A 229,921-nucleotide genomic window follows, 5' to 3' on the forward strand; every position below is an offset into this window, starting at 1 on the left:
CTTCAAAAAGTGTGTTTGTACATACTGTGAACACAATTCATCGAAATGCATGACATCACTACATGTAAGAAAATTTAGCAGGAGTATTTCTGTAAACATTACATCAGTATTTTTTTTTTCCTGTTTTGGGCCTGAATGTGTCAGAACCGCTACAAACCAGATTAATTAACTATTACTAATGAAGACTGTTTACATTCTAATACAATGAAATGGAAAAGAAGTCTCAGAAAGCTTATGCAATAAAAACCCCATAGTACAGGTTAATTAGTTTTCAGGGCCAAAAGGCATTATTAGATGATTTTATTTGCCCTCATACATAACACAAACTTTAAAATGTCACCTAGTTCTCCTCGCACTAAGTCAAATGACAAAATACCACTGCCTGAATGCACATCTGCTCTACCTTCCTCAGAACTGTGCTTCCATAGTGTACAGAAAAATATCTGCAACCAAAATGGGAAAATGAAAAGTTTTAATCTAAAACAGTAGCATTTCCCCCTCTTACAGCAAAACACCATTTGTTTGGTACAAGTAGTTATTCTGCAGCCAGCACTAACTAGACCACTTATTATTGTAGCCTGTCCAATTTCTCATCCAAAACTGCAAGTGGTATCCAACATGTACTGAGAGCCCAAGGATACAAGAATTAGAGCTGTAGTGACTCCAAGCTCAATGATTCTTGCTATGCAGTATTTGGGGTTTGCTCCATTACAGAGAAACAGATTTACTGCAGCTTGTGGACATTTATTGAAGCTTCAAGCAGCAGATAAGTCAGCTCAAGCAATGAGGCATTACAGTACTTATTTTACTAAAAGAATGATTTTTCCAATACTGTTCATGTGGGTTTACTGACAGGAGGAGAGTAAAGAATGAAAAGCAGTGACAGGAGAACAAAGGTGACAAAAGGCCTAAGAGGAAACATTGCCTTATGTTAATCATGAGGCCATAAATATGAGAGCTTTTTTGGCTGAGAAACTTTTATTGGTTAACAAAAAAGAGGATTTTAAGATTTTCTTTCTCTCTCCATCATCATTTCAGCTCTAGTCTAACTTCAGAATTTCAAGACTGGCAAATTGAAGTAGACAGCCATGCGACCTGCCAAACCAACTTTATACAGATGCCCAGCATACACACAGGCTGTTATAATGACTGAGAAGTGGGAGGAATCAACAGTCGGAAAACAAGAGGTTGTGTACAGATTTCAGTACTAAAAGCTCTAGCTGACACATCTGCTAATCAAAGAGAAGGGTTTGAGACATGTTTTTCACAGGAACACACAAATGATCTACAGTGGAGTTCTCCATGTTGCATATATTAAAGTACCTGTTTCGTATTTAGTATTTGATGTCAAGAGTGGACTGTTTTGAAATGCACCTTAATTATATTATAGTAAGTATGATTGAAGAGGCTTATTAAAAATCTATATTAGAATGTGGGGGAATCTAACTATCAAATTATTATTTTTTAAAAACTCTTAAAGAGAAAATGCTATTAAATATCTATTGCCAAAATACTTCTTCAGGAGCAAAGAAGCTATTGAGGGCTGACATGAAATCAATTCAAGAAAAGTAGTAATGGAAGGGAGTTTTAAGGTTTATGCTTTAACTGCATTAAAGAATTCTGAAGAAACAAAAAAATAATCGACTATTTTTTTCAAACAACAGCATAACTCAGCTCTTCTAGCACTTCTACCATACACAGTGTTGAAAGCTAACTTTCCCTTTTAGTATGACAGGTAGAATTGTCACTTAGGCCATCAAGCCATTAAAACAGTTTTTAAAAAGTATTTTGTAGATTCTGTAACATTCTAGAGAGTTTCCTGGTGCTTTTTCAATCAAGAAAATCTGACTAAAATTGCGCTATCTGACCTTCCAATTAAAGGGCTTCCTATAGCCCGTCATGCTAACATGGAATCTGGGGAACAGTTAGGATTCATCTGGAAGCAATATAATTTCTGCCTTTGTCTTTCTTTTCTGGACACTAATGGCTTTAAGTCAGTCCTCTTCACTCAATATATGACATATACAGCTATTCTATTTCAGTTGTCCATTAACTTCAAGCACTATGACAAGAACAAAGCAACTTCTCAAAGGAGTTCAGCTATATGTACTGAATTTCTACAAATCCTTCGCTTCTTAGGTGCTCTTTTCAAGTACCACTAATGTTTACCTGAGTGCAACAGTACCTATTATAATTAAAAGTGGCTGCTGAAACAAATGAAACAGGTTACAAGGCTTGTGTATTCAACAATGTTACTGTTCAGTTTCTCTACGTATTTCTGATTTTTTTCCTAGAAGTTATCTACCTTTTTCAAGCATGAACTGAGGAAAAAAAGCAACAACCAGAAACCTACAGTCTGTGGTCTGAAGTCTAAGGCCTGAGCATGGTAATTGATATTGCCTCCTGGAGACCATGCAAAGGACAGACTACAGAGAGCACTCCTAAGCAGAAAGGAATACATACATTTCCAGCAGTACTTACAGGATCACTGATATAAGCTACTTGGGGGAAGAGATTCTATTCTGAAAAGTGACACCTGTAGAGCTACAAGCTTTTTAAATGTTTCTGCCCCTTAATATTTATCACCAAGACACAAATAAAGCATCTGCAACATCCTGTGGAAATAACATGCATTGGACGGCTTTAAGAAACATGTCTGACTGTATTAACATTTTACTTAGTTGTACCAACCTGGCATCTGGTCAATGTCTGTATTAAGGCTACATTACAAAGCATTTTTACTCACCATACTTTTTTAATAAATATGAAATCTCCTATCTCTTTTTATTGGGATACTAATGAGATAAGAAGTCTCTAAGTATCATTGAGAGGTTGGAGAAGCTCTCAACTTCTGCAAAAATATTCTTGTCAGAGCCTCACTGACCAGACAACACAGTACAGTTCCATTTGAATGCAGATGACATTTATGTCTATGTGTCAAAGGTGTTTTATTCTGACTCTGTTTTATTCTGACTGTATTTGGTCTGATCAGATTCTGGTGAAACTTAACAGTAATTTGCCTCTTTCCTAGCCCAATTTTCCCAGGACCAGCCATGTCTGTGAAATGATACTTGCAGCTATGCTTTTCTGTATTCCTCAGTGACACAAAGTTCTATCCTAAGCTTCAGGCACTGTGAGAAGCCAATTTAACTTTGATTCTCTGCTACTTCTCTCTCTCTATCAGACAGCAAGCAATATTCAAAAGATGCCTTATTTCAGAAGAAAACTAAGCCTATATGTAGAAACCTTTTTGTTGTGCCAGATTTTCTTCTTATTCTTTCTGAGCCCTCCATCAGAACTCCTCCTTGCAGAGGGTTATATGCAATGCAGCAGTAAAAAGATAGCTTTACCCTTCAATAGACACTCATCTCCTTCTAATGTGTGTCTTACGACCTATGCCCTGATTATTATCCTCTCTCCATCTACTCAGATTTTAAGCAAACCCAGTTATCATTGGGACACAATTGAGTAAGAGATCAGATCAGTAAGTATCAACATGAGGAACCTGTTCTCTCTGATTCCAAGACTTCTCTGTTAATCTGAATCCAACAGATCAAAGAAAATTGCTGCCTGCATTTCAGGCATTCAACCCTACAAAGCCAACTACTGTCTGTCCAGCTGCAAAGTGCAAAGCTGGTGGTAGAAGTGGAGATATGATAGTGGTGTCTATGACAAAAAGACAGCTGAGGAAAAAAAACCCCAAGCTGTCAGATGCCCAATGCACTGCCAGACAAATCAAAATGCTCAACTTCATATAGACTGATACATCAGGTGCTCTGAGATCAGGGGAATGGCAGGTAGAAGGTTCTACAAATTCTTCTATGCCAGTTACTTGTCATTATGAATATAATTTTGTAGGTGTATTGGAACTACAGATTCAGATATCCAAATAAAATATAGAAATAAGTCTCTACAACCAGATGTAAAGCAATGTGGTTTTACCTTCTTCCTAAGGATAAAAATTTCAAGAATATGTTTGCCGTTCTAACACGAGCTAATAACACAGGTTAACAGCAAGAGATAAGTTTAAGCTCTCACAGCAAGGCACAGAAAGCAAAAAGGAATCAACACAGAGCTCTATAGGTGACAGCAGAGTCCCCATGGATTCTTACTGCTCAACTTCCTATTTCACTCCCACTTCATAGCAGTGTAGTAAGAGCTATCATCTCCTGAATCATTCTGATACCCTGTTTTCCAAAAGTACTATCTGCCTCTCCCTCTGTTCCAAATGCATTCGGGCCACCTCCTCTAGCAGTTTTCTGCCACCTGAGCAACGTTTAGCTTATACTCAGGTGGAGTATAAGCTAATTGGAACAGTAGTCATTTTACACTGCTAAAGAAGACTGTACATGATTGTCCATGTAACCAGAACCAGCCCAATCACCTGGAAAAGCCATAACTTGGCACTATTTATCCAGCTTGTTTTTGTTGTTGTCAAAATCCTGTTACACATATTTCCAGCTTGAACCATATAACAAATATCTATGTAAGAATTTGAAAATGCACAAGCTTTTCAAGTCACTGTTTCTTAAATGTGGAAGAGAATCAATCCCCTATTGTCACCTCTCTTTTATCTTTACAGGGTGCGACTATATAGTGCACAAACAGACTTTATTATATTCACAGACAATGCAGCTGTGTAATAATGTTAGCTTTGTCCTTCAGTGCAAAATCATTTTTTGCTGACATGTGTGTCTTAGGACCCATAACACTGAAACATCAGAAAATAGTGATTCATTTTAAAAATTTCATTTGAACATCTGCACTTAGCAGAATTTACAAAGAAAGAGACATTATTCTGATCATACAACTTCACTGCTTTACGCAATCTACACTGCTTTGTGTTTCCTACAGCTCAGAGTCACCCATACGGGATGATACTAAAGGCTAGTTCTTTTTCTGCATGTGCCTAGACAATTTCCAATTACAATAAAAACCTAAATTTCACGGTAAAATTCCATTCTTAAGATTATATCCATGTTTAAAAGCCAAAAAAAATCCAGTCATTAAATATATGAGAAGGAATTGTTAAAAGAAAAAAGCTCAAACCAGAAATTCCAAGGATATGGGCATGTGCCAGGCTGGAGGTATTAAAAAATACAATGAGCTACAGAGCATTTTTTAAAGCAAAATGCTTCCATGTGATCCTTGAGAACTACATACCTGTGTATATGTATGCCCATACAGACATACACACACATTAGGGCAACCTGCCCTCATCTGCTCTGGTGCAACTCTTTCTGATAACATAATTGAGGTCATGTAATAGAAGGAAATCACACTAGTAAAAATAAATTACTCAGGCTCAGATGATTTTGGAGAGCATGGGAGAAATAGAAAGGTGAATTACAGTGTAAAGACAGCAAACAGTTTTTACGTGAAAAATCAGATAATGAGTTTACCTGATGCATGAGTACCCAGCCACTGTAACTTCCAAAGGGGGCTGAAAGGCTGCATTAAAGACTGAAGCAGAAGGTATTTGCAGAGTTGTCACTGATACTAAATGCAGAGAGGAGAAATAAGATGAGGAAATGCAAAAACAGTATAAGAGACAAGCCTTAGAAAACATTTCTACCAAGCTGATGACAAAATTAGCTCGGTGATATTACAGTTAGGCTTTGGCATAAAATGGGCAATATAAGGTAAAATCAAATTTTTAAAGACATTTTTCTAGTTTATGACAAATTAACAAAATCATAAGTATGGATTTAATCTACAATAATCAATATTAGATAGATGAATAATCAAACCCCTTGTCCTGGTAACATACAACATCTTACCACAAATGTTGCTAACAGCGTAGCTTATCATTAATAGTGGGACTCAAGAAAAGCTGAATGGAACAACTAGGCTGTCTGTAAGGTAACTGTGACTAAACAAATAGCTGGCAGCATTTCATTCTGATGAGACAGGGTCTGCATAAATCAATGAATTACAATTATGTGAGGAACTACATGTAAATGAAGCTGATTGTAATACACCAGGAAGTACATTGTTACTATTCACTATGAATCCACATACATAAAAACTTTGCTTACTCTTGTTTTGCTCCCAGCATGCAATGTATATTAACCTGTCCAATTTCACATACTAACCAATTGTAACTATTACAATCCATATAATTTATCAGATTAAAAAAAAAGAAAAATAAATCCAAGCAACACCTTTCCATATGGCCAATTAGTAAAGTCATAAAATGCAGCAAATATATGATGCTGTATTCAACATCTGTGCTGGTTATCCTATGGGAATTTTTAATAAAGGACCAAACAGCATATTGATGTTAATTCTATGTTACCGGGACTTTAAATAAAAAACTAAAATAAATAGCATCCATTAAACTGATCATACTGTTGTAACTCAAATTGTGTTTATTATGCTAATGGAACATGAAATTAAGAAAAAGACCTTTATGCCAGTGGAATTAATTAATGAGCTTTATGAAGGCATTGGGATGTAATTTATTTCTAGATAAGTAAGTCTAATTTGCAGTTCCATGGGTCTCTGCAATGCTGATTGTAATAGTTATTCCTGCAGATGTGCTGCTCACAGCATGTCTTTCCATTAGAACTGAACACCTCATTATATAAACTGTACCTAATTAAACATAATACAGTGGTGACTTGTTAAACTGGCCTTTTTAAGTCAGCAGCTGCCTAAGCTAATAATACCATATACAAGATTTATATCATCTACCATATAATACTGATATTAAAATATACTGCCCAAGGGATTGACAAGTAATTTACCAGTATGTAACAGGTATACTTCAGATTCTGCAACAGAGATTAAAGACTACCAGTCTATAAAAATCAAATGAATTAAAGTTTATTTGGAGTTCTAAATAACTATAAAAGTTTCTTAATAACTTTTATCTTCTAACAGTTTATTTAAAAAAAAAAAACATAATCAGAGAATAACACTTCTCCTATGCTCTTTTTCCATATGTGATGGGCCATTTTTCTTATGTGGTCTGAATTATTACAACATTTGAACACAATTACATGATTGGCATACTGCCTTTGTTTCAGGCAAGACAAAAGGAGAAACTGCAAGACAGATACAGCTATTTCTCCAATTTTGCATGTTTGATTCTGTGACTATTCTGTACATGTCCTTTCCACCAAATTGTAGATAGATCTCATATTCAAAATATGACAGTCATACTCCATGAAGTCTATTTTGGTCAGGAAACAAGAAAGTCTGAAAATAGCACTCAGAACAGATTGAGCTTTCTCATACATTTGAAAGCTACAAAATAATATCTTGGATAAACCGTGTCTAATCATGGAAACTTTCCGTTCTGTATACTTCCTGTGGTTTAAGAATTGCTTTCTGTTGCTCTCTTCTTCAGAAGCTGAATCCACTGTCACCTTATGTTCTAATGTAGAGTAGCATTGCTTTTGTTCTTCCTGTTTTGCTAGTCTCTGGAGGAAGTGGATATATTTTGCTGACAGATGTATCAGTGGAACTACATAGCCACACCTTTTCCCCACAGAAGCCCATGATTCTTCTTTCCTTTTTTCTCAAGTATGCAAAACTGGCTCATTTTCCACTCTTACTCTACGCGATAACTGAGCCACCTGAAGACATGTGAGCAGTCGTGCATATTGCTGCCATCTCTCTCTCTGCATGAAGAAAATGAGGCTCAAATTCTAAGCATCTTTGGACCACTTCAAGCAATACGTTTAAAAACATATATAAATTTAGTCACAGCCTTGAGACCATTGATGTCCAGTATCAAGAATCAAGTACAAAGTTGAGAAATGTCAATGTGTTTTTTCAGTATGGACTGAAACTTACTTTCAGTAAGTTTCTGAAAATATTCATTCTCTTGAACAACCTTCAACCTTTTCTTGCATGGAGAAGTTAGACTGAAACAGCCTGTGCACAACCAGCTTATGCTACTAACAGAAAGAGGATTCTCGTGGTAGAGCTGACAGCACACTCAGAAGAAACTCAGCATTCCAGAATAAAGATTAAAACAGAGAGCTTGCAGTTAGAAGCAAAGACTTTATGAGAAATAATTTCACTGTTTCCCATAGTCACTCTGTTTAAATTCTGTCGTTACCAAGGCTGCATTTTAATTTCCTGGAAGTTACCATTTGCTTCATGCTTTCAAGAGAGTCTTCCAACTATTTAATTCTTGTACTTAATTCTTTCTTCAGATCTCTATTGCAAAATCTTTTATTATAAATAATCACTGTACTGAAACAACTGTCTTTATTTTAACGGATACTGTTTCAATTCAAAACCAGAGTCTAATTTTTTTCCTAAAAGTCCCATTTAAATTGCTTCACTATCTCTCAGTAATCAAATATGAAATGTAACAGAACAGCAACATAATTTGCTGAGAGTAAAATTTAGCAGAATCAATCAACAATAAGAAGAAAATAGGAGGTCATGAGCACCATGGGTCCATTATAATTATTATTTTTAATTAAAGTATTCCAGATACACATTAATTTTCTTTGCTCACTACTTTTATTGTTTGACTTGCCTTCAATTGAGAACCGTGAGCACTTTGAAAAATGGGTTGAAAGACTCTCTTGTTTCACAACAGACTGAGTAGTTACTTCTCCATTTGCTGCCAAAATGCATTTTAGTAATGTATCACAGCTAAACTCCTCCATGACTCACCACAGATGCCTTCTGTGTCTTAAAGCAATCTAAAACAAGAAAAACATTTTCTCCATACCCCATAAATGAAAGTACAGAAATCTCACCAAAGGTTTAAAGACATCTAACTGGATCTTGAATTCAAAAGAAAAGCATTTTCTAAACTGTTGTTATTTTAAAATTAAGAGTTTTTAAAATTTTTAAAATTAAAAATTTTTTAGTGTCTCCAAAAAGAAAAGTCCTGTAATTGTGCTCCTGAACAATTGTCCTAAACAACATCTTTAAAAATATTAAACACAAACAAAAGTGTGATAAAACAAAATACTAACCCCTTTAATGAGATCAATAGAAGATTTATACATTTAATTAAAATTTCAACTATTTTATAGAAGAATTTTTAAGTTTCTTACCCTGCCTGGTTCTGGTGAAAAAATAATTCTAAATACAAGAAGAAGGATGGATTCACAAGCCTACTAATGTGACTGAATTTTCAATTTACAGTTTCAGGAAATCAAAGATATTTAGATAAATACCATGACAATTTGTTGCGTATGTGAGCTGAACTTCTAAAACCTCTCTGAAAAAGTGACTCTCAACTGGTCTGACCTCACAGCTGCCTAGGAATACTGGATTGAGAGTTACGCTGCCTATTTAACTTCTGACTTTTACAGTGTAGCAGTTATTCTGGAAGCATAAAAAAGATCCCACACTGTCACTTATAGCTGGTTTTCAACCTCCGTGGGAGACGCAGAAGGGCAAAAAATTGGGATCAACTGAATTCTCTCAGAAGCAGTCTTCCCCGGAGGGAGCTAAAAATATGCAATAATATGGTCAGCAGGGAAAAAAACATTCCATAATAAAGACTCCACAAAAAAACCCATTTATTTTAGCCTATTACTGCTACCATAAAGTCAAAAGAAGCTGTTGGATGAACAAAAACATTATGAAATTACTCATATTTTTCCTCTCAAACCAAATGCAGGGGGTTATTGTCCACTGCATTGCCAAAGACTTGATTCACAGACACTCTAAAACTTTAGTCTTTCTTCTGAAGTTCCTCAAAACATAAGAAAAGACTTTTAAAAAAACTTTTAACACACCATTGACTGAAAAATCAGTATTACACAGTGAACTGGGACAATTGCAGGAAACATAGACAGCATCTTCTTCCAAATAACTCTAAAACAAATCAAAAACTCCTAATCCACACTCAAGACAACTGAAAAACAGGAGAAAGTGACAATCATTAATGCCCTGCACTATCAGTTCTCCAACAAGACAATAATTTCTGGAAACCCTGAAAAATTACTTGAAGACAAAGAGAATGTATATGCATGCTACTTTGAATTCTTTTTGCTGCCAGAACTCGGATACCATAACACTGAGAGGTCACGCACACACCCTGACAGAACAGAACTGACAGGTTTGTTAATTGCCGACAAGGTTACAGCACTAATATCTTTTCAATTATAACAGTATTTTCATGATTTGAGAGGTCAGTCTCTATTCCCCACGTGCATACCATAAAGAACACTAATGAAATACTGTGAGTAGAATTCAGACAGTTGCTTCTGCTCCCATCAAGGACAGAAATTTCCACTGATTTCAGTGTAAACAGAATCAGGCCCTTCATGTGCGTATTAAATAGACACTTCTGTCTCAATCTTCTCTGAATACATGCTTTTGATGCCACAAAGGAGATAAGATGATCTGATAAAAGTAATAGATGAAAGTATATTATTATCTATACTATCTCCATTATAAGATATAAAATACTCTGTAGTGTCTGTGTGTATTACCATAAGCTACAGTGAAAGCTGACCTGTTTTCCAGAGGACAGATTTTTAAGTGTGATGCTGAAGCAATTTTTGATGACATACTTTTCTACAACATTTCTCATGCCACTGAAGATTAGATATGTCTGCAAAACAGAATATAAAACAGCACCAGAATTTTATCTTAGCCACTAGCTATGAAATAAACGTTCCAGTATCAGTTTCTATATAAATATGAATCAATGGGACTTCCTTGGAATTTTTTAAAAGACAGACATTGTAATTATTGTCATGTCACTAACAACAAGAATTACTATTTTTTAATTTCATGTTCTCTTTCCTCCCTCTCGGGAGGCTCCAACATAAAATCCCTCTACAATATACTTTAAAAGCACTGGCATTCTGAGTTAGATTTCTTAGGTTTGGAAGCAGAGTCACAGCACCAGGGGAAAAACAGTAAAAAATCCACAGCTGGAAGCACAGTTTCCCCAGTGATGGAAACCCCCAATTTGATAGGTCACAAATCTGCAGGGAGAGACAAAAAAGTGGGGTTTGCACACCAGCTGGCCTTTGTGGAGAAGAGATGTGAGCTATTCTCATTCAGATGGTGCCTCAGGAGACTCACAGGCTAAGCCAGTACAATCAGGTGACATTGTTTTCAAGACCCAGAACACCAGTGAACGACAATTTAATACATTAGGAGGTGCACTGGAGTAGTACTACAAGACCTTAGCTAGGCATGTGTGATGTGCTCTGGAGACTTTAAACTCCATAAGGAAGGGCTTATGCAAGGTGGGAAAGAAAGGAATGCTATTGACTCTACAAACAGGGAATCAAGTCAAAAAGGATTTTGGCAGAAAGCTACTGAATTATTAGCATGTGAAGGAATCCCAGGCATAGTGGATCCCAAAATAACATTTGTCAAACACCTCCTAGTCTCTGGCCTGCATCAATTACTGAAATACACACATCACAATACTCAACAGTGCTCAAAATTATTTTTTTCTGAAAATGAGGCCATCACAAATTCAACACAAAACCTACAGGGAAGACATACAGTGGAACAATGTAAGGTGAAAAAGCCCACAAAGATGCTTCTGATTCTTCCTCTCTGCATGATGAGCCAGCTTCTCAGCTAATGCAGAGCCTCATTTTTCCATTCATACCTATTGAGCTCTGACATTCTGTACAGCTGGTATATTTAACAGCAGGTTAAGAATAAACCTGTAGACCCAGCCTTAGTACTTTCCAGACCCACAGAAGCTCGTAACACGGTGAAAGGTCACAGAGCTGCTCACATTTCTGCCCTTTGCCCAACAATACCACAACTTCAGCCACCCACGAGGTGAAAATATGCCCCAGACACCAAGTTGTCAAGCTTAATGATTAAGCCTTCATAAAAAAGAAAAAAACCTCAGTTAAATCTAAAAGTACACACACAGATTCTGACCTCTGGTGAGAAAAAAGAATGTGTATTTGTGCCGCTTTTAGCTTTTATTGGTTTCCCACCAAATCTCTTAATACTTCTTCTGACTTATTCCAAATTTTCAACTTTTGAATAACTACATTTGCAGCTCTGCTAATTTTGCTGCTCTGGGAACACAGCAAAATCTGGCTGCCACAACTGTGGCTCTTTTGTGTTCAAAACTGCATCACTTATGTATTTAAAAATACATATGATATTTATAAAGCCTACTCAAAACATTACTAAATTGTCCCATTTTCATGTTTTCATGACAATTTATATGTTTTCCATATGGGCAAGTGCTGACAATATGATACAAGCTTAATGGAACAAACTGTGGTTTTTCTTTATTGTCTTGGCATCAAAAATCTGCACTTGCATAAGAATAACTCTCTCCTCTATTTTAAAGGGATGACTTTTCATTAATGCAATTTTAAGGGCAATTCTCTCTTTCTCATTTTACTCAAAAATGTATCAGAAATTTTCACTGCTTACCTTACCATTGTATCACCACTGTATTTGGGAACATTACAAATGTCTATCTAATCTTTGTAAAAAGCAGGTGACATCCACAGAGTGCGGAATTATTCAGATGAGTTTTCTATAACTTAGTGTGAGCTTCACAAAAGACTCAGGTTTGGGAGGGGAGAAAAAGATGCGTCACTCTTTTTATCCACAGGGAGACAGATACTTCCACATCACTCTTCTACTTCTGTTTTCTCCCTCCAACTTTCCAAAAGCAGGAAGAACTAATGCCTGCAAGCATTAGGAGGAGCCTGTGTGCTAAAAGTCTAAGGCTGAAAAAGCAGACAGTAAATTATTTCCTTTAAAGTTCTCAAAGACTCCAATATGGCACAGAAAAGAACTAATATTCCTATACTCCAACAGCATATGTACTTCAGCTATCTCCATCCAGTCTCTGCTGCCTCCCTCTCCCTACCTGACCACAAAGCTGTCCTTGCCTTCTACTTTTCTTCTCTTCCAATTGCTGCAGACCTAACGTAGAGAAAGCTTTCCCTGACCTGAGGCTCCTCAGTAGACAGTCAGACGAGCCAACCTTCTCTTCATTTAATCCAGCTCCTACACAAACTTCACAACATGACAAGCATGTCAAATGAGCCATCCACCAGGCTGCAGACAGCAGTTTCTAGGGCATAAGAGACACAGCTGATGGAAGAGATTGTTGGAGGAAGTCAGGAAGACAGGAAGCCATAGGTAATATCACAAGTGTCCTGCTGAAAACTGACAGCTTAATGGGTATGATACTGCTGGTTATTTTATGTATCTCAAGCCTAGGCCTTGAATAATTACTACTTACTACTGAGAAGCTACAGTAAAAATAGATTTTGCCAGAGTTAATAACAAAGGCTAATGCTATAGAAGTTGTGGGAAACAGGCACCACCTCAGTCACAGTCTAAAACATTTTACTTTCTAAGAACTGAAAGCTGATGAAAGTTGCTATACTGATGGGACAAGACCAAGCTAATTCACTCACAGATAAAGCAGGTGGTATCATACACAAACCTTCTCCTAGGCAGCCTCTCTCTGGGATAGGCATTGGGCAATCTTTTTAAAAAGCAGGCTTAAAAGATAGCTGACTCAGACAGAGTCTCTGAACAAGCTTCCTATTAACCAGCTAGAGATCCTCAGCCACCAACTGGTGCCTCTTCCTTCAAGAAGAACGCAGCACTTCCACCAACTGTTCTCTTTTGAGGTGATTCACCTTGGTGACACTACTGTTCCTAGACATGCATATACTTCCATTTGTAACTCTCATGCCTGACAGGAGAAAATCTGCTTCACTAAAACACTGGAACAGTTCACAGATTGTCACTTCCTTTTTTAAGCAAGACTTTTTTTTATCAGTTGTGTGGGAAATGCATTTCAGGACAGTTTTACTGCGTTCTGTACACATTCTCCCATGCTCCCAGCAAACTGGCACTTCAGCACTTTGGGCTGAAGTAGTTATTTTTCTTCATGGTAGTTTGAATGGGGTTGTGTGTTGGATTTGTGCTGAAAACAGCATTAATAATTCAGAGTTGGTTTAGTTACCTCTGAGTAGGGCTTACACAGCATTGAGACCTTTTCAGGTTCTCACCCCACCCCACCAGTGAGTAGACCAGAGGTGCACAAGGAGCTGGGATTGGACATAGTCAAGACAGTTGATCAGGATCCCAAATGATCACAGGGATATTCCGCATCATATGGCATCGTGATCAGCATGGAAATCTGGAGGAAGAAGAAGGAAGGGAGACCTGCTTGGAGTTACAGTTTTTTGTCTTCTCAAGTGACCATTTTGCCTGATGGAGACTGCCTTCCCTGAAGATGGCTGAATACCTGCCTGCCTGTGGGAATTGGTGAACAAATTCCTTGTTTTGTTTCGCTTGTATGTACAGCTTTTGCTTTACTTATTAAACTGTCTTTATCTCAACCCATGCGTTTTCTGACTATTACTTTTCTGATTTTCTCCCCTGTCCTGCTGGTGGGGCAGTAGGCAAGCGGCTGTGTGGGTGTGGGGCTTAGTTAAACCATGACAAGCACACATGAACAGTTAGGGCAGCTTCAGCAGAAGTCTCTGTTCTTGACATTCTCCAACTCATTCTGTCCTGTTTAATCTGACTCATGTTTTCTTCACCCATTGTCTTAGTTTTCCTTATTTCATAACATTTCCTTTAAAAGAGCTTGTGGCTGCAATCTAAGAAAGTTCAAGCAATAATTTATTTTTCTTTAGCAGATATTTTAAGGGTAGATCTCTCAACAGCATTCATAAGATGAGCATTAAGAGCAAACAAAACAAGCTTTTGAGGAACAGAATCTAATAATGACTTCTCTTGGTTTACTTCTGGATTGGTTTTGTATTAGGCACAGTATACATATATAGTTTAATTAGGATAAATTCTCTGCTTGCTTATGATCTCACCCTTTTCAAAACTACCACACCAGTAGTGTTGAATAGGCTATAAATCACTCGGATATTCACACTCAGTGTTGAATTTCTCTGACCAATTAAACAGGGGTTTGGAAGCTCTGGATCCAAAAGTTCACATGATGAAAATTTTGGCACAGAGGTGAATATTCTCTATTAAGATGCACTACACAGAGAAGTGAGCAATATACTGCAGTGGTTCATTTTCCATCTAAGCAGAGTCTTGATTAAATACCTCTCTGTTCCTCTTACATGTCAATAGCTTGTATTTTAGCCAACTGATTGCTCAGTTACAGAGAGAAAGTTTGCAGACAGGAAACTGAGTTTATTCTGTGCAATATAATAGAACTACTAAAATTAGATAAACTTCCAGGAAGCTGTACAATGGAATGCAATAGCCTATAGCCTTAAGCCTTAAGTCTTAATAAAAATGCTTATTTCAAACAGCAGGTTGTCATCAGTCAATGGATGATTCGTCCTTTTCATGTAGCATCAAAACCTATCAAGTTTCATTTGGAGTTTTCGCTTTAATTCTCCATTGTTCAAGTGACTTAATAGTCATAGTTAATAATCAAATAATAATTTTTAAAACTGTGTTGCAGTAAGATGAAATGGTACACAGTAAAGACCATTGACACTCTCCCAAAAAATTTTGTTCCTGGATAGATAAACAGGATTTTTTTCTTTATAAGGAAATTAAAAAGTAGAAGAAATCTGTTCTGGGAAAATGAAAATAGATACTTTTGCTGTTTATCCAGGCTGAATTAATAGTGCTAGTACTCTCAGGGTAACCTGACCTATTCCAGTGAATGTAATTCCTTGCTTTTCAACAAACATTTGAAAATTAGTTTTTCCACTTTATTAATCATATATTAAGTCTATTTCACTTACATCACAAGCTTGAAAGGTTCTTTTTCTTCTAGCCCATCTCTGCATTTCATCCTTAAAACTTGCTTTGCAGTTAAAACATCCATGCCAAAAGTACTGTGCCATTTGTACATTTTATAAAATAGAACCACACACATTTAAAAAAACACATAAAATATACATATTTTCAGGAATTATTATTATAGGTAGTGGTCACCTTGCTTTAGTACTTACCAGAAATTCTAAAGTGTTTTCACGTGGACTGAAGGACTTGACCAGTCCTGGCAATGGAAAATAGGCCAGAAGACAATGTCAGATTTTTAAAAATTCCTTGCAGAAAGAATCCAAGAGTCAAAGCCACGTTCACTGCATCATTTGGAATTTAAAGCGTTCCTTTCTGACTCTGTTTTCTTTCAGCAGATGTATTTGAGGTGTACAAACACTGAAAGTCTAGACTCCTTTTTACATAAATTTGATTTTTCTACCTTAATTATTGTTGATATTGTACATCATTTGATGTGATTATGTTATATTTAAGTATTCCTAAATGAACTCACATTAATCTAGTTACCTAAATTAGAGTAGAAAAATTATTTTAATGTGACATCCTGTTAATTTGTTTCTTTGGTACTTTAGCTTTGCATCCCTGGGGCAATACAACCATATCCCATCTAATGCAAGAGTTTCAAAGCTACAATACAGTACACAAACTTAGGATCACAGGAGCTGCCAAACATGATCAGAAACACAGGCTATTTAGTCTCACATCCTATCTCCTGCAGGGAAGATGCTCCAGGGAAAGGTGTAAGAAACCCACCAGTAAGCAAAAACAAAATGTAACTTGCAATCTGCTCATCCAACACAAACAATGGAAATGGTGATTTTAAGCACAGCTACCATAAGAACAGAGATAAAAAAAATAATGATAAGTAATCAGTATAAAGAACACAGGGATGTTTCTATTATGTAAATTTCCATACCAGTGACACTTTGATACAACTGTGATATTCCAGCATGGGCTACAACTAAAATTATTTCTCAGGACACAGCTATGGACAAGAGAAAAAAATGTGTATTTATTCTATATAGGGCTGTTTAAGAAGTGTTTCCAAGTGGCCCACACATTTTTATTCAGGGGAAATGCTTTTGCTTATGCTTGCTGAAATCAGTAGTAAAACTAATTGTATTGTCTTTGGTTTAGAAGGGCAGAATGGAAAGCAAAATTCAGACACTGTGAACCTAAGGACACACTTACACAGCTTGTGAACCACACAGAGGCTAACAATCTTAATCAGCAATAGAATTACAGTAATCCAAAGGTCTATATAGAGACAGAGCCCTGGTAATATCACAGCTGCAGGAGCCCCACTTCTCTTACTCCATTTGGAAAATAGTATTTCACTGGGGCTGAAAGGCCTGATTCTTGCTCTTATCTCTAGTCAAGACTTCAATCCCCACAAAAACTGAGAAGAGAGACCCTGGTTCCCCTTCGGTGAAAACTTTCTCAACAGCCCTTTTCCACATCTTCCAAGAGAAAGCCCTGAATAAAGGAAGCTACTTATTGAAGAAGGTTTGAAATGAGCTTCCACAAAAAGCACAGGTGTTTCGCAATAAAACCTGCATCAAATTTTACAGGAAAGAGGAAGGTCTCCTTGAAGCACATGAAACTAAGCCTTCTGGCAGTGATAAGGCTAACCCCAAATAATGGAACTTTGTTTTTTAATATTTTTTCTTGACATAGTAAAATATTTTCAACTTTGGGATTTTTCAGGAAACTACATTTGGAATGCCACATGGCAGACCAGAAACTCCAAATCTTTTCAGCTGTACACCTTTTTTGTATAGTTTACAGTACAGTCTAATTAGATAATCACTTGCTTGTCAATATCATACTTTTTCTCCCACAAAGTCAGAGACAGATTATAATTCTATATAGTATTTTTCACTGCCATAATAGTCCAATATGTCTTTGGACTGGACATAGACATAAACTTTTCTGTAATTAAATCTTCATCTTTCCTCAGTAATTTTTAAAATTTCTTTATTTTAGTCACCAGCCATATACTATAGACGTTTTTCAAGCAGCAGCAATGCTGCCTTAAGTTCAATTTTGAGATGAGATTTTACTTTGAAGCTAACTTAGCTGCATGCACAGGTATCCTACAAAAACAAGTCACATCTCACAATGTTCTTAGGCTGGTTGATAAATCTGACAAATAGTCAAACTATGCAACAACAGTGGCCAACTGATGATGAAAAGAAACCAGTGAATATACAGCTGAAAAAAATTTCTAGAATGTTTTCTCACATCTTGGAAAATTAAAAATACATCCAGAATACAGCTTTGTTCTGTCCTTGACAGTTAATTAAATATAGCTACCCAGATCATCTGCCAAGCTTGAAATTTGGATAATCATACCTGTAATGCAGAATAAACTTGCAAAGCAGCTGTGACTTACAGAATTATTCACTAGAAAGTACTCTGATGTTGGAGAATCAGCATATCCATACTTTGCCCCTGACCATGAGAACAGAATAGAGACTGGAGTAGTAGATAATAGATTTGCCAGATCTTCTGGCATATACAAAATGTTCAACAGCACAAAATGCAGAATTATCTGAAGTGATATAATAATTGTACTTCAGAAATAGTAGCTGACAATGTAGTCAAGAGTTGTTTCTTAGAGGAATTTTATAAGTTTGACATTTCATACCTTTTGAATACTTAACCTTACTCTTGCCTCATGCATTTACCATCAGAATTGTTGTAAGAGTGTGCAGAAAAATGAAGTAGAAAAGAGCAGCACTGAAAACAATACTGCCTATTAAGAAACTATTTAAAAACCTGTAAAATCTTTATCATAAGAAATGTATTATTTTGAAATCTCCAAAAAATAAACTCAGAATATAAAATCACTACAGTCCTGTCATGAGCAAGGAATTATTTTCACTGTAGGTGTGTAAATACTAACAAACCAGAGCTCTTCCATCTCAGTAAAGGATAATTTAATGAAAGTGATCTTACCTTCCCTTTTCATCTTTCTTGTAGAAACAAATTATTTCCTTTTACTGTATCTTGCCCTACCATTCTCTGAGAATTTGGGAGCTTGAGCTTCCAGCCAGGCTAGAAAATCTGCTAGTAACTACTCTCCCTAGCATTGCCAAAATTGACACAAATGTCTCTTGTAAAAACATTCACTTTTCTGTTTTAAAAAGCATATTAATACATGCATAATATTTCTGTGGATCAGACACAGAATATACTCACTAGTTGAAATTGGTTTTATGGCTCTTTTTCTCTCCAAGAAACTTACTGCTTTGGCTGAATTTTGCTTATGGAGCCATCCCATTTCTGCCTGATAGAGATTCAAAAAAGCCAAATCTCCTGGGAAAATGTACCAGGAAACAACAGGGACATGCTCACCAAGATCAGATTCAGTCGTGAAAGAGGGAAAGAAATTTTAAGTTTTTTTTTTTTAAAAAGTTGTTTTGACATATGGTCTTCTTTTGTACTTAAGACAAGTAACTTTGAGAAACTGTTTCACTGTACCACATATAGGGCCCTGTAGGGCTTTTCCAGATGAAAGGAAAAGATAGCAGTGTGATCTGCACAGGTGTCCACAGGAGTCTAATCCGAGAACACTGGGACTGCAGAAGGCAGGCACCAAACTAGAGAACCATTACTGCAAATGATGACAAATAGATGGAAACAGCTTGGTTTAATGGTCAGACCTTAAAGTGAACTTGTAAGATCTATATGCAATAAAAGTCTTTAATGCTTTTGCACTGAAGAAATTGATAAGAGGATCTACAAGGAGGATATACAAGGGAATATGGAGTACCACAGTGCTATTATAGTACAGTTATTTCTAACAGGAGCGCTATCTTAATGACTTCTTTGTAGATATTTTATAATGTAATCAATTGTTGGAACACACGTGTATGTGAAGCCTACAATGTCATCCCTAAACCCAGGTTCAATTGGACATGTAGGCTGCAAAGACTGATGTAGTTTTGACATCTCTCACCTCTACAAGGCTTTCTGTGACTCTGAGCACCTTAATGGTTTTATAAATCTGGTCTATGTCTACTGGAACACAGGGACTGATTTCTACATGGAACAACACAGCTACATATGAACTGCAACTGCAATTTCTTGTAAAACCATTTATTTCATCTCTTTCTAAATAATTGCAGTTCTGAAGTACAGAATCATGGAATTGTTGTGGTCGGAAAAGAGCTCTAAGATCATTGTTTTAACCCAGAACTGTTAACCCAGAACCACCGTGTTCACCACTAAACCATATCCCCAAAACATACGCGAAGTTAAGACTAGCAAAACTTTCTTTAGCATTTCCAGAGAAAGTTGGTTCCTGTTTCCAAATGGCTATTTACTGAAAAACACATTCAGAAAACTGAAGCAAATCTTTGGAACATGCGTATCCTTAAAGCAGTAAAACTTAATCTCCCTGATCTGTAAAAATAAATGTGTTGCATTAATAAATATTTTCAGTTGTGTGCTGTGCAAAGAGTCTGTTAGCAGGCCCTTGACCCTTTACACCAAGAAAATATAACAGGAAATTCTAGGAAAAGAGAAACATACCAGTGCTGGACACACAGTGGGAGGTGCTCACAAGTCCAGTGCAGATTGTAAAAAGTGTCTAACGGAAATTGTTCAATTTATTACTTCTTATTTAAAAAGCAATATATACCAATGCTTTATATTTCCCAGTGCCTGGGAACTACAGATTTTACATGCAGGTAAAGCAGAAGACTGAATGTTTCTCAGCTAGCCAAACTTACCCACTCTCTTCACTGAAAACCAAAAGCACAGAATTCGACCCTTCCTGAATCTGTAATTAATCTTAGTAAAAAATCCTTCCATACATGAGACATCAGTGGATACAATGTCTGCATAATAGTTCTAAAATGCTAGTACTATGGGTGGATATTTTATTCATTTATACATAAATATAAGCCTATATGAGACAGAGCTTGGTTCAAAGAACCCCTATCTAATGATATTTTTATAAGTTTAATTATACACAGTAAACTGTTTTTTTTTCCACTGAGGAGAAATGTAAAAGAATCAAAGTTTCATAAATTACGAGTGGCATGAGATGGCCAGCTCAAGACATCATAAGGATGCTTGATCACCTTTGAAAACCTAGGGCAGGCACCCAAAATTACTCTCCACTCTTGAAAAAATGGGTTGCTCTCTGAAATAGCAAAAATATAGAGCATATGGCAGTCATACCACAAGAGTAACACAGAGGAAAATAACTAAGATACTACAGTGTCTAAGCATGGTAGAACTGTAGTACAGAAGGAAAAGGGCACACTGCTATTCAAAAGCATTGACGTGTTTGGCCTATGTGCTTCAACGGGGACAGGGACAAGCTACTTGTCCTAATGAAAAAAGGTTGCACTACCCACCATCAACCCAGAATGCAAGAGCTGTCTTTGGGCATTTAGAGCACAAAAGAACTTATTACTGCTCCTCTATAGCTTCGTGCAATGAAGTTAAAATGTGGCTTATTATACAAGCCATGTTACACGATAATTTCTCCTAAAAAATAAACTCATGAAAAATGCTCTTAAAAAAATGCCTGATCTATGTTTTCAGCCCACATAGATATTAAACCTAGTTTCCTAGACCCTGAAAAGCTAATTATGCATTCAATTAGAGTTTCTTAATAAAGATTAAAACTCTGAAGTCTATTACAGGCCCATATTTAATTCAACTGCCATTTTATCCATGCCATGAAAGTGCGAGTGGTAACAATGAATATAAATTATAATACATGCCACAGAGTGAATGCTATTTGTCCAAGTGCGTTACTATAAAGAATTAAATTTTGCTATCGGTTCCATAATCTAGTTAAAATTGGTATTCTTTATTTGGTCTTTCAATGTAGTCCAATTTCCTACTTTGAAAAACAAATTCTAGGGAATAAAGAAAAGAGATTAATTTATCATTAAGACTCTGCTTAATTGAAGTCAATTCCGAACAAACTTGAATTCAATTTCTACTCATTAAATTGAATGTGCTCTGCGTTTCTCTCTGCATTGCTTTGAGCAAGCAGCTGAGAACAAGGGACTAACATCAAAATTATTAAATTGAGGAGATTTTATTTGGTCTTCACATGCCAGAGCTGCTTTGATGAGGAGCTGTTTTGGCACTGAAAGGAAACGAGAGCAGCTGGAGGAAAAATCAAATGAAACTAAGCCTCGGAAAATTGAAGAAAACGCAAGCTTAATAATATTTAATAATTAAATTTCCACAAACAATAGCGGCAAATGAAGTAATCTGCAAAGTCTGTGAACTCATTTGCATAATTGATGCCGGTCCCCTGTAAATGAATAATGAAGATAATAAAAGATGTTTCTAAAAATGGGCACAATAACAGCAAATTTCATCAAGCCGCGCGCTCTGATTAATCTGCTCTTGCAAATCAGCAGTGAGGGGGGACGCGTGATTACCCGCGCGGCGGCCGGCAGCAGGCGGCAGCCCGGCCCCGGCCCTGCACCTGGCCCCGGCCCCGGCCCCGGCCCTGCCCCGCCGCCGGGTCCCGCGCCCGCCCGAGACTCGGTGGCAGCGCCAGCGGCCCCCGTGGGCGGCCCCCGGAGCGGGGCCGTCTGCAGCCCGGCTCCGCCGAGCCCGAGGCGCCCCGGGGGCCCCGTGCCGCGGCGGCATAGTCCCGGGGACAGCGCCGGGCCGGGGATGCTTCCCAGCCGTGCGGCCGCGGAGCGAAGGCGAGCGCCTGTGTGCCCCTTGTCCGCCGGGGCAGCCAACCGGGGGCTCGAGGCTGCGCCGCCCGCGCCGGGAGCCGCCCGCGCCGGGAGCCGCCCGCGCTGCCCCGCGCTTGGGCCCGGGCAAAGCTTTGCCCTTCAGGCTGCCCTGAGCAAACCAGGGCGTCCTATCAGCGACCTTCCCGCAAGCCCAAGGCCTCTCCTAGAAAATGCAGTTTACAGCCGCCCAGGACAAGGGCCCGATGTGTCACTGCCTGGTAGGGCCCTTCAAGACTGGGCAAAGTCTAGCTCGGGCCACCGAGCACCCGCAGTTTCAGCGCAGCCTGTCAATCCTACCAGCACACGTTTATTTCTAAGATTAAGCCTTGCCATGTGTGTACCATCGAATCTTTACAATGATGGCGCCCCTCATGACAGAACGCATCACCCAACACTTCACACACCAGTCTCTGCTCTTCACAGATAAAGAGTAAGTGCCACAAGTACGAACTGTTGGCCAGGTTGCTATCTGGCTCAAGTGTTGGTAGGCATAAAATACTACTTTCAAACATACTACTCAATTTACCCTGATTTAGCTACTCCCACAAGGGTCCAACTCCACAGATTTCACTGGCATTAATTAGTGCTTTTCACAAGACTGGAATTTTTCACAGATTGAAGAAGAAAAAAAGAAATTGAGAAAACAGTTATGCTGCTTCCTGAAGCTGATGCATAGGCTGGCAGTGGACACTATGCACTGGAAACAGGAATGTATTCCAAAAAGCATTTTTAAGCATTTTAAAACTGCAGTTCCATCTATTTAATTTGGTAAAAAAACGCCACCTCACTCCCTTAAACATGAAGAAGACTCTCTGCCCTTTGTGGCAAGTATATCCCCTTCATCTTTCCTTTTGCATTGATATGGAATAATTGTTTAAACGTAGTTATTAAATCTATGTACAGCACTATATACACCTGACATACAGTTTGATAGATCATAATTAATACAAAGATCTCATGGGTAAATTGCATTCAGTACATACCAAAGCAGTTAAGCCATTCAAACTAGAATGAGCAGTTTTTTCATGAGCTTGATGGATACCCACAGACCTGCATGGCAAGAAAGAAAAAGGTTTTATTGTGTTATTAGGCATATAGGGAATTGTTTCATTAGGGAAATAGGGACAGATCCCACTATACAGAATACAAATCTACACTTTGCAGCTAGGAAGATAGCTTTTAATTCTATCCTTTTTTAATTTTCTTCTAGTACTCAAGGAATAATTCCGTTCCCAGTGTAAGTCAGGGCAGCCTTAGAAGTGTTATGAATTCAGCAACTTTGCCAGGGAACCTAGGGATCCTCCTTTTGGCTGTGTATCAATGAAGCACATGCGCTGCACATAAGCACCAAACAGGCAAGAGCCAAAGGGAGAACTGAGAAACATCAACCAATTTTGTATGAACCAAGAGTCCTCCCACTAAACTGTACAACAACCATGGAACAGGACTCAGGATCCTGAGTCCAAGGGGTTTGTAAATGTAGGGGTCAAAGATGCCACTAACAAGGGAGACTACATTAAAAAAGTATGTGTGAACATAAAATATAACTTTGGATTCAATTTCTGATAGACGTGATGTATTTGGGGGTCAAAGCTAGTTATTATAATGAACTGGGAGTTTATAGCAGACCTTAAGGTCACTCACAACTTGAGCTACATTCAAACTGGTGTCAAAGCAGCAGCTGGAAGAGTTCCAGTTCATCTTATTTCTATTCTCAACTTGATGAAATTCTGAGTCAACAAAAGGATGTGATGACTGCCAAGATGTGAAATAATGAAAGAGCCACAATGACAAGAAAACAAAAATTGGTGTTGTCATTTTCATTATATGTATTGCTGTATTCCACATGGAGAAGAAGGACAGGAGTTGCACTCTGAAGGATGTTACAGGTCAGGTTCAGTAGCAGAACTGATTATGCCATGATTGCCTTGAGTGATACTTGGGAAAAGAAGGAGAGGCCACAGGCACTGCAAGTCAACACCAAGTGCTCAGAGCATTCACAGAGGATATGGGATAAAGAGAAGGGGCTTAAGTGTGTGTCCCAGATGGCAGGCAAAAGTATATTTTCATCTCGCTTCTAAACTAAGGACTCATTGAGGAGCTGAGGTTGTTTTAAACATCATCAGTCATTCTTGGGCCAAAATCATATTCCAAAGATCAGTGGTGATTCTGAAAGGGAACTTGTTGAGAATCTTTTGCACAAACACTTATAAGTGTTGATACTGGAACCTGCATTTCTCTGTGGCTAGCACATCTCCATGCTTTCTACCACAGTCCAGCCTAGAAATTAGTCAAAAAAATATTCAAAACTGGCATATTCAATAGTTTCTCATCAGTGATCAATGTTTTCTGATAAAATGTAGTCTCAAATAGCTCTACTATACAGTTAGGTTGCAATGGTAATTAAATGGAAATTAATTGTATTTTCACAATAAAATCTCTAGGCAAAAATATTAATCACTGTGAACAATTCTGCTTTGCATAGAATCCAGACATATAGGTATACCACTTATCATAATCATAGAAAGATGGGAAAACCAAAATCAAAAGGAAAGTTTAATGGTTTGATCCAACCAAACATAAGGAGGGTTTAATGGAATCCTTAACAGCTAAGTATTTAGACTTTGATACCAGATTATCACTTGGCATGTAAGGACTCAAACAGAAATGTAATTATTGGGGTTTTAGATCAGTTTTGAGGTAAAGTTTAGTTAATGTTTAACTTAAACAATTGTCATAAAAAATTGTTTGATCACTTGAAAAAATTTCTGATGTTTATATAGCAAAATTCTGATTTTTAAAATATACGTTTTCTAGCAGCTAAATCAGAGTACTACATGTTTATGATTCAAATATCATGTACTCCAGAATTTCTGTAGCATAGTCACAGCTGAAGTATTTGCATGTATCTCATCATACTGACGCTACTTAGCATAATTACTACAGGGTTTGCTTTGCTGGGTTTAAAAAAAAATATTTCCAATTCTTTTAACTAATACATTTTCCAAATTTTTTAAAACCCCAAAACTTAGTTTAGTATATTTGTCAAAAACATGTGTCGCCAGAAAAACCCGATTCCATGTGAACCGTAAAGCACAAGTGGGAGCTCCTGAAAAAAGGCAGATATCCATTCCAATTTCTATTTTAAAAAAGCTTGAATGAAATAGTGAATTAAAGGCAAGATTCTCTCCATTCTGTATTTCTCCACTGCCAGACAGACTTCTCTTTCAACCAAAGCCCAAAGGTGGGATGCAATGTGTGACAGATTCACAATTACTTCTGTAGCCTCAGTATCACGATTCATTATTTTGTGTAAAATGGTGTTCAACAGTACAAGTGAGTGTCAAAGTGTGTGAAAAAAGAGTGCAGCAGAGGCTAAATGCAGTGATGTGCCTTGTAATGTGGAAAGTTTGAAAACTGTGTCAACAGGCTTTGACAATATCCCTCACAATAAGAAGCAATGGAGAAGTTCAATAGGATAGTAGTCACAGATTTTAACAATCAAAAAGCAGACATTTGATTGATTTAAGTAGTACTTGCAGTTCTCAGATGATAATATATGTTGCCATAAATCTGATTTTATTTTGAAGAATCATCTTTTATTTCCTCCTTTTTTTGAGGGCTATCACTGTTACACTGTTAGAAGTCATTATCAAAACATCTTTGTCTGACAGTAGGACTGGGAATAATTAGATTTAGTCCAGTCCAGTCTAATGACTCAGGTGCATTGACTTAAGACCTGACCTTTGTTGAATAATTAAAAGGATTCTGTATCAGAGGCAAGTGTTGTGATTGTTTTTGATGCTCTACAGCACTTTTGGTCAGAAAAAAGATTCTAGTTTGCTATTCTCTGCATGTTTTAGTTCAGATATTTTCAATCTTTGAAGAGGAATAAATGTATTGTTAATTCTTTGCCTTTCCATCCAAAATATTGCTTAAAAATGTTCTTAAGTTCTCACCTCAGTGAAACACTAATTCAGAGATCCTGAGCCTGTGCAACATCTGGATAAACTTATGATTTATAAAAGCAATAACAGTTCTTATTAATGGGTCTTTTTCCTTTCCTTTCTCCCATTTCTCTGCTTTCCTATTCTTAGAATACCTATGAATCCCATGTTCTGCTCCATCAAACATTCCAGTATTGCATCTACATAGACTCTATCCAGACAGCATCCTAAAATACAGATCTTCAGCATATCTCTGTTTTTGTCCCCCAGAGTTCCAAAAAAGACTGACAGAATTTAGCAACTCTTGCAGGAAATTGTTCCATTTTAAGTTTCACTTTGTCTTAGCTGACAGTTTTCAGGCAGAAGTAAAATTACATTGCTCTTAGTACAGATTGGGTGAGCTCTCATTGCAATGGGAGGAAAGGATTAAGGCTCATTCTTCCTTCACCTCTGATTTCTACTGTCCCTAAGTGGAGTTGGTGGGTTTTATCTGCAGAGCCTCTCAGTAAATCTGGCCAATATCTTCATAGGCTGAGTCAATTTGGGAAGCTGTGTTAGACTTTTTGTACTCCCTTCATCATTCAGCTGCCATGTTTCCATCTATAGTCACAGTTAACCTGTCAATGTACTTGCTGTGAAACAAGGTTTCTGTTACCATTCCAGCTGGGTCTTTTTCATCAAGTGCATCTTGAAATTGTGTATGATGGTCTTCCATCATACACAATTAACTGGCCCTAAATACTGTAAACTTCAGCTGTGTTCTCTCATATTTCAAAAAAAAAAAAAAAAGAAAAAAAGAAAAATTCAGAATTGGCCAGCTGATGTGACTTCTATCATACTTTTGGGTTGGATTTCTCCCTGTGGGAGATTTCTCTTCAAACCGTACACCATTACATTGCCTAAGTTGAGTTTTGTGGCAATTTGCATATTTTAAATGTTCCTTTTTATTTGCTATTCTGTAGCTGTTCCTAGATTAGTAATGGAGAAGGCAGATATAAAGGTGTCACATAAGCTTCTGACCTTCTTAAAGACTGATGAAAGTATCACTAGAGACTGTATTTCTTCTACCAATTCTCTAGGGCTCACAGTGTCACATATTTAGTTATAGTTGGTGACATTTGGTTATGCAATGTGCTTTTTTTTTTAGTAAAGGAGATTTATTGTCACGCTATACTAACTTCCATATAACAGCAAGGAGCAATGGTCAATCACAATAATCTTATTGGAAAGCTGATGCTGAAGGGTTATTTTGCCAGAATGTTAAATTCACTATTTAATTGCATAAACAGCAGGATATAGAATGAAGAAAATCCAAGGGGAAAATCTTCACCCAAGAATAGTAGTGCCACTAAAAAACATTCTGGGGCAATTTTCTCTGGCTTGTTCAGCATTATCAAACCATTTAATTCTAGGTGATACTTTCAATGACACTCCCTCAGAGGAACAATATTAGGCATTCACTTGTATGATCTTCACCTTGTATGAAGAGAATGAATAAAAAATGAAGTTCTTCACTGTGAACTATTCCTGACTAGCTATTTTCATTTAAAAAAATGTTTATTTTACTTTGACAGTCTGAAGGTTAAATTAACTCTGAGTTTTCTGTTCTGCCATGAAGCTAGTGGGAAGACTCAGAGCATACTGCTGCCTCTTAAGATGGTAAAGGAAGCAATAAAATGTAGCTGAAATGTAAATACTCTAACACTATTTAATGGCTAAGTCACAGACTCATTAAAAACTTTCTGACCAGTGATGCTTTCTTCTGTCTAGAGCATACAAGATCTTGATTACTGATACAGAGCCAAAGGAAATAAAAATGAATTGGGATGCTGCTTCAAAATAAACATTCCCTGGGATGCACTTTGAATACCATGCAATGTTTCCTATGCATTCCACAACACGTCTGTATAACTCCAGTAGAGATACTGTTCCTGAGCCGGACACAGAAAGGATTTAGGTTCTTGTACACATTTAAGGATTTTTAGCCATTGGCTAAACAAGAGAGAATGTTTTGACCACCCTGACTATGAAAGAAGCATAAAAATGTATTGCCATATATATGCCTTTGTCCTTCTTAATAAAACACTGTAAGCAGAAATTGGGACATACTCTGCATCACAAATTTTCTAATTGCCTTCTCTCTATCATTAGTAACTCTTAACTGAATTCACATGGACAGAGGGTGTTCTAAACAGTGAGGATTTTTTCTTAAAAGCCTGAAACTACCAGTCTTTTAGCTAAGGTCACCAAAATCTATGTGGAGAATAGCATGTGTCACTGCAGTCATGTCACAAAATACACACACTGCACTGGGCAGCTACACTGAGAGTCATACCAGCTTTTACTAGAATAAACTTGTAAAGCAGACCAGTAGTGGACGTATTTGCTACCAGCTCACAGAGAAATTAGTTCAGAGCCTTTTGAAATATTTTTTCTGTGCTCTAGCTGATAAAGCACAGCCTATTTATTATACTATTTATGCCTCATTGTTTAAAATGTACTTGCCTATTATGAAGGGCTGCTACATTGCTAACTGAATGAAAATCTTAAATACACAGAGTCCTACCAACTCTTTGTAGAATATCTTTTGAAAGTGTATCTGCAGTTGGATATTCAGACTGACTAGTTGTCTTAATTTATGCAAATATAGCCTATAGCTAAAGCTTTGTATATTTGTTTCCCTATGGTATTAGTATTCAAAAAATGGGACATTCTTTCAAGGGCATTTTATAAATGCAGAACTATAATTTATATAGCAAATTAAAGCTTATACAAAATGTGTGCACTGAGCTACAGATTAACATATTTAATTTCACTATTACCTGCAAACCTATTTTTTTCCATCCACTGCTCTAATTAGCCATATAAAATCAAGTCAATATATTGTAAGCAATTATTTTAGTGGGAGTAGAAAGAGAATCTGAATTAAATATATGGTAAGAGATAATATCTTATGGAAATTAATATACTCATTTGTGTCAAGAAAAATGTGTTCCAGCTAAATTTTATAAGATAGTTTGTAGTTCAAACATATGACTCATGTAGAAGTTGTAGTTTTATAGCTCCTAAGATGTTAGACTGTGGATCTGCTTTTAAGTTCCTTATTAACGTGCCAGTGCTCATTCTTTGATATCTACAGATAGTCAGTAACTACTGCCATTTCATATTGTGAATTTTTTCCTATTATGAATATTCACTCCCCCTACAGTCAAATGTGTAAACTGTTAGTAACTCTGTATATTAAAAGAAGGGTTTTTTTCCATCATTTAAATGCACAAATCATACCTGGCTCTTCATATTTTTTTATTATTCATTTTTATTTTTGCAACTATTTACTTAAGAGAATTAAATGATGGTGAAAATCAAAATGCAACCTTCCTTTCATTGAAATCAAAAAGAAATCCTATAAAGAGTATTTTTTTCTTTACCATTTTACTCTCAAAAAGTATGAAAACTAAATATGAAAAGTCTTTAAGGAGTAAGAAAAAAAAAGTGATCCATGTGTTGATGAACTTCAGCTGTTTCCTCCTAATACAGTTTCCAGTTGTGATGGTATTCAGACAACACGAACCATTTTCTAGCAGTAAGAGCATTTAGCTGATCATGTTGCTGCAATTCAGAATTTTACACTCAATTTCAATTGTGGAGTCTGAAATATATGCCACAGTTAACTTCCTTTTAAAAGAAGGATAACAGACTCAGTTCCTCTTACTTCCTGATCACAATCTCAGAATATCCAGCAAAATACAATGCTAACTCCACGGAAGTCTGATGACAGCATAACTAGCTTTTGGCCTTAAAGCAACTCTTCCCCATTTCTTGGCATAGAACTTGCTGTCTGACATAGCTGCCTTATACCTCTACTCTGCCCTGGGAGATAACATGGAATCTTATTGCTTGGAAGGCCTCCCTAAAAAAGCAAGCAGAAAATAAAATCTTTTAGAAAATACACAAAAAATGGATTATGTTTTTGCCTCCAGCATCACACAAGAATAGCTAATGCACAAGAAACTTCCTAGATCTAGAACTGTGAAGAAAAATCTTCCCATCTCATGAAAATTCAGAGCTTCCAGATGCTTTACTGTTTCCTATCTGAATAAATCAGAGAACACTATAAAAATACAGTGCACACAGGCATGTTCTAGTTCTTCCCTTAGCATTCCCTCACATTCCAGCTGAGCATCCTGGCCACTTAAGTCTGAGATAAGTTGTTCTCAAACTTCCCACTGTAGCCTTTTTATCTTCTATGAACAGAAAATCTTCATTTGAAGAACCTGTACCTGGACAGAAGATCAACAGAACATCAACAGCCTTAAGCAGCTGTATTATATACATATAAAAAAACATGTATACACACACACGCATACATTCTCCTATGAAACAACTTGCTATGGAGAAATCATCATCTCACGTGGAATTCATACTGTTTTACAAATCCAAAACAGTTTCCCCAACTATAGGAGGAATAATTCCCATTCTTCTGTATTAATGTGTACAAGTAAAAGAAGTGTGTATAAAATATTTTTATTTAAAACTTTCCTTAACATTGTAGGACAAATTGGTAACTTGGCCTCAACCCAATCTGTAAAAATGTGTGGAAGAACTTCAAATGTGACAGCTAAACTTGCACTCAACATAAAGTGCAGTAGGAGTGACAGAAAAAGTGACAGACAAATTAAAGAGCTACCTCTGTTTTAGCAATTTTTTTTTGTGACAGCATTTTAAAAGTTTGCTGGGCAATTACTCTAAAATGACAGTGTACTGCTGAGTGGGTAGTACACTAAGTACATAAAAGAACTTGTCAATAGCTTTCAAACTCACAGGAGCTTTAGTATACATCATTACATCATTAAAATATTCATTTATATCAGCTTTTACAGATGTAAAATTGTTGCTGCACCTATTTTACTAATTAACTCTGACATTTATGCTTTTGCATAAATGTTAAATACTTCAGAGATGGTTCATTTCTACATGCTAGTTAATAGCCTGTGGGCTGTATCAACCTGCTTGTAATATCAGAACCAAAAGACTAAGTACCCAAATATGGTGAACATTTGGGTCAGTGATGCATTTAATTTTTCTTCCTCAGTTTCTTCAGCTAAGTCCACCCTTTGGGGGGCTGTAAAAAAATTCTTTCCATGTAGCATTTTAAAGGCACATTCATTTTCTTGTAGCAGAAATGTGAAGCATGAGTTGAGATTTTTTTTTTTCAAAAGAAAATGGTTTGCCTACAAAGCAGATACAAATAGGGTCATGTAACAGAAAATAAGTAATACTACTGAAGAAATATTTTGCATCTGCTTCATATTACATACCTTCTGTGTGCTTTTCTGATACATATTTGCTCAGTATTAATAATGGACCACTTTATAACAGTTTAAAGATTCTCTGCATATTTCAGTAAAAATGGAATAGGTTTTCTTTTCCTCACACATATGAGAGGTTTTCCAATCACTTTAAAGAAGTACTCTCCTAATCTTCCCAGACAAAGTAACTAGTTACATTTTTCATCACATTACTCTGGCTGATGAGGTGTTAGAATAAGATGATCCAAACTTAGTTTATATCAGAATTATTCAAGTGATTCTAATGCCTTTAGCAAAAAATATTAATCCTGGATAAACTCTGCTCAGGGACAGTCAAGGAACAGATAAATACGGTTTTTCACGCCATAGTAAAAGTTTGAATCTATTCTACTTTAGTATTGTCCAGAAATTATCAAGTGTAAGCTGGCCTGAGTTAAGTTCCTGTAGGAAACCAGTACTAAAACAGATGGAGATATACAATACTACAGTATTTTGTTATATACTGAAAGGACTTATGAGCCATCCAGGACTCTGTTCTATCTCATCAATACTTTTAATGTTAGTGTGTAAATGTGGGGAAAAAGGTAAATGCTATCCAAGAGGACTTCCTATCCACCACCTCAAGTATCGCACATTGTGCTCTTTCCCCAGCCCTTTATACAGATTTGTACTTGGTGTCATCTCATGGCTCAGGATTGCATGCTTGACTTAGAATTCTGCTGCTACAGAACAGAGCCAGTGTGACAGAGCCTAGTACCAGTGACATGAATTTTCAGAAATTCTTAAACATTTCTAATTTCAAAAAGCAACATACTGGGATAGTACTGATACAGGTAAAACCAGTTCAATGTTTTCTGAAATTAAAGTGCTTTTTTAAGCAACATATTACAAACCATCACAGTAATTAAAGATAGGCTATAACTGGAGTAATCATATGTTTCCCAATAGTACAAACCCACAGTCAGATCATTTTCTTCATTCAGACAGAAAACATGTGGGGAAGGTGTTTCCAGTGAAATCATACCCAGTCCTGTAGGTGAAGTATACTTGGAATTCTGATGCATTGGCTGCAATGTGTCTAAAGTCCTGTAACAATCAATCTTAATCCCTGCCCTCTACCTGTTTAAAGACATTGCGCTGCTGAAGAGTAGTTCACAAACTCTCATGCACTATTCACAAAATTATGAAATTTTGCACCTTAAGATTTTCTTTCACCTCAAAACCCAGTTCTGTTCAGATACTGCAGTATCTAGATTCATGCCAGTAAGTGCAACACTACCACAAAATAATACAACAAGCCCAGGTCTCCATTAGATCCTGCAAACCAATGTGCAGGAGGTGTTATATTGTGTTAAAATAGCAACCTTAATCTTAAAATATTTATTAAAAACTGACTTCCAAATTCTGGAAGTGTGAGCCAAATAAGGTTATTAGGTTGTCATTAGCTTTTGACCAGCAGTTATATGGACAGTTCAAACACACTCCTAAACACCTGGTCAATAGCTGTACCCTATTCACGTACTGAAAGTCATCCTCATTGATTTTGTAAGAAAATTACCAAAAATCACAATACAGCAAAGAAATACCATGTTATATAGTACTTTAAAAATTATAGAATGGTTATAAAATAATTCACAGTGGTGCATATAACATAAAATATGTATTTTGAAGATTTGTACCATCTCTTCAATCACACTTATAGGAAGCAAAATAATGCAAAAGCAACAGTACAGAATTTAGTTAATATTGACATTAAACTATGTATCAGCTACTCCATGTGTTATGAAGTAAACTTAAATCTACATCACTAAGGAAATTCAGCAGTAAGAAAACAGATAAATGTGGCAAAACTTGTAATACACATTTCTCTCACTGAAATAACTTCTCCCTGGTTACAACAGTCCAACTGGAGTGTCAAAAAATGGCTTTAGTAACACAAGAGTTCAAACTGCATTCAGGCAGAACTCCCATCAAAATAAATGGGCATCTCTCCTACAGCTCTGTTTCTGAAAATGCATACATATATGCATATTGAAGGCCAGAGGCCTGCATGTTTAAAATTAACCCCACATAAAAGTGTGAGCTCAAAGCCTAAAGAGGGAGTACAGAACTGAGCCTTACAGAACAATGGCTCAAAGATTCCAAAAGGAATTGCTTAGAAAAAACTTATATTCATAAGACTGCAATGCTTAACTTTTCTAGTCACCTTTGAAAAATCTCTTCATCTACCTCAACTATTTCCTGAGTAGCTCAAGCCTTCTGTGTGCCAGGAAAAAAAGAGAAAAGATATCATCCTCACTGCCTTACTATTCATGCACTAGTATTCATGCACTATATGAATAGTTTTGATCCAGATCAAGTTCTACACTTTATCAAATGGTATAAATATCTAATATGATAATGCTAGACCTGTATTCATTAGTGCTCTAGTCAATGGGGACATATTTGTAACAGTAAGACACTGTCACTTCCAAGGGAAAAGATCATTTTGTGACAGGTAAATTATTGCTATATCTCATTAGGAATGTTACATTCCTGTGCTAAGACATACCAATTGCAAAGTGGTAATCATCATAATAGCATCAAGATGTTGCTATATATAATCTAGAAATCAGAAGAATGTGTTCCCCTTGGGCCTGTATTGAAATTTCAGTGCAATTATCAATACTTTACAATTAATTTCTGCTAACATTTCTCCCATAAATCAATGCTGCACACCAATACCAAACAACCAAAGCATTCCTTTAGATGGGCAGCTCTTCAAGATCCCAAGCTTATAAATGGCAGCTGCTTCCCTAGTTTAGAATCAGCTGTATCAGTGTCATCTCATTCAGCAAGGAAGTCTTAGAAACATCTCTGGCCAATGCTAGGGAGCACTAATATTCCCATCTGACCTGAAGAGATTCTGGACATCCCCTGAAAGCTTGGTTGCTCTTACATGCAATTCTCTGTCCACAGGCTGTACTGTACCAATCTTGTGTGGGATTGGCTGTATCCATACTGACAAAAATAGACATTTGAGACCTCAGATTTAGATCAGAAATACTGACAAGCTTTCCTCCTGTTACACAGCTAAAATAAGCCACAAGTAATAGAAATATTTCCAGTATCAGGCATTTCAAATGCAACTAAAATTTCATGCAAAAAGGAAGTCAGTCCTTTCACCTAGATTTATTGCATTGACAGAGGAGCCCCTCCTGATTTACATTAGACCATGTGAATCAAAAATTGCTATTAGATATGTCAAAATGTTACCTTATAATTTTTTCGAATCAGAGATTACACCACAAATATTTTTAATGAAACCTAGAAACAGACAAGTGAATTTAAGTCTTTAATTCGTTAAGAGCTAAACTTTCAAGGCTGAGGGATATATGTCACTTCTGGGGGATTCCTAACAAAACTAAATTTTTCACCACAATAGGAAAATGTGACCAGAGTAATAATACATGGTGTTATATACTGTTACACAACTTAGAAAAATTACATCTGCTACTGGATAGATGTGGAAAGAGTCTGCATTAGAAAACTTCCTGCTGGGTCTCAAACATACATCAGTAATGGTTTGTTTTCAGCACAAGAAAAATTGCCATTGTCATATTCCAAAGAAAGCGCAAATTGTTTTATTATAAACTCCCTGTTGGTCCCTGTTTAACTGAGAAATCATTCAATATAAATTTATCTTTTCTCTGAGGCAATGCCATGTGTTGCTATCACAAATTTTGCCTCAATAAGACCAGTATTTCTGTAAAAGACAGACTGCACTCTTGAACTTAAACAACCTTACCATACATTAACTCTTAGTTTTCCCTAATTTCCTTTGATTTGTAATCCAAGGCTCTCAGATTCATGAAGAAAAGGCCTCGTTGTTGATTCACAAGGCAGTCAGTCTCTACAGACTTCTATCATGCTTGATAATTAGGTATTTATGCATATGAAAATATACATTTCAGAAACATTGAAAATTAATGAAAACTATCCCCTATTTATGTGACTTCCTGTAGCTTCAATAGAAAGAAATCCTAGTCCAGATTAGTAATGATAGATATACCTATTCCAGCTATCCTCCATTCACTTCATTTTCATTTGATTTGCAAGAGAACTGACCTGCTTAAATAATGCCACTTAAATGTACACAAAACCAATATGTAGCCTTTTTTGTTCTCCTTTTTCTACATTTTTTTGCTTTTCCATCTTATCTTTAGCATCTGATGGCAACAGGGTAAGTGTCAAAGACTCAAAAAGAACAGTGAAGCAACCACTCAGACATCACAGAGGCTCCAATTAGCATGAGAAGGTGTTATTGTTGTGTCCAAGAGCTCCAGCAAGGAAGGTTTTGTTGAGGATGCAATTTTTCACACTTAGTGCCATGAAATGTCAACCTGAAGCAAAATCAAACCCACCATACCAAATGTCACAAACAGCTCCATCATACCAACAAAAGCACAGCTGAGGAAATAGAATGAATCTAAGTCCCCAGTAAATACTTACCTGCTAAAGATTAAAAGTGTTATACTTGAATTTATATGCATTGGAAAGATTATAAGTTTGATTTTCCTATGTACACGTCTGCCTACATTCAAAAGGGGATAGAATTGTTTAAAACAAAACATTTCCTTTAATTTTTTTAATTGGCAATTACAAACAAGCAAGGCATCAGAGAATCCTTCCTACCCAATAATTTAACCTCTGGGGAATAGTAATATATTTTGCATCTTACCACTCTTCACTGAAAACTTGGAGCAATTTCTATACTTTCTTTGAGAAAGGAGGTTGAAAAACATGATGTTACTAGAAACTGTGGGGATCCAATCTTTTCTGTACCCAGCTTCTCCATGTTCTCACTGGCCAAAGTAGCAGCCAGCTCAGTGTGACTTGCATAGGCAAGCCAAGCCAAGTCAGGTGGTATGTGCTGTCTCAGAAGAAAGACAGTATTGCTTCTCTAATTATGCTAATGAAGGGCATCCTTAAAGCATATTATTCATTCCTCTTTTACAGGGCTTTCCAGAAGAGGATATTTAAGGAAGGGCATAGCATGTACTTTCTTTTAAATAAACTATTATTTACTGGATGGAAAAAACACCAGTCTTTTCAAATCTCTTTTTATAATGGGATTTTTCCAGTTCTTCTTCTGCACCAGGTTTGGGTTTTTGTTTGTTTTTTTATTGGTGTTGGGTTTTTTTGTTTGTTTGTGTTTTTTGTGGGTTTTTGTTTGTTGGTTTGGTTTGGTTTGGGGTTTTTCTTTGCATATCTGGAGAAAGTAGAAGCCACACATGGTGAAAAATGATAGTTTATTTCAGGTGACTGGGAGATCTTCCAAGTTAAGACGTGAGTATGTCAATGATATTTCTGCAGCATGCAGAAATTTAAGCATTTATCTGGAAGGCAGGTGCTAGAATATGGCTTTGACTCAGCTTAAACTGCGTAAGGGTTATTTCCTATGTGAGGAAAGAGAACCTGAGTTTGCCACTGCCCTTCTGCCTCGGTGCCGTTTTTCCATTCAAAAGCACGTGATGGAGAAGCTGGAGAGCTACTGGAGCACACTGCTGCTCCCCACTGGCAGCTGGTAGGTCCCAGCTAGTCCAGCTGGGGCTAATTTAAGAAGTCACAGGTGCAGCAATAATCTAACAGCAGGAACTAAGTCGTTGTTGTTACACTTTTGGGTCTAGAACTGCAGCTACAGACTGAGATCTGTCTCGGGTATGAACTTCATCAGACCTAGTAAGACAGTAAATCTTCAGCAGGAACCTCAGAAGTTGGAGAGGAAGAGAAAATTTAGCTGTGCTCTGAGTTTTGGACATATGTGGTACACTATGTTATTCTGGAGATTCCCTAGTCTAAAATGGGATAAAAATTAAGAATATTTGTAATGAAAAGTAGTGACTTTGGCTGCTATTGGCTTTCTTTCCTGTTGGGAAAAGCAGTTTGTGAAATATCATTAGATAGCTTCTTGTAGCTGCATGATATCTCTTTATTAAAACCCACTGATGTAACTAGGAAGCAAAACATTACATTTGCCAATAAAACTATTGCTAGAGAAAAGCACATATCATCCCAGTTATTATCTTCACAAGGGTGTGTTCCAGAAAGACTTACATTGGGCTAATGAATAATTTGTGGGTTTTCTGTTAAAAAAATTACTGTCTCATGATATTCAAGTTTAACCTTCCTTTGGACAAGCATCTAACAATGAAAAAAGAGATTATTAATTTGAACATTTGCCTTAGAGGAAAAAAAAAAAAAGATTATTTTATTACTCCAAGTCAAGAGCAATAACTATGCATACAAGAAACGTATCCAGAATGTGATATGCTTAGTGGTATCTTATCCCAGAGCTACCAAAAAACAAAAATCTCTTAATGAAGTATAAGTGTATCATTCAGACAGAAAAGTGAAGTGTTCACCTTGTGAGAAAAGAAGCACAGAGACCCCATTAAAGGAGATATTAGAGCTGGAGAATGAAAGCTAGGAAACCACTGCAGATAAAATGGGAATTAAAAAGCAGCCACACACATTTGATTTCTGAAAACTTTTGAAAAAGCAGCAGTTGAGAAAAACAAAGGGGAAGAAATCAAAACAAAGCTTATTTTCTGACATTTCCCTGCCAAGACAAAAAAAAAAAAATACAGATAGGTGAAAAAAAAAGCATTATCTGAGGATGATGTGAACACACTAATTGGCAGGCTGGAGAGCGAGGAACTGAAGGGACTTACAAGGTGAACAACATTCCAAGTGCTGGAAGAAATTACTTGTACATTAATCATACACCATCTGGGAAAGAATTAGAATGCCTACCCACTCCTCAATGACCACAGTTTTTGGGGGTTATTGTGGTGGGAATATTATTTAAATTAAAAATATGAACAAGTTAAAAGTATTTTGTTTCACAATACATTTCATTGCTATCATTTTTCTAATAACATGAAGCGCTAAACGGAAGTCCTTTCATACCTGACTTGCTTGTTCTATTTCAAAATTCAGCTAGTAAATTTATTTCTATCTGTACACTTTAAGAAATATGTTTTGAATGAAAAAATACCCTTTTTAAGTCTGCCTTTCTCTCATCTCCAATTTTGTTAATTCTAGCTGTTTGTTACAGCACAGCTGTAATGCAGTACAAGCATGGGAGGATGGGGGGGAAGGGAGGGCTTTGGAAAGGGCATGTGGTTCAAGGTTAAGATGAGATAAAGCCATAACTTGCTTTAGACTTATCTATGTCTCATCTCAGCTGTGCGATATGACCCTCTCTTCTTGCTGAGCTGCACTATCTCATGCTGATACTGTGTATCAGCTGACAGACTTCCTGAGCTTTATTCTTGCCACTGTGATTTCAAAAGGTGGCTACAATAAAGTATGGACAAGCATTTAGAAGACTGAAGGAAATTTGGAAATAAGTTTAATAGTAATGTGTTTCACAACCATTAGTCAGCTAAACCTGCAGCTTGTAATAAGATATTTATAATTATTGTCAGTGAAATTAAGGTTTCATTAATTTCCAGTTCATTCTTAACTGTGTCTTCCTATTTTTATGTTAATTCAGACTATTTTAAATATACTCAGCCGTTTGAAGTGCCCAATGGAACATTTTCAAAAGTAACTAATTCGAGAAACAACAGGAGCAAAAGTCAAGTTAGGAATAATCTGAAGCAGAAAACAACTGTAGGGTCTTTATTTTAGGGAGCCAAACACTGTCTTAAGCACAGGAAATGGCTATAAAATGCAGAGCAGGTTTTGAGAAGATTTCAGCTGAATTCTGGAAGTACTAGGTAGTAATATTAGCCAAGCCAGCAAATATCAAGAGGCTTTCAAAGGTTTCGGCTTTGGCCCACTTCAGTGCAAAAGCCATTATGTTGATTTTAGAATACTTTTGTCTTCCTGCATTACAGAAACAGCAAACAGTTCTCTACCATTAAACACTGGTCAGACCTTTAAGCTTCACCTGCCGTAAGTCCAGAGATGCTCACATCTGGTTTAATGCTTCAGTGACCACTGAGTCTCAGTAAAGTAAGTTAATAGCTTGGATTTTGATCCTGTTTTGCTCTTGTGCCATAACAATTAAAAGAAAGAGTTGTCGTCTGTCTCTCACCAACCATTCTAAAATGTCTTCTGAAAAGAACATGTGTTTATTTATGAGAACAGCTTTAAATTTTGTGTTCAGAACAAAGGACACTACATTTACAAGTAAATTCCACTTACTTGTTTCTGCAGCATCCATACCTGACATACTTTGTCAGAGATTCTGATTTATAAATCTTAAATTTGTAGCAGATAACCATGGGCCCAGAAATACCATAACTGTAAAATATTTGCTCCTGATTTGTTTTATTCAATTTCTATTATTAAGCCTTATTAAAGAACAACTGGACATTCATTACAAATGTTATGCAAAATGCAAAATGTATAGGTTTGGTTACTCCAGTATGTTTTTGATAGCAAAATTAAATTTTCCTAAAACAAGACTGAAAATCATTCATGGACTATTCCCTGCTTTGTTTTTTATTCAGCATCTAAATATTCAAGGCAAACCAAAGCTTAACTCCACATATTATGAAAACTACCATTTAAAATTTATGTTTAAAATTACCTATTAAACTTCTCTTCTAAACCTCAGTTGAGATATCAGTTGCTTAAATATATTCATCACATTTAGCAGAATCCTATCATCTCTCCTCTTCCTATTTAATTAAGAATTACTTTTGCCTGCCACAGGAGAATCAGAAGAGCTTTCTTTTGAGTTATTCAGAAAGTGGTAAAATAACACATGCAGATACAGCAGCTGACAACATAAGCAGGGTCAGTATTAGGACAAACCGGCCAAAAAGAGCAGCTTTTGGCATAATTTTAATCAGTCCTTGGGTACATGAAATGTCATGGAGTTTCATATGAAATGAAATTATCCTTTTCTCTTAGCTTATTTTTGTTCCAACTAATCCTCTAACTCTTTATTAAACATTATCTTTACCATCTGCTCTGGGTGAATGTTCAACACCTTGCAGAAGAACTCTGGGCTGATTGGTTTTTATGGGCAACATGATCTGAGTTTTATGCACATACTTAGGATTATGTCAAGGACAAAGAGGATGAATAACCCATTAACTATAATAAGCAGGAACCCGTATCAGTGAAGCTCAAACATGTGTTATGTTTCAAAAGCAAAAGATGAATTAGAGATATGTGGATCATAAAATACACATAACCCAGGACCCTCTCTATACCAGAACATCATTTCCAAACATACATACTCCACTAAACAGCATTCCTGAAAGTGACATTTCATTGTTGATGAATCAGACTTTATAGTGCTGAAATGGAATTATCAGGCCTACAATATGCAAAGAAGTAGCTCTGAATTGGGCATTTCTTATAAGGTGGAACAGATGGTAGCAAAATGTCTGCCCCGTGCATAGGTCTTTCAACCACACCTATATGGTCAATAACAGAACTTCACTCTAGTTTCATACTTTCAGTAAGCCTCTAAAATAAATCATCAAGGAAGTGCTGCTGTTTAAAGTGACAATTTAAAAATTTACACTTAAAAAAGTAATTGTCAAAAGTTAGTCAAATGTTGCTATCAATTAGATCCAGTTATTGCTTCCACTCTTTGATTACCACGAACACTAAAATAACATTACCACTATTAATTATGATATTTTGTGTAATGTGTATCAGCCCACCAAGACTGCAATTGCCGCAAAACACATAATTGTAAGAGTTTGGTTCCTTGCTTGCAATAGTTCATGCAATTACTCACCTTTTTCACCTTTCCACATCTTCTGCAATAATTTGTCTTCCTCTGGCTAACCTTTCAGACCAAAGTATTTACCTTTTCTTCCACTATAAAGGTTTATGATCCCAAAATGAACAACAATTATGATGGTATTTGATAAGAGCACATTATCAACAGAAAATATCTGGACAATAAGTCTTTACTAATCTCCATTGATGTAGAAGGTTTGCACCATATATCCTTGCAGTCTGCTCTAAGGCCCAATGACTGACTACTCTTCTAAACAATTTCAGCAACTTGTTGACAATTATTCAACTCACAGTGAGGAGTATTCTTCACTGCTGTATCATTCCATACATGAAGGGAAGGATCAAGGTTCTCCACTGGTGTAAGTTGTATGAATTCTGTTGATTTCAGTAGAACTGTGCTGATTTGAATCAATGGTGTGATCTATACACTTTGAGAATCAGTGAAACAGTAAGGATTTTGAGAGAGATTGTCATTACTAGCTACTAGATATGCTGCTAAAGACTATGAGAATTGTCCACCTGAGAGCTTTGACTGGCAACAGAAGGCTGTATTAAATCCCAGTATTCAAACCTCAGTACTACACGTGCTTTTTCTGACCAGGCACCTTGACTTCTTTACCTGTTCCTGTAGTACACACTAGGGCCAAAACAAGCTTAGAAGCAAATCACAGAAACCATGCTCCATGAACCATGCTCCAGACCACTGCCCTCATAGCTCACTGGATTAAAGGGAGATCAGATTAGACTTGAGATCATTTACTGTATGGGGATCTGCTCAAGTTGCTTACCCTAATCTAAATCTCAAGTGTGCTAAGCAACAGATGAAAAGCTACACAATAATTGCATAGCTCAGGTGCTTGGTAAACTTACTTTCCTATACTTCCAGACTAGTGACCAGCTTAGAAACAAAACCTAGTAATAAATAAAAAGTAATACAGCTGAAAGAGCCCAAAATAGTATTACACTAAGCTTCAAACAATAACCTAGCATCTTCCTCTCCAATTCCTCCAGGCATGGGCAGCATTCAGTGATAGTCATAGGTGGGCAAGGAAGGATCCAGTATGTTTATGTCACAGAATTTCCCATGTAAATAATTAGCTGCTTAACACACACCCAAGAGTTCTTCCTAGACTAACAAGTCCTTGGGAATCTCCCAGTTCAGAATACAAACTTCATTACTAAATGAAAGAATAAACATATACATAATATTCAGAGTAAATACCATCTAAGATAGGATATTACTATTCTTAAATAGACAGAAAAATGGGTTCCAAATACTCAAGTGTAGTCAGAGGTCTGGGCCACTCGGCAGAACACATCCCTATCAGCTCCCATCCTAAACACTGAATTTCAAAGACTCTTCAAAAGTACAGAAGGGAGTTACTTTTTTATGGTTAATGCTTTCATTAAACCTCTTTTTATTAAAGTAAATTAAAGTTACTTTCCAGTACAAATTTTCAACCCAATGGAAATTTTAAAATAAAAGATAAATGTAGTGTTCATATCCATGTAGAAAGTGTCTCTCTCCTCCCTAAATCTTATTACATACATACATGTGTGATTTAGCTGAGGTAGAAGGACAGTGAGAGATGAAGAAAAATCTTCTCTAAAATAACACCTTTGAAATTATAAAAAGAGGAAGGAAAAAGAGTTATGTAAAGTGTTAAAGGGCAATAAAGATTTTATATATATCTTAACTGTTAGCATGAGTAATACACAAAATGGATTTGTTTTAGGTTACCAGCTTTTATCCAGATTATCCAGACTATCAGCATCTGGTTTAAGTCCCCAGTGTAACCATCTGTAGTAATGTCACATGAAGGATTAGCCTTATCTGACATTTGTAATGAATATATGGATGGAAGAAGAGGAAGGAGTGTGACATAGAGTACAATTGTTAAACCTTAAAATCAGGTGAAACCACGTCTTTATTTGCTGATTCTAACATGGGGATTTTTTTACTTTTCAAATGTTAGCATATGTATTAAAAAACAACACATCCTCATTGATTTTTTAAAGAAAAACAGGCAAACTGTAGGCAAAGAAAAATATTTTTATATTTGACCTTTTAAACATAATTAGAATATTAAATAAAAATAAAGCCTACTTCACCATGTTCAGTTATGACAGATGGGTATGATCACAAAAACATCAAAGGTAGGCTTATCCTAATCCTGTAAAGTGGTAAGTGCCTCCTGAAAGGTCCTGAGTGCCTTCTAATCCTACTGAGGAAAGGCTGCAAGTGCATCAAGAGGTAATGGGAGCAAGTAACAGAGGTAATAGTGAGCTTTCCTGCCACATGAGGAACAGTCTGTATTAAAAAGATCTGATACATTAGGAAATAACCTGATTTATCTAAACACAGAAATCAGAAAGTGGGAGGATGTGTGTTTATTCTCCGCTCTCTGTTAGTTAGTCCCATATCATGCAGCCCTAATTCAGAAAACTTGGCTCTTCTTCCAAGCTTTATTTGCATAAAATTGCACAGTGTCCCAGGTCAATATATTTACTCCTTAGCATCAGTGTCTTCTTTCCACAAATGGTGAAACTGAAGTGACCTCTTCTCAACAGATCATGAAGTTGTGCAAAATTGACAAGACATAAGAATCTATGACCATGATTAGTTTTAATGCATCATAATGGATGATGAAAAAGCTGGAGTTTAAAGCAGGAAGAAAAACTCAAATCCTACAAAATGTTTTGATTTGAGGGTTTCCCCTTTGGGTGCAATCAAATATTTAGGATAGGGAAAAGGAGAATAAAGGAATCTATCAACTTAAGGCAGGTACCACTACCTTCGGAAGAACAGCTGAATTGGAATGACTGCTGATCAGGTCAACTTCAAAAATAAGAGTCTTTTTATTCAAAAATGGCCAGGTGAAAGGTCTCAGTGAAGATTGGGCACTGTGTCTCGAGGCTACGTGATATGAGAACACAGTACTGCAGTGGAGTGTAGCAGCTAAACAAACAAGGTATATTGTGACAATGCCAACCACTCCTCCCCAGTTTAAAACAAGCTTTCTAAGTCACACTGCAAAAGTATCTTGTGCAAAGTCACAGATAATATCTAGTGCAGCCTGAGACCTAAGCTTCAGCCAGTTTTATCTCATCACAATGAAACTCTAGAATGTTCCCACTGGTCATACAAGACATGGATATCTTATTTCCTTTGGTGAAACGGACACAATTAATAGCTGATATTTAGAAAAAGCTTCTTCATATGTGTATTATTAGATGTCACATGTCCATGAAGCTCAAGCTTAGAGGGTTTTTCAAGTATCCAGATACCTGTTACCAGGCAGAGTGTCACTAATGCCTACATTTTATAAATTTGCATGAGACATTTTTATAACACATGCTGTATTGGCACCATTGCCCAATACTGCATGCAATTACTTTGTTGTTGCTGTTGTTGCTGAGGGCCAAGCTCTAACAAATTAAATTTAGAGAAGGGAAATAGGCTTATATGCAAATGGAATTAAATGCTGACACAAGGATAAAACAGCCCTGGATTTAGACAGGGCTCTCCCCCTGACTTTTTAACCAATCATTAGATTTAAATTGAACAGACAGATTCATCTTTGATTTAACTCCACTATAATCAATGGAACTGCAGCAGGGATGAACCCAAAGCAATATGTTTTTGATAGGTTTTATACAGTGGCTATCCAGAATGAAGTAGATGAAACAGATTTTTTTTTTTTGGCTTATAATTTATGAAATTATTTCACCACCCCCAAATCCCTACATCAAGGAAATTAGTTGGTGCATAAAAATGGATAAAGTAGGCAGTTGCATGCCAAATACCAACTGCTGGCCACAGGCTCTGTACCCAAATATGCAAAGCCAAAATATTTATCTGACTTACCTGTGATCCAGAACAAGCTCCCTAATGGTGTCAGTACAGCTGGATAATTGCACAGTTTCTCCTCAATGTCACTTCAGCTGCATAAAAAGAATGAAGTACATTTACTATATAATATTAGTATCACATATAAATAATGGCTGGCTGAACTCAGAAAATTATGTTCTTTGGTGATCTATAGAAGTCCTAGGAGGAATAGTTGATGGTTGATCTGATCATTGCATTATACGAGAAATGCGTTTCAGTAAACTTTTAGAACCCTTGGTTGCATTTTGTGCCTTTGTTACATGACTGCTCCTAGACATTGCTTCCTCCCTTCTCTGTCTCCACTGGCACATCTTGTGGGAAGAATAAATTGTTTATCAAAATACGTAATAAATTAATGTAGGACCAAAGGACTCTGACAACATGCACTGTATATGGAGCTAATGAGAACTAGGGACTATTGCTTGTACCAATCTGACAAACCCTGATTTTTTTGGCACCTGTTTTTTCAGCATCAACTCCTCTTCATTCTTCTCTCCCTTCCTAGTTTTCTATTGCTTCTTTTCAGCTGAGAGCTCACTGCTTATTCATGGTCTCATTTTTTGGTTTTGAGGATTCTTTATTCAATGGGAAGTTCAGAGGTATAACAGTTTGTTATTCCACACAGCCACTTTTGTGTACTAAAGCCACCAAATGATACAGAGAACTTCTGTATGGATGTTTATAGCTTTACCCTTCTTGTGTCACAGTTTCCACTCTTACAGTGTTTTTCCCCACAAAATGTTTTAGCTTCTTCTTCACTGTATGTGTACATGTAATGCTATTTTTGGTAACTGCTAATGGTTAACCAACTACACATGAGGAATCATAACAGACTTCCTGCTGGCTCCTATGGCATGGTCACCATCAGCCAGAGTTTGCAGATTATCTTCTTGAAATATTAGAGTAGGACAGTGCTTTTTACTTGGAGGTCCACAACTGGTCACTAAGATAAGTGTATTGTCAAGAAGTAAGTCCATGCATCAAACATTCATTAACTGCTGCAGTAGAGATGTCCTCAGCTGGCAGAGTAGCCTTGGGACTATAGGTACTCTAGGCAAAGACAGCAAAGTAGACCAATTTCAAAAAGCAAAAATATATTTCCAATACCAATTTATTGGTATTATAACCGCATTATTACCAATTTATTTCCAAAATACCACTTCCAAAGCAAACTCAATTGAGATCAAACAGCCCTAGGGAAATATGTATTTCCTTTATATATCTTGTCTTACCCACATAAAAACAAGAGGTAGGAATCTAACAAGGCCTAGCATTGAACTTACATTAAAGGGATTACTGATCTTTGTTTATATTTGCTGTTCTGTGGCAAATAAGTAGGGATATAGCAAAACAGAGATTATCGGTACAGTTATACTAAATGGAAGTGCTTGAATCAGGTCTAAAGCACATACAAACTTAGCTTCCTTTTCTCAAATATATGTATTTCCTCCAAAAGCACAAAGCAGGTATTTGTTGCACCAGCATTTTGCTCACAAGAGATTTTTGCAAGTATAATCAGAATTACTTTGGCAACATGCAGTCCTGTGAAAATACGTACAACAGAGAGAATTACGGTGGCATCATATATTTTAATGCAAAACTAGTTTAAACAAAAGTTATGAAGATATAAGTCAATAAAAAGTGTGGAAAGCAACTGCTTTTATAATACACATCCAGCTTTAAAGAGAAAGAAAAGATACTACCTTTACAAGTATGTCAGTGTATAACATATAGGAAAATTAAGATTTTTCATTTCAGCTACTGATAGTTTCCAGAACATAAAGCATGAAAGTCTGAGTACTCCCTTTTTCCAAGCAGTAAAGGTCTCAAGTTTTTACCCCATTCATATTTGTTATCACGTTCCCATCATTTGTATTTCATTGATTTCAAAGTATAGAAAATGGTCCATCAAAATAATGTTTTTTATACGTTACAAACTGTATAACAATCCTTCTACAATTTTCACCTTGGAAACTACAGTAATTTTCAAGTAATAAAACTTCATGCTTGCTTTCTGAAGATCTAATTCTAAACATTTCATTCTGTTCAGTTATCTGGTGGTACCACACTCAACAGCATTCATTCTTCATATGTGAAAAAAGCAGAGTTAGAGGTGGTAACTGATATTTGCATGAATTCAGGAATCTAAGCAAAACTAAGATAGTGGATGTCTGCTCATTAACAAGTCAAATTGGCATTCAGCTGCCCCTTTAAATATTTATAATATTAGCAAGAAAGTTTTCAACTCAAACATTTATAAGCATGATTTATTTTCCTAATCTTTCAGCCTCTAACGTTAACTGCTTGCTTTCAAACTTTAAAATACATGGTCCATTAATTTTTAACTCTTTCTTCAATCCAGCTTTGAATTTCTTCTTTTTGCCTTCCAAAATACCTGAATTGATCTGTGGTTGCAAGAATATGATTCTCTGTGTGTTTCTTGTGTCTGCAAAGAATCAGTTTCAAATCCAGTTAGAGAATTCAATCTGAAGGGAAGCTGTCCATAAAATCAGTTAATCAATTCATGAACATACTATAGGGCTTTATGCTGAAATAATAAGAAACTTATTTAGTACTCTTTAAAAAGCTTTTGAGTCCTGCAGGTGCCCGGCTGCTGCACGAGGAGGGCTCTCTTTGCCCTGGAGCCCCCACCGGGCTGTGAGCGCACACCCTGAGAACGCCAGGGCGGCTGCCTCTGCCCGGCACCGCCAGCGCAAGAGCCGGCTCAGCCACAGCTGCGGGAATGGCCTGCTAAACCTCAGCTGGGGAAGAGCTGAGCCGGCTAAACCTCAACTGGGGAGGAGCCGGCTAAACCTCAGCTGGAGAAGAGCTGAGCCGGCTAAACCTCAACTGGGGAGGAGCCGGCTAAACCTCAGCTGGGGAAGAGCTGAGCCACTAAACCTCAGCTGCCAACGGTGCACAGCTCTCGCACGGACTAATAGGCTCTCCCATCTTCTACTAGGAACACTCCCTCTTCATTTTTCCCCAATGCTAGAAGTTTATGAGTCATTTATCCAAACTAAACGATGTTCCTAAAGAAAGTTTCATATTCCTTTGGGAAGAAAGTAGTAAAATGGAAAGTTGGAGAAGAATCTCATTCATGGGAAAATACCCACAACAGAGAGAGAAAGAACAGATGGTGGTAAAAGGAATCAACCAAACGCAGAATCTGAGAGAACTTTCAGAGAGAAGAATTTTACCACTCCTAATATGATTGAATATCCATCTTGCAAATGAACAGTCCAAACAGTGGGGGGAAAAATTAGTAACAATTTCAGATCAAATTGAAATGAACCATTGGATGGCACTGAACTGTGAAACAGGAGAATTTGGATTCTTCTTGCAGAGCTGTGTCTGACTTGTTATGAAATCTCATTTGCTATCCTGTCTCCCTCAGTATCCTCCATTCCCTTTCTCAACTCTGGTGATTTACAGAAGTTATGGACCAGTTCTCACTGTGGACACATCTATGCTAAAATCAGAAGAGTGACAGAGGAGGGTGAATGAAAACATTCTCAGACTAGCTGTACTGTCACTGGCCTGATCAACAGACTTTAGTTGTCCCAATAAGTATCCATTATGTCTTTCAACTCTGCATCCTGTGCTGTAGTCCATGATTCCTGTCAAAGGTCCTTGATAAAGTTTCTTTCAGCCATGCCTACCAGTCCTTTCACTCCCACCACTTACACACAGTGTGCAATAGTGATTTTGAATAGGTGACACCTGGATCTCAATGGGCTCTCTTAAGCACTACTTTATAATACATAAAACTAGGTGCTGCTGAAATACAAGCAACTTTCTTGCACTGATGATTTGTTACTGGACTAGCCCTGCTTTTCACCCAGTTTGCTTCTAAAAAGCATTTCCTGCAAGTCTGGGTAATTCATGCCCCCTCTGCCTGGAGCATAGACCCCTGCAGTTGTTGCACTGAGCAGTCCCAGCTGGTGCAAGCCCTCTGCACCAGGCTCTGCAGCCAGACACCCTCAAAATGCACCAGGGAGCAGATGCGTTGCCTCCTCCTGCAAGCACTGCAACAGCCCCTGCACGGGTGGTTGCTTAATGCCAAAAGTATGATGCGTATTTCCTGTGCTGAAGGAAATTGCATCTTTCAGGAATTGCATCAGGCTCTGGCAAAAAAATAAAACAGCTAGGGAGAACATATTTCAATATGAGTGAGCTAATTATAATTTTGGCTCCTAAAGCTTTTTAACAGCCAACATATAAAGTCCAGCTGGCATGTCCTTCCTTCTGCCTGAAGGAAAAAATCCCAATTTATAGCATAATCAAAAATCATGTTTCTATATTTTTGGGGTTTTTTTAAGTTACTGCCAATACATCAGCCTATGGAAAAGCCTCAGATTGCTTTCCAAGTGATGGAGTGCCAGGAAGAAAAAGTTTCAATGTATACACATTTTACTGCCTTTACACTGGTTTAAAAAGCTCAAAAGATTGCCTGGCTGGAAGTAAGGGAAAAGAAGGAATTTGTGAATCATGTAGCCGTGTGCAAGTAAGGGACCATTGTTAATTTTCAGATTGTCATAAAGCCATTGGTGAATTTGAGACAGCTCAAAACCAGTTACAATAGAAGAGGGGACTGGGCAATCTGCTGAAATGAAATCCAGCACAGAAACAAAATCTTGCAAGAACCCAGCACTGAAGTATGCTGTGAGAATAAAAAATATATGAGCAAGTGCACAGGTATAGTCTTTTAAAGACCAATGTTATTTGGTATGAAGGCAGAGGGTGTTGCACAGCTCTGAACACAGGTTTGCTAAGTATACAGGCTCTTACTTTTTTCAGTCAATTATACTCTGAAAACTTTGAAACTACCACAGATGTACAGGGAAGCAGCTGTATTGATTTTCACTCACTATACCCATAGTAATAAATCAATCAATATCTCTCAGAAAAATACTATAGCACTACTTGCCCTGAAACAGCATTTTGAGTATGTACCTGCAAAGGCAGATAAATTTTTCTATATCTCATAACTAAAACACTGCACCGCAAATAGCAGTTTGCAATGATCAAAACAGCATTTATATGTCTATTTTTAAGTGATGTATCTTTAGAATTATAATTATGATTTTGATTACTTATGCATCAACGTAAACTAAATGAAACATATGCTAGCTTGTATTGAAAAAAATATAAGTGACCAAATCTACAAACTTTATTAAAATGCAAAACTCTTATATGATCAACAACATAGATTTCAGCATGACTCTTTTTGTCTGTAACAAGTTTGTGTAGTAACTGAATTAAAGCCCAGGAATGTGATCTTGATTGGTAATCTTGCAAACCAAGGATAGGGAACCATATTTACTCTTCAACTGATAGTCACCTTGCGGGATCCGTAGCACATAAGTCTAAAACTTAACATGTAGTCAGTTTCTGAGACTGGAAGTTGAATAGGGTACACCTCCTGCATTCTGTGGTGCATTGTGACTTGAATGCAATTTTCTATGCCATACTCATCCACTCTACATTTGTATGCTCAGGTATTCAAATTCCTTCAGTCTAAGTCAATGCTTGTCCAAGCCAAGCAGTCTAACAGCAGAATCTAGATGCAGGACTTTAGGTGTCTGAAGAAACAGCCAATTTCAGCAATTTTTTCCAGTTGCAGAAATTCTTTCAGTAGTTAAACAATGTGCAACCTTAAAGCATGTTTTGGATGGAAATTAAGGCAAAATGGAAACCTGCCTCCACACCTTGCCTGTTATTTCAGCCTTTATAACACCAAACCCTTCAACTGCTCCTGGTGCCTCTCCTCAGCATGCATTATCTTATTACACTATAAAGGATGTAGTTTAAGTACCAATATTTTATGATTTCCTAGTTCAGTCTGTGACAATTGTGAAGCACCCATCAGTCTCCCAGTACTAATAGCTAGTTATTTACTAGCAACTACATCCAAAACCCTGATTTTTCCTCAGGACCCCTGAGGATTTTCCTGTCTTATCAGTTAAATACAAAATTCCACACATCTTTATACCTTGTCTATATGGGTATCTTAACTACACATCCTTCAGAGGTAATTTGGGTTGTATTAGCTCTTGAGGAGATGATGCCAGTCTTCAGGGGCTGCAGGGATTGCCAGGATCCATTTCTTGGGGCTGGGGCAGGTGAGGCAATGTCCTTGCTTGCAGCAGTGAGCTCACATTATATCTGGTGAAGACAGTACTCATCATCCTGGACACCATAACAGTAGACCATAACACCATAATCAGTAGACTGAGGGAGGAGAAACTCATCACTTGTTAGACCACATCTATAACAGTGTATTTTGGGTTGGGATCTCTACCACTCAAAAGACACAAGTAAACTGGTGTGTCACCAATACTGTCAGGGACAGAATATACATATGTATCTCCAGAATATATTTATACATCCAGAATACATATATTATTCAGATCAGCAAAAATCCAAGTTTTCAACTGGCTCAAAACTTGCAAAAGCTGGAATTAGAAATTAAATTAAATGTGGAATCCCTTTCCTTAGGGCAACTTTTTCACAAGATCTGTGTAAAATTTATAGATCATTGCTTATACAAACCAACAGTCTACATTCCTGTGAAAAAAGTTTTCAATATTTTTCTCATTTATATATATATATACAAAGATAGAATACACACAAATACACACAGATATATATATATATATAAAAACAAGCATTTCTTGACTCAGTTGGCTGTGTGCTCAAAAAACACCTAGGTGATATACTTGATGTATATTTTCATATCTTTCCCTTTTTATTTAGCTCCTTCTATGAATAGGATATTGGGCTAGACAAACCTTTAATGTGATTCAATATGAAAGTTTTTATAAAGATTATTTTCAACTGTTTCAGCAACATGTTAAGTTTACTACTCCAAATATCCACAAAGCATAATTGAAAAGAATCCAAATAATTTAGAGGGGTTTGGATTAGCTCCTGTTTTCCATAAAGAAAGTATGAGATTCGGGAGAGTAGAAGACAAGATGAGCCACATGAGAATCAATCTGCAGCCATGGTCCACAAAAGTCTGAGAACTACCAAATCACTAAGTAGTCAAAATTGTGTGCAAAATATGAATAAAATATTGATTTCATTAAAAATGTTAAGGACTACTTAATTCAACAACATTTTATATGTTTGCATATTTATTTCAAAATTTGCATATCTGTTTGCATATATCTTGTAAAGCTGAACGTTAATTATACTTTAAAATCATGTATAAATTGTAACCAAGAATGTTGTATGAATTTTTGAAATAAGAGACGCTCAAGTACCATTAATTATAAACTGCCATTTAAAGCACACTGGAGCAGACCTCATATTGAAAAAATATTGAGCCCTTGACAAATAAAAAGGGCAGCAAGAGTTATTAACTGGTCTAGCTGATTAAATGGTATCTCCTACAAGCATAGCATAGATTTTTTTTTTTTTCCCCTCTTTCTCCCTCCAGACCTTTCTCCCTTCTGGATTTCTTTTACTTTAAAGTGACACATGACAATTTGCTGGCCAAGGTAAAATTGCTATAAAGACCACATGATTCACTGGTTTATAGTTTCTGTTTAGGCCAATTCTGTTTTTGAATCTTTATTCATGTAGAACTGACAGTAATATAAAACAATAGACAAAACTTCATGAGTTACTTTAGTGGACTAATGTCAAATGAGGTGAGTGGAATTAGTGAACACTAATTAGATATGTGAAATGATTCTGAGCAATTTAAAAAGAAAGATCAAATTTCAAGCAGCTTCCAAAAACCTAGATTTGCTAAATATACAAGGCATATTGATCTGACTATCACTTAATGTGGCAATTGGAGACAGTCAAAATTCTAATAGCTTTAGATATAAATCCAAGGTCAGCTATCCCAGCAATCACTGAGAGCCAGGAGTTTCCTAAAAAACTGTTCCTTAAGAATATTGCAAAAGTATTATTTGCTCTTGTTAATTTTGAGAAGATGCATTGAAGATCCATTAATAGTTAAGGAAAATAATTCAAATGTACAGCTTGCATAGAGAAGGCTCCACAAGTTTATTAGTGCAAATCAGTGTTGCTGCCCTTAAGTTACCTATCTCTGCAACAGGCTGTTCCCTGAAGAGAGGACAGCAGAAAGGTAAAAGTCCCCACCTCTCTCTAGTCAATCCAAACCCGATATCTTAATTTACATGAACAATGAAGCTGAATTTGCATTAAACCATCAGGCTGAAAAGTATATAAGCAGAGACGAGAACTCACCTATCTTGTTATGCTAGCTTTGCCTCAGGGGTGGTAACATCAGTGCAAGTTGCAGACTGACAGCCAGGAGCAGTGAAGTCTCAAACTTCTGCATGTGTTATGCAAATGGGACCATGTCCATCAGCTTTAGTGATGTTGCATTATAGACTGAATTTGGCCTGCATAGGTCTGGCCTAACATTGGTATGTTATCAGCTATTTACAGTCCTTGGTCAAGCAAGGGAACCTTTTCATATCTATGGAAGCTTTTTGCCTGATCTGTATTTCCCATTAGAAATATAGACTACAGTGAGAGGGAGAGCCAAGAGAGGCACTATGGAAATACAGTTCCGTGGTTGTCTCTATTTGAAGTGTGATTGCAGGAAAATAGCCACAGAGCAGCCACCTCAGAGACATAAACCTCTCATTTAATCCTGTCTTCTGAGAGACACCTATTCTGTCTGCACAACTAAGCAAGTGGTTCATTAGAGGGCATGCATACTCTAGCAGAGGCCCACTCTTAACATTTCTTCCACCATGCAAACACTGTTCACACTTGCAGAGCTGAGTTAGATGTGCACTAAACTTTAATAGCTGTAGATTCATAGTATAACATGTCAGTGGTAAAAAATCCTGGCCAATTTTCTTGCTCTCTGTAGGAAAATAATGTGAAACCCTATGAGTTCTGACTTCTGATTTTTCAAGATTTCCTAATTTTTTTGATTTTCCTTTCCCTTTTCACAAAACAGTCTGCAAAGGAAATAAATGCTGCAATTCCTGTGACCCTTCATAACATCACACATCATTACTTCCAACAGTAACTGATTCTCAGGCTTGGTTCTTTCTCCTGTATCAGTGTAGAACAGAGAACTTAAAGTAGCAACCGGCACAACTGTATAGAGCAGGGAACTTCCCCAATGGCTAAAAATGCAATGAATAAGTTACCAGCAGCCATTTGATGCTTTTCTTCCAATGTCCACATCCTTCACCTACAACCATGGAACATTTATTTTGAAAAGAGGGGAAAGAAAAAAGGTGCTTCTGTTTCTTGAAACTAAGACATTGCTACAGCTGTAATTTTCCATTCTAATGAGGATCTATAGCAAATGAATTACTAAAGCACTAGACAGGCACCAAATAGTTCTCCCTCCTGATTGATTACACTCTAAGGCAACAAAACCTCATGGTTGAGCCACTAATGAGTCTTAGATAACCCATCTGTTTGTAATAGGAGCATGCTATTGTAGTGCCTGTAATAGAAGGACTTTGTATTGATATTTTGTTACAGAAGGGTCTAGAACTAGATTTTTTTAAGAATAGGGATCCAAACAAAGATCTTTGTAGTAAAAATGTCGATTGCAGGGATAAGCCAAAATCTTGACTCAGTGTTATGCACTCAAACTTGTATGACTATAAGTATTTGAGTCAAGTTCTTTTGCTGAGCTTTCATGACCAAAGTTATCTATTTAGCTAAAGGCAGAAGTAATTTGGCAGCATGACTTAAACACATGCTAAACTAATACAGCTTAAACTTCAATTTCCGCTGTTCCTTTATAATGGTTTGCTACTTTGATACAAAACAGCAATTGTATTAGATTTAGGCCTCAGTAACTAAATAGTAGGTGGTAGTTGAATTAGTTAATAACAGTTCAGAAATATTAATATAGCAATTCATAGTTTGGGTCATCTTTGTTTAGTTTTAGTGCAGGTAGGTAGTTCAGTAATGTTTGACAATAATCATTGTAGTTCGGCATATTCAATACTTGCAAGACTAATACATGTAAACTATTGTCTTACATATTTTTCTTGATTTTTCAAGTCTAAGAATCTTCTGAAGTGTTTTATCAGCAAATTCATTTCTTAATTGAAAGTAGTATATACAAAATATATATAAAGATGCACCCATCAATTCTTTATTTATGCAAAAACTACGAATAACAGTGTAGTTGTTGGAGATTTTCATATGCAGCATGCTTCAGATAACTGCTTTAAAATGGATGACCTGATAAATGTACTAATTTCTTACTACTAAGCAGCCTATTATCAGTGTGATTCCCAAAGAGAGGCAGGCAGGCAGGCAGACAGGCAGGCAGGAAGGAAGGAAGGAAGGAAGGATATGTAATTTTGTCCTTTTTCAAATTATAATAAAGAATAATTAATACAGAAAAAAAACCCTGTGAGAAAGTAAAAGCATTTTTTCATATAATTGCCATGCCTTGTTATTGTAGTCTTACTAATAGACCATACTCTGATCACACTTCATAAATAACTGTGCAAGAGTAAGTTCCAAATTTCACTTTTTGATCTCATTGATTTTCATTTAAAATAAAAACGCTGTACTTTTGGAAATACACCTGTAACCATTAAAATGCCAGGTAGCTGCAGCTGGAAAGGAGCTACTACCTTATGCTTTCAGGTACTCTATCATGTGTTTCCCAATCTTGGTTTCTTCAAAAAGGCAAAAAAAGACGTGGGGTCTTAAAAGACACAACATCACCTTTTGGACTTGCCTACTGCAGTTGTAGCCATGAGAAAAGAGATCTCTGAACATAACAGAGATTCACAAAGAAAAAACAGGGGTTATGTCTTTTTGCTGCTTTTATACATTCTGCATAATACTAAGAGGTTGTTGTTTTACAAGTTGCTTAAAAGCTTTCTTTTTGCTTTTTGAAATACAAGGGAGACCAGGTTTTGCTCAGCACTAATTGGAGGGGATGGAAAAACTGAACCTGTCAGGTTTTTTCTCACAACTGCTGTTGATTAGCAGTTGAGACATACTGAATATAGTTTTGTTATGCTTATTGTAAACTTGAAGACAGCATTTGCTGTAGTCTATTATCAATTACTCCTGCTCAGTTCTGTATACTCTGCTTGAGGAAGAATAATACATAGACAGCTTGTGGTGACAGTCCACCTTTTCATGCACTCTTACATGCATAGAAAACTGTAAGACAACAACACCTCTTTTAATAATGTCAGGAACGAAAGTCTCTAATCTTCAGTAGCTTGATTTTTGCAACTACCAGGCTAATCTACTGTTACAATACTACTTCATCCTCAAAAGTGTTGTTCTGTGTGTAAGAAGTGATGTCAGCATTGAAAAGGAAGGGCTGTATGACCATTTTAACAACCCTATCACCCACTTCCTAGCCAAGTGACACTTTTTTAATGGTTAAAGAAACTCTCACAGCAGAGCCTGTCCAAAATCAAGTAAGTGCAGTTAAGTGTATCACATGAAATATTTAATTTTGTGTAGCTTTGGAGTTTTTAAACTGGCCATGTATTTCCCTCTAACATGACATTAAAAATGAGACTTACGGAGAGAGAGAAAGGGAGAGAAAGGGAGAATATGGGCAAGATAAATCATTCATTAACTGGATACATCAAAACTCCTCCTGAATGTATGCAGTGTTGGCAGACTCCGAGAAATTCCTGTGGATGGATCTATGCTGAGCAATCTGATCAAGGAAGAGGTAGAAACAATGCCATCCTGTGTATATAATAGAATAAAGTCTAAGTCTTAACTACATAGAAAGAGGTTTTCCTTCTTTTCTTTCCCTATAATAAAATGTCCATTTCAATGAAGATGAAACCAAAGCTATTGGCTTATTCAAAGTTCAGTCCATTTACTAAAAGGCAGAGTTTTCTTGCTTTGAGAAGTATCTGTGCAATCTGTGACACCAGAGAAAGCACAGAGCTCTATGACACCTGAATTTGTAGGATTATTTAATTTGGCTCTAAAGTAGGAACACATCTATGCCAATCTAGCTTTCAGATGAGTTTTGCAAGCACAGCCTCTCATGTCCAAATTTGTACCAACTTAATTAACAGGAACAAAAAAATGAAAATTTCTTTAAAATTGCTTTTTTAATGCAAGACACGTTTCTAAAATGGCCAGTATACGAACTAAAATGTATCCATCCTTAGAGTAATTGCTTGGCTGAGCTGAAACCAACACACAAGGTAGCTTGAACATGGAATTCCCCCCAGCTGTATATTGAAATCCCCAGGAAACCTTTGTCTTAGCCTTGTTCGGAAAATTATTTCAGCTAGGGGGCGTTCAACTAACATATTTTCCATGGCTGCACTTCAGACATCAACCTGTTCCCGCAGCCGTGACAGCAGCCTCCTGATGAGAGCTGTAAGTGCAAAACCCTGATATCCCAGGATTTTAGATTTCTCCCTTACCCTGTAAGCAAGGGCCTCAGACTCCACTGTGAAGCTGTTGCAACACGAGTAAATAAGAATTAGTGTCTCATACAGAAACGTGCCTGCCATTTGCTCATTCTATAGGCACTCCAGTGCAGGAATACCCCGACGCTCTCCTACTGTGACTGTAACAGGGATGTGCATTATTCCAATACAATTAAGCCATAATGCACAGAACAGATTACAGCAGCAACAACTTTGCCAGTGTAAGTTCACGTTCACAAAACTCCTACTGGCATAAAGCAGAGATCATACCACACGTCACCCCAGCTTTCCTACTTCCTACAAGTGACAGCAGCAGCATAACTACAACCTTGAATACTTATCAATGAAACTATTTTGAAATACTACATTTGGGGTATTTATGGGGGCAAAAGCTTCACATAATTTCCTGGTCACATGTCACATATGACTCCTGGACACCAGCACCTCCACTTTGCAGCCTAAGTTTCCTTGGTGGACAGAAGTCAAAGGAAGTTTCATCACATGTCCACCCACCAGGGTCTATAAGAGAACATTTATTCCTGCCTCTTCAACGTAGGCAAGATATGAACATCAGGCACCTTTTTACTGGCTTAAATAAGGGACACAGATTTTAAAGCTTTGAACCAACAAGTAAGATTAATATAGATCTATAAGCATGAGTTCAATAAGGGTAGCTAGACACTGAAGTAAGGCTAAAATTTTCCTTCAGAAACTGTCACCTCTTCTACACTGATGATTCTCTGGCTTGTCATAGGCTTAGATGACTGTGTTGGGGCAGGAGGTCTGGTTAAGAAAATGCTGTATTAACCCTTAAGTCCACATTGCATGAGATTTTTTTGCTGTTATCTCCCCCTCTGTGGATGAAAAACAGACGAAAATACACATTGCAGCTGGTGACTCATTTATATTAGTAGATGCCCTGTGCTAAACTCTATATATGAGAATTTCCATAATTTCATGGGTGCCTCTTTAAGAAACAAAATGAGCTGAACTTTCATTGTGCTGTGGGAAGTAACAGCACATCAGCAGTTATGGTATTACATATGGACTTTTGCTTCCTCCTGGGAGTTGTTTTCCTTAGAAGCAAAGCTGATTCCTATTTTCCACTTTGCTGATAGCTCTGTTCCTGCAGTTTGTACTACAGTGGGAACTATTATGCACCCTTCCCTCTCCCTCCCACCCCTGCATACCTACACACTTCCTCTTTCCAGAACAAAAGCTTTTTCCAGTTACTTAAGGAATCTCACAAAATTATACTTCCTATCCTTATATAGTGATCTCAATTATTAGTTCCAAAACATACTTTTGAAGGGAAAAGTATAATTGTTACTCAGGAGCTGAGACTTAAGCCTCCATCAACTTTGTATTTAATGTTAAAATAGTCATGGGAGAAAAGCTTTTGGGGGAAGTGGGATTCCCTGCCTAGTACTGGTTGCACTACCTGTATGAAAACAATTTGATTTCAGAGGATTACTAATGCAAGGATTCCAGAATCCAAACTTACTATAAATTCTGGTTAATTTCAGATATTCCTAGTTACTGTTGTATGGAACTACCATTTGGGATTTAGTTTACAGTCTGCAAGCAGTAATGATAGAAACTCAAGACAGGTCAGGTTACTGCAGCTTAGCTATCAGACTCCTTGAAAAATACACTGTACAACCTTTAGAAAAACAAGCTTCCAATAAACATAAGAAGCAAGTTCCAGTCTCTGATTAAGAATTCTCTTATCTCTTAGCCCTGGTTCCCAGGCTAATGAGATGACTTTGAGAAAGCTGTCTTTAAGTGTCTCCCCTTTATGCTGTCCAGAATTCTGCAGGCTGTATGGCTCATTACATGTTTCTCGTAATACTGATTTGTCTCTGCCATAAGCTGTCTCTGCTGCCTGAGTGCAGGAATGTCTCACATTAAATTAAAGGGCCAGAAGCACAGGACATTTCAAGAAGGACAATGAGGTGGCAAAGCTCACTGATTCTGCAGGGAAATTGCTTTCTTGAGGTAAGTGTTTCATGTACTCAGGAGGTCTGGAAGATGTACTTTCTGGGAGAATGTGGCTCAGTGCTGATAGGGTTGCCAATATCAACTGTATATGAGACTATTGTTATAATTTTAAAATTAAAGAGATATACAGTCAATCCTTCAGCCTTTCTGTTCCCCCAAAGTCAGTATTTTATTGTTTTTAAAGCTTTGTGTTGACACAGTGCCGACCAAAGGCAAACACTACAAAATACAAGCACAGACTCAGCATGTCACTTTGCAAAACAAAAATAGAATGGGGAAGAAGTGCTAGATGTCATGCAAAACATCTCTAGCCCTAATTAAAAAAAAAAAAAAAAAAAAAAAAAAACAAAAAAAACCACAACCATTTTAGATGGAATGAATTGCCCTTAACCTAGAAAAATAAACATATTCAGAGAACTGGAAGAAAACCGGTGCCATATGCTATTACATCCAAAAAATGCCTTAAACTGTAGCATTCTATAAATGATTGAATTTAGATTGAATGAAGAACTGCAAACACCTGAACACTGAAAATTACTGTCTTTTGTTACAATCCATAAGAAAATAGCCTAAAACTGGAGGGAGAATTTTTTTGAAATTATGATATTTTGGTACTTTGCTTACAATATTTAGCCACACACAGAGAATAGGAGTGGTATACTTGAGATAAAGGAGTTGTGGGGCACTGGACTACAAAACACACAGGGCCACAAACTGATCTGATTAGCACAGGGCAGTGGAACAGCCTTTGATAATTAAGCCTCAGAACAGGATCAGATTAAGACCAGAGCTGGTCTTGTCAGTAACAACTTTATTAAGCAAACCATTGACATTCCCCCACATCTAAACAGAAAAGAAAAAACCAAAAAACACACAACCCCATGCAAAACCAAGAAAAACACCAAAACCAACAAACAACCCTTTTTATTGATTATGCCTTTCTTTTTGAAGAGTAAATTTTCAAACAGCATAGGGGAGCTTAAGTAGTACCACTGTAAGCCTAGTTCAGATTTGCAGTGAATTCAAGAAAAGAATTTTCCATTTACATTGCAGTTGGTCTCACTAGGCCAAGTTTATAAAGAGCACATCCCTGTAAACAGTCAAGTTGAAAACAATGGCCTTGGTCATACAAGTACAATTTTGTACATGTAATGTGGTAGGAAGGAAGGTGTTCAGGATACAGGGCTATTGATAACTTCTGTCACACAGAATCACCTCAGCAAAAAAGAATCAGGCTGCATATGCTAAAGGTTAAAAAAAGAGAAAATATACTTTACTGTATAACAGACAACCTAGAGTGCCTTTTGATATTTCCATATTACACAACCCCCAAAATACAGAAAACTTCACTCAGCAGTTCCAATCATCCTTCTAGCATGAAATTAAGTGTTTCATAATAATTTGTGATGGTTCTGAAACAATAAAGAAAACATGCAAATTACACCAATACAATTAAGACTTGATTATGCAACTGTTTTGCCTCCTTCGCTGTAGCAATAAGCAAGCAAATAGAGACTGAATTGAACACAATTTATAATGCAAAAGAATATTCACTTGTGTTACTGCTTCAGCTACTTAAAAGAAATAATTTTGGTAAATTATCATTAGGAGACCCTATTTAAGGTTTATATCAACGATCTTGAGACTAATTTCATCATGTTTGTGCTCCACTTCCAGATTTTCAAAACAGAATTGCTTTGCTCTCAAAAGACAGCAGAATACTTTTTACAAAATGTGTTCAATAAATTTTTAAGAGTGTCAGCATTCAATTTTGAGGATTAATATCTTGAAATAATCTTTCCTAAGTATTTCTATGTGAGAATACCTATGCATATTAGAATTTACAAGTCTTTTTTAACCTCATTACAGTCAATGGAAGTTAAGTACAGGCTTAAATGTATTCTGCTATTTTTTGTCCTGAACCAGGATATTCCACTGTATTTCAGGCCAAGAAAGAACAACACTGAAAACTATGTATCAGGCAGCTTTCAGAGTACACATACAAGATATGCTATACAAATCATGGCAATCTACTAATAAAATCAATTATTTATTTTCTCATGCTGTTGTAAAAAAAGATGCCAACAATGTTGTTTATGGGGTTGATCACAAGAAAAAGGCACCTTTTATTCAGCTACACAAAACCTAAATTTAGGAGAATGTTTCTCTTTCCTGGTTTCTTCTCAGAGCAATGGACTTTCTCACACCATTGTGGATGAGAATCCACATTTAAAATTTGATTCATTAATGGTGCTAGAAGCAGCATTAACTCATCCTCCAGCCCCTACGAGCTGTGTCAGAAGGGGTCACAGAGTGCTGGTGCTGGCCAGCAGCCAGTGACAGCATGGCAAGCAGCCAGCCATTCTGCTATGAACTGGAGGGGGTTCCTGAGGGAATTTTAAAGTTTTTCTGTATTTCCACCTTTATTGCAGCTCAAGATCTCCTGCAGAGTTGCATGTACAGCTTATGGATACTAAAGGCTATGCTTTTATTTCACTGAATGCTTTCATAAAGAAACCAAATCAACAGTAAGATTTTCATATAGCTTCAGGAAGCTTAGGTGCATGAACTTCTTTTGGCCACATCACATCCACATCTAAGACTTTGCAGAATTGATAATTTAAGGTAATTAATGCTTTCCTTGCAAGCTGAGAAAAACAAATATAGGAATTAGTAATACTATCTTGTCTAAATTCTCTGTTTAGGAGGAAAATAATCTTCTTTGTTACAGTTTCCTGTACTTCAACATTCTTACCAATGAATTACCGGATTTGGTTCTGAAACATTCTGCAGCAAGATTTGGAAAATTTGTACATACCTTATGAAATGAAACCAAGTTACGCATGGCTTCGGAGAAAATAAAATAATTAAAGCTTGTATACAAGAAAAAGAGGCAGTATGAGTTATGGAAAAAAAAATTGTACCTCGGCATACTACATCAGTAGGCAGTATCACCAACACATCATTTTCTCATACATATTTATAAAGGTCCTTACATAAAAGCACCTGCCCACAAATGCACAACACAGAAATCCACAGTTCTTTGGGAAATGGACTTCGTATAATCTGATAGAAAAACTTTACGGCGGCATGCTTGAAAATAGATTGAAAATTATTGCCCCACTTTGAACATTTCCTGAAATGCACTGTAATATCAGTACAAAGCTGACTGCATCAATCAGGTATCTTCAGATGCTTCATTTGATTTTTCAGAGAGATGAGAAAGCAACAAAGTGACTAGACCAAGCAATTCCAGGTACTTATAGCACATTAATCAATTTGAAATGAACTCCTTTTGTCTGCTGCTGCAATGGTTTAGAAGATATTTCCTAAACAAATAGATAATACTTTCTTTTCTATTATAAGTGATCAAACTCCGAGACTTATGTAAGAATTTTTTTTAAAACCCACAACACAATACTAGTGCTTTTTTTTTTATTTATTTAAGAGCATGCTTACAATTGTGAAATCATGGTTACAGAAGTTGAAATAAAGCTTATTTTTTAAATTCTATCTGACCTTGGATTTGACAAAAATTGTATATGGGTCAAGATTATGAAAGGGCTTTCATTACATGAAGTTATCTAAGTATTGTTCAGACTGGTTTTCAGGATGAAATACTAGCTGAAGTTTGTATTTACTTCATGTGCAATCACTTTAACCTTGCTATTTGCACAGCAGATGTCTTCTTCACAAGAGTACAGAAGCTATTGACTATAAATCTTGATAAGATAAGCTGTTCATTCCTTCCTTGTCAGAGCACTCTAAAAAGTCGCATAAAAGAAAACAATTACTGAACTGAGGCAAATACCAAACATTGATGCTAGAGTTCTTATGGAGTCTTATATACAGCAGTTTCTGACCAAGTTAAACCAGCAGAATTAGAATCCTTTGTAGGAAAGTCACTATACAGAATTTGATTCATTTGTGACATTTAATTCATATGAATGCCAAGACTGCAGTTACAATTTTTCTAATTGGAACTATTCCTGAAATCTCAATAGTTAAAAGAAGATTAAATAAGCATAGTAATTCAGCTACTTCCTTTATCCTTGCATCTTACCCATTCAGTCATCAGTGACACAATGTGTGGTTTTAGCAGGAATGGAAAAGCTTGTATTCCCCATCCTAGTGGGGAAGAGAGTGGCCAAGGCTGCCAACTCAACAGTTTAAATTAACAAAAGCCTCCACTGAGTGCTTTCCACTATCTCTGGAAATAGTTTTGGAAAGCAGGTTCCATCCATTTTTCTGGTTTATTGATTCAGGAAGTTTGTTCCACTTACAAAAACAACATCAAATCAACATAAGAAAGTCTGAGGGCCCCAAATTCCTATTAAGAACAGAAAGATAAGAAAAATACACAGCAGATGATATTTTGGCCATGCATGTCTTCACAATAATGGTTAAAAAAAAAAATTGGATAAGGTGAACTGCCCTGTAGAGAAGGGAAGATTGTTCCTTCATTGGAGAGCTATTAACATGCTCTAGGAAAAGTTTCTAATTCATCCCAAAGAAGTTTGGCATTTTTTAAATTAAATTAGTGGCATTCAGGGAACTCACTGTAAGGACAAAACTATTATCGTTTTAATCTCTCTCCATAAGGTGAAACATAAAAACACCACTCCTGTTATTTCAATTGTCTTCTACAAATGAACTTTCTTGAAATACAAACCTGATTCTGCTTTTAGTCACATGATGCCAATGAGCTTATTAACAGTCAGGTTATTTCCTATTGACTTTCTGTGGGCTAACAGTTCATTGATGCTAAGCAGCAAAAGATGCATTATGACTGAAGTCCTTTTTCTATATAGGATTTCATGCTTTGACTTACAATATTCTACAGCCTTTAGGCATCTGGGAATCTCAGAACAAACAGGAAAATTATCTGCAACCCTACCTTCAAAGATGATTTATTGGATAAAATAAAAAATAATTGGCAAACCACACAAGAATGTCATAAGATAGTCCCATCTTTAAAGCACGTGCACATAGGGACAGGCCTCAAAAACAACATTAGCATTACTATACATAAATTAGTCAGATAATCTGTGTATACTCAGCCCAATAAACTGGATTTAGTCAATTTAAACAGGATTCTGCAGTGGTAAGACCACACTCACTATTTGCATGCTGCAGTGCAGTCTCCTTTGCCTGTATGCGGTTAAATCTTCCTGAAAAGCAGAGATTCCCTACTGCACTTTCCGAATTAAATGAAAGAGAAATTAGAAAGGTATACAACTCTTTAATATTTAATTAGCTTTCCAATCAAGGAGTGAAACCAAGCAAGATTATATAACTGATTATACTCATGATATGACTGATCCATTTGGATTGTTATTTGTCACATTATTTTTCTCCAAGTGATCACAGAGACTTAACACAAGTAATGAGGAGAGCTATCCTTTGGTTGCCTAGAATCAAAGTTTAACACATTTGCTGGTTATTTGCCTAGCTTCTCCTGTCAGCCCTGCCAAATTTCTTTTCAGCAAATACCCAGTTATTTTTGCCAAGTCTTCAAGCTTTTACTAAGTTAGAAAAGTATGATCTATCTGTTTTCAGAGGCTGAGAGTCCACAATTTTCCATATCCTCACATGAGTGACAGACCCTGCTATCTGAGCACCACAACCCAAGTGCTCTTTCACAACTGCCACACACAATAAAGAAATTGTTTTAGGTCATTTCAAAGTCACCTCTTGTGTGGAAGAAAAGAAAATAATCATAAGATCAGATATACAACCTTGTGAGGATGGCAAGTTACATGGTGATGAGGTGGGTGAGCTGTAGAATTAAGTCTGTAACTGGAAAGCATTACTAATAGCCCTAGAAGCAGCAAACAATAAATGTGATGGTGCACAGGAAATTCATGATGCAGACCTATTTGCAGGAAATTCATGATGCAGACCTATTTGCAGGAGAACATGCAGAGAGATATGTGATTACTGTCTTACAGCAAACAAACATGATATAATATTATGTTTAAAGGAGGTAAATTTCAAATTAAGTTCAACATAATCTACCCATCCTTCTTAGCAAAACATCCTATTGCCTTAGGAAACCATCTCATTGCTAGAAAGCCACAGGTGTTGTTTCTGTTTCTCAGTAAGTCAGGTGCATTTCCTATAGCCTTGTGGGACACTGCATCCTCCTGTAGTTTTGTAATGTAACACAGGCCTGTTACCTCTTAACACATACAAAATTGTATGATCCAGATGCATCAGCCTTCCAGACTCTAAATTTGCTCAAAACCAGTAACTACTAACTTTTAATTTTGGTTTGCACAAGACATTCTGATACATATAGCAGCTGCATCTGCACATACATCTCAGCTCAATTCCCACAAGAACTTTTTTGGGACCTTTAATCAGAGGTTGAATTCCTTGTCTTGTTTGTTGTGGGCACAATATGCAGACTTTTTCCAGAAAAGCGTTATTAAGCAAGGCCTATGTGCTTCAGAAGGATATCCTGTCTTTCTGTTGGAGCTTTCTAGAATGTCCAGTTCTACACTTCAACACACAAATCTAATGCTAAACCCGGAAAGTAGACTGAAAAATGCTACTTCTGTGGAATGTTTGCCTCCAGTGCAATCCCTTATTCTTTTCTGCTCCAAATCACCTTGTATATCATAACCCACTTTTTACTCACAGGAGAGGAGGGAAAACTTAAACCCCACAATTCTACTCTAGGAGAATAACAGGACAAAATTCAGTTTAGAAAAAAAGAAGAAAAAAAAAGGAAAAATAAAAGAGAAGAGAAGCAATTGAAAAGATAAGAGAGATCTAGAAGTCCTTGAACACCTAAATTTTTCCCTGCTATGTGTGGTTCATATCTCTAGCTGCCAGTCTGTCAAGTCTGAGAATAACTGCTGTGATTGGAATCTTCTAAAGAAAATAGGATGCTATGAGCAGCCATGCTTAATTAAACAGTGGGAAGTTCACATTAGCAATTAACACTGGAAATATCAGAAGTCTTGGCAAAAGCCAAGTACAGTGTCACTTCTCTGCTCTATACTTAAGTGGCCCTTTTTATTGGTTGTCTTTAAAACAGAGCAGAGACATTCAGGACTTCTACATAAGGATTCTTAGGTATGCTAATGAAATACCATGTGATTCTACCTGTCCAGAATAAGAATGCCTAATTCTGCTTCAGATGTTCTGCTTCTAAAGATTTGATTCACAACTTCACAGAAAGAAGGATGCAGACATGGAGAGCTTGATGGACTGAAAAAATGCCTCTCAACTTCTGCTTTGATAGCAGTAAATCTAGAAAGGAGCACCAAAATAGCCCACTATCTGTTCTGCAATCACGGAAGAGACGTAATTAAAATAATTTCAGATTAGCTACAATATTAGGACTGAAATTATTCCTGATGACCATAGGGTATCAGAGGTTAAAAGCCCAAACCATAACAAACCCAAGTAGAACAACTGAGCAGAGTGGTTTTTTACCTGTCAGCATGGAAATATGTAGAGACAAGAAGTCCAATGCTGGTTTTCTTTTCCACAGTACATGCCACTAAAATGGACACTGTTTTTGATTGGAGGTGGATATGAAAATCAGTTCTTTTCAATTAGCTAAGAGAAGACCAACCAGGGAAACACCACAGAAGTTAGAATATGATACTCAATAAGAATCATAAGAAAGAAAGTTTAAGAAGGAGTTAAACCTGAATGAACTAGAAAAATCATCAATGGTAAGAATGTACTGAAAACAAACAAACCAAAAAAATGAAAAAAAGTGTGGCATTTATTTCTTTCGGGGAGATAACATCTATATGATCAAAAAGGATTGAATAATAAGTAAGATTCGATTTTATAACAATCCAAAATGTAAGAGGTTAGCCATGCTTGGACATCTAGAATCACTTTTTGATGAAAGAGAGTAATAGTTATTTGCCCAATTAAGTCACACAATCCAGCACTAAGCTTATGAAATAGGCAACCTGATACAGTAAACAATATAAAATGCAAAAATGCCGCAAGACAGATTGACAGAATTAAAAATTAATGGCATTGGTCTAAAGAAAAAGGTGCACGAGACCAAAATTTTCAGAAACCTGGGGGAAAAGCACGCTCTTCAAGTCCAGGATAATGCCAAAAAAACCACCACTCTGCAGATCCTGCACTGTCCTATGGAAGTTGTTCAGAGAAAGGCTCAGATCAGATGGATCAGCATCGGTACTCTCAGTAACCTGCAAAAAGATAAACAGGCTCACCATTTTTGTATCCACCCATAACATTTTTAAAAGGACATACTCTGCTAGAAACCCAGGAAGTATTACAGAAGCAAAGATGAGGCCTAAAGAAAAAGTAGTCAATGCCAAATATTTATTTACACTGCATGTGGATAACAGCCAGGTTCTGATGAGTCCATCTTGAAAAAGAATAGAGAAGTATACATCAAATATCGTCTCCCTCAGTGCACTGTTTGCTGACTGTTTCCTGGGATGGCTGCTGTTTGGCTCATGCTTGAAACAATTATGTTTCATTAGAAAAACAAGGCATTTTCAATGGGATGAAAAGTAAAACAGTAAAGATGTTTTCCAATATCAAAATCACTACAATGACACAACAAAGCAACCCCAGAGAGGAGCAGAACCGAACCAGTACAAATCATCATAAGGCATACTCTGACAATATATCTGCCTCCGGAAACAAGAAAGATTTCATACACGTATTTTTAACCAGTTCAAAGGAAATTTCTACCGTTTTAAGATAAAGCACCATTCCATTTCACAGCACTTAACTTAGCATGTAGGGAAGTTACACAATTGTACACAATTGATATTTAGTGGCCTGGGAAAGGAAGATAGGAATAGCAATCTGCAATTTTAAGTGACCAAACTAATTGGGATGAGGAAGTCTGGAAAAGTGCACTACAAGGTCTATGTTCCATTATTCAAGTGAATATTAAAACAACAGTCTTGGAATACAATGCAACTCTTCCATTCTTACAGAGCAGTTCCTTAATATTAAAGGAGTATTTAGACATGAAATGAGGAGAGAATTAATTTATCAGGAAATTAAAGGTAGCAGATTAACCAAAACTGAAAAATGAATTACAAAAATAAAGGACAGGGGAGTAAGCAAGTCCAATGCACCTCAAGAACAGATAACTTTCTTTTTTAAAAACCTAATACTTAAAATTTGAATTTAGACTATTTCAGTTAGCCCTTTTTCTTGCTTTTAATTTTTTCAATTTTTTTTGTGTTCTGTAGGACTTCAGCTGCTGGTTGCAGAGTTTTGGGCTCTATTCAGAAACTGAAAAACAATACCAAACAATCATCCTGAAAGCGATTCATTGTTCTGTGATTTTGCGTTCTTAAGCACCTCAGTTCCCGTTAAAGCCAGCTGCACAAGGGATCCCAGCAGTGGGCAGCAAGAAATATGCAGATCTCCTCAAGAGCTCCCTCTTTTTTGCTTTTTCTTTTTTGTCTTTTCAAGGTGTACAAAGGAACAAAGTATCAGAGATGTCTGGATTAAATCTCTTCTTGAACATTTTTCTTTGGAATTTTTTCCTACTTTCATAGCTGGGAAACACAGGTGTTTTCACCTTGATTGGCATAAGAATTCCAATTGCTTACAAAGTATATTGACATTAATGAATCATTCAATTATTCATTATTATTATGAAAAGTACAGCATCAGTGCCAGTTAAGGCATTTGGATGAAACAATCTGCAACTGATATTTCTCTCATGTTAAGACATGAGATGCATCTCACTATGCTGGATTCAGTATATAATTCACTGTGTATTTTAACTCTTTGACAAAGAATCAGAGACTTCATCCTAATTGTACCATTTATGCAATCCAGCTTCTCTATTTTCCCTCCCAGGCCCAAGAAGAACCCAAAACAAAACAGTAAGGAACTAAAACCAAGATCTCAAAAGCAGTTGAGACACTTGGACACATACTGCTTGCTTTCACTGAAGTAAACAGTACAAATCCTCAGAAGAAACTGGAAGGAAAAACAAAGTTTGTACCTTGTCACATGTGCACTTCCCTCAGTAGAGAGCTTCCTATGTAGAAGAAGAATTCAATCTTAAATTCTTAAGAGGCATAATCATTACAAAGGATGACTAAAGAAAAATGTCCGTTTTACAAGATAGCCACTAGATGGAGCAATTTAATATTAAGATTCCATTTATAAAGATTCTTTCACCTTTCCCATTACCGAATTAATTTTTCCTTTTTATGCTAAGGATACTTAGAAATACTGTGTCCTTGCATACTATATAAGTAAAAAGAAAACTGCATATGAATAAACACTATGTTTCTACATTTTGCCTGTACTGAAGCAAAGACTGGAAACAGTGTAAGGTAAAGTGCAATTCTAAACCACTTCTGTTAAACTGTTAATTTAATTAACCCACCAATCTACATTTCCTAATCTTGAGAATCATTAAGCATTAAGAAATATTAAGCAGTTTATCAGAATACTATGCTCTCTATTCACCAGACACCAGAACTTTTTGCCAGCAGAGATTATTCTATCCTACCCTGAACTTTAGCCTAACTACTATATAGTTAGAATTCTTCTATATTTTAGTATCAAACTGAGAATTAAGAATATTTTGTACTGACACAAAAGGAAAAGAGACTTGACCTCATTAGCTTGAGTCCCAATTTACATCAGTTGTATCTAAGATGGCTGTAAAACTACAGTGCCGTCTGTCAGTGTAAGACCAAAAGTTGAACCCATGTCTATTTATATTTCTAATGTTATTTTCAAGCAACAATTTATAGTTGCTACTATCCAAAGTACCGCCTGATAACATCTATCTGTACCTTGTGAAGGTGATATGTATGCTTAAAAACAGAACAATGGTGTTGTTGCTGAATGCAGCTCTGAGGTAGCAAGAAAGTAAATCCTCAATGATTACATGGGTCTTACAATCCTTCTTTAATACTGGATTTGCTGGGAAAAGGGGAAGAAATAAACACAGTTAAGGACAGTCTGCGAACAGCAATCCCCAACTGGCCTCTGCTTTTTTGTTTTGAAAGACATCTGTTATACCATACTTATGAAATATTCACATTTGATTGATAAGTATGATAATCTAAGTATCATGAATGGTCTACAGTATCTAAAGTCTGCAAACATCATAATACAGTATACATTTTAATATCCTTCTTATTACTGAACTTTTCTAACATTAAATCAACCTCTACCTGCATAGCAGGTGCAAATAGCAACTGGATTTACTGTTGTGTTTAGGTCCATGGTGAAAATCCATGCTTTTAATGCCTAGATGTGGTGCTTTCTTCCAAGAACTGTTACTATTATCTATCATGATTAATGATAAACAAAACCCAAAATTAGGCTGTTTATACAACTATTAAGGGAATTGCGCATTTCTCTCTTACAGAATTCAGCCATGGTTCTAAAGATTCTGAAGATGTATCATTGATATATCCCCACCATGTCCATCATTATTTAGCACAGGTTCAATTAACCTAATCTTTTATCTCTCTTATCTCAATCAAATAGTCATCAAGGACATTGCTGTTCTATGGCTTACAAGATGGACCTCAGAATGAAGAGAAAGTATATAGGACAGAAGGAGGATAAACCTTATTATTTTGTTTTGAGATTATTACACTTCATTTTTATGCCTTGCTCCATCGCTGCACCACTTCCAGGGTGAAGAGGGGTGTATGCAGGCAAGAGAAGAAAGCAAAGAACAAGCCAAGAATGCTGCATTAGCTGGACACACTTCTGGCACTTGTGTAAAAGCTGCCTTCATTAAAGCTAACATGTTAACACTGCAGCAAGCAAAGACATAAATGAACATAAAGAACATCCACATCATCACATTTCAAATATCAAACCAGTATACTTCAGATTTCTCCTCCTCAGTGATTGCCTCTGGCTGATTGCTTCTTGACAGGGTAGCTATAGAAAACAGATCAAGGCTCCAAAACGTTTTCCCCCACATTTTTCAGTGGCTTCTACACTCATTTTTCTTATAAAGAACAAACAAGTTCACAAACTGCAAACTACCTGCTAGACAAATCAACTTGATAGTGTTTGAGATTTCATTACGTGATGATAATAAATAATTGAAAGCTGAGGCCAGACTGACAATGTGGGGTTTCAGTGAATCCATTTCAAGCAACTTAACCCAAACTGATTCAGCTTAGTCCTTGAGACCTCCAGTGTTGCCCTAGAACATAAAACCCATGACATTAAGTCCTTACAAGAAAACACTTTACACTTTAAAAAAAACGGCACCTATGTATCTAAGCAAATTAAGAGAAGCACAAGAACTTAATTAATCTTTCAGATGCCGAATCACTTCAGTTTCCAGAAGAGTCACTCCACAAGTAACTTTGTAACTGGGCTTCAGTAGAGAAGTCTAACCTAAGAAATCTCACCTAAGCCTTTCTATGTTGTGGTTGTTTTCAGAAAACATGAAAATGCCAGCAGATTCATTCACACAAGAGAAAACACCTTTGAAGAACCTGAAATGTGTGGAAATTACAGCTAGTTTGAAAGGTATATCCCAAATGTGATAGGTGTGATTAACTTCCCTGCTCACTCATGTTACGACCATCTCTCTCCAGGGATGGAGGAGAAAGAAGAAAGAAGGAAAGCAAGAAGAAAAAATAGAAGGAAAGAAGAGAGACAGAGAGAGATTAGTCTTACTTCCTTCCCCTGATGTTTAAATAACATTTAATTAAGGGGAATACACTGTAACAAACCATCTCTGAACCACAGGGTTCATAAGCAGCAGAACATAAATGAAAGCAATGTAAAGTTGCACTAAATTACATGACAGTATGTTTGCCACAGCCTAAGAATAAAAAAGAATTGAAGGTGAGGGAGTTAAGACAAGGAAGAGTGAAGGGGAAGTACTAACATATTTGGTATCAGAACTTTTTGGAATATTTTTCTCTTTATATTGTTTGATGCAATTGTCATTTTCTTGGAACGTTTTTAAGCTCTCTTCTCTCCTGGGGATTGACATCCCTAGCACAGCAAGAAGAATGCAATTGGAGCTAGCTACAAACCTGCCAGGTAACTCTTGTTCTAAGTGCTCATTAGATGAAGATAGATCTGCCCTTTTAATTCAGAGACATTGCCTACTAAGTACAAGTTAATAACTACTTGGGACTTCAATCCCTGACAGAGTTACATATGCAGGCTACTGTCTCTGAGAAGAGATAAAGACATGGAGAAAAACAAACCAGCCATCAAGTTAATCATGACCAGAAATCATTACCATCTAAGACTGAGTGTCTGATGAAGTCTGTTTCAGGACCATTCAACATAGTTATTTATGTGTCCACAAACATATTAGAGCAAAGAAAACACTGATGTATAGATGCTGTATCAGCAGACACATCATACAAAGGACTTACTTGCTGGTTTTTTCAGTCTTTGCTGCAGATTTCAAACCAGCAAGTTCAAATTGGTTGAGGACAACCAGAAGTTCACAAGTCACACACATCAACTTCCACAACACAAGGTGAGACAAGTCTGTCGATAGCATGGTGCAGAGGAAAAGGGACACAATCTTCTGACTTCTGTACACCCTGCTGTGAGCTGCTAGCAAATCTGCAGTCTAATATTTCTGGAAGCAAGAGACTGCCCATATGCAGGTCAAACCCCACATTACAAGCATGCAAGAGACATCCCTGCAGCACCTTTCAAGCACAGATCTCTTTTGCAAAGACTTCTCTGGGTAAGCCATATCTGAATCATCCCTTGCAATACATTTCTTTTTCCTCCAAATGCAGACTGGGATTTCAGCTGAAGTTGTAAAACTCTTTTATATATGAAAAGCCTTTTGGAGGAACTTGATTTTCCTAGAATCATTAGAAGATGCACACCTTACTGCTGCACAAGAAGGTCCTTCAATTATCTCCTGAGCCTGATTTTTCTGATGTTTATTCATAGCAACTTTAGGTCACAGCCAGTCACCCACATTCCTTCAGGAAATCAGCCTTCTTCATAACAGGATGACATATTTGTCACCTTGCCTTGTTTTTGTAACAAACTAAGATATTTTCCCCTAGTCACCATTTGAAATAATGTGCTTGCAATTTACAAAAATAAAGCAATGAGACCAGGAATTATCCAGAGGTATAGCTACCTTGCTTGGACTGATCCCTTATTTACATTGTTGGAAAAAAAGGTCTTGATGTTACCAGTGCTGCACCTCTTCACTTCAGTGCATTCAATGAAAGCATGAGAGTCCATCTGGGCAGTTCATTTGCAGAAACAACATCAAGTATAATAAGCTGGATCCTACAATCAAGATTAATTAGAATCACTGGGACTTAGCATAGGTGTAGAGATCAATAATGTTGATCCACTTGTGGGCTCATAGCCTTAATGTAAAGACATAATGCATTTTGTTATTACTTCAAATAATCCAAGTTGATCTCCTCTACGGAAATGAGGTCTGATCTTAACCGCTGGTTCTGCACAGGTAGGGCTTTCCTCTCCTCAAGGTACCACTGGCATTAGCTGGCATAAGGCAGACTTCTCCTCATAAGAGAAGGATGGAAAAGAAAAACAGCAGGCCATAATGAACAGAAGTGAACCTCCTTTCCCTGGAGCACTCTTTTCTCACCGACTGCAAGTCTTCCCAGGGTCCAGAATTAATAAAACAGATAGTAAGATAAAGTTTCTTGCACTCCACACCTCATAACATATGCCTACATTTAGCCCTGGGTAATAGTATGTAAACATAGAAGACAAATTTTAAGAAGAAAGTGTGCAGCAATTGCTAGGAGGGTTATGATTACATCACAGTAATCCACAAAGAAGTTGTAAGATTAGTTGTGTAATTAAAAGAGTAATAAAGGAATGGTTTAAGTATACATGAAATTTGCAAGCACCACAAGGGCTAAATAAACTTAGGTAGTAATTTTAGTTTTCTGTTTATGAGGTGCCATAAACTCGTCTCCTTCACTGCCACTGGTACATCAATAAGAGCCTCAGAGAGCTTTCATGCTCTCAGAAGCCTTTTCTTGCACGGATTTCCCTTTGAGAAATCTGAGTGAAAAGCAGGTAATTAACTCCTTAGAAGTGCTATGAAAGAAGTGAGTTTTTCAAAAAAAGGAAAATTATCCACACTTTTATTTTTTTCAATTTTTTATTTTCTCCTTCATGGTATTTTCTTTAATAAACACCAGGAAATTGTTGATCTAAGAAACATTATTATATAAATTTATTTTCTGTCTCACATTTTAACCTGACCTAGACATAGTTATTCCTAAATCTATTGGAAAACGTAGTATTGGAAGCTTTATAAAATGAAGATTTCTCCTATTCCCACAATTATTTGCAAAGCAAAAGAGGAAGATGGAAAGTACTATTCTTCATTAATATGCTATTTTTTCAACACCGTCGGGCTGAAGTAAACAAATAAAGAAGGCAAAGATGTATACATTCTCTATCTCATTTTTCTGTGCCTCATAGTTTCAGAATTTCATAATGTTTTTAAAGGATCCAATTTAGAGGGTTAACTATGCAAGAGTTAACTTGACTAGAAGTCAGGGACAATGAATGGTTACATTATTGAAAATCTATTGTGGTGGTAGTAGTGGTTTGAGTTTTTTTTTTTTTAACTAATGTTGGGGCTACATTTCTTTTACATAGTTAGTTGTCTTTATTCCTAAGTGAAAGAACTTAAATTCTATCCCGAAGTTGACTTGAAGTGTGAATTTTAGCATTCCTGCTTTATGAGACAAGGATTTCCTTTAATAGTTATCAATATTACTTGCAAAATCAAATAACCTTTACCCCACCCCACTAACAAGGTCACTAATTCTTAGAGCTTGCTCTGTGCTTAAAAAGGTGATGAGTTGGCCTAGTATTGCTCTGTCCCTCGCATCTATTAGGAGCATATGTAGCATCATATCCAATTTCTTCTTTCCAAGAGTTTAATTTTGCCCATATCTGGGCACATCTCTACATTGCTGTCCCTCTAGACCTCCATCACTAATTTAAACAAGCAAGATTAACCAGAAGCCTAAAAAAGAAATTACATTTTTTCCTGGTAGAGTTTTGCCAGTAGTAAGTATAAAAATATAATTAACACCTATCTGGTGCTCTTCACATGTCCATCCTCATTTCTTTATGCATCACTAAGTGAAAGTAAGCTCTTTCTTAGGTGATATATTGGACTAGTTAGAACTATCCTAAAAAATATCTTTGATTTTGCTTACAGTATCCCCAACATTTAAATAAATAGTTCTGTACTGTGCTTAAAGGTTCACAAGGTGTCTTTTGTACCAGGAACACTGAAAGTCTCAGCTATTCATTTTTCCAGGATTTTGTGACAAAGACTTTAATAACACAACCTGAAGAAAAGAAACAATTAAAGGCCTTAGCCAATAGTACTGACATCCATTTCATTCAGTTGGCTTTTCTAGCTTGCTAATTGACTGCAGGGATGAGCTAACAGAATAATGGCTGAAGAGACTGCATTCAGATATTTTAAGGCACAGGCTGAACTCAGGATTCCATATAACGCTAAAGTCTCAGACTTACGTACTTAACTGCCTTCTATTTTGGGACTCATTTGGAATGTTCCCTCTTGCTCAGTAATTCACTGTCACAGTACTTAAATGCAGAGCTACAGTTGTTCAGGACTGCCTTATACTTTCCAGACTCTAAAGGAAGAATCAGAGCTTTAGCTAAGCTAATATTGTTTTACCAAACCAGTTTCTCTTTAGATTCCTGTGCCACTACACTTCCATCAAAGAATCTAGGACTGTGTCCTCCCAAGCTGTGCAAGTAACATTCGGAATACAAAAAAAGATTACACACCTTGTCTTGACAGGAGTAATAATATGCTCTAGGCTACACTCAATAGGCAGGCTAGGTTAAGCATGAACCAAAGCCAGCTGCCTGTTTTAGAGAGAATCTCAAAGCTTCACTAACTTTGTTGACACCCACTCATATATCTATGAATTCTCTCTGGTGCACAAAATGGTCCCTCTGACCACATCTTGTAAACTAGACATGCAAGCACATTGATTCTTCTCCTTTGCAATGGGACCAGGCAAGGAGATGAGCTGCAGTAATGGACCACATACATGCTGACAATTATATGAAGTCACTAAGTCACAGTAATCCAGTCATTTCTGTTACTTCTTTATATCCTTCAACATCTGCTCTCAAAACCAGTTCAAATGAAGTTTAAACATTTGGAATCATTCTATCATAGTCAAAATGAGAAATCATTGTATAAAAGTCTTTCCCCATCCCACCGATCCCGTTTGTACGCACTGTGCCCAAAACCGCATCATGCGGCACAAGCCATTTCATGGCTGTGGTCATGGGACCACTAAAATAGCACTAATTCATACCACTGACACTGAAGCTGGGCTAGCACACATTTTACTGGATAAGACTCTTTTGAAAACAGTGACAATCAGCAAGTAAAGTTTTCCTCTGAGCTTGTAATTGCCTGGCCACACAGCACAGAAAATAAGCCACTGGCTTCATGTGGACTAAGTCTAGACATAGATTTGCGTATGTGAAAGATTATGAACTGTATCAAACAGCTACTTACATGTAAGTCAGTGAAACTGTAATTTCAGTAAATATGTGCATTGTTACTGTAGAATTATCCTAATATTTCTTTTATGTGAAACTGTGTTCATATGCTCATAAATTTTTTTCTACTGCATGATAGTACCTCAGATTGTCAAGTTTGTTTGGCGCTTAAAAGTGGAAGTATAAGCACACTTAAAGTGCTTCAAATTTGCTAGGAATAGTAGTGATAATTTAATGTTGACTTCTGCCATTCCCGTTTCCTCAAAAATCAAAACAAAACAAGCCAACCCTCCAAAGTTTAACTTCCATTCCTATAGCAAACAGACCACTATTGGTCTGTAGCCATACAGAGATGCAGTAGCATATACAGAACAAATGCTGATGATGCTTGCATAACGTTGAATCTATCGAAAATGCCTCAGCTTATGAAATTGACATGAACTGCATAGAGTAAAAAAAAACCAAAAAAAAAAAAAAAAAACAAAAAAAAAAAACCACCACAGCTATAATTGCTTCCACGGAGCATTTCGCATTAGACCAATTAGCTGAATATAGCATCAAATATTAGGGTGAAATAAGAAAGCATGTGGGTATAGAGTCGACAACAGAAAGCAGACGTTTGATGGATAGGTGAAGAAAACCACCAACCCTCGACACAGGCAGGAAGCAGAAAAGAAACGGTCTTGTCACATGGTGCCACGAGGAAAGAGAAACCACTTCCTCCCAGACACTCAAACCGATTTTGAAGCTCTGAGAAGCTTATTACTCTGCAGATTAACTGAACAGTGTCAACCCCCCAAAAAACTCACCAAGTATCCCAAGTACAAATGTTTAACCCTTAAAACTGTTAAAAACGGCAATTACAGCCCCCACTCACCACAACCTCCTGGGCCACTGCTCCAGGTCCCCAGGGCGGCAGGTGGCTGCTTGAGACAAGCGTGAACTCTCCTTCCTGAGCTACCTGCCTTCGCTACCCAACAAACTGAGGGCTTCACCTGTCTCCTGGGCCCGGGAGAGCCGAGCCCCTGCAGCCCCCAACACCAGGAATGTGCCACACGCCCCCCGAACACCGCCACCACAGGAGGAAACGACAGGATTCCGAGACAGGAGCCTAACGGATGGGGAAGCGCAACCAGCGGAGCGTGCAAGGAGGGAGGTGGCGAGGCGGCCGCGGGGCCGAGGGGAGCGAGGGGCTGAGGGGAGCGAGGGGCTGAGGGGCGCGAGGGGCTGAGGGGCGCGAGGGGCTGAGGGGCGCGAGGGGCTGAGGGGCCTCGCGCCCGCCTTCCCGCGCTGGGCGCCTCGCGCCGCCCGGCCCGCGCGAGGGAGGCGCTGCCGGGGGGCGCGCGCCGCTCTCCGCTTCCGAGGGATCCCGCTCTTCCTCCCCGCACAGTCACGTGCGCCGAGAGCCGCAAAGCACCGACGCCTTTGCGACAGGGTGACAGCCAAATGGTGCGACATCGGCGGCGGCCGCAGGCGCAGCAGCCGCGGCGGCCCCAGCGCTGCCAGGGCCGAGCGCCGCGCCCGGGCGGGGAGCGCACCGCGGGCACCGCACGGCGGGGAACGCACCGCGCCGCTCCGCGCCGCTCCGAGCGCGCCGCTCCGTACCGCGGGGAGCGCGCCGCTCCGTACCGCGCGGCGGGGAACGCGCCGCACCGCGCCCCACAGCCCACCGCGACCCCCATGAGAGTAGAGGGGTCGGCGGCGGCCCCCCCGCGCACCCCCGCCCGCCTGCCTGAGCACGGAGCGCTCCCCCCGCCCCCGATGCGCCCTTAGTCCCGGCCCCGGACCCGCCTCCCTCGCTCCCCTCCCCGCCGGCGGCGGCGGCAGCGGCAGCAGCAGCGCCCAGGTGCGGACTTCAAACCCCGGCGAAATGGCGTCCAACGCGGCCGAGAGGGAGATCCTCTTCACCGAGCTGCAGGTAAGCGGCGAGGGGCGCCGCCCCAGCCCCACTTCCCTCCCTTCCTGGCGGGGAGGACGGAGGAGCCGCCGCGCCCCGCCGCCCCCTGCCCGCCGCTCGGCGCGGGACGCCCACCCCAGCCCGGGCCGGGGGGCCGGCGGAAGCCCGTGCCCACCCCAGGCCTCTTCCCGCTGCTCTCCTCCGGGAGCGGAGGCGCCGCCGCCCGGTCACGGCCCCACCCCGCCGCCGGCCGCGACCCGCTTTTGTCTGCGCTCGGCTCCCTCCTTCCCCCGCCGAGCGGCCGCGTCCCTCCGGCGGGGCCTGCCCGGGCCGCGCCCCCGGCCCCGGCCGCGGCCCCGCCGCCCCGGGATCTCCCTCCGCCCGCGCCCGGAGCCGCTACGGGGGCCGGAGCTCTCACCCTCCCCACCCCCCACCCCGGCCCGGAGCACGGCGCTCGTCCGGGCCGGGCCCAGAGGGCTCCCGGTGGCCACCCCACGCCCGCGTCAGGGTCAGGCAAAGAGCCTCTCTCTTCTCTGGACACGGCACCGCGCAGGAGCCGGAGCAGCTTCCTTCTTGTAGGCCTGGAACGCTGAGCTTGGGAAGAGGAGAAAATGGTGCGATCAACGTTATTTGTCACACGGCAAGGGTTCTTGTCACTACGAAAAAAACAATCCCAAAAGACCCCGCAACACTGTTAAAGGTTGAAAGCTCAAGGCTTAGAGGTTTCCATCCATGTAATTTGACCGGTTTTGGTTGCCTGTGCAACTGTTACTGTTCTTCTTGTCAGCTGCAAGGTTAGATGCAATTCCGGAGCTTCACTTTTGTGCTCTTATCTTTAAATGTCAGCACAACCTGCTACCTCTTCAGCTTCCTTGTTCTGAAGGAATCTTGCTTTTCCTTTTCTTTTTTTTTTTTTTTTTTTTTAATATACATCACTAAATCCATGCAAGTTGTTATGTTTACCCAGGCAAAGAATGTGTCTCTGAATTTATTAGTTGGACAATGAGCCAAAGTAAGAAGTCCATAAATGGAAAGTATTGAATTTAATGGTCAAATAAAAATTAGAAAGGCATGTTTTAAAAAAAAAAGTAATTTTATTTATGCAATGCTGTTAAGTTCTCCTGTGGTTCTGAATGTTGGAGGTGTGCTCACTTGAATAGCAAAGGAAGAGAAGGCACAACAGATGTAGGAGTCTGCTAAATATTGTAGCACATGAGATGGCTGAAGGCTAAGAATCCATCTAAAATGCTGAACTTTAATCAGTGGCTCATAAGTGCCTAGGAAGAATCAGTATGTTAATACAAACTTGATACAATGATATATAAGCTCGTAAACCTGTTTGAAGTGGAGAGCTGTGTGAATAACTAACTATAGTAGTGTTTCAGCTAAGCTAAATGGAAGCAGCATTTCTGTAGAAGTACCCAAAGCAGAGTTCCGATTACTTTAAACAGAAATGAGTGGAGATTTTTCTTTGGGGGCATAGGAAAGGTTGATTTTGGTTTTGTTTTGTTACCTTTTTTCTTGAAATATGAGACTGACAGTGATACTGATTAAAAAAAAAAAAAAAAAACAACCAAACAAAAAAACCCACCAACCAACCAAAAAAACCTAGGATGGATTAGATTCTCAGGTTGCGCTATCTGTTCCATTATATATGGTAATTTCTGTATTAATAAATACAGTTTCTTGCACAAGAAAGGTTAAGTTAGCATGGGAATGCCAGTGGAGTTTAAGCTTTGTAAACTGCTAACTTTTAGGTATTTTTAAGAGGAACTTTCCTATCAGAAAGAACCACTGTAAAGATAGTGTTGTTTGCCATGCCGTACATTAGCAGTGAAATATAAAGGCATCAATATAGTTCTGTTTGGGAATACCTCATAACAAATTGCTCTTCATATATCTGGACACAAAAGTTGCCTTAGTGGTATGGTCTGAAAGTAAAGGGAACTACAGTGAAGTGTGAGATACGCCATTTCACTCATGTTTCTTCAGGAGGGAACTTCCTCAATTGTAAGAACTCTAACCCTAAAAGTGCTTATATGGGAAACAGAATTTTGCTTGCATATTGCAGTCCTGCACAGAAAGATGAGGAAGTTGTAGAATTCTTGGCTACAGTAAAAGTTTAAAGGGTCAAGTCCATGGGTTGATCTAGATCATGGGTGATGTGTGGTCTAAATGTTTTGTTAATAGATGTGAAAACTTACTGAAAACAGGCTAAACCCAGTGTAAATGCCAAGCTTGTTCCTGACACATACTCTAAAGTATCAGTCAGTGATCAATGTAACACGTTGCTTTGTGCTGTGGTCAGGGCTGTGTGCTCCTGGTTATGACAACCCTGTGCACTTCAGCGTGCTGTACGGAAACTGTTAGCTTGGGGTGAAGTTGATAGAAGTGGAACAGTAGTTATGAATCAATTGAATGCTCCTGACAGAATGATTAGCAGACTGTCACAACTACTGACTAAGAGGATGTGTAGTAGATTCTGAGAAAATATGAAAAACGAAAGAGCAAAATAACTAGTTGCTAATAAGTAAGTGGTAAAACATAGATGCAGTATATGTCCTTGTTTCAAAGGCTTAATTAAACTGGCCTTAAATAGACCCCTAGATCTCGCTTCTCACAGTGACAGTTTTGTCTTTTAAATAAGTGATGCCGTATCAGATAGAGCAATGTCTATAAATCTCTGCTAGCAAATATCCACTTGATATTTCTGTCCTGCTTTTTTTACAAAATACCGTATCCATTCTTCTATATTTTATTTTACTTTAAACATTTTACAGACTGATAGTGGGATACAGAATGTATATCTTGCTACTTAGCAAGTTTTAAATTTAAGTCTGTTCAATGTGAAAAATGCAACACTTATTTCTCAGTAGTTAGCAGATGCAAAGTACAAGGTAAACTTGGCAGTAAGCAAATTGTCTTTATAGTTTGTTCTGGTAGCTTCACCGGCAAAATTTCCTGATTACTAAAGATTGAAAGATTACATAAAGCCAGATTACCCTTTTTTACCTCCTTTTATCTCCAGTACAGGTTCTTTAGTAGGAGGAGGAATGAGCTTGGGTAAGAACCAGTATTGCTGATGTTGTCTTCCCTTCCAAAATTCTGCTGTCCTTCTCTGGGCTTGCATCCCTTAGAACTTTGAACACCAGGTAAACTAGCCTCTCCAGTGCTTGCTCTCAGGTTAATTGCACAGTCTTTAACTCTTTGCTTCCTGATGAAAGTGCCAATTCTGTTTCTTCAAAGAAATTAAACTCTAACATACGGTGCTGTAGTTTGTTAAATAAGGCATCTACAAAATAAAATATTTTAAGTTTTGTATGGAAAAAAGTTTGGTTTGGTTTTTTTTCAAATCATTATTAAAAAGCAATTTGTTTGTGAAGTGTGTATGCATTCTTGGCAGTGATGGTAGATGTCAGCGTAGTAAATTGGTATGGCTGGGTTAACAGAAATTATTGCTTAGAGTATTTAAATTAAACCATTGTGTATGCACAGTGCTTACACTTGTATACTTTTAGGTGTTCACTACCACTTCTTTCTAGACAGTACTGTAAATCTTCTAAACTTGGGGCTTTTATTGTTAATGTTACAGGATTTATTTTACAAAAATTTTCACTTCACTCAAAGTTGAGTTTTGCAAAGCAATACTTGTTTAATATCAGAGGAAAAGAGTATATAACTTGGGTTTATTTGCTTAAATGAAATTGTTTGGTCAAGATAGAGAACTTGGGCTATACCCTGAAATGAATAAGCATTTAACAAACCCTCCATTACTTCAAGTGGAAATATTAAAGGCTCTTCCTGGAATTAATTTTTCAAACTCAACCATCATACATATTTTTGATATTACAGAACATTGTTAAAAATGTCTTTATAGTGGTCAGTATAAAGGGACTTTTTTAATGGATATTTTGGTTTAATACCCTGGTCACCTAATTTCCTAAGGTGCTGTACTTAGGGATCATAAAGCATAAATTTCCTGACAGAATCATGTTCAAAGGCCACAGTAATTTTTTTTTTTTTTTTAAATAGTGATGAACAGTACCACAACTGAAATATATGTAAATTATGATTATATGGTGGCACATCTGGTATAGTTTTTGGTTTGTTTTATTTTTTCCATTTCATATCTTGGGCAAGAATATCTGTCAAACTAATGTGACTGAACAATGCTTAGTGTTTTGTTGGTCTACATGATACAAATTGGACAGTTGAGTCTGAGGTTATACAACTGTGTTTTGTATATAAATGTGTATAAAATTGGGCACTTGTTAACCTACTAGCTGGGACTCTGAAAACCTGTATTTCATTCCTGGCTTCTCTGCTCGCAGCTAGGTGACATTAGGCAGATGGCTTTGCTTACTCATGTCTCAGTTTCCTCATCTTTAGAATAGAGTTAATGATGCCTGCTTTTTTGGAGTTAGAAAGTACTGGGTATTTATTATTAGCTGTGGTCAAGTGCCTAAGGACACCGTAAAAAGGTACAAGTAACCTAATTAATCTGTTTTGAAGAAACACTGTAATTGGGCTGAACACTCAGCAGTAAGACTGCCTACAAATAATATTCAGCTAGGACAGATTAGCTTTAAATAATTTTGAATTACTCTTGTTTCTTCAGGAGGAAAAAATGTCACATTCATGTGAAAATATCCTGAACTAGTCAATTGCAGTTTAGAAATGAAAATGTATGTACAGCTGCTTGGGACTTCTTAGGTCCCTGCAAATGCTTTCAAATAGGTGGATTTAGAGAAGCACTTCAGGTTTTTTTTCCATTTGTGGATGTATATTACTCTTTAAACAGTCCTCTGTTCAAATCTTGTATTAGCAAAATATACATCCTGTTCTCAGTGGAACATAAACAGTCCTTAAAATACCTTTTGGTAGGTGGATGGATGGAGTTTTTTGTTTTGTTTTGGGGATTTCCTTTCCTTTTTTGAATTCTGTTAATCTTCCTGTTAACACAGGAACATGTATATCATGTAGACTACATTTGACTGAATTTTCTCTATCAGACCAGCTGACTTTATAGGACCCAGATCTGTTACTTTAACTCAAGATAAATTTTTAGTGATGGCTAGTAGAAAAGTATTTAGTTACGCTATATGTAATAGCTCTTCTGGAACAATTTTATATATTGTGAAGGTCATTCATTACAATGTAACCTAAAATCTGCAGTGGAATAATTAGATAAATATGTCCTTGACATTGGGAAACTGGTTTGAGGATTTCACGTTGGGATTAAGGATTTCTTCATCAGTACCTCAGTGCTGAATTAGAGACTAAGATCTCTACATAGATTCAGAGTAACAAAGTCTTGTATGTGTTATGTGCAGTAGTGGAGGGCTCAGTCTGCTTGCCTTTTTTTTTTTTTTCTTTTTTTTTTTTGATTTTGCTAGAAATCACTTGTACAACTGGTACAAATTGATTGATGGTAGGTTTTTTGTTTGCGTTGTTTTTTCACTACATGGGTCCAGTAAGTGAATGGGTTCAGGAACAGACTGAGCTGAAGCATCTCTCATGAGGCTGCACTGTAGCATGGGCAAAGCATTTGTATGGTACTTTGAAGCTTTAATTATTAATGTTTGGTCTGCAGTTCCTGGCACAAGCAAAAGAGCATCTTTGCTAGTGTTTGGTGTGAGTGGAGGAGGTTCTTTTGTGAGATTTATATTGTAGAATTTAATCCATGGCTTCTGTTACTTTGAGATATGATTGAGAATTACTACATCGAAACAGAAACTAATACCGTTAACTAACTAAATGCTTTAGGCCTGTCCTTACAAGTACCAGCAGATATGATATGTTAGTTTATTTGAGCTGCAGCTATACATTTATGTCACAGTGACACAAATCGACACAATTTTTGTTACTGCCATTTAACAGCTACCAGTTACTTACTGTTTGACACCTCACCACTGAATTGAACCACTTGCATGGCAGTCTGGGAGTACATCCTTTGGAGCAAAGTACTGCTCTCTTGGTTTTTACATGGTTTTGTGGGATGATTTTCCAAACTTTGAGGAATTCTGTGACTATATGTCAAACTAAGGAAGTTTTGTGGCATCCATCAGGTTTGCCATACAAATTCTGGTAGCTGGTGAGGATGAGATGGCTGAGGTTTCTGTGGTGAGGAGACACTCACATGAACAGGATAGTAAATGTGCATTTGTGGGCTTATGTTCAGCTAAATGGGCCAGCTTTGCTGGGAATTCTGCTGCTGTTCTACTCTGCTTAATAGAAGAAGCTGAAATGAGGTTATTTGAGGTAGTGCATTTAACTTGAGTAGGGTGAGCTGAGAGGGTTCATGTGATCAGTTACTATGGCTCAGTTGTGGGACCACCAGCTGGCTGGGTAGTGGTGAGCTGATTGTTTTTTAGAGCAGGCCACGCCTTGCTTTTTCTTGATGTTAGGTATAGATACAGCTTCCTATGCTTTGTATCAACATTATGCCCACTGTGGCTGTACTTCCTGTTTACTGCTGCTGCCGTGTACCGAGCACTTCTGGAGTAAATGCACAGAGATGGCAAGACTGTGATCTCAGTAGTGGAATTTGCTGCTTCCATTGGGCAGGGAAAAATAGGAATATTAGCAGAAGTGTATTTTCCTAGGCCAAGTATATCTATACTAAAAGCCTTGGTTATTTTACTGTAGATACATAGCTAGCTCTCAGATAGGTACCAAATAAGAAATGATGACTGGAAAGGGCCAGGCTATTAAAGTTTAATATATGAAGCATTTCCCTGGGGTTTTTTTGTGCCATGAGAAAGACTGATGTGTGGCAAGACTCAGGAACAGTGTGCTCTGGCCCAACATACACATCAGGGCTAGTAAAAACCTTAATGTGGACATAACTAAATTAGTTTGCTATTTCTACCTCCAATTCCTATGGATTCCTTTAAACCTTGTTTTCTTCACTGGAGATGTATTGGTTTTTAAATGATGGAGAGTTTCTGACTTCTCTAAATAAGTGCAGATCAGAGAGCTTGAATCAGAAATCTCTAATATCTGGTCCCTGTCTTGGCGTTATGTATGGGAATCTGGTGTTGAAGCAAACTGCTTTTTCTCTTGAGGTTTTTCTGACATTTGTTACCTTGCAACATGGTAGAAGGATTTGTACATTTTAAGTTTCCATTAAATACCAGAGCACGTTAGCCTGAAAATGAAAGTAGCAGAATCAGTTCCATTTCTATTGAGAAGAACCAGGGAGACAACTTTCCATTAACTTTCCACACTTGTTATTAGGATGTAACAAAATGCAATAGGCAGCAAATCTGTAGTTAGGAGAAGGCATAATTAAGTCTGCAATACCAAGATACCAATGGATTGTACTAAAGTTATAAGACAAATCTCAGGAATATTGTAGGGCTCTGTTTGTTACTGTAATGAAACAATTCCAAGCAGATCAGGTCAGAAAGGAGAACTTTTCTTGTGGGTAAATACAACAATAGTAGTTTTCTGAGCCCTAAACACAGAAAATATTACTCAGTACTCAAATGCTGATACATCTTGTGGTTGTTTTTTTTTCTAGCTCTTAATACTCAAAGTACTTGAACATCATTACCACATACATTTTCTCTAATGCAATTTAAGAAATAATACACATATGTGAACTTCATAAATACATGTGCAATATCCTATGTACTCATATTTGTTAGAATGTTGAAATAAATAGGTTATTTAAATTAATAAGAAGTAATAGTAATTTTAGTTGTTATCTACCTGAAATAGGACTTGTAAATAATAGCAGTACATAGGTGTTCTGAAATTATTCATCTATTCAGCTGTGTGTATGTATTTTTTTTTCATATATAAACTTAATGCAACTTTTGAGGAGAAATTGAGAGTTGATGTATAAAACATCAGAAAAAATGTCCTTTTTTTGTTTTTCATTTCAAAGTCATAAACACAAACTGTCTAATTAACCAGGTAATAGTGATACAGTTTAGAAGATCACTGGTGCCATAGCTGGTGCCATAGTTAGTGATCTTAGGAACTTTAATGTATGTAATTTTGAAATACATTGTTTAAAGTATATTCAGTTTGCTTTTCTTTGTTGCAGTAAGATGTAAGGCAGGTCTGTGACATAAATTTAGGATGGAAAAGGTCTAGTTGGTTCATTGATGATGTCATGTGCTGGAATTGGAAGCGTTGCCCATACAGACTTGAGTCTGCTGCTCAAAGAAAGTGTCAGACTTCGTCAGCTGGTACCACTGCTGAAAGTGAGCATGTGCCATATTATGTTGCTTTACATTTGCACAGGCAGCTATATGGTGAACAGGTTTTGTTGTTTTGTTTTTGTGGGTTTTTTCGTCCCTAGATTTGTTTTCAGCCAGATCAAGTTTATAATTGCAGTTCACTGTGTGGCCATATAAAAGTTTATACTGCATATATCAGTGAATGGTCTGGAGCAGGAGCAAACTGTTAGAGGAGGTCAGGACTGCTGATTCTTTAGGATGCTTTTTATTGCCTGCAGTGGTGGTTCATGCAGTAAAATGCTTATCCAATTACAGATTCACATCTAAGGACTGTGTGGAGTCCAGTTCTGCTGCAGGTGAATATGCAGATAATGAGCAGTCCAAGCAGTGTCTGTGACAACTCTTTTCTAGCTTTCTAGACTCTAAACTCTTTTCTAACTTTCAAGAAGAAAGTCTCACAATATGCATGTGGCAGTGAAAACGTATTTGTCTGAAAAAGCATTAAAAATAGAATTGGTTTGGACATCATGCATGGATGGAAGATGTAGTTATATTTAGTTTGATGTTGAAGGCTGAGAGCAGCGGTAAGGTTTTGTAGCAGTACCAAGGTCAGTGTAGGGATATAACCCCAATATTAGCTAACTTTCAGAAGTGGTAAGCCTTTATTGTTCAACCTTTTATGCACTCAATGCCAGAAGTAGTTTTGGAAAATCTTGAGTCTTTTTGTTATTTCTGCAACTGAAATGGAAGAAAAAGTGAGTGTACAATTGAAATGGATGGGATTGAATTTTGGAGTGAAGACAAAGTACTGTGCAAGTAATGCTATAAATGCACTGCCCATAAAGATAATGAAGAGACTGAGGTATTATATACAGCTTGGTATGAATACATTTGTCAGTTAATGAGTAGCTCAATAAGTGTGAGACATTTGAATATTCAGTAGGGAAATAAACCCCATACAGTAATGAGTTGAATGTTGAATGAGTTGCAATAGGAAAATACCTGAATGGTCACATAAGCATCAATTAAAGCACCACTTAGAGGACTTCGAAGTACTGTGTACAAGACTGATTCCATGTTTCAGCCAAATTTGAGGGAGAAAAGGCCTAAAAATCTAGTGCAGAAGTAAGAAGTTTGAGATAACAAAGTGATTGAATGTTTTCAATGTTCTTGTGTTGAATTAATTCCAAAATTATCAATTCTTTCTCATTCTCCTTGTACTTACAAACCCTGAATGTTTTCTTTTGTATTTGTGCTGTTGAGGTAAAAGATTGTGTTTAAAATAAACAAGGAGATTGTTTTTGGTGATTCCAGGTGTTCCAAAGCTCTCTGGTAAAAACAAGCTTATTTCTGTAATGTAGGCTAGAAACTTTATGCCAGTCCTTAGAAAAATGTAAAACACTTGCTTGGTTCTGTTTTTCTACCTTTCTTACTTCTCTTCTGCAGGAAGAGGAACATAACCACTTCCTTTTATGATAGATTTTAGGACTTGCCCTATTTTCATGACTGAGCTTACTAGATAGGAGATTGAAGTTTCTTTTTCATCATTGTAATACATGTTATCACTTGGATTTTTGAGTAACATAAGCCCAAAAGCATCCAAAGCTATTGCTGAGAATTTAGAAGGAATGCACATTGACTGTGTGGTCTGTTGCTTTTTACAAGCACAATATCTAAAACCATCCAACTGTTTTTCTACTTCATATGTTTATTTATATGGGAAGACACTGCAAAACAATTAAGTGGAATATGTTTTAAGAGGATGTTTCCTTTATAGATGGATCTGCATATGGTATCTTCCTTTCCTAATACTTGAATTGTGGAAGCTAAAATTTAAGATAAATTAGGACAAAGAAGTGTCAGCTTTTCTGATTAGTATTATTAACCTCTGAAGTTGTAAAGGTGTGTGCTGCCTGCAACCCATCCAGAGCATGTCAGGAATTACACGGGCATAATCGGATGGGAAGACCCAATAGAGTAAACCAGATTCTAGCAAAAGTTTACAGAAGCCAAAGTCAAAGTTTCAGAGACTTGTATTGAAAAATACAAAAACAAGCATACAGATCTACAAAACATTTTAAAATCAGCAAGGCCTTTTTGTAGACATATTCTAAACTTAGTGACAGCAGTAGAAAAGTAAAAGTACTGTAAATCGTACATGCCTGACTACTTGTGTAGCATTCTTGAACTGCTGCCCATTTGGGACTCAGCAATCTCCTTTAATGGAAGCATGTTTTCTTCAATATTTGAGTTTGTTTGTTGCTTATTTATAAGCTCATATGAAGCTGTTGTTTTAGGCTGAAAATGCCTGGATGTCAAAAGTTATGATTTCCAAATTATAATATCCTTAGCTAGGGGTCCTCAGAAAGATTATTTAAATTTTATTATTGAAACCTAACTCATTATTTAGGGAGTTTTCTTCAAGTTGCTATGATTTGCATCTTTGGTTTCTCATCTCCTGAAGAGATGGGAACATGACATTTTGAAAATTAAAGGAGACAGTACTTCAATATAAGAACAACATCATCTCTTTCAGAGGGTTTTTTAATTGTACTCTACTTCTTTATTCATGCAAGTTAGTGTGAGTCAAACTAAGTATTTTTCTGTTGGGTAAAAAATTCACTTTTAACTATTCATTTTTATCAAGCTGGTTCATGTATGATTCCTCAGCATATAAGCAAGCCACTTCACAAAGGAACATCACAATCTAACTTTTTTTTAGTTTTGGATGTGCATTTTTCAAATAAAATATTAATCTATGGCAAAGTACACGGCATTTATCAGCAGTTATTTTTTTGTTTTGGGGGCAAACTCCTTTCTTGAATTCTGCCTTTACTTGTAATATGCTACATAATGCTGAAACAACTTACAATTTTAAATTTAGTTGCTTTAGAAATTGGTCTTCATCTGTATTAGGATTCTGTACGAAAGAACAAGTGAATATATTCTCAAGTTTTAAGTAAACTAATTCTAAGAGATTTTTTTTTAAATACTTAGAAAATTCTTAAGTGCAGGAGGCAAAGAAATGATGGCCTGCTGTAGAGGGGTATCCAGTATCATCATATATTTTTCAGGTTAGCAGCCAGACTAACTAATTTGGAGTGTTTCTTTTTGGTGGGAGTAACTCAGTGGTACTGTCAGGGCAGCAGTTTGTGTGCACATGGAAATTGATTTCTTTAACTCCAGTGACATTCTTGAACTAGATGATCTTGGGTATGAAAGAAAAGCAAGGGAGATCCAAGTACTGCTAATGGTCTCCCATTTTTGTAAGTTTTTTTCCTTTCTACAACAGACTATACTGTTTTATGAACTTGAAAGTAGCATTTCCTTTCTTTAGCATTTGCCTTCCTTCCCATCTGTTACTTTAATTAATTCAATGTCAATTTAAGGTTTATACTTGAAGTAAACAGATTTTTAAAACATAACTACAGGCATCCATATTCTGAATTGATTCACATACATTTTCTGAACTATGTAGCTGAATTATTTTCTTCTTCATTTCTAGCTGGCATGTAGTTTTTTCTGCAAATTATTCCACTAATTTTGATCTTGCACTTTGCCAACAATGTATATTGAAAATGTCAGATGTTTCTAATTACTGCTATTAATTTTTCCACTGTTATAAAATAATCTGTCTACTGTCCTGAAATATATGTTTCTTTACTGCAATGAATATGCTTAGTACAGAGTGAAGTACAACTACTGGGAATTCCTGCAAACCTGAGATACAAAGGCAGTGGGCATTTTAGTGGCATATACTGATAATGAACAGAGCTGTCTCTTCCTCACTCAGGGTTAGCTGGCTGTGGTTCTGGCATCTTCAGAAAATGGGGAGGACCTGTTCCTAGGCAGAAGCATTGGCTGTACCCCAGAATGTTCATAATAATGCTGGTTCATAATGTCCTGGCTGGGTAAAACCGTGCAAAGGGCATGAAAAAGAAACCAGTAATGTTCAGAGAGGTCAGAGATGTTTGGAATTGAGAGGACAGTAGCCTGAGCTAAATATAGTATCTTAGCTTAATTTGGAAAACAATGTATACAGATTAGGACTGTACTTTATTTTTGTAGTGAAATTTCTTTTTTTATTATAGAGACTGTTTTTTATTTTTCTCCTGTGACTCTTGACATGTTTAATACAATACTTGAGAGAGCATCAAAAAAACACACCCCACCCACTCACAATCAGCCCCTTCCAAATGCAGTTAGGAAATAGCCACAGCCACCTAATACTTACATTTCAGAATATGCAAGTCTCTTTCATCAAGTAGGAGTCGTCTTCCTGCTGGTATTTCTCAGTCAGGAGTTAATGTGTGTATTTTTCTCTCCTAAAGATGACATGCTTTAGATTAGATAGGTCATTATAGAGGAATACATTGTAGATCCTCTGGGGAATGCAGCAGGTTAACCATAAATAGCTTCTGACTGCAGTACTTTCTGCCCTTAGCATGAAGGTTTTCCTCAATGTCATATCTAGAGTATTTTTTGGTAGTTCTTAGTTATTAATAAAGCAGAATATTCTACTTTTGCTTAACAGATTTTTCATGCTACAGTTTCTAGTAGTACCTGAAGATTTTTCTCAGGCTGCTGACTGAAATGCTCCTGAACTGGAATGAAGTGAAAAACTTTTAGTCTTGAAGAAAAATGCCTTAAAAGTTATGAGCGTACTAAAATCAGATTCACATTGGCAACAAGTATTTCTAGGATGTTTTTTGAAATTGTGTATATGAAAACTGCTGTTTATATGTGCTCTGTAAAATAGGGTGAGGCTTTTAGTATTAAAAAATTGATCAATTTAGGATAAACAGGTTACATACCACATTCAAGGTTCCATTCACATGACTGTGGCTGGAAAACACATAGACTGCATGTGTAACCTTACCCTCTCTGAAAAGGGAAGAGTATTGAGATCACTAACAAGTATGTCTTGTGGGTTTTCTTGAATATTCAGCAGTATAAAAAACAACATCATTCCCCTAATTTAATGCACTTGTAAGGTGAGACCTTTTTGCCATTGTTATGTATGTGGGTTTATGGGATATCCTTTAAGATTTAGTTTTATATGTCTATACATGATACATTAAAAAAACTGTTGTTTTGTTCTGCTTTATTTCTGTTATGTTACAGGTCTTGTTGGTGCATTGGTTATTTTGAAACCATTGCTTCCCATTTTCTGTTTAACTGATATTGAGCTGTGCTGGTAGCAAGTGCTAAATGGAGGGGAGTCCTATACAAGTATGTGTGCAAAACAGGAAACAGCTTACTTGAGAGATGGAGCTAATGCTGAACATAAAGAGTAGAATTTGTTCAATATGCATTAAGAAATCCTTTGCTAAAATCCTAGGCTTTTATTCTACACTTTTCACAGGAAATTTCATATGCAAGTCATAAAAAAGTAGATTTACTTAGAGTACTGTATTGCAGTCACTGGGGAATCAGGGCTTCTAAAAACTAAGAAAATGTAGAAAGGTTTTAAAATCAAAGCTTTAGTCATATTTGTATTTAGAAATGTATTAAGAATTTTTTGCAATCCATGTAGGAAGTGAAATCACCTGCCTCTTTTTCATTGCTGTTGCATATAGAGCAGCTAAGTCAGGGAATTTTCTTTCGGCTTCTGTTGTAGTTTAAGACAGGATACTATTTCTTCATTATTCAATAATGCCTAGGGAATTCTTAAATAGAAAATGGACATTAAGAGCCAGTGAGAATCTTTCTACCATATTTTAAGGGTCAGAGGAAGAAGGATTGCAAAAACACTATTCAAATGTATCACAATGTGCATCAGTGATGCTCTGTAGAAGTCTCAGACAAATGGGATGTGAAGTAATGCTTCTATAAATAACCCTGTGTTCATACATAAGCTTTTACTGGAAGAGCATGGAATGAGATGCCTGCATCTCTACAAGTGGAATTTTGGGTGTGGCAGTCCCAGTAGGGAAAAGTGATTTTTTTCTACTGACCACCTGTAAAAGATGAGGAAAGGATTTAAGAAGACTTTCCCCTCCTTCTTTTACTGCTGGAGGTGAAAGCAGGAGTTGGTTCCAGCTGATTGGAGTGTAGGCTGTGAACTTGAGTAACTTTAGATAAAACAACCCAAGCTACTGTGAAAGAGTTCTCAATCCTAGAGTATGAAGACAGAGATCCTTGGTATAAATACAAACATACATCCCTTTCCTGTAATAACAGATTCAGCTACTAAGCTGGGAAACACATAAGCTCTGGTGAAGCTGCTGTTGCACACAGTCCTAGAAAGCAAAAAATCTAGTTCCTTCACCAGGATCTAATATTTAGCCACTTGGCCTCTTGCCTTATAAAACAGATGTGAGTATTATCTCTGATATGTATTGCTGCATTTTTTAATGTACAAAATAGTTGGCTGCTAAAGATGATGGCTTAATTAGAGTGGAATGTAGACTCTCAACTCTTCCATTACTTTTGAAATGGCTAAAAATAGCTCCTGTAAAACACAGTAAAGGAAAATGGACTAACATATCAGTTGTCTGTGCTGAAAGTTGTAATTACCAGAAACAAAGAAATTTGAGGGTTTTTCTTTTCAATTGCTCCTCATCCGTCTCAGAAATCGAGATTTTCATACAGGGACCCCTTTATTGTACTTTTCAGATTAAAGAAATTGAGTGTATTGGTCTTCAACAATGTCCTGATACTTGCATGTGTTATTGAGAAATTCCTGTTTATTGTGAGGATTTCTTTTGCATCATTTCAATGGTTAAGATTTTTAACCTGCACTGAAAGATCACAGAAGTTCCAGCTGTAATGATTTGTTTCTGTAGTAAGACATCTTAGCATTCTTCTCTTGCAGTTTAGTTAAAATGTGTTACACTGAAGTCCCACCACTTAACAGATGTGGCAACAGCTGATATTGTGATTTGTGGATGAGCAAAATGCTCAATCTGTTGCATTACCCAAGACAGTTAATAATACCTTTTTAGTGGTAGCTATTACCTAATTCATTTCTCATTCATAATGTACAAGAAAAATACCTTACCACTGGGATTAGACCTAATTGTCACTAAGCATTAATAAATTAGGGTTTGGGTTCCTTGAGGTTTTATTTTTGTATTTCTGCATAGTAACTAAAACTCCTTCACAAGCAGAAGTTTACCCACACATTTTTATCTTAATGTTGACATTACAGCTGTTGAAAATGTATGGTTGCAATGGTAACTTCTCTTTAAAATAAGCATATTTTTGCATGCATGCACACCAAATTATCACCTTTGTACAGTGTGTGTTGAGTTTGAGGAGGAGTTATCAAAGTCATAAGACATGGTTGTGACTCATGTCTGTTGACTTGACCTTTTTACCTTTGAAAATCTCTTCTACACAATTAAACACCACATCCTGTAGTTTGGATAATGTAGTGACATTATTTTTTCAAACATCTTGAGCTACATGTATAGTATTACTCTGATCTGAATGTTAGACAAAACAATGTAAATGTTTTATATGAAAAAAACGCAGTAAACATATTTATATTGGGGTGATATAGAACAAAATTATACTAACTTTCAGTAGCAGCAGAAGTTTTTCAGTTCAGGTGTTTGTTTTAACATGCACTTCAACAGATATCTTACTGGTTGTGGTGGAAGCAGTATGGGAAAGGGGGAGACTGTTCCTCCCTGGTGGACAGATTCGTTTCTGTATTACTCGTACTTAGAGGCAAATTAGCCACACAGCATTTGCCTGACCTTACATTTTTCTGAAATAGTTCTGCTTCCTGAGTAACTTATGTTATACTTCAAGCACTTCAAAGCATTATAACAAGTGCTTGCACCAAACTTGAGCTTAATGTAACAGAGAAAAGTCTTGTGATAAGAATTTCTCTCAAGCCCCCTTCCTTGTTTCAGTCTCCGGCAGTAATTCAAAATGAGTGTATGAATTTCTGAAAGAAATGGATACCCCTATGTATGGTTTGGCAAGTGTATTAAAATACACTGTATTTTAAAAGTACATGCTTTATATATTCAAGAAATAATTTTAGGCTATTAGGATGAAGATGTTAATTTATTTATATAGTACAGAAAATTGCAGGTGTTCTCATGTAAAAAATCCCATTAGCTCGTACGGGGTTTTTGAAAGTGTTTAAAGTAACAAGCAAAAAAACAAAATTCACAGATGCCTAAGTCCCCCACAATACATAGTTTTGCTATCAATTCTAAAATTTAAGGGGTTTTTATTTTAAGGAAGCCTCACACGGTCAAATACACACAAAAATGCTCATTTCTCTACTATTTATTTATTTATTTACTATTTCATATTTTTATGGGATCTCAATTTTTTTTTCACCAAGACATTTCTCAAAAGAAGACTAAATTTTTCTGTTCAAATTTAGAATATGCAAAACAAGTTTGGGCATGAAATTGCTGTGTTGGCAGTAGGAGGTAGGACCTCCTGGTAGGATACCTGTCTGTTTTTGCAGTCCAGTACAGTAAGTGTACAACTCCAGGATCTGTGGCTGAGGGACTTAGTCTTGAAATATTTTGTGCTTCTTTGAACTTGCTTCTTTTTCATTTGTTGAACTGTCACTTAATCTACCTGTTTTTCTCATCTTTTAAAGGGGAGTGTGTATATTTGCCACATTATTAATATATGGTAATGTTACAGGCATTAGATGAGAAATTATCATTTCAGTGCTTTGATTGCTTGCATCTTGGTGAGGCTGCATTTTAGGGGAATTACTTCAGTCTCCTTGGCACAGCTCTATGCTACATCATTATTGGCAATATTTTCAGCATGCACTATGGTATTAACATTTCATAAAATCTTTCTCCCTGTATCTTGAAAGGGATTGTTTATATTTTAGCATTTAATAGAGCTTCACCTACCATATGTGGTCTGCTTGAAAGCATACTATTTACATAAAAAGCAGTTTTCTTCTGAGTATGTTATTCTCATATGTGATGAGAAGCTAAATGAAAACTAAGCAAAATCTCGTAGAGAATGGAGAAGTGGCATTATTATAGGCATAATTTCATGTACTGATAAAGGTTATGACTGCAGTCCCTGTTGATGGGAGCTAGGATTTAGCTATTTCTTTTGCACATCTGAAACTAGAGAGGGGAAGTTTTGTGTCCACTCTACTGGACTCTATTGGAATTTTTTGGCTTGGAGTCAGAACTTGAAGTTAGAGATAAAAGTTTGGAAACTGCTGAAGTGTTTGTACCATGGCTGTTGCCAGAATATGTAGTCAGGCTTCTTGGATACTGTAGCCATTTGCTGATCTCCCATTTGAGTGCTCATCACCTGTGTTGTGCCATAGCCTCCATCAAGCATTTGTGATACTGAGAAACGTCAGTGTGAAAACTTTCTTTCAATGTCATATTTCTTTGGTAGCCTCCTTGCAGGTTCTTCTCCTAGTAAAACCATCAGGAGGTCCTACAATGAGAAGCAGCAGAAGGCAACATTTCTTGAAATGTTTTCTTTCCCTTCTGTAGCAAAGAAATCTCTCTCTTCTGCCCCTTTCTCTCATTAGTGTTGGCACAGCACTGCATGGACACAACTGCTAGTTCTGTAAGCAGGTCTGCAGTTGGAGCACCTTTTTGGGGGGCATGCTCTTTGTGTTAGAAAATTCTGGCTGAATCAGGGATTTTTGGTGGCTGGAAGCTAGATGATAGCAAGGACTCCCCAGGGAATTTTACTACTTGTGTAGATAAGGTATTTTGGCTGAGTCAGGCCGCACAGGTTTTCATACTGGAGCTGTAGGACCAACTGCTGCAGCCCAGCAGCTGTTGTGTGAGTGAAATCAAACATTCCTCCTAAAGTATTCATCAGGACAACAGTTCAAACTGGGAGAGTATAGCAGAGGTGACCAGCTGATTGAGGACCTCCCTATTTAAGGAACACATTTTTCCTTTTTTTAAAATCTGTTTCATCTCTTACAGATGCAGTTGGGCACTTGCTGTTTGTGCACAGGAATTGAACCCCGTTTAATCAGTGTCCTACTTGAATTCATCCATGTATAATGTAGTGGACTGTGGCTGTTTCTGCCTTAAACAGCCTCTTGTTACAAAGCAGAAAGCTGTGACTTAGATTAAATTTAAATCCTGATTTGTGACATGTTAGCACAGCAAACTAATGCCAAAATCTATTAAGCCTCCAAGTTGGGGATTTTTTCAGTTTTTGACATAGGGTGAGTGCTGAGATCTTGACCACAATTACATTTGCTTCTGAGTAGGAGGAAATAGTCCATGTAGTTCCAGTAATGCAGACAAGCCGTCACATCTGGTTTTATGAATGACTTCGGGGGGAAGGGAAGTTTGCAATTGATTAACATTATTTGTAAAATAAAAGACTACTCTAGTTTTAGGAATTAGTGTAGAGAACTTTGGGGACCTTGGCAGTTAGCTCAGAAAAGCAGCTTTTTTTTCTTTTCCTTTTTTTTCCCCCCTAAAAAATTATTCAGAAAAGTATTCTGCTAAGGTACCTAGTAGTTCCAAAGCTCTACTTCTAGCTCTTCAAAATTAAATTACAAGTTAATAAACATTTAGTCTTTCTGGGTTATGATAACTTTTTTAATCATACATAAGATGAAAATCCTATTTTTGTATCTCATATTTTATTGTATTTGTCAAACAGGTTTTTTTATTGTCTCATTGTCTGTTGAAATGATTACTAAAATTCAAGAGCATATAAAAAGAAATGCTGATACTTTTAGGAAAAATGTTAGCAGTTCTACTGTGAGTTTTGATAAGGTCTGGTTTGGGATTTTTTCTAAAGGCAGGTGTAGTGTGTGCTAGTAGCACATCAGTGTGAAATGTAAATAATATTGTGCACGAGCAGTCATGAGCTGTTAAGCATGGTGTAGTTTAAGGCTCCACTTACCTTTCTATAACAACTTCTAACAGAAATGAGCAATCAAAATTCTTGCCCTAATCTATATTCTCTATAATGAATATATGGTATAGCACAGTGAAGTTGTTCTGTGCTCTTAGGAGCAAGTCTTCAGGAGTTACTAATGCCCAGAGTTTTAGTGTTATCTTCTAAGAGGGGGGCAGTTTGAGAATCTCATTTAGAATTCAAAGCTGTTTGGTTTACACAACTTAAGCAGATTCTCTGGTATGTTCAGCTTCATGGTACTCTCTTCAGCAGTACCATTGCCACTGCCATGCAGTTTGGATGTTTTATTCTTAAATGGGATTTTGGTGATAAATGCAGTATGTCAAAGCATCTGCTTCACCAGTTATTTGGTTCAGAATTGATCTGAAGCAAAAGTGCAAGCCCCGCATGGTTTTCATAAACAGTGTTACTACTCTCTTTCACCACACCAGCCAGAATAGACTGTATTATTAAAAGACATGCTCTGACCACTACTCATTATTTTCAGCAGCTATACTTAAAACATTTCCCAGAAGTACAGAAGTTGATGGCTGGCATCTTGAATTAATCTATGTAAATAGATAGTCTTTGAGCCAGCAATCAAAGTGAGGTTAAGCCTGTTGCAGTGGGAAGGCAGCATAAATGGACTCCTTTTTTCCTTCTTCTTTTTTTTTTTTTTTTAATTAAGCAGTTATATCTAATATGTGGTCCTTGATAGTTAATTGTGGTAAGCCTATCTTCAGTCTCATTACACACTGAAATGTTTCAGAAATTTGCAGTGGCTCAGAAACATGTATTTTGCCAAGAGGTGTGCAGCGCTGCCTCTCACTGCTGTCCATGCCTCCCCCGCTGGATGGGTGACGCTGCCCCTCGCCGCTGCTCGGGCCAAGAGCCACGTCCCTGGCAGTTTGCTGTGGCACAAGGGGAAAGGATGCTGTGCTGTGCTGTGCTGAGCTATCCAGTACTGGGGCTACCCAGCAAAGATCGGCCCCTCTCTTTTAACCAGCAGTCAAAACACTACCAGAATTTAAAAAGGCTGAGAATCAGTAACTGGCTGCCCATTCTTTTGCCTTGGATTTAAAGCAGTGAGGCCTGTTCTCTCTTTTGCCAGCATGAGTGGTTTAGTCATTATCTGTTTTAGAGCATTTCCACTCTTAAGATATTTTATGTTAAGTGATTTGGAGAGGGAGAGTAAAGGGAAGAGTTGTGCAAAATTCATTGATAGCTTCTTGGCATAGACAATGTGAATGGTTTCTTCTGTTTTTGCATGCTGCCTGCTTGAGCACTGCAAAGGAAATTACTTGGGCCTTGCCCCTAATTGTTGGTTCTTTTTACACTTAATTTTCAGGTTGAGTGGGTAGAACACCTACAACCTAAAGGATGTGAGGTTCATCCTGGGAGGGATTTTATCCAAATGAGAAAAATAGTTTTTTGAAAGAATATTCAACTCTAAGCAGAGACTTGGTAGTAAGTTGTCATCTAATAAAGTTGGAATATGCTGTATTTTAAGTAACTTCAGTTTAAAAGTATAGTTTTGAATTTGGCATTTGGGAGGTACTTTTCTTAATGAAAAAATCCTACCTCCATTTTGCTGATTTAACTATCAGATGTTCTGTCTTCTTGTGCCATTGTGGACATTATCTTCATCTTAAACTGGAACACTTTTGAGACTGCTCATCTTTGCATCATGAGGCTCTGTCTCAAACCTTGGTTGTATCTCAGCAGCAAAGCACGTTAGTGCAGGACCAGTGCAGCTTCACTTGCAGAACACACTGTTGCCCTGCATTCAGAATGACCTTCAGGGGTCACTGAGTGCACAGTCGCCTCCTTGGAAGAATTTATGTCACAGTGACCTTTGTGCCAGCTGACACATCTGGATAATTAGGTGAGAGAATACTTTTTACTCAAAAGTATAATTAACTCTGGATGACAGGAGAGACAGAAGGAATATCATCTGTGGCTTTTGGGGGGATTTTAAAAAGAATGTTTAAGTGTGCAGGCAGTGTGACCAGCTTCCACTGTTAGCATCCACACTGGTGAAGTCTCTACTGTCTCAAAAGCAGATTGAAGAAGACAAGACTGTCCTGAACCCTTAAATCCAGGGACAAAGATGCTGCTGAGACTGCTTAGGCTGAGTAGAACTTCAACTCAATTACTGCAAATTCAGAAGGCAAACTACTAATGATTATGGTGATTTAATTTCATTGAAGGCTTACTAGGGACTCTGTCTGGAACAAGGGCTCCAAAAACCTTTTTATGGAAGAACATAACATCACTTTAACAGATGGGATATAGGGCTTGTAGAGGGATAAAAACCTGCCCTGTAACAAAATACATTATTGTTCAATGGATGAACCATTAACTGAAGTCTCTTTGGTAAACTCCAGTGAATAATATTTCTGAATTATTTATATCTTAATTACAGTGTTCTGTTTGAGAAGTGTACATTCTTGGCATAATTTTAGCAAACTTCAGGTGCTATTAAAGCGTAGAAAAAAGGGTTTTCTTTTGGGTTTTGGTGGTTTTCTTATTTGTTTTGGGGTTTTTTACATTTCTCATTTGTCTTTCTCCTCTGAACTTTAAAATAATATCCTGCTTTAAGGAAGCATGTGATACATAAGTTTATTTCTAGAAAGCTTGCAGAACAGGCATAAATAATTGTGCTGTAAAAAGAAATGCTTTTTATTTACAAACATTTTTAATATCTTTCTTTAAAGGCTGAGTAGCAGCATACTAATCTTGATGCTCTATTTTTGATATCCTTAATTTTTATGTGTTAGAACGACAGGGAAATCAAAGATCTTAATCTGATTTGGATATACTTACTTCTTAAATTGTTTGCCATACAGTTGTTATATCAATTTATTTTCAGTTTCATTTTTCTCAAAACTAAACACTTAACTCATGGTGGATGGCTTCCTTCATTTCATTTCATTTCATGAACCTTTGTACTAGTTGTTCATTGCTATTGATTATTCTATTTTTTTTTAAATCAGTTCTATTTTATGTGCCTATATATGGAAACAATGCCATGTACTTCCCAGTACAGCTATTAATAGCTTCTCTACATATGCATAATTATTTATTTTAATCTGCACTGACAGAAAAACGCTCACAAGTGCACTTAAAGTAAATTTGCATGGTTTTTTCCCCTTTCATTTCTTACTCACTTTGTCATTTCCAAATTGCTTACTTGTTCTCTTTTACTGATAGTCAAATTCTGTGGCAAGACGGTGGTTCTCACTACTTTGAATATTTAAGAATCTTTGAGTTGTTAACTTTTTGCACTAAAAGTAGCATCTATGGGTAGAAAAATTTTAATGAGAGATTCAGGAAACTTGTGAAATTACAGTTGAGGACTAGTAGATTGCAATTTGCTTATGGAAGGCAGTATTGCTGGAATATGCACAGATTGAAATAGTTTGACCATCGTTATCTGTTGACATGTAGGGCCCAAGCATAACCTTTGTGGTGCAAATTGTTTTGCAAACCAAGTTACTGTAGAGTATCTGTAGTGGTTTTGTGTTCTGGACATTCTTCAGTTTATTAGCCTGATGCTGTGCTCCGTGAACTCCCTCCCGAACGTTTGCTTCTACTGTTTACTGTGATGATAACTGATTTTATGACAAAAACTTTCTACATTTCAATTATGCCTTAAAATACCTTTTTGTTCATCCCATTTTTCAGAAGTCAAGGCAACTTCATCATAGTGTTTAAGAAAATTTGATGGAATTTTGGTCTTTTGGGTAGTTACATGCAAATCAGGCCTGCCATTTATTAAATAAATTCTGAATTAGGATGGGATCAAATTCGAGTTCAGGAGAATCCTTCTTTGATCTTCACTCATTTACCTCTAGCTGGAATTTTTTGGGTAGGACCTAATGTCTGCTCATTGTCCAGGGTCTGTGCATAAGACACACAAATCTTATGTAGTTAATTGTATATGAGCTTCACTGGTGTAGGTTCTATAATGTGCCCTTTGTGCTCTTACTTCTCAGTGATCTGTGAATGTACAGTAGGCATGATTATGACCCCCTGTGTACTGGGGGTCTGAAGACTTTTCATCCCCTGCTCCTTTACTACACCAACTCCTCTTCTATCATTGCAACTTTTTTTTTTTTTTTCATTTCAGCCTAGCTTGCCTGCACAAGAAAGTAAGATTTGTAGTTTTTACTGATTATTATTTTTAAATTATTTTTTATTTTAAAATTATTTTTTTTAAAAAATCTTTACTTGAAGGATTAAAAAATAAAAAGACCTGGTAAATGTATTTCCAGTAATAACTTGACAAGTCTTTATAGATACGACAGTATTTCTTTAAAGAACTGCAAATATCACTACATTTTTTAAAAAAATCTTTAAAAGGAACCTATTATAAAGAATGTATAAAATTTCATCATAGGTTATAATTATTAGAAGTTAGTCTTCTTTCCTCTATCCGTCTTGTCTATTAAAACACAAATTAAATCTATAAAATTACAAACATGACTCATTAGCTCTGAGGCATATAACTGCCAGGCAAGCAGCCATGACAAATCCAAAAGTATTTAAATCTCTTGGTGTTAAAAATAGGCATAGTAAAGATGTCACTAAATTTAAAATAAATCTGTTGTAAAATGTAGCTCCAGTTAACATCATATCTTGTGATACTGTTGCTTTAGGTCAACGTGAGTGTAAGCTGAGTTAGTGAATGGCCTTACAGGGTTAAGTACAGCGACCTGAGTGCTGGGCACTGTAAGTGTGTGTTGTCAGAAACAGTGTTGCCTGGTGATTATATTACTGTTTTTCTTCCTAGGGGGATGCCAAAGGCCTTGTAACCTCTGAGAATGTGAGTACTGGCCAGAAGTTGGACTTCTCAGATACAATGGTACAGCAGAAGCTGGATGAAGTAAAGGACCAAATCAAGCGAGAAATAAGAAAGGAACTTAAAATCAAGGAGGGAGCAGAGAACCTCAGGAAGGTCACGACAGATAAAAAGAACTTGGCATATGTGGACAACATTTTGAAAAAATCGAATAAGAAGTTAGAAGACTTGCATCATAAGTTACAGGAGCTAAATGCACACATTGTTGTAACAGATCTTGAAGATGTTGCAGGTACCGTGTATTACTGTGAAATCCATTTTTCTTTGTAGCTGAGATAAGCTCTCCCCATTTCACCTGAAAAAATTGCTTTGTGAATGAGCAAATCCAAAGCTGGTGAGCTTGTTACTTATGTATGTCTCTTCATTTTGACTCACAAATCCAGTACCTTTGAGTTTTAAATTCTTTTCTAGGGACCAGTGTCTTTTATGGACTATGAGTTCTTCACTTTTAGTTCTTAGCATATGAAAATATTTTCTCAGTCACTGTAATGTTTCCTAGTGTGTGAAAGCACACTGTGTGAAAAGCACAGTGTGAAAGCAAATTTCATGAACTCTTCCAGTGACTTTCTCTGAATTACATATTAGACATCAGCATTGATTCACCTTTTTACTCAATGCAGGAAAAATTACAACATTTATACTTAAAATTTTTCTTAGTTCTTGGTTTTTTAAATTTAAGACATAACTTAGAAAATATTTTTTCAGTTGTGCTGTTTTTTAACTTACCAAACATTTCTTACAGTGACATTTCTTACAATTTGTTTAGTTTCCAGCCTTTTCCACAGCAAAGCTACTATTTTAAAGACAATTTGAAATCGTTTTCACAGAATGGTTGTAGTTGATGGTTTTAATTAGTATTTTCTGTGGCATGGCAGTTAGTCAATACTAATTTTGAATGTATTTTTAAAAAATACCAGGATTGGTATTTTAAGATGGAATGTTGTGAAAGTAAACAGTCCTCTTTCAGCTTTGTGGAATGGCCTGGGAGATACTGCCAGCATGGTGATTTCACATTGCACAGACTCCTCTTGGCAAAATGTTAATAATGTGCACAAGCTGTCTCCGATTCACGTGAAGTAAATGCCAAGCCTAAGGAAACTTGGGCAGTAGAATAAAAGTCTGCATCATCCTTGTGATGAAAGGTTGGTTACAGTGAGAATTTAGGAAATAGTGGTGGGTGATGTCAGCAGTTTATAGTCTGGCCCAGTGACATTCTGCAAAGGTGTTCAGGTGTCCATGGTGGCCTGTGCAGTATTCTTTTTTGCATTTCATCTGTGTGAGGATACAAGAGGTGGAGCAGGGACACAGCTGGAGCTAGTGAGGCTAAGTGGTTGCTGCAGCATGAAATGGAAATGAATACAATCATGTATGCTTCTAGATAGCCATTAGGCTTTTGGTAGGCATGAAGCATTCTGGTCCATGTCAGCTAAGGTTTATGAAAATCTGCTTCAGTGTTGACAGGACTGTAGCTTTTAAAGGAACAGGAAGAGTTGAACAGAAAAAGAATTGTACAGAAACTGTGTATAGACCAAATATTAAAAATCTGTGCAGACATAATTTGCAAAATTCTTCTAGCAGTAGAACTTGAAAAGTGGATAAGCACAGAAATACTCTTGTTGGAATGCTTCCTTCCAGTGTAGCATTTTTAAAAGCATTATCATAAAGAGTTAATGAGCAATATTGTCATTGTGCAGGTCTTGGGAAATGCAGGAGAGATTCAAAGGATAAAAGATCATGGTTGATCTTATGTGCTTCTACATGCTTTTGATGCATGCTGAACTTCTTAGGACTGTGTTTTTAAATTCCATTCTGTTCTAGGTGTTAGTGGTAGATAGATTGTACATTCTTAATCATGGAAATATGCAAGGAAAAACTTGCACATTCTGTTGAGATCTTTATATTCTCTGTAAAGTATCACATCAGGTATTCCCATGCAAGACCCATTTTAATAGAATATTTAGCATAATCTTCTTAAGGGAAAAAAAAAGTAATCTTTAATTCTGTTAATACCTCTTTTTAGAGAAAAGATTTGGAAGCACCCACCCTCTGAAGTTGAAGCGCTTGAGTTTTTTGTAATGTTTGCCTTGTAATTTAAGTGCTTGTCTGCTTCCTCGTTCATGGTCAGTGGTACGTGGAGGGGCCACACTACCAGAAAATGTTGTCTGTCTTGAGACAAATGGCTGCAAATAATCTTGGTGATATTTAGATTTTTAATAGTGAAGCCTTAGGCTTCGCTTAAGGTATTGGCGAGCTTGGCCTTTGCAAAATAAAGTTGGTAATATAAAAGTTATGACATGCCACATACATACACACACATGATATTGAGGAAGTACGTAGATACATAATACATAGCCCTGAAGGTTCTAAGTAGCAAAGTCAGGATTGAGATTCATTGAGCTGATCCCTTTGACTTGTCAGGCCTGAACTCTTGAAGATTTTTTGACTGTTCTGTTGACTGGTTGAAAGACCGTTTTGGTAAGTTAGAACAGTTACTTAATCTTCCCATGTTCCTGTATCTGAAAAGTGGGTGTGAACATGTATTTGTAAAGTGCTCCCAATATAGAGCTGAGAAATGCTGCACAGGCTGTTGTGACTTTTCCGTTGCTTGTGGTATCGAGCAGTAACTTATATTACTTTTTAACAAGCCACTAATTTTTAGTGTAACTGCTTTGTAATCAGCAAAGTGTAATCAATTCATGTTGAAATCATTAAATGTAGCATTAATGAATCTACTGTAGAAAAATCTGTTTTAATAACATTCCATTCCAAGCAAATTTAGATGTTTTTGGGGTAGTTTGCCTAGAGCTGAAAGCTCACGATTATTTGAAGAATTGGTGCTAAACTTTAACCAGAAAGTGCAGTTTGTCAAACACCTTTATTACAGCATGTAAGGGTAGATTTGACAGTGGGTATGTGATTCAGAAACAACTTTTAGCACAACATAGGTGTACTTTACCTTATAGGGATTGCTGATGAATCTAAGTTTGTTTTAGAAGTGGGACTTTGTACCCAAGTCTGCCCTTGTTTTGCAGTGTATTAGTCATACAAGGATGCAGAATTTAAAAATTTGTAGATCAACACTTAAAAGTTAAACAGAATCCAGCAACACAAAATGAGTAGGACAAGCCTAGCAACCATTATTGCTGAAAGTCTGAGAGATGTAAGGTGCCACATGGGGATGATTACTTCCGTTTCAGAGATGAAGAAATTTTGTGTCTAGAAAATAGACTTCTGTACAGCAGCAGAGATTAAATTGGTGGGTTTGTGTTTGTGTCAAAAGTAGCAGTACAGATTGTGGTTTCTAACATGACTCAGGGAAACAGCTTACCTACAGCAAGTTAGTGATTTAATTAGACATATAGCTAATACATAGAAAATCTATAAATTGGCAAATTGGTCTTTTTTATAGAGCTGAAGTTAAGGGGGATAGAGAAGTGCAATGATAGGAAAACCTTTGAGCGAATTGATAAAAGTGGATCAAACATGGACAAAATTAACTCAAAGACAAGTTCATGCCTTTTCTTCCATCCTCCTACTGACATGGAAGCTATCTGCTTTACATCAAATTTGGCTGTAAGTGTTGCAAAGGAAATAAATTCTTTTGTTTAAGAATATGATTAGCTGGCTGTTTGGGGGATTTCTTTGTCCTTAAAAATGACTAGGTTAATCTGTTAGACACTGAAGTGTCCACATAAGACCAATTACTGGAAACTGGTAGAGGTAGCAACCAAACTGGTAATAGGTAGTGACTTTTTAGACAGCAGACTCCACCTACAAGCTCATATCCATAGGAATTTCATTATCACTTTTGGGAGCCTCAGAGTAGAATAATATTATTGATGCAATTTGTAACAATCTCCTGTCACTTTTTTAGTAGTTAAAATTAGCTGTTACCTAATGGAAATTCAGTGGATCTTCAGAAGTTTCCAGGAGGTCAGCACTGGATGTTTTCTGAGTGCAGGATGTCCACTGCTGCCTTGGACCTACTGATGACTTAGTTCAAGTGCTGATCCAAACTTCTGACTCCCTGAGAAAAGCCTGACAATGCATCTTTCTTCCTCCCTTCAGCAATACCTAAATGCATTGCAGGTATTTCTGTTGGGTATGATTAAAATTAACTGTTTACCAAAGGGTACTTGCTGCTAATTGAGTACTTAAGCAGCACACTGCAGTACCATCTGGGAAACCAAATTCAGAAAGTTATGTGGGATCCTCGATTTCACACTGAGCTTACTGAAGAAATAGTATATGTAGCATCTGGGGAGGAGATCCCAAAGGAATGAGCAGCAGTCTGAGAAGAGTGGAGTTATGTAACTGCTCTTTATAAATATAATTTAGATGGCAGTGATGGGTAAAAGGCAATTTAGAAGCAAGAAGTTTTTGCTGATGAGCACTGTACAAACTCAAACAGAACAGATTTTCAGAAGAGCAAAGATCACAGTTCAGATAAGCATTTCAGACTGAAAACTGCCATTGTCCTCATGTAATCCAAATATTAAATAAAAAAACATCCCTATTAACTTACTTGAAGTCTGGTGGGTATATTTTTATGAAAACAGGGTATTTCAGGTGCTGGGGAAGGAGCACTGCAGCTCTTCCAGCAGCATGGATGTGTGCTAACAAGCTGCACAGAACTCAATAGTGTTAAGCAACAACGTTCATAGTTTTCAGCATAATAAGATGCCTATTTGCTTGAAGTCGAGTTCACTTGAAATGCATCTGTTACTTCACTTTATACTCACTGTCAAGAGGAATATTTGGGCCTAGGAGCCTGAACCTGTATCCCAGCAAAGCCCTTGCTGTCTGATGCAAAGCTGTACTGGAACATATCAAAAATGGCAAGTCTTGTACTGCCCTTATTAACCAATAAATGGGGCAAACTGGAGAATCTCTTCTGTTCCCCAGTCCCTACTTTGAGTGAAATATCAATTTGGTATTAGTACTTAACTCTTGTTTAACTTCAGGCATATACATAAATTCCATTGATTGCAGTTACCTGGATGAATTTATTACTTATTTGTACTGTGAAGATAACTAAATGCTTTCAGAGGAGATTTGACCCCCTCTGTAAAGTGCTTTACATAAATAAATCTGAGATAACTAGCCATGCAAAGTCATTACAACCTTCCAGAACAAAGAGAAAAAGAAACAGCTAATACAGATGTAGCTTGTAGTGTTGCTGCTAAGACTGTCAGTGCTTTCTGTAATAGAACCGGTTTGTCTGGCTGATTTAAAAATTAATCTGAATTCTGTAAGAAGCTGCCTCGAGCTGCTTACTGAGTAGTAATGGGGAGATTGGTTGGGGGGATGGTAGAAGGAGTCCCTTGGAAAGCATCTCTGAAAAGCTATTGGTAAATTTTTTTTTAAACATAATATGTTACGAAGCATGTTGTTCCATATTTGGGAGTTTAGTGAGCAGCCCTTATGCCTGAAGGCAAAAAAATTACATCTTCCTAGCAATTAGTCCCTATTGCAGAAAAGTTTCCTTTGCTATTAGTTACTAACAAAGCATATAGTACAACAATTTTAACTAAGTAGTAGAGGGTAGGTTACACCCACAAGTGCAGACCAACTCTTGAGATGACCCAGGTAAGTGGTGTGGTTACACCTTCACAGCAGAGACATGCAAAAGCAGGTAATAACAGCTGCCTGGGCAGCCTGAAACATGGTATCTCTAATTAGTCCTTAACTTGCAACTTGTGTGTTGGTTTAATGCAAAGAAAGGCTGCTTGTGTGCATCTTTAAAAGCTGTGAAAACAGACTTCAGGAACCCCACAGCCTTCACAGGGGTCATCAGAAGGCTGGGATCTTTAAGTGGTAGAGGCTTGTATCATATATATATCTAAAGTTGGTAAATATTCATTTATGTGATGAATCTACTTTACAAGGAGACTTGGCACTTTGACTTTCAAGTTCATGTTTGTTCTCATTTTGAATAGATGATTAGATGAGGATTAGTAGAATGTAAAGACATAAGTGATAGAAAAGCATTTTGTTAATATTTGTTTTACTAATAACAGATTTAAGGTAAAGCTGTTCAAGTGCAGTTCCACAGAGGAACCAACATTGAGGAGAGGATCAACGACAAAACAGCTGAGGAGTAATGCAGATTTTTTTTTTTTAAACATCTGGTATTTTCTGTGCTACCTTTAAGTAGTGAGGATGCAGCAAGAGACTTGAAGTGGCTTGAAGTAAAGAGTGAATTAGCAGCAGAGGAAATTAAAACTCCTTACTTGAAATCTGTATGTAGCCTCGGCAAAGATTTCAATTTAGGAGGAGATTACCCAGCAAACTTGGAAGCAAAATGTATTAAATCTCCAGAAGTAGTTATCAGGAGCTTTTACAGAAGAAGTATGAAATGGCAGATAAGACATCTCCCCTTGACACCTCATAAGTAAAAATTTATAAGTTACTAGTGCACTGCCTGTGTTTTCTGATAATTGAGGATTTCAGGATTCCTCATCCTAGTTTTAATACAAGAGTATTACAACTGGAAAAAAGATTCTACTGTTTGTATTCAGTAAATACTGTCTTCCAGGAAAGCAGTGCCATTTTATCCATAGAGAAGGTATTCTCTCAGTTCTTGGGGTAGAAGAAATTTTATTTTTAATTATTATGGTGGAAATAATTTGTCCTCTTTTACCAAAAGGTTGGGAGAGAAGTCATTGGGACTGCTAGGGAAGATAGTTAGCTCTAAGGACAGATGTGTTGAAAATAGTCCAGTGGCCACTTTTTTTCAGTTTACTAACAGTTTGTGTTGCAGAAGCTGAAATATGAAGTTATATAACAGATTGGTTATGAAAAGTTAAGGGGTTTGACTTTATAATTTAATTGATAAAACTAACTTGCATTCCATGAAATTAATCCAACAAGAGGGAGACCCAAACACTGTCAAATGAAAAAGGTTTCTCCTTCCCATAGACCAGTCAGTTGTTCTGCCTGCATCTGCCTATATATCCAGTTATCCCAGATTTCTGTTATGGCTGCAGAGCAGAAAACATTCAGCTTTACAATAAGAAAAAGGCTTGTTTTATCTGTTCTTAATTTTTACATAAACAGTGTCTGCAGTATTCACACTAAAATGGATGAGGCTCTACTCAAGAGCTGTATTCAGACAGTGCTCATTAATATCTAATACTATTATCCATATTTTTTGTTAAAACACTTGGATTTAAAATCGGGAATATAAGGAAGCTTAATGGAAAACTGCATTTTTTAATTAACTCAAGACATTCTAGAAGAATTAAATCTCCTTTGAAATAAAAATAGGCTTAGCAGCAAACCTGCCTGTTTGCCCACTCCCGGAAGTGATTCATGTGAATTAGGACGTGTAGGAGTCAGAGGGCTCTCGGGAGGCTTTTCATGTTAAGGCGCATTTGCAGTGCTGTTGCAAAGTAGCTCTGGACAGGAGGGACACTTAATTCTCAAGTATGATGTTCTGTTCAGTCTGTAACTTCATAGAATAGAGTGTAATATGGGTTTTGGGGGAGTGGTTTGGGTGTTTTCTTCCTGTTTTTTTTTTTTCTTTTTCTACATGCTTACATCTTACCTTTAATTCACAGATTGTCCTAGCACTCCTGATACTCCAAATAGTGATCCTCGGTTTTCTACGAACAACAGATTGATGGCCTTAAAGAAGCAGTTGGATATAGAACTGAAGGTAAAACAGGGAGCAGAAAATATGATACAGATGTACTCAAATGGCTCTTCAAAGGTAAGGCTTTGGAATGCTTAAAAATCATTAAATGAATGTGGGTTTTCACATTGCTGTGACTGTACAATGTATAAACAGTATGCAACTTCAGTATTTTTAGTTTGGGCTGTATTTTTGTTAAACAGTTACATCAAATCTGCAACAAATGACTATACCATTTTTTTGTTGTGGTTTGATACCCACTGAAGTGATTGTTTTATCAGTTTGTGCAGATGCAGTTCAACCTAAATAATAAATCCGGCTTACTAAATTTAGTACATCTAGTAATCTTTGACCATGTGGGACTCACTTAGCAGCAAAGCTTGGTAGGACTGACTGGTGTCTGGTGTTTTCCCTAGCTCTAGTGAAAAGAAAAAGATCCATTAGTTTAACATTGTAATGTGCATGATAATTAAAACAAAGGCCGTATTGCCAAAGGAAAATTTTGAACTTGTCAAAGTTGTAGTTAGCAGTAAAAATATCTGTGCCAAATGCTTCAATAGGATGTATGTAATGTTCTGATAGAGATGTCATAGCCTGCACTGATACACACACACATACACATTGAAATAATTTCTTTTTATGGAAGTGTGGTAATCTAGAGGTAGCAACTGATAGAATAAAGTGAAATTAAAAATAAAGCCACACTTACTATTATATCTGAATTTTAAGTACTTGCACTCACTCTCTTGTTAGCACCAGAATTTTTCCAAGGAGGTGGAGGGAAAGTGTTTGCTAACTTCTAAATGGGTTAGACTTACTACATATTCTTTTCTGTGTAATAAAATTCATTATACTCTAAGGATCCCTTAACTCAAGTGAAAGACAATCCAGAACTTTGAAATGAAGGAAAACAAAGCAAAATCAAAAAAGTCAACAAAACTAAATCCAGAAACTAACAAAAAAAAAAAAAAAAAAACAGCAACACATTTTGTTGAGTATAAGGCAGTCATAGTTCTCAAATGAGAAAAAAGTGAGGGAAAGATCCTCTTCTTAGATTCCCCTTCACCTTTCATTCATTACTCATGAGCTGTTCTTTTCATTTACTTGTATTAAATCATTAAGGAGATTAATTTCCAGACTAAGGGGAAACACAAGAGTAGATCTAACAAATAGTGTGTAGTAGCTCGGTTAGATGTTTTTGTGTCCAGACAGTAGTACGTAAAATCAAAATGTTTTAAGATCTTAGCTGAGCCAGCACCTATCTGGGTCAGTCAACTTACTAAAAGGAAGTGTTTGGCTAGAAGAGTAGGAATCTGGGAATTACACTGCTACCCCTTAGAACTAATTTTAACTAGAAATTGTTGGAAAGGATCTTCATGTTTATATATTTTTCCTTATACCTTGAAAAAATAGCAGGGAATATGGCTTTCTCCCAGAAAATGAGTTTAGACTCAATGGACCAGAGGTGCCATCAAGTTCCTTCTGTCCCAGGTAGCCTTATCTGAAAGTGACCTGTAACATAATAGCTGGGGGCAAATAGGAGAAATATCTGGAGTGCACATTATGACTAAGGTCCTGGGAATGCTGTCCATCCACCACAGTCCCTCAGCTCCTGGAAACCCTTCGAGTCTACATCCTCTGGGGCCATGTACTTAACATCAGGTAAACATACACAACTAATAATTAGCTGGCCCAAATGGATCAAAAGACATACATGAATTAGGTTTCTAATAAACCCTTGGTAAGTAACCTTATAACAGGCTGAAAAACTTAACTAAACACTCAGGCTGTAATATTAGACATTGTTAGCAGGCTTTGATCACACTAGGTAGAGAAGATAAATTCTGGTTTGCTTTAGATTGAGGTATGTAATTAAAATCTATTATTGAATCTTGTATTTGTGATTGGTAAATGCTTAAATGAGCCTACCACATTGGGACTATATAGTAACTGGGCTAGAGAGAGCAAACTGGAAAGCACAAAGGCATTGCCAGCCACTTCAGCAAACAGGATGGAAATGGTGGGTATTCATTCTCTCTTTTTTTTTCTGCTCAGTAGTGAGTTATTTAGCAAGTTTGAACTGTAGCCTTGAGCATGTTGATTATGTTTTAAAAAGCAGAGCTTAAAAGAATCCAGACATCTGGATGGGGTGGGCAAAAGGAGCAGAAAATCTGCAGTTTGAATCCAATCCCAGTAATCCAGTAGTTCTTTAAAAAGTAGTCATAGGATCATCTTTAAACATATTAAACTAATTTGTGACCTTTCTTCAAGTGTACTGTATGATCTAATTTCAAATCTGTTGCATTATTTTGAGACCTAAATTTAATGGAGGGAGGTTATAATCTGTTTTCTAAAAATGAAAAAGCAGTCTGTTAATAAACCCATCATCTCGTGGGAAGCTTTTCCCTTTGTACTTTACTCGCTTCAGTAACATTCAGCTCAACCTATTTGGGCTTTAACATTTCTGAGATAACGATCATCTTTCCTTGGATGTGTGTAGGTTCTCTGAGATCCCATGACAGCTTTGCAGATCAGTTTTACAGGCACTGTCAGTTCTTCTGTACTCAGAAGATGCATTGAAATATTTTGTATTCAGCCTCCAACAAGAGCTGCTGAGCATTACACATACATTTTGATTTGGAAGATGTGGTCTTCTGTCTCTTTAAAACGTAACGCTATCTCTGTAATGCTGGACTGCCTCCGCTCTACACACTGAAGGGCTAATGTTGCTCCTGAGCAAGCAGATCCATTCCAGTGAGAGACTATGAGGGATAATCAAGAGCAGCAAGATCAACAATAAGATACAAGTGAAGATACAGACAAAGAAACACTTCCAGCATATTTATACATTAGAATGATGCATGGATAAGGTTTCATACAGGATTTTAGAGTGACTTGTAATCTGTTACTTAAAACCTATACTCTGCTAGAGTCAGTGATTATTCCAAAATTTCACATCTGTACTTGAGAAAGTATTGATTTAGGAAAGTCAGTGTGATCATTAATTGGATAAGTAACAGGGAATCTTAAAATATGAAAACTGTGGTATCTCCCTGTAATGTTGACTAATACTCAAACTTAAAATCCAGAGTTGTGAAACTATGGTATGCAGAGGGGGCACAATTTCTTTCCATGAAACCAGTGTCTTTTTATGTTTAAATCTTGGTATATCTACCCTGCAGAACAAAGGGCAGCATTAAAATATCTGAGTGAGTAATATGTCAAGGTGTGAGGTCATAGAGGAGCTCTGGAAGGTCAATTTCTCAGCATACAGATCTTTCTTACAGTATGCTTCATGGTGCCAGTATTTCCAGCTCTGGGATCTGAGCTTCGCTGCTGTTCTTTCTCTTGGTTATGGCAAGGGAAGAATTTCATTTCTTTAACTTCTTAAATAGTTGATAACTTCATTATAAAATTAAAAATACAATTATAAATCATGTCCATGGGAAAGTAACTTATTAATGAGGTTATAGAGTGGCTACAAAATGAGCAAACCAGAATACCCTTTGGGTTGTAAGGGTGGTCCACATCTGCCCTGACTGATGTTAATTACTGTGATTGATTGGTACTGCATGGACAGGACAAATACACTGCCTTAAATTCTTATACCTTGTTTTTGTTGTTGTTCATACTGCAAGTCAGATCACCTTTAAGCTATCTGGTAATTCCCAGAACATAGAGACAGAGCCACGTGGCAGCCACAGAAGTTTATGAAAGTTCATCTTTAGGAATGTTTTCTTCTAAACAGCTTCTTGTGATACTGCTTTTGAAAATGAAGCTTAGTTATCTTAGTTTATTTAGATGAAAAAGTGCTGTACTGTACTTAGATTGCTGATGAAATAGCTAATGAAGTAGCCCTTGTTTTTTGCATGTTTATTGATGCAAAAAGTCTTCAGCTTTCATTTTTACAGAAAAATGTACTGCAGACTTAATGTACTGTGTAAGCAACATCATATTTCTAATTTTAGTATTGAAAATCAACTCAGGTTAAATAGTACAATTACTTTTATGTGAACTTAGTCTAGCAAATTTGTCTATTACAAGAGTTTTATCATACTCAAAGTACATTGAGACATTCTACATAGTTTTGGAAGTATTTTGCACTTAATATCTTCTCCTTTCTTTAGTATCAGATTACAAAATATTAATTTACACATGTAATGTTTCTAGATCATGCCTCCTTTACTCACCTTGAAACATGATTTCCCTGGGAGTGGCTTTAATCAACCAATGCCTCTGTCCTAACTTAATTTTCACTAATATCCTGATGTGGTTAGGTTGCCTAATGCTAAATGAAATGCATAGATTTAGTTCTTGTTCCTAGGTATGTGTGTTTTGAAACTTTCAGTGTGTCTTATTCCATGAAGAAGTTTCTGATTTCAACTTGTCTGTTTGTTTTAATAGGATCGAAAACTTCTTGCCACAGCTCAGCAGATGCTTCAGGACAGCAAGACAAAAATAGAAGTTATAAGGATGCAGATTCTTCAGGCAGTCCAGACCAATGAATTGGCTTTTGATAATGGTGATGGTGTAGAAAGCAAATATGAATCATTAATGTCAGAATGCCATATAGATATATACCCATATGCACACAGACTTACCATAAATTTCTAGTAGGAACGTTTGATACATCTTGCATGAACCAAAAATAACCAGAGGCTAGGCAAAACTCTGTGTGTCTTGGGGTGCCAAAAACATCTGACATGAAGGAAAATACCTTCATCGTAATGAAGACAAATACCATCTCTCTTTATCATCCTTTTTATACTTTATGACATCCATTTTTGCTTTGTGGTCTACCTTCTCTCTTCATGCATGCTTTCTTTTGTCTTAATAATTAGTGAATTTTTATAGCATATAATCTTTATATTATGATGCTAAAAAAAAATCTGATGCCAGTACAAAGCCTGCTTGTCATACTATAATAGACTGACCTTATTATTTCTAGTGGTAGGACAGATGGAGGAGAATTTTTCCTGTTTTTTTAGGTATTTAGGCTAGATTGAGTGCTAAACAACTACATTTACAGCAAGGAAAAAAAACTGTTATTAAAATGACCTGGCTTGAAATACTCATGCTGCATTTCAGAAGTATTTTTAAACTTGCATTTTGTTGAAAATCTTCAAATAATAAAAAAAAATTACTCTTGAGCTCTAATAGCATGAGTGTACTAGAAACTTACAGGCATATGGGTATATCTCTAAGTCTTGGACTTTGTGTGCATTTCTGAATATTGTCATTGTATGACAATGCTTGTATTCAGGGCCTGTATATATCCTAGGTAATGAAAAATGTGTGTGCATGTTCTGTTTTGTGGTGTGTGAGGTGTTTGGTTTCTGTGTTTGTTTTTCCACACCCCTTTTTAACAGCCCATTTTAGTACATGGATTATGTATATAATTTGTTTAAAAGAAAAAGAAATTCAAGCTAGAAAGGGCTTCCAAATGCCTCTTTGTGTTCCTACCACTCTTAGTGCTTTAAACAGAAAGGAGTATATTCAGGAAGTGTTCTGGTTAGGATATCTGAGCACTCTAAGATGTGGACATTAGAATGGTTAACCCAGGCCATTTGGCAAAGGCAGTGTATGGATTCTCTCACATCTCTCTGTGCTGGCAGAAGCCAGATTCAATGGGATTTCAAGTGAACCAGGGGGATTATCAGAAACTGATCAGGGATCTAATTGGCTACAGAGCAGTTGAAAAGATAAATGCTCACGGTGTAATTCAGAAGTGTTAAAGTCCCAAAACTTCCTTGCCAGCTGAATACTTGATATATTTCTGTTTTGTCCCTTAACTCCCCTGAAGACATTTTTTTTCACATCTTCCAGCAATTACAGCTCTTCAGGAAGTAGAAGCTGTTTATTGAATTGAGGCCCTGATCAGTTATTTCTTCATTCAAATGCAGATGTTTAAAATATCACTTTTTACTTTTATGACATACTTCAGGTTTCTCTTTGGACTACCAAATATACATCTGTCCTGTTTTTTTCCCTTTTTCTTCTCCCCTCTGTTTATATGGAGGAGGGGTTGATACTAAAGAAATTAAACCTGGTTGTTATCTTCAATGAAGGTTGTTTGTTTATATCTCTTTGCAGCAAAACCTGTGATAAGCCCTCTTGAACTCCGAATGGAAGAATTACGGCATCATTTTAGGATAGAGTACGCTGTAGCAGAAGGTGCAAAAAATGTGATGAAATTACTTGGATCTGGGAAAGTTACCGACAGAAAGGCACTTTCAGAAGTAATTTGTCATTACAATTTCTGATACTTTGTTTTAAAGGTTCTTTAAGGAAAAAAACTGAACTATTTCAAATTTCTTTTTATTTAAAAAAGGCGCAAGCAAGATTTAATGAATCAAGCCAGAAGTTGGACCTCTTGAAGTATTCACTGGAACAGAGATTGAACGAACTTCCTAAAAACCATCCCAAAAGCAGTATTATTATAGAAGAGCTTTCATTAGTCTCCTCACCCACATTAAGTCCTCGTCAGAGTGTAATATCTACTCAAAACCAGTATAGTACACTGTCCAAACCAGCAGCTTTAACAGGTATGATTTAAACAGACTTTTTGTTTTTCCTTTTTGATCTTAATTAATGATTTAAACAAGTCTTTAATGCCAACTGTATTTCATACTGGACATATGTAATTGTTGTTCTTTTCCTAGACAAAGGCATTTAGAGTTTCCAAGTGTCTATACACTGCAAAAAATGCAGATAAGTTTCTTTGATTTATTTGTTTACCTTTTTATAATGTTACTGAATGTGTGACACTCTGGAATTAAATAGCTCCCTATGGAATGATATTGCTAGCATTTACCAAATACCTTCCATCGTGAGATTATCAAGTGCTTATCAACAAGGTGGATAAGTATCATTATACCCAGTTTACAGACAGAGAAATTAAGTTGCAGAAGGGTTCCGTGAGTTGCCCTGATTATACAACAAGTAGGTAACAGAGCTGGAGATAGGCACCCAACTTTTCTCCCAGTTCCTATTTTACCCACTGGACCTCAATGGATTTCTGGAAGGTGAGATTTATACTACCAAATCATGCCTTACATTTGTAATCCAAAGAAGGAGGTCCTAACAAACATACATGAAACCATGGGAGACTCTTGTTTGTTGGTGTCAACTGTTTTCCTTGCAAATAAGATTGGGGTGATTTTTTTAAGAGATTTAACCTACTGTGAGGAACCGCATTTATATATAAATGTGACTTAGGAACGTCTCACAGTTTGGGTTCACCTTGAATTGTCCTTCATTGAAAGTAAGTTTTCAACAGATGAACAATATTTTAACAAAGGTCTTGAACATTTGCCTCACAGCCTTCTTAAAGAAAAACATGCTTTTGACTACTTGGGGGTATGTTGCTGTTCTAAATTTTTTTAGTCAGTGGTCTAGAATTCCTAGGTTTGATTTTATGTTTCCTAACACATTTTGCATGTAACTATTAAGCCTATTATTAACAGAATAAGTTTATAAGAAAAAAAAAACTGTAATTCAAATGTTACTCAGGATATACATGTAGAAATGAAACAGAAGTTAATTTTGAAGTATCTATGGGGTTATATTTTGAAACAAAAATAGGAACTCTTCTGCTAAACTACAATAACAATAATAATAATATGGAGCAAGTCTATTTCCCTTGCATTGTGGTTTATCAGGACCTCAGCCAAGAGTCCTTCTAAAGTTGTGTGATAAGAACAACTTTTTGCATCAAATAAAAACTCAAATGATCAGTGACTGTAGGCAGGAAGTATCATGCCTTGAGTTTAAAACAACTTGGGGTTTTTTCTGTTTCCTGTAGCACATAATCAAGAGTCAAATACCTTATAGTGACTGTAATTTCTCTTTAAATGTGATTTACTGATATATATGAAAACTTTTTAATAGAAATTGACAAAGGTACATGCTTGTGAAGTTCTTAATAGTTTCACTTTCATATTGCCTACACAAAGAGCTTTTGTATTGAGCTGGATTTAAATGAACAGTGTCTCTGTGTTTTGCCTCTAATGCTGAGAAATAAAACAGAGCAGTGCTACTGTCATACATCTTAAAGTGCATCAACATGACTTTCTGATTTGCATCCATTCCTTATACAAGAGTATAGCTTTTCTGCTTATTAATACCTGTTTTTTTTCTAAACAGAGTTTGGGAATGAAGTATTCTTTTACCTTTTAACCTGTTTCGGAAGCCAATAGCATCTCTTTGTCTTCATAGCCTAATGCTTAGCTGTCACTTACGGCTGTTAGCTTCCTACAGGTTGGGATTTCTTCTTAGACTGGTTTCTTGCTGTTTGTTCTGTGGGCTATGATGTTGCCAGATCATTTTTAGGTTTAAGTCCGCCTTAAGTTTCTGTTACAAAAGAGTACTTTTTAAGTGTCATGGTTAAGTACATTTGCTATCAAAAGAAGACTGCATTTCAGAGCTGCATTTCTAACTGACATTGATTATGAACTGGCTGATTTCACCACTTCTAGTAGTTGATTTGTCAGTCAGTAGTGTCACAGTTTCATAGATGTTATCTTGTACAGGATGAAGCCAACCTACCATTCTTGTAACCATCTGTGGTGTTCAGATGTTTTTGTGCTGCTGGAGGAAACTCTTCAATTTGAACAGCAGCCTCTATACCTCATTTGGTTAAAGATGCAGAAGATTTGGAATAGCTTGTTAAAGAGTAGCTTCTTGTCTCAGCTTTTATTAATCCAAATTCAGTCAAGTTGGAATAATTGAATTATTTTAAATTATGTACTGACACAAATGTGACTTTAGCATGCAGCAGGCAAATGTGATTTCTAGTGTGTGATTTCTTACACAAATCTGCAGTCTCAATAGTTTGTTAATTTTAGTTATATAAAACTCATTAAAAATTGTTATTGCTCCATCTGCAAGATCCATTGCTTTAATAAGAAACTTGAAATTTGTCAGTCTTAAAGTATGACATTGTTTACAATTTGAACCCAAGTCAGTTAGGTTCGCAAGTGAAGAAAACAAAAAGACTTCTGAGACACAGAACAAAAACTTATTTTATGTTATCTTGGTGAACTGTTGCTCTTTTCTAGAAGGTTGAGTCCCACATAGTTGACTTTTAATACTTTTATTTTCAGTATATATGTGTGTCCTGGATTTGTCTTTTGATTTCATCTGATCTTTCTGTTATACCCTGTGGGGGTCAGAATGTGAGCTATTGCCATCAATCAGTCATTAGTCATTCACTTGGTTTACTTAAGAGCAGAAACCTTTCATAAATCATTGTCCATCTTCTTCTAGGTACCCTGGAAGTGAGGCTCATGGGCTGCCAAGATATATTGGAAAATGTCCCTGGTCGATCAAAAGCCACATCAATTACATTACCTGGTTGGAGTCCAAATGAAGCCAGATCATCTTTCATAAGCAGACCCAGCAAAAGTAAAAGTGGGAGTGGTAGAAACCTTCTGAAAACTGATGACTTGTCCAGTTCAGTATACCCTTACTTCTCTTATTTCTATGCATTATCTTTTATTTCAATTTTCATGGGCATGATATGTTCTGTAATTTAAAATATTAAATTGATTCGAAGCTTTAAACTTTAAATGTTTCTTCACCTGTTAAGCTGTTAGCAAAAGCACAACCACACTATTATGCCCGTAAGAACCAATTAAATATGAGATTACATTTCTAAGGGAAACTTACTGGAGATTTTTTTGTTTGTGGAAAATCCTCTTAAAGATTTAAGCTGAGTTTGTGTACTTTACTTACAGATGAAGTCTGTGCTGTACTGAAGCTGGATAACACCGTGGTTGGTCAAACTAGCTGGAAACCGATTTCTAATCAGTCATGGGATCAGAAATTTACACTGGAACTAGACAGGGTAAAAATGTGGCCTGATTTCATTGACAGCTGTAGTTGATTCTTGTATTAATTTCATGTCACTTTTTTCCCCCATTGCTGTCATTTTGTTCAAATTCCGTAAGTGCAGTTTTCCTGCCTTTTCTAGAAAGAGCTCCCTGGACTCAAGCTGTTGTGCTGGTCCAGCATTCTAGAAAACTTACCTTTTCTGACTTACAAACTGATGTAATATTTTTGCCAAGATGTAACCCTTAGTGGGTTTTCATAGATGGGAGACAGGAGAGATGGTGCTTATCTTTTTATTTGGATTATCAGCTTTTAATTATTTATCAGTGAAGTGTGATATCAGATCAGTTTGGATGTTTTGGTTAAACCGTGTCATAGAATTTTTAGTATTTTTGTAGAAGTGTTCTCATGTAAAGCTGGTTTCAGTCCTTCAGGAATAATAAATTCATTAATAGTTCTTTCTTATAACTTTAAATGCTACTTAGAGGGCACAAGTATTGTGTTGATACTTTTGAAGTAGAATTTATGTTATATAGATTTAATCAAGTAATTTTATTTAGATACCTGATAGTCCTAGTACTTTAAGGTACAAGGTTTATTTTTTTCTGAAAATTAAACTATATTTTAGGAGCTTAAATGTTATCTCCAGTACATGCTTACTCCAATACATGCTTCTCACATGAGAAAAAATAACAACCCCTTTCCTGTTTTTTGTTTTTGCCCCACCAAGCCCCAGTCCAGATTCCCTCCATCTAGGAAGGAAGCAATTTTAGACTTGCAGGTAGAGAAATTCAGGTTAGTGTTAGGAGTAGTGCAGAAAAAAACCAAGCAGCTGTAGAGCCCTGAAGCCTCAATTATTTTCAGATTAAGACTGGAACTACTCAGTGTAGTAGCTGTTCCTGCCAGCCTCATATGTGTTGTGGGCTCTACTTAAGAACTGAGGTTTTGGTGCCAGAAAAGGACTTTGCTTCTGCTGTTCCTGGCCACAAATCCTGAGACTGGTCAGAAGGTCAGAGCATGGTGCCAATAACACCAGAGTATGGGTTCAATCCCCATATGGATTATTTACTTAAGAGCTGGACTTGATGATCCATGCAGGTCCCTTCCAACTCAGAATATTCTGTGAATCCTTCTGTGCTTGAAATGCACAATCCAAGTCCCATTAATCTTTAATCTGGTGCTTCTTGATTGTTACTTCTTCTAAAACCTATCATAGCTAGCTAGACAGTAAATTGATGTATTGTGTTGGAATTGAAGTAGTAACGTATGATGGTGCTGTTACATTACAGGATTCACATGTATTGCAGGATTCTTCACTTCTGGGACAGGTTTTTGTAACACACATGTAAGATACTCTAAGAATACATAAATCACATCAGCAAGATAGAGCAGTAGCTCCTGGTAGTTCAGAGTTTTTGGCCTCACTTTACAACCACGTTACAAAAGGTGTATTCATTTCTAGAGATATTCTGTAAGATTTTGCATCATCGTGTGTATGTGGGTACTAAAATGTTTGCAGGCATGAAATGAAGTTGGTACTTGTAAAAAATTCAGAAACCCCTAAAATTGAGGTTTCTAAGCATAAGTTAAGGTTTGTTGTCAGAGCTTGAGCTAAAACATCTTGAATAAGCAGTGTTGTTAGACTGACCCAAAACGTCTGGTGACTGTGGCTCTCTGCTTCTGCTCTCAGGGAAAATTTTACACCTATGCTTTTATTTGTACACTGGAGATCTCATCTGAACTGAAGTGAAATGCTGTGATCATCAGAGCTTCAGTCTGACTGGTTAGCCCTGACAGCCTTTTAAAATAACAGCTCTGCATCTTGATCCTGGAGTTCCTTGATCTTAAAATTGTACTGTGGTAACTCTTGCAGAACAATTACTAATAAGTGATTTCCTGTGTCTGTGTTTCCTGTCATAGTCACGTGAATTAGAAATCTCAGTTTATTGGCGTGACTGGAGATCTTTGTGTGCAGTAAAGTTTCTGAGGTTGGAAGATTTCCTGGATAACCAACGGCATGGCATGTGTCTCTATCTTGAACCCCAGGGCACTCTGTTTGCAGAGGTAAGAATGTTTCTTCGAAGCACTTGAACATACTTGAAAGTATTACATGGCAGAATAGTTTAACAAGTTTTCCTTGAACTTTTAAGAATGCATTTTGTTCTGAAACTTGAACTGTAACACATGTTATTTGAATTGCAGGTTACGTTTTTTAATCCAGTTATTGAAAGAAGACCAAAACTCCAGAGGCAAAAGAAAATTTTTTCGAAACAGCAAGGTGATTCTTTAATATAAACATGTATAGCTTAAAAATTGTATAGATCTGTGAAATTTTTTATACAGAGGTCTAATGTTTATCTGCAAATAATGCTGTTTATAATGAAGGATTTGGCATTGCATTTAGAAATATTTTCTAGTAGAATTCCTCATTATGCATTAGCATTTAATTGTGAATAATTAGAAATTGCCAAGGAAAATTACAAATTTAGTTTGTTTTTCATAAACTATAAATTAATTAATATGGGTTTTTTTTAATTATTGGTTTTGGTAATGAGTAAGGAAATTACTTGCACTGTTTTCTTTTTTCACAATATCTATAGGCAAAACATTTCTCAGAGCTCCTCAGATGAATATTAACATTGCCACTTGGGGAAGGCTGGTAAGAAGAGCTATTCCTACAGTGAATCACTCTGGCACCTTCAGCCCCCAAGCACCAGTGCCTGCCACGGGGCAGGTGGTGGATCCCCAGCTCGCTGAACTGACCCTGCCAGCCAGGTAAGTCACCTCTGCAGCTCTGCAGAGTGCAGGAGGGAGCACTGAGAGCCTCCTGCCCTCAGGTACACAATGTGTGCAGAGTCTGGTTATCCTGCAAGGCTGCACACCTTCCCATGTCTTAGCTGTGGAGAACTATTCTATAGCTAGATCCAGACACACAAGGTTTGGCTTAGGAGAAATCTACAGGTATTAAAATAGTCTTTGCTATACACTGAGGAGTTATTTATTTTCTTGTCAGTGACTCTCCTGTAGCCAAATTGGACTTTGAACTTGAGCCTGAGCCTCCACCTGCTCCACCCCGTGCATCTTCCCTTGTGGAAATATGTGAATCTTCCTCTGAGATAAAGGCTTCTGATGTGCCTTCTCAGGCAAGTAACTTTTAAGAATCTTGGGTTATACAGTTTATCATGGTTGTAATATTGGCATCTTTATGATGGATTTCTGCCTTTATAAATCAGCACATGCTCCCTTAACTTCCACACACAGAATTGTGTCAATAGAATGCTCTGATTGCTCTTGGTGGCAAACTGTTTCTGTGGTTGGTGTGTTTAACACTCCATGTATTAGTTCTGCCACAGAAAAAAGTCAGAGCTCCAAAACTAATATTAGAGTATTCAGGATAAAATGGTTTTATTGAGAAAGAGCAGAATGAGTGGAGCAGTAGGTTTCATCAGTCTGCTAAAATTTTACATAGCTGTATCATTTGGAAATTTGCCATTTTAGCCTAGGCAATGGGTGTATTAAGAATTTCATACGCTTACAGTAAAATGTCATTCATTTGCCTTCACAATCAGTTTTAAATTTTCAGTTTTCTTGTTCTTCACAGGATGAAGTAACAACTTTTGATTTTGAAAATGGCAGAAATAGTATTGTTCCAAAACTCCAGCCTGAAATAATCTGTGAGTCTGATGTTCCCCATTCAGACATGAAATACACCAACACCAGAGAGCCCGAAGATAGAAGGTAAAAAAGCAGTGGTTTTCCTGTTTTGATTTGAATAATATTTCTTAAAGCTAACAAACTAGAAACTTTGTGACTAATTTTTATTTACATAGATCACAACAAAGATTCCAGTTCAGTCTGAAGGATTTCAGATGCTGCGCTGTACTGGGCAGAGGACATTTTGGAAAGGTAAATGTCAAAAGACTTTCAACTGTCAAGGCTTTATCAAAAAGTATATACAGCTCTTAAATTCATCTCCTCTGTTTTAGGTGCTGTTGGCAGAATACAAGAACACAAACGAGATGTTTGCTATTAAAGCCTTAAAGAAAGGAGATATTGTGGCTCGTGATGAAGTAGACAGGTCAGTTTGTACATGTGGATTCCATAAACCAGTTATGTGCTCTACCAGGGAGTTGTTGAATTGAGTGGAAGAGCAAAGTCATTGTCATCTCCCTGCCTAGCAGGCTGCAGTAGATGTGTATTCTTGTTCTGAGGCAAGGAGGGAGCAGAGTAACCCCTGGTTTGTTTTAGTGCCCTTCTTATGCCTGAACTACAGCTCTGACTTAAAGCTGATCCTGGTTTTGATTTTCAGGTTCTCTTGCAAGTATTTATTCAAATTATTTCTAATTACTTCCATCACATTAGGGGATAAAGCTGTTTGCTTTACTAGCAGAATCCTTGTTGCTATTTCTGAACCTGTAACCATACTGTCATGCTCTGTCCATCATATTTTCCCTTTGTATACTGTTGGGTGTTTTTCAATCTTTTTGACCCAAAACTCAGGTTCTGATTTTTTGGGGTTTTTTTATTTGCTTGAATGTGAAAGGGCCATTACAAAATTTTTCGTTTTAGTGCAAGAACATGTTTTTACTGTTGCTTAAGAGTGACTGTATTCATTTGCAGGAAGAAAGATAGCTGTATTAACAATAACCTACAACTTAAACAAATGGTTTAAGGAGAAATAAGGAGGAATTACTATAGCTAGATATCTGTAATACTGTCACTGGATTTCCACTTTGTCTTGTAAATAATTAAAAAATTATTGAAATGAACTGTCAGCACAGTTTTCATGGGCTGCTTGGTTTCCTCTTTTCATTTGGGAAAGCTAAATATAAATTAATGAAATCCTGATATTAAAACCTCTCTCTTGAACAAAAGAAAATGTTCTTATCTAATCATGAGGAATAGAGCAAAAAACATAAAGTATAATATACCAGTAATTTCTGAGAATTGAAAAACTGTTGTTCAGCACTGAGCTTTATATTGTTCCTGATTTTGTTTGCAGCTTGATGTGTGAAAAGAGAATATTTGAAACTGTGAATAGTGTAAGACATCCCTTCTTGGTGAACCTTTTTGCTTGTTTCCAAACCAAAGATCACGTTTGCTTTGTAATGGAATATGCTGCTGGTGGGGACCTGATGATGCACATTCACACTGATGTCTTCTCTGAGCCCAGAGCAGTGTGAGTATCCCTCCTTTCCTGTGGCATTAAGTGAAGGGCGCTTTGCTCAGTGAATAAGAACTAACATGAGAACTCACTTCATCACCACATGCCACCACATTATGCCACTTCAGTAAATGCCACTTTAGTTTTTAAAAGGGTTGGTTAACTGATTTTGTTGTTAGAAGATGACATGCAGGTTTATTGTTCCTGAATCTAAACTGAATTTAAAATCTACATACAAGTATTCAATTTTTATAATTTCTTTTTTTTTAAGGATTACATAAAAAAGCTGAATGAAGAGTTAAAATAGTAGACAAGGCTAAAATAGGAAAGAATAAGCTGATTTAGAAAACCTTCAATGCTATAGCAGTGAACACTACAGAAAATTTATCCTCCAGCCCAAGCAAACATACTACAATTTGAAAGCTGCAAGTCTAAGTGTTTTTGCCATCTGACTTTAAAACTCTGGCCTTGTATAAAACTAATCTGTACCCAAAAAAAAAAAAAAAAAACAATTGGTAATCTTCAAAGGATGGCTCATAAAAATATCAATAATAATGGACATCACATTCTGAAAAGCAAGACAAAATTCCATTGAAATTTTAACTTCAACTTTTTCAACAGATTTTATGCTGCATGTGTGGTTCTTGGACTTCAGTATTTACATGAGCACAAAATAGTATATAGGTAAGTAGTCATTTCCAGCAGATGAATTTCAGCTGTTCTGAATAGTACTGAAGAAACACATCAAGTGATGCAATTTTGTTCTCAAATGTTCATTTAGAGATTTGAAGTTGGATAACTTATTGCTGGACACAGAAGGCTTTGTGAAAATTGCTGACTTTGGTCTTTGCAAAGAAGGTAATGGCCCTTAAATTTTCTTTCTAGGGGAATTCCATAGTCTGTCCTACTCTTGACTGTTCCTTAACAGTTTTGGACTGCCACATGTGCATAGGGTCTATTTACCATGTGTCATTTGAAGGAAAATAATACACCTCTGTTTGTACAAATGTGGAGAGAGGAAGAAGTTCCTTAGCAGGGAAATACCAGGAGCACGTGAGCATTGCCCTGTTATTTTTATTTATTTATTGTCAGTTGTGAACATCACCTGTTCTGACTCTTACTTCATCACATCTCTGCTTGTTAACAAAGCAAACTGCACATTTTACAAGTAGGAAAAGCATTAGGTGGTTTCCTCATTCTAAACATCTTGACACTGCACAACAAAATCGAGTGTCATTATAATCCACCCTGAGTTCTTGCTTTTTTACAAGTAGATTATCTATTTTTTTAGCTCAGAAACAGTTGCAACACTGAATATATGGAAATGTGATTCTGTGTGTGATTCTTAGGAAAATGATGTGCAAAGTATGCTACAGCTAAAATTGAGAGATTGTCCCAAAAGGGAAGCCTAGAAAGTTACTTCCAAGCATCTCACTACTGGCAAATACAAATAGAGGTAGTTATTACAGTGTTTTTCTCAAAACCCATTGTGTGGGCAAGATCCTCTTTCAGTTTATCTAGCCTGTCTTCCGTATCTTTTCCATTAAGGTAGCCTAAGAGGGAATTGGGTAAACTCAGTAGGTCTTCAAACATGAGTGCCAGGGCACGTCCTGTGACTGTAGCTACAAATAAGTTCTGTAAATGACAAAATAAGAAGGAAAGTTCTTTCCTTTACTGACTGCTGCAATTAAAGGTTTTCTCAAGTTTTCTGCAGCAGCTCCCCTTGTCATGTCACATCAGACCTGGTGGTGCTGATGTCCCAAACTGTGCCCCTCTGGCAAATCCACAGGACTTATTTTGCTCCACATTCTTTCACTACACCCCATGTTTTACTCTACTATATGTAATTTGCACTACAGAAGCATCCAGAGGGGCACATTTGGCTAAACTAGTATGTACTGCTTTTTCTTGTGCTAACTGGTAGAAATGGAGCATAAGATTGTATCTTTCCAAACAAAGATAACTGGGTAACAGAGGTGTAACTGGAACCTTAATCTGGTTCATTGCAGATAGCAAGGGTTAGAAAAATTTGAATGGAAGCACATGTGAAACAAAGCTATGGGGAGGAAGAAGGAGGGAATGTTTTACCTTGTTGGCCTGAGCCTTCAGGACACAGGCCCTGGATCTACAGTGTCAGTTGAAGTTGCTCTGGAGAGAGATTCTGCTTGGAGGAATAGGTTGTGGAATGGCAGAAAATACTGCTTGCTTTTCATTATCTGTAACTTTCAGGAATGGGATTTGGAGACAGAACAAGCACATTCTGTGGCACACCGGAATTTCTGGCTCCAGAGGTGCTGACAGAAACCTCCTATACAAGAGCTGTAGACTGGTGGGGTCTTGGTGTTCTTATCTATGAGATGCTAGTGGGTGAGGTAAGTTCTAGAAAGGTACAGTGGAGTCATAAAAAGCAATGTTTAAAGGTTACAAACCTCAAGATAAGTCTGTTAACATTTCATATGTCCTGCCTGCCACAGTATCAGTATTCATTATACAGCATGCATAGGCATACCCAGCTTTACAGTGAGCATCTTAATGTCAGTCATCAAGAAAAGGAAGTGTGAAATACTGAGCAGCTACTCACCTGATATTGGCTGCTGTAACACTGGAGAAGATGGCAAGTCATGTCTGGAGCTTGAATTATCAGCAATTGTAGAAGCCAAGTTGTAACAGATTTTTGCTTTACTCTATTTTTAATTACATCATTATGTCTTAAATCAAATTCCAGTAATAGCATATTAATATCAGTGTTTCTAAGTAAGAGTACAGTACATGTTTGGGGGAGCTAGGTTTCCAGGACACATCTGTTACCAAATCTGGATGTGCACAGCAATATCAATCTTCCGCTTTCAAATGCTTTTGGGGAAAAAATAAACTTCTTAACTGCTGTAGCTTGAACGAAAGCGAACTTTAACACATAAAACTGGATAGCAATGAAAGATTATGCCAAACACACTAAAATAGAAAGCCTCAGTTTCATGTAAATGAGCCGAGGTATAAATAAATCACTGCTGAGAAGTTTATTTGCCATTGTATATACTGCTCTACCTTCTGGTCCATCTTGTAGCAGTATCTCCCAGGTGGCACAGTGATAACGTACATGCTAAAAACTCATAATTTTGTTCTTTTTCAAAAAGAGATTGTCTTTCAACTTACTTTCATTTCCTTTCAGGTAAAAAAAGGACAAAAAGCTTGTACAATATCATCTACATCTGTCAGGCCACTTCAAAACAGTTTGAAAACCCTTGAGCTGCAACATGCTAAAGATTTTACAAAAACAAATTAGTCTTCCCCACGCTATTTGTGAATGGTAGCTACCCCCAAAAAAGAGCTGGTAGATAAATTCCATGTACATCTTGAGTTCAAAGAAGATCCCAGTTTTAGGTGTTTCTACATCTAAAAGCACATTTTTAAAACACAGTCCTTCAGTAGGAATTATGGGATAATACCAACTTGCCTTTTCTCTCTTCCTTATCAAAAGCCATGTATCTGTTTCTGGGAAGGAAGACATAATTTCAGGCTATCTAATTCCAAATATTCAGCTGAGTTTATGTTGTTTTCAATTGTGATTTTAAGCCTATTTATAGTGGCTTTTTAATTACTTTCATTATAGTCTCCCTTCCCTGGAGATGATGAAGAAGAGGTGTTTGACAGCATTGTAAATGATGAAGTAAGATATCCACGATTTTTGTCTACAGAAGCCATCTCAATAATGAGACGGGTAAGAACATTTTAATAATTATTACAGTATCTCCCTCTTGTCCTTTTCCAACAATTACTTTTGTGAGGAACAAAATAGTTTAGGAACCTGCACTTGGTATTTTTTTTGACAATTAAATTTCAGACTTGCTTCATTTATGCTCTGCCATGCTGCCTGTCACCTTAAATAAAAATTGTCTATGACATTCCATGTTATTAGGAGCAAGTTTTTCTTTTTAAAGTGTAAAAAACACTTAAGGCTCTATTCTCTCTCTGAACTAAATTTCCTAGTTTGACCTAACTAGAGCAGTTCAGCTCTCTTTTCCTAGCCAAACACCGCTGCATTGACCTATTTGTTAGATTAGCCTTGTCACATGAATATTTTAATTCCAAGACTTCTAAATCTTTTTGGTTTCATTCCAGCTGGGGCAAGGAACACTGTACACATGGCATCTGCATTCCTACTCTTGGCAAGGATCAGCTGATTTTGGTTATGGCTGTTGTTAGTGCTATTCCTTAGTGAGATGTGTCTGCTTATCGAAGGCAGTTGAACCTAAGTTAGTACCTTATCACAGCTGATAGAAAAGGCAGTACTGGAGGTGGTTCCAAAGCCTTTGGAATCAGCTTCTCCACATAAATGCCTGATGCTGAACTATCAGTTTAGCACCCAATTCAGCAATGTGCTGTAGCACAGTAACTACTGTGACATAACTATCTAAGTAATAGCATAAATATTCGGTAACTTAAAACAATTGCTTAGTCCCAGGGAGAGTGTTTGCCTGGAGGAAGCAAGCAGAATACAGTTCTAAGGCAGTACCTGGGGAAGGTATTTTTGCTGTGAAAATTCATGCCAGTATCCACAGGGGACAGGGTGCTGCTACACCACACCCACAACACATGTACTAGGAACTCAGTACTGGCAGTTTACTAGTTGGAGCTCTGTGCATGCTCCTTCCATCATAATTTCATTCTCAATATACTAGACATTATTTTTCAATGGCTGCATCATGAATGTCAACCCACCCTGCTGCTGGGCCCTGGCCCTGCCTGGAACAGGGGCTTGCTCACAGCAGTACAATTCACAAGGGGGAGCACCAAACTTCTGGGGGTAACTAGGAAACCCTTTCCTTTGGCTGAATGTATGAAGCAGCTTGAACCCTCTCCAGGTAAATCAACTGCTGTGAAGGAGCTGAGCACTGAGACAGCAGGGTAATTAATCTCTTCTCTGAGCTGAGCAAGAACCACTAGCTTATGTAAATCTGTACCCTCACCAGCAGAGAGGAACTTTGCACTCTGTGACTTGCCCCAGATCACCTCCAGTACCAAGACACGGCAGCACAGCTCTGCAGGGAGACAGATGAGTCTTCTCTGGCACTGGTCCTAGTTTAGCTGCTGCTGAAACTGTACTGACAGGCTGAAAGAGCACTGCTAAAAGCTTTGTCCATTCCTTCAAGGGGCAAGGACTGCCCACAGGTCAGGCAGTATGACTTTCACTGTCCACCTTATCTTGGTGTGGGCTCTTACACAGTAACACTCATCCTTCCTCCTCCTTTTCCCTCCCCCTGAATTTGTCAGCTGCTACGAAGAAATCCAGAGCGTCGTCTTGGAGCTGGAGAGAAAGATGCTGAGGATGTGAAAAAGCATCACTTTTTCAGGGTGAGTACAAACTAGTATTATTTCTAAGGACACAAAGGAGTAGAGATGGGAAACTAAACATCAGTTCATTTATTTTACAGCAAATTGATTGGCATGCTTTACTGGCCAAGAAAGTCAAGCCTCCTTTCGTACCTACCATTAGAGGAAGAGAAGATGTTAGTAATTTTGATGATGAATTTACCTCTGAAGCACCTATCCTCACTCCACCTCGAGAACCAAGGATACTTTCAGAAGAAGAGCAGGAAATGTTCAGAGATTTTGATTACATTGCTGATTGGTGTTAACTTCCACACACTGTGAAGCCCCAGCTGACTGGCTCACAAGAATGCCTCTCTCTGAAGAATACTGACCCTTCAATTGCTTTCTGTGCCACCTGCAGCTTCTGGGTTTTTTTTTAAATCACATGAAGATCCTTTTAAGTACTGTTTTAACACTCTTTTGAAGAGTGGCCTCTTTGTATATTGTTTTTTATCTGAGCACTGGAAAGCAGGTCTATGGCGTTCCTAAGCTGAGTTGGTGAACCCAGGCTGTGCTGAACTTCCTGCACATGGGCGCACGTGGATCTGTACAGTTTCTCTCACCCTTCCACAGCAGATAATACCGCTTCTTAAAGTATCTGCCTTAAGTGGGAAAAGCAGACTTTGAGCTAGGTAATCTCCACTCAGCCACACTGAAGGAAGTTGGGATACCGGTGACACACACAACCTGGTTCTAGTCAGAGAAGGCAAATGATTTCAGCTAAATATTGTGCAGTCTTTTAAACTACACATTTTTATGTACACCTTCATCTTGCGTTCCTAAAATAATGGTATTGAGAACAGATATGCCTTGTTTTGTAAATTTTCTATGGTATTTATTAGGAAAAATGTTAAACACCTTGCCTTTGAGATACCAACTGTGGAAGTGCTTCCATTGCAAAGAAAAACCCAGAAAAATCCGGAGAGTTTACCAAAGTCACTTGCCAAACAGTTTTGCCTTCAAGCTCCTTGAGCACGGCTTAAGGCCCTGGTTGGGATGAGGAATGTGAGGACACTGCTCAGTGTAACCCCAGAGGGGAGCAGCTGCAAGGCCCAGGCCCGGCCCCTTCCATACTCACCTCGAGCCTTTCCCGCACCCTGAGGGGGCAGAGAAGTTCCCAGTCCGTATCTAATCCCCTCCATCCTCCTCTGTCTGCTGTACAGTATCATATCACTTAGGAAAAGTAAGCATTTTCAATGTATACATGCTGTGGACATGTATATTTGGATGTTGTAATGTATTCTTACCTCCAGGCAAGTAATTTAATTGTACCACTTCACCGATGTTGCATAGTGGCCAAGTGAACAAAAAAATGTATCCATGTAGGCCACTGAGCTCCAGCCCCTGGATTGGCAGTTACTGAGGGTAAAAAGCAATATATTGTAATAGAATGTATAAATATTTTTGATAAAAACAGTGTATATTTTATAAACCCCTTAACACTAAAACCTGTACCTCAAAAGTTGAAAAGTAATTTAGACCAGACACTGTGTGTATTTGTAAACCAGGACCTATTTTTGGCATCTGCTGTTCTGTGAGCAAACATTGACTCTTGGAAAATAAATTTCCAACCTGGTCCTTACCTGTAGCACTATTCAGCACTGTAACCTCACAGGTTCATCCTGGCCAGGAGTTTGCTGTTCATGGGCTAAGGCAGCGAGCATCGCACTCAAATGAATTAAAAACTGGTGATTTTATTAATTTAAAGAAGAAATGCAAACCACTGGAGTATGCAATGCTAAGGTGGTGGTTTAAAATCAAGATGCTGGACAGACCTGCAGGGTTAGGCAGGGAAGAGGCTTAAGAGAGAAAAAAATAATTGTTACTAGGTCTAAATCAGGCCAGTCCCCCACAGGAATGGGGCAGGCACCTTCCTCACTGCTGCAAATCATGTTGGAAAGAGTGAGTCAACTCCTCAGCATTCCTTGTTTCCAAGTTCTATATTGACTAGAAACAAATTATGTTCCTGTATCTAGCTGAAACCAATACTTTTGAGGTACAGTCAGCTCGTCCTTTTTGGTTCCCAAATATATATACACACAAGCATCTCACAGGGTGCTTAATACTTGCGAAAGTATCCTCAAACATACCTTTTTGTAACTACATCTTGTACAGAAATCTTTTTTTAATCTAAGCAAATCACTAAAAAAAAAAAAAAAATAGAAAAAATTAGAGGGCAGGGTATGTTGACCCAGTTAAGCTGAAAAAAGCACTAATTTTATCTCTGTAGTTTTTTAAATATTTTTAGGCAGATTAAGATTTAAACCCTAGATTGTAAATATATTTTGCTATACTTTATCTGTATGTGGCTGCTCAAGCACTTTGTAAGGAAATTAGGATATTTTAGAATGGTACACTATGCATTAAATGAAATGTGCCTTTAACAAATGTCATTCTAAGTGTTTTGCAGTCATTAATATCACAAATTAAAGGTCTAAATAGAGTAATTTGTAAATTGTGTCGCAAACATGATTTTGCTGTTTCTTGATTTGCTTCTTGGTCAAGTCTTCCCCACAGGTAACTTTGGAAAAGATCTTACTGTCAGGAGAGGACCCAGTCTCTTGGTGGCAGCTCAGTAGGCTTCCATTTTTTTTTTTTTTTACAGAACGTTACAAACTGCCTCTGAGCAGTCTCCAGCTTGGAGCAGTCCTGTCAGCTGGAGTCCTGTCTGCTGGGCTCAGCATTCTCCCTCCCAGGCTTCCCCTGAGGGCAGGGGGGAGACAACTGAGCCTTGCTCCTGGGTACTGCTTCGTTACAGTCTCATTCCTGCCCACCATTCCTTAGCAAGCTGTGTAACCAAACCACAATCTGTACCTACCCACCCCTCACTGAGCTCATTCTTTAGACAGTCTAGAGGATGAAGCTTTCTTCTGAGTGCATTTAGAACAGAACTCTTTGCTTTTAAGAGCCAGATGGAATTTTACACGGCCATTTGGCCCAGAGATGGACACTTTGTACCTGGCTAAACAATCATTCCAGAAAGGGCTGGCCCCAGCGTTTCAAGGATCTAATCTGAACTGACGTTGAATTAACGCTTGAAGATGTTCCCCACACACTTGAGTGTGGGGAATGCAAGCCTTCATCGTGCTGCCTTCTCCCGGGCTGGCTGCTGAGCAGCCCCCTCAGGCCCGTCCCCGCTGAGCAGAGCCTGCCCCCAGCCTGAGGGTGGCCGGTGCCTCCCCCGGGCCCTGCCCCTGGGCCTGGCTGACACAGGCAGGCCCAGAGCTACCGCGGGTCAGAGCTGCCTAAAAGTTAATTCAGAGCTAGGCCATATTTTTTCCTGCTATGCTTCACATTAACAAGTATACTGCAGCCAGCAGGAAGAGGCCTTCAGAATATACCTGCCCCTTCAAGCAGATTCCTAATTCTGCCTCTTCGTGCTGCACAGTTACTCCCACACCCTGGGAGATAGAGGAACTGCTTATGGAATTGCAGGGTCAAGGCAGGATTGCACTTCCCTGCCTCCATCTGCTGCACTTCAGAGCTTTGCACAGATGTATTTAAATTCCTCTCCAAGCAATCTTTGCTGTATGCAACAATTTCAACTGCAAACACTCACCCGTCACATGTCAAGTGCCCGTGCCTAATGCCTGAAAGGATTTAAGATGAGCATTACAGGCAATGTACATTTCAGTCACTTTTAACCTTCATGAAGCAGATTTAATCCACAGATCTATGCTGGAAAGCAACACAGTGAAAGCAATTTCCACTTTTGCATTCCCAAGCTGTAGCAATGCATTAATGGTCAGGCCCAGCCCATTCAAAGCATCCCACCTTCGCTCACAGAGGATGCAGGCAGAATAGCTCAGACCAAGACCAGGAATGCCCAGATAATGGAAAATGTTACAACAAAGTCAAAGGCAATACATCAGACAATGAATACGTGCCCTGCCAACGACTGAGTATACTCCTAACACCTGCACCTTTCATGGCTGCAGCCAACAGCTCCTGTAGTGTAACAGGACTGTATAACCTACAGAAAAAAATGTTCATTTCCAGTATCTACTGGCAGAAGAGGATTAAAGCTCAACTAGCAAACAAATAGTATGGGCTACTGGCAATTAGTGAGTGCTATCAGCACTGGACACAGCCTTCCCTCTGGCTGGCTTAGGGCCAGATGTGCAGCAAGCTGACCCCTCAGCTGTTGTGTAGTTAAACTGCATTTGCACCTGTGATACAAAATCTCAGGAACCACAAGACTCCCAGTTAACTGGGACATTTGTTGCTTTGTACACAAAGGGACACTGTCAGGAGGCAACCGCTGTTCAAAGCTCTTAGTCTGGGCAGGGCTGAACAACTTCAGGCCTTCACTCAGCACCTGGCATATCAGCTGAAGCAGCAAGTGCTCACTTAGAACCTAACCACAGGCCAGCCAGACTGCAGGGTGGGCTGGCAGGTCCAAAATTTAACAAACTTACACTATAAATACTTTTTACTTTTCTTTGTACAGTACTAAGCATCATGAAGTTACCATTAATTCAACTAAACTGAGTCCTCATGCTTCTTCAGTAGCTGCTTTGTCATTACCTCAAATTCACAGCAGAAAAGCAGAGACAGTGAGAATCAGGGAGACTGTGCCAAGGATGGGATTAATCCTTTTGCAACCAGTTTGGAAATATTCTGCAGCAGTTGTGCAAAACTTGGAATGGCTTTTCAGCAACTGTTTATATTCTGTGTGCAAGCACCCACACTATAGCTCCCTACAAGTACCAGAGCACTCCAGAAATCAGAAATTGTCCATAAAGTGAGCATTTAAGCAGCCTTGTGACCAAGCCCACATTATGAAGCTCACTCCCCACCACTCCATGGACTGCATTCCAGTTCTCAGCATGTACAAGAGTACATGCATGTCACATTGCAGTCATACCACAAGATGGTGTTTTTGGAAAAGTTTATTTGGTAATTACACAATATTTTAAATTCTCCAAAATACATCTTACTCGATCCCTACAAAAGAAATCTAAATAAGTACAACAGTATCAAATTAAATTTGTTGCAACAGATATTAAATATTTACTTCCACTAATATATACATACAAAATGCCACACAATGAGCTTGTTTACCCTTGGAATGTATGCTGCCTTCCAGCAGTTATGCTCCATCTCCATATCCTCCAGTTCCACAACACGAAGACCCAATATTAACACTTTGTACAACCTTTATTATAGGCAAAAATAAAGAGTTTGTTTTTGTTGGTTTTTTTTTTTTTTGGGGGGGGGCCTGGGTTAATAGAAATTAACCCTCTGCCATCTCACAGTTGTGGTAGTTTGTCTACTGGGGTATCAAACTTGAAGTCTGCTGGGAAAAGATCTGGAGCTCGAGGATAGATCAGCCTGTACGACTGTCTAATCGTAACATCGGCCACACCAGCAATATCACCAATTTCTACAACAAAAAGCAGAGAAGTGGTTAGTTTTTACTTTTGCCATTTGTATTCAAGAAACCAGCAAGCATAACTTATCAAGAGGCATTGGACACTTGCTTCACTTGCAACTCCCCCAAAAGCCTGTTAGAAATGGTTTTAACTGCAGTGACTAATATTTTGGATACATAAGTCTGTCTTCTTATGTGCTACAGTTCAGCTTAACCTATAAATTATGGAATAACAAACTTCAAATTGGAAGAGGGCTAAGAGTGTAAAAGTGATTAGAAACATTTACTATATATGACCACCAATATTTTAATAAATCATCATCAACTTCTGGATCTTCATTTTTATGCTTTGATTAAATATAAGCAAAAACAAGCAAAAAACTGAGTCACAGACAAAAACTGATACCTTCAAGTTAAGCATGAAATACATTTACCTTAAAGTGCACCAAGAAATAAGGCAGAGGCACACAGCACTGTCTAACAAGCTGAGGGAACACTTGTTTGAGATGCACAGAAACTTAAATTTATTCAAGAGTTAGTCAAGTCAGGAATTTAAACCTTACACTGCATGAGAGCCTTCAGTAATGTCTGAAAACACTGGAGCAGTGTGGAGCCATGGTGTCCATGGCAAGCAGCTATATTTTAATTATCACTCTTAAGAGATGAATTCCAGTAGCTCACAACAAGCAAGGATGAAGGTACTGAACTTCCTGGCCTCCAGATCACTCACAGACCCAGCAAAGTGCCAACAGTGCTCCAGGGACATAAGCAGTTACAAATGCAGAACAAAACACCACAACCTGACAGACAAAAGCTATTCTTTATCCAAAAGGAATGCTCCATTAAGAAATTGCTACATTTTCAACATTTCTGATCTGGATAACTCAGTGGAGCACTTGGATCCATTTCTCACATCAAGTTCTACCCCCTGCAGCCTAAGCAAATGTCTTTCCCGAGATATTGCTGCCCTGTAGCCTCATTCCCTTGAGCCCCAGGGACTGATCCATGCTGCTCTGTGGCTCAGGAGCCCTGAACTCCTTACTGGCTCCCCACAGGCTAGCCTAACCAGCAGGGAATCTGCCCCATCTGGTCCACAGCAAACCTTGCCATCCCACACTTTCCATCTTTACCAGGCTCACGGTAAGTCAAGGACCATGTACTAATGCAGGCGATTCCCTGGCTGCAGGAATGAATAAAGATTCAATGTAAGCCAAAGCCCAAGTGCTCCCTGCAACTGCCACCAAGCTCCTGTTTGGAATATTTTAGAGAAGCAAAATGGACACACAAAAATACTAGCATAGGTGAACTTAAATTATTATGCTCATTTGAATGCACTGGTCCATTGCATTCAAGAATCCAACTCCTAATACCAGAAGAAAATGAACACAGTTTACACTGAGTGTAGCCAATTACTCCATTTCATTCTGGGGTTTGGGAGATCCTGGTTTGGTCCTTGTTGTATGCAGTTAGAATGGAGCTTATCACTGTTTGCACAGACCTCATCCAAGTTTTACAGCAATACTGAAGTTTCTTTCAAGAAGAAAGACATAGCAAACTAAAAACAAACCAAAAAAAGACCAAAAAAATGTCAAGTTTTACCTTTTTGTGTCCTTTTCTCTGAAGAAGCCTGTGATGCCATGTAAATAGCTGCAGCTGCTACAGAGATAGGGCTTCTCCCAGGAACCAAGTCTAATTCCACAGCTTTACGGGCAATATGTGTTGCTGCCATTTGTACTTGTTTGGGAAGACCCAGATTAGAACAGAATCGTGACATGAAGTCTCCAGTTGTAATCAAATCAACACTGGTTTCCAGAGCTTTCAAAATAAGTTTAAAACACCGGCCTATTTCTTTCTTTGAAATCCTGGACACTGCACATATTTCTGAAAAAAAAGAGTATAAATTAAATCTTAGGCTTCACAGCATTTGCTCCTCCCACAGTAATCCAACTTGATTCTCAGTATATTAAGACCCACAAAGAGAGCCAATGTCCTGAAGGCCACCATCATGAATAAGCTCTGACCATTTGTGAAAATTCAGTCAGTGCACACTTACCATAAGGTGCTAATTAATACAGCTCACTTAGTATGGGAAATTTGGTACTCAATGCTAGAGAATTGCATCTCTGTCAGGGAAAAGTTGCACAAATTTACTACAGAACTGCTGGTTCAAATTCAGTTAAAGTCAGTTACAACAGTCTCCACCATCCTCCGATCAAAACAATGCCTTTTAAGTTTCACCAACACTCAAAATATTTTTCAAATGCCAAAACCCCCATGCCCTAGAGCCTACTCCACAAATACAACAAATTCCCACAGACCCTTCTACCCTCCCCTCAAAGGTGAGCTACAGCTGAGAACAATTTGACAAAGTCCAGGAATAAGAAAGCCAACCTCCTACAGTGACAGTAACTAAATCTTTCCTTCATAGCAAAATTGAATCTGTATCACTGAAAACTTACCTTTAAATGTTCTTGGAACGCCCTCTTGCCTACAGGCTATGTAGAGACAAGCAGAAGCAATAGCATCATTACTTCTCCCCTTCAGGCTCTTTTGCTCATACACTTGCTTGAATAAATTATTTGTTCGATCCTTCAACGCAAGAAGATGAAATTTAATTAACTCTAGGCCATTTAATTAGCAGCAATATCAAAAATTCATGTGCTCATTATATTATGCTAACTAAGTCAATGCTAGAACAATTTAAGGAAGGGAGACATGAACTTACAACTATATTTCTAGGAAGGTTGATTCTGTCTGCCATGTTTGTAATTTCTTTAAAAGCATTCATCATCGCACGATCAGAGCTGCTCATAGTTCTGCGATTTTGGTACTTTGAATTCCCAAATTCATCAAAACTTGCTGCACCTGTGCCCTGAAAAGAAAAATTTGTATCATCAATAATACAAGCAACTAAGCAACTTCCTGCTCACTTCAAGAGCAAACATCTTCCAGCTTTATACACTTTCATTCAAGGCATCAGTTCCAACAGTTGTGTAAATAAACAACACTGAAAGTAACTCATTCAACCGAGCATTGTTCCACACAAGTTCTACACTTTACACCAGTCTCAAATCATGAATTGCTTCCCAGAGACTGTGGATTACACAAGGGTTTTTTCTTCCTTTACATAACAATAGTCACAGAGTCAAAAAGAGAAAGATTATATATAGCCAACGTGTGCATCTCAATACTCCTGTCACCAGTGCTGAGGTCCAGGATGATATTCTATGCAACTCTGGTGCATCCTTTAGGCTGCATCTGTGGCAGACAGGCAAGTCAGAAAAACGATTTTATGGTTAGCTGGAGACCAGTTGTTACAACGATAACCATCTTAGTGAAGGCATGGGCAAAGAGAACACACAATGCGCCAGTCCAACCCAACTTGATACGGTGCCTGTTAGAAGCTGCAAGCCTTAATCAGAAAATGGAAATACCCATGTATTTTGCCTTTGTGGGAAAATCATTCCTGACCCATGTTCTTGGGAACTGCCCTTCTATTTTTACACAGGCTATAACTCTATCATCTCTGAGGTGCACTTCTGCATTTAATACATGTTTTCTGACAGTAATAACACTCACTCCTGACCATTCACTTACACTTTTCCCCTTCCCATGCCCAAGGCCTCAATGACACCCCACTTGCAGCAGCCCCAGTGGATCCCTCCCTGCTGAGACACCATCTGTGGTGCTCACACACCTTGACTCACTGTGGCAACTGAGGACTTCGGCACAGAACCCTCCTCACAAGTCTCCCTAGCTCCTTCAACAGGTCTCTACGACAGATTCCAGAACCCTTCCTGGCTTTTTCCTACTACTCCAAACATCCTTTAATACAAAATAAGCACCCAGACACAACAGAGGACTGCTCCAAAGACAATCCTACTTCCTTGGCTCGATGAACACCTCCAACTATTCAAAGTTCCCACTAAGATGAAAAGGTAAACAAAGAGCAAGAATAAAGTACAACAGACTTCAGGCCACAAAGAGCAATACTAGGCCCTCCATTCAAAAATTATGCCACAAAGTATACAGAAGTCTCAGGTCAAAAGGCTCCTTGCTGGCACTCAGTCATACCCCTGCTCCCTGCAGTGTGTTACATTTGTGTTTATCATGGCCTCCTAGATCAGCTATGCACATTTGTTATGCACAAATGCTTACATGGAACTGCATGAGCTCAAACTCTTGTAGATGCCAGAAGAATGAGCACGAACAACAGCAAGTCCCCAGGTCCTTGTCTAGTCAGGTTTCACATCAGATATTAATCTACCAGGAAATACTGCTCTGTCCTGGAGCCAGCAAGGATTCCCCTTCACCACAGGGATTTTCCCTGGTCCACTGGTTAAGGAGAATCAAAAAATAAAATAAAATAAAAATTAAAAAAAACACATCTATTAGGTGCTGTGGAGTGAAACTAGACAAGGATTTTACCCTGCTGATGTGAGCCCTCTTCAAGAGCCATGCCCAATACACAACTCACAACTATAAAAAGGGTGGAAAACTCTTCCACCTCAATTGCTTACATAAACCATAGAAATTCTCCCTGCATTTGTTATTTAAATGCACCATCTACTTTCCTTCTGGAGCTTTGAGGGACAATGCTTTGTTGATTTCAGCCCTTGACAACCATGTTAGGAGCTCCTTTCCCTTCATGGAAAAGAACAGAAGCCACAGTTTTAACTGAAATGAAACTGACTTTATGAATCATGCGGTTCGCTGTTGTGGCCTTTGAGTCAGGAGTTCTACCTGTTTGGCTTTTAAACAGAACAGAAACCTTACGGATACAATCCTGGAAACACCCTTCAAGGTAACTAAAGTGAAAAACATGCAGTCAAGTAAACAGTGACAATCTCTGAAGGGGCTCCGTGGATGTCAGACTTACAGTGCTGGCATTCAACAGCTTTGTACCCCAGTATTCCCCTACAGCAGCAGAAAGTGTAAGTATGACCAGTATCATCCACATCACTGATTTGTGGTTAACCACAGCACCAAGGCATGCCCCCAAATCCAGCAGTCTTCTTGCCTAGTACAACCAGCTCATATGGATCAGTCTGATGGATCCTGTCTGATTTTTCAATCATCAGCCTCTGATACAGTCTCATTGCTTATCAATACAGCACTTCCAGATTCAGGCCATGCAGTTTAACAAAAGCCAGCTTTCTTTCAGAGATATCTGATCAAAGGATATGTATTCTATGCCAAGAGATTGCATTAGATCTTTGTTCAACCAATATAAATTCTCTTGGAGTTGCAGTTACTACAAAAAAAGGAATCAATTTAACTAGCAAAGGTGACAAAAGACATCTTCTACAAGCTAGGAAACAAAACTAACAGTTTGCTTTTAGACTCCTAGAAGAAACCTCCCTGTATCAAAACAAAACTAAAAGCTGCTTGTTCAGTTTTTTCTTTATGTTAGAATTTTAGAAATAACTATAATGTTCTGACAATCAAGTCACAATGTGACACCTCACCATGCCTCCAATTGATCTGCATTGTAATCAGATCAACTGCAGCACACAGTATCTAATTTCAGAGTTCCAGTTCTGTTCCAGTGTCCTGAAGACCTGCCTGTGGAATTCAAACCACTTCCACCACTGCCAACTATGCTATTCACCCTCTTCTTCACAGGCAAATCTATCTTTCTTCCAACACAGGCTGCTGCTGCTGCCTCAGACAGATGGGTTCCTTAAGCATTAAAACCAATTAGGAATTAATCCCTTTGCACAGGCAGAGCAGCTAACACATACAGACCACAGGAAGGGGCCCCAGAGCAGCAGCTCCTGCCTTCCTAGAGGAAAGAGAGACAAAGCATTCTGTGAAGCAGAACTGACCCTCTTCCTCTACTCTTACAAAGCAATACTGTTGTAACTGGCTGAGACTCTATTTCCACCTCTGTCCCCAGGAGTCTACAACAGATCTAACATGATGTGCCATAAGCATTATCAATATCAATGTCCTTCCCTTTTGGATTTCCCACAACACAGATTGTGTTTTAGGGGTTTTTCTGGTGGGGGTGTTTTTGCAAGGGTGGAGGTTGTCAGCTGTAAAGATTTTATTATCTGCAGTCCTACCTCAAGAAGAAAGAAAGAGCCCTGGTCCTGTCCCATATGAAAGGTTAAAGCCATCTCTGGCACACAAATATGGGGTCCACTCCAGGCCATTCTAACACCTGCTGCTAACTGGGAAGGTAATACTCTTTACCTTGCTTCATCCTCTGGAATTCACAAAGGTTGTTCTGTACTCTGTCAGGTACTACTTACCCTCTTCAAGACCACACCAATTTCACCCTTGCTCAACCACTGAGTCTATCTAGGTCAATCCACATCCCAGCCTACTGCCAGCAGGGACTTCAGATGACTGCTTGAGAAATGTACTACTTTCTTGCTGCAAAATTCATGCCCTTTCTGCACTGACAGCAGATTTCTTCGGCATCTTCTGGTAAAAGCCATTCACTTCCTTCCAAATGACTGAAAAAAAAGCAGCCCCTGATACAGAGCTCACATCAAGGAACCGACAACACAGAGCTCCTGCTTACCAGCAAGACAAACACAGGAACTCCTGTGCAGAAAACATCCTGGTTTGTTAAAGAGACTCTCAATCTCCCATAGAAAATAATGCACCTCTTCTGCAATTCCTCCCTGTGCAAATAAAGTATCTACAGTTGGACTGACTGCCCCCTCTACAATCCCAAACACAATCCTGGCAGCTCCAGCACTTTTTACTCAGTTCTCATAGGTTAAATCATACCACACTAAAACTCTCATCTTGTCTTTATGGAATGGCACTCTTTGCTACAACAAGTTTGCTTCTGCCTATTCTGGGATGTTCTGGTTCACAGCAAAACTTTCATTAGTTGAATGTCCAGCTCTGAAAGTCTATCATTTTCATGGGCAAACAAACTTTTCATAGAGGTTTGTGTGTGGCTTTAATTCTCTCACTGAGGTTGCTATCCCCCTTTATTCCGAACTAGGATCTGAACCTCCAGAGGGAAGGGGTTAACAGCACAAGTCACTGATCACCTGGACACAAAATCTATCCTTAGCTGAAATGTCTTTTGTCTTTTCCAACATGCAGGTTCTAAAGGAGCTCAGGTCATTCTAGTGACTGAATCAAACGGAGCTCCCAGAAACAAACCTTGTATTTACACAGCCCAGAGTGAGAAACAATGTGAGCCTGAAGCAAACAGCCCATTTCTCCATCTGATCTTTATCACAGCTGACCAAATTAGCAACTGAAGTCCAAGCCCTCTGAACTACAATATTTCTGATCCTATATAGGTGGTATTAGAATTCCTGTGACTTCTACAACACTGCTTTACAGAGCCACTTAGCAATGTCAATGTTTGAATGAAGCAGTGCAGAAATCTGTCTGAATGTACTCCAAAAGCCACCTATAATCCTAAAATATGATAGGCAGCAATGCTTGGAATTGTCCAAAACATAATAATCTACTTGGACAATTCCTCAAAGAGAAGACTTCTTTTTCACTAATGGTGAAAATTAACTGCCCATCAGTATTCACTTGTTGACTTCCTCACTTTGAACAGTTCTTGGATGAAAAGTATGCTGCACTCTGCCCTATACATACATATTTAGGCTCTTCATCCTAGCAACATCCTGGGACAAAAACCTCTGAGAAAACACATCAATCAGCAAAATGTTTTTAATCAGCAACTGCACCCCTTTTCACGAAACATTCAGGAAATCTGCAAAAAAATAATTTGGATCTTGCAGTAAAAAATGAAGAAGAAAGTACAACAATTAAAACTTACCTAGGTCACTACTTCATTAAAGGGAATGCATCTGTGTGACTAGTCCTGCTTGCTCTCAGGAGAAACAGCAGGACATAATAGCATCACAAAATTTCAACCCAAGTATAGACTGAATACTTTCCTTTGGGGCACTCACACCATGAAAGAATTTTACATTTAGTGCTTTAACATTAATTGAAAGAACATGTACAATGTGAGATCTGCAGGTCTCCAACATAAATCTGATACAGATTTTACTACCAAAAAAAAATGGCAGCACTAGCTATTGAGATCTCAACATTAATTTCAGAACCACTTCAAATACACTTGCTAAGTCAAAGTATATACTTCTTTTTAAATTGCAACATCAGCATTCCTATTTATAGCAACATATCAAAAGGTAGCAAGTAACCCCACAGCAGTGCAAACTTTTTGCAAAGATTGGCTCTTTCTTTCTATCCCCAGGAAAGGGCCACATTTTATACACTGTTGAAACATGCAACTTCAATCCAACTTCAAAAATATATATGTTATATAGTTTCTCTACAGACATACAATCTGGTACTTGAAATAAAAACACTCAGCAAAATTTACTATTTCCAGTGTTACCTTGCCAATCATTGTACTCAAGTCGCCATCACTGAGCAAAGGATTCTGGGTATCCCCGACTCGAGATGGGTCCTTGGTTGCTTTGTCATTGCTGAACGTTCTCCACTCCGACCCCACGTCTATGACCCGGTCACCTGAGAACACAAGGCAACACAAAGTCTGCATTGATACACTGCTTTATAATATTGCATGAAAACATGAAAACAGGTATCTGAGCTCTGCACCGTGAGGAGGCAGTCTGCTGGCATTCCCCAACACAACAGTAACTGGCAGGAGAACAAACACGAATGTTCAGGATCTACAATGGGAAAAAAAATGCAACTAGAGCTACACAGAAGGCATAAATAACTAAAGAAACACATCCAGAAACCAGGAGCCATCACCTTTATGGATTATCCATTAAGAACATCACGGCATTTCCAATACACAAAAGGAATCAAGATCTCGATTTCAAGCTGGAGTCAGGACTGCCTGTGGATTGTTCTCAATGAGTTAGTTGTTGTAACTTAACAAGTTCTATCACACTTGTCATGTGTTAATAGTGCACATATGAATTACCTATCATGCACAATCCCATCAAGCTATAGTAAATTATTTCTCTTGAATCATTTCTAGGTCCTTTGTACTCTCAATTTTGTACCTTCTAACCCACCACGGATGACATTTTGCAGTTCAATTTTTGTTCTTGAAGACAGTTGTGACCCTGTCCAATTTCATGATACTTTACAGTATCAACATAAAATATATATACTCAACTACTTTTTCTTAAACACAATCAACCCTGTTATAACTAGAAGATTTTCAGTACAGATTCAGAATAAACAGGAAAAGCATCACATTTTCTGAATGAAACAACTTTCCTTGCAGTCCTCTCTTAAATTCACATTCACCTAAACTTTTCCTACAGCAACTTACCAGTTTGAGAAGTAATTCTCACCAACATTCTGATGCAGGCAAAAGCCCTACAGTAAACACAACAATAGAAACTTGGGGGGGGGGGGGGGGGGAAGAAACACAAAAGAAAACACAAACCCCGGCCCCAAACCCAGCATAGTTCGTTGTATTCACACATCTGATAAAAGCTGCATTGCTAAGGTGTTGCCTCCAGAGCAATACTACAGAATTTTTAAGAACACATGTACAAAAGAACACAGAAGGAACACTTTTCTTAGTGTTCTGCAGTAAAGCAGAATACAGCTCAGAAGAAACTTCAGAATAATTGGTATCCTTAGCTAAACCTGAGGAAAAATTCACCACCTTTATCAATGTTTAAGTTTGTTGTGAGAGAAATGTCTGTAAAAAAAAGTAGCATTGACTGCACAGTTTACAGTATGGAAGTCTTAGAATGAAATCACAGAGGCTGATTTAACCTGGTGAAAACAGACAGAAAAAAAGCACTCTGCAAACAATACAAGATCTGAAGCTGGAGAAAATGCAGGTGTTGACAGAGTGATGCCACTGCAGAATTCCTTGGGGAATACAAGGGGACTCTAATTTGACAGAATAGCTCAATTTTTAACATAAAATTATGCAAGGAGGATGCTTGAAAGCTGTGAACCCCCAAAGAAATTGCTACAACAAAAAATAATAACTTTAGGTTAAAGGTGTTCTCATCAGTATCTGTCAGACCTGCTCATAACTATGGCTTCACCTTTATTTACTGCTCTAATAAAAACCAAGAGGAAGAAGAAAAAAAACAACCACAAAAAGCTACAGGGTTACAGATAGGATGAATCTGTGCTGCCTTTTACTCTTTCTGCTACAAAGGTCAACCCCCACACCCTTGGCAAGCTTGAATTTGCAGACAGTGTGCTCCTCTGACTCCTGGACTCTCTGTAAATATTTGATTCAGTAATGCTCCTTCTATGGCCTAGCAATAACTTTACTTTTAGACAAACCACCAATACTGTTTACAGCATCTAAAAAAAGCAAAATGTACTTAAAATTCTGGCATGGTATAAATAGAACACTGAGTACAGAGCAATGATGTAATATTTTTCCACACAAGTGGGAATGACCTAAATGACTCACACAGGGATCTGCCTCTTGTGAGTTATGAACCATTCCTGCTCTAACAAAAAAAGTTCTACATCACTGTCTGCTTTGATAAACACATCACAACCAGAAGATTGAGACTACTACGTCAGAGTAAGAAAAGATTAAGTAGAACAAATCACTGAATATAAGGCATTTATGTAATTAAGATGCAGTATGCAAATATCTTCATTTTGCCAAGAAATTTGCTACTACAGAAAAACAGTTTTTCTGTATACTGTCAATGTCACTGAAAATATACAAAAATCCTAGGCAGCACATTCCATCTTTCAAAAGCCTTCCACAAACGTGTGACACAAGCTAGAAGTATTAATGAAAATGGAACAAATAAGCCCACAGGTTTCCATAGATGGAAAATGTATTCAGCTACAAGCATGATTAGCTGGATTATCCCATTCTACACGAAACTAAAAGAAACAAAATGCATCATTTATTATCTTTAATTCTTCAATACATAAAAAAACACTTTAGAACTGTGGTATTAGTACAGATTCAATTAAGCCCCACACTAAGTGGTCAAAGCAAAACTTTAAAATACTAAGTTTAGTCTTGCAAAAAACAGTGTAAGAAAGCCTTGAAAATTGGTCCTGAATTAAGATTAAGTTCTAAACTGAATTTGCTAGGTCATACCCTACTGACTGGCTTTCCTAAACAAGCTGGAATATGGGTCCAACAGTCCAACATGAGAGTAAAAAAATCTCCCAATAAGTATACTATACAGTTGTCTCTGCTTTCTCACATTTTATATATAAACCTTCTAAAACTACAGTAAGGATGGGAGTGCCCACATATTCCTTGGCTACTTCCTTTTGAACAAAAGGGTTTCACCAGATACAGTCACATTAGATACTCCTTTATTTGATTTTCCTCTAACAGATGAGTTCACCTCCTCAGCTTCCTCCTCTGAAATACATACAAAAACAACAGTTTATAGGACCAAATCCTTGTGAAATGCATCTCCAGGCTGATACCCCAAAGCATCTTTCTGAACAGATTAATTTTTCTCCACTGCTTCATTTCTTTTCATAAACTACTCTTCAACTATTCAGTTTCTCTTTAAAATACAGTCTAACAGACTAACACACAGGCTCCAGTGCAAACACACACTGCCAACTTCCCTGGTCAGTAACCAAATTCAGGTTACTCAATCTCAAAAGCTCATTTAGTAAAATGCAGAAGTGCTACTCAGAACGGAAAACCTCAGGCCAAGGTTACTTTTCTTCACAACTGACACATGCAGAGAGCATGTGCTACAGATATTCAAGACCAAACTCAGGTCAGACTCAAAAATTAAAATAGAATTTTGAGCAGTTTTTAAAACATAGTATGAAATATCTACACATCAGAACTTATGTATGTTTACTCCTCCCCTGAAGTGATATCTCAGAGGAAAATATTTTCAAGCAACAAGTCCTGAGTTTTCATTTACATATTTGCAGTGAAATAATACCAGCTATTTTAATGCTGCACTCCACTTGCAGTAACTCATAAAACATATGTATTTTCTTCTCCTTCTGCATTTTGCATTATCTGTTATAAGACAAGACAGCTTAAAACTGAAGATTTCTAACCAAAACAAGAAATATGATGACATTCATGAGCAATGTAATCTTCCAAATCCAGTCTTGAAACACTTCTGGGAAGGCATGTTCTTAAGTTCCTTTCAGAGGAGCTCTAATGTTAGCTGCACATTGTATTAACTTCTGCATATTATTAACTAATATTTTAATTTTAACATAAACACAGTATTAAAAGTTGATTTGCACTCTGAAGTCCCAAAATACCAACTGTTAGTAGAGAATGCTTCATTCTCACAGTTAATTAAGGAATCTGCTGCCATCTAGTGAGCACATATATTATACATTTAATTAAAAGCATTTTACAATGCCAAATTTAAATATAAATATGTATATGGATATAAGATTACACTTAAGCTTCAGTCAGCTCCTTATTAAGCAGAGTAATGAGGTGATGTGACAAACTACAGTGAAAAAACTAATGAACAGGCTACAAGCTGGGAGAATCATGAAGACATGAAACTGCACAGAGCCAGGCTGAACAGAGTAGATCAAGCTTCAGCTCTCAAGACTCTCCTAACTCCTAAATCACTTCTGCAAACTGCTTCTGGACTTGCTCCAGCAAGTCTCTCTCTTCCTGGTACAGAGAAGTCCAGAGCAAGACACAGTACTCCAGGTGTATCTACTCCACATTCTATTTATTAGCTTATATACTGCCCCATATGGTAGCCCAGAACCTTTTTCTCCATTTTCAGCCTTAGAACTTCTCTTAAGGACCCGATGTATTAAATGTTACCACAGAATAAACTCATGGGGGGGGGGGGGGGGGGGAATAAACAAACACAGAATTTTACAGTCACCACTTTTTCTACAAAATTTCCAGCCCTTATTAAGACATTAGTATTCTTTATAAAAGTTATCTTGTTTTCAATGAATTGTCACCACCACAAATTTATCATCACAACCAGCAACACCAGCCTATTCACAAGACAGTTAAAATAACTAAAGAAGGCTTTCAGATGGCTAAACAAAACATAAAAAGACCCACAAGCAAGCAAGCAAACAGAAAAGCCGCAGATGATTTTAACTAGTTGCCAGACATCAACAGCATCACACCAGTACCAAAAGGCAACTATGGATTAAAACAGTACAGCACCGCAGGCAAATGGCTGCTACAAGAACAAAGGCTTAGCAGCTCCTGCATATCCAAATGATGACAAATCTAAAAGGACTTCCTAAGCCATCAGCTTGCATAATAATTTTGGAAGAAGCAAATGAGAGTAGAAATGCTAATGATCAGGTGGATAAGTCTGGTCAACTGAAGTTACACCTCCCCAGGACCTGAGGCCTTTAAAAGATTAATGGCTCACATACTTGTGAAGGATGCTCCAAACTACAGAATCTCAATTGAAAATGTTGTGCCTGATCTATTCTACATCACAATATTTGAGACTCTTTTTCCATCAGAGCAGTTCAGACTGTTTCCAAGCCCTTATTTGCCTTGTCAACCTGGTAAGGAAGTAAGTTGAGAACCACTCCCTAAACAGGATGATTAAAAATGTTACTGTTACTTACTAGAAAAATCTAATACTTCACCTAATAGAATCATTAGTGGCCCTCAAATACTTTAGGTCACTAGCCAAAAACCCACTAAAGCCTCCTCCACCCTCCAGGAAATTTCATGCTAAGAGCAGTGCTTATTACAAAGCCTGACAAAAGATGCTAACTTTTAACATCTAAAGTCTGTTTCCACTCTTACAAGCATTACTGCTAAACCCCTAGAGGCATCACCCTTTGCCTTTAAAGCTGAAAAGGGTTAGAATTAAAACAGACTATTTGAAATGCTGGCTGAGAAAGGCAAGCAGGTTACCTTCTTCGTATTATAAATTTCCCTTATAACGTATCTGTGAATGCTTATGCAAGAGTCAACTATTCAGAATGGCTTTAAGCATCAGTATCCTTTATAATTAGCTTTCCTCTGAATGCAGAGTCTTTTCCAAGGACCAACTTTTCAGACACTTTTTGGTAGTCTGGACACCAAGCATGTAACAGCTACTAATACACATCCATATCTAAAGATTTTTGCCTACTTTTTAAGCAATACTTTGAATAAAGAATTACTGTTTTAAAGATTGACAGTACTTGCAGAAAGGAATAAACCTGAACGTACACCCAAATATTAAAAGATTTTTCCCCTATTGATGTAACTGCCCTCTACTGGATGCAAGTCAGAAGTACTTGAGCACCTTCTCCACTTACTGGATACTACAAACAGCTGCAAAAAATTTTTTTTTTCGTTTTCAGAAAAAACAAGCAGCTATACAGAAGCAAGCAATCTTATCCCTAATGACAGACATCCTGAGTAATGAACCAGCCAGTTCATTACTGAACTGAGTAATTCAGCTGAGAGGCAATTGTGAAACCCTTTCCTAATGGTTTATTATACTGCCAAGAAAAAAAAACAACCCGTAGTATAGTCAAATCTCACGTATTCTTCATGGACCACATTTGAATTTACAATGCACCATTTTGATCTCAAACTTGTCAGAAATATCAGCCAAACAAATCCTCAGACAGATTTTTGTAACGGCCTTAGTACTGACAACAGCCTATTGAATATTTTTCCCTAAAATTCTTCAACTGAACACCCAGGTATACACAGAACACAATAGAAATGTCTGAATATTGGTCAAAATTTGATTTAAAGCTTTAACGAGCTGATATGTGTCCAAGGATCCTCATCAGCTGGAGACAGACTTCTGCTTTTTTAATCAAAGAAGGCTCCCCAGAACAGAACCACACAGGAACACTGTTCCTCTCAGCCACACTTGCCTAGTGAAGCAGACAGAGCTAACTAGTTAGAGAAAATCACTTACTACGCACTGAAAATAAATTCCTCACTGCTTAATTCCTGCACACTAAGACAACATTTAATGAAGCTATTTATACAGAAGTTTAAAGAATGTCTTCAAAAGGTATTCCTAACCTGAGGTATTCCTTATACCCGAGATACTACATAGCAGTACATGCCACCAGACTTGTTCTTATCCTCCTCTGAAATTCACATCATCTTGCAACATCAAGAAAATTCAGTGCTTTGTCTTCCACTTTCACTCTGCTTTCTTCAGACCCTTCTGGCATATGAGCTGATTCCCAGCCTTTTTTACTGCCTCTAAGGTAGAAAGCAAAATATCTGCCTGTCAAGAAAGAGGATTTGCTAGCCTTCTGTTCTTGAACAACACGCTTCTCCCCCCACCAACCCTGTCAGGAGAATGAGATATGGTGAATGTTTTAAATGAACACAGAACTAAGCCCTAAGAACTCTGTCCATGAGCTCTCCCACCAGCCCATGAACCCTTACTGTAGCACATAGCTTAGAATGACTGGAGAAAGGCAGGGATAATAAAACACTATTCTTGTCACAGCAAATAAACCTGGACAGAGTTGTTAAGTCTCAAATGCATGTCAATCCAGACTAATATAAGAATTTCTTGGATGACTATAATTTAGGTCTCCAAGTGCCTTTCAAGCAAAAAGCAAATAGCAGAAGGAAAAGTTAACAAGTTGGAAATAATTATCATGAGAAGACAGAACACAAACTAATCCACAAAAAGTAGTAATGAAAAGGCAGATGAGAGGTTTTAGTAGAATGAAGCAGTATTTTGAAACACTAATACTCTCAACACCACCTTCAGTCATAATGACATTACAATATTAAATTATTTTAATACTGCACAGTAAAACACCAGTTTATTTAGAACACATGGAAAATACTGTGCAAAAAAACCCAGCATACTAGACTTAAATTTCAATCTTATTGAGACTCAGAATAAAACCTGTAAGTAGAAAACAACTTTGATAAAAAATCTTTCTCAAAAATCCCTTTAAAAAGTAGAACTTGCAACATACAGCTCTGCCTAAAATATGGAATCCACTTATTAAAGAGATCAGCTCCTCTGCGTCCTGGCCTCCTGCTACCCCAAAATTTTCTATTGCTTTACCGTTTCAGCTGCAGACCTGACAAATGCAAGATCATTTATAATAATACTGATTTAATCTCCTATTCCCAGAAAATTGATTACAAACCTGAAAATTATCTATGCACCAGCTATTTTATCCTACAATACAGTTTTACATATAATAGTCTTACACTCTTTCCATAAATAAGCAACTTCAGTACTTTAACATAGCAAGCAAGAAAAACATCAAATGCAAATACTCTTAGTCAAAGACTATTAGCTCTGTCTACAGCTAACCTGCACATACACACACTTAAAAAAAAAAAAAACAGTGAACTCACACCAGTATGTACTTTATAGCAGTAATGCAAGAGCACAAATTCTGCATTTACCATTTACCATACACCAGCAGTGATCTGCAGACACTAAAAACCAGTATTTTTATATAAACCTGTAGCACTTCTTTGGCTCCACGGTATATTGATTTTTGCATGAGGGGGGTTAACTGTTCTAAATTATCCCCTTCACTGAAGGATCCCAGTAACTTTTAGTCCATCCCAAACTGTATTTTCAGTGGGCTCTGCTCACATGTGATCATGACGCATGCAAGCCCTGAAACAAAACTTCTCAACGTAAAAACAGGAAATGAAATCACTACTCTCTTAAGGGGAACGTGTCCCATGGAATCTGCTACAAATACACAAAAGTTGCATTTGGAACACATGAAAGCTAAATTTTGTTTTCACTCCTTTAAAACATCCCTACTTCACAAGCAACTCCAGAAAGCAGGCATCAAGGATTGGATCTGGTTTACACCACCTCTAAATTTCTTATCAGACCAGGTGAGAAAATATTTAGTGCTCACACTTCTCTTTGGTCACTTCCCTTCAATTACTTATCATCACCCTATTTAATTGGTTTTCTAAATTACCTGCTGGATACCCTAGCTAAGGAATTGGACACAGAGGCAAGCTGAACAGCTGAAGGAATGCAACACAGAATGAGAACAATCAGCACAAGTCTGTTAAAGCCTTTTGGTGAGAAAGCCACAGAATGCTTACCTAAAAAACATTCTTTATCCTACCAGTACTGTAGGCAGTAAACTACACTAAGACAATTGCAAACACATATTAAAAACTCAATTCAGAAACAGTTTCTACTAATATTCTAATGATCCTGCTCATTGAAATTGCTAACATTCTGAACTAAAGAATTCACCAATGCTATTAATTCAGAAAAAAACAGGATAAACTCTTCAGGCAAGAATTCCTTGTGACTAGGTTACAGAAGGTGTATGAATTGAGACTTCTGACAAACTCCAAATTCCAAAAAATTACATTTATGAAGAAAAAGCTTTTCCTCTTCTCCCAATACCAGAACTATCTTAAGTTATTAACTGATCAAGATGGGCTTTTCTAAACTTTTGCTCAATCTCTGTCACAGCCACGCAAAGAGCTGAACATGCACCAAACTATTTTAAGCAGTAACTTAGAAGCTCAATCATATTTCAGTAGGAAATACTGCTGTGAATATTTGCATTTTTAACTAGCAAATTTATTCTGATTAATTGACCTTTATCAGAATTTATGCAATTTAAACCTGTCCTTCTTTTTAACAAAGCAGTTATAAGCCTTCCTTTACAGGTTTTAAACAGTTTCATAATTTTAAAGAAAACTGGTACTTAAGTTTAAATGTTTTAACATTTACCCCTACATTTATGTAGGAGTTTGCCTTTGTATCAAGAGACATATTTTAGTTGCTTGGCTAAACTAGTACTACCTTCACCACAAATTCCTTAACTTTCAGCTTTTTATGAAAATTTTTAAATTCAGCAAGGCAAAACAAAACCACCAGAGTCTAGGAAAGAGGGGTATAAACAATTTGAAATATTTAGCACCACTGAATGAATCACACAACCATGTACCCTCAAGGAGGATTTTTTCACGCAATGGCCTAAAACAAATTAACAGAAATCAATGAAGTTTAAAGGATGATCATAATATAAGCTTGTAAAGTTTCCCATGATAAAAGGAATAAATACAGTAAGGTACAGTAAGGTAAGGACATTAAGGCAAAATGCTGATCCTAGAAAAGATACATAAAAATGTATGTAAAAGATACATAAAAATATATATGCAGCAGGTTCTATAGCAACTTCCTCTTTCTCATTCAAACAAAAGACAATGCTTAACAGGCCTTTCATTTTAAATATTCCATTATACTTTAAAATATAGTTTAGTCTGTGGAAGTTGCTGCTACACAAACCAAGTAAAAGAGTTCCACAAAATTCCAGTGGGAAAACTTAGGATAGCTTTAAAAGCCTCGGGAGAAGTGATTAACAAAAACGCATGCTGGCAACCATATAAAGATAAATCTTTCAGGGCAGAAGATAACTCTAGCTACTGGGAAACTGAGGTTGGTTGGGGTTTGGTTTTGTGTTGTGTTGGTTTTTTTCCTTATAAGCAAGTTATTTCACAAAGAGCTTTTATAACATCTCTTACACTTTCCTGAATGAAAGAAGAGTCATGAATAAAGACAGAACATGGGACTGGACAGCACAATACTCTAATTCATATTACAGCACATTTTAAATTTTCAGTCTTTAAAGAGAGCTTGATTATTTTCAAAGTGTAAGAAGTTACTGGAAGACAGGCTACGCAGAGCAGTAAGCTTTTAGCAAACAGACAATCACAGAAGAACCTAAGCCTCACACAGAAAACCAAAAACAAACAAACACACACCCCATCAAACCTACCACTCACACTTGGACATCAAGAGGGCGCAAACCTGCACACACCATTTAGGTTACGTGGCAATTTATAAAAACATGAATAATTACTTACCTACTACTAGCCCACACTCAGAACAAATCATATCACCAGCTCTGTAATCCTCCACTAAAATGGAATCTGGATGATTTGGGCAAGTCACCCTCGGAAGTACATCCAAACTAAGAAATAAATGAGAAGTATTCATTACTATTAAACAAGCAGGCTGCATATCAAAATCAAAAGAGTTCCTTGATGATAAGAACACTTCAGTAATACACCACTTAATGATTTAAATTACAGAATATTAACTTGATTACCTGAACTGCACTTTTTATTTGAATGCTATAACACTACATTTGACAATCAAGACTTCAGATGACCTTAAATTCCAATTTTTTTGTAATGTATCTTGTACCAAAATCACTTCAAATCAAAACATTAAAAATCTACATAACACACTTGATTAAATGCAGTGTAACTCAAACTACTGCTAAATGAAGTTTCCCAAGAAGTTAGTGGCAATTTCTTCATTCCAAACGAGCACTTTCACTCCTCCTACTCAGAACAGTATTATTTACCAGGATCTTAACTCAGGAAGTAGTGCACATACAACGTGTATGTTTGGAAAACTCCCAATTCAAACACTGGTTTATTTTAAAGTATTTGAACAATAAATTCCATTTTAAATTAAGCAATTAATAGCAAAATCTTAACAAAAAGTAATCAGCTCCTAAGGCAATTACATGACAAGAAGTTCTGAAAACAGGGATCTCTTTCACACCCATGGATCTTCAAGAATTACAGCTACCCATAAAGCATTAGCATTATTTAATACAACAGCTTTTGTTTACTGACTAAAGTAACAGCCAGTTGCTTCTAACCAAACATTTTTAAAGTAAATACTTCATATTAACAACTGTTACATAGTTCTACTAAAACCAATTATTTCAAAATTGTAGTAAAAAGTGTTTACAATTGGGATCCATGTATTCCACAAAGCCATTTTGCTCAAGCTTAGAAGCACAAGAGTACAGAAGTTGATCTCAAAAAATTTATCATGACTACTAACTTCCATCTGATTAAACCACAAAACAATTTGTAATCCATTCAGTTGTAAAAAAATTCCCAACAGAATTACTCTGAGTTCCCCCATTTGCCACTATTATTTTTGCCATTAATTCAGCCTAACCTATACTTCCCATCTTAATTTTCATTTTTCAATATTTCTGATGAGTCTAGAATACCAAAAAGTCAAACATTTTAATCTACTGACTGTTCACAAAAATGTCTGCAATCCAAAACCAAAACTGAAAATCAACATAACTATTAATATTAAAACCTCCAGAAAACACATGTCAACACAAGACCTTCAGATGTAAATTATGTTCAAAACAGTACATGAAAGCTCTTTAAACTACTTTCCTTCTATTCCCAGCCACAAGTTTCATATGACAACACTGTTGACAAAGCATTCACAATCATCTGACATTTGGTATTACATAAAAGGCAGTGACACACCAAGCAAAAGGAAAAAAAAAATCCAGACACCCCAAAGAATACCAACCATGTTTTGTTTCAGACTTTACCTTTGTAAAACAATGCAAAAATTTGTCTTCCCATCCCCATTTAACTCGGTTTATCTACCTACACATTTATATTGTACCCCTTGCAATGGGTTCAATTTAATAAGCCAGCTACACGTAAGGAAAATGCATGGCACGTGTGTAAAGGCCCATCTCAGCAAATAACTCCCGAGACGCAGCAAGATCACTCGGAAGCACTTCCGAGATCCCAGGACAGGTTTAGCATGAGTTACAGAGTCACTCCAGTCTGCTCCGTGGGCCTTCCTGACTAGAAAGAAAAACTCGGCATGTCTCCAGGAGGCAAGAATTCAGAACCCGAAACCCGTCTGGTCACCGAATAGTGCCCGTACGGATTTAGGGTGGGAGCCTAAAAGTAGTTTCCAGGCCCCGATAAGGCGGAGTCAGGCCAGGGAGCTGCACCTCGGCTCAAGGCAGCGCTGAGCAGGTGGGACACGGGGGTCGCACCAGCCGGTGCCCGGCCCCCAGGACGAGCTCGGTACCACCTCAGGCCCGCAGGCACGGCACGGCCCGGCCAAGCCACAGCCGCGCTTGGACAGACCGGGCCGAGTCGCCGTTCGCGCCGAGCTGTGGCTGACGAGGAGCCCGGCACTCAGGTCATAAATCCCCCAAAAACCTCGGCGTCTCCTCAGAGCGCTGCCCAGCAATAGCGACACGAAGACGCGAAGGCGGCGAGCTCGGCCCCTTAAAGGCCGCTCAGCCGGGGGCCGCCCGGCCCGGCCCGCAGGAACAGACGCGGGCGCCCTGAGGCCGACCGCCCGCCGCCCTAAGGAACGGCCCTGACAAACAGGACACCGGAGAGGGGCCGGTGCGTCGTGCACTGCGAGAGCCGCGCTAAAACGGCAGCACCGGGGCCGGGCAAGAGCCGCGATGGCCGCCGGTCAGTCCCCAGGCGGTCGCGGGGGCGACGCAGCCATCTTCTGTCTGTGCCGCGGGAGCGATGTCGGAGCGGCTCCCTCTCCTCCCTCGGGCCCCCCGCGCCCAGACCGCCCCCGTACCGGCTGGTGGACGCCATGTCGGCGGAGCTGCAGCGGTGCCGGAGATCACGCGGCCGAGCGGCCCCTGTAATTAAATCCCGAGAGCGGCGGGCGGGGCCGCCGAGCGCTCCTACGGGTGCCGCGAAGGGGCGGGCGCAGGCGCGGGCCCGGGCCGTGCCCGTGCGGCTGCGGGCCCGCAGGGCGTGGGCTGGAACGTTCCCCTCGGCTCGGGCCGAAGCCTACAGAACCCCCGCACAAAGCCCACCGTGCCGGCCCCGGGGCGTGGCTCAGCTGCCCTTGTGCACGCTCCGACAGTTTCGTGAATTCACACAGAAGACAAGCGTGAGCAAAACTGCCCCAAGGTTGCGCAGAAGTACATGGGGTACAACGCGTTCTCGGCTCTGAAACTAAGCAGACACCAATTCCCAGAAAGGGGAAGGGAAGTTTAGTTCCTCCTTGCTGCCATCGCCTGCCACAGCTGTTGTGGTTTACTGGGCTGAGGATGGACGAGGAGAAGCGGACGCCTCTCTGGGCAGGACCCGCCGGTGTCGGGCCGGCTGTGACTCGGATGCCCTCGGCGAACAGGCCGTGCTCACCCGCCCGGGCTGACTGAAGCAAACACAAAGCCCGCAGGTGCCTGGGGGCTTCCCTTGTTCGCCGCACACCTGCGTGGTGTGATCAGCTCCCCTTCTGTCTCTGCCCCTCGCATCCAGTTTGGCAGAGAGTGTCAGGCCTAAGAGGAGGAGAAACCACAAAAACTGGTCTTAGCAAGACCAAAGCCCTTCAGCACTGGACTCGAGTCCTGGCTTTCACTGCCCAAGAGTTTATCTGTATGCAAAATTAGTCTGTAGAATGTGCAGCAACAACTGCTTTTCAAGCCCAAGCTATAAAACAGTGGAAAATAAATTTATTCCTTCAGAATGAGCCTACCCTCACGGAAAGAGAAGCATAAATGGCACAGGAGGGCCTATAGATTTTGTAAAGTGCCATTATTTCAATGCTTTAAAGTGATGAGTATTGAAATCTCTCAGCAATTATAAATTTGCTATCTACTAATCAGATACACAGAACTTTTCATACCAGTTAAGCCAATATAACAAGAATATTTTTCAATTTACTAGCTCAAAGGAAGAAATCCCCTGTGGTTCAAAAGATCTCTAATACTTGGCTAAAATTGAGTCAAAATAATTATCACACAACCTCCAAACACTTCTCTACCAACTGCAGTTCTATTTGCTGGTTGAAAATGGGCAGGTTTAAACTTGATAGCAAATTCCTTAGGCTAAAATAAATAGAAACCTTTTGGAATATAAGAAAGCTGAACTATTAGAAAATAGAGATGCTGAGATACAAACTTAAAAGTTTTTTTCCACTTGAAATAATATTTTTCAGAAATGCTCAGTAAACCCAAAAGATGAAAGAGTAGTGAAAAACAAATCACTGTAACTGTTGGTGTGAATACAGCACATGATATAAGGTTTCTCCATAACCTCTGAAATATGTGTGGACCAATGACTGCAGTAGATGTGCCTCATCACCACAATGAGTCCCTTTCAAGCTTTCCAGGTTTGTCTTGGTTTCTCCTGCATTCTGTTCTACAAAAAAGATGTTCTGCTGGCAACCACTGTCAACCCTCCTAAGCCTATTCTCATTAACTTAGAATTGGAAGAATTTCATTTTCACCACAGAAGGACAGTGATTTTCAGAAATGTTGCAAAAATACAATAGATATATCATGGTTTCTTTATTCCTTGTCTGCAGCAATTTTTCAAGTAGCAGACAAAAAGCAGTTGATGTGGCAAATGGAAGTATCACCATTAACACTCTCTGTCAACAGATCATTTTAATAATACACAAAGTTTACCTTGTTGTCCCCAGCTGTTCTTTCCCATCACTGTAGTCACACCAATAATCCTATTTTAAAACTTGCTTCATTGGTCATTCTGGAGTTTCTCAAAATTTCATACCAAGTTTCTCACGCTGGTTACTGTCAGTAATAAAAGTGTTTCATTAAACTGCAATTCTTGCATTGCTAATTCTACCAGCATCATTTCAAAAATAATGCACTGGGATATTCAGACTCCTTTGCAAACACAATGAACAGTATATTAATGAAAACAAATCACTGGTTCTTATTTGTATGTCTAAAGGACCTTTGTAATGGTTTGTTGATTTACCATGTAGTTCAATAGCCTGTTGCAATCTCAGTTCCTGCAACACCAAAGCTCCCCAGTGCAACTTGCATAAACAGATTTTAAACTTCTTGTAAAATAGTGTAGGTTTCACAGAAACCACAGAAATTTAGTATCTAAAAAGAAGTTTATCCGGTAATTTAATATAGGAATTTTTAAATTAAATTAATTCTGAAATTTCAGCTAAGTAAATCTAATTACTGAATTGATTTTTCTACACAAAGACTACACACCACTTTCAAAATACCAGCCAACCATCTTCTGGTGAGATTTGGGGAATGGCTGTGCAAGACAGCTACAAAGACTACAGAAGTCCCTGCTACTGGACTCCCAAAAGCCCAAGACCAAGAAGTATTAATGAAAATATCTAGCAGCTCTTCTCTCAGGCCAGTTTCTATACCTTTTTTTAGGTCCTGGCCATGATTACAGTCTCATGGAACACAGTTAAGAGTCCAGCTATGTGATCACAGAATGAGTAAAATGCTGGCAAAACAAGTTAGTGAATTTGTTCAGGCTTTGCACCATAAGAGCTGTGTCATTGTTTAAGCCCAGGTGTTCACTCACCCACCACCCCAGACTGGTGGAATGGGGAGAAGAATCAAAAGTAAAATCTGTAGTTTGAGATAAAAACAGTTTAATTATTGAAACAAAGTAAAAAAGAACAACTATAGTAAATAATGATAACAAAAAGGATTAAAAAAAAAAGAAACACAAGTAATGCACAATGCAATTGCTTACCACCCACTGACTGATGCAGACCCCATTCCTGAAGCCCCGGTCGGCTCCCCCTTGCCGCTAGCTCCCCAGCTGATGTGCTGGCCATGACATTCCATGGTGTGAATATCCCCTTGGCCAGTTTGGGTCACTTGTCCAGCTATGTTCCCTCACAGCTTTTTTTAGTTTTTTGCTCCTCCTCACTGGCAGAGCAGGAGACACAAAAAAGTCCTTGATTTAGGATAAATGCAACTTAGCAACAACCAAAACATCAGTGTGTTATCAATATTATTCCCATGCTGAATCCAAAACACAGCACTGTACCAGGTACTGAGAATAAAATTAATTCTATCCCATCTGAAACCAGGACAGCCTGTGAGAAGAACATGGAAAGACCATGGAGGACATAGCACACAGCCTTAAAAAGTCACCTGGATTGCTTTTGATAGTGGAAAACCCATCCACAGATTAAAAGATTGCAGAAAGAAGTGAAAAAGGAGGTAGCTAGAAAGGAATTCTCCATATTGACTTCTTTTGAAACAAGTCCTTTATCTACTGTGCTTGAAGCCAAGCTAGTTGAGCTCCATAGAACAGCATTAGGCCCACCTCGATGGCCCCCTAGATCTACAGAGTTTGAAGTAAGTTTGGTGTGACATTGCAAATGTTGTAACATGGAAAGAAACCTAATGACACAAATAATTACAGCACTGTACATCTGATTGTAAAGGAGCCTCTAAAGTAAAGTAAAAGTAAAGTTTTGCTTTGTAGATTCATCCATGTAATAAATACAAGGTATCCATAAGTAAATAGAATGCCTATTCCAGATGCCACTTTTATAATTGTATTGAGGACTGAATACTTTCAGAACACCACACATGACTATTGTGGGGAATAAAATAGTAATTATGTAACTTAGCACTTTTCACTTTATTTAAACTGATGCAATTTCTGCAGACAGAGAAGGTAGGCAGGTATGTAGAGTCACTGCAATTATCTAATATGAGCCATGGGTCTTAATCTTCCTCTACTGCAGCTCATTGGTTTCACAAACTAAGGTGTTTCCAAGTCTCTCTCTAGTTCCCATACTATTTCATACCAAAAACACCTCCCCCTTTTTACTTGAAAGCTTTAAAACATCTATTTAATTTATTTATTTTACACAGAATCCTATAAATCTTTTCTTTCAGTAAAAGAAATTAATCCCCTCGGAGTTTCTTTAAGAGAAAAGCAATTTATTTTAAAAAGACTGAAAATAACCTCTGAGTTGCATTACACATATTTCAGTAAATCATTGCTTTAACTCCACAGCAGGTATCAGTAAAAAGTTACTTACAGTGTTATATTAATTCTGTACTGTATGAAGTTATTTTTTCTTAAATTTCCAATTTAAAAAACCCTACTATTAGATAGTTATACTATATGGAAGAGTTAATAAGAAAAATCAGCCTGTCTGTTTATTCCAGTTCTTCAGGATCACTTCAGCTGCATCTAGTGTGCTGTCTTTCTGCAAAACAAGAAACAACACTATTACTGCAAGTATGGAGTTCCTGAAAAGAGTCAGCCATGATTGTATCATCTCAAATCAGTATTTGGTTGTTTCAGTTACATCCTGTAAATATCTTTTCAGCCAGTTTTTCATTGACAGTTGTTAGCTACAAATCTGAATTATATAAAGAATTCAATGCTGATTCCTTGAAAATATTTATTAGATATATTTAAAAGATATCATCTCAGCATTCATATGATCCCATTTAATGAAAGCAGTATTTACATAAATTCATGGCATTAATGCAGTGATGTAACTTAACAGCTCTGGTTTGGAGACATGCTAGCACACTTTCCTAATCCCTGTGAGTACAGTTGGGATTTTTTAATCTCCTTGCAACCATGTTATGCTGCGAACTACTTAAACATAATCCCTCCAAAAGGTGTAGCTTGGCTCCAGCCTGGTGAGTCATACAGGTAGTCTAACTTGAAACCATTAGTGCTGTTTATCACCCACAGGTACAACCAGTAACTGCATCCTGGTTGTTACTGGTTCAGTTTTTACCATAGACTTTACACCTCATCAAAAGAAGTAACACAAGGAGAAACTCCCCTTCATTACTGTTTCAGGCTAAGGCTTTGATCTTTGCACAGAACAGCTCAGGATTTGCACATGCTCCATTATGTTGACTCAGTTCTAGAACAATCGGGAAACATCTTAGGGCTTTGGGCTAGTCAAGTTTACATACCTGTCCCCAAAGTCTTTCAGCCTTTCAAGAACAGACTTAACAAGGGGAAGAATATGTGCAAAGAAGGTGCTCACAAAATGGCAAAATTCAGCCAATTCACAAAAAAACATGTTTTCTTTTGTAATTTGGAGCGCATGTGAAACTGTGTATTTTCAGGCAAGCGAGCTAAATTTGAAGGTGATCACTGTTTTTGCTGTTGGACATTGAGTGGGCACGGGGCACACACTCTGCTGTACAGTTATATTCTGCTCTGGATTATGGGTATCACATTAATTGATAGCTTACCTGTCTCAATAATTTTCACTGTCACCACTGGTCAAGAATGTTTTTAAAAATCAATACAATAAGCTTAAAAGGGCTACCCATCCAGTTATTTTCTACCAGTTGCCCTTCCTAGCCATGCCACATACACTGATGGTGTAAAGGCAAAAAAAGACAATTGAAGATACTTTCTGCTGAATTTTACATCAAACTAACTTTATGTTCCTAAAAGCTTTCAATACAAGAGATCCTGGGAAAAATATAACAGTCAGTCTCTTGCAGATTCCTGTACTGCGTTGATTTTCAAGACAAAATTTTACCTTAATGAAGCAAAAACGTATGTATTTTTCAAACTGTTTCTTTGTCTCAAGACCACAGAATGCTGAAAGAGGAATTGCTGACAGCTTCTGAAACATAAAACAAATAGCATTTACTTATTTAAATGTGTATAAAAAATCTGGTTTAAGCATGACAAATTTACTGTTCTGTTTCTAGAACTCTCCCAACACATGAGGGAAAGATAAGGCAAAATATTTCAAAGGTACTTTTGTACAACTAACACTTAAGCATACTGAAAGAAAAGTGCTGGGATGTAGCACAAACCTACAGTGTACAATTTCAACATACTTAAAATATTTTAGTCACACTATTATCAGCAACACCAAATAATATTTTGAGTGGAACATCTCTACTACTTTATTTAATAACTACAGTTGCACTGCTCTTGCTTTCAATAGAAAAGCATTTCTAAAACTAGAGTATGACTAAGACATCTTACCTTAGATGCTATCATCCATTTGACAAATTTATAATCATAAGGTTGTTTCTCATCTACATCAGAGAGATCCACATCTAAATGTAAAACAAATACGTTGTAAGATTTCCTAAACGCCAATGGAAAGGCATTCATTAACAGCATTTCATTACAGTTAATACTTCAGAATGAAGATATATGTGTTATTTTAATATATCATTTTAAAATTATACTCTAAGAAGAAAAGTAGGCCAACATATTGAACCTTTCCCTTCTGATCTGAGCACTTTTTTCCATCCAAAGCAAATTCAGACATGTAGCTTGGAAGAAAGCCATGTAATACTCCAAGAAGTCCTGAAGTCTGGGCTACTGGGGGATCAGGGCTATGAAGGGTACTGAAGAGTGCATTTATTGCATGGACAGCAATAATCCCTGAAAATGCAGTTTTCTCATCTGTGAAATCAGGTACCTACAACTTCCTGACACATGATTAAACTGCGATATCTTTCTGTGTTTAAACGTTTCTGTCTGAATGACAAATGCCATTTAGAACAGTTAGTGAAAAAATGTGGAACTAAAAAAACCATTCCCCTGTGAGAAGTCTTTCTCTAAAGCTACCATAGCCTGAATTTTCAAAAGGTTTGTAAATTTTGGTAGCATTTTACAGTGTTTAGAGGTCAAAATGCTTTGACCTCTAGAACCTTTAGGGTGTGACTTCAGATTAGGAAAAACAAAGAAATAAACAGAAAAAAGACCAGAAAGAAGAAAATACAAATGGTATGAATATAATGGTATATTATCCAGGTGCTTGGCTCTCAAACATTTTCATAATCATAGATGTTTTGAAAATAGGAATGTTTCTCTACCTCCTTTATCCTCCCTAAAAACTTGTCAAAGCTTTGCAAAACATGGACAAGCTAGGATCACAAATGCTTTGCTGAAGCTCATAAAATCTACCTTACCAGCTAAGGTGAAACTGAAAATGTCAATCCCAGTTAGTACTCCTCACAATATTATGCACACATATGTGTGCATATGAGATGAGAATATAGTTTAAAATCAAAGCTGAATTTTTTGATTAACCAAATTTACTTTCCACACGCTCTTTAATAAACTTTATACTGACTTAATGTGGAAACATCAACAATCATAAAGTATCCTCCATCTGGAATGACAGGCTTTAGTCCAGCCTCTTTCAGTAGCTGAGCCATCCGATCACGCTTGCTCTCCAGCTCTCGAGACAGGGAGTAAAAATAGCAGTCTGGGTCATCCATGCGCTTATAGTCCATCCAAAATGCTTGTGCCAAAGCCTCCTGGAAACATAAGGTCCAAAGTACTCATTAAACACTCAGTAAACTCACAGACACTCCCACTTCCTGCTGAAATCACGTGGATTTTTTTTTTTTTTTTCAATCCTGGCCCATATTAAGCAAATCACCACACAAATTACACAAGATGCATCTGTAATCTGTTTGTTACTTTGTGTTTTAGTAACACCCAAAACACCCAATCTTTTGCTAGGCACTAATCATATACAGAAGTCAGAGTCCTGGACACAAGGGTTTACAATCTGAATTGAAGTTAAATTTAATTGTTTGATAATAATGTACCATAGAATACTAGACACTAGTAGACAGAACTTTCATTCATATTTTCTAGGAAACCATTAAGATTGTCATGTTTTATGCAAGAAGTAGTTTGTAGGTACAAGATGACAGAATCTGCAAGACTGATTTTTTTTAAATGTTTCTGGTGAGCTGATCAAATTTGTTTACTCTTCTTACACCCTAGAATATGTATCTTGACAACTAAAAATTCATTGTTGTGATTACTGTTTTATTACATGAGGCCAACAGGTTTCTTACAGCAGAAAACAATCTCCTTTGCTCCATCTGTACCTACCTGTAATGGAGTTGGGCAAGTATATAGTGTATTTTGGTGAACAACTTGCAAATGCTTAATCAGGTACTCAGGACCAATGGACCAACCAAGCTAAGGGAGGAAAGCATGCATATATTACATTTAGGGGCAGTGGTGCTAGTAAAAGATAACAAATACTAAAAATTAGCCAATGTCTCGAGTTTTTCTATTTTAAGAATTTGTTTTGATAAATTATTAAGAAAAAGCTGGTTTACACGAAGCTTCGCGTATGGCACCTTTAAAAATGGTACTTTTGAGACAACAGTTATAGTTTCCCTTATCCCTATCTCTCACAGGATACTGAGCAAACTTATAACTTTTCATATAACAAGGGTTAGAAATCCAACTGAACATTTATTAGAAATGTTCTTTCTAATTGGTTTAGAACCTTTCCATCTCTTAAGCTCCTGTGTCAAAGCCAGTTTGAATATAAAACAAAAGTTCACTACTGCATCATATATGCTGTGGTTCCCTTTGAAGAGAGGTGATGAAGAATTTAGTTGCTAAAAATATTTTTTTTTCCACTTTCTGATACATATTTAAAAGTCAAGATGGGAGAACTGGGAAGTTAAAATATCATAATATCCATGTTTTCTCCAAGAATCTTTACTGATTTTGAACAAATCAGAGTGTGGTGGGTTTTTTAGTAATTTATGCTCACAAGAGTTAATCAATTAAGAGACAAGAAGATAATTAAGACATGGGTGTTAAAGATAGGTAATTGCTTCAACTGAATGGTACTGTCACATTTTAGAGTCATGAAGATTTGCCAGAAACTTTCAGAACACAGGTCATAAAAACATGTGTTTTTAGAGTAATAAATGCATTCTGTCATTTATATTGATTCTTCTTACCTTCCAGCCAGTTACACTGTATGTTTTCCCAGCACTTCCTATAGTTACTGTTCTTTCCCACATACCTGGCAATGTAGCTGTACATAAAATAAAATTAATTTGGTACAGGTGCACTCACATATTCCATGTAATTTGAAGAACTGCACTGCCCCTAGCTCAGAGCTGTATGTTAATTGCAGCATCTTAAGCAAACAACAAGAATATTCTAAAATTGTAGCAATTGTAACAAATGAGAAAGGATATATGGGCCAGTGCATTTTAGCATGAAAAGAAGGTATGGATGAATGAAAGAAGAAAGAAGAGACAGAAAATAAGAGATACATTTTGAAAACTACTTGTTACTTATCCTCAGCAAAAATGCACAATTATCCATAAGAAAAATATGATCTAAGGCTACCCATTCACCCCAGGACAGATTGTTTCTGATGCCTGGTAATAGTACTATACACAACATTAACTCAGGCACTGCAACCCACTTTGCTATAATTGTCCAGTTCAGTGTCACTGGCTGTCTCAGACATCAGAAAAAGAAAATAATTACCCAGAACCAAACAACAAAACACCAGAAAACTAGCACAGTGAGTAAATAAATTATGCTGTATTGTACAATTTGAACAGGCCTGAGACTGACTGACAATAGCAGTTAGCTAAAATGTCTGCAAGAATTAAGGGACTCACAGAGGCCTGTCTCTGTCTTTGCAGTTGTATCTGACAGGAGACCAAAATCCTTTGTTCCCTTTCCAAGCAGATAACAGAGCAAAGGTCTCTTCCAGTAGTTTGAATTTTTTTTTTCTCTATACAGCTTCTGCAAAGCTCTACTTGGACTCTAACTTAATTAATTTCAAGAGAAACAGACAAATCCAGACTCACGTAAGTCTGAGACACAAAATCAGACAAGGCTGCAATTACAGTAGTCACCAACATCTGACTTCACCTCATTTGCATACTAGAACCACTACCAGTGAATCTGTCAGTTGTTAAATCCCCTCTCTAGCAAGACCAATGAACAAAGATTTTCCAAATTAAACCCCTGAATTTCACAAGGAAGTTTTTGCAGCAGTTATCGGCATTAGATACAGTATAAGTCCTTCAGTTATTTGAAAACATGTATTGCAATTTTTTGAACAAACTTAACAAGAAGAGAGACCAAAAAGCATGAAAGAAAGTGATTTTTCTATTAGCTTACCCATACTCATCTACTCTGTGCCCTTGAAAAGAAAAAGTTGGAACAGATGTGTCTTCTACCAAGCTAGGCCAACAGTATAGATCACTTCCTAGAGGCACCCAAACTAGCTCTCACAGACTGCAAAAAGAACTGCCTTTCAAAGCTAATGGCCTCTAGCAAGCCTGTTTTGCCACATAGTCACAGGAATTCAACCTTGGAGATAGAATGTGACAGCATTGCAAACAATAGCAACAGTACAAGGGCACAGAGAAAGAAGCAGCTCCATTGCTTTTACAAACAAGTTTTAAATAGAGAGTTGCCACTTGGCAACCATATATGACATCATATGACACCATAACCAAGTCTGACTACAATTTAAAAACTAATGAAGTGCAACTAACATATCAGTTGCACTGGGATGGTACTCAGCTTGTTGAGTGACTTGTTCAGAATCCTCAGTTATGAGGTGCAATCTCCAAATCTGTCAGTGCAACCCTAATCATTATGCAGAGGAAGTCCACGTTTTTACAGAAGTCAGATGATGGGAAACATGATGAAGTGTTATACGCTACAGAAAACTGCCAGCAAAACTTCAGTGCCAGCACAAAGACTGTACTAATTTTATGAGCTGTGGCTAGCAAGCCCTGCTAAATTGTATGAAGGAACAACTATCAGATCCTGTAAATTGATGTAATATCCATTTTGTATCTCCCACAAAAAAGTGTCTCTGCATTGGATAGAATATGTAGAGGTTATTATGGAAACACAAGAGTTTATAGAGAAATAACATACTCATTTTTATTGTATTATTTTTGTAGACTTAAAAGTAATAAGGAATATGAGAAACTTAAGTAAAAAAAGAGCAGAGTCTGTTTCTTTCACTGAAATAATATTATTGTTTACAGTGTTACCCTGAAAATTCTAGAGTACTTTTAACAATAAAGTTAAAGATGATATCATGGGATCTGTTAAAGAATCTGTACCTAGTTGACTAACTTTCTGGGCTTTAATTTGCATTTTCTTTATACAGTACTTTTACATTTTATGTTAAATTACAGAATGCCTTTGGTTTGGGGCAATGTTTGGTTTGAAGCATTAAGATGCTAATGACAATGGAGATACTGCTTCTGAAGAATTCACCACCTGTCCATAAGATGAAGTGTAGCTGACAATGTGTTTGGACCTGCTGCTGTTGAAAGGAAAAGGGATTACTTTACACCACACTCAGAGATTTTGATTCTGAAGACAGCTTTGCATGAAATGCTAAGGCCATGAAACACCTGCTAAGCCCACATAGAAATCTTTAATCCAACTGACTTCACTTTGCTGCTGGGACACGTGATCAATTACTGTTAGGTTACCTGTTAAGATGCAATGACTCAGATTACTATCACATTAATGTACCCAAAATGTTCTCCTCCTTCCATGTCTGAAGGTCTTTGAGACAGTATCACTACCAAGGCAACCACAACAGCCATGGAATTAGGTCACCCTCAAACCAGACTCACAGCCTATGCATGGCCTATACAATCAATGTACTGCAGCTGGATGATCAACAACTGTGCAGCTGAGCTAACAAGTATTGCAAGGACATTTAGATTTAATTTTCTTTCTATTACTTATAAGATTCAATTTTCACAATGATGTAGCCCCCACCAATGGATTTTATTGTCACTCTACAAATATGGAATTGAAGCCTAGAAGCAAAGTTATTCAGCATTCAACCAGTGGCAGAGCTAGGAAAAAAGGTAAGTCTTTTCATGTCCAATTTATATTTACGTGTCTTGATTTCATTGTTTAATCTTAACTAGATGCCTCCATTGCACACGACTGAAATGTGCCTTCAATACAACAAGAAGTACATCAGAACAGGTAGTTCATGCAAGATGCTACCATCAGAAACAAAGTATCTGTACATATGAGAAGGAAGTTTTGGACTTTTCAAATACATCAGCAGAGCTAACCCAAGGCCACCAGACTAGAAATTTTCACAGAAATACATAGCTGTAGCATTATAGAACTGGCAAAGGAGTTCAGTAAACTAGGTTAAATTGTTAAATTGTTCTGAGGCAGTGGGAGTGATTCCACTAACTTCATTGAAACTTGGATCAAGTAAAACAGGAGGATCAGGAACCCGGCATCATTATTTGTTTTTCTTGTTTGTTCTTGCAATGGTGCTTTACCCCTGTAGCAACACTACCTGAAGATTTAACAGGCTTTCATACTGCACTTGCAGGACTTACTCCACTGAATTCAATGTCCAGTATTTAACCCTGTCTCCATCCTTTGGAGGGACAGTGCTCATGCACTATTTTTTAGTTTTTTATAATTAGTGGAGCAGAAATAAATGTGTTCCTCATTGTCTATGTCCCTTATTGATTATCTCTACAAAGCTTGGAGAAGGAAGTCCTAATTCCTGTTCCTTCTATTAGTTCTTCAGCAAAGCACTGTCTAATACACATACAGTAACAGCAGCTATACTTGTCATGACCAACAAAATAACTGAATAAGGATGGCAAATTCATATGATCATAACTGACTTACAAGCATCAGCCTCACTGGTTTCTATTCTGAAAATTCTATTTGGAAATTATTCTTCAAAATAATTTTTAGAAGAAAGAGGGCTCTCCTCCTTAGAGCCTAAACATTGAAAAATTTCAAAGCCTGAAGTACGAGCTTCTTCCAGCAAGCATTATCCTTGGGAGGCAAGTTCACAGCATCATTCCACAATCACTTCAAAGATGCCACAAAAAATCAGTACCTATTTTAATGTGTTTATTCCCTTTATACACCAGCCATTCATACACCTCATCGCTGATGCACAGGGTGTCATGTTTAATACAGAGATCAGCTATTACTTGGAGCTCTTCTAGGGTAAAAACCTGGGATACAGAAAAAGTAAAGGAAAAGGCATTAATCACAGTATTTAAGACATTCTTTGAAATTAAAGTGGGGTTAAAGCAGGACTCTTACCTTGCCTATCGGGTTATGTGGGGTATTCAGAATAATTGCTTTTGTTTTGGAATTAAATTTATTTGCAAGTTCAGCAGGATCTAAGACCCAATCAGCACTAGATGCAGAGTTTCCATCATTTTTCTAAAAAAAACAAAACAAACAAAAAAAAAACACCACAAAAAACAAAACCACAATAATTTTATACGTGACTTTAATACATGTTGCAGCCTAAAAAGTGCTGCTTAACTTACCACCCTCAAATACTTCCATAACCATATGTGACAACCTATCCAATCTGTCTTGCTCACCTAAGAGAAGGTAGTTCTAGGAACAGGCAAACTATTATGACAGTGACTGTCCTCTCCTGGCCACTGCCTGTCTTAAGCCCCTGCAGGAATTGGTTTCCAGGATCTTGTTGCACACATGCTGATTATTACAGTGTGTAATGCAGAAAGACCAGTCGCATGGCAGGAGAGTTTACAGACTTGCCAGACAGTAGAGCAAGTGTGTGCTTGCTTGACTGAAAAGACTGATCACCACTGGGGATTCAAGGTATTTTCCTCCTCCTTAAACTAATGAAAATGGCCAAAGAGCTAAAAATCTGCACTACTGAGTCTTTGGAGCTTATATACTACACAATACAAGTATCCCTGAGGTATTACAAATGGTTAAGAAGTTTGGGCCAGTTGGTACAGAGAACACAGAGCATGGCCACACTACCCTTGTGACACCTGCAATGACTGGGAGAGGGCCAGACCGAAAACAAGGGTGTGAAACAGAAAATGCTTGGACGTGCCCCATGATTCGAAACATCCCTAGAAGATGGACTTCCAGAGGAATAGTCTCACCTACTCCCACTGCAGTCCTGGAGGTTTTGTCACTCTGTGTTGTTCTGATTTCACGGTGTTGCCCAAAGGGCCCCTCAGCCCTTCCCATGCAAGGCTGCCAGTTGCACAAGGCACAGTTGGCAGACAGAACAATCCTTGCAAGCTGTGGGCATAATGCCAGCAGTACCTGTTTGACAATTAACCCATAGCCTATTTAACTATAAAGGAAGCAGTAATTCTTGTATGTATAGCAAATACATCTACTACATGATCAGTCCTTATTTAGCAAGCATATTTTGGAAAAGAAACTGTATTCTGTCATTGTAGGAATTGCTGCAGGGATCAGGAATCAAACCTTTTGAAAACTAGCTGACAGAGAAATTGCACTGATACGTGGATCCCCCTTCCATAATTTGCACTGAAAACTGAAGAAAGTAGTTTTAATCAGCTTTCAGAATGTACAAATTAAAGCAAATATGACACATTGTCGCACCTTCTCCAACACTAATAAATTATTCTATCTCTTTTGGATTACCATTGTCTCAGACTTACATTCTAGCAATCTATCTCATTTTTATGTAATTTGATATTACAAAAAACGATACAGGAAAGCATCATATAGGTGCTTTCATATAGGTGTTCATCAAGCTGTATTGAATATGGATGAGAAACTTTATATAATTAGTAATTTTTAAAAAGTTACTCACACATCTTAGTGGGATAAAAACAGGCTTTGCACCCGCCATCTTTACCATTGGCTCATAACAGTCATAAAATGGCTCTATTATTATTACCTGAAATGACAATCATCAGTATCAGAAACAAAGAGTTTACCATGCATGATACCATCATATTTATACATTTGCCTTGGTGCCATAACTTGATCATGTTTCTGGCACTCCAGGTTTAATGTTATAACATTGCAGAATATTCCTCCTTTTAGAGTACAACACAATAATGCCCTCAGGCTAAGCACCACTCATTTTTGACAAAACACAGAGGCTGTTTTTCTAGTTACACATTACAACTATTGAGTTATAATCATAAGAATGTTTGAGTTCTACACACAGATTTGAAGGCACAAGGCAAAGATGCAAAGATGGGAAACAGCAGTGGCAAATTACTGAACCACAGCAGAGCTGCTCTAATTATGCCCATGAAATTCCAGGATTTCCAAGTATCTAGAAATTTCAGAAGACCAGTTAAGTCTTCAAATTTTATCCGACAAAAATTCTCAGGTAAAGAAAGAGGAAAAACTCAAGAAAAACTGCACAGAGGCTAGACAATAGGAAAACAAAACAAACAAAAAAAACCTACCAAAAGCAAAGGCTTATAGAACTAGTCCAAACAAAAGAGAAGTGACTATCAGAGCAATAGAAAAGCAAGATGAGAATACAATATACAAGTGAAACAAATGAAACACTGAAAGCAAAATACATGACAACACAAAAAAAGTTTTGTCCACTATGGATAAAAATATTCCTGTAAAATGACTTTTTATATCATTGTCAAAAAGGCAGACATCAGTAATAGTGAAGAGCTGAGTCACCACAACTACCATGGTACCTAACATGCTTTTTTACTACCTACACTGCCACCGTGCAATGGCCCTAAACAGAACCTGATACACAATGGTTACCCAAACACCAACAATTCTTTGTGCCACCCTTAGTTGTCTGTTGCAGACAACACCCACATGTTATCTCAAATAAGAAATCAGTGTGTATTGTGTCACCTAACAGTAACAGTGATAAAGAAACTGCCACAGATACCCTAAGCATCAAAAAGGGTGCTTTTAATAAATTGATGAGTGGTAGGAAGACATCCAAAGGATAGTCTCCTAATTGCAGCTTCTGAAATCATAAGTCAGATGTACAACAGTAAAAAATCAAACCAATAGGGACAGAAAGAAGCCCCAACATTAACTTATATTTAGAAGTAGACAAATAAGAAAAAGAGAAAGATTCTCATGTCTGCGAATATATGTGAATATTTCCAGTAAAAACTTACTTCATCTCCCTCTTCAATAAGTGCCTGTATTGTACTAAAGAGAGATCCATAAGCTCCCACAGTCACCAGGATATCTGTGAGAGGATCAATCTTTCTTCCACAAACTTTCTCATAGACTTGAGACAAGGCTTTCACCAGTGACGGATGTCCCTGTTCAAAACAAAAAAAAAAGGAACTGATCACAGTGTGCCTGACAATGTATAAAGCCTGCATTTGTTTTTTTTTTTCTACATGTATTAAACTATTACATTTTGAAATAGAAAAATACAACATTAGCCCTCAGTGTTAATGGCTGTTAACAGGTAGCAGGGTTTAAACTTTTTGCACACTAGGAAAGAAAAGTGTTTTCAATTTATTTGTATCTACTTGGAAATTCTTTTTCTATCTGGTGCCTTTTAATTTCTTTCATATTATCACATCTCAGAGTAGGTCCAGATAGCCTATAGTCTAGCTAGGACAAGAGACAGAAGGAGAGAAGGGAATACTCTGACATCAATTCACCCTCACCTCCTTTTGAGTCTCTTTCAGCTCCTTCTGTTTTCTTTCTTATCTTTCAACTAAAAGTATTTGGTGCAAGGAAAATCTTTTTATTATATTTATATATTGCTGATAAATAGCACTTCATAAATAGCACTTTGATCAAAGTATTTATTCATATAGTAACATCCCAAATCTCAGAGTACCATTCACCATTTGTGTCCCCTCCAGGGACATGGCAGTTAATATACTCTTCTCAAAATGTGCAAATAAAAAGAAAACAAACATGCAACAAAGAGCATATACAACACAGAAATAAGAAAGCACAATTCCACTTATTCAGGAAAACTGCAGGATTCCTACTTCAAAAATATTTTTTCTTTTGGGATGCCAGGTAGAAATAGAAAACAGCTCCTTGAGAAAATGCAACTATGTAACAAAAATCCTCTCAAATATTGAACATTATATCTTGATACACAAGGCATTAAATCATGAACCCTTCAAGTGGTACCAAGTATTTCTTTCTCATTCTCCCATTGTACTGTTTGATTCATGTTCCCATTGACCAAAGTCAGAGGTAAATGTATAACCTACATTCTTTAAACTGAATCAACTCCTCAGAGACAGTCTATCCCAGACTTGCTCTACCATTCTGCTCTTGCTAAAGGATTCTGCCTCAAAGAAGCCTATACAAAGGAAGTTCATTAGTAATAGCCAAGGCTACTAGATGAACTTAATTTGGGACATAAGACTGTGATCTATAGATAAAACTAATTTAAAGTCAATTTTTTCCCTGTGGCACATTTTCCACTGAACTTGGGTCCTGGAGTTCCACAATACTTACAAAGCCTCGGGTGTACTGGTTCAGTCTGTCAACTGCTGCTACCTTTGCCAGCTCTTCTTTAACATAGCTGGGAGGGGATATATCAGGAAGGCCTTGACCCAGATTAACAATTGAGGGATCTGCTGCCACTTTTGTAAATTCAACCCTGGAGGGGAAAACATCTTAAAGTTAACATACCAGATAAAACTATCTTTTTATTCATTAACACTAGAAGGCAAAATGGAAGTATTTCAGTTTGCCAAATTTACAGCAATGGGAACACTTTTAAGTAGAATGGAGAGCTGAGGGCTGAAATAATGTAAGTGATCACAGGAGTCAGAGGGCACCCAAGAAAAGGTTGATGATCTGCATCCACAGAATTACTTTGCTGGCAGAAGTGTGCTCAGATGTGCAGATATACAAACAGATATCTTAAAGATTAAATTCAGTCAATTTAAGGTGTTATTTAAACTACCCAGTCACCTCAGAGTGCTATAGTTTTTTAAAGTAATTTTAGGCAACAGACTGTTTCAGGCTGCCTTAATTAATTGTTTCTAATAGCCTGCAGGCTATTAGAACAATTTTTCCTTCCTTCCTTCACAGGTCAGCTTTACATTTTACTCCTTGCTCCATACTGAAATGTCAACAAGATTTAAAAAACAAAACACAACAACCTTCTCCCCATCATAACCCTCCCCACATAGCATCACAGTCCTGTCAAAAATGAATACAAATTGCTAAAAATTAGCTTGAGGCTGAATAATTAAAACACCTTGTGTATATGTACACACAACTAATGCATCACATACATACAACTAAGTTAAGACCAAAATAGTCTTTTTCACCAACTAAGAAAATTCCATATTTATCAGTGATGGCAATATTGCTTTAAGACTAATTTAATACCTAGAAAAAGATGCATTAAAAATAATGAGCTAAATTATAAAACAAGTATAATGGCTTTTAAAAAAAATCTGACTTGTTTGGTAAACATAAATCAGGTGTAATTGAAACACATTATTCAACAGAATTAACATTTAAATTTGAAAATCAGCTATACTACCATGCCCATGAGTTATATTTGTCTTACATGGTTTAGTAGATGAAGAAAAGCCTAAGCCTAATATTTAAAGCTCAAAAATAACAATTAATCATACCTTTAATTGAATTTAATTCACTGCTTCTAAACAGGTGCCGAATGTATTCCAGCAGAGACAGCAACTGCCATGTACCTTATTATTACCAATAATTATCTTTTTGGAAAGAAAATATATCAGCCAAGGACATTTTCTGAAATTTGCAGATATTTTCCTCTTACTTACCACACATTGCTATCAAGGCCTTCAATTCGTTTTGTATTTTTGTGTCTGAAGGGCATTGTCTGCAAGATCAAAACGTACAGACAGAAGGGTTTTGTTAAGAAAGACAAAGTATGATATTGTTGGATTCAGCATGAAAACCCTCATTCATGCTTTCTCAAATAAACCACTGCCAGCTGAATTCGGTAGTTACACAGAATTAGAGACATGTTTTTTCATTAAAGCTTCCATAATAGCTTGAATTCAGACAGACAAGAAAATACACAAAAACGTCCTAAATTCTCATTCATCATTATCTAAATCCACTAAACCTTCAGCAAGGATGGAGGAGGGGCATAATTTAGCTCAATAGCTTTAAAAGATAACCTTAAAAGAAAATAATTAATGTACATACTTTCTTTTTCTTTTCTACAATATGCTAACAGCTTAAAGACTATGCTATTTCTACTCCAATTCCTGCTCAATCCAGTTTGGAAAGTATGCATTTGCAACGTAATTTTATTTGCTAAATTGATGGGTAAGAAGAAAATAGCAAAGACATTTCCTATTTTCATTCAGATTTTTTAAGCTTTAAATATCTACCTTAGAGCACAGCAAAACCAAATCAGAATATGTTTTTTTCTGTGTATTCAGACCTTAAATTAAGGTATTGGAAAACTTCTGTAAAATAGGTGTATAATAACTACTCTATATGAAGGCAGAGAAAAACCTACTGATAGTTGTGATATTTATAAGCTAAAAATGGAAAGAAAGTTAGGAAAAATAAACACAAATTTATTTCTATGCACAAACAAAAAAGGTGCAAGTTCATCTCTATCTTTGCAAACTAGCTTGATACCAGAGAAAACATTACATATAAATTACATAGTCCCTCAGCATTCCAGACACTCCTGTTTCTTTGAGTCATGCTACAGATTTTTAGTTACTTTTACCACTGCCAGCTATTGATATTACCAGAAAGATTCAAAAACCATATTCTCAGCACATCTGAGATGAAAATGTCTGCATTACCGTTACACTCAAGTTTCTACTTTGAATCCATAGAAATGACTCCTAGAAGACACAGTATGCAATGCTTGCACTCAACCTGCTTACAGTAATGAAGCCATCTCATATGTTGTGATATGAAGAATGGGAAGCTATAAAATTAAACAGAATCTTCTCTGCTCCTATGTCTTGTCAACAGATCTGATTCTGACCTTCTTGTGTGACACGAACACAAGAGGAATCAAACACAGAACACCTTTTAGTTGTCCTCAGGAAGAAATCCTTTAAGATCTCTAGACAGTTCAAGTCAGATTTCTTAACACAGAACAAGAGGGAGTTAAGGGAGAGTCCTGACTAGGTAATCTGTATTGCATTCATTTAAAAACACACATATCTCTTAGAAGATTAATCCAATTTTATGGTGTATGTTTTGGTAAATATGATTAATGTTCAGCTGTACTTTAAAAATACAAACAACACAGGTAATACTTACACTAAGACACACGTCTTTTTTTACATGCTAGGCTACTTATTGTAGAGGAAGGAATAAGACTTACCTCAAATCCTGCTAATTAACAATGACAATTCTTTATGCTGCCATAAGTAAATTTGTTCCATGCACTGCCTCTCCTTAAATTGTTTCAATTTGCTAAAAAGCTAAAGGCTTATCAACTGCAGGACTTTGATAATTAACTATTATTTAAATCTTAACTACATTGAGTCACCTTCCCTAGCTAAAAAAGTATTGACAATAAAATAAGCCTTCACCTTACTGTTCCATACTATACAAGTTTAAATATATTTAACAATTCAAGTCTTTTTATTTCTTTCTTTCTTTCTTATCTTGGAACTTGTTTTAAAACAGAATAGCAGGACTTGCATTAGTTTTCAGGTTTTCACAGATTCAGATTACAGTGGTATTCAGGTCAATCTTACTACTTTGGGGAAGCCAACTAATTAAGTGAGATTTTAAAATGAAACCTTCATTGGTGTTCTTTTTTCCAGAAGGTCGTGACAAATCTTAAAAATCTTTTTCCTTTCAGCCCAGTTATGTCATCACCTGATAATTTCCAACCCATTTTCAGGTGCAGGGCTAGGATTTCCAGGAGTCAAAAATGGGTGTTAAGCAGGAGACCCAGGTCTTCATCAAGCTCTAACTGACCTCCTACTTTCCCTAACACTTTCTAACAAGGGAAGCACCTGATAGAAAGCCAGGTGCTGCTTGTATTTATCTTTTTTTTCTTAATTCAGAGAAACTTGTAATGAAATTGAATGTCAGTAAGTTTAATAGTGTGGAAAGCAGACACTCTGACATGGTACATAAATAAATTGTAGAATACACTGTCAAAAGCTACAACTTAAGTCAAGATCTTAAGAAAATTAAAAATTTTTAAAAAACAGAAAAACAACCAGTATTAAATTTGAGGACATTTAATGTGACTATCCAACTCAATTAAATAGAATAGAAATACATACAGCATATGAAAAACTGACTCAGGCAAAGGCTGACCTACAAAGTGGCTTGCACACTAAAAGAAACTTCTCATATGGTCAAAATATGTTGCAACTTTCCAATATAATGACTCAAGCATCTATTTTGAAGGATCTGTCATTGCCTTAGTTGACCCAATTTGTTGACAGGATGACTGGGAACACAATTTACATTCCAGTGTTCTATATGGAATGCAGAGTGCCATCTCCAGGTGCCTGCCATGTTGCAAAACTGTTTTCTCTCAACATAACTGGAGGCCTTAAAATGAATTTACACAATCTTATAAGCAGTTAAGCTAGGAAACAGAAAAGATTCTATATAAAATTAAGTTTAAGGTACTTATAGATCCCTTGTTGTTGCAGCATCAAGAAGCAACATTACTGTCATATCATTAAAAGGAAAACTGAGATAAAAATAAATAAATTGTCTTACCAAAAGCCTGTGATAAAGCTGAGATTGAACCTGTTCCCTGTATCTCAGGCTTCTCTCTAAAAGCTAGGGAGTCTTTCTGGTGTGATATGTGCTAGATGTGACTTTACAGACTGAAAAGGATACACAAAGCAATAATCACCAAATTCTGTTATGCTAGTCTGGTGAATATTTGACTGATTCAAATACCTTATTTTGTTTTTTATCTATAACAAGAAATAAACCACAGCTAAAGCATATATATTTACAACATTGCAAAATTACTGCATCTCTAAAGCATTGCATGAAATATGAAATAGTTTTCTCTATGGAGCTGAAGGAATACTTACTGCAGAGGTGGAATGTTTGATGGATTTGGAAAGCAAATCTGTTCTTAGCTTAATGCCACAGCAACAGAAGTTTCGTGAAGCAAGAAACATGCCTGCATAATAAATAAGTGACCTGAAAAACCTTACAGATTCTAAGGAGTTCCTACACATCACTAAGCAATTTTAAGATAAGATCCTCTCCTCTTTCCCCCAGTGATTTTGTTTCAATTAAGTAAGTGCCACTAAATTATTACCTTATCACAGATGTAAGCATAGAGGATGAAACTCTCTAAGTGACAGGGCTGAAAAAATGTTTCTGAGTGTCATCTCAAAGGAAGGTTTCCTTTATATGACAACATTGATCTTATTTTCTTTGAATAATAGCTAAGACTAAATGCAATTCAAGCTTCAAAGTCTCTGTTAGAATTCTTGTGCAAATGTGTTTGTGTAATAAAAATTGCTATTAAAATTGCTAATATACAATAGAAAAAGGGCCCAAATTTTTAAAAGTTACACATCTTTAAAACTTGTCTCCATTTCCAAGTGCTTCAAATCAGGTATGCTGAAATCAGGATAATTAAGATGACCAGTCACAATGGCAAGGGAGGCCTAGGAACATTATGTAACTACAATAAGTTTGTCACAGTGACTTGGCAAACATTAAATATCTCCCACAGCTGAAAAGAGCTAGAACAGAGACTTTGTGTAGAGTAACATCTTTCACAGACTGGAGAAAATGAAAATCAAAAAAGAAGTAAGAACTGGTACTTCATGCAACTATTTCCAGAGGATACTATAAAACATATATATTAGATTACATTGCACAATGACTGAAATGTGTTAGACACACGTAGCCTACAAATCTAATGTAAGAAACACAGTAGCCACAGCAGTATAATTATTAACTTTGTTTTCCATCATTTACTCATTAAAGGGTATATAACTTCTGTTTCCCCCGACTTTGCTACCTGAGAAGGGGAAGAGAACAAAAAAAGAAAAGGCTATACTATTGGTATTAGAATCAAAGGAATGCCATTGCCTCTTAAAATGATACCATGCAAGCCTCATGAACAGAAAGAAAAAAGGTAAATCAATAGCACAGTAAAATATGATGTTTTCATTAAGAAGAATGCTTTTAGTCCAACAAGAAAGTATCCTTTACACTTATTAACTAATAGAAAAGGCCAGTCAAAGATGCCTCAATACATAAGTTTTAAAAGTATGCTGATTTTGCCTTTTTCTTACTGCTGTGCTACAAACTCACTCTCACTTCTGAACTTAGGGTCTTTCTCACACAGTACTGAGTTGTGGGTAACTCAATTAGACCTTCAAAATAGCCCCATAATCCCATTGCATTTGGCAATCTGCAAGTAAACAACTGATGTTCATTTACAAGAAGAAACTCTGCTAGTCTGAGGATTAAAAAAAGTAAACAGCAAGAAAGTCTTTGACACTACTCAGCAGATACTCTGAAAGACACAGAAGAAACACATGTGCTTAAAAAAGACCAGAAAATCCATTTTAAGTGATTTCTAATAATACCACTTAGCATATTCAAGGTTATCTTTGGGAATAACTATGCAAAAACAAAAAGATTATGAAGGTCTCTATTGCTCTCCTTGTTTAAGGTTACAAAAACTATTTGTGTAACATACTGATGCTATCTTAAAACATGACCATGGCATTGGTGCTATTCCCCAGGGTCAGACCAAAGACAGCATAACTCTTGCAGCCCACTGTGAACACTTGCAGTAGTTAGTGCAGAGAGAGAAACATGCATACACAAGTCTCTGAAAAATAAAATCTTTGCCTGTTTCATTTTGTATTGAGAAATAGAAAAATTAAACAAAAAACGTGCAAGCCTTACATGCAGAACTAACTTGCAAGTAAGAAAAACTACTGACAGCTGTAAATAGTTCCAGCATTAGTGCCATGGTGCACCAAAAAACAGAACCATTATTTGATACGAGGCAATCACACAAACCCAGCACACTGCATGAGCAGCAACACACCTGTGTAACTGTGATGTGGTCAATCTCTGCAAGTGCCTAAAATACATGAAGAAAAAATTATATCCCCCTTTAATACCACAGAAATGTAGAAACTGTGCAAACTTTATGAGGAACATAATGGAAACGACTTTGCTGAACAGCCTCAGTAAGAACAGGCACTGGCATGTAACACTTCTCCCACTGTTTCTATCTTTGTGACACTTTTCCAGTGAAAACTGAACAGCATTTGTTCAGACTCAAGAGACAAGACTACTGGACACTAAATGAAAAAGTCTCCTAGAAAGTATTTTTATGACTTCTTTCATTTCTAAAAATGCCTCTTTACTCATCTGTAACTGAGTACCTTCACTTAGACTTCGAAGATGTAAAAGAAAGGCCTCCTTAATATAACCAGATACTCTCCCACACACTGATCTTAAAAAAAAAAAAAAAAAAAAAAAAAAGCAAGGCCTACTCCTACTCTTTTATTCTTTTTTTCTAAACACATTCCCAGTATAATTTGTATGACATGTTAAGACATACCACAGGCTCAAGAGAATTATTTCCTGTTATTTTTAAAATGAATGCACTCTCATTTATTACCCCTGTACGTGTTTTAGCACAGCCGAGTATGTGTAAGGCACATCAATTGGATGGTTTATATTATCCTAAACTGAGTTTTTATCATTGGGATACAAAGTTTCTTCCAGATCAGGGAAGTTACACAATGCCAGGTAGCTACAGAACTCTCTTCAAGATCTGTAAGGTTCTTCAAACACTGAAAATGCACTGATCTTTGAGGGGGAATTAAAAGGTAATATTAATTTCTTGCTTAGTCTTATTAATGTTTCTTTTTTCAATCTTTGAGTCAGACATCAGCATTTTGGCCAAGAGTCATGTCTGCTAAACCCAGAAATTAAATTAGGAATTCTTTTCATCCCATTCTAATTCTCAGTGCTCTGAAGCATTCATGTAGTCAGTCCTCCTGGAATTCGGGCTTGCATATCCATAGAGAAAACAGGAAAATTAACATGTTAGAGGAAAAGGGATAACAAATGACTACTCCTACAGCTTTCTATATTTTTAGGGGAGTGAGAAGCAAACAAGGCTACCAGAAAGATCAGTGCAGTAAATGTTTTTTAGTGGGACTGGTAGCAACATTCTGGTTGCTAATTGGGTTGAAATTCAGGTTTGGTACTTAAACTAGACTGGAAGATACAATTTAACTTGGTCGTGGGAAATAGATGAATACATCTGTGTACTAAGAATCATTTAGTTCATGCTGTGCTTTTTAATTGTTCTAGCATAGATACAATCTTTGAGTTGTAGGCTCTTCTGCTCCCTTCAGAGCTGCCCAATCTCTTGGTCATACAGTACCCTGACACTGGGATGCTGCTGAACCTCTGGGGCATTTTTAAAAAGCTACAATTTTGTAATTAATTCATTTTTCTCCTTTGAAACAAAAGGCCAAATGCTACTGTTCCTTCATTTCTAAGCTTCAGTTATTCCATCTCTAAAAAAAAACCATGTCACAGAGCTTGAATGACACTTGGTCAGACCCCTTAAGCTGCTGCATTTTTTCAGGTAACAAATAGCTTCATTTTACCGTGGAGCCTCAGTGACAAACATTAACACAAACACTGAAAGCCTGTCTGCCACCACAGTAATATCATAATGTAAATATAATCCCTGTTATATTTGTGCTGGGCTTAATATTTTTTGGATAGGAAAATCTGGAAAATGTTATACCTCAGCTAAATGCTGTCAAGTCTTCGAAAGACTGTCTCTTCTTATTGTCTAGAGGATGAAGGTGCCATCTTACCAGTGGAGGGCTCCCCAGGACTTTTTTTCCTACCATCTATATGCAATAGATGGCTTATTGAGCCAAGAGAACTGTTGCCAAAATCACTGTACTCAGGGAAGTTGGGCAAAGGCACTGAATTAAAACCTTCTGTATGAGATAGATTCATCATAGTAGTCAACATTTTGTCATTTCTTCTTTCATAATCAAATGGAGCAAACTGTGTGCGGAGAAATGAATTTTACCATACGGATTAAGGAGCGGGATGATGTTGTGGGGTTTTTTCTCTACTTTTTTTTTTTTTTTCCCCTCGTAGAGCACTTCTACCATGTAGTCACTCTGTGTTGCACTTACGATCCCACCCACACGTGTTTGCAACCTGCAGCACAGGGTTGGGGAGGCCGGAACCTGCCGGGCACCAACACCGCCCGCCCTCACCCACAGGCCCCTCGGTCACGGCCGGGGCTCCCCGGGCCCGGCCCGGCCGCTCTGCGGGACAACAAGCGCGGCCACCCCGAGCTCGGGCCGGGAGCCGCCTCCCCCGCGGGCGCTCGGCAGAGAGAGGCCCGAGGGCAGCGCCTCCGCCCCGGCCGGCGCCGCCACACTCACCACCCCGACACCGCCTCCGCCTCCGCCGGCCGCCGCGATCGCTCCCGACGGGGCGGGGCCCGTCCCGCCCGTCCCACCGCCCTGAGGGGCGGAGAGCGCCCATCCCTCCCGTTCCTCCAGTCCCAGGGCCGGAGAGCGCCCATCCCTCCCGTTCCTCCAGTCCGAGGGCCGGAGAGCGCCCGTCCCGCCCGTCCCGCCGCCCTGAGGGCCGGAGAGCGCCCATCCCTCGCCTTCCTGCCGCCCTGAGGGCCGGAGAGCGCCCGTCCCTCGCCTTCCTCCAGTCCGAGGGCCGGAGAGCGCCCATCCCTCCCGTTCCTCCAGTCCGAGGGCCGGAGAGCGCCCGTCCCTCCCGTTCCTCCAGTCCCAGGGCCGGAGAGCGCCCGTCCCTCCCGTTCCTCCAGTCCCAGGGCCGGAGAGCGCCCGTCCCTCCCGTTCCTGCAGTCCGAGGGCCGGAGAGCGCCCGTCCCTCCCGTTCCTGCAGTCCGAGGGCCGGAGAGCGCCCGTCCCTCCCGTTCCTGCAGTCCCAGGGCCGGGTCCGCCCGTCCCGCCCGTCCCGCCTGCTGAGGGCGAGAGGACTTTGCGCAGTGCGGAGCAGCAACGGGGCAGAACCAAGGCTTAGAAATGTCTCTCGCCGGTACTTTATGGAGGTACACACACACACATGTACGTAGCATCTCCCGAGTATCATAAAACTTGGCGCTCTCTTGGGAAAGCTGAGCTAAATGGTTGCCTTTGTTGGGCTTTGGCCTTTCTGGATGGAATAAAGTGTCAAAATCGTAAAAAAAAATTATCTCATGCGTAAGTTAACCACTTATAAGGAAAAGAATGAGATTTCCAGATTTCTTAAGGTATTTAATAAACTCATAGAATCGGCATTTTTAAGGTTCCCCTTCACAATCAGGACAGAGACTTACTCAACTTGTAAATTAAAAAGTTCCCTTTAATCAACCTATCATCATCACCAAATTTGATTATTCAGTTAGAAAAATGTATATATTTGCAATGTCTTTACAACCTACTTTTCCTGCTCTTAGAAATCTTTATAAAACTGGTTTGCCTTAATATCAACACCTTTGTACTGATCGTTTACATCATTGTTTAAGAGAAAGGCCATACAACTCCAATTAATTTTTTATTTAAGTCCCATTGTGATTCTGCAGAGCTGAAAGAGCCCACAGGCTCAGATTTTACAAGGGCCTGGCATGACATAGTGTTAAACACATTTCTTGTTCAAAAATGTTCAATAATACAGAGAAATATTTTTGAAAAAACTGTACAAGCCAGTGAGTCTAGCAGGTCTTCATTGTTTCCTTTTAATGTGGATACTAGAAAGTTCTCTGATGTGTCAGTAAGAATCACAAAGATAACAATTACAGGCAGAATGCAGATACAAAATGGGATGTATACACTATTTCCATATCATTACCATATGTATTGTGTTATGTATATAATCATTGTATATATTCATAGAAAATGAAAGAGTAAGAGCTGATTGAAGAGAACCAATTTCATAGAACAAACTAGAACACTACGTGGATGTAGAAATACTCTGACAAGGCCAGAACAATACAGCAAAATTGAGAAAAAAGTCCCAGCAATTATTTATAAGACACACAAAAAATTTAACACTTTCTTCTTCTTCTTTTTTTTTTTTTTTTTTTTTTTTTTTGGTTTGGTTTGGTTTGGTTTTGGTTTTGATTTGTAATGCTTCTTGAGAATTCTCGTGGTCTCCAAATGCAGTCCTCTGGCAGAGAGGACATCTGCCAGCATGCACTGGAGGGCAGCAGATCCCAACCTCTGCTATGCCATGAGGAGCTTCAAAAGGGGGAAAAAAGAAACTTTAGCCTACCATTGGGCTTTTGTTCCGTTGATGCACGTATTTTTCAGAGACTTGTGTACAAAGCAGATGTCAAGGGGTAATCCATGAACTGTGATACTCCCCAGGCTTCTGCATCATCCTGTCTGCTGTAGGCCCATGACACAGACAGCTGAAGGGATGTTGGTGAGATTCTCCTGATTCATCCTCAGATGATGAAACAAGCACTGTTTGAGTTCTTACCCTAAGTGCTGCTCAGTGTTTACCAGATCAGCAGAGACAGTCTGCTGGAGTACAGGAGGTTTTGAGTCTTGTCTGCTCCAACTGGCACCGACATTTCCTCTCTTGCAAGACTGTGACTCTTGTAGGTGTAACAGAATCTTTAATGTGAGTTAATGGGATCCACTGCAGCTTAACTAACGTGGCAAAGACAGTAGTGTCTGTTCATTTAGTTACAATTCTGTAGCCTCTGGTGCAACCGTTTTGGTTTAAATTTCAACAGAAGTATGAAAATCTTATAAGAGGTCCAACTTCTGCAACAATCAAAGTCTGCTGTAGTTGTGGATGACTATGAAAATTGTTGTTGCCACCTATGTGCAGTAGCAATTTTTCAAAATGTCCTCCCAAAACGACAATTTTTTTTAATGTATTTTGTGCTTTAAGCAGGAAATCCTCACCTTGCATATCAGTCAGATGGTCTTGAAGAGTCATCAGTGTTAGAGAAACTGAGTAGGCAGTCCAGCTTTCCTACACTTTGAGCAGTATGTAGGTCCAAAACTTCTGTTTCAAAGATCACTAGCTTGAAAGAATTTTACCAGTTCTGGCACAGCAGGGAAAACAGGAACACTGAGCCTAATGATTAAATACATTGTCTGATGAATACAGCATGCAACAGTTTTCACAAAATTAAATCAGTCCTGAAACCCATGGCTCAGCTAAATTAATAAATTTAGGTGTGGTGAGGTATTTGCTTTTTTAGATTTATCTTTCATACATAAAAATAACATCTATTTCTATATTTTAGAAGTATCTTTGCCATCACCCGAATTTAATTTTCCTGACCTTTTTTAAGGACCCCAAGTATTTTGTACTGAGGTTCAGTTTGGAAGCATCTCATTCATTTTGTAAGTGCTTAATAATAGCTCCTCAATTTTTGATAGGAGTCTACCACGGCAGCTTAAGACATTCTCATTCATTAGAAGTAAGAATTAGTGTATTTTAGTCTAATTTATTTTCATATAATCAAGCTCCATCTTTTTTTTTTTTTTTTTGTAAATAGGAAAGGAGGTCAGAAGTTTCTCCGCTTCAAAACTGATTAGTGAGGTTTTCAATTGAACTGATTTCAGTTCAATTGAAAAGGACAAAATTACTTGGCAGAATTTGGGTGCCCAAGTACACTATTAACTGTCCATAAAAAATCAGCTGACTTCAGTTATGTTTTGTTCATCAGAGTTTTCAGCCCCAGCTGCAGTAGATAAAACTCGAATAAACCTGTATCTTGGGCAAATCAAAGTAGAAATGAAAAACATAAAAATTAAATCAGCTTTCCCTTGGCATATAGCCAATACTTTCCAAAGCGGTATTATACAAATCATAAAAATAAAACCCTATATGTGGCAGTTCCAAAAGACAGGTATGTGTGGCAATTTCCTTTTTATATGAATTTAAGGCCCTAAAGATTTTTTTCATCAACAAGAAAAAACATTTAATTACTGATGGGACACACAAGTCTTTGTCACAGATTTGTTTACTAACAAGAAACAGACAAAAGCCTATTTTTCTCATTATAAAACCAACTGGACAGCAGATGAGAGAATCTCTTTGCTCACAATTCCTCTTAGTATTTTCCTCAATTCCTTTGCTCCCTCAGAATTGCCCAGCTATGCTTTTCAAGTCCTGCTTTTCAAGCAAAAGCACAGAAAGGCAGGCTGTGCAGCAGCTCGGTGTCCTGCAGTCATGCCTGTGCAGTGGATTAGGCAGGACACCCACACCCCTCTCAGCCATGGATAATTTGGAGTCTCTTGGGTGGGAGGGACCGTCTTTACCCTTGGCCCATGGCCCTGCTGCCACTTCACAATCTGCCCTGCTGTGGCTGCAAGCCCTGCACAAGAAAGACAGTGAATCTTGTCTTTTGCAAATCCTTATTTGCGGACATGAGGAATTAGTGTGCCATCTTGAAAAGAATGCATGATAATACAGATGAAGAAGTACAGCCCAAATATCTCTCAAGCCCAGCTTTGTTCCTAAAGGCTGAATCCTGACAGCATCTGGATTGGAGAAGAGGATGTGACTCTGCTCCCACACTGTGTGACTAACACTGAATTGCATAAGGGAAGTCTAGGAAGCTGGAAGTACTTCAGTAAGAATTTTCCATATTACTCAGAGTATGGAGCATTAAACAAATGCATAGGATTTTTCAGTCATTTGGGGTGAGCTATATGACTCATATCTGACTACATTGTTTTGTGATTAAACATTCCAAATATATGCCAAGGAACTCCCCATAACAGGTTGTGCTGTATTTTGATTCTCATTAAAAAATAATGAGTTTTTCTTTTCTTTCCTGGTAGGCTGCACTGTTACAATTTGCTTATCAGATAGTAGTTACTGTATAAGCTTGGCACTGTTTTAAAAAAGGCATAATGGCCAATTAATGTGATCCTGGAATTCAGATTATACTTGCTTTATTGCCTCTAAAGAGATAATCTTAGAAGGTGCTGAGAGGGCTCCAATTTTAAATTACCTCATACATTTTTAATGAAAGTATGAGAAAGAAAATTGAATGCAACTGCAGAGTGAAGCAGGTGTTGGAAAGCTCTAGCATTTCTTAGCAGTATCCACAAACAATTAATTTATTTGGACCGCCAATGCTGATCTTATATTGTGTCTATGGATCTTTGACTTCTTTATAAAATTTAAAATTATTATAAAAAAGCATTTTTATGTAGTGAGGGTTTTTGGACAAAATTACCTTTCTCCCACCGTAGAATCATGCCATTAATAAAAATAAAAGAGGGTATGAAAATGGAAGTATTTTCTGACAAATTCCAGAGGTACCTTCCTTGTATTTGAATTGAGGTAAAGATACTTTGGTATAACAGACCTTCTTGTCTTATTTTTCCCATGCTCTCTAGAAGACATAAAGCAAGTTTCTGTTGAGATATAGAAAAGACATTTTTTTCTTATGGGTTCCTCAAGTTAGCAGAAAGTGATTCTGTGACATTTTTTCTGGCGCGGGGGGGCTTCAAATAGTAAAGAATTGATGTGTACGCTCTCTGGAGGGATGGCCAGGTAGGAAGTGTGGCACTCAAATAAAATTCACTGTAGCACCACCTTAGTTTTCATAGAGTCACAAGAGGTGCATGCAATTTTTCTTAACTGTCCTTTTCCTTCTTTTTTTTTTTTTTTTTTTTTTTCCCTGCATGGCCCTATATATTTACACACTATAAAGAAATAAACGCCTGATGATTTGGGTAAATGGTATTTTTAAATATTGTTCTAATTTCATCTGGCATAAAGCTGTCAGGGTTTTGGAGGGAATATGAAATATCAGACCCTGAGACTCCCAGTTTTCACATTATCTATGGCTTTGAGGTACTCCTGTCTTGAGAAGAAAGTATATTGATATTTCTGTCCAGTTGATACTCAATGAAATTTTTATGATTATTCTATTAATCAGATGAATTATTTTAAGCCTTGCTAGTTTCGCACTGTCCCGCGCAGTCTGGGAGGAGCAGGGGTCTTGTCGGAGCGACAGGCAGAGGAAGGCGTGCAGGTCCCTCTGGGCAGGCAGAGCTGTGACTGCCCACAGATCCGGCAGAGGGAAGTGTTGTTCTAAAATACCTGTCCCTGCAGGAGAGCCTTTGGTCACTGCGAGCACCAGGAATCAATGATCTGGAGCGTATGGAACATGTGATTTATAAATTGTCAGTAGAAGACAAAGAAGGTTTAGCAAATGCCAGAAAGAGCAAGTGAGATAATAATAAGGATGTGCCAGGGAATTAAATGAAACTATATTAATAACTATGAAGCTTGCATGTTTTTTATTCTCTTGAGGAGAATAAATGGTAGTATGGAGTTTTAGGAGTTAAAGAGTTGTGGTCTGATTGTTCATGCTTCACCTAAACATGCAGCTGTAGCCTTTCATATCGAAAGACAGGATCCTGAGAATCAGATAGACAGAAACACACTTGGTGATTGCAAGGCAATTGTCATAGGGTGCTTTATTTGCAGAACAGGCTCAGCTTCAGATACTGCTGCCAGCATCATCATTGATCAAGATGCTGCTGCTCCTGCAACTGCAAGCACTGCTGGAGGGTTAAAAGACAAGAGAAATATAATCTCTGTAATACTAAAAAGATTTTTCAATATAAAATATTTTGAAGTGGAATTTTGACTGTATTGCCCTTTTAAATATACAGCACTTTCCTATATAGCTTTCCTTTTCTTACTACATGGGATTTCCCAAAATTGCACAAGTGAAGGGGTTGAAGCAGATGCTCTGGATACCCAATAGTCAACTTGAAATAATTATTTTTCATATATATATTCAAAGTTGTGTTTGTGACATCTAAATAGCAAGTTAAAAAAGATCAGGGGACAGCAGGATGTGTGAAAGGAAGCCCAACATTCACAGTATTGTCAAGCTGTTGTTTTTCAGTACCTTATAGATGGCTGTGACAAACAAATAGAAATGGGTGTTGGAGCTTGAAGAACATTTTCCAGATAATGTTGCTTGAAAAAGACTGGAAGAAATTCATCCTGAAATAATTGTCACTAAGCTAACCTTAAAGATGAGCTTGATTGGCTAGGTATACAGTGAGTAGCTGCACTGCTAAAACAGTGCTGGTTTTGAGTAAGATGTTAACAAAATATTTCTTTTGCTCAGAGATTGGTGTGGTGTGACTGATGGGTTGAGTCCTCCCCTTGTGCTTCCCTATGAGCTACTCAGTATCAGAGTATAGAACTAAACCTAGATAATTGTGCTGCAATCTTCTGCTCAAGCAATTATGAACCTTATGAACATTAATTTCCATGTTCTGACTTAATTCAATCTTGGCTTTATAATTTAGTCAAACATTAATTTGTTGTCCTCGTATATTGCTGACAAAACCAAAATATGGCAGATCCCAGAGAAAGACTTTTCATTTTTGTGTTAGTAGAAAGCAAGTTTATAAAACAAGATGTACTTTTATTTATTTTGCTCATGGATGGGGAAATAGTCCCTGTAAAACGGATTAAATAATTCCTCAGGGAAACCCTAATTGAGCAGAAAATTTGTCTTGATGATACAGCCAGCTAAGGAGGGCGGCAGGTCATGAGACAAAAGGGAATTGGTCTCCTGGGAAGAGACTGGCCTGCTCTCTGCTGTTTACCAAACCTCACCAATGACTCTTGGAGCGGTAATTGCAGACAATGCCACGATGTTGACATTTTTGTGGTGACAGAAGCTGTTTCTCTGAGGTTAGATTACTATCAGTGTACATACCCTAAGTAGAAACTATCAGCCTAAAACAAATACATTCCCTGCTAGGCTACCACCGGGACTGCAAACCAGAAAAACAAATGGTCTTTTTTTTTTTTTTCCCAACACACCTCTTCATTGGTATTTCTAAAAATTTGCATTAAAAAGTGAAGTCCCCTTTGGTTTTAATTATTTTCACTTTTGGCTCCAGTGCAATGCTGGTGCTTCCTCAAAAGTATGATATATTTTAACATCTCATTTAAATTGAAATTAACATTACTAGCTAAATGTGTACTGAATACATATTTGAAAACTGTGAATACAATTTAAAAATTGTTAGCTTTTGTAAAATTTAGTGTCTTTACTATTTAAAATGAAGGCGGTTTTGTACAGCTGCAGAGAAAAGGATTTTTGCATTTCACAGAGGAAAAGCAATATTTTGAAAATAGTCCATGACTAGACAGAGAATAAACATTACCGTAGCAGAGCCAGTGTAAGGAGTAAATAGAGTGTACTGTAAACAGAGTTTAGACTAGGTCCTTGCAATGACGTTACTAATAATGAAGATATGTCAGGACAATTACTTGAATAGATTGAGCTGTTTGCACGACTAAGAGCAGGGAGACAGAGCCCATTTGTCCCAGTCTTTGTAGAAATCTAGGTAGGAATCAAAATTTTCCTTCAGGCTTTCATGCCTTTACCCAGCAGAACTGGCCTCTTCAGACATCTGGAGAAGGGAGCTGCACTGCCCACTGGAAGAGGTGAAGTAGGAAAGTCAAATGAATTATGACTTTTTAAAAAACGTTGTGTTTAATTGTGAACTTTGTAATATCGGGATCAGGTTTTCAGTGGAATTAAGAGCCATAGAAGAGTCTGGCTGCACAGACTTTTGACTGTTCCTGTCAGAAAGGGTGGCCGGCGTTGGGTGTCCCTGGCCCGGGAAGGAGACCCCCGGTGCAGCAGGACATTCGCAGCGGCGGTACCGCGGCTGGGGCGGGAGCTCTTCCCGAATGCACCCGCGCGGTACCGCTCCCCAGCATCCCCAGCATCCCCGCTCCTTCCGCCCGCCCCCAGCGGGGGTCGGGGGCCGCTCCGGGATCGGCACCCCGTCCCAGCCGAAGCCTCCGGTGGGACTAAATTGCATTTCGCGAGTATCACCGTCTCTATTTTTATTTCCTAACGGCCGGCGACAATGGCTTTCTCACTTCCTCCACCTCTTCCAACGGCTCGGGTTATTTAAACGCCGGCACGGAGGTAGGGGTTGCTGCCTGCGGACCGGCACGGCCGCGGCGCCGCACCGAGAGGCTCTGAGGCGGCCGGGCTACCGGGAACTCCCCACACTGCCGGATGGGGTGGTCAGGTGGCGCCGCAGGTGAGCGGCGGGGCCGGGCCGGAGCCGAGAGCGGCGCTTTTGTCCGCCGCAGCTCCCCGCCCCGGCCCGTCAGCGGCGCCGCCGGCCGCGCCCCATTGGCTGCGCGGGCGGTAACGTGACACCGGCGGGGCCCGCCCCAGACGCGCCGGTTGGAGCCGGTGCCTCGCGCTGCGCCGCCGGCTGCCGCGCGGACGGAGCGCGCAGACCCAGCGCCGCTGCGCGGGCGGGCCGGGGGGCGGCGGCGGCAGCAGGTAAGGGAGGGGCGGCTGCCGCTGACAGGTGCCCCCGGCCCTGGCGTGCGAGAGACGCACGGGCGGAAGGAGGGGGAGCGGCGCGGAGCGGGGCTTTCCGAGGGCAGCTCTCGCGGTCCCCGCTTTTCCTGGGGTTCCCCCTCCGCCAGCGGAGTGGGAGGGCGCTGCCGTCCTGCGGGGTGCCCGGCGCCGCTCGTCGGGCGACCCGGTGAGCCGGCGTGGCGGCCGCCCCGTCCCTCGGCGGCGCCCGGCAGCGGGGCCGCTCACCTGCCGTGGTCCCGCGGGCCAGCCGAGGCAGAGGGAGACCGGGCGTGGGGCGCCGAGCGGGTCCGTGGCCGCCCCGGGGCCCGCGGGCGGAGCTCGGCGAAAACCGCTCTGTGGTTTGCGTAACCGATATCTGCGCGTGTCCTCGAGTGACCCGGGCGCTACAGGTCGCCTGGGGCCGCTCTCCGCCCCGGGCTCGCCCGGCTGGGCGGCAGCTGCCACCCTTCGGCCCCGGGAGTGCAGGCGGCACCTGCCCTCGAGCAAGGGGCAGGAGGGAGCCAAGTGCCAGCCTCTGCGCAAGGGGGAAAAGAGTTAACTGAGCGTTGAGGCCTGACAGTTCTGCGTGTCGAACAAAAACCGTCCTGTTGTCTTCCTTTCTCCTGCCTAGCCAATGCGTTTCTTGTTCCAGCTAGTCAGGGATCTTGTAGCAGCCCTTTGCGTGGCAGCCTCTCTTTGTGCCCCGGCCGAGTTGTGCAAGTGGCGCCAGGCTGACTTTGTGCCCGTCTTCTCAGGGAAACTGGGGCAGCTTCCTGGCTTTGGGTCAGAATTTGGCCGTAGTGAATGCTGCAGTTGACCAGTTATGTAGGACTGGTTAAAGCAGATTTCCCTAAAGCTTAATTTTATATTAAGAATGTAATTAATTATGCTGCTAAGATAAACTGTGTTTGAATTGACCCCTAGTGTGGTCATTTAAAACTATACCTGTGAGGTAGTCTTTGAACAAGCTAGAAGTGATGCGGTTTATTGTGGTTTCAAGTATTTATGCTATATCTTCTGCTTTCTTTTTTTGCTGAAAGGATAAGGTAAGGCATCAATTGTTCCAGGTATCTTGGAATTTTTTTCTTAAGTACCTTCCTAGCAGGAAGGGCAACAGATTAGGCCTTACTCGCCTGTCTTGTTTAACTTGAGAGTGGTGAAGAAAGCCCATGAGGTTTAAGTAGTGAAATCTTACAGTACTTGTAGAATTTATTAAGTATTGTCCATCTATATTGTGCATGTTTTCTTCAGAATCCATGTAGTTCAGATGACAGTGTGGGGAATAGAAGAGGTAACTTTCCTTCAGTATCTGTGGCCCTGAGCAGCGCAAAGGACATGAAATGAAAAGAGAGTGGAAATGAGAATGATTATGGCAGAGAACCAGTAGTTAATATATTATACAGGGGGGATTTTTAAAGAGTTTTCTTGAGTGTTTAAAGCATTCTGTTGTAGCCAGATAACAAATGTTTATTGGAGAGTTTTACACTAACGTATATTATTACATTCTGCTGAATTTTACAGTCACATAATGCAATTGACTTATAACTTCAGTAGGATTCATGTAACTTTTAGAAATTGTGCAATATTAACTTGCTAGTTCCCTTACACTTTTGAGAGAAGGGAGTTGCTGGTCTGGCTTGTATTTGTTTCCTCTTTCGGGAAAACATGGTTTTTATGGGGAGAAAATTGCCTTTTGTTTATTGCAAGTTACCAGTACAGCTGTTGTTTGAAGTTAATGAAAACATGTTAAATAATTTTTAGAGAGGGATCAATAGTGCTAAAGAAACATCCATCAGTATTTCAGCATTGTAAAACAAACCTTGTAGAGCAGTATGTCACTGTCAAAGAAGTATTTTTCTAAGGGGTTTCTAAAGGGGGATGGACGGGAAATCTTGTCTTGCTTCAGCTGCTGCTGTGCCTGCTCTGCCTGATGCGCTACAGGTAGCAGAAGAGACTGTGGCACTAATAACGCTACTTCAGCTTACAATACCTACTGCTAAAGCCATAAAGCTTTACTCTGCTAGGATTAGAAATGGATGTTTCATGTGACTAAGGGGATAAGGTGTGGTTTTTATGGGTCTCTGTTCTGCCTATCTAATGTTTCATGTTGCTCTCTGTATTCTAGGTGCTAACCTGTGGGCCATATTTATCCTTAGGCATTCTTGTAACAGCTGTTCAGCTTTTGTCTTGTAAATAGTGTTACTCTGCCAGTTGCTTTTGCAGTTACTCTTTTTAAAGATAAGTTAGCAGTCTGTGCTGTGGTCATGAAGCTATTTGGTTCAGATATCATGGGTCGCCATATAGAAGGTTGAGAAATGTAAAGTGGAATTAATATTCTAAAGTTTACATATGCTCTCTTTAATGTTTAAGTGGTATAGGTTATAAGATTCCAGTTAGAGTTTTACCAGACTTGGTAAGTGGGTTTCAGTTTATTCAGTTTGGGTTTGGGGATTATTTTCCCCAGGAGTTGTTAGTCTGCTACCAATGAGTTCTGGATTTAATTTTTAGCTTGTTGAAATCAAATTGTAATTCACTATTGAACTAAAGGGTCATAATACTTATGAATAGTTTCCCCAGATATTTGATTTAAATTTGCCAATATGAAAATATGTGCTTTGTAGTGGTGTAGTACCTTGGAAGGAAGGCAGATGATGCAGCTCTCAGTAAAGCTGTTACAAATGCAGTTCAAGGGACAGTGCTGACATACTCTCTTCTGATGTACAGCCATGAGGATTCTAGGGTCTTTCAACAATCAGAAGAGAATTGTGGAGAACTTGTAATGGACTTTTTCAATTTAATTCTCATTGTTGTTGCTCTGTTGCTCTGTTTAAAAATAATATATAAATTATGTGACTGCATTTCCACGGTAAGAGCTCAGCCTCCAAGTACAGTTTAGATGCTGTAAACTAAAATGCAACTTCTTATTGTGAAATTGAGAATTTAGTTGACTGTGAGAAACTAAAGGGATTAAAATGCTGGTAAGGGGTCCAGTGATACCAATAAGAATATGGTAGTAACACAATCTGGTTGCTACTAATTATGAGTAGTATTTAGACATTGTTACAAACACTTTGTTTCTTTGTGAGACAGTAGTTTGAATTGTGATTTTAGTTAGCAAGGTTTCAGTTTTGTGACATAACTGCTACAAAACCGTGGTCATGTAGTTTGCTCAGGCTTAATTAAAGTGACATTGATTTTTAGAGCTCTTATTTCAAACCCCAGAAAATGTAACCCCTTATTTCCCAGACATTATAGCCTTAGTTTTCTGGGGAAAATACCAGTATTCTGTGACTAGTTCAGGTTGTGGAATATTTATTTAGCTACTTTCTGGTAGCTAAAAAAATCATCTGCATCCAAATATGAGGAGCTACTGAGCTGAAATTTACTAATAGCACATTGTGATTTTAATGCTGAAGTATTAGTCCTTTGAACTAATTTTTCCGTCTGAATGAAAGCAAAATCTTGGTGTGCATTTGTTGTGTAATCCAAAATACTTGAAGAAGGGAGGGAATTTGAAAAATTTTAACTAAAAACTGTTTGTTTCTAGCCTGTTTTTAAATTGCTCACAAGATAAAGTTTAATTTCCAACCTATGCCAATGCAAGTGTGAAACTGATTGTTGCTTTTCCAGTGCCTTTTCCAAGTAAACACTTTTTATTAAACATTAACATTGTTTAAATACTAACTTTGCAGTGACACTGACTACAAAGTTGGGAAAATTATTGCTTAATTGAAGTGAGATGGTATATGTCAATACTCAAGTGCTTTACCGAAGAGGAGTTAAAAGCAGTGTCTGCTTTACTTCAAATTATTATTTAGTATCTTACAAATATGGGGCTCGGGGTTTTTTACTTCAAAGTTCTTAATTGATTCAGGTGATGATAAAACCTTGACTCTTGTTTTTGTAGTTTTTAAACTTGGCTTCCTACCAAAGCGTGTTTCTGATTAATACTGCTATCTGAAAAACCTTCCCAGCTGTTGGGTCCCTTCAGACAGCCCACTCAAAAAAGGAAATTTTCTCAGTTGGAGACTTGCACAGCACACTTGGGTTTGATGGAAGCACAACGCGTGAACAGAGGTCCTGAACTAACTTTGTGTTTGTTCAGGAAACAAAGCAGGATTACTGTGGATTTACTGTAGAATTCAAGTCTGATCACTTGTTTGTGGTTCTGAAACTTAGCATTGTTCTAGGAGATGTGACTGATAGGTACAACACAGCTTTCAGCTCTCCTGATCCCATGCATATGTGCAGCTCTGAACTGTACAGTTATGTTTAGGCATGCAATTTGTACATACACTACCACACAGGGTGTGCAATGTGAAATTTGTCTTTCAGTCAGTTCATTTTATTAAAAGAAGAGATGCAGCTGGTTGCTTTAACCAATTAGTAAATACATAATGCAGAGTAATATGAATAGGAAGATATTTAAGAGGCTGAGGGGGTTGTGCAGCCAGATTGCACACTGCTGGAGGATTCGTAAAGCCTGTTCAATTTCCATTTCAAGCAGGCTTGTATTTCACTCCAGTTTCAAGTTTTTCTTTTTCTTACTTTGGGGTGGGGATATTCTTTAAAAAGATAATAAGATGAGTTTCAGGAGAGCTGGCATACAAAAAGAGTGTCTGAGTTTGCATCAGATATCAATTGGAAATCAATTCATCTGTTCTCATTATTCTATTTTAGCTGTTTAGACCAAACATCTAGAATCGAGTGTTTCTGCTTGTCAGGCTGGCATTCCCAAGTAACTGTCTTTCCCGTTAAACAAGATGAAAACCTGCTCCTTCTAAAAGGAGATATGAGCCACTACTGAAAATCCAAATCAGCTTTCTGATGTCAGAACTAATAGAGTGAAATGTGTTTCTGTATTGCTGCCCTGATAATTATATTTTCCTAGATGCAATTAAGTTCTTGTCTGTGGAAGTAATAATATTCCCTTATAGAAGGTTCTCCTTTAATCTTACGCAGCATCAGGAAAACTTAAAACTAAAAGACTATTTTTTGACCATTCTTGAATTTTGTGGTTATATTTGTACATGGTAATAATTATCTTGCAGAGACAGAATACATTTGGTATATATTTTTTGTGACCTCAGTTGCTGTTTCCATTCTCGGCATCTGCTATCCTGAGAGAATGCTGCTTAGTCTTAGCAGTCTATAGATGTTGAAAAAACTTCGGTATCATTTTTTCAGCCAAATGTTGAAATTTTAAGTTATTTGACTAGATAACTGTTCACATTTTAGAAACATCAGAATTATTCTAGATAGAATGAGGACTGCAAATACAAATTAATATTTCTGAGATCAGACAAAGGTAATAACTGTTTGACCACTATTAGGAAAAGAAATAGCATGTACTTCCAGCTCTCAGAACCAAACAGAAGCTTAGTACAATCCAAAACAGCTAAATACCTAGTAAGAAATTATTACTGTTTAATATTCCTCATTTAAATAATTTTTAGAGAATAGCAGAAATGTTACCTTAATTTTTCTGTTGAGAAGTTTGAGTTGGAAAGAAATAAAATTACTTGCATGAAGCAATTCATCTGTCAGAAGTAAATTATTAACTCAGTTAGATATGGGTATTGTATTGGAAAGCAATGTTTGAGCTAGGAAATTAATGTATAATGGAGGTTCTGAATAACTATAACCACTGGATTTCAGTATTCTGCTCTCTGCAGAAGTAGTATGGAAAATGTTGGCACCTTCCATCATTGTCTAAATGCAGTGTGATTGAATTCCTTATTCCTTTATTTAGAAGAAGCAAATCAGAATATGAACCTGCTTTAGTTAATACCTGAGTACGTGTGGTATTACATTGCCATGTAACAAATGATGTTGATAGCCTAGTTATAGCAACATGATGACAAAATTGACCCAAATGCTTACCTGACTTCTTAAGTAGGATTTGTAGTCAGTGTACTTTATTCTGCTGTGACAGCAGCGCTCTTGATGGTGCTTGAGAAATTAATTCAGAGCTGGTTCAGGTTTGTGGACATATTTTCAAGTTCTTCCTTCTGAGAATATTCTCTTATTTTAGACTGGTTTCCAGTAAGGTTACTGAAGTTGTCTTGGCTGTTTCAAATGTCTTTGGCCATTTATGGTTTTATTGAGAAGAACACTGAAAATGGAAAGAGGGTGTATGAGCAATTCCTTGCCTTTTCCCAAGGAAAGAAGGTCTCTTGTTATATAATTCTTACTGTTTTATGCTGCTGGGTCCTTTGTATTATTATTGCTCTGGAAGACTGAAGAAAGTAAGCTATACTATAAATAAAGAATCTGATTGTAGAAAAATCTAATAGTATTTAAGTTGTGAATATTCTCTAGTGTTCTCTCTGCTTTGTTTTCTGATGTCCTGAGCGTGGCAGCACAATGAATTGATATCATATCTCTCTGACTTACGGAAACTAAAGGGATAAAAATTAATTTTCTATTGTAATACTTATCTTGGTGTGCAAAATAAAATAGATACCATTGATGGCCATTCAGAATGCTGGAGGGATACTGCTGATACCATTGTCTATGGTTATGTAGTCATACTTCCCAGCATGAGAGAGACTCAAAAACATGGTTACAAGAATAAACAGGTATAATAAGCAAACTTGAAAAATCTTATTTCATGCAGTTGGAAGGTGTCTGTGTTAGCTGTGTTAGTACTGGGATGAAGGACTTGATGTACTGTTGTGTAAGATGGTTTCTGGGAGAGCCACCAAAGGTGCAGTTAAAAGACTTAGGCTGGAACTGATGAGGTTGCTTTTAGTGTCATCGTGCTTGTTTAGGAAAGAACAGGTGAAGAACCAAGGAGGCTTTTCATATTTAATGTTCCAAATTTCTTTGGAACTTGGAAATAAAGACTGTAGTATCTTTAGAACTGAGTTACTGACTTTAAAAACTAATTGGGAGATGAGGGAATGACAAAGGAGGCCTGTTCTTCTAGATATCACTTGAGAGTGTGAACTGTGCCAATTCCCTGGTATCTTCCTTGACACATTTGGGCTGGAATGCTTGACAGCATGGCATGCCTGCAGTCGTCTCTGGAGAGTTGTCTCCTGTGGTTTAAATTAGCATTAGCTGAGCACCAATGGACTATGTGCTTCTGTCCTAAGAAGGCAGATGCATTTCCAATACAATTCTCTCCCCTTCTCTCCATCCCCACTATATTCTTATTCTTCTTTCTCTTATGCTAGAAAGCCCCTTCCTTTAGTCTCCTTTCTTAAGTCACCGTTCCTTTGAGCATTCTTAGTCTTGCAGTTCTGATTCTGGTTTTGTTGCCTTTTTTTAATTGAGACAATAAGGCTCTTTAGACATCCAGATTAGGTTTGTATGAGGATGGTGCCTCTTGTTGCTGCAAGTATTTTTTGGGGTATTAGTGGACAGCCTTTGCTGCTTTGAGAGCTGCATCATTGCTGGCAAGTTCCTCCAATAATTTCCTTTTCAAAGTCGAATATATGAAATATACAGCTGCTTGGAGAAATGTTAAATTAAAGGAGCAAACAAGAGTGCTAGATTTTCCAATGAACACAAATTATCTAAGTTATTAATTAAATATTGGAATGAAACTAGGTAAGTATCTATTGTATGATCAATATAAAGCACTCTCTTCTGAATAGATGCTTGCATTGATATTTATTGTAGTCAGTATTTTAGAGGCTGATATGTCTCAAATTTTAAGTTATAACCTTAATTTGTATATTTTAAAAATGTGTCTCTGAGTTTGAGAATAGTACTGAGACAGCAAAGCTGTAAAAAACATTGCTTACTAGAAATGCTCAGATTTGATTCAGAGTCCAGATTCTGCTTGGTTCATTAGTGATCTCAGAAAGCACCATGGCTACAAATGGAGTTATAGACTCTGGACAAGTAGACAGCTTGTTCTCAAAGAGATCAGCAATGTTGATGCAATTACATGAAAACAAAACTGGTCTACCTTTCATTTTACTGTATTTTCTTACCATTAGGAGTCTTATCTATTTAACTCTGTAACACTTTTTCAGAAACTTAGGTTTGTACCTACTTACCAATTTTTCTACATTTTATTTTGTAAGGTTTTAGTGTAAGCTGACCACCTATCTCTGGTTTTAAATTTGGGTTTAAACTGAATCTTCTTCTCACTTTCTAGGAGCATAGGTTCTATCTATTTCAGATAGAACATGATCCTTCATTAGAGGAGAAGGCTGGAGAAAGTGCTTTTACTAGACAAAATATTTATATCTGAATGTGAATTTGTATTTGAAATTTCTCTATGGGCTAGACTAGAATGAAATAAAAAGCACACTTAACTTTTAAATGCAAATCTTATAATGCAGCTTCATTACAGAGTTTAATCTTCAAAACAGTGGACTTGTTTTTACCCTCCCATCTGCTAGTGAGAGTTAAGCTCAGGTAACTTCATGCACTTGGGCAGAGCTAACCAGTGTGGTCCGTTATCTATTGTGGCTCACAGGTATGTCATTTTGGGCAACTGGAATGTTTGATTGTGGTCCCTCTACCTAGTGAGTGTTTGAACAGTGACAGCTTTTACAGCCAAAGTTTGTCTCTCGAGTGGCCTTCCTCGAATAGAGAAAAGGTTCAATACTTGGATATCAGTGATATTTAATGAGAAGTTAATATTGCTCAAGGAAGACAGTGGTCTTTTTTGGAGGCTGCAGGCATAGGAAGGAAATGCATAATGTAAAATATCTAATCCTGCACAGTCAGATTTCAAGAATAAGTCTTGTGCTTGTAAAGCAAATCAAATTGGAAAAAGGTATATTTTCAATTTACATTAGACTGCAACTTTATAAAGACTTTGGACTATATAAAGTATTTTTCTTGCGTTAAGTGTACCACAGAGAAAAAGAAGGGTGAAACTGCCTTTGTTTTTTTTTCCCACCTAAGGCCTTTTGTGTTGAACTTGGGAATGTTCAAGCTTTTAGGTAGTTCAGGAAGCTGAGATATATGTGCCATGTTCTACTTTTGTTTTCTCAGCTTTGTGAAGATATGGTAGTGGTAGAGGTAGTAGTTGCTTGATTTTAAGATTTTTTTTTATCAAATTATGGATTGTGCAGTTAACTCTGAAGCTGTAGCAGAGAAGGGTACATCTTGTAAAGTAAAAATGTTAGTGTAGCCTAACTCACTAAATTTTAAACTGTGTTTACAATTCTTTTCCCCCAGAAATTACTTGGCTATATAGATTCATGTAAGCCTTCCCCAGAGGACAAAGACTGGTTTTTAAGCAGTGTAAAACTTTGCTGTTACTGTTCTACACCTTATGTTCAGCTGTCTTGAGAGCAGGAGTGTTTAAGATAGGCCTCTAGCCAGTCCAGGTACACATGGTTGAGATTATCTGTAGTTGTAATTTCTGAGTATTTGGAAGGATTTTAGGTCTCTGATTATTTGAGAGATTGATATGGCAAACTTGGAATAATGTTAATGTAGTGTTGAAGATCCACTGCTTGAGGAACATGCTGTTTATTGTAGAGTGTGGGAATGTCTTTGGATTTGTTTTAAATACAAAAGGATAATCACATATACATGTTTAATTGTCACCTGTGATCTTCTTCAGAAGGAGATGGAAAGAAGCTTTCTCTAATCTTGTTTGTGTTGTTCAGCATTCAGTGGAATACAGATTCAAAACCACAATCCCTATCAAAAAGGTCCTACAACTGAATCTGTGTATGCACACAGGTGACCAAAGTACAGATTCTGAAAGAATCACAGCTTGAAAAAGGGAGAGGTAGTCATGTAAATGCTTCTGCTGAGAGTAAGTATGGCAGTATTATTCTTTATGGAGCCACCTGCACCAGAACTCTTGCAGTACCTCACTGTAGTTTTACAGAATACTTCAGAAAAGAAGCAGTAACATGCCAATAAAAGGAAAAGGTTTTGCCAGTAAATATCTGGTTTGGATGATGAGTGTGTGTATGAGTAAAGTTTGTTTATTTTTGTTCCTTTGGGAATTTTCATGAGGGTTTATTTGTAAGGCTCAGGCTGTGCATGTGAAACCATAAACAGGTACTGGGAATCTCATAGGGGATTCTCAAAACTGCCTATGAAGCAAAACTGATGATGTGTTTAGTTTATTGTCGAACTTGATTTTCCATCCAAAACTTGAGAAGAAAAAGTGATCTATTTAAACTAGTTAGAAGCTAAGTTGGTACCGTACTTCAGGAATGATTTTTGATAGAAAATTGATAAAACAGATACATTACTTAGTGTGTCCTCATCTCCTTCTCTAGGCTGAGAAGCAGCTGCAAGATTCTAAAGAGACTGCCTGAAAACTTGGTGTGTGTGTTACTTTGAGGGGGAGGGGAAAAAAGCAAGACAGAGGGGCCAGGGGAGTATCTGTTAAGTAGTTGTATAAAGCTTTAGTTGTATAAACATATTTTGATTATATTAGTATGTCAGAAACACCAGCTGAATACTCTTTAGGGAGGGCAAGCAAAGTAATTGCCTTCCTGCAAAGACATCTCTGCCCCCTGACTAAATGTGCCTAAAATTCTGTGAGCAATGACCAAATGACAGAGTAATGCAGTCCTAAGTACTCTTTTGGCAGGTGGGGGTGGTGGTGGCTGTCTGATGCTTTTAGATAATATTTTTCAAAATGAGAACCTTTTAGTCACATTCTGGATATGTTTCTGTTGCTCTGATTTAATAAGTCTTGAAGTAACTAAAAATTACCTCGATATTAGTGATCTTTATTACTTTATTTTTCTGGCCTGTGTCTCTGCATTGGTCTGGAGTAACTCTCCTGAAGTCATCATTTTGCCTGAAGCTAAGCTTCATTCTTTCTTCTTGTAAGAAAGATTGCCAATTGAGTTAGGCCACTTTGAAAAGCTTTTATGGCTTTGATATGGGTTGAAAGCTGCTGGAGATGAGGTTTATCAAATCCATTACAGTTCAGCATAATTCCATTTGATTAGCCACTCTTGGCATACAGATAGGATTTGAAAGAAAAATGTCTTCAGCAAATTTATCATCAATAATTCACATTTATGTTACAGTTGTATATACTGCGTACTCCTCCCATGGGAAGCTTTATTTCATAAACATAGACTTGTAATGGATACACATTCTTCATTGGAAGACTTCGAAAAGTAGCCATTCACCAGACCAGCTTTCAAATATTTAAATACTTAATATTGTGACAGTTGCTTTCTGCTAGAAAGTATTGTAAAACCACAGCAAGAATGTAGTCTTTTTTCTGGAATGCGGACGAACAGCTTTCCATTGCATGGCAGAGAGGTGACAAAGGACTTTATAGAAACAGACCTCACAAAGTTACATGGGTCAGCTTCAGACTGAATTCATAGTCTGTACAAAAACAAAGCACTTTGTTTTTTTAGCATTATGTCATTAGTTGAAAAAGGTGTATTGAGTGATGCATACTCTTAAGTATATCAGCATGATTTTCACAGAATTGGCTTAAATTTAATTTTCTGTTCTTTTTGTAAAATTTAGGGAAAGTGCTTTATCAAAGAGCATTAACTGTTTTATTGTACTCTGAATTTTGTCCTTTGTACTGAGCAGGTATACCTTATTCCCCAAGAATACTCCAGTAAACATTTAGTTATATGAATCATCTTGAAACATTAGTATCTCCCCAAGTCCTGATGAGGTTTACACATTTGTCAGGAAAAGAATTGCTCCCATCCTCATGCGCATTAGACCTTTCACACTATGTTAAACTCTCAGCCAATTTAATGATAATTTTAACTTTTCAAGTGCTTTTCTTTATTAAAAATTTGCTATTTTTACTTTTGATCTTACTTTGTTCCATCATTCAATATATTAATCTTAGTGTGTTCTTTACAACTTTAACAGAGGTCCCAAGTCTTTCATTTTTATAACATTTTTATAACAAACTTCAAGAAAGAAAAATTGACTGTTTTAAATTTTAGGCTGGAAGGGAAAAAATGTTTTTGATTTTCTTCTGTTTACATTCAAATCAAGCATGCTTGGCTTGAGTCACGATGTGATCCAGGTATTCTTTGCAGAATGAAAGCCTTAGTTTGAATGGGTTTACTATCTCTTTGTGCTTTTATACCGACAAATTTGTATTCAAACCACAAGAATTATGTCAAAAGAACTCATTTTAAAGGCATTTGAGATGTGCTTTTGGAAGTTGAAGTGCAGCGATTAAAGAAATTGCTATTTTTCAGCTGTGTAGAGCATCTCAGCTGCAGAACTTGTAACTTTATGTCAATGCAAAAACTGTTGAGCTCAAATGGCTTTTAGTGCTTAGAAGGGGCACAGTGAGAGAAGCCATTACTTTCTCTGCTTTAGGAAAAGCAGCTTTTAGATAGTGAACAAGTAGATAATTTGAAGGGGGTGGCATCTTGTAGCTCTTTCGATCTTTTACTCATAGATGTTGGCTCTTTGAAATGCTGTTGTGGAAGCAGTAATGAACTGCTGTTCTAATACTCACAGTTTTTGGAGTCCAAATATTTCACAATTTATTTTCCTTATAGGAGTGTATTGTAACCATCCAGTCCTTCTTCAGCTGCTTTCCCTTGGGTGGGCCTGGTAAGTTTTTGTATTCTATTATAAATAGCTTTGTCATTGCAAGAAGGGTTAATTTATTTTCGGTCATTCTTTCCACTTGAATGTGGAGTAAGAATCAGGTTCAGCTACTGTTTGACTTTTTATAACAGTTTGTCATCTCTGTTTAAAATCAAAATGTACAGCATCAATATATTATAAACAAGAGCCAAGTGTGCCCAAGTAAGGCCAGTGGCATCCTGGTCTGTATCAAAAACAGCGTAGCCAGGGGGAGCAGGGCACTTCCCTGTGCTCAGCACTGGTGAGGTCCCACCTCGAATGCTGTTTCCAGTTCTGGGCTCTTGACTACAAGAAAGGTATTGAGGGGCTGGAGTGAGCCCAGAGAAAGTCAGTGGAGCTGGGGAAGGGTCTGGAGCACAGGTTCTGTGAGGAGCAGCTGGGGGAGCTCATCCAGGAGAAAAGGAGGTCTGGGGGAACTTACCAGTCTCTACATCTGCCTGAAAGGAGAATGTAGCCTGGTGGGGGTCAGTTTCCCAAGTAAAAAGTTCATAGTTATTTGGGGGAAAAAAAATTACTTCCTTGTTGAAGTGGGGCTTAGCTGTAGGCAGTTTCCCTGGGTTTTGGGGGATTTTTGTGTTGATGTGACTGCAAAACTTTGACTTTGCATGCTGCATGATCACATATATACATCCTGTTCCATTTCATGTAACTGTAGTAATGCAGAGCTTAATGGAGGCATAACGAGGCAGCAGTTGTAATGAAAGCTGAAATGTTTGCTCTTTGTTTACATTAAGCCGTTAAATAAGTGTATTCAGTGTTTTCTCCATCCAGAATGAAGACAAATGTAAAGATGGCATGTCCAAGGAATTTTAAAAGGTGTAGACCTCCTGACTGAGCAGTGCTGTGTTTTTATTCTCTTTAATTAGTAAAGTAAGTATGAATAAAACCTATGCTTCTGGGAGTTAAATATATATATAACAATATTGAACAATAATACATTGTGCCACCTTAATTTTAATTCTGCCAATACGCTTAATTCTCTTGATAGGAGATGTGGAATTATGTATAAGAATATGTAATACAGAAAGGCTTTTTGGGAATTTGTGTATTTTTAATTGGGCAGAATTATTTAATCTGGTAGAAAGTTCTAAATTACAAGAGCCATCATGTTAATGTACCACTCTGATTTTGGAATTCTTCATAAATAAGAAATCACTTATGTAAGTTTATGATGGTAGTGAAGGACTGCTAATAATACATCTGCCACTTCTTTGCCTTACACCTATTTGTTGCTTATACTGCAGCAGTACCCAAATGTTTGGTTTTAATATACCTTCTCTCATGCTAGTTTCACTCTAAGTTTTTGCACTCCTGAGAAGCTTTCCTTAAAATAAATCAATGAGAGGATGGCTGGGGTCAGGTCCCAGAAGTTCTTGGATCCTTTTGCTATGCTCCGGAGTCCAGGCCACATGTTACACATATTTAGAACTGTGAAAACAATAATAAACTTCAAGTATATCATGGTGAGATAAATTGCTTTTAACAATTCTCTAAGAATGTATTTTCTTTTCTTTTTTCTTCTACCAGCTGCTGTTCTCTCACAGGTGAAAGTCATGATCACGCTAACAGAACTCAAATGCTTAGCAGATGCCCAGTCATCCTACCACATACTAAAACCATGGTGGGATGTCTTCTGGTATTACCTCACCATGATAATGCTGCTAGTTGCTGTGCTTGCTGGGGCTCTCCAGCTCACTCAAACCAGAGTATTGTGTTGTCTTCCTTGCAAGCTAGAATTTGACAATCATTGTGCTGTGCCTTGGGATTTAGTTAAAGCCAACCTTAACATGTCAGCTAGCTCGACAGCACCGATAATCATCCCGCTTAAAATCCAGAATTATCTCCATCGGCAGCAGTATTCCTACATCGATGCAGTATGTTATGAGCGACAGCTTCACTGGTTTGCCAAATTTTTTCCATACCTAGTGCTTTTGCATACCTTTATTTTTGCAGCTTGCAGTAATTTCTGGCTTTACTATCCTAGTACAAGTTCCAGGCTTGAGCACTTTGTAGCCGTTCTTCAGAAGTGTTTCGACTCTCCCTGGACAACGCGTGCCCTCTCAGAAACAGTTGCTGAGCAGTCTGCGAGGAAGTTGCCGATAGCCAAATCAAAAACAGTGATTTCATCACCTCAGAGTTCAGGAGACATAGGGGCCAGCAGACAGTCCCTGCCATATTCACAACATGGCTTGGAAACAACTGGAAGAGAAAATTCCAGTGTTCTTGACAAAAAAGAAGGGGAACAAGCTAAAGCTATATTTGAAAAAGTGAAGAAATTCAGAGTACATGCTGAAGAAAAGGATGTCGTATACACAGTGTATATGAAACAAATTATAGTGAAAGTCTTTGTAGTTGTCATAATAGTAATTTATGTCCCCTACTATTTATCGTTTATTACACTTGAAATTGATTGTGTAGTTAATGTTCAAGCCTTTACAGGCTACAAAAGGTACCAGTGTGTTTATTCGCTAGCAGAAATTTTTAAAGTTTTGGCTTCATTTTATGTTGTTTTAGTGATCTTCTATGGATTAACTTGTACTTATAGTTTGTGGTGGATGTTAAGAAGTTCACTTAAACAATACTCTTTTGAGAAGTTGAGAGAGAAAAGTAATTACACTGATATACCTGATGTGAAGAATGACTTTGCATTTATTCTTCACTTGGCAGATCAGTATGATCCTCTTTATTCCCAGCGATTCTCAATATTCCTGTCTGATTTGAGTGAAAATGAACTCAAACAGATAAATCTTAACAATGAATGGTCAGTGGAAAAACTGAAAAATAAACTAGTAAGAAACTCCCAAGACAAGACTGAACTTCACCTTTTCATGTTAAATGGTCTTCCAGACAGTGTTTTTGAACTGACAGAAGTAGAAGTTCTAAGCCTGGAACTTATTCCTGAAGCCAAACTTCCTTCAGCTGTGACCCAGCTTGTCAATCTCAAAGAACTCAATGTTTATCATTCATCACTAACAATGGATTATCCAGCAGTCAGTTTTTTAGAAGAAAATCTGAAAACCTTGCGTTTGAAGTCTAGTGAGATGGGAAGAATTCCATTTTGGGTCTTTCATCTAAAGAACCTACAAGAATTGTGTTTAACAGGATACTTCATGCTAGATCATCACAACTCCATATACAATGACGGCTTTCAGGGGCTAAAAAATCTGAGATCAATTCACTTAAAGAACAACCTTTCCCGTATACCTCAAGTGATTACAGATCTTCTGCCTTCTTTACAACACTTGTCTATCAACAATGAGGGAAATAAACTGATAGTGCTAAATAACCTGAAGAAGCTGGTAAACCTGAGAACCTTGGAACTAATCTGCTGTGATTTAGAGCGCATTCCCCATTCCATTTTTACCTTAAACAATTTGCATGAAATTGACTTAAAAGAAAATAATCTCAGAACAGTGGAAGAAATAATTAGTTTCCAACATCTTAAGAATCTTTCTTGCTTAAAATTGTGGCACAACAGTATTTCGTATGTCCCAGTGCAGATTGGTGCATTATCAAACCTGGAACAGTTGTATCTAAATTATAATAATATTAAGAATGTTCCATTGCAGCTATTTCTTTGTAGAAAGTTACACTATTTGGATCTTAGCTATAATAAGCTAACCTCCATCCCTGAAGAAATCGGTTATCTGACCAACCTGCAGTACTTGGCTTTGACAAAAAACCATGTAAGTAGAACTTTGAATTACTACTCAAAACCAAAAACAGACTTAAGCTGCTATTTCTTCTGGAATAGACTCTAGCTTTTGTGGTGTTCACGCTTAAAGTAAATCCAGAAAAAAGGGGTGGTGCTTTTTTAATTACTAAAGCTTTGGTATCAGCAAAGCTCACATAATACTGAATAAGTACTATCCTGATTTGTAGCTGCTTAAGGGCTTTGATCCAGAGAAGGTATAGGGTTAGCATGGCTGCAGAAACAGATCTTCCCTTTCCCTGCAGTTGTCAATCCTATGTAGTATTTTAGTGGAAGTGTACAGTTTTTAATGTTTACCTTAAAATGTCAAAGTGAAAGTTAAAGTAAATGAACAGGTGGTTGATTAGCAGCTCAGGTGTGTGACAGGGAAGAGGGAAATAATTATGGTTGGTAACCTCACAATCAGTGCTAAACTGTCTGGCTTATTAGTGTGGAGCTCAGGCTTGTGACTTTTTTGTTTTCATTGCTGAAGCTGGTTTTGGATGTTAGGTGCCAGTAGGGTGGGCCAGGACAACTGTACTGCCCAGATAACTGCTTGTACAGCTTTCACAACACAGCAGCTGCTAATGTCTCTCCACAGTCTGTGCTTGTTCTTCATTAAGGGATTCTTAGGAATAGTAGGCTCTTCCTGTCCCCTGCCACCTGCGCACGTCTGCGTGCAGTTCTGCGTGCATGCGTGGATGTGCTCCTCCTTCCCGGCTTGGCTTCTGCCAGGAGCTGAGCAGCTTTGTAAGAAAACAGGGATAATAAAACCATTGTAGTGCTCTCAAGCACTTGATCACATAATGATAGAGGAATTACACTCTTCCTTTTCCTTTCATAAGCTAAGAGGGGTTTTTACCCTAAAATAAAAAGAGGAAATGTCAAAACATGCAGCTGCACATAGGCTAACACCTTCTAATGTACTTTATTTTTCTTCTTCTCTTTTCTTTTTCTAGATTGAAATGCTGCCTGATGGATTATTTCAGTGCAAAAAGCTGCAATTTCTTCTTCTGGGAAATAACAGTCTGATGAATTTGTCCCCTTTTGTGGGTCAGCTACTGAATCTTGTTCAGTTAGAGCTCATTGGAAACTATCTTGAATCACTTCCTGCTGAACTGGAAGAATGTCAGCTCTTAAAGCGAAATAATCTAATTGTAGAAGAAAGGTTGTTAAAAACACTTCCACCTCGTGTAAGAGAGCGTTTGCAGGCATGCTCAGATAAGTCCTAAGTTTAAAATGAAACTGCATTGTTGCATTCTACAAGTCTTGCTTAATATCTCTCTAAAGATCTGTATAGGTAGAGAGGAGTGAAGGAGAGAGAGCAATTTAAAAATCAATCTTAAACGTAAATGCATTGAACTGAGTTGATTGTATTGGAAAAGAAAAAATTATCCAGATTCAAACAAAAGATGCAGCCTTTTACAGGTAAACATGTTTGACTTTTGGAACTTGAATTGTTGGTTAGGTTCTACTGATTGAAATAATTCAGCTAAATGGTTATGGTAGTATTGAAAAAGAAGAGATCATTGCCTGGCCATAGTGAGAGTGTATATACTTCTTTCCTATGAGAATTTTTTCTGTTGATAGTGATGATTTAAAGTAGTTTTATTCCTGCCATATGAGGTCTAAGAACTGTCTGGAATTAGTTTCTAAATATGAACTCTTCTCTAACTTAGGATTTATTAAATTAAAAGTTTAAACTATTTGAGCCATTTAATTGCATGGGGTATACTGAAAGTAATTTTTCAGCATAAATTAATTTTTAAAAGCTTTTGACAAATACTAAGCATTAATTCTATAATTGTGGAAGATGCCATTTGAATCTTGCTGTTAAATACCTAGAACTGGTTTCAGCATTTTGTCTTAAAAATAGTAAATACAAAATTAATTGTTGCCTAGAAATTGGGAGGAATCAGAAGAATCTGAAGTAACTGTTGTACGCATGTCCTAGAGAAGGAATCTGACATTACTGATTTTCAGAAACAATGATGGCAAACAGAACACAGTATAGTTGCAAAGTTGTCTTCTGTATGTTGTGAGCATCCCAGGTGTTAGTGTAGTGTATGTTGCTGGTTAATATTTTTATAACTTCTCATTACTGACTGCCTCAGTGCAGCTTCTCCACACCCAGTTATTGGGGAGAGGATGAAGGAGGTTTGAGGTTTGTATTAGATAGGGACAGAAAGACACAGATAAAACAAGCTAAATAATCAAATAAATTATAAGCATTTGGGAGGAAAAGACAGGAAGCATTATAAGCTTTGCCTCTTCTAGGGATGTAATAATTTCGTAAATCATAGTGGTGGGATAAACTCTTATGCCATCCTTAATACTTGCAAAACTGGATGGAAATAAAATGTTTCCTGACTTCATTCTTCTGCTGTGCGCTGTTTTATTATATTTGAAGTCTTAATTCTCATTATGTTTATCATGTTCACCAGAAACATAAGTTATGCCCCTGGGGAAAGGTTAGCATTCTTTCAAAAAATACATTGTAAAACTTTAACATAATACAGTTTTCAAAAACCAATCTCAGTTATGGGTTAAGCAGATGAACTAAACTGCCCATAATGACTTTGTGTTCAAGAAGTGTGCTAACAAACTGCATTCCAGTTTGTAATAACAAATCATAACAGATAAAACTAGTTTTAGTGCTAGACTACTTTTAGTAATCTCTTGCTCCCATTCCACTACCAGTTTTGTGGAGTATAATATTATTTTGAATGAAAATACCCAAACAAGTCTGATCAACATGAAAGTAGATGTCTTTGCAGGAGCAGTGCAAGAGGTGCATGTTTATCCACTGTACTGATGGCATTCCAAAGACCTTTGTAGTTGGAGGACTTTTCTTCTCAGGGAACCAAAATGGTAAAACTAATTGCTTTCTATGTAGTTCTAGAAATGTTTAGTTTAAACTGGTTAGTTGTGTTTATGTGCAGACCAGTGCTTGAACAGTGTTTCCTAATGTCCATATGTAACTCCTCCAAACTCTGTTAACTAATTTGGAGTTGTATAACAATCCCCAGGAATTGACATGGTTCATCAACAGAGCTAGCTGTGGTACATGTGATTAAACCACAATGCATTGACTTACACCCCTGTGGCAAGACTTGTGTTAATAATTGCAATAGGCCTATCTGGATTTCATAACATAACATTAAAGAACACTTTATTCCAGAATTTGACACTTAAGAGTTGCAGTCTAATTATTTTTATCAGATTAAATGACCATTTTCTTTAAAGCTTTTTTTCTACTTTAGGAAGCTGTGTTGAAAAGTTAAATCAGCAAGTAATTGACTTGGCCAGTAGCCTCAAATTTTAGGAATGCATCAGTCCTTTTCCATAATCAACCAATCTGATGAAGATTAAAAATGATCTTAAATGTGCATTTTTACACTAGTTCTGTCAGGAGTGAATTAACAGAAGTAACTTTTGGAGAAAGGTACGTAATTTCTAAAATAGTAGAGGATTTGAGACTCAAATGTATAATTAATAGTAATATTGTTTTATAGGCTAAATGGGTTACATTTTTTGCAGACTTTAATTTGTTCACTCTTCACCCCTTCAGGAGAGTTGGATTATTTTAGCTGCATGTTTTGGTGTTTTAAAAACACCCAGACAAAAGCCAGAACATGTAAAGGCTATGATATCTAGCCTTGTTTTCAAACCACAGTGTGCCTTTACTATCCCTTTTGTACCATGAAACCTAATCCAAGTGCTTAGAATTGAGGATGGAAACAAATGTAACTCTGAATTCCTTGAATTTGCTTCAGCCATTACCTTAATGTTCACTATTTCTTCAAAACAAGGGAATTTTCAGGGAATCAATTTATGAATCCACTGTCAAACTTTGTACAATGATATTGTTGGCATCTAGTCTTTGTATAAATAATAATTTCCAATCAAAAAAAGGCTTTTCAACTTGTTTGTGTTATATTGTGTTTAAGAACTTTGTATTGTGACCTTCCGTATCATGAACGTTTTGTTTAAAGATTAAATTTTTGTTTGCATTACAATTCTATGAACTGTTCTTTATTTTTCGTCAGAGATGTTGCATTTAATGCAAAGCTCAGAAGTTTGCTTCCAGCTATCTGTATCTATGTGGTAGCAGGTCTATCTTCTACAGGATAGTGTGGAGATAATGAAAAATGGTGGGAAATGAACACTATGGTCCATGTCAAAGGAGTTTTCATATTTTGGATTAGGGGAGAAGTTCTTGTGTTGATTTAGAACAAAACTTCCTTCTTAATTGTTGCTACAGAACCTTTTCCAAGTCTTCCACCTTAATTTTTGTGAGCTGGGTAAGTATCAAATGCAGACTGGATTTGTACTGGGGGAAGCAGGTGGGCAATGATTCTCTCCCCAGCTTGGCACATACAGTTGTTGCATGGCTAAACTGCCATAAATAATGCTGCTCATGGTAAATCATGAATGTATTTGAAGTATTGCATGTGATGTTAGCTCAAACATCTAATTTCTCTTGAAATACAGGATGATACCTGATGGCTTTTTCTGCAGGCCTGGGTTTGACTCCATGTTCTTAAAATAAGGGAAAAAGCTCAGACTTGCAAGTAGTATTACATATTCAAGTGAAAGTAAAGTATTTTTATTTTTCAAAATGAGAACCTTCCTAGTAAATTTTATGGAGCTGTGGCCCTTTTTTCTTGGACATGAAATGAAATAACTAATAAAATTGATGCAGCTTACCTGTTTCGAGGAGGTAGTGCTCGTAAAATAAAGCAGATGATGATTTTAAAAAATGTTTTTTCATGCTTCTACAGATTTGTGTATTTTGTTTTCATGGCAACTTATTGTCACTCTAATAGTTAAATTCTTTTTAGTCGGTAGATCTTCATCATATTAACATACTTCCTTGGTTATGTGGCTTTTTCATCTTCAAGAATGTAATCTGAAGTTTGTTCTGTAACCATTTCTAATAAGTGACTCTATCTCTCTTCCCTTTCTACCCCCATAAATCCAGGATTATTGAAAATGACATGGGAGCAAATATATGGCTATAAGTTCTGAAAGCAGGAGGTAGTTCACATCATCCTGTGGATTGTTTCTAGGAAGGATTTTGCAGAACTCTGACTATTTCTGGACATCAGGAATTAAAACAAGCTCTCACACTTTATTTGGCCTTGTTGGATGGGCAAGTCCTCAAATGTGCAAGCCTAGTACTGCATTTCCCAGAGGGATTGCAGAGACTGCAGTGTAGCTCCAGCCCAATAGTGAGTAAAGTAGGCTGTGGCAAGGGAGGGGGAATGGTAGTTGTTAGGAAGAAGTAAGCAGTGATACATACTGTGGTCCTTTATGCTTACAGGATACAGCAAAGTTTCAGGAATTCCTGTCTCTGGGGAAGTCTCCTGGCACTGCATGAAGAGTTTCTCCCAGTGCTCCATTGCTAGGACATGTAGGTGATGCAGGGGGCAGTAGCAACCCACTCTGGGGCTGGACTGGCATCTGAAAGGGTTCAGGCATTATCTCAGTCTAGTGTGTTTATTAAAGGATCATTATATCTTTGTCTTGTTGCTTCTTTACGTTGCTCCATTTATGTGAATATCCATTCTCCCTTTGTTCGACTTCTAATAACCAATAATCTGTTGTTGTTACTTTGTACAAATGTGCACTCTGCTTCGTGGGAGCCAGCTAAAAGACTTGGGTCGTATGGATATGCAAGTCATGTGCATTTAACACTTGGAGATGTGGAGAAGAGAAGATGAAAATGAGTCCACCTTCAGAGAGAGTAGAGAGGAATAATTCCTCCAAGTACTGGGAAAAGTGGTTATTACTGCTTTGCCCAGCAGGCTCTTGGGAAGTGTTTCCTGGGAAGTAGAGCTTGCTTGTAGGCAGTTCTGGTAGTGTGGTGCTTAACACAGGGAGGTATCAGTCTGTAGTGCTGTTAAACAAGTACATTTATTACTTGCTATTGCTTTCTTCCTCTTATAAAAATGCTATTTCTATATTTACTGCTACCATTTATAAGTGTTACTTATAACACCCTGAACAAAAGTTGTTTTCATTTCCCCTACCTCATACTTGCATATCTGTCTATTGCAGAACCAATACTCTTGTCAGAAGATGTTGCAAAGCAAGTATTTGAAAAGTGTGGAGGGAAAAAAGCCAGTCAGTGCAATCTCCCTGGCAATGCAAAATGCCAAAAAAATGCAAAATGCAAAAATCCAAAAATCTCTCAAGTCAGGGTTCAGGCTTCTAGTATATGGATGGCAAGGGGAAGAAGGAATGTAGCTCATTACTCTTCATTGCAAACATAGCTAACCTACAAGTAAATAGTGAATTGATTGATCATTTGAAATTGGCCTTGCTCAGTAGCAAAAATGCATAAAATTCTGATGAGACAGTTGGGTGGGGTTTTTTAGAGAAGCTGTTCATTATAGCTAAAGGTTTTCATCACTCTGACCTCTGTGCTTTGGCCCTCTGGTCTAACCATTGTTTTTGGCTTTGCTGGACCTTATGCTGAGCTGATTCTGTGCAAAAGCCTGGCAAAATGCTTTAGTGTACTAGTTTTCTGCTGGTTTAACAAGTTGAATTAGCCTGGTACCATCTGGCAAGTACCAAAAGCAGCAGAACAGGACAAAGATCAGTACCTCTCCTTATGATAACTGCTTAGGGTGCAACTTTGTATTTGCTTGCAGAGTAATTATCCTTGGCTGCCTCTGGTTTTGTTTGCTTTTTTTAATTAGAGTGCAACATTACAACCAAATGGGCATGGCTTCTTTACATTGATCATAATACATATATATAGCTACATATTTGCACATACATAGATACTGAATGACAATCTGGTATTAAACAGGCTTAGGACACACAAATATACTAAATACGTTTATCTAAAGTAAAAATCTTAAGAAGTGGAAAGTGTAAGGATAGATGTAAAAAAACTCGTCAAGAGTTTGTAAATAGCATGTCTTGAACTGTTGTTATCAGATAACAGATATGCTCAGTTGCTATGGCTGCCTGAAAATTTAGGAACAGAATGGAAAATAATCACATTTCCATGCTGTGTAACCCATGATTACTGGTGAATATGTGGGCTCATTAATCCCTAACACTCTGTTTTCCTCAGCTTGCTTGTGTTTTATCTAGATTAGTGCTCTATTACGGAACAGTGATAGCAGTCTATATGCTCTGTATAAAATTTTCTGCTACTTAGGGATGATTCTGGTTCTCCAGCAGCAGTTGCTGAATTGTATTTCAGTGTGTGTTAAGGTGACCCAGAGTTGGCATTGCTTTTTTTGAGGTGGACAAAGTGGCTGTGTCAAAGCAACAGAGTGTAGTGTAGTGGAGGTGGGAAACTGAAGAGGGGAGAAAAGCTAGAGCAGGAGCTAGTCCAGCTGTTGTAGAGCAAATCATTTGCACTGCTGAATCTGGCTGATGAGAGCTACTGCTAGTTTTTCCTTCAAAGCAGTCTGTCTCATTAAGGAAAACTGCTGAAGTAACTTCAGGGCTGTGCAGGGGATTGATTGTGTAAGGTGCTGAGTTCTTCAATAACTGCTTAGTGAGTGTACTTGACTCCCACCCAATGCTAGCAGAAGTTCAGAGTATTCATACCATTCCAAATAACTCTTTCAAGTTATTCAACTCATTCTTTAAGATGTGTTGGTAAAAGGATCTTGTAAAACAAAGATTTTTTTTTTCCTTTCTGTTCTGTGGTTGTAAATTAAAACATATGCATGAAAAGGAAGTAGGTAAGCTTTCTGGTATAAAAAATAGCTACAATGTCAAAGGCAAGCACTTATTAATCTTATTTGATTTAAATCTGTTTTTATGCCAAGTGGGTGTGGTTTTGCTGGCTTGAGAAATAAATCCACTAAAGAGTCTGAACTGATAACGTATTCTTTCCTGCATTGCTTCAGAGAAAACTGATAAGTTTATGTACAAAATTTTAAATTTGCTGAGTCTTCCTTTCAGCTATAGCTGCCTGTTTTTCTGGATTTAGTAATGCTAGCATGTTATAACAACAGGTTGATTTTCATTGCCATAGATTTACACAGATCCACCATGATATAAACAGAGCCTGCTATTCCATAGCAGAGGAGACTGAAATTCTACATAACATTTCAGGTTGCAGTAGGCTACCATACATAGTTACATTATTTATTATGTTAAAATGGAGGCATTTAATAAGTTAAGCTCACAAATAAAAATTAATAGTCAATAGAGTAGTGCATCTGATACCTTGATGAAAAGTGGTGCATGTTTTACGCTGCCCTGCACTTAGTTCTTAATATATCAAAGATGTTTGTTCTGGAAATGCACAACTGTCAGAGAGAAGCTGAAGCAGTGAGCAGATGGGGAAGTGGAATATGCACACGAGCTGAATGTTCTTGAGTCAGCAGTGAAGTAGCAAATAATGCATGACAACTTGTCTTTTAAGACTTCAGGGGTAATCTGTTCAGATCTCAGTCATTTGCTTCCTTGGAGTATTGCTCCAAGACACTGCAGACTCAAAACAGAAGTGGAGCAGAGTACAAGTTGAGGTTTGGGTTTTTTTTTTTCCCTGAAAAAAGCTGCTGTTTTGTTCTGTTTGGGGTTTTTAACAGAAAAAATAGTTGTGCAGCAGAAGTCTGCTATGGTTAATAAGGCTTTGAGCTCCATTAAGTTGCAATCCCTCTTGCATTTTTCAGAGGTTTCTGTCTTTAACTGTGTGCCATTTGATTTCAACTGCCTTTTCTCATTAACAGCCCACCCCTAAGTGACTTTTAATCATAATAATAATTCCATAGGGCAAAGGAGTCCCCTAAAGCTTCTAGATGACAGAGAAAATTATCTCCTGTGTGTCTAGGTAAACATTCCTTTGGCTTCTGTATTGAGGTCAGGGAGATAGTAAATCACTGTGGTTGCTGTCTCTCCCTTAGGGTCCAGCTGATGACAAAATTACAACCTGGTATGTAAGAGAATTCAGGCTTATGCTGGCATGAGAGAAGGACTGGGAAGGGCACAGTAGGACTGATTATTTCAGTGACTGTGCCATTTCTGATCATCCATAGATAGTACCACATAGTGGCCATGCATAGTGACCTACATAGTGGCCATATCCAACTGTAAAACATGGAGTAAGAAACATACAGACTGGGAGGAAAACTCAGTCATTCTAGAGGCCGTCCCTTCTATATGCTGAAAGAATTGAGCTGGCAAAGGGTACTGGAAAAATACTATTTGGAAGGGAAAGCTTTGGTTGTAGGTCAGAGTCTCCCCTTACCAGCATTTCTTCTTGCATCCTTAGCAGTGTTTAGCTAACAGCTGTACTTTTTGCCATCTTCATACAGTTAAGTCAATGGCTCCTTGGCAGTTATTTAAGTCCAGAGGTCAGTGGGGAGGGAGTAACATTTACCTGAACTTTTTCTCAGCCAAAGTATATGCTAGAGAATCAGGAGCTTTTTAGTGTAAACTGAATATACTGATACTGAATCACATTGCCAGTGAAGCATGGAAAATTCATCCTGTGCAACTGGGGACCTGACATATTTGTCAAATCATGTCTTTGCCTTTCCCTCCCAAAATGATAATGTATCCTGAGAACATCTCCAGTTGAAAGAGAAACTGTTTGCTAAGGAACGCTAACAAAAGGATTGCAGTCATTTACGAGGAGTTACACAAATGTAAAAGGTATGTGTGTATGATAATTAAAGATTCAAAAATTAAGCTACTAGTAAAGTGTTCAGAAATGAGCAGATATTGCCCAGGAAGCTAAAGCGAGCATTTGAAAGGCTCTGCAGTGTTTTGTTTTTCTTTTTTTATTTTTTCATCTCCTATTGAGATGCCAATTTATTTCAGCTTTGAAATGCTCCAAGAGCTTGCATAAGGCGTTTCTAGTGCATTCTCGTACTTTCCACCGCCTCAGGCAATTGTACCTCGCGTCTCCCCCTGACGGCGCTATTGCCCGGCTGGCAGCCGTGGCAGGGCTTCAGGTACCGGCATCTGCTTTGCAAAGACCGTCTGAAAAAAGCATTTAAATGAATTAAATACAAATTATAAGGTAAGCTTCTTGAGGTTTGACTGTGAACACACCCTTGAGTTCCAGTCTCTGCGGTATGGAGCAGTACACTAGAAACCAGAATGGAAAGCTTATGTGGGGGCAGCAATACCAGTTTGTCCTCACTGCGTGCAAAGCAAATGCGCTACCCAAATAGCAAACCACTAAGGAATTCCTTATTTTCATGTGTGGATTTGAATGAAGAATGTGCATTTTTAGTTTACTTTTTCCTGTCAGGGTGTCTGCCTAGTTTTGATGCTTACCAGTCTAAGCTGAGAAATAAGCTGGGTTATTAAGATGGATGTTACTATTACAAAAGTTGTATTAAATGGAAAACATCTTGGGAGATGAGAAATCCTTTTCTACTGAGAAACAGCTTAACTTTGGAGGGAATATAAATTCTGTTAATCTTCTTCCCACTTCTAATCCATGTCAGAATAGTTACCTGGAGGCATGCTCTGCTCACCTAATTTCCCTTTTGCTGGTATCTCTTTCTGCATGGGCCACTAAAGTCACTACATCGCTTAGGCTGTGTCACTAGGTTGAAATGTACTCTCATTTCCAGTTCTCAAATAATTTTTGTTGTTAAATCTTTTCTTGAATATCTTATTTTCTTCAGATATCTTGAGTGGCTCTGCTGGAAAGTGTTTTTTCCTTCATTTATTTTGAGTAAGTGGGAAAATAAAACACTTGCTATTTTGAATCTGTAGATAAATTTAGTAACTTCCTGAGGTATCATGTCTTTGGGTTTTATTCTATGAATGTGAAATATAACATAAACTACATGATGTTCAAATGTAATTGAAAAAGTGGTTTCATTATGCAGAATGAATGAGATTTAAAAATCAAATGCATAGCTTGTTGGTGACGAATTTTTAAGTGTCTAATAATACTTTTCATTTTCATTACAATCTGGCAAAATGTTGTGTCTGTTGGGTTATGTCAGCAAACAAATAGACAATGGGTTAGTTGGGGTGTTCCTGTGCTGTTTTGTTTGTTTGCAGTGAATCCCAATTGTCATTTTTTGCTTCATTTCTCCAATTGTCATTTTTTGCTTCACTTCTGTGTTTTGAGAAATCTATTTAATATATTACTGCCAGCTAAGGTGCTTTCTTAACTGACTCCTCACTCTCTGATTTTCTCCTGGATTATACCATGATATAATAGTCTCCATAGACTGCTTTGTTCAGTCCTTTCACTCTGTGTGCATTTTCTCTTTTGAGTTTGCAGCCACTGTGCAGTTGTCTTCTCGTTACATTTCTCTGTGCACATATTTGAGGCTATAAAGGAGACTTTTGGGGGTCTTTGTTTCAGCTGGGTGTTTCTGCTCCTTGGAAGGAATGTGTAACTCCTCACTTCCATGGAGAGGGTGACTGTGTTCATGTGCCAGCTTCAGTGAAATTGTTGGCTAGCTGCTCCCAGAAGTCTGTGATCATGCCACCAGGCATCGCCAGACTAGTCACTAGAGGTCAACATCATCTTCAGCTGGAGCACCAACTACCACATCGTTATAGGATGGTTGCTTGCTTGTAGGAGAACATACTCCAAAATGCTTTGAATGTTCATAAGGCATATTCCTGATCCTGCCACTCTCCAAGGTTAGGAGGACAGAAGATGAAAGACTGGGGTTAGTAATTTCTCAGTGTGAGCTTTTTAAAGGTACCAGGAGCAAAAAAATAATAAATCTGAAGGCCTTTGCCTTTCTGTGCCTGAGGCAGATTTTGGTGAGGGCCTTGGGGAACAGTGGCAAAGCCAAGAGGATGGAACAATACGACTGGTCTGGAGCCATAGCTGTGTGTCAGAGTTGTAGGTCTTCAGCCAATGCGTGTAGCCAGGGGCTCCTGTCAGTACAACACATGCTTCATCAGTGTCATTCTTGGGGATCCCTAGGATTTTCAAGACACACAGGTATTGTCTTTACATTCCTACCTGAAGATGATTTTTACTGTTTCTAGTTTGGAGACGCATGCAATCAGTCTGAAGTCTGACAAACTATTTCATAACTGGAAGGAAGCTGAGAAGACTGAAACCCAGGAGGAAAAGTCTAATACTGCATCATTTCATAAACAGCTGAAGGAATGAAGCCTAGTCTACAGATCAGTGTCCCTGAAGATTTCCTCATACTTGAGTTATTTAAAAGTGACCTCCCTTTTACAGGTTTTCTGGTGTTTTAACTTAATTGTTGAGGCTTTTTCTTGGCTGGAACACTTTGGAAATACTGTCTTCATCCCTTAGGTAGCCACTTATCTCTCTTCATCCAACTTGAAGGAACTCCTGTATAACTGAGACTTCTTTTGGTATATTTGTTTGAAGTCAACCAGCACATTCAATATTTTCTCGAGAAATGACAGAGATTGCATCATTAATGTTTATGCTTTACCTAATTACCTCTGGGAATATAATGTAAATAGTGTTCCTCCTAAGAAATCTGCAGAAACTGTATTTGTTACTACAAATGCAGTAACCTCTGCCTCAATGCATCCATTCCATATTTAATGACCTTTGAAAGAGGTGAAGAAAGCAATACTTTAAGTGAGAAGATGGATCAGAGTTTCAAGTGTGCATCTATACATACCAAATCTCCTTTCAGCTTTACCTTTATCAGCAAAGTCTAACATAAACAGATGGGAGAAGAGAAAAGGAAGATGGACCTATCGAAAGGCACAAACCAAGATTGCCTGGGTGATCCTGGGTGTAATTAATCAAGGCTTTAACTAATCAGGGGTTTTGTTGTTGCTGTTGCTTCTGCTGGAAGGTTGCTCATCATTTCCTGTCTTTCTGTTTTTTCATAATGACTTAATGTTCTTGTCAAATTCATAGAATTTGAGCCAGTAGTGTGGTTTTATTTGTTAGACTGGAAGAAAAAGGAACTTAAAAAGTAATTGACAACCTTTTTTTTTTTTTTTTTTTTTTTAATCCTGTAGGAGTTCTCTCAGTTGTTAACAAACATGCCAGAAGAGGGAATGCAGACTGCTCTCCATTCTGGCTGCCTGCATTGCTGTCTTCCTTTTCAGCTAATGCAGCTTGACTGTTTCTGGGCTATAAGCAAAGGCCTGTGGGCTGTGCCAGGCAGCTCTCCCAGCTCCTCAGGACTGGCTCAGTACCTCTGCACAGTGGTGCCTTGTGTGTGGGGGAATTGTACTCTGATGCATGGACTAAAGGCCACACCACTGAGATACTGTGGAAGTAATGGCAAAATACAGGTGCAGGGCAAAAAAATTCCCGTCCTGTTCTTTGTTCAAAGCTGGTGTATCACTTTTGGTAGGCTGGCACTGCTGCATGTTTTCCCAGTGTAAGCCTGGAGGAGTTCTATCTATCTGGCATACAGTGCTGTTGTCAGGGCTGAGCTGAAGTTCCATGAATAGCAGAAGCTGGCACAAGCTGATGATTCTGCTGAGGGAGGTGGCTCTGCTGCCCTCTCCTCCCTCCTTCCCTCCCTGCAGCTATTCCTGCAGCTGTGCAGAAATGCACGGGTAAGCTAAAGCAGCACTGGGCGTGGGCCCAGGCGCTCGCACGCTCCCCATTCATCCTGCATGTTGTGGTGCAGCCATGGCACAGCTCTGGGCTGGGCTGCACCCCTCCCTGTCACACTCTGGGGCACAGAGGCCAGGGACTGTGTCCTGCTGGAGGTTTGGGTGTAGCTCTGTTGGTGGCAATGAGGGAGTTTAGCTTTATGGATACAGGCTGTTCTTGGCAATATGTGAATATGAAAAGTAACTCCAGTATCATATCCTTGTTTAAATTTTGATAAGCTGCCTGTGGCTAGTTGCTCATCCTTGGATGCACATAAGTGGGCTTTTTTAAAATTCCTGCATCTCCTCTTTGCTGCACCAAAAAGTAAATAAGTAATAGAAATATGAGAGCATTTGAAAACCTGTTTCATGAAGTGCTATACGTTGCTTCTGTGTTCCATCCAAGCATCTTTGTACATTCAAGTACCTCCTGAAACAGGAGGAACACAAACACTGAACAGTAACCCCAATGTCACCTGAGTTTGACACCTGATGTAGAACCTGCATGATGTAGACACCTGATGTAGAAGCTGCAGACTTTACTCACTAATAACCAGTGTCAGGACCTGAGTTCTGCTTGATAAAGCTGAGAAGCAAACACTTCCAGGGTTGAAACCATACCAGATTTTATACTTGTAATAGTCCACTTATTTTTACATCAGGCTTCCTCCAGTATGTCTCTCTGAAGAAAAAGAGCAAAAAGCTCTCCTGGAAGGATTGCTTTTGTTAGATACAGAGGCCAAATTTTTGGACATGCTATGTGGTACTTTCTTCTGAAAGTTCTCTACATAACCTCTGCTTCAGAGTAGGTCCTAGTCAGCAGAACTGATTTCTTAATGAAAATGAATGGTCAGATTTCCTGTTGCTTGTGTGCCCCAAATCAATTGTGCCAGTTTCTCCTCAGAACTGCAGACTTCACCTCTTTCTATATAATTATTGCCTTTTACCTCATCATTCTTTTATTACTGCTGAATGGAAGCATGGACATAAAGCTCCTAACCTATTAGGACTCCATTCAAGCTAAAAGTGGATCTGGTTTATAAGATAAAATCACAGAGAAGTTATATTTTATGCTGAGATAATTTTTTACTGCTTTGTTTCAGAGTCTGCTCTTGACATCTAGGCTTCCTGTTAGCCTAGCAAAGGTCTTACAGCATGTCTATTTTCTTCATTCTTCTTTTCACAAACTAAAATAGCCTGGTGGTGTAGACACTGTCAGCATTACCTTTGTTCCTTCTTTATACTTGTATTTTACACAATAATCTCCAGGAAACAATCCTATTCCTGGAAATTCATCGCATTCCACACAGTTGTGTGGCCTCTCTGATGGTGTTTTTCAGCTGCTTTAAGTGAATCAGTGGAACTTCAATTTGTGTTTGAGATTCCTGGAAGGTTTGTCATATACAGTGCTCTAAAACCACAATACAGCAGATGAAGGCAGGCAAAGAAAAATGCACAATTCTGTCTCTTAAATTATTATTAACCAGACTATAGGGGAAGTTGTTTGAAGCATTGAGTTTTAAATGTCTCAAGTGTAGGTATATAATCAGCCTCTTGCTGAAAAACAGAGTCAATATACCACATCCATTTCAACCAACAGCTAGACCAAAATAGCTTGCATGGATGTTTCATCCCCTTGTATTTGTGCTATAGTAAACAACCCTATCTCTTATCCCAGCTGTATGAGGGCTTGTTTTATATATGTATATGGAAATACAACCTTAATTCTGAAAAATGTGATAGTTGTTCATACTGATAGAAAGTTTTGGCAGTGCAACCTAGACTGCTTGTACAACAAGTCTGCAAATCACATCCACCAGAAACACCTCCAGCTGTGAGAAGGGAAGACTGGAGCCCTCAGACTATCATATTTTACTTGTTTGAATGGCTTACAGCCAGAACATGGAGGATATGAAAGCACTTCTAGAAATAATGATAGAGACTTTTAAATGTGAAGTCACTGACTTGGCTGAATTTGGTATAGTCCCAGGAGAGACTAAACCACTGAGAATCAAGGAAAGGTGAAAGTAAAAATGAAAATATCAGGTGCATGCTGTGTGTATGAGGTCTGAATAAACATGACATTGGACTGACAATTATTGCAGGCCACAGATTGCTATTACTTATGCCCCCTCATCACAAAAGCTTATTCCAAACAGTGTTCCCATACATGGTCTTTTTGGCTGTTCCCCCACTGAAGTAGAGGGAAGTAGCCAGAGCTGAAATTGTAAACTATCCCAAAGCTTTTTGTGGTGGGATGTTTTTTCCAATAGTTGGATTCAAATTGATTCCTAGTGAACTGCCAGGAGCAAATACATGACTGAAAAACAACAGTGGAAGAAAGCCCTTTTACCTGTGAGCCCTGAGATGGAGGCAAGTCTGAACACAGCAGACATAATTGCAGTGGGGTCAGAGGCATTCCACGTTAAGCGGCTGACGAAAACGCGGGAAGCGCAGTGCAGGATCCAAACTGACTTCCGCTGGCGAAGTGCAGTTGACCTGGATCTGTGTCATGGATAAGTGGCAAACCACGTTGCCATTCATCATGGCGTGGGCCGTGTCCCATGAGGCAGGAAGTGCTGGCAGCCGTCTGCTGCCGTGGATCGCCCTCCTGATGGAAAGAACAACTCCAGTCCCAAAGGAGGCTGGCGTGCCCCGATGGGGCAGCGTGGCCCACGGACTGCACCTTCACACCCAGCAGGAGCACTGACACCAGGACATGCTTTCACTGCTGACTGCCTCAACACTATGAATTCAAAAATACTATTAGTTTGATCTCAACAGCCTCTACTGTCTTAGGAATCTCACAGTTCTTAAAGCTACTGAGCTTATACAGAAAGCACCAACACATTTAGTTCCTTATCAGCTATGTCTCTATCAGATAACCCCCTGTGCAGGTAAGTTATGGACTAGCTCATCCCTGATCCCCTGAGACTTCCTCTCCTGCTAATCAAGAGGAATTTCAGGGAATCATTTAGATGTGTGGTGTTTTTTCAGTGTTGTTCTCTTCTAGCAATTAACGCAAAACATTGTTTAAGTTTAGGCAGCCAAGACTGCTGCTGTATTTTAGTGCTTTCTAATTTTGAGAATCTATTCTAATCCTGACCCTTTCCCAGCTAACAAGCATACCATATGTCTGATTACTCAGGTTCCCATGCAAAATAGGAAATTAAAAATTCCAGATGATTAACAAACATTTCTTCTTGTTTATTTTGAGATGACTGTTTTAAGATACCATGAAAAAAATTTAGAGACTTCTTTCTCAAACATTTACTTTATCGTTTAGATGTGTAAGAGATATTTTCGTTAAGAATGTGCTGTTTGTGCTTTTTAGAAAATGATTTATTGACACAGGTTTGCTACCAGTAAAAGATAAACAATTAACTGTTTAAATACAGTCAACAAAAGGGTGGATGATTCCATGGTGGAATTTCAGAGGAGGGGAACTAGGCATAGACATTCTAAGCTGGTTTAATGACAGCGGAATACTTGAACCCTCTGCAAAAGATTCAAGCCCAAAACATGATGCAAGTTGGAGCACCACCAAGAGCCTGTTATCTCTGCAGGATGTCAGCCAGGGAAGCAGGTCATGTAACAAGTGACTCCATCCAGTACAGCACAGAGCCAGGATACTGGTCAGGAGAGGTCACTGCTCTGGCAAGTAGAGACTCCCCTAAAAGTAGAGCTTCTTTGTACTAACGTAGAGACTCTGTGCATGAGTTTGGTTATGAGCAGACTAATTTGGTGAGAGGCAGAAAGCTGTTGAGAAAACCAAACACTTGAATTAAGCCATCTCTCTGTGAGTGCTTGAATGAGGAGAAGAGACAGTTCCCATGTAGAAGAAAGCCTGTGTGTATGTCTGATCCAGCTACAGCATTTCAGTAGAGAACATCGGGGGGGAAGGCTGGGAGGCAGCACTGGAGCAGGCTCAGCTGCCACCTGAGGACACCAAGCCTGCTGCTTGATTCTTGTCCTCATATCCTCCACTAGAAGTGTTTGTCATTGCTACAGCTACATTATTCAATCACACCCATAAATGTGCATTGGTAGTAATAAATGCCTCTGTTATTTTGAAAGTAGCAGTTGATAATTATAAAGTGCATGCTCTGAGCTTGAGCTGCTGGGCTTCATCCCTCCTGCCTCATGTGAGCTACCCCCACTCATTGCATCACATCTAAAATTAGATAAGATGCTGTATCCCGTGAAGTGCAGGGCTCAGTAGCTCAGGGCTGCAAGAGCTGGACCAGGCACAGCTGCACAGCTCCTCAGGAAGATATTTTCAGACAGATCACTGAAGAAAACTTAATGATGATCAGAAGTGTTACAGAGGTAAAGCAGCCTTCACGTCCAGGAGCTCCAGTTCAGCCAAAGAAAAATGGGAGCTAGTTCTGTTTCTTTTGGTATGTCTTTAGCTCTGTATTTTCTCAACAATATGTGGGGACAGCTGTCAATAGCTCTAGAGGTCTAGAGACCAAATTCTTCCCTGAGGTGGTTGCACTGCTTTCATTGTAATCATACCAGTGATGAATGTGGCTCTTCTTTACTTAGGAACAACAAAAGAGCTCATAAGATTAAACATTCTTTCAGTGCTTTCCTTCTCATTAAAGCAAGTTTTAGAACTTAGAAAATGCTGTGGGCTTAAGAAATGGCTGTTCCTCATCCTGCTTTGAAGCTTTGCTTCAGCTTCCCAGACTGAGCCCATAGCATCCATGCAATTTATTTTAGAAGTCTGTATTCCCAATGCACTGCTATTCTTTAAACATCTGGTGTACTTAAAAATCATATTTCAAAAACACTAATCTGGGGGGAGAAAGGTTAAAATGTGAAACTAGAGAAAAACAAACTAGGGAAAAGAAATTCTGACAGAAACTTCAAGCAGCTAAGAAATACTAGAGCTGTCAAATCATGCATTTTGGGTTTGAGCTGAATCAAATCGCAGAAGCGCTTTTTCAGTGCTTCGTCTGAAAGCAATTTAGCTTTTCTGTGTTAGCAGATTATGCTGTTTTCAACAGTTGTTGGAAAGATGACTGATGAAAAGTATTTTCATTGTGGGTGTGCTTCCAAGTAGAGACAGAGCTGTGGCACTCAAACCCTGGTTTTCTTACCCAGATCTCTCCTGAAGCTGAAGGCAAATGGTCTGTCAAGCTCTGTGCAGCACTATTCCCTCAGACCTAGCTTCAATGTGGGTCTTGGGACCCCAGACTTCAGTGTATGGGATGGCTTTGTGTTTTTTCAGGGTGCATCCTCAAATCATGAAGGGATTGGAGAGGGGAAAAAAACCCTCCAGAACTCTGAGCAGGAATCAGTAGAAGTTGAGGGCTGTATCCTGGCAGTTGGTCCTGAGAAAGGACTTCAGGATTAGGCATCCTGAACCTGGATCACATGTGAGAATCAGCCCATGGCTCCATGAACAGAGGATAACTGCAATGTAAGCACTGGCTGTGCAATATGTCCCTGTGTTCAACTGAGTTTGGAGGCTGGTCTGTGATAGTTTTAACTTGGATGCAAATCAAACCCTGCCCCTGGTTCTGCCACAGTGTAAGTACTGCAAGGTAGCACTCAGTAGCAGCATTGACACTTGGAGAATCTGTAAGTTATGAATGACAGAATAAGCCAATTGACAGTAAAAGGCAAATGTAATAAGTTTGGAGTAATGACATTTCTTATGTGATTTGTCCTGCATTCCTCTGGAGTCAAGGAAAAAGAGGCAACAGTGAAATCAAAGCATGTCAAAAACTTGCAGTCATACAGATGGTTGAATCCAGTTACTGTTGCCTACCATTTTAGTAAAAGAAATACTCCAAAGTTACTTCAGATTTCACTGGCCTAGATGGTCTTAAAATAATGCTGGAATTTGCAAATAAATTACAAGCAGCTGAATTTTTCCACTAGAGCAAAGGTATTTGGAGCTCCAGTTGTGTGTTTAGTATCAAACGTGTATTTTTGGGCCTTCTTCCACCAGAACTGCACTAAACCTACATCCCCAAACTCAGCAGCTATATTTATCCATGGACCATGTTTTCTACTGCAGTATCAGTGACCTTGCCTGTAATTATTCTTCACAGGGGAAGCTTAGCTCAGTCCTCCAAGTACTGCAGTAACTCTGAACAAAAATAACCCAAAAGTCCACAACAGGAAACGTTAACAATGGCAGGATTACTGGCCACCATGTCACCATAAAATAAATGAGCAACTGAGAGGGAGTTCAGGGAAAAGCAGCACCACAATTAAGTAACAGGAGGGACTGACTTATGAGGAAAGATTAAATGAGCTAAGCGATGATGAAAGGGTGAACAACCGCCTCCAAATGTTTGAAAGAAGAAACCATCCAGGCCAGGGAGGGATTCTCTAAGCTGCTGCCAGGAGTTAAGAGTAATGGAAAGAAACCAATAAAATGAACACAGCAGTCACCATAACTATTTCTTCAGCTCAGAAAAAGAAACCCAGTGCTTTTGTCAGTGTGGAAACCTAGCTCATTTGTCCTGTTTTATTTCTTAGCCATATCCCACAAAGCATGGGGGGAACACTTAAAATTATGTAATGGTGCGGTATTGCTGAAGTATTTTAGGCTGGCAGCTCTGAAGGACTGTGAGGGAGCTGTGCTGACATCCTCTTCCAGTTCCTGTCAGACTCAGACCCTCATTTCTTGAGGTGCCCCAGAAAGCCTTGAGGTTTCAGTTGAGAAAAGCAACTCTGCACAACAAAGCACTTAAGCAAACACTTCAGGCAAATGATGAACTGAACTCCCACAGCTATAAATCACATCCATGATTCCCAAATGAGGAACCTGAGTCTGCCCTCACTAGTCCCTGTAGCAGACGGTCACAAAGTACACGAAGTCAGAATTCCCCACAGCTATCCCTGGCAGACCTTTGGTTCACATCCTAATGTAGTTAATATTTTTGCAGCAAAACAGCTGTAAGGCATCATGTTGTGTTTGTTTTCATTAACTCCTCCCCAGTGGGCTTATATATTTGTATTTCCTTGTTTACATATTTGCAGTGTCCCTAGGGGGATATACACACTACCCCTAAGTTTAGGGACAAGTTATTGGAGGGCAAGTACCTCCCTCTGATGCAGAACTTGTCCTGTCTCTTTGTTCTGCCAGAGATGTAAATCTTTCTGGAAATGTTAGACCACAGTCCCTTTAAACATGTGGTTTCTTTCAGCAGCAGTTTTCAGACTGCACTTTTTGAATTGCTGGGCCAGAAGTTTGTGTTTCCAATTGTCACTCTCTGAGACACTTTTCCATTGTTAATACAGTCCCAGGCACTTTACAGCCCGGTCTCTTTATAGTCGTTCCACGGCCCTGCGTGTTGAGGTCCAGATCATTCCATCACAATTTGTGCTGTCATTCTCCCGACGCGGCGCGAAGCCGCCCGCGAGAGGACGGCGACTCGCGGCTCCCCCCGCCCGCCGCTGCTTCCCACGGCACCGGCCCGGCCCGTCCGTGCCGCGGCTGCTCCGCCGGCC

At 38.1% G+C, this 229,921-nt stretch overlaps 5 protein-coding genes across 12 annotated transcripts; 2 read left to right on the forward strand and 3 right to left on the reverse strand.

The window, feature by feature from the left end:
• Nucleotides 1-63,196: 63,196 nt before the first annotated feature.
• LOC128792262 (transcription initiation factor TFIID subunit 4-like) lies at nt 63,197-78,950 on the reverse strand. The gene is made up of 2 exons (XM_053950526.1): nt 78,146-78,950; nt 63,197-63,515 (listed from the first exon to the last, which is right to left on the reverse strand). Exons 1-2 carry the CDS (start codon nt 78,948-78,950, stop codon nt 63,466-63,468), a joined length of 855 nt encoding a protein of 284 aa, XP_053806501.1. The 3' UTR covers nt 63,197-63,465.
• PKN2 (protein kinase N2) lies at nt 78,937-133,510 on the forward strand. 2 transcript variants are annotated; one of them, XM_053950229.1, is made up of 22 exons: nt 78,937-79,186; nt 102,986-103,286; nt 110,617-110,768; nt 115,095-115,212; nt 116,784-116,929; nt 117,022-117,235; nt 119,958-120,143; nt 120,428-120,537; nt 122,442-122,585; nt 122,724-122,799; nt 123,122-123,296; nt 123,535-123,664; nt 124,123-124,259; nt 124,352-124,427; nt 124,508-124,599; nt 125,524-125,700; nt 126,307-126,369; nt 126,467-126,543; nt 127,915-128,057; nt 129,296-129,403; nt 130,957-131,037; nt 131,118-133,510. In XM_053950229.1, the coding sequence occupies exons 1-22, from the start codon at nt 79,139-79,141 to the stop codon at nt 131,319-131,321; spliced, it is 2,958 nt and encodes a 985-aa protein (XP_053806204.1). In that variant the 5' UTR covers nt 78,937-79,138; the 3' UTR covers nt 131,322-133,510. The 2 variants fall into 2 exon arrangements, with proteins under 2 accessions (XP_053806204.1, XP_053806206.1); XM_053950231.1 differs by lacking the exon at nt 102,986-103,286 and having other exon boundaries at nt 79,168-79,186.
• Nucleotides 133,511-135,932: 2,422 nt separating this feature from the next.
• Nucleotides 135,933-159,662, reverse strand: GTF2B (general transcription factor IIB). Of its 2 annotated transcripts, none has more exons than XM_053950158.1 (7): nt 157,687-159,662; nt 155,160-155,266; nt 144,786-144,919; nt 139,155-139,301; nt 138,889-139,018; nt 138,029-138,310; nt 135,933-136,441 (listed from the first exon to the last, which is right to left on the reverse strand). In XM_053950158.1, the coding sequence occupies exons 1-7, from the start codon at nt 157,701-157,703 to the stop codon at nt 136,308-136,310; spliced, it is 951 nt and encodes a 316-aa protein (XP_053806133.1). In that variant the 5' UTR covers nt 157,704-159,662; the 3' UTR covers nt 135,933-136,307. The 2 variants fall into 2 exon arrangements, with proteins under 2 accessions (XP_053806133.1, XP_053806135.1); XM_053950160.1 differs by lacking the exon at nt 157,687-159,662 and adding an exon at nt 157,230-157,288.
• Nucleotides 159,663-161,782: 2,120 nt separating this feature from the next.
• Nucleotides 161,783-184,537, reverse strand: KYAT3 (kynurenine aminotransferase 3). 5 transcript variants are annotated; one of them, XM_053950154.1, is made up of 15 exons: nt 183,788-183,836; nt 181,399-181,434; nt 179,408-179,499; nt 176,174-176,232; nt 174,873-175,017; nt 173,552-173,701; nt 172,249-172,335; nt 170,733-170,855; nt 170,521-170,641; nt 166,595-166,671; nt 165,723-165,812; nt 164,947-165,133; nt 163,845-163,918; nt 163,387-163,473; nt 161,783-162,075 (listed from the first exon to the last, which is right to left on the reverse strand). In XM_053950154.1, the coding sequence occupies exons 3-15, from the start codon at nt 179,495-179,497 to the stop codon at nt 162,013-162,015; spliced, it is 1,353 nt and encodes a 450-aa protein (XP_053806129.1). In that variant the 5' UTR covers nt 179,498-179,499; nt 181,399-181,434; nt 183,788-183,836; the 3' UTR covers nt 161,783-162,012. The 5 variants fall into 5 exon arrangements, with proteins under 5 accessions (XP_053806129.1, XP_053806130.1, XP_053806128.1 ...); XM_053950155.1 differs by lacking the exon at nt 183,788-183,836 and adding an exon at nt 183,127-183,414; XM_053950153.1 differs by lacking the exon at nt 181,399-181,434 and having other exon boundaries at nt 183,788-184,537.
• An 8,077-nt stretch (nt 184,538-192,614) lies between these two features.
• LRRC8B (leucine rich repeat containing 8 VRAC subunit B) lies at nt 192,615-211,311 on the forward strand. 2 transcript variants are annotated; one of them, XM_053950544.1, is made up of 5 exons: nt 192,615-192,690; nt 205,155-205,209; nt 206,001-206,115; nt 206,773-208,931; nt 209,896-211,311. In XM_053950544.1, the coding sequence occupies exons 4-5, from the start codon at nt 206,799-206,801 to the stop codon at nt 210,166-210,168; spliced, it is 2,406 nt and encodes an 801-aa protein (XP_053806519.1). In that variant the 5' UTR covers nt 192,615-192,690; nt 205,155-205,209; nt 206,001-206,115; nt 206,773-206,798; the 3' UTR covers nt 210,169-211,311. The 2 variants fall into 2 exon arrangements, with proteins under 2 accessions (XP_053806519.1, XP_053806518.1); XM_053950543.1 differs by having other exon boundaries at nt 206,017-206,115.
• The last annotated feature ends 18,610 nt before the right edge of the window (nt 211,312-229,921 follow it).

The sequence above is a fragment of the Vidua chalybeata genome, chromosome 9, assembly GCF_026979565.1.
Source record: "Vidua chalybeata isolate OUT-0048 chromosome 9, bVidCha1 merged haplotype, whole genome shotgun sequence".
Classification (NCBI taxonomy): domain Eukaryota; kingdom Metazoa; phylum Chordata; class Aves; order Passeriformes; family Viduidae; genus Vidua; species Vidua chalybeata.

Bases quoted from the DNA above. Each gene is read 5' to 3' on its own strand.
- LRRC8B (XM_053950544.1), top strand. From the start codon at position 206,799: ATGATCACGCTAACAGAACTCAAATGCTTAGCAGATGCCCAGTCATCC. The intron at 208,932-209,895 runs GTAAGTAGAACT...TTCTTTTTCTAG, and splicing joins TGGCTTTGACAAAAAACCAT to ATTGAAATGCTGCCTGATGG.
- GTF2B (XM_053950158.1), bottom strand. The intron at 139,302-144,785 runs GTAACACTGGAA...TTTTCTTTTCAG, and splicing joins TGAGTACAATGATTGGCAAG to GGCACAGGTGCAGCAAGTTT. The intron at 138,311-138,888 runs GTAAGTTTTCAG...CTTTTTTTTCAG, and splicing joins CGTTCCAAGAACATTTAAAG to AAATATGTGCAGTGTCCAGG.
- PKN2 (XM_053950229.1), top strand. From the start codon at position 79,139: ATGGCGTCCAACGCGGCCGAGAGGGAGATCCTCTTCACCGAGCTGCAG. The intron at 120,144-120,427 runs GTTCAGTATACC...CTTTACTTACAG, and splicing joins GAAAACTGATGACTTGTCCA to ATGAAGTCTGTGCTGTACTG. The intron at 131,038-131,117 runs GTGAGTACAAAC...TTTATTTTACAG, and splicing joins AAAAGCATCACTTTTTCAGG to CAAATTGATTGGCATGCTTT.
- KYAT3 (XM_053950153.1), bottom strand. From the start codon at position 184,475: ATGATACTCGGGAGATGCTACGTACATGTGTGTGTGTGTACCTCCATA. The intron at 165,813-166,594 runs GTAAGAAGAATC...TTCCTCCCTTAG, and splicing joins ACAGTGTAACTGGCTGGAAG to CTTGGTTGGTCCATTGGTCC. The intron at 163,474-163,844 runs GTAAGATGTCTT...TTTATGTTTCAG, and splicing joins AATGGATGATAGCATCTAAG to AAGCTGTCAGCAATTCCTCT.
- LOC128792262 (XM_053950526.1), bottom strand. From the start codon at position 78,950: ATGGGGGTCGCGGTGGGCTGTGGGGCGCGGTGCGGCGCGTTCCCCGCC. The intron at 63,516-78,145 runs GTGAGTGGGGGC...GCGACTTTTTAG, and splicing joins CAGTGGCCCAGGAGGTTGTG to AGTGCTCTGACAAGGAAGGA.